The following is a 288,358-nucleotide window of genomic DNA, read 5'->3' on the forward strand; positions in this document are numbered from 1 at the left end:
ATACCTTCTTGTTGGTTGTAACCTTGAGCAACTAACCTTGCTTTGTTTCTGACAACCTTACCATTTTCATCAAGCTTGTTTCTGAAAACCCATCTTGTTCCAATGATGGTTTTCTCTTGATTATTTGGAACCAGGTGTTTTGTCTTGGTTTTTCGGGTGTCAAACATTGATTACGTTTGAACCTTTTTAACCTTTGATATCTCATTTTTTCTTGGGAAGGGAAAAAATAAGCAAAACCCTTGAGAATCGAGGTCCGGGAGTTGTTTTCGCTACGGGAAGGTGTTAGGCACCCATAACGACTATAGTATCCTATAGGAACCATCTTTACTTTCTACGCGCGCGCTTTATTTTTAAATGCTATTTGAAAGTGATATTTACACCTAAGAGTTTACTAAGTGAAGAATTGGAGGGAGAAGAAAGCGTTTGAATTTTTATTTTATTTGAATTGAAGGAATTTTGATTCCTTGCCTACGTACCCTTTTAAGGGATCAAATCCACCGTAGTTCTCTTCCAAAAAATGTTTTTGTTTTTGTTGGTTGATTTTAAGTTTGTAAATTGGAATTTGAAGAATGAGAGAGAGAGGCCTCAAGGGCATAAGATTGTGAAATTGTGAGGTTGAATTAGTTATTTTGCAAAAGAAAGTCAAAGTATGATTAAAATTCATTAAGATTTTATTTAAGAAAAGAAAAGGAAAATCAATGGGAATTTGGATCCCAAGGTTTATTTAGAAAATCATTTGAGTGATGTTGTTTATATTTTTTGGAAAAGAGAATTTTTCTAAGTATCACGACTCCTAAGCATACATCTAAACATACATATCCTAAACATACATCTAAAATATCTATGTGATGTGTGTGCAGGTGTCGGTGCTTGTGTTGGTGTACATCATTAGAGTCCATTGCCCTTTACATCATTTGCCTAAGTACATGCTATGGTCTTGCAAGAAATTAAATTGCATAAAGTAAATTACAAGAATTCCTAGGTTTTACATTCTAACTTTTACATGAATTTTAAAGTGTAAGAAAATAAAGACCAAGAATATAAGATGGGGAATGAGATGCTTATGGAATGCATGAAACATGAAATGAAAGGGTTAGTAGCATAAGACATAGAGACTAGAAATTATAAGCACAAGAAACACTAAAAAAACTTGACAAAAAGTAATAAGACTCTTAATCTAAAAGTGGCAAAGTATACCCAAAATTTACCATAACATCAAGGCAAGTATATGGCTTATAATTCCCCCATATCATGACAATTTTCAAAGGTGTTATTTCAGCCATAACATAAGAATCACAAAGAAGTATCAAGCCAAGAGTTATGACATATTCATAGGCATATTTTCACACTTATTTCCACACTAGACTATTCACATAACTTGCAAAACAAGAAACTAACATTTAAACCCACAACACAATAGAAACAAGCACACATTCAGAGGCAAGAACATCAAGCAATCATATGTCAAGTATCCATGTCACATAGCAAAGTATCATGACCAAAATATAGCAAGATTTCTCCAAAGTTTTAGCAATAACAAGAAATATCACACATATATTTTTTCAGGTTTTAAAATGTAACAACATCACAAAAATATCAAGAAAAAAGGCAAGAACATATAGAAATATATTTTTAGAATTTTATTATGAATTTTGAATGTATCAGAGGTGTAATTAACAAGAAACGGTGTGGAAATAGTAAAAAAACACAAGAAACGAACACAACAAGGAAACTAGGCCCAAGTCCAAAGTTACAGATGGATCTTGGACTATCCAGATGCCTCAGAGGCATTGGATTGATCCGAGTTCATCAAAACCCTAGATCTAAGGGCTTAGAAAGCATGGCGCATGGTAACCAGGTTCAGGCACACCTAAACAAACAAACTCAAGCATACGTACCATCACAGGATCAATCTGACGGTGGAAAAGGGATAAGGAAAGGGTTTGGAGGTGAACCAGACTGGTTCAGGTGAACCGGTTCGGTTCACCCTCCTATAAAAGCATGGGGACCGGTCTAAAATTCATTTCCCTCACTCGTTTCTCTCTCTAGGGTTACCTTTAGAGAGAGAAGCTCTCCACTCTCCTTCCTTCTCCGTCGTCTTCTCCGGCGGGTTTCACCGCCGCCGGTGAAGATGTTGGCACTGGAATCCTCAAAACACTCCGATCTAAAGCTTATATCGCTCGTTTTTTAACCTTAAACACAAATTCACAAACAAAATCCACAAGAACCTTACAAAACGGCGTAGATCTAGCTTCGATCTTCTCAGTTTTCACTCTTTCAAAACTTTTTCGAACAAAACTTGAACTGAAACTTTCTAGACAGCCTGGATCTACGTCGGTTTGCAGAGACAAACGCACATGCAGAAAAAATTACGAAAAAGAGGAAGAGATTGAAGTATTACCTCTTCGTGAATTTGCAGATTTCGAACAGAGAAGCTTGGAATAGAGCTTCGTTCCTTGCTTCTGGTGAATTCGTAGCTTCAAAGACCGAAAATAAATCGATCTTTTCACTCTTCTTCTTCTTCGCGACTTTCGTGAAATTCTGTGAATTTGATGTTGTTTTCGTTGTCTTGCGATGAATTGAGATGGAGATAGTTGTGAATTGGTAGTTTTGGTGTTGAATTGGTGAAGATTCGATGTGAATTTGAGATTCTGAAACAGTTAGGGTTTGAAGGTTCTTCAAACCTTCATCATGTTCTTGGGATCTTTCTGGACTTTGGTTCTTTGATCTGGGAGAGAGAAATGTGAATGTGTTTATGAGTTGGCACTGCGTGATTGATGATTGTTGACACTTGTGCAGTGAATGCGCCTTTTATAGGCTGCCATGTGGCCTTTGACCCAATGAGATGCTGACATGTGGACTTGGCTGATGACTTGGACAAAAGGACTGAAACTGGACTTGGGGACTTCCCTGCAATTACCAAAAAATAATGGACTGGACCGTAAAATTAAAAAAAGGACTGAAACGTAATTTTAACAACTTGGGGGACTAAAATGAAAATACTAGAAAATAGGGACTTTAATGAAAATAAAAATAAAATTTTGACTAAAATTTGGTAATTTGGAATAAACGTAAAGTGAAACCAATAAAAAACACAAAACGGACTAAAATGTACCAACTACATAAATGAGGTACTTCAAAGTAACCTCTCTCTGCCAAAATTTTGTGTGAAATGACTAAGATGCCCCTAGGGACTAAAATGACTCAGAATGACTCAAATGCAATTTTAAAATGGTTTTTAACAGGGAATTAAAGCAAGAGTTTATACAAACTAAATGATAAGACTCAGAGACAAGTTTTAGGGACTTAAACAGAGTTTTAACACAGGAAATGAGTAAAATGCCCCTTGGGGCTAAACTGACTCAAAATGGCTCAGGTGTAATTTTTTGAAATGGATTTTATCTTGGTTTTCGGGGTGTCAAACATTGATTACGTTTGAACCTTTTTAACCTTTGATATCTCATTTTTTCTTGGGAAGGGAAAAATAAGCAAAACCCTTGAGAATCGAGGTCCGGGAGTTGTTTTCGCTACGGGAAGGTGTTAGGCACCCATAACGACTATAGTATCCTATAGGAACCGTCTTTACTTTCTACGCGCGCGCTTTATTTTTAAATGCTATTTGAAAAGTGATATTTACACCTAAGAGTTTGCTAAGTGAAGAATTGGAGGGAGAAGAAGATGCTTGAATTTTTATTTTATTTGAATTGAAGGAATATTGTTTCCTTGCCTACGTACCCTTTTAAGGGATCAAATCATGCGTAGTTCTCTTCCAAAAATGTTTTTGTTTTTGTTGGTTGATTTTAAGTTTGAAAATTGGAATTTTGAAGAATGGAGATTGAGAGGCCTTAAAGGCATGAAATTGTGAAATTGTGAGGTTGAATTAGTTATTTTGCAAAAGAACTCTAAGTATGATTAAAATTCATTGAGATTTTATTTAAGAAAAGAAAAGGAAAAATACAATGGGATTTTGATCCCAAGGTTTATTTGGAAAATGATTTAAGTGAGATTGTTCATATTTTTGGAAAAAAGATTTTCTAAGTTCAAAATTCCTAAACATACATCTAAGCATACATTCCCTAAACATACATCTAAGGCATGCATATCCTAAACATACATCTAAACTATCTATGTGATGTGTGTGCATGTGTCGGTGCTTGTGTCGGTGTACATCATTAGAGTCCATTGTCCTTTACATCATTGGCCTAGATACATGCTATGGTCTTGCAAGAAATTAAAAGCATAAGAAAAATATTACAAAATCCCTAAGTTTTACATTCTAACCTTTGCATGAATTTAAATGGCAAGAAATTAAAGTGCAAGAAATAAGAGACGAAAATATGATGTGAAATGCTATGGAAATGAGACATGAAACAAGAAAGGTTAGTAGCATGAGCGAAATAGAAACAACATACTAAAGGCATAGTAAGGTAAATGTGACTTGAAAGTGAAGTAACAAGCAAAATTAACCAAAAGTGATAAAAGAAACTTGACATTTAATGCGAAACTAAAACAAGATTAAAGCCTTGATTCTCATAATATTGGAGAAATTTGGAATGACTTGTTTTAAGACGAAAACCATGAGAATCAAAGAATTTAACCATGCCAAAATTTATAAGGTTTTCAAGTTCTTTATGCACTTTTATTTCTCAAGCATATTTCACATTATTCACAACATAAAGGATCCACAAAATTCACACAAACAAAACAACAAGTATACACCAAAAATAAAGGACAAAATCACTCCAAAAATTACATATTCAAGACCACATTTATGCATCAAAATTCAAGAATAAAATCACATCACAATTTTCACAAAAACATAATAAAAAGTGCACAAATTAACAAGACACAAACACATATATTTCTGAAGCACATTTTAATAGGTAATTACATTCCAAAAGCAAGTATCCAATGCCAAAAGCTGATCACAACAACTTCACAAAAAACCTTTTAGAAACTTTTATCAAGATTTGAATAGAAATTAACACATGGATTTAACAAAGAACCAAAATATTTTTCACACATTTTTCAGTACTTATCATGTAAGAATTATCAAGAAACAATCAAAAATTAACAAGAAAATCAATAGAAAATGGTTTCGAATTCTTTCCAAGAAGTTTAGCCATCACAGAGGTGTGAAAAGCACAAATAGAGTAGGAAATAGCAAGAAAAAACAAGTAAAAAGAAAAACTGCACAAACAGAGACCCAAGCCCAAGCCTGAGAGAAGAGCTGGGTTACTAGGAGGCACAGGGATCGTTAGATCGATCCAATTGGATCGGATCTGAGATCCAACGGTCAAGACACGTGAAGGCACACGGGACCAAGGTGAGGCTGCACGCACGGAATCAGAAAAGGGAAGAAGAGTCCTCTAATAACTCAGAACACGTAAAGAACACAGAAAACTCTTCTTCCTCCTCTCTCTCTCTAAGCTTCGCTCCCTCTCTCTCTACCAGTTCATGCTTTTCGATTCAAAAATCACAAAGAAGAAGACATATAATCTAGATCTACAAAAACTCCATCAACAAAACTCTTCACAAATATTCCTCTAACACTACCACAGAGATGAATACGCAATGGATCGGAAGCAAACGAAAGAATGAGCATGTTACCTATGATGAAATCGGAGGAAGTGATGATAAAGGAGATGGAGAATTTCGATGCTGCTGTTCTGGTGCGGATCTGCTACGTATCCGACTCCGATCTGGATCGACGTTTAGCTCGCGAGACGCATTCAGCCACTGGATTTGCAAGAACAATAGGTGTACTGGAACCTTCACCACCAGAATCTTGAGCACGATCAGCTTGTAATCGCATTTCCTACAACCGTTTCTTTCTTTGTTCTCAATCTTCCATGTGACCTGATTTCGGAGCCGAATTGAATGATGAAAATTGAAGAGGGAAAATTATGAGTTAGGATTTGACCCTTAGACGGTGGATATTGCGGCGGTGAAGGTGATGAATTTGGTATGAAAGAGCAAGTTGTTGTTGGTGCAATTGGTAGGAAATTATGATTTAAGAAGAACTAGTTTGGGCAATCGATGAAGGAGATTATGAAATTGAATGTTGCGGCGGTGGTTGAAGGAGGAGATCGTCGTTTTGTTAAGTTTTGATAGATGTGGTTGGCGATTGCGGTATTGAGATGGATTCAGACGAGTTTTTGGATTGGATTTGGTTAGGAATTGGAGGCTGTTATGGTGGTTGTGGAGGTTGAAGGTGGTGGTTATGGAGGTTTGTGGTGAGGTTGAAGATGAAGTTGTGGTGGTTGTTAGAGGTTGAGGGCGTTTGTTAGGGTGGTGGAAGTAGTTTGTTATGGTGGAGGATGTGGTGGAAAAAGTTTGTTATGGTGGAGGAAGTTAGTTAGAAGGGAGGGAAAATTGAGAGAAAATAATTATGGATTTTGTGATTTTTTGTGGAGTTTTTGTGAAAATGATGATTAGACTGTTGACCTTGACCCATGGGACCTATTTATAGATGATGTCTGAATTTTTGGACCAATAGGAGTAGGACATGTGGCGTAACTAACTTCTTGGACAAAAAATGAACTAAAATGCAATTTTAACAACTTGCGGACTAAAATGCAAAATTAACTAAAGTTGCATAAAAAAAGTAATTTGAAAATTAACGTAAAGTGAAACGATTAAAAATAATAAAACGGACTAAAATGAACCAATTACTGAAATGAAGTACTTCAAAGTAACCTTTCTCCGTCAAAATTTCGTGTGAAATGACCAAAATGCCCTTAGGGACTCAAAATGACTCAAATGCAATTTTTAAAACGGTTTTTTAACAAGAAAATAAAGCAAGAATTTATACAAGCAAATTAAAAGACTCAGAGACAATTAGGAATTAAAAAGAATTTTAACACAGGAAATGACTAAAATGCCCCTAGGGGCTAAACTGACTCAAAATGACTTCAAATGTGATTTTTGAAATGGATTTTAACATGGAATTAAACAAAAATTCATTCAAACCAATTGAAAGGACTCAGGGACAACTTTTCAAGGATTGAAAGAAATTTTAACATAGGAAATGACTAAAATGCCCCTAGGGGCTAAACTGACTCAAAATGACTTCAAATGTAATTTTTTGAAATGGATTTTAACATGAGAGTGAAACAAAGACTTATACAAATCAAATGAAAAGACACAAACAATTTTCAAGGACTAAAATGAATTTGAATGCAGGAAATGACTAAAATACCCTTTTTCATGAATTTTACAAATAATATTGAAATAAAATGCAGAGAAATATGCAATTGATCAGAGACAAATTCAAATGACTTGAAATGCAAGAAAAATGTTTTTGGATGACTTGAAATGAAAGACAACATAGTCAAATATACAGTTGGAAAGATTTTTAAAGCTAAATTGAGAAATAAAGCAGAGTAAAATGTTAGTGTAAACAATAGCAAATTGGCAATTCTTCAAGAATAACAGACATATATCAAAGACGAAAGAAAATTTTGAACAAGTATTTTTAGGTTCAAAATTTGGGTATAACATCATAGGTCTCCACACGCTTTTCCAAGAGATCTCATGTCATTTACTATTGTAGTAAATCTAGCATACATCTCATCAATGGTTTCATTTTCACTCATTTCAAAAACTTCAAACTTTCTGACACCAATGTCAATTCTAGTTTCTTTGACATGAGATGTACCTTCATGATGTATTCTCAAAGTATCACATACCTCTTTAGCATTCTTGCATTCATCAACTCTTTCACTTTCTTCCATGGTTAGTGCACATGATAGAAAGAGTCTAGCTTTAGAGTTTAACAATACCTGAGCTTTTCCATCTGTTGACCATGCACTCTTTTCCTTGACAGCTCCTTCTTTGGTTGTTGGAACAAAATCTCCATCTGTGATGACTGCCCACATATCATTGTCTTAAGACCTGAGAAAGAGCTCCATCTTGCCTTTCCAGAAGTAATAGTTTGAACCATCAAAGAGTGGTGGTCTGTTTGATGATCCTCCTTCAGCTATGTACTTGACTTTAGACATACTTCCTGAATCTTTTCTCTAACACTTGTTAAAGTGTTCAAACCCTTAGAACCGGGCTCTGATGCCAATTGAAGTAGATAAAATAGTCACAAGAAATGGGGGTTTGAATTGTGACTCTTTAAAAATTATCCTATAACTTAAAAATTGATTCTCAAGCTGTAACTTGGAATGGTTAAGTTAATGACAGACTTCAGAACGTTCTGATGTCTGAGTGCAGAAAGAGTTTATCAAGTTAAATGTGTATGTGTGTGTTTGTGTTTGCAGTAAATAAAGAGTATAGGGAAGAGAGAATAAACAGACAGAGATTTATAGTGGTTCCCCCAATGTGGGTTAGTCCACTCCTCACAATCTTGTGAGAGTTTCCACTATGATGCTTGAGATAACCTCTCAAATCCTGCACCTTACAATCTGTGTTCACCTGAACACTTACAATCATGTATTCTCTAAGCCTCAGCAGGCTTGCACCTTGTTGTTAAGTTAACCACTTAGACTTACAATCTTTGCTCAAACTAACACTTTAGTACCCCTAAAGATAGATGAGACTTTGTTACAATTTGAATGAAGGTTTGAATGTTTGTGAATCAAACAAACAAGAAGAGAGAGAAAGAGAAGTTATCTTAGAGATAACAAAGAGTATTGATGTGCACTAAGTAAATGAAAGCCTTAGAGATTGATCAATTTCAGATTGCAAGAGCTTCAAACAAAATCAAGTTGTTTTCTTGTATGCTTTGCAATGGTGCAAGTAATGCTTAGCCTTTGATCTCTATTTATAGAGTGTTATGCCACGTGTCCTGGGCCCCACAAGCTTTTACTTAAAAATCTGGGTGAACATTCTGACCATCATAATGTTGTTGCGTTCCCAGGATGAACATCAGAATGTTGTTGTGTTCTTCATCAGAATGTTGATATTCATGATGTTCTTCATCTGGGTTCATCAATGATGAATGTTTGATGAGTTTCTGGGCTTGTCCAGTACGTGACATGAGATTTGTTGGGCTTTATCCACCAAAAGGTAGCTTCTCCACCTGCTTCAAAAGTTGTTGGAAAAGGTGGGATAAAGTTGATTCAAATCTGTCTTGGACTTTGTGCAGGAGAGAAAGAGAGAGAGAGAGAGAGAGAGAGAGAGAGAGAGAGAGAGAGAGGATAGTGGGTCTGCAACTTCAGGCCCATGCTTCTAGGAAATCTGCTTGATTTATTTCAGAGGACATGTTATCTTTGATGCAAGATCTCCTTTTGCTTTGCTTGCTAACTAACTTTTCACCAACTACGCTGTTCATAGTTGAAGCATGCGCAGACATGAACATTCTGATCATCAGAATGTTCCATTTGTTCTTACTTTAGGATGATTTGTAAGACTAGCTTTTAATGTAATTAATCCTAATAGTAAAGACATAACTGAAGTGCAGTGAATGCAACATCTAGGATTAAATTCTCATTGGAATATTCCTACCTAGTACTTTAATTTTCATAGTCTTGGATGAACATTAAAGATCCTTTTGACATAAATCCTTGTTCATGCCTTTATTTGTTGATAGATCCATGCAGATGTACTTTTCTGGACCTTTTATTCATGTCAAGTGTACTTGCATGTTCTTCAAGTTCTTGATGAATCTGGGTTTGCTTATGAACACCCTTTTGAGCTTTCATCAGAACGTTCTGATCAACTGACTGATCAACATTCTGAACTAACTTTCTGAACTCAGAGTTAGTTCATGAATTCAAATGTCCTTTGATTTGGTATGATTTATACATGTTCCTGTCTTAGTAAAACACTCAAGAGCACAAGTTAAATACCAAGGAATTAATCAAAGTCCATTTAATCCTTTAATCATTAAAGTTTATTATCTTTAAAATTAATTAGGGATTTTTCCTCAACAATCTCCCCCTTTTCGAAGATGATAAACTTATGATTTAGGATTATGGATTTTGATTATATATGAAGAATTTCAGAGCTTTAAAAAATTTATTTTAATGTTCCCCCTCATTTTTATAATCCATTATGAGTTTTTAGAAGTTTTAAAAGCTCCCCCTCATTTTCATAATCCATAGCATAAATAAAAATATGCAAATTTGAACCAACATCAATTTTCATTCATTAATATCATTCATGAAGTACAATTGTATGATGAACATGGTTCAAAAACAAAAAAGAAATTCAAAGTACATATGATCATGCAAAAGATGAAGTTTTATAACTTCAATAACTATTGATCAGTAGCCTACTTAGGGCCTAATACTTAGAAAACTTCAGACATAAAATCCTAAAGCTTCTCTTCCTTTAGTCATCAGCAAAAAAGATAGGGAGTAGGACCAGAAATGATTCAGGGAGTTGAATCCCCAGAATCTGATGATGGTTCAGCATCAAAGATGGATTGATCAGCAAAGGTTGGTCCAGGAATGGCTAACCCAGGAGCATGAACTTTTACAGTCCAATCAGCCAGGGCACACACAATTTTCTGAGTTTTGGTAGAAACTCTGAGAGCCCTAGCAACCATTTTCTCAGCCTTTGATGGCTTAGCATGTGCAGTAGCATGAGAAGGTTCAGATTTCTCTCTGTTGGCTGTGACAAAAGTGTTCAAAGAGTCAAACAGGGCAGACATGTTTGGAAGCTTTTGAGTGGTTCTGGATTGAGGTGGTGGTGGTGTAGATGATGGAATGGTGCTTGGTGTTGGTAGAGAGGACACCAGATACTAGCTAAGTCCAACAGTAGACCCCATGGTTGATGTTGACAGATTGACAAACTGAGCATGTTCCATGTTCTGATCAGAGGGAACATTCTGATTAACCTGAACATTCTGACCAGGTTGAGCAAGAAGCTGAACTTCCATAGAAGGCAAAGATCCTGAATCCAATGGATTGGGATCTGCTGACAGCTGCTCAACAGGTGCAGAGGGAACATTCTGATCTCCTTTTTCTTGAACATTCTGATCAGTGTTGTTTTGAACATTCTGATCAGTTGGCTGAATGTTTTCTCCTTGAGCATCTTGAAAGATCTCATTGTAGAGATCATTTGTAGTGTCTTCAATGTTGAGGTCAAAGTCAGAATGACCTTCAACAATCTCTTGTTCCATCTGAACTTCTTCATCAATCTTCATTTGTTTACTTCCAAAAGAGTTAGATACTAGGATCTCAGCAACTTCCCTAGTATTTTCATCAACACTCTGAGCTTCAGGCTCAATATTTTCTTCAACTCTTAAATCTCCAGAAGGTACTTCAACTTTCTGCTGACCTTCAGCAGATTCTCCAACATTCTCAACAGCTTTCCTAGCAAGCATGGCTTCAAACTCTTGAGTGCTTGCTTGAACCAGCTCTCTTGCATGTTCAGCAATGTTGGCAAAGACTTCTTGAGCTGAAGTAGGTTTCCCTTTCTCATTTTTTGTGAGAACTTGATCCAATGTCCTTCTTGGCAGGCTTGTCAGACTTCTGTCTCTTCCTGACTTCCTGAACTTTCTGATCAGCAAGTCTCTTTACTGATCCAGTCTTTTGAGGAATGGGCATGTTGGAGGAAGTGAGACGTAGTTGGCTTATGGTTTTAGCTGTGAATTTCATGAAGGTATCCTGACCTTCTTCCCCATCTAGAGAAATACCAACAGATTTGAAAATGGGTGCCAGATGCATCCCATATGATCATTGGCAAATATGGAAAATTGAAAAGAAAAGAAAAAAATCTTTCTTCGTTATTAGCAAAAATAGATGAGAATAATTGCACTAAGCAAAATAATTGGATGAACATGTTCAAGATCTGATTAGAATTAGTTTCACTAGGATATGTTGAAATAACAATCTTTATAGCAATAATTGAGATTAAAATCACATAAATGAGTATTTCACTATTATGAAGGTTTATGGGTGATATTTATAATTTTTTCAATTTTCTGAAATTGAAGGTGTGGATTTTTATTTTAAGAATGGAAGGTGATTTAGAAAACATGACCTTCCCAATATTTGATAATATAATAAGTTTTGATTGATTTTTTATTTTAAATTGCAGCAGGTTATAGCTGCCAGCAGTAGGTAAAAGTTGGACTTTACTATGGTGGGAAAATCTTTCTCCTACCCACCTTAAATGCCACCCCTAAAATGTTAGTGTAAGACCACTTACAATGGGTTATTGAATCCCATATTCAATATGTTTAAACCATTGGAGTGCCCTTGTTGAATATCACTTGGAGGAAAGAGATGGTGAATTGATTCAATAAGTTGAATTGCTGTGCGGAAGGACACGTGGCGACGCGTGAATGGACCAAAATGGCGCGTGCATGTCACGCGCCGACAGGGGAGGTGAGCTGCAGGGAAAACGGTGGGAGAAAGAGAAAGTGATAAAAATAATGACACGTGGCTTGCTACGATTGGCTGCTTGGATTTTTATCTTCTTAATAATTTGGATTCAATTATTTCATTGCAAATAATTTTTTTTTTTAGCAAAATTCGTGATTTTTTTTCTCTCTATAAATAGAGACTTGGATCATTTCATTTGGACACAGAAAAAAAATCAAGTTTTTCACTCTCTTAATCTCATTATTAGTCTTTCTTTTAAAGTTTTAGTCTTTGATTAGTGAAATGGATCCCAATAACAATCAATTCAACACCCAAAATTCTTCTGATTACCCATTTAGCTACCAAAATCCCAACAATTATCAACACCCAAATCAATTTCTCAACCAACATCCTCAAAACCCAAATCAATTTCCCAACCAATATCCTCAAAACCCAAATCAATTTCTCAACCAAAATCCTCAAAACATGCCTAATTTTGGTTTTGCCTCAAATTTCAATCACTCATCCTCTGTTCCAAACAACTTTCATCCATATTCTAGATCTATGATGGGATATCCATCTCAAACACCCCCATTTAATGGTTATATGCCGATGATGAATGAAAATTTTAGGAGTCTTGGTGAATATCCTGAATTTTCATCACAAATAAATCGTGGTGGAATGACAAGAGACAATGAAGTCACTCCAGAGGATACAACTCCTAAGAGCAAGAAAAACCCCCAACCATCATGGAACACTGAACAAAATTTGGTGTTAATTAGTGGATGGATAAAATATGGAACATCCAGTGTTGTCGGGAGAAACCAGACAAGTGAAGCATATTGGGGTAAAATTACTGAGTATTGTAATGATCATTGCTCATTCAATTCTCCACGCGATGTCATTGCATGCCGAAACCGTTTTAATTATATGAGCAAATTAATAAATAAATGGGTTGGTGCTTATGATACCGCTAAGCGTCAGCAAGCAAGCAAGCGGTTGATCGGAAGATGATGTTTTGGCAAAAGCCCAGGAAATATATGCATGTGGGAAGAATGGTAAATTTACTTTAAAGGAAGAATGGTGCGCTCTCCGTGATCAACCACGTTATGGCAGTCAAGTAGGAGGCAGTCAAGTGGGAGGAAATGTTGGCTCAGGTAGTAGTGGATCTAAGAGATCTCACGAGGACTCTGTAGGATCTAGTGCTCGTCCAATGGGAAGGGAGGCAGCTAAAAAAAAAGGAAAAAAGAAAAGCAAGGACGCTGGCTTGGAGGAGGTGGAAAAGGAGTGGGTTCAATTCAAAGAAATGAAGGTGCAAGAGATGGAACACTTTAAAGAGTACACCGAAAAAATGGAAAAGTACACCGCAGTGCAACAAGAGAAAAACAGATTGAAGAAAATGGACATGTACATAAAGTTAAGTTCCCAAGAGCATCTCGATGACAGGAAAAAAGATATGTTGAAAAACTTGGAGCGTGAGCTGTTTGGAAATTAATTTCACTAATATTTGTTTGTATTCGGTCAAAATTGTCAGTGTTGTCTAGTCCCCAGTGTTTACTTTAATAATTGTCAGTGTTGTCTAGTCCCCAGTGTTTACTTTAATAATTGTCAGTGTTGTTTAGTCCCCGTGACTTATTTCACAAACTATTTGCTTTAATAATTATGCATACTATTTGCCCCGTGACTTATTTCAAAAACTTTAATTTCCACCACACACTATCTCCACATACTATTCTATACGTGACTTATTTCATAATTATGCATACTATTTTCACATACTATTCTATTTGTCAGTGTTGCTTTAAATAATTCACTCCAATATCACAAATCTCCCCGTGCTACTTTAATAATTCACTCCAATATCACAAATCTATTTGTCAGTGTTACATCCACTATTTGTCAGTGTTACATCCACATTTATAATTCACTCCCCGTGCTTTAACAAACACTTTAATAATTCACTCCCCGTGCTTTAACTATTTGCTTATATATAGGGACTTGAATAACATTCATATCTACTTCCAAATCTATTTGCCACTTGAATATTGTTTAAACTATTTCCTTTCTCAAATTGCATTCATATCCACTTCCAATATCTACTTCCAAACACTATCAATGGATCCTTTTGGTTTTGATATGGAAGCCTACTTCCAAAAACGTGATGCTGAAGACACTTATATGGTCAACCGATTTATTCAGCGTCGAAAAAAACTAGAGGAAGGTAGTGGATTAGGTAGTGGATCTGGTAGAAGAAAATATTTAAATAGAGATCATGCAGAAGCTAACCAAAGACTCATTGACGACTACTTTGCCAATGAGCCTACATATGACGATGCAATGTTTCGTCGTCGGTTTTGGATGCAAAAACATGTTTTCCTTCGAATCGTTGAAGACCTTTCAAGTAGTGATAACTACTTCACCCAGCGAGTTGATGCCACCAACAAAGAAGGTATATCACCCTTAGCAAAATGTACCACAGCAATGCGAATCTTAGCATATGGTGTGGCAGCAGATGCGGTCGATGAATACATCAAAATAGGAGGTACTACAACATTGGAGTGCTTACGTAGATTCTGTAAAGGAATCATATGATTGTATGAGCAAGTGTACTTGAGAGCACCAACCCAAGATGACCTTCAAAGAATACTCCATGTTAGTGAAATGCGGGGGTTCCCAGGGATGATCGGGAGTATTAACTGCATGCACTGGGAGTGGAAAAATTGTCCTAAAGCATGGGAAGGTCAATTTACTAGGGGGGTAAGGGAACACCACAGTTATTCTTGAAGCAGTTGCATCTCATGATCTATGGATCTGGCATGCCTTTTTTGGATGTCCAGGAACGTTGAACGATATCAACGTTCTAGACCGATCACCGGTGTTTGATGATGTGAAACAGGGAAAGACTCCAAGGGTGAATTTCTTTGTGAATCAACTTCCCTATAATATGGCATACTATCTAGCTGATGGTATCTACCCTTCTTATCCAACTTTCGTCAAATTAATTAGACTTCCTCAAAGTGAACCCGATAAGTTATTTGCAAAACAACAGGAGAGCTGTCGAAAGGACATCGAACGTGCTTTTGGAGTGCTTCAAGCTCGATTTAAAATCATCTGTGAACCAGCTCGCTTGTGGGACATAGCCGATTTGGGTATCATCATGAGGTCATGCATCATATTACATAATATGATTGTTGAAGATGAAAGAGATACATATGCTCAACGTTGGACCGATTTTGAGCAATCTGAGGGAAGTGGATCTAGTACACCGCAATCATACTCGACCGAGGTGTTACCCACCTTTGCAAATCATGTGCGTGCTAGATCCGAGTTGCGTGATCCAAATGTTCATCACGAATTGCAAGCAGATCTCGTGAAGCACATATGGACAAAGTTTGGAATGTTTCGTGATTGAAGATGATTTGTATCGGACTAAATAAATTAGTTGTGTTTTGTGTGCTTGTTTGTTGTCTTGCATTTTAAGCTATTTGTGTGTCGCGTGCTTAGTTTGTTGTATTGCATTTTAAGTTAAGAAAAAAAATTATTTAAGTAAATATTGTTTTTAAAAAAAATTAATTGTATTATTTTAATTTAATTTAAATCGATAATTATAATTTTATGTAATTATAAAAACAAAAATTAAATAAGAATAAGAAATAAAAAGTGGTGGGGTAGGGTGTTGAATGTTTACCATTGGAGTGGTAAAAATTGAATGGGTGTTGAATTAAGAGAGAGAAAATGATGTGGAGTGTTGGGAATTGAAAAAGTGGGTGTTGAAGGTTATTGAAATTTTTTTCCCATTGTGCATGGTCTAAGGGTTAATTTTCTTATCCAAATTGGTTCATACTCAAAGCACCATAAACAATGTCATAAAATAGATAATATTAAAACTTATCAATCAAAAAGAATTAAGAAAAATACATTCAAGTCATATGCTTCAAAGTAAGGTTCACACACATCTAATTCACAATAAAATAATTTTAAGTCAATCATCAACCACATGTATACAAAAGACTCAATGCAATTATGCGTAAGATGCATGCTCTTATAACTATATGATCCCGATATAACCCGCCACACAGACACCACACCGATGCATATGTTAATGCATGATCATGAAAATGAAGACTAAATCCCGCCACTTAGGCACAATAATGCAATATGATATTTACCCGCCACAAAGGCACCACACAGAATATTATTGTAACTCGCCGCTGAGGCAACCACACAGAAAGTAATTATCATGCACATGACAAAAGAGATCTTACATAAAAGTCTTATTTCTCTTCTTCTTATTCCAGTTCCATAACAGTCAAATTTTACGTGCAACATCCATAAACATATACCCACACATAAAAGAGAATCAAATTTCATATAACAAGTCATAGACACAGATCTCTTCATGAATAATAAGCAAGCACCATTTTTATAGTCCATCAATCTTAGTGACACACACATTCAAAATAGGAAAGTATAATATCATCAAATATAGTTATGTGATTATCTAACTGCCAAAATCCTACAAAAAACGGCTCCCGAAGTGAAAAATAATAAAGAGACTATAGTATCATTATGTTTGCTCTAAACTATAATTAGTCACCCATATACTACAAATTTAGACATCTATTAATTTATTCAAGAAGGATTTTGAGCATTGTATCATTATTTTGAAGATTTATATCTTTTTCAGATAACTCACATTTTCATATTTTTCATTTCTTTAGTTTATAAAAAAAATCTAACACTTCTCTCCCAATATCACAAAAAAAAATATAAACATAGCAAAATAAAATAAATGTCATTCTACATCATATAAAATATAATTAAAAGTAAATAACTTTTATAAAAGATTAAATTTTACCATATAAATTCATATTTTAACTGTTTTTCTTTTTAACAGACAAGAATCTCTACCTCTAATTCATAACATCATCCTAGTACTTAGTATGGACGCATGGGAAAAAACCCTTACCTTTATTAAAGGATAGACATTCATTATAATATTTTGGCATTTAAAGTATGATATCTCAGTCAACACCTATTCATCAGAATATGATTATATTCAATTAGTATGTATTACTGTCATTTACTAGGATATAATGTTAATTCATAGAATAGAGTCTCGGTCAACTATAGAAGTAATTATCTTTCCATTTACTGTAAGGTATTCTTATGTATATATGTAAGCTATTGTACATCAATGAAAAGCACTCAAAATCAAATACTCTCTTATCTTATATGGTATCATTCGCCTATAGCTTAACAACATAAGATCCTTGGCCGCTTTATTTTTTTCCACAACACCATGTCTTCCACAGCAACTTCTGCCAACAACAATGACAACACCTTTTTGGTAGGCACCAAAACAGTGATTGTCCTAAACACCCAACACTCCATCAAACTCAAAAGTAACAATTACCCTGCTTGGCATGTCCAAATGAATGTTCTTTTCATTGGATATGACCTTAGTGGATTCATTGATGGCACAACAAAATGTCCTGTTGAATCTGATCCAGATTTCAAATATTGGAAAAGGCAAGATCAACTAATCTTGCATGCTATTATCACTTCTGTTGATCATAGTATCATCACTGTCCTTGGCAATGTGAAAACTTCACAACAAGCTTGGGACACTCTAAAGAAAATGTTTGCTAGCAAGACCCGTGCTCGCGTCATGCATCTTAAGGAAAGACTCTCCAGATTCACCAAAGGAGACAGTCCTATTTCCGACTATCTTCATAGCATCAAGGCTGTTGCAGATGAGTTGGCTCTCATCAACTCACCATTGGATGACGTCGATCTCGTCATTCACACTCTCAATGGACTAGGATCCGAATATCGCGAGATCTCAACTGCTCTCCTCACCCGGGAAAATCCCATCAGCTTTGAAGAACTTCATGATCTTCTCTCTAATTTTGAGAACTATCTCAAAAGGGATGACAACATGAACAACAACTCTTCTCTGTCATCCATTGCCACAGCCAATGCAGCCTTCAAGGGCAAGCCTTACAATCCGAGACGAGGTACAACACAAGGTCCTTCAAACTCCAACTCCCTCCGATCTACATCACCCACTCAATCTAAGAAAGTTGTCTGTCAGTATTGTGACAAATCAGGGCACACTGCCAAGATTTGTTACAAGTTGCATGGTTATCCAAAACATCCAAATGGACCCACAGTGCATCATGCTCGCACTATGTCTCGTTCTGTTCCACAAGACTGGATCATGGACTCTGGTGCAACACACCACATCACCAATGCTTTGGATAACCTTCATCTCAGCACTCCATACCATGGCACAGATGAGTTACTAGTCGGAGATGGCTCTGGTCTGCCCATCCCTCATACTGGTAAAACTTTTCTTCAGACTCTCTCTCACCCTCTCAAATTACCACATATTTTACATGTTCCAAAAATCTCAAAAAATTTAGTTTCTGTCTCATCTCTTTGTCAAACTAACCCTATATCTGTGGAATTTTTTTCTGATCATTTTTTGGTAAAGGACCTGAAGACAAGGGCCCCTCTAATCAAAGGTCACCATAAGCACGGCCTCTACATTCTACCACAACCATCCACCACACCCGCAGCTTTTCTCACTACCTCCACAAATCCTCCATGGCATCACATCCTTGGTCACCCGTCAGATCGCATCTTGAAACAATTTCCCTTTATTCAGCAAATAAAACAGAAGGATCAACAACCATGTATCTCTTGTAACATAGTTAAGAGTCATAAGCTACCATTCTCTACATCGAGTCTCTCTAGCAAAAAACCTCTTGAACTATTGTACACAGATGTATGGGGACCTTCCCCAATTAAATCAATAGATGGTTATTCTTATTATTTGATTGTTGTTGATCACTTTACCAAATATATTTGGCTTTACCCCTTAAAAAATAAATCAGATGTCTCTGTAATTTTTCCCAAATTTAAAAACCTTGTAGAAAAGTTTTTTAATTTACCCATAGTTACCCTTTATTCTGATAATGGGGGAGAATTCATCAAATTAAAAAAAATTTCTTACCACTCATGGTATTTCTCACTATACAACCTCACCCCACACACCCGAACTAAATGCCACAGCTGAGAGACGTCATAGACACATAGTTGAAACTGGAAAAGCGTTACTTCATACATCAAACTTACCTGCACCTTTTTGGAGTTACTCATTTCGTACAACTGTATATCTTATAAATCGTCTCCCCACACCCGTACTTCAAATGAAATCTCCTTTTCAACTACTTCATCATATCGACCCAAATCCCCTACACCTTCACTCCTTTGGTTGCCTTTGTTTTCCATGGCTACGACCCTACACCTCAAACAAATTACAACCTCGATCCCATCCTTGCATATTTATTGGTTATGCTGACACTCAATATGCCTATCATTGCCTTGATCCTGTCACCCACAAAACATATACATCCAGACATGTGAAATTCTATGACCACATTTTCCCATACACCACACTTCACACCAGCCCTTCCCCAACACCTATTCCAATTGAAATCATTGACCAACCCATGCATACTATACTTAAGGTCCAATCACCAATACAACAACCAAACCTACCAAACCTTCCCAATAACCATCCGGTGACAGATCAAGAGGGTCCTGCAACTTCAGCACCTTCACCAGGTAATGCTCTAATTCTTCCACAACCTGCTCCAAACATTTCTATGGCAACTAACCCTATTGCAGCCACTGGAACATCCAATAAACCAATTACTCGATCTAAAAACAACATATTCAAGCCAAAGAAACTTTTTCAAGTTACCAAGTATCCATTAGCTGAGAATGTTGAGCCATCCAGTGTTAAAGAAGCCATGAAATATGAACATTGGAGAAAAGCCATAAATGAAGAATTTGACGCATTGTTAAAAAATGGCACTTGGTCACTTGTTCCTCCTCCCAAAAATATAAATATTGTGGGGTGCAAATGGTTATTTCGCATCAAAAGACAAGCTGATGGATCTATCTCTCGCTACAAAGCTCGACTTGTAGCAAAAGGTTTCACTCAATGTCATGGTGTTGACTTTCATGAAACATTTGCTCCTGTTGTTCGACCGCAAACAATCAAAGTTATCCTCACTCTTGCATTGGGGAAGAAATGGCAAATGCATCAATTGGATGTCAATAATGCGTTCCTTCAAGGAGACCTTCAGGAACAAGTTTACATGTCACAACCTCCAGGTCTCAAGGACCCGCAACATCCTCACTATGTATGTAAACTACATAAGGCTATCTATGGTCTTCGTCAAGCACCAAGAGCATGGCATGATGCGTTGAAAAACTTCACCTTGGCCTATGGTTTCCGCTGCAGCAAAAGTGACCCATCATTGTTCATTTATTTGGATGGAGGTATAATGGCTTACTTTCTTGTTTATGTTGATGATTTACTTCTCACTGGGAACAACAATAAGTTCTTACAGCAGTTCATATCCTCTCTCTCACAAAAATTTTCCTTAAAGAATATGGGAGCTCCGCATTATTTTTTGGGAATAGAACTCATTCCCACATCATCAGGTATTCTCTTATCTCAGCATAAACACATTCGTGATATCCTCCAACGCTTTGACATGGAGGGCGCAAAGCCATCACCCTCACCTCTCTCAGCAACTGCTGCTCTTCAACTCCATGATGGAACACCATCCACTGATGCTACTGAATATCGTAAGATAATTGGAGCTCTTCAATACCTAAATCTTACGAGACCAGATATCTCTTTCGCCATCAACAAGCTTGCTCAATTTATGCATAAACCCATAACGCAGCATCTTCAACATCTTAAAAGGATTCTTCGCTATCTCAAATCCACCATTAATCATGGTATCCTTCTGCAACCCTCATCCTTGTGCAACTTAGTAGCCTATTCTGATGCAGATTGGGGAGGAAATGTTGATGACCGCACCTCTACATCCGCATATATCATTTTTTTGGGTCTGAATCCAATCTCATGGCTGTCTAAGAAGCAACGAACGGTCGCAAGGTCGTCTACTGAAGCAGAATATAGAGCAGTTGCCACTGCTGCATCTGAAATCATGTGGCTTGTAAACCTACTTAGTGAGCTTAATGTTCCCATGACCACTACTCCAAGATTACTTTGTGACAATGTTGGAGCCACTTACCTTTGTGCCAATCCAGTTCTCCACTCTCGCATGAAACACATCTCAATGGACTACCACTTTGTAAGAGAGCAGGTACAAGCAAGCAAATTACAAGTCTCTCATGTCTCTACCAAAGATCAACTTGCAGACATACTCACCAAACCTCTCGCTGCAGGCAAGTTCAATGAAATCACATCCAAGATAAAAGTTACAAATGGTAACTTTATCTTGAGGGGGCATATTAAAGGATAGACATTCATTATAATATTTTGGCATTTAAAGTATGATATCTCAGTCAACACCTATTCATCAGAATATGATTATATTCAATTAGTATGTATTCCTGTCATTTACTAGGATATAATGTTAATTCATAGAATAGAGTCTCGGTCAACTATAGAAGTAATTATCTTTCCATTTACTGTAAGGTATTCTTATGTATATATGTAAGCTATTGTACATCAATGAAAAGCACTCAAAATCAAATACTCTCTTATCTTATAACCTTATGGTGTGCTTTTCCATTGCAAGACGTCCCTAGTTAGATTGATTCTGAACCAAACGCGCAAGCACGTATGATTGATTTTTGACCAAATGCACGAGCAAGTCTTTGAAGTGCTACGCGAATAAAGGAATACAATTGGAGAGGTTGATAATAGCATTTTCAGACAAGGCTAAATCTTCAAAGGAGAAAAGGACTTAATACTAGAATATGAACAAGAGAATGGAAAAGGGACAACACCATGACTTTACCTTAAGATTTTATGCACAGACAAAGTTGTTGAATGAACAAGAGTTAGGTTATGATGAGAAAGTGGTGTGGCGGTTTCTTATGTGAAGGATAGAAGATTATTGTCTCTTGGTCTTGCGTGAAAATGGCCTGAGCAGTAAGAAGGGTTATATTGCTCAAATGATTTCATCAAGAGATCACCAAACAGGGGAGTAGTAGATCACCGTGAAAGATAAAGGGATAGAATCATAGAGAGATCGTGCACTTGAATTGGGTCAAAGAAATAAAAAAAAAAAAAAAACGACTTTCCCACGTAGCCGAGTTATAAGAAAGGAGAGGAAAATCAATTAGGCATGTTTCTCTCAAAACCAATTGCACGTGGATCCTTATAGATAGGTATTAGTGGAATGAATCAAAGAAGCAACTAAGTGAAGGCCAAATAAAAACATAGCAATAAGAAAATTAATTGAGAAATAATAGGAACTAACTTTGATTTACATTGGATACTATTCAACGTAATCCATCTACTACTGAGGAAAATAAGGCTTAGTGGAATTGGATTAAGTAATGGCTCTACATTCCTAAACTTTAGCTCATTCTTTTTTTTTCCTTTCTCTGGTTTCATGCCGTCACCATATACATATATATACAAATTTTTATAATAACTAAAACTAAAAAAAGGGTAGCTCACGAGTTATCTCAGGGGTGGCAAAACGGGCCCGGCCCGTCGGACCAGTCCGTTTAACCCGTCATTTTAGGCGGGCTGGGGTGAGATTTTGAGCCCATCTCTCTAGTTGGCCCGCCCCTGTTCAGCCCGCTGAAAAAGCGGGTCATAGCGGGGTGGGGCGGACTGGCCCGCGGGCTTATTAACCTTTCTTTTTTTACTATTAGTGACCGAATTTTTAATTTACACACCCCATAAACAATTGGGCCAAATGATACCCAACCCAACCTCAATTTGTCCCACACTCTCTGATAAGTGATAACTGATTCACCACTAGTCCACTACCCCTAGAAAAAAACCGATTCACCAATGCATTATAAAACTTTCATCCCAGAATCAAACTTGTCCTCTCTCTCTTTCGCTCTCTACTCGTGGTCTGATTTACTCTGACTCACTTGGGATTAAGGTAAGCTTTGTTGCTCATTTATCTTAGTTGTTGTTTGTGTTAAGTGAACTTATGTTTGCGTTGATCTTTTAATTTCTTCCTTTCTTCTTTTCTGAAGCCATGCTGTGTTATATTACCTAAACGATGATTAACTTAGGGACATTGAACAAATGGTTGATTTTTTTAGACTTATTTCATGGTGTTGGATTTATTTTGTAATTTGTTTTATGTTGGATGTATCATGTATGGTGGATTTATTTAATGCTAGAGTCATTATATTGAATTTATTGCTTTTGTAACATCAATGTATTTGTTAATAAGAATCGACAAAAAAATATTTTAAAAAATAGACGGGCCAACCCGCCAGCCCGCTAGTCCGCCTTTAGGCGGGGCGGGGTGTGAGTTTGAGCCCACCCCCTCAAGTTGGCCCGCCCCGCCCCACCCCGTTTTTGGCGGGCTAATAGCGGGCTGGGCCTAAACGGGGCGGGCTGGCCCGTATTGCCATCCCTAGGCAGCTCTGTCTAATCCTAGCCCCCATATTATTGATGATGTACCTACATGTATTTGGCATATTTTAGCAAATGAAATGCAATGAATTTATTCCTTCAAAAAAAACTAAAAAAAAATTCTATTAGAATAAGTGCATTTATTAAATACATATATGGTACTAATCTACACTAGCATATTATATCTTTAAGTAAAATAAATAGACTCGTATATGAATCATACAAAATGACCTCTAAGACAAAGACATAGAATAAACAAGTAGGAGGTTATCCGATCATAGTCACACCAAATTGATAAATAAAATAACTAGACAAATAATAAAACTCAATATTCCAATTAATTAAATTCAAATAGAGAGGGTTACCATATATAATATATATAAAATATCGGGATGTTATAGACTTCAACCTGACCCAATGAGAACAAACAAAAGTGTAAAACCAATCCTTAAAGGGTAATCCAGTCAGTGACAAGCTACACTTTTAAGACCAACCCTAAAGGGTAATTAACATAAAAACAAACAAAGAACTGAAATATGAAGTGAACAAACTCAGCCACCATAGTACAATCCAGCGAACCCAACTCGCGGCGCGAAACCAAGTTGCAAAAGAAAGTGGTGTATGAGACTTCCTCTTCGTAAGAATGGAATGCGTGTTCCTCGTATCAAAAAATGATCGAACCTAGAACGAATTCAACGAACTCGAACTATTTGCTTCAGGTATTTCTCTGATTACCAATTAAGCAAACATGTTTCAATAATTCCATCTTTCTTTACAAATCTATAAAGTGCTTCAATCTGTTGTGAGAAACTATGAAAGACTTAGACAGACACATCACGCACAATGACACATCGGCATCGGTAATACTTTGAAAAGGTTGAATAATCGAATGTAACCACATGTCAAACACAGGACACACCTTCAATATAAAGTGTTGTTGATGCTGCATAGGTGGCAGAGGGATACTCAAACATTAAATTTTGCAGTATTGTGATACAAATGATATAAATGTGTTATACTAAAGTTGAAGAATACAAAATTAATAAGGTTAATAAGGCAAAAATGGATTAATTAAACCTTATAATATCTATGACAATAGATCCAAGCACTAGCATCTTCTATCTTCAAACTTAGAAGAGGTTTCCAACCAAGAGGCAACAACACATCTCCAAAATCAGGATGAGAGGGAAGAGAGAGTGAAAGGGAGTGAAGGAAGGTTTAAGTACATGAGAGTTGTTTGTTCTTCTTTTGGCCCACTCGTTAAAACTGTCTCTCAAGTGACATACTAAATGTCACGCATCGACCAAAATAACTGAAAAGTGAACTATAAATAAAAAACATGTGGGTTCATAAATTAATATTCAATTAATAATTATACGGAAAGATTGCGGTTGATTGGAAATATTAATATTAAATTAATATTTCCTTGCTTCTTAGCTTTCTTTCTTGCTTCTTAGCTTTCTTTCAATTTAACTACTAATTAAATTTTTTATTGCTTACCTTGTAAATAGATTAGTTTTTAGAGGATAAAAAAAAATCTCTTTTGGTTTACATTTGCTTTGCCTGGAATTTTTTTATTACTTATTGGTCGAATAACAATAGATAAATTAATAGATAATAAGGAAATACATTTATAATTTAACTACTAATTAAATTTTTTATTGCTTACCTTGTAAATAGATTAGTTTTTAGAGGATAAAAAATCTCTTTTGGTTTACATTTGCTTTGCCTGGAATTTTTTTATTACTTATTGGTCGAATAACAATAGATAAATTAATAGAGAATAAGGAAATACATTTATTTTATATAAAAAAGAATACATTTATAAAAAAACTATCCTCAATTTTCAATCCAACTGCTAATAAAAAAAAATCTCCTTTGATTTACATATGGATTATTTTTATTAATTATTGGTTTAAATAAATGTGTTTTATTATAAAAAAAAAAGTGGTATGATTGAATCCTTATAAAAATATAAAAAATATAACTTAGTCCTCATTAAAAAAATGACATGATTGAGTCCTTATAAAATAAATCCAAAATAATTTTATTATCTTTAAAATTTCAAATTTTTTAATAATTTTTTCACACATGTTTAAACATTATAAAAAAACTTGCGGAAAGACACGTACTCACGTGCCTGTCTTTCCGTTCTTTTTGTCCGCTAACACTTTTAATTATGAACAATTTTTTTTTTGAAATTTTGACTTTAATTAAAAAAATATAGAGATTTGATTGGTTGAGAATTTCAAAGTATAACAAATTCAATAAACTATGTTTATCTTTTTCAATGAGATCAACAATATAACAAATATAATATAAGTACTTATCTTTTTTAATGACACCAACAATATAATATTATTATATAAAAATGTGTTCAAGGGTATAATTGAAATAGTAAAAAAGCCAGCCCAAAATCTTATATTTTCTTTATACATAACTAGCAAAAAGACAAACACGCATGTGCCCGTCTTTCACGATAATATATACACTACTTAATATCCAAGTATGTAAGTACCATGTTGATTGAATAGAGATGTACATGTAACACATTTCCATTGATTTGTCAAGAACATATGCATTCCCAACACTGCCACATAATATTTATCCCAAAAACAAAAACACCCCCTTTGTGCATTCAAATTGGGGAAGAAAATTAACTCTTTTATACCATTTCAGTATAGCTCCATGAAAATACCCATATAGTATGCAGCAATTGTCAGAACTATGTATTGAAAGTAGCTTACATATGCTATCATTCTACCAATCACATCCATAAATGTTTTCACGATCGTACCTCGTACCAAAGGCAAGGCGAAGAGGATGACCGACTGTCTTATGCCCCAAAAATAAGACAAAAATTGGGTCTAAAAAAATTATGGGTCCATTAAGCAAAAATAATTAAAACAAGGATTAATAGGTCTTTACCCCCCTGTAATATAGGCCTTGAAAAAAAACCTATATTAAGGGGGTAAATCAAAACAAAAAAAAAATTACAGGGGGTGAATCAAAAAAAAAATTTATAAGGGAAAAACCGGTAATGACCTATATTACAGGGGGTAAAGACATATTAACCCTTAAAACAATACTACTTGAGATCAATGTCACAAAAAATATTAAATGGTCTAGCTATTTTATATATCGAGAAAGACATGATATAATTTATTGATGTAGAGATAATTATTAGTGACTTTACATCTAAAAATCTTCGTAAGAATTGCTTTGCATGAACATTTAGATATTAAATAAAAAAATTCAATGTTTTTTGGTTGAAGTTAATGTTTTTATTAGATTAGTTCTTAATATAATAAAAACCATCAATTTCAAGCGAATTATTTTCACACTTTACGAATTCAAATTTTTGTGTACTTATTAGTTAGAGTCCAAATTTTAGATTCGTCCAAGGCCACCAAAATTTTAGAAAAGGCCATGAATGTTTCCTTGTCTAATTCTTTTATAAGGTCATGGTATAAGTACAACCATAGTCAACACCCATGTGAAAGTTATGACCATCATGGACAAAACCATACGACACGATGCTTCTTATCCAAGATATAATTGTCAAAATCCAACCACCATCGTCTATATAGACACTCTTCCTGTGCTAAATGAGTTCCTGTTAGAACCATTGGAACAATTAGAATGCACGTTTGCAATGCTAAATAATGAACAAAACCTTGCATGAGACCTAATAGAACTATGGAGAGCACAAAAAAACTGAATTGTGTATGCTTTTCATTGATTCCTACTATGAGGTTCTTGACTTGTTTTTGGTTAAATTTATTGTTGGTTGGAAAGTTTAGTTTTGTTATTAAAAAAATGTTTAGTTTGGTTGTCATTGTTATTTCTTTCACTTTGTTGTTGAAACCCTCAACACGTACTATATCTTCATTCATACCACATAACTTTTCAACTAAATTTCTCCGTATAGCAGTTGTGCGTGGAAAATACCCTAGTTTACCATAGAATATGAAATTACATAGATTTCACATTAATTATATTGTTACACACGTTGGTGGATAATATAATCAACCAAGAAAAGTACAAACAAATATACAAATTAAATCAAACATATACTAAAAAATTAGACAGACATGCATCCAATTCCACGCCTTGAAGTCGGAAAAATAAGAAACAAACCGCTACAAACAATTCCAACCATCAATGGAAAACGCTCCATAACTTGATCCATTTCCCTTTCATGTCCAGGAAACAAACAATTACTCACCCTATAATCCGAAAAAGCGATCGCCACAAACACCATAACCGACATAACCGCATGAACAAAATCTTGAAACCCTACCTTATACTTGTCGTCGTTAGGAAGCAAAACAGATAGCCCTGGTTTAAAAACGGATAACCCTTTGGGGGTAACAAAACCGTAGTAAACGTTACCATCAGCGCCGTGAAAACTGTCTGTAAAGTGAAAGAAGAAACAAGAGAGTGCACATATAATTAAAAGGAAATGGATCATAATGGTTTGTACGTGAGTGCATTGGCCGTTCCTATAGATCGAAGGAAGGACCATTTCGAATGTGAGGAGTGTTCCCGATGGAAGGAAGTTACCGAGTAAGGAAGTTTTTGAAAGGGTTTTTTGAACCCCTTTTGCCATTATAGCACGACGCTTCTTGCCATGTTCCGGTGGATCAGAAGGCTGCTGCATTACCGGCCCCGTGGCTTCTTGTGGTGGTGGTGTTGCATTGTAGATTTTGATTCCGATTTCTTGTTGTGTTTGTTCCATATTTGGTTTGATTATTTATGAAGAATATGCAATTGATACAATAGTGTTGACTATGAATGAATGAAATAGTGAGTGAGATAGAGAGGGAATGATGAATTGGTTATCAAGGTTGGTTACATCTATTTATATATACAGAGCATTATATTTGGGCTTAAAAAAAATTGGCGATTTTTGTTTAATCAAAAAGTTTTCGACGGTTATGTACGGTTAATTTATGATTTTTTGCAACAAGAATTTTTATTGTTTTCATATTTGGGTGATACAATCACAAAGATGCGGTTATCTAACGTTAGAATAAGAAAAACATTAGGCAAATTCTATGGTACACCCAAAGATTTGAGTGTATTGGTACACCAAATCATTGAATTAATAATTAAATGTGTTAGTTTTTGAAGAGAAAAATTGTTTTCTATCACCTATAATTGTAATAATTAAATCTTATTTACCAAAAACGTCCACGAAATAAAATTTAATTTTTATGAATTTTTAGTATTCGTAATAGATAATTTTGATTATTTTTTACAATAAAATGTAAAAAAAAATTAGTATGATTTCTATAAACAATGAAATGATGTTTTTTCTTATGAAATGATATTTTCTAAAATATAAATATCAACACATAGCTCTTTATTTCATAAAAATGATAGTTAATTTATAAATTTTTGAAGTAAGAGTACCGGTACACCTTAATTTTGCTGGTGTACCGTAGAAGTTCCCAAAACATTATTGGAGGGTTTTCAAATCCGGTTAAGAATGGGTCAGAGAAGTTGTGGTCGCACTACAAAGAAATTTGAGATTAAGGTATTTGGTTTCTTCTATTTGTTTCTGCATTGTAACGTGCAACATGCTTTTATATTTTGATTGTCATCTACTAACTATATAACTAATGTTAAATGAACTTGGATTTCATCCTAAATGTTACCTCAAAGGATGAGGGTCCTCAAGCACATTTATATTATACACTCTACGATGTATAATAAGACTATGATATAATAGTAGTTGAGTTGTTTCATTCTAGGGACATTGTAGTTGATAGTTTGTTTGAATAATTTTGGTCAATGTCATGAAACGTCTTAAAAGACAACAACCATATTCGTGACTCAACCCTCAGACTTTGCAAATAGTGCACGACGAAATTGAAGATGCATCTTTGGGATCGAAAGGGACGACAAACAAGTTTGGCAGTTTGAGAGGCCAAAGCTTGTTGTTCGGTGCAGATAGAATATGTTGTTCATGTATTCCGACATAAAATCAAGAGGTGAAAGGCCATATGGAGGTAACACCGTATTCATATCCATAACATATCGGAACAAAAACAATATATGTCACGAGATCCTCTAATCTCTCGATTTCTAGGTTGCTTGAGAAAGCACAAATTCGGTTTCAAGATCCTTTGATTTCGTGTCTTCTTCCGGAGCGGCGAACACATTTTCTTGCTCAATGATGCTACAACAAGAATCAACGAGAAAATAGGTAACCTCCCCAATCTTGAGGGTGAATCCATCAATTAGCTTGATTTGAGTGATTGGAACCGAATTGATTGAGTTTCCAAAACAGCTTAAAACAATTTGATCATCAAATATTGTCTTTGCAATAGAAGTATACATAATTCCTAGTGCAGTAGCATTGAGAACATCATCCCTAGAACTGTTCAACATAGATTTGGTAAAGTTCGAATCGTTCAACAATATAATTTTCAGTATTTTAAGCTAGGGTTTGTGAAAAGTGATTGTTTAAAGTTCTCATTTTGCTTGCAAGAGTTGGCCTCAGTCTGGATGCTGGAGTTTTTCATGTAGGGGTGTTCAAATCTAAATCGATCCAAAATAAAATCGTAAACTGAACCAAAAAAACCGAAACCGCAAAAACCGAATATTTTTGGATGCATTTGGATGTTTTGTAAAAACCGCTAAGATCGGATCGGATTTCGAACCACTTTCTCAAAACCGAACCGAACTGTAAAAGTAAATATTAACACATATTTATTCTATTATTCGTATTATATATTGCATTATTATGTTGCTAGTTGGTTTTTAATCTTATATATTGCACTTTAATGTTATTTATTAATTTTTTTTGAACAGCTATGTTATATATTAGTATTATATATGTTTAAAAAATAATCAATAATTTTCATAATATAATTTTAATTTTGTACTATATTTTGCATCAAACCTAGTATTAATAAAAAAAATCATATTCTTAATAAAAGTAACTAAAAAAATATATAATTTGCATTTTGGATATCCAAAAACCCGATCCAAATTAAACCGCATATACTTGGATCAGATCGGTTCGGATTTTTTAGAATAATCATCCAAACCGAACCGAACCGCATGTGATTTTTATTTTGGATCAGATGCTATTTTACCTCAAAATCGATCCAAACCGCACCGCGAACACCCTTATTTTCATGTAGTACACAAAAAGATTATTGTATGTCATTTTGTGTAAAAAAACACCACATTTTATTGATGTTCGTGAAAAAGATATTTACAATAAGTTCTTTTATATTCACATAAACTATAAAGAGGATGTATGTAATATCCCGCCTGTCAGTATCGGTATATTACCCGTTGACCGTGTCAGATGAATTTAATTCATGAAAAGTAAGTTAATGGAAATATTTTATGAGATGTCAGCTTTTTACGGGAAAAGTATCAGAGTTGTTTTAAACACGCTTGAGGCAAGGGCAATTTGGTAATTTCACGAAAAAGGGATATTTAAGCAAGTTGGGGCCAAAATATCTCATTTTCCCTTTGTGTTTCTCTCTCTAGGTTTTGGCATAAGCTTTCTCTTCCTTCTCTCGTCTTCCATCGATTTCTTTTCTCTCTTCCCACCTCACAAATTTATCAAATCTTCTTCCCTCAAGGCAAGGCTTTGATCTATGTTTCTCCAAGATCATAGAGATGTATGCAAGCTAGAGTTTTGTTGGAATCTCTCCTTTCCTCTCATCCCTCACGCTACTCTCTCTTTCTCTCTTCACCAATCTTTCATGACACTCCATCCTCACATGGTAAGTTCCAAACTTGTTCCTTTATGGTCACTTAAGATTAAGGAAGTGTGTATTGTGTTTGATTCTCCTATTTTCTCCTCTTGAAGAAGTGATTGGAAAACTAGGGTTTGATGTATGGTGAAGATGGATTCTAAATTGGTACAAGGAATGGTCTCTACATGATCAAGGAGCATGGTTTGGAGCTTGATAAGGAGTCTTGGTTTGCAAGAATAGGATGACAAGTTTGAATGGTATGGGTTAAGAGTGCAAGAGAATCAAGTTAGGGTTTTGATGCTTGGAGCTTGTAAAATTAGCAAGATTATGTTAAGGTGAGTTCCATAGCTAGTTTTCCTACCTTTGGGATTATGATTATGCCATGTATGTTTAGTATGAATAACATGAAATTCTAGGGTTTATGTATTAGTCTAGTTGCCCCTTTTTATGTCATGCATGCTATACATGTTAATACTTGCCATATGCATGTTTTATAACTTTCCAATGATCAAATATGTACCAATATGCTTAGAGACACTTGGTTTGAGGTTTTTGGGTCAAAAATACCATTTTTAGGGGTTCTGGACTGTCACAACTCGCCACGGCGAGCTATTGCTCGCCACACCAAGCAGAAGCAGCAGAACACATGGTCTGCTCGCCTCCTACTCGCCATGGCGAGTAGGTACTCGCCTCCCCAGTAATGTTGCTCGCCATGGCGAGCAAGTGGTGCCTTCTGGTGCTGCTTGCTCGTTCTGGCAGATTCGGTGTTTTCCGTTCCGGATCTTTTGTGCAGTCTTTTTATAGAAGTAAACCCCTCAAACCAAGGTCCTAAATGATGATCATTGTAAGCAAGATTTCTATGATAAAGAAGCAAGTATTAAGCATGTTAGTAAGGCATGGAATATGAGAGAACAAGTCATGAATCGGGTAGTAAGTTATCCATAAGCAAGGGAAAACTAGAGCCTCGACATAGTCGTCGAGAACTAGCTAGTTAGCAAGAATCCCTAGATGATAAGACGTGAAACATGTTATCTTTGCACATGTTTAAGTATAAGTTTGCAAGTATGAACAAGTATAAGTTTACCGTTAATCGGATCAATTCAAGGGTCCGAGGTAATAAGCAAGCAAGTATGAATATGTTTAAATATACGTATACGACAAGACCATGACTAATAAGTAGGTGGCATGTCTCTTGCTATCCACATCAGGGGGATACAAGAGGTTCTCGATCTAAGGGGAACGATTCAAGCCGTAAGGGACCCACATGTCACTGAAATTAACAAGACGTAGGTGCTCGTGTCTCTTGTTATCCACGCCAGGGGGATACAGGAGGTTCTCGACCTAAGGGGAACGGTTCAAGCCGCAAGGGACCCGCACGACACCGAGGGAGTCTGATGTACGTACATCGGTCATGTATGGGATTGTACTCGGGGTTACTCCGCCCGGGACTTTCCGTAAAATGAATCAAGATAATAATTGTTTGTTCAACGCTAACCTAATGAATGAATTTAGATACGTTTATGTACGATATGAATATGATTATGTTTCTCATGATTATGATTATGATTATGATTATGATTATGATATGTTCACGATCAAGCAAGAATGAATCCATGCATGTTTATGTTTAAGAACAAGAGCATTAGATGCTATATGACAAGTATAAGGCATGGAATAGAGCAAGTAAAGAACATGATACTGACGACGATCTTAGGTTTCCCCTAATCGTTCGGTTTAGAGTCGTGTCATGATTATATTATGTTTACGCCTCGATACATAGAGTGTATTCTTGGCAACGCGGTTCTAGGTTCCCCTCAACGGCCATGACACGTATAGGAAGTGAAGCCTATAACAAGTTAAGACATGATTATGACGGCTCTAGTATGCACTACCGTCTAAGTATGCAAGTCCCCACACACGTATAATCAACCGTCAGGTTGTAATGTAGACACATGGTGACCGTAGGTTTCCCTTGAGGTTGCCTATAGCCTAGGATTTAGGGGAACTCACTGAGACATTATGTCTCATCCCAATCCTTATTTGTTTCAGATAAGCCGGATGAGTATGCATGTTCGTAGCTGGATGGATATTACTTCAAGGGTTCGTTCGTACCGCTGCAGGACATTAGGGATTTCAAGAATGTATTTTTATGTATGGATGAGTTTTATTGTATTATGATTTATACGAACGTAACTTGATGTAAATATTATTCATTCAGTAAAATTTTATGTTGTATATTTTTAATGTATCCAATATCAATTTAACGCACATGCTAGGCTTTCTAGATACGTCTAGTATGGGTGTTACAATTGGTATCAGAGCAGGTCGATTCAGACCGTGCCTTGGGTCATTAAATTACAACTAAGGTAGTGGGACCATTGGGTTCCGGGTAAATGTTCTATTAGTTGATGTTAGTTGAGCCTGATCAACTCAATTTAGCATTCAACAGTTAGAACGGATGCCTGAGAGCTGAATAGGACCCAGGAGGAACGAAGTATGTGATGAAGATGCACTGAAAAATGTAAACTCAGAAGTAAGAACTCGGAAATGAGTATAAGTAGGAAGTTTGATCGTGCCAAAAGGTGGCCGGTGAACTAATCAAGTGGAAGTGTGAATCCCCCGGGAATGTAAGGTATGTTAAGAAGGAACGTTCCAACAATGTTGGGTAAGATGATAGTGATATTCCATGTACCCGTAAGTGAAGAAGTTGGATATATGTATCTAACCATGACCGAAAGTTTCGGTAAGAGTTGTTGTTGGAACGGGTTTATGATATTCTGGAATGTCAGAACAAGGTTACAAGATAGTTAGAAGTCGACGTATGTTGACAGAGTCAGCGTGCTTTCAGAAATAACAATATTTGAATGAAGTTAAGGACAAGTATGTTCGGAAAGATGTGTAAGTGGCAATGTAATGAGGAAAGCTATTCATAGTGGAGGAAGTTAAGGATTCAAGAGAAAGTTTTATGTTATCAGGATTGAGACATTGATTTCCGACGTGCCAAGAATTGTATCGAAAAGGTTGATGTTGCCATGCATATGTTATAAAATATTTCACGACGATAGGAATGAATGATGTACATTGTATGCTTGAGAATAAGAATTTCATGTAATGAATGTTTTTGAAAAATAGAGTTGGAGAAGCTCACCAATAGCAAGCCTGGGACGAAATTTTCCGTTTTCTACCAATTCGTTCCAATGGTTTGCAACCATTATTGGGGAGATGTCTTCACAAAAATCTTTTATATGACAAAAATAATTTATGACATCAAGTAACGAATGCAAATCATATCCTAAGATTTTCAAGGAAAAGACATGGGCAACTATCAACGAAATCGGTACGGTTTAAGATAGCTTTGGAGGTTAATGTGTCAAGAGTCAAGAACAAGCCAAGACCAAGAGTATAGAAGTTCCGGCAATTAGAAGGAAAGTCACAGATGTTTATGCATGAGGTATGAAGTAAGAAGTTAAAGTGGTGCTAAGTTATGAAGGATCACAAAGTTCACCGATTATGTGAAATTATGACGTATCGCTCGAACCTATGTTTAGCTTAATTAACTTGCTAAGGCACGTTATGAAATTGAACTATAAGGTTTAAAGGATTTTAAAAAGGATTTACGCGTATGGGTGATTGAAGTTGTCATTTTAAAAATTCACAAGATTTTCTAGGAACCGGTTTGCTACGACACTCGTAGAGCGGGCTAGACTTATTCGAGTCTAGGTTTGATGGCACATATGTGTTATCAACTCGTTCTATGATTTTAGAGCAACGGCCGGGGCCTAAATTCAATTTATATAGTAGAAAAATTTTCAACGTCAATGACCCGTGCGTTAGTTAACGAAGTTTTCTTTAAAAGAAAAGAAAAATCAACGAGCAAGCATTGGTATGATTAAGCAAAATATAGTACGCGAGAATGCGAAGGTACAAGGTTAGATGTTCAAGAAAGTCATGTTCAAGTGCTAGATGGGTTTGTTAACGGATTTCGAGTTTACTCGGAAACAAGTTCAAATATGATATGTATGGTAAATGCAACCAGCAAGAACATAAGGTTTACCCCCAAGTCAAGTATTATAAGCATAAGATAAGTTATCACAAGTTTTGAATTTACAAGACAAGTGTAAGGTTGTGATGTTGGTTGCACCATGAAAGATTTTGAGGATAGTTCAAGAAGTAAGTATTCAAGTGATAAGCATGAATTGAAGTCTCAATTGCTCTAACGGGTTAGAGTACTAGTTTAAGCCAACCAGTGGGAATCAGAGTAGCGCCATGGAAGCTAATCGTAAAATCAAGAAACATGGGATTTTAGTATGTATGAAGCTTCGTGAAGAATTTTCGGTTGGTAATACAAGTTCAACAGGGATGCATCATAAGACATTCGAGGAGTTCTCGATGTGATAAGTAAATATGGATGTTTATATAGTCAGCATTGGCTAAGGTAAAAGTTTAAAGTATGTATCTCTACCTAGGTAAGATTAAAAAGACGAGTGTTGCCATATATGAATTGGCCAGGATGCGTAAATGATGATATGGGAAATAAGTAAGGTTCAGAAGGTACCTTTCGTGACTCAAGTAAAGAATCAAAGCACGTTATCAAGAAAGGAGATGCAACTCTTGAGCTTTATGCAATGAGCTTTATGCCTTTGTATGCAATACTTGTTGAATGAAACGATACTTGTTAAGACATGTCGAGTTATGATTTTATAACTTTTAAAAGTTAAGGTTGGTATTAAGGAACTTGGGAATGATGCTTATTTTAAACATGAAACTTTTCATTGTCAAAACTGAGGAGGTATGTCGCAAGCAAGTTTACATAGGACGAGCAGTAAAATCTTTTTCAAAATTCAAAGACTCGTCTTGTGGTTATGAAGTACCCTTACTGACTCAGTTTCGAAATGATAATTTTATTTAGCTAAGTGTTTATCCGTTCCAAGAACTCGTATACCAAAGTTTAAAAAAAAAAAATTCTTCAAGAAAGATTTTAAAAACACGTATCGTTATCATTTAACAAGAAGTGGCACTTGAAAGTATGCACATGTTATGGAAACAAGAATGTTCGTATGAAGCCCATATCCTACAGGATACACGGAAATGTGTTAAGAATGTTTGATGTATGTGCAACTAGATTGCTAGAAAGTTTTAAGAGCATGTGAACCACGATGTTGGTGATTAATTGTCAGATGAATGATATTGTTGATTTCACATCTTCATGTCAAGTTATATGAGTTACCCCATAGTTCGGGTGCAACAAGATGCAATTAGATTGCAATGAAATCGGAAGATTTCCTAAGGCATTGAAAAGAGATAATAGATTTATGGAATGATTTATATGAGTAATGCAAGTAAGAGGCGTGTGTCTCAAGACTCAGTGAGAAAACCGAGGTATGAATTATATGTTTACCCGATAAAATTATGTATGCATGAAAAGATGTTTTAAAGTTACAAATAAGCACTGCAGGGCAAACTTGGTTTCTGGTAGGACTCCAGTTAAAAGGCAAATCCTGAATGTTCATGTTTATGACAAGATATCTTTATGAATGGTTTATGTTAAGCGAGTAAGATATGAGTCCGAGACAATAAGTCTATGTGTAACAAGATAAGTTCCAAATCATGATATACTAAGGTAACTCTAAGTTTGAGTGATACTAAGGTCAAGAAGGTTATGTTCAGTTATGTGTGGGTTAAGAAACAAGATGAGGACATGATGCGACAAACCCTTTGAATATGAATGAATGGAAAATGTTTGGTTCAGATCATAGATGGTAAGTTTTTACCATGATGATTGGTAGTCGATCTCTAAATTTCGAGGACGGAATTTTTTTTAAGGGGGGTAGAATGTAATATCCCGCCTGTCAGTATCGGTATATTACCCGTTGACCGTGTCAGATGAATTTAATTCATGAAAAGTAAGTTAATGGAAATATTTTATGAGATGTCAGCTTTTTACGGGAAAAGTATCAGAGTTGTTTTAAACACGCTTGAGGCAAGGGCAATTTGGTAATTTCACGAAAAAGGGATATTTAAGCAAGTTGGGGCCAAAATATCTCATTTTCCCTTTGTGTTTCTCTCTCTAGGTTTTGGCATAAGCTTTCTCTTCCTTCTCTCTTCTTCCATCGATTTCTTTTCTCTCTTCCCACCTCACAAATTTATCAAATCTTCTTCCCTCAAGGCAAGGCTTTGATCTATGTTTCTCCAAGATCATAGAGATGTATGCAAGCTAGAGTTTTGTTGGAATCTCTCCTTTCCTCTCATCCCTCACGCTACTCTCTCTTTCTCTCTTCACCAATCTTTCATGACACTCCATCCTCACATGGTAAGTTCCAAACTTGTTCCTTTATGGTCACTTAAGATTAAGGAAGTGTGTATTGTGTTTGATTCTCCTATTTTCTCCTATTGAAGAAGTGATTGGAAAACTAGGGTTTGATGTATGGTGAAGATGGATTCTAAATTGGTACAAGGAATGGTCTCTACATGATCAAGGAGCATGGTTTGGAGTTTGATAAGGAGTCTTGGTTTGCAAGAATAGGATGACAAGTTTGAATGGTATGGGTTAAGAGTGCAAGAGAATCAAGTTAGGGTTTTGATGCTTGGAGCTTGTAAAATTAGCAAGATTATGTTAAGGTGAGTTCCATAGCTAGTTTTCCTACCCTTTGGGATTATGATTATGCCATGTATGTTTAGTATGCATAACATGAAATTCTAGGGTTTATGTATTAGTCTAGTTGCCCCTTTTTATGTCATGAATGCTATACATGTTAATACTTGCCATATGCATGTTTTATAAGTTTCCAATGATCAAATATGTACCAATATGCTTAGAGACACTTGGTTTGAGGTTTTGGGTCAAAAATACCATTTTTAGGGGTTCTGGACTGTCACAACTCGCCACAGCAAGCTATTGCTCGCCACAGCAAGCAGAAGCAGCAGAACACATGGTCTGCTCGCCTCCTACTCGCCATGGCGAGTAGGTACTCGCCTCCCCAGTAATGTTTCTCGCCATGGCGAGCAAGTGGTGCCTTCTGGTGCTGCTTGCTCGTTCTGGCAGATTCGGTGTTTTCCGTTCCGGATCTTTTGTGCAGTCTTTTTATAGAAGTAAACCCCTCAAACCAAGGTCCTAAATGATGATCATTGTAAGCAAAATTTCTATGATAAAGAGGCAAGTATTAAGCATGTTAGTAAGGAATGGCATATGAGAGAACAAGTCATGAATCGGGTAGCAAGTTATCCATAAGCAAGGGAAAACTAGAGCCTCAACATAGTCGTCGAGAACTAGGTAGTTAGCAAGAATCCCTAGATGATAAGACGCGAAGCATGTTATCTTCGCACATGATTAAGTATAAGTTTGCAAGTATGAACAAGTATAAGTTTACCGTTAATCGAATCGATTCAAGGGTCCGAGGTAATAAGCAAGCAAGTATGAATATGTTTAAATATACGTATACGACAAGACCATGACTAATAAGTAGGTGGCATGTCTCTTGCTATCCAAATCAGGGGGATACAAGAGGTTCTCGATCTAAGGGGAACGATTCAAGCCGTAAGGGACCCGCATGTCACTGAAATTAACAAGACGTAGGTGCTCGTGTCTCTTGTTATCCACGCCAGGGGGATACGGGAGGTTCTCGACCTAAGGGGAACGGTTCAAGCCGCAAGGGACCCGCACGACACCGAGGGAGTCTGATGTACGTACATCGGTCATGTATGGGATTGTACTCGGGGTTACTCCACCTGGGACTTTCCGTAAAATGAATCAAGATAATAATTGTTTGTTCAACGCTATCCTAATGAATGAACTTAGATACGTTTATGTACGATATGAATATGATTATGTTTCTCATGATTATGATTATGATTATGATATGTTCACGATCAAACAAGAATGAATCCATGCATGTTTATGTTCAAGACAAGAGCATTAGATTCTATATGACAAGTATAAGGCATGGAATAGAGCAAGTAAAGAACATGATACCGACGACGATCTTAGGTTTCCCCTAATCGTCCGATTTAGAGTCGTGTCATGATTATGTTATGTTTAGGCCTCGATACATAGAGTGTATTCTTGGAAACGCGGTTCTAGGTTCCCCTCAACGGCCATGACACGTATAGGAAGTGAAGCCTATAACAAGTTAAGACATGATTATAACGGCTCTAGTATGCACTACCGTCTAAGTATGCAAGTCCCCACACACGTATAATCAACCGTCAGGTTGTAATGTAGACACATGGTGACCGTAGGTTTCCCTTGAGGTTGCCTATAGCCTAGGATTTAGGGGAACTCACTGAGACATTATGTCTCATCCCAATCCTTTTTTCTTTCAGATAAGCCGGATGAGTATGCATGTTCGTAGCTGGATGGATATTACTTCAAGGGTTCGTTCGTACCGCTGCAGGACATTATGGATTTCAAGAATGTATTTTTATGTATGGATGAGTTTTATTGTATTATGATTTATACGAACGTAACTTGATGTAAATATTATTCATTCAGTAAAATTTTATGTTGTATATTTTTAATGTATCCAGTATCAATTTAACGCACATGCTAGGCTTTCTAGATACGTCTAGTATGGGTGTTACAATTGGTATCAGAGCAGGTCGATTCAGACCGTGCCTTGGGTCATTAAATTACAACTAAGGTAGTGGGACCATTGGGTTCCGGGTAAATGTTCTATTAGTTGATGTTAGTTGAGCCTGATCAACTCAATTTAGCATTCAACAGTTAGAACGGATGCCTGAGAGCTGAATAGGACCCAGGAGGAACGAAGTATGTGATGAAGATGCACTGGAAAATGTAAACTCAGAAGTAAGAACTCGGAAATGAGTATAAGTAGGAAGTTTGATCGTGCCAAAAGGTGGCCGGTGAACTAATCAAGTGGAAGTGTGAATCCCCCGGGAATGTAAGGTATGTTAAGAAGGAACGTTCCAACAATGTTGGGTAAGATGATAGTGATATTCCATGTACCCGTAAGTGAAGAAGTTGGATATATGTATCTAACCATGACCGAAAGTTTCGGTAAGAGTTGTTGTTGGAACGGGTTTATGATATTCTGGAATGTCAGAACAAGGTTACAAGATAGTTAGAAGTCGACGTATGTTGACAGAGTCAGCGTGCTTTCAAAAATAACAATATGTGAATGAAGTTAAGGACAAGTATGTTCGGAAAGATGTGTAAGTGGCAATGTAATGAGGAAAGCTATTCATAGTGGAGGAAGTTAAGGATTCAAGAGAAAGTTTTATGTTATCAGGATTGAGACATTGATTTCCGACGTGCCAAGAATTGTATCGAAAAGGTTGATGTTGCCATGCATATGTTATAAAATATTTCACGACGATAGGAATGAATGATGTGCATTGTATGCTTGAGAATAAGAATTTCATGTAAGAATGTTTTTGAAAAATAGAGTTGGAGAAGCTCACCAATAGCAAGCCTGGGACGAAATTTTCCGTTTTCTACCAATTCGTTCCAATGGTTTGCAACCATTATTGGGGAGATGTCTTCACAAAAATCTTTTATATGACAAAAATAATTTATGACATCAAGTAACGAATGCAAATCATATCCTAAGATTTTCAAGGAAAAGACATGGGCAACTATCAACGAAATCGGTACGGTTTAAGATAGCTTTGGAGGTTAATGTGTCAAGAGTCAAGAACAAGCCAAGACCAAGAGTATAGAAATTCCGGCAATTAGAAGGAAAGTCACAGATGTTTATGCATGAGGTATGAAGTAAGAAGTTAAAGTGGTGCTAAGTTATGAAGGATCACAAAGTTCACCGATTATGTGAAATTATGACGTATCGCTCGAACCTATGTTTTGCTTAATTAACTTGCTAAGGCACGTTATGAAATTGAACTATAAGGTTTAAAGGATTTTAAAAAGGATTTACGCGTATGGGTGGTTGAAGTTGTCATTTTAAAAATTCACAAGATTTTCTAGGAACCGGTTTGCTACGACACTCGTAGAGCGGGCTAGACTTATTCGAGTCTAGGTTTGATGGCACATATGTGTTATCAACTCGTTCTATGATTTTAGAGCAACGGCCGGGGCCTAAATTCAATTTATATAGTAGAAAAATTTTCAACGTCAATGACCTGTGCGTTAGTTTACGAAGTTTTCCTTAAAAGAAAAGAAAAATCAACGAGCAAGCATTGGTATGATTAAGCAAAATATAGTACGCGAGAATGCGAAGGTACAAGGTTAGATGTTCAAGAAAGTCATGTTCAAGTGCTAGATGGGTTTGTTAACGGATTTCGAGTTTACTCGGAAACAAGTTCAAATATGATATGTATGGTAAATGCAACCAGCAAGAACATAAGGTTTACCCCCAAGTCAAGTATTATAAGCATAAGATAAGTTATCACAAGTTTTGAATTTACAAGACAAGTGTAAGGTTGTGATGTTGGTTGCACCATGAAAGATTTTGAGGATAGTTCAAGAAGTAAGTATTCAAGTGATAAGCATGAATTGAAGTCTCAATTGCTCTAACGGGTTAGAGTACTAGTTTAAGCCAACCAGTGGGAATCAGAGTAGCGCCATGGAAGCTAATCGTAAAATCAAGAAACATGGGATTTTAGTATGTATGAAGCTTCGTGAAGAATTTTCGGTTGGTAATACAAGTTCAACAGGGATGCATCATAAGACATTCGAGGAGTTCTCGATGTGATAAGTAAATATGGATGTTTATATAGTCAGCATTGGCTAAGGTAAAAGTTTAAAGTATGTATCTCTACCTAGGTAAGATTAAAAAGACGAGTGTTGCCATATATGAATTGGCCAGGATGCGTAAATGATGATATGGGAAATAAGTAAGGTTCAGAAGGTACCTTTCGTGACTCAAGTAAAGAATCAAAGCACGTTATCAAGAAAGGAGATGCAACTCTTGAGCTTTATGCAATGAGCTTTATGCCTTTGTATGCAATACTTGTTGAATGAAACGATACTTGTTAAGACATGTCGAGTTATGATTTTATAACTTTTAAAAGTTAAGGTTGGTATTAAGGAACTTGGGAATGATGCTTATTTTAAACATGAAACTTTTCATTGTCAAAACTGAGGAGGTATGTCGCAAGCAAGTTTACATAGGACGAGCAGTAAAATCTTTTTCAAAATTCAAAGACTCGTCTTGTGGTTATGAAGTACCCTTACTGACTCAGTTTCGAAATGATAATTTTATTTAGCTAAGTGTTTATCCGTTCCAAGAACTCGTATACCAAAGTTTAAAAAAAAAAATTCTTCAAGAAAGATTTTAAAAACACGTATCGTTATCATTTAACAAGAAGTGGCACTTGAAAGTATGCACATGTTATGGAAACAAGAATGTTCGTATGAAGCCCATATCCTACAGGATACACGGAAATGTGTTAAGAATGTTTGATGTATGTGCAACTAGATTGCTAGAAAGTTTTAAGAGCATGTGAACCACGATGTTGGTGATTAATTGTCAGATGAATGATATTGTTGATTTCACATCTTCATGTCAAGTTATATGAGTTACCCCATAGTTCGGGTGCAACAAGATGCAATTAGATTGCAATGAAATCGGAAGATTTCCTAAGGCATTGAAAAGAGATAATAGATTTATGGAATGATTTATATGAGTAATGCAAGTAAGAGGCGTGTGTCTCAAGACTCAGTGAGAAAACCGAGGTATGAATTATATGTTTACCCGATAAAATTATGTATGCATGAAAAGATGTTTTAAAGTTACAAATAAGCACTGCAGGGCAAACTTGGTTTCTGGTAGGACTCCAGTTAAAAGGCAAATCCTGAATGTTCATGTTTATGACAAGATATCTTTATGAATGGTTTATGTTAAGCGAGTAAGATATGAGTCCGAGACAATAAGTCTATGTGTAACAAGATAAGTTCCAAATCATGATATACTAAGGTAACTCTAAGTTTGAGTGATACTAAGGTCAAGAAGGTTATGTTCAGTTACGTGTGGGTTAAGAAACAAGATGAGGACATGATGCGACAAACCCTTTGAATATGAATGAATGGAAAATGTTTGGTTCAGATCATAGATGGTAAGTTTTTACCATGATGATTGGTAGTCGATCTCTAAATTTCGAGGACGAAATTTTTTTTAAGGGGGGTAGAATGTAATATCCCGCCTGTCAGTATCGGTATATTACCCGTTGACCGTGTCAGATGAATTTAATTCATGAAAAGTAAGTTAATGGAAATATTTTATGAGATGTCAGCTTTTTACGGGAAAAGTATCAGAGTTGTTTTAAACACGCTTGAGGCAAGGGCAATTTGGTAATTTCACGAAAAAGGGATATTTAAGCAAGTTGGGGCCAAAATATCTCATTTTCCCTTTGTGTTTCTCTCTCTAGGTTTTGGCATAAGCTTTCTCTTCCTTCTCTCTTCTTCCATCGATTTCTTTTCTCTCTTCCCACCTCACAAATTTATCAAATCTTCTTCCCTCAAGGCAAGGCTTTGATCTATGTTTCTCCAAGATCATAGAGATGTATGCAAGCTAGAGTTTTGTTGGAATCTCTCCTTTCCTCTCATCCCTCACGCTACTCTCTCTTTCTCTCTTCACCAATCTTTCATGACACTCCATCCTCACATGGTAAGTTCCAAACTTGTTCCTTTATGGTCACTTAAGATTAAGGAAGTGTGTATTGTGTTTGATTCTCCTATTTTCTCCTCTTGAAGAAGTGATTGGAAAACTAGGGTTTGATGTATGGTGAAGATGGATTCTAAATTGGTACAAGGAATAGTCTCTACATGATCAAGGAGCATGGTTTGGAGCTTGATAAGGAGTCTTGGTTTGCAAGAATAGGATGACAAGTTTGAATGGTATGGGTTAAGAGTGCAAGAGAATCAAGTTAGGGTTTTGATGCTTGGAGCTTGCAAAATTAGCAAGATTATGTTAAGGTGAGTTCCATAACTAGTTTTCCTACCCTTTGGGATTATGATTATGCCATGTATGTTTAGTATGAATAACATGAAATTCTAGGGTTTATGTATTAGTCTAGTTGCCCCTTTTTATGTCATGAATGCTATACATGTTAATACTTGCCATATGCATGTTTTATAAGTTTCCAATGATCAAATATGTAACAATATGCTTAGAGACACTTGGTTTGAGGTTTTGGGTCAAAAATACCATTTTTAGGGGTTCTGGACTGTCACAACTCGCCACAGCGAGCTATTGCTCGCCACAGCAAGCAGAAGCAGCAGAACACATGGTCTGCTCGCCTCCTACTCGCCATGGCGAGTAGGTACTCGCCTCCCCAGTAATGTTGCTCGCCATGGCGAGCAAGTGGTGCCTTCTGGTGCTGCTTGCTCGTTCTGGCAGATTCGGTGTTTTCCGTTCCGGATCTTTTGTGCAGTCTTTTTATAGAAGTAAACCCCTCAAACCAAGGTCCTAAATGATGATCATTGTAAGCAAGATTTCTATGATAAAGAAGCAAGTATTAAGCATGTTAGTAAGGCATGGCATATGAGAGAACAAGTCATGAATCGGGTAGCAAGTTATCCATAAGCAAGGGAAAACTAGAGCCTCGACATAGTCGTCGAGAACTAGCTAGTTAGCAAGAATCCCTAGATGATAAGACGCGAAGCATGTTATCTTCGCACATGATTAAGTATAAGTTTGCAAGTATGAACAAGTATAAGTTTACCGTTAATCGGATCGATTCAAGGGTCCGAGGTAATAAGCAAGCAAGTATGAATATGTTTAAATATACGTATACGACAAGACTATGACTAATAAGTAGGTGGCATGTCTCTTGCTATCCACATCAGGAGGATACAAGAGGTTCTCGGTCTAAGGGGAACGATTCAAGCCGTAAGGGACCCGCATGTCACTGAAATTAACAAGACGTAGGTGCTCGTGTCTCTTGTTATCCACGCCAGGGGGATACGGGAGGTTCTCGACCTAAGGGGAACGGTTCAAGCCGCAAGGGACCCGCACGACACCGAGGGAGTCCGATGTACGTACATCGGTCATGTATGGGATTGTACTCGGGGTTACTCCACCCGGGACTTTCCGTAAAATGAATGAAGATAATAATTGTTTGTTCAACGTTAACCTAATGAATGAACTTAGATACGTTTATGTACGATATGAATATGATTATGTTTCTCATGATTATGATTATGATATGTTCACGATCAAGCAAGAATGAATCCATGCACGTTTATGTTTAAGAACAAGAGCATTAGATGCTATATGACAAGTATAAGGCATGGAATAGAGCAAGTAAAGAACATGATACCGACGACGATCTTAGGTTTCCCCTAATCGTCCGGTTTAGAGTCGTGTCATGATTATGTTATGTTTAGGCCTCGATACATAGAGTGTATTCTTGGCAACACGGTTCTAGGTTCCCCTCAACGGCCATGACACGTATAGGAAGTGAAGCCTATAACAAGTTAAGACATGATTATGACGGCTCTAGTATGCACTACCGTCTAAGTATGCAAGTCCCCACACACGTATAATCAACCGTCAGGTTGTAATGTAGACACATGGTGACCGTAGGTTTCCCTTGAGGTTGCCTATAGCCTAGGATTTAGGGGAACTCACTGAGACATTATGTCTCATCCCAATCCTTATTTGTTTCAGATAAGCTGGATGAGTATGCATGTTCGTAGCTGGATGGATATTACTTCAAGGGTTCGTTCGTACCGCTGCAGGACATTATGGATTTCATGAATGTATTTTTATGTATGGATGAGTTGTATTGTATTATGATTTATATGAACGTAACTTGATGTAAATATTATTCATTCAGTAAAATTTTATGTTGTATATTTTTAATGTATCCAGTATCAATTTAACGCACATGCTAGGTTTTCTAGATACGTCTAGTATGGGTGTTACAATGTAGCTATAGTAGCGTTCAAATTTGCCTATGTTCCATGTCTTTGAAACCATTTTTCCTCTGAGAATTTCAAGTGTGTATGCTCATCTACCCGTACTCATCATTACTCTATACGAGGGAAACAATGAGGGCAACAAAACTTCTTTCTTTGCCCAGGAAGTCAAGTTCATAAGTGGCTTGCAAGTTCTCTAAGTCGTGCAGGGAATGCGAGGTCCTCCAACTGAGTTCTCCAACTCTTGAAGGAAATTACCATCTCATAACTGTATGTGAGTCTGAAGGTTGACTCCCTCATGATCGAATGAGGAGTTGATCTGCACACCTAGAGGACGTGTTGGTGTTCTTCGGCCCAATTAAATTTTGAGTCCTCCAACCTTCTCTTTAGTCCTTTGAGGAAGACTCTATTAGATGAATCCACCTATCTAACAGTTTAAGGGTGTTCCATGGAGGTGAAGTGTTGCTTTATTACGTAGTCTTCCAAGAGCTTCAAGAGCTTCCTTGCTTTTTGTCAGTGAATTGGGCACCGTTGTCTATTATCACAAATTGGGGAATTTTGTATCTTGCCAATATATTCCTTCCAAAGAACTTGATGATGTTGCTTATTGTAATCTTTGCTAGGGCTTCTACCTCAATCCATTTTCACAACAACCAAAAGGAATTTCACCTAGCATGGGGCTTGGGAAAGCATTCTAGCATACCTATACCCCATTTTTAGAAGAGCCGCAGGGACATTAAGGTGTCGATATGGGAAGGTGGAGCTATGTGGCTGTCCCTGTGGCGTTGTCATTTTTTTAAAAGGGAACCATTTTTTTCCTTCTAACTTAAGAAATACAAAAAAAAAATGCTATTTCTCATTTAGTTATAGTTAATAATATGTTCATATGAATTATGAGTTTAGGTGTTTGATCTTGGCCGATTAAGATGATTAATGTAGGCCTTACAAGATCAAACAATCAATCTTTTTCAAATGAATTGAATAATTATAATATAAATCATCGTAGCAACATTCACGTTTGAGATTGGAAATTTCAATCTGATGATGGAAACCCGCAATCCTAAGGCATCTCTATGTTATTGTTAAAGTCTTGTTATTTAATGTATGTGTGGGATTGACATTTTTATTGCGATTATAAAACCATATGCATTTGTGGGCTTTCCAATTGACCTTCTATTTGGATCTACTATGAGCACCTCTATGATATTTCTCTTCGTTGTTCCCTTTGGAGATGCCTAGAAGGAGAAATCCTTCTGCAACGGATTTCAACGGTAGATGCCCCGCTTCTGACTGCTAGTTATCGCTGAGTTGATCACATTGCAGAGGAAGAACGATGATGGTTACTTCAGAAATTAAAGAAGAGACGACGATGATTTATTTAGAAGCCAGAGGAATGACATCAACAATTTCTTCAGAAATCGGATAAACAAGAGTGGTGTTCGTGTCATCTTTAAATGCATAAGTTATAACATGGTTGTTACGATCTTGCATGATCTGTGTTTCGGAACGGTGTCTCGCGGTGGCATTCTCCCAAGAATGAGTTTTTGTCATCGAAAAATCAATAAAAAGCGGTTAAGGTGGTGAATATGGGAAAATTTAAAGGAATCGATGAAGAGATTTCCCTTCTTCTAGCACCATGGATTTGGGGTAGACTAGAGAGATGACTGACTGTGAAAGTGCTCATATGAGGTGATCTACAATGCGGTGGAAGTAGTTCTCAGATGCGGTAGAAGTAGTTCTTCCATACGGTGGATGAGAGTTTCTGGTGAGGGAAAATGAATTTTCAAAACTCGTTAGCACTCCGAGACTTAAGTTTGTAACAGAAATGAGGAAAGGAAAGTGTGCGAAACGTGGTTAAAATATGATTGTACCTTGTGTTGCATGGAGCTACACTTATGCAATGGAGCATTGATATAACTAACTCTGTGAAACCCGACAGGATATTTGGGGAGGTCGTTAGAGATTATATGAATCGTTCAAATTGGATGAGGTTCGCTTGTGAAGCGCACAAGAAATCCCTAGTCTTGAACGGCGAGGATAATGGATTAATGGATTGTCATGCATTGAATTGATGATGTGAGTTGAGGCTCAATCTGACGCGCGTATTGTGCATCCTTCTTGATGGCATTCAAAGTATTTAGATTAGGCATAAAGAAGTATTTTATGGTCCGTTTGGTTCAACAGAGGAGAGGGGAGGGGAGGGGAGGGAATGTAATGGAGGGAAGGAGGGGGAGGGGAGATATTTTAAATAAACATATGTTTGGTTCAAAAGAAGGGATGGGATGGAAAGAATATTAATTAAAATGTGTTTGATTCACAACGGGAAAGGAGAGATTTTAAAATTAATTAATTTACTTTTTTACCCTTAAACTTAATTAAATATACGAAAATGTTTGTTTTTACAATTTCATAGACCGGCGAAAAGTTGTTACAAGGATAATATAACCTTATTTAAAAAAAAAGATAATATATCCTAATAATAATAAAAGTTGTTACAAGGATAATATATCATAATAATAATAATAATAATAATAATAATAATAATAATAATAATAATAATAATAATAATAATAATAATAATAATAATAATAATAATAATAATAATAATAATAATAATAATAATAAAAGTTGTTACAAACATAATATTGAGATTTTAAATTAATCTAAGGATAATTTTGGCAATGCAATAAAATTTTAAAAAGCTTATCTCCCCTCCTCTCTGAAAAATTTCAATTTGAGGGAAGCAAAAAGTGGTTCTGGAACGGATTTTGCTCTACTCCTCTCCCCCTGCTCCCCTTCTAAAAATTGAATTGTCAAATTAAAAATATTCCCTCTCGTTCCATCCCCTCTAAAACTCTCTAAAGACGGTTACAAAGATAGAGTTATATTGTCTAAATATAATATTATATTTCTTTTAAATTAAATAAAGTAAAAGTTTTGTACCAAAAAAAAATAAAGTAAAAGTTAGATTATAACGAAAACACGCGCGAGAAGAGGCATTTAAAAAACCGTTATCAAATTTTGTAACAAAACACAAAAGATTAAATAAAAAAAAACAACCAAGTGAGAAAATATAGGATTAAAAACAAAAAACAAAACAAAAAAAATATTGTCGCATGTAGTTTGTTACGTGCTGTTATCGATAACTATTAATAACATAACACGAGAATACACACACAACTAGAGAAAAGAAAGAAAGACAGACAAGAGTGAGAAGAGCACACTGAATGATTGAAGGAAGAAGAAGAAGAGCTATCCTACGACGATGATGAATTTGATAAACGTGTTGGCGTTGAGTCGGATATTGACTCGCGACTCCTCGGTTCTTGCCAACGAAAGCATACTTTTTGGGTCGCCAACATGGATTGCTTACGCTGTCTTATGCTGTTTTCTTGTTCTATTTTCCGGACTCATGTCCGGTCTCACCATTGGTTTCATGTCTCAAAAAATCATCAACTTAGAAATTCTCAAACTAAGTGGCTCTTCTTCTGAAAAAAAACAAGCTGGTAATTGTTCCTTTAACACATAGTTTAAGTAATAATGTTTGTTATTGTTATGATTAAAAACCTAATTCACCTTATTATGCATGCAGCAATCATAATTCCTTTGGTTGAAAAATCACACCAGCTTCTTGTTACGCTGCTTCTCTTTAATGCTCTTACCATGGAGGTAATTCAATATCAATCATAATAATATCTATGCTTGTTTAGTTTGATTTATTTGAGTTTATCTATTGGCATACGCACTTCTTAGTGAGAAAGTTTATGTTCATATGCTTTTTTAGAATAGCTTATAATGAAAACAAATTCCGCCTATGTTTAGGTTTGTTTTCCATTGTCGGTCCCAAACTAGGGTAAAAGGAGACAGTTGTGTTAAGCTTAGGCAGCAAATGTAAAACTTTGTACAAACTCTATGACATGAATAGAGTACGCAATAGTGTGAAGATTAGGTCGTTTCTTGGACGGCACTCATTGTATAGCTCAAGCAGTTTTTGATAGAACACTATGGCGTCGTTTGATTTATGTAGTCGACCTCACTTAGTGGGATAAGGCTTAGTTGTTGTTGTTGCTATAATGAAAACAACATATAGATTATGAAATAACTAATTATACCTAAGTGCTTTTAGGATAAGCATTTATGCTACGAGTGTTTAATTAAGTTGTTTAATAAAAGAGAGTTTTATTTTGTTTCATACTTATTTTGTTTGCACATTATACCGATTCTTAAACCAAAAAAACTTCCAATCTGCAGGCTCTTCCTATATACCTATATAAAATCACCAATCCATTTATTGCCATCATTGTCTCTGTTACTTGCGTTCTACTCATTGGTGAGGTATGTGATTTTTTTCTTCTTTTAGCTCACTGGTATACTCTCAACATTTTTATCTCAATAAACTTTATGACTTTTTTAAATAATAATGATAACAATTTGTGTTTTTGATTTCAGATTATTCCTCAAGCAATTTGTAGTAGAAATGGTCTTGCTGCTTATTTTGCATGGCTTGTGCGGATTTTAATGATTATATGTTATCCGATTTCTTGTCCGGCTGGAAAGGTATATTCCACTATACTATTGAATTTGTTGCATGGCATTCATTTGGTAAACAATATAATGTAAATGACAAGAGAACAGATAAATGAAAATTAGCAGCATATCATGATCTCTGATGTATTATGATATGATGATGCTTATACATATTAAGGCCTTTTAAAAGTTGTTTTGTGCAGTAGAAAATTATAAATATTATTGGCTTGCATTACAAGCTAAAACCATGTTCAGTCTATAGAATACGTATCTTTTTAAAGTCGTGATGCTTCGAAGTATTTATTTTCCTAATGAATATTTTTTCTAGGCTCTGGATTACCTATTAGGGCATGATAAAGCTTTATTTGGGCGTGCTCAGATAAAAACTTTTGTTTCCATTCATGGCAAGGAGGTATAAATCAGAACAAGTCTTTTAATTTCAAATTTGGTGAAACTACTCAACTATTTCTTTTTTTCGGTGTTTGAATCATAAGCGTTGAACTTGCTTGATTTTTAGGCTGGGATAGGGGGCGAGCTTACACTTGATGAGACGACAATTATCAACGGAGCACTTGACTTGACCCAAAAGGTAAGTTCTGCAATTCACCTTCCACATTCAATGTCAACTTATTTGTTAGTCTTGCATTTCATGTCCATAAAACACTATTTTTCAACGTATAATATTCAGCACCGCATAATATGAAGTTTCTTACCTATGTTGAGTTTTGATATACATTGGTGATGGAGGAAATGTAATAGTAATAGGGTTTACTAAAATATTTGTCAATTAGCCACGCCACGATATTCAAAACCTCACCGTTCACTTCAAGTGATCTTGTGTTCCATAGCATACATTCTCATGTTGTCAGCTCTTGGCTTCTATAAGAGCATATTTAATGCTTTATTTTTCCATCTTGTTATTAAAATTTCCTATGACTTATGCTTATTAATTTGTGTTTTTGAACAGACTGTCGAGAAGGCTATGACACCTATTGAATCAACATTTTCATTAGATGTAAATTCAAAATTGGACTGGTATTCCTTGTTAGTATCTTTGTCATTATTTTCAGTAGATTTGGTTTGCAAAGATTTCACAAAGATTTCATCCTATTTCCTCTTTATTACTAATTATTGTTGATGAAGATTTCTTTTCAACTATATCAATTACTGGAGCATGTGAAAAATCATTTATTGTTGTTTCCCACAAACTAGTGTAGGATCCATCTTTGCTTGTAAGATATATGCAAAGCATATGCATAGAGTAAACTCATGATTTTTCTCAACTATTTTATTTTGCATAAAACTTATTTTATTCTGCCGATCTCAAACAGGGAGGCAATGGGACAAATTATTGATCGAGGGCACAGCCGAATTCCTGTCTATGATGAAAATCCCAAAAACCTTATAGGGCTTCTACTTGTGTGTATTTTTCCATATTTTCACTTTATTTAAATTATCTCATTTCTTTTTGGTTCTTACATTCTCACATGTTTGTTTTATCTTTTTATAACTAGGTCAAAAACCTTCTAAGGGTACGATCTGAAACGGAGACCCCTGTCAGTGATGTATGTTCCCCGAGCATTCCACGGTGTGTTTCAATAAATTTATTCTCTTGTTACAGTCTTTCGAACAAACTGAGAGATAGCCCTAATTTTTGTAATGGAATATATTTACAGGGTTCCATCCGATATGCCACTCTACGATATACTGAATCAGTTTCAAAAGGGAAGTAGTCATATGGCTGCTGTTATCAAGACAAAGGGAAAAGGCAAAGAAACTCTAGAAATAATTGATGAAGAGAAATTTGATGTAAAGAAAAGTGTTGGTGGAGATTCACAGTTAACTACTCCATTGCTAGAAAAGATGTATGCAAAATCAAAAAATGTTGTTATTGACATTGACAAGCCTTCAAATCTTGCTAGCATCGATGAGCAAACTGGTTCGCAGTTAAACGCTCCTTCTTCCAAAAACGTTGAAGATGGTGAAGTGATTGGTATTATCACTTTGGAAGATGTATTGGAAGAACTTCTACAAGTAAATTTCTGTCTTCTTAAATATGTGCATCCCTCAATTGTTTAATATTATTTTCACGTATAAAACTGAATGTAATTGCTTCTTCGATGCAGGAAGAAATTGTGGACGAGACAGACAAATTTGTTGACGTTCATAAGAGGTAATGGAGAATATCAGAGTACAAAATTTTAAAAAATACAGTTTTGATATGGATGAAACTTCTGCAAATCTGAATTTTGATGTTGTATAAATTTTATTCTGCAGAATACCTGTTACAGATGCTTCCCCAATGGCACGAGCTCGATCAATCCGAAGGTTGAATGGCCAAAAGAGAGAAGTGAGTGGTTTATCGTTGCACATCTTTTATGATTTAATATTTGTTTCTCTGCTATAGTTTCTAAGTGAAATCGATCGTTTTTTTTTCCATCAAGTCTTTCTACATTATGTCCATTTGCACTTATAACAATTTTATAAACAATTCCGCAACGAGTCATTCAATATAATTTCTTTTATGATAGTAGGAAAGAGTATGCCGACACAAAAACTGAACTAATGTTTAGATAAATTTGATTCCTCTAAAGTGAGTGAAGTGTAAAGCAAGAAATCAAGATTGTTAATATTTCAATAATGATATGTTATACATGTACATATACAATCTACCATTAATTTTTCTATTAATATTACTCACTTACACTCTAATTAAAGTGGTTTGTTCGTTTTAGAGGAGTCGGATCCTATTTAAACCTTTGGATGGCTAGAACAGCTAATCAATTTCACAGTTCTGAGATCTGATGGCTCTTCTAGAGGGTATGTGCATCCTATTTTGTATCACTTGTGACAATGATTAGCATTTAGTTGCAGATTCCACCTCTGAAACCCTTTGTAATAATTTAGTAATTTAAAGTTAGTTTCTCTATATCTCAACTGAAACAATGATTAGCATTTAGTTGCAGATTCCACCTCTGAAACCCTTTGTAATAATTTAGTAATTTAAAGTTAGTTTCTCTATATCTCAACTGAAGTTTCTAAATTTCTAAGTCCATAAATTTTCTTGGCTTAGATAAAAATTAAAAAAATTTCGCCAAAGTTAACCAAGGCAAACTCTGAAGTTATCCGAGGCAAACTTCGAGGAAAATGGATTGAATTCTACAAGATAACAATGAAGTTTGTGCTAAATGCCTATAATATATAAAGGCTGCTTTAGGTATCAGCTATCTCATGCTTAAAAGAAGGCATGGAGTGTAAATTTAAGCCATTTGATCTTGTGTACATATTAATACTTTCCTTTTTGGAAGTGCTTAAATTCATTTTTTTTTCTATTGTATAGTAAGTAGAATATTTTTTAACAAATGCTGCTTCCTGCTGTAATATTTTTAATTTTTAGTTAGAGTTTGTTAGTGTTAGGTAGTCAATTAAGAATTAGTTAGGAGTTAATTACTCAATTAGTTAGAGTAATTGAGTTCTATAAATAGGAACCATTGTGTACATAATTTTCAATCTTTTCTTAGTCAATATGCTTCCTAATGAGTTTTTACATCATGAATATAGTTGTTCTCTCTACCTCTCTAAATTTAAGTTGAACAAAATACTTCATAAATTTCCATCATTTTGAAAATTCTTCAAATTATTATCCAAACAATGGATTTCACCTCAAAGTATTTGAATTCCCTCAAAACATTACATTACCTCAAAACATTCTTCCATCCAAACACACTCTAAGGACACATATTAAGGATTTTAAAATAGAAACTTTACATTGAAAATGACAATTTTTGTATTTTTAAAAACTTAAATAGAATATTTGTGATATAAAAATAATAAAATTACTATTTGTAGTTCTTCAACATGTAGCCTTAAGATACATGCTAACATTTTTCATTAAATAAAACATGTTTTGAATGGTTCACTATTAGTTTAGTTGACAAGGAGAATGTTCATATCTACGTTTGTGATTTCAAATCCCGTTGAATGATTTTTAAGCATTGTAAACATTTGCTGAGCTTTGAGACCTGTCGTGACTCTAGTGAGCTCTGGAACTCAAGTCACCTAAACTTTTTTTCATCAAAAACAAAATTAACATTAAAAATTGAATACATGTTTTATTTAATGAAGAAACATTGTATACAATCGTGCGTGAATGAAGAAACACTATAACCATCATGAAGATTTGGTGCTTAATTGAATACATGGGCTAATGAAAATACAAGAGTTGTGGTGATACAGTTACGTTACACTCTCGTGAACTGCTCGTGGGATTCATTTTTGGGAGAATTAACATTTCCATAATAATGATCACAAAAGAAAAGATTCAATCAATTTCTCTATAGCATTCATATTTATTTTCAAAAAAGAAAAAGAAATTTAGTAAGAAACAAAGAACAAGTTTGCACAATAGGTTCATCTAAAGAAAAATTAGTTGAGTATTATTCATATACGCTGATAAGTGAAGAATCGGTACGATTCATAGGTAATCTTGTAATCTAAACTGTGGTATTTGAATTTAACAACAGCTTTGAATCATGTAACTATAAGCATTTTCACAATGAACCTGATTTCCATTTTCTTAGTATGATTCTAATTGCCTTTTTTTTCCCTTAAAATTAGAAGAACATTGACACACTTTCCTTGCAGGGTAGGGAGCAAGTTGATGATTTTTTCTATAGGGTAGGGACCAACTCTGCAATGACTTATGAGACAGTTCCTTTGTACATCTAGGTTGTGGACTTGAGAGATACTGTGCAGCCATTTGATGAATCAGGTCTTGGATGGACTTTTGATAGTGCAGATTCTTGTAAGTTAAAGCATGCATTAGAGAATAGCTTATTTACCTATAAGGAGGAGTATAAGAAGAACTGAGGGTTTCAACGGAGAAGGGTGACTCGAGATCATAGTTTCGACAATGCTCCTCAACAATATGAGTAGGTGCTTCTTGCTTCCAAATACCAATGGCAAATCGTGGAACTTGCTCCATTGGCTATAGCATCGATATTTCATATTGAAGGCGTGTTCTATCCGACACATATCATCAGAAATGGATGTGAAGGCCAAACTTTCGTGCTGCAAAGATTATGTGACATAATACAGTTGGACCTTTTGCCATGTTTAAGGATCAGACCAAGTGTTCAGCAACTTAATTGTGACTGTAATTTTCAAAATATACACAAACTAAACTTCAAATTACTACTACATACGAAATGAAATAAATAGTCAACTACCATAAATAATGAGAAGTGCAATTACATAATTATTTCTTATACAACATAAAATACACCAGCTAGCAAAAGCAATTTGTATATACTCTAATTACATAAGAAAAAAATTAAGTAAATAGTCAACTACCATAGAAATAATGAAAAAGTGCAGTTGCATAGTTATTGCTCATATAAAATAAAAATGCATTCGACTAGCAAAAGGAATTTGTATATACTTAAACTATAAAAGGTGCTTCATCTAAATGAAGCCTCTCCTCTCTCTACCAAACCGTACATAGGAACTAGTTGAGAGTAGTCCTGCAAATCCCTTTGATAAAGAACCTTCAACTGAACATTGGGACTTGGATGAACACATAGGGCTATTATGTCTACTAGTTTCCATACATTCCTCTGCTGCATTCCCTTGTGGATTGTCCTCACAATCTACTAAACCATAAGCTCTACTTTTTTTACAGTTTGAGGAATTCATCTCTTCAGATGAATAAGAGTACTCCATATCGTCTTTTCTTGCTTCCTCAGCTAACTTCCTCTTTAGACCAGCAAAACTTTTCAGTCCTGTATGAAAACCAAAATCAGCTACGCATTTAAGCTCAGTTGGGATTAACAGCTTAATTAAACATTTATCATATAAATACTTATGTGTAAGCTATTATTTTTATAACAAAAGATAAAATAAAGTCAAACTGTTTTCATATAAGTTATTTGGAGAACTTGTGAAAATAAGTTAAAAGCGGTTTATGGAAATGTCATAAACTGTTTCTATAAACTTTCCCAAAAAATCATACAAGTGTTTATGCTAGTAGACAGGTTCAAACAAGCCAATCCAAATGGATTCTAATATATCAGAAAGAATCTGTTTCCTTATATCAGTGAGTGGTTGCAAGTAGAACTTCGATCAACTGACCAGGAATTGACAGAGATTCGGAATCACCACAGTTACAGTGGATGTTGGAATTTTCATAGTACGATCCTGGTAGCCTGCAGGACAATAAACTAATCAAAGGTCAGGAGGTATGCTGATATAATAAAATCCAGTGAGTTCAACATTTATCAAATAACGAGTGCCTAAAATTGGGTTGCGAAACTTTAAAACTCGCAAGACCCCAGCTGGAATGGAAGCCACATACAAATTCAACAGAGAACAAGTGCCTACACTCATAGTTATCTTACATCACTAGCATGTCCCTTCAGTCATGAGTGAAAATTTCACGAATCAGCTCATTATGCCGAAATTCAACTTAAAAAATTATTAAAAGATAGGAGTGGCAAGGAAGGATTGAACACCAAAAAACTAGTTAAAAGATGTTCTAACATCATATTGAAGACCAACTCTCCTAAATGCTTGTTCAATTCGGTGAAGTTTATCATTGGTTTTATATCTCCAAGTATCGAACATCTCCAAATTATAAGTCACTTATCTTCTTCATGAGCAAGGCTCTCATCACTAACCTATGTGAGTGATATGGGAGCTCCTTGTTCTTTCTGTCTGAATTGAAACAATTTCTATAATTCTTATTTCATCTAGGAAATCTAAAATTCACATGATCGACGGAATTCAGGAAGGAAACTTAGCACAAAGTGTAGTGACCAGTTGAATGAAAGGCAAAGCCAACTAATTGCAAAATTTTGTCATCAGAATCAATTTAGAAATTTAATGTCAATATTGTTGTACCACTCCTCAACCATGCAATCAAACAACCATAACATAACTCACTCTATTTTAATGAACACTCTAAAGCTAAATCTCAAGTCATCAACATCTGGAACTGAGACATGCCTAAATCTGTAGCAATTATAGATTTCAGGATCTGGAATTCATTAACAAGTCCACTAGCATGCAAAATTCAAGATATCTTTCAAACAAATCTTCAACCCATCTAGAAGTTCCAAAAAGTCAAACAACTACAGGCCACCATTACACTGACAGACCTATTTATTAATCTTATGGGACAACATTTTCTGCATGACCTTGTCCAAAATATGATGAAATACATTCTACAGAACCCCCTTGAAATTTGCATACTTGTCCATGAAATGGTAACAACAATCCTAAATCATACTTATCAACATCGAAAAACAATCTTAACGTGTAAAGACAACATATGAGAACTGGTTTACACTTTTTTCATGAAATTAATTAAATGAATATTATACTCTACCTACGTAGTAAACATGCATCAACCAAAACCAACAAAATATTAATTAATCCACCATTTAGCATCTTAGAGGACTATATGTATCAATCAATGCCATCAGGCTCTATCAAAAACTAAGTTTTGAGCAAATCCAACAATAATAATTTTATCATCAAAATTCAAAATCACTATAAGAACTCAAGATGCCTTGTTTGGCCATAAAGAAACCTAACCTGTACATATGCTCGACAAAATCATCAATTAAAACAGGCCAAGCACCTACAAGCACAAAAAAAAAAAAAAAAATCATTGCATCAATTAGTAAAAGCATCAAGACTGCCCCGGTGTTGCTTCCAATGCAGACTCCTCAAGTAATCATATTCAAGAAATTTCTAATCCAAACAGACATGCAGATGCAGGGTGAGGAGCAGAAATGACAAGAAGAGAGGTACTTAAGTACAAATTTCTGCATCTATGTAGCTAATTGTAAAAATTAAATGATGAGAACAATACCTTCAGGATCATAGGCATCTAGACTATCACGAGTACATATGCTGAAAGATAGAACCTGTTGCCACGTATCCTCAGATATGTTGTATCTTTGATTTTTCTAAACAAAAAGTAATCGATTAGTTCCCAATAGAAACTAAATGAAAATAACAAGACCCTACTAGGTTGTATAGATGGATTGGCCCACGGGTTATATAAAATGGGACTTCTAGACAGATTTGAATTAGCTGAGACTTGAGAAAATGAGTAACAGTAACCCTATATCAGGGTTAAAAAAAATCGCACACGAGCTCAGGTCTTTTTAACACACATTGAAGTGTGCACAGTATCATTTGAAATTTATCACAGATCTTTTATAACATTCTGGTAATAGCACCACCTTTGACTCATGAGATTTAAGTACTTCGAATTCAACAAGGACGACGAGTTGTATTATTGCAAGCATTATTGTACCTCAACAAAGTCACACCATGGCTGAAGCAGTGGAAACCGCCCATTAAGAACTAATTTCCAAGCAGTTAGTGCCTTGCTTACAGCTGTAAATTATCGAATTTCGAAAAACAAAGGATAATCAGTGGTTATACATTCCACTTCACCATTAAAAGGATTGAATAGAACGCTGTACATAAATAATTTATCTGAGATACTTACTGATGTTCTTTTGACCATTTTCACGACACATGAAGAAAACAAATTCATAAAACCGAGAGAACTCTGAAAAGGTTGCCTAGGAAAGAGAAACACAGGAAGTACATAAGTGAGAGGAAATAAAAAAATGAATGCAATAATTCTTTATATCATGTTAGATATTTTTTTCGTCTCTCTCCTCAAAATATAGAGAATGCACAACCTCTCGAAATTTCACTTTTGGAGACTCACTTCTGTGTATCAAACTACTGCAAATGATAGCAAATAAAAAATTTCTTTTTTGTTTGGGAAAAGAACAGGCTTAAACCTGCTTGTGTGCTTGTAGACAGAAAATGTTATGTTGGATAAACATATGCAATGCATGACTGAATGTGGTAAAAAAAAACGGAAACTGACCATCAAACCCAGCCGTGACATGAGCATTGACAGTTCATCAAAAATTGTTGCCCTGAAAATTTGACACGTGAAATTTTAAGTGAGAGAAGAAAGATGTCCACTTAATACAATCATGCGATTTTATGAACATTTAAACTTCATAAATCTATACATGATACAAAAATAACATTGAGATATACATGACAACAATAAGGTGGAAGTAGGAAAACAAATGTGTTTCTTTAGAAGCATAACTTTAACACAGATAGAAAATGTACAGCACAAAAGATCCAACCATGATTACGAAAAAAGCTGCCAGGATTCAGCTCAAGCATGCCTTCATTTTTCCGATATACCGAAACCTCAAATTGTAAAAAATCCCACAGAAATAGTAACAAACACAGTTGATCATCATCTCATAAGGGAAAACGCATTGCGTGAAATTAAAGTTTGAAATCATAGTTGTCAATGCGGAAACGCGGCGCGGCCACCCCAAAAATTGACGCGGCGCGGTAAGTGGGCGCGACGCGGGCGCTATTACATGACACGGACACTAAAACTAAATATTATATTATTAATTAAGGACTAAAAAAGTATGAAAAAAATATATTTAGTATTAATATAGATGAGAAAATTTTATTTTGCATTCACATTTAGACTTCATCTTGATCATATTAATTCCTAGATCTCTAATCAATCTTTCACTTCTTCCCTTTCTTCTTCATTTTGACTGTAAAAAAAAGGATGATTAACAGAGAACAGAGATGAGATTTTGTGGTTTCTGATGAGATTTTTTTGTTGACCCGCTTTTTGCCCGCGTTGAACCGCTTTTTGCCCGCGTTGACCCGCTTTTTGCCCGCGTTGACCCGCTATTGTTCCGCATTTGCCTATCGCGCGACTCGGTCGCGTTCTGACGCGCTAGGCTGTTTTCAGCCGCTCCGCGCCGCGATCGCGCCGCGTTAGACCGCTATTGACAACAGAGTTTGAAATTATTAAAGAAACTACAAATCTGATACAAGAAGACTGTTAGATAAACTTGGAACTGGACCCATATCAGGTCCAGTCATGCATTTGGATTTTTTCTGCCACTAAACCGGTCATGACAGGTTGAATCAGTCAAAACCAGCTAATTTTGATTCAAATAAAAAAAAGGTACTCTCGCCTTTCAATATCTGATACAAGTACTGGTGATTCAAGGCGAGGCTTTTCAATGATATTGGTAATCAATTAACTTCTATTGTTGACAGATAGTAATTGGAATTCAATGCGCTACTTTACCGATTTTTCAGCAAGTGACATTGGTGAAGCCCACTTGTACACTGCAACAATTTTGTGGTAATTAATCTAGAAAAAAACTGATATAATTTGCTAAAAAATTAAAACTTATGCTGGTGGGATTCAACCCCACATCCGAAGCCTCGTTTAAAAGCACTTTTTTTTTTTGGTCAAGTAGCCTAGTGGCTAGAGCTCACACATTTTAAATGTGGAGAAGTGGAATGTCCGGGGTTCGAACCCCGTCCCCTGCATATAATATGCAATATCCCTACCAACTGAGCTAAGCTCATGGGGATAAAAGCACTTTATTACTTGCTGAAAAATTAAATGCTTGAGCACGGATTAAAAGCATATGATGGTAGCACCAAAGATATATGACAATGTATCTTTTAGCTTCTGGAATATACAATGTACAAAGAATGCAGCATAGTACACAACAATAGACAATTAAAGCAGCACCTAGCAGCATAGTATAGTACTCATAATTCATAAAACTCACTAACAGAAAACAATATATTAGTATCAAAACCTTAAATCAATAACCTTCCTAGATTATCAAAGAAACACAAACAGCAAAATAAATCATATTTATGGGAACTGGGGGCTTTAAATAAAAGGTCCAAAACCGTGATCTAGAACGCAACATAAGGTTTACGTTATTTCCGAAACAACGAGACTGTGACTCACAAGACGACAACAACCGTTAACGCAACACAAGGTTTACGTTGTTTCCGAAACATAACGCTTTTTGTCGTTTCTAAAACCACAGCGAGATCGCAATTGTGTTGTATCAGCCGCATTTTACAGCGAATCTTGGCAATATCAATGGTCATAAGACGGCAGCGACCATTACTATGCCCGCTATTAAAAACCCCAAGTTGAACAACTACTCGGCTTCAAAACTATCCAAATAACATCTCAAAGAGAGAAAAATACCCTGTACAAACTCTGGACTCCACCAATTTCGACAATTGTGTCAGTGCCTCCCTTGAAACCTTCGCCTTCTGAAAATCACTGTCTTGTCTATACCCTTCTTCACCAACAACAAATGCATGTCCTGATTTTATATCTGCACAAACAAACTCAAAATAAAAACAATAAATACATTCATATTAGGGTTAAATATAATTTTAATCAAATAAAATTTAAAAAAAAATCTATGTCGTATCCAGATTTTAATTTCTGTGTTAACCCTCCACGTTCCAGGGGAAAGGAACCCTGATAACCTAAAGTTCGATCGGGAGAATTGAACTCGTGTTCTCCCGAACAATGGTTTCTTACGAAAGAGACCCTGATAATCCAAAGTTCGGTCGGGAGATAAGTTAAGTCTGAACAAGAATTGTTCCAACCAGGAATCGAGCTCATTAACACCACGGAGCCCAATCACTTAGTTTCCTGTATCCAGGTTTCAATCACTGAATTCTATAAACTACATGCATTAAGTTGAACATAATTAATCCTAAATAACAACACAAATAACAAAATAATTTATAAACATTACTAAAAAAAAAAACTAAAAAAACAAAAATTATTGGTTCAGCCTTCAAGTTAAACAAATTAATCATATTCATAATACCATGATATTAAAATTAAACAATACAATCATAAAACTAAGAAAAAACAAAGTTGAATTAAACGATCCAAAAGAAAGAAAAACAAGAATTGGTGCATGATAAATTAAAGAATTGAAAGAGAGAAAGATTGTTACCACAAAATCTTCGGTAAATGTTGAAGATATCGAAGAGAGAAGCATCCATGGGAGAAGCTTGCCCTCAAAGTTGTTGGAGCAAGCAGAGAGAGGAGGATGCAGATGATGATGAGATTGAAAAGAAACGCAAAATGTAACAAAATGGATTTGTTTTTAATTTCAAATTTTACATTTATAATTCGGTGCCATAAGTAGAGTTTTTAATTAATCAAATCAATTATTATGTCACTTTTATAGTTAGTTGGTTGTTCAGGTATCTCTCAAATCAATAAATAAATATTTATATTTATATGTAGTTTAATCAACAAATATGCTGAAATTATTAAGTGGAACATTATGATATGGTTCGGATTCATACTCCTTCAATTGTTTGTGTGAATTTTAATGGTTATTTGTTGTTTCGTCTATCCTAAAAATAAATATTTATTTGGCGTGATTTGATTGATGATATATTAAAAAAAATTACATTATTGGTATAAAAAAATTAAATCATAAATATAGACAACTTTGGCAAATTATTATGAAAAAAAAAAGTGTTTTAATTGATATCTAATACTAGTTGTGTATTCCGACAAATCATCATACTACAATCCACTTTAATGGTATGACATGGAGAAGTCGTTGATTTTGATTGGATATCATTATAAAATTAATTCATGTGACATAGCATATCTGTTAAACTCAAAAATATATCATTGAAAAAAAAAGTTTTGGCAAAATCCATAATGTACATGTTGTACTTGAATTTAGTTTGTGTAAACCTACTTAACTAGGTTTGTGTAAGCGTACTTGAATTTAGTTTATGTTCTGTACTTATTTGAACTAAATTTTGAGTAAGATCTAAAAACTCATAATATACAAATTGTACTTGAACTAAGTTTGTGTGTAAACATACTTAAAATGAGTTTGTATAAGCGTACTTGAACTAATATGTTATACTTGGGTAATGTACTTGAACAATTATACTTGAGTAAGAAATGTACTTGTACTTGAACTAAGATTGTGTAAACACATTTGAACTAAGTTTGTGTGAATCTTTGAGTAAGAAATGTACTTGTACTTGAGCTATTATACTTGAGTTAGATCGAGATACCTATAATGCACATGTTGTACTTGAACTAAGATTGTGTAAACACACTTGAACTAAGTTTGTGTGAATCTGAGTTTGCGTGAGATCTACATACATGAATACTTGAACCGAGTTTAAATAAACGAACTTGAGTTGAGTTTGCGTAAATGTATTTGAATTAAATTTTTGTAAACATACTTGAGTTGAGTTATATGGACTCAATTTAAAAAAAAACACAAAATTTGCATAAAACATAATGAGAACACAAAGAGAACACAAAATCAACATGATCACGCATAATCGATAAAATGGCGTATAAAATTGCATAAATGGAACTTAAAATCACAAGGGGAAAAAACGCATGAATGAAAAAGAGGGTTTATGGATGTTTTTACTTTTGAAATGGGGTGGAATGATTGCAAAAATGAAGTGAAATAGCTGGAAAATATTGATAAAAGAAGGAAGTGCAATAGAAGAGTAGAGAAAGAGTTTGGGAGAAAACATAATGAGAAGATGAAGGTAATGGCAATTAAAATTTAATTTTAATTTTAACGGTATTTTAGTTAGTTTAAGATGAAACCAAATTTAAAGGGTGTTACTAAAAAATAAGAATTGGTGTCCTGTGAGCTTAGCTCAGTTGACAACGTCTGAGGTTCAAACCTCGGACACCACAAAAAAGAAAAATAAAAATTGGTTTAATGTCGAGGGCCTATTTTAAAATATAATTTCCTCCTATTAATAAGTCCCTTTTATAGGTAACTTCTTTTTAGTCATTTAATTTCCTCCGGTTGCAAAATCACAAGTTTTAGTACTATGTTTTTTAGGTAAAAAAGAGTAGTGTTCATCTCATCTTTGAATTATTTTTATTAGACGTTACTTACCTCCGGAATTTCAAAATTACTGGACTATTCTTCCTCTAGAAATACAAAGGTTAAAAAAAAACAATCTTTAACTTCCTTCAAAAAAAAACAATCTTTAATTCTAAATTAGAATTTGTGTTTAACTACTAATGTAGCCATAACGTGACCATGTAAGGAACCATTGTTTGGCCATGTAATCACTTTCTAAAGACTCTTGCCGTGTATATATGTAGATATTTAGTTGAAGGATTAACTATAGATTAACTATACTTGATAATATAGATTTATTTTTTTTGACAAAAACTTGATAATTTAGATGATAATACCAAAGAATCAATGTTCTTGTTTAATAAAAGAGATTTATATGAGTAAAGAAAATGATTGCTCAAACATTGAATATCATACTATAAATGGCAAATAAAGATGCTTGTGGATAAATACGGGACTAGTATTGGAAATTTATTGGACCAGGGTAGTGTGGAGTGGTCGTGGTATGCTTCTGAATGGTGGAAAGATATAGCATCTTTAGAAGACTCAAAGTGTATAAATTGGTTCAATTTGGAAGTTGAGAGGAAAGTGGGTAATGGAGGTAATGCTAGCTTTTTGAATGATATTTGGAGAGGTGAGTTGTCCCTTCATGCATAAATTTCCAAGATTAGTTTAAATATCCAATCAACAACAAGCCTCAGTGAGAGACATGATGATGATATGAACGATGGTTTTTTGGGAATTGGAACTCACTTGGTGTTGAAGATTGTTTATTTGGGAGGAGAGCTCCTTTCAAATTTGTCTCAATTGTTGGAGGGTCTTACGAGAATGGTGGAGGATGATTGTTGGGTTTGGAGGAGGGATGAAGACGGGGTGTTTTAGGTTAAATCTACTTATAAGTTGCTTGAGAGAGTTTTGATTTTGGAGGAAATATGGAGAGATATAGAGAGAAAAATCGGTAACTTGTGAAAAAGTCCAACTTCGTCGAAGATTCTAGCCTTTTCTTGAAAGTTAACTTTTGATAGGATTCCAACAAAGGTTAATCTTTTGATGCGTAATATTTTACCATCGGATGATGCATCGGTCGTGTGTGCTTTGTGTAATGGTGGTAATGAAACATCAAATCATCTTTTTCTACATTGTGAGATGGCGGGTGCAATCTAGGGCAAGTTGTTGACGTGGTTGGAATTTAGCTTCATCACACCTCCTAATTTATTTGTTCATTGGGAAAGCTGGTGTACGATGATGCGGAATAAGCATTTACTAAAAGGTCTCTAAGATGACATGTGAAATTTAGGTCTCTTAATGACTTATTTGGTAGTAATTAATTCTTGTACAATTTTAATTGCATACGAGTTTGTCGCTAAGATGACTAAATTCCATATGCACGTTAGTTTTAGTTGATGTGTATTGGAAAAAAAATCTGAAGTCCCACATCGAATAAATATGACTCTTGATAAGAGTTTATAAGAAGGAGACACTTCTCACTTAAAAACTAATTTTATAAGGATGAGGTAGACCTAAATTTCCACGATGTTGTATCAATATATGGTAGACCTAAATTTCCACGATGTTGTATCAATATATAATGTTGCATGTTCGCGTAATCATGTTAACTTAACGTTGCATGTTCGCGTAATCATGTTAACTTAACGGAAGGACTATTTTATTTTGTAACTCCAAGAATCTAAGTCAATTTGCAAAAGTCAAAGAGCTATTTTAGGCCAATTTTTATAACTTTGACAACCAAATTGTCTTCACTCCATAATAAATTGGTACCCTTCTACTACATACATAAACTCATCGGTTACAAGTCAAAACCGTCTAATCCACCCACAAAGAATTCATTCATACACGTAGCATTTGAAAAGCAAGGGATATTGGAAAAACCAATAACCTGTGTTTAAGGTCAAACATAACATTTGTTTAGCAGTTACCTTGTGTATACTTCAAATAAATTTACCATCAAATTTGTGGAAATATTAGAAGCCAGATCAATTCAAGCAAGTATAGCAATAACTTTGAAATCAATGGGCGCCTACTTTAATTGACTTATTTGAGCTTGTTATATACTGACGTAAGAGTTGTGAAACTTCTTTAAAGAGTTTATGAAAACAGCTTATGACGTGTTTAGAAACAGCTTCTTATCTGCATAGTCTCTCCATGATAATTTATGAAAACACTTCATAGTTTATATGAGAACAATTTGGTTTTTTACATTCATTTACAAGAATAACTAATACATAAACACTTATACGAAAACCGCTTAGTTAAGTGTATAAATAAGCATATTTCAGATGAAAGGAGGGTAAAGGATACGAGACAAGTTGTATAATAAGAAGTTAAACTCATGACAACAGATGCAGCAGGATACATAAAAGTTCAGTCCTTTCAAAAAAAAAAAAAAACATAAAAGTTCAGTAAACATGGACAAATATCAGATCCAACCAATCACAACAAAATGAGACATGGACAAGAAAATAAGCTTCAAGTTACTACTTTAAATTATTTACTTCATACATAAATTTGAAGAAAAAATTGCACTAGGAATCATTTATCTTAATTTTTTGTATCAATACAATCTTTAATCTTTTTTTTCATATCAAGTTAGTAACGTGTTCAATAATGTCAATGATGTTGGACTGAACCTCGTTTTTCATCCAGATATGTTACCAAAAATCTTACAAGACCATTTTGTAAACTGTATCCTCAATTCATCAAGATAACAGTTACAACCTTCATCCATCAAAATTAACATGGTTTTTTTCATACTTTACCTAAAATTGTGGTCTCTTTGTTGTCAACTCGAGTCGAGACTAATAGTGAAGTTGAGTGGTGAAACAATTTTTGTAGCAAACCATCTATTGGTCACATACACAAATCTATAACAAAAGTGGATGACGAATGAAGGTCTGTCCAATGGTGTAAATGTTTTTAAACATAAATGACTAACTTGACACCAGAAAAAAGATAAAGACTATTGATACAACAAGTTATAAAAAGGACCCTGGATCAATTTTGCCTAAATTCAATTTTCGGAAAAGTTAATTCAAATGAAAAATCTGAGTTCACAAATACCTGTAGAAAATATGTCTTGCACACTTGAGTAGTGTACTCCGTGGTTCAAATCATACTAGGCAACCTCTCTTAGAAGAGTAAGCCTACAATGGCAAACAATGTGATAAAACAATTTACATCGTCCATGGAGAAAATGCATATTACTGTCTAACATAAGTTGAAGAATCAAGTACGACAGAAAAATAACAAAATCCAGCAAACCAGTTTCACTTTTAAACAACATTTCTAAGATCAAAACATAATAAGGTTCGGCTGTATGTTCATAAAACCATAACAACAACTTACTCCATTTGTAACCCTGCACTGCACCCTACAAAATGATCGACAATTTCAATCCTGGATACTCATCACAAAAACTGAAATTACTTTGAATATGTAACCTATGAAGCACTGACACATACACGAACAAGGCATTGATGTAGACACAAACACCAATAATAATTTAAGAAAATAAAAGTAATTGAATGTAACCAACCACATATATCAGTGTCGTGTCAATGTTGGATAGTGACACAAGCCAAACATTGAACACGCCATCAATCTGAAGTGGCAATGCTAGATATTCTATGACTATGAGAAATAATGGAAAATCAGAAACATCAAATTCAAAGGAACAATGACAAAATTGCAAATTAGTAAAGTAAATAAGATTAAAGTATTCTGATATTCCAAGGTATAAATAACCAAACTGTGTATGATCCAAAGTTCCTTACAACTTATTGCCAAGACAGGCTTATTTAAAGACAACCTAAATCTGACCATCTAAGAGCAATGACACAAACATGAACATTGAACACAACCACATGTACCGGTGTCGTGTTCGTGTCGGTGCTACATAGATGAACATGACCATATAAACTATAAACTATATCCAACTCCTCTTCCCACAATATTCAATTGTTATTCTCTCATTCCTATGAGTTTAGAGTTTATATTTCTGTATCCTATTTCTTGATCTTTCTATTCTTCTTTGGACCCGGAACTTCTAACCTACCAACAGAACAACCACACTTTCCTCTAAGAACTAGAACAGCTCTTCCATTAACAGGAGCCATCTTCTTAAGCTCGGCTTCGAGTTCGCGATGATGATCACAAGGAATCTTAAAAAGACCCTTTTTAATTCCACCACCATCTTTACCCAACGACGGCGAATTCTTTACACAATCTTCGGTCTCTAACTGAATATCAAACTCAGCAGCATTCTTCAATCCCTTACAATTAGGGTTCCCACATTTCCTTGATGTATAAGCTATAAAAAACCATGTAGCAACAACAGCACAAGAAACACTAACTCCAAGAGATACATAAATCACAGGAGCAACAGCAACTTCTTCTTTCACCAAATCCATAAACAACCCACAAAGTTTGAAACTTTCACTCATCACAAATTGAATATATGGAAAAACCAAGAACCCTAGAGCAATAACAACAGCTATAAATATAACCACATCAACAACCGCGGATCGAGATCGCTCGCACTGCGGAATCTGAAGAGAATTGAGTGTCTTACGGTTCCTCGATTTAGCTAAATCGAGGGAATTCGCCATGGATGATGATGATTGGTCAACGGATGAGATCAAACTATGGAAATTTACCATTTCAATCACAGAAACCCTAAAATTGGATCAAAACAATCGAATTGGATTGACCCAGTTCGATTAAACCTGAAAAGATTGAAAATTTGAAGTGATCAATAAGATTCAATTGAGGAATTGTTGTGGGGTGTTCTTAATCAATCATCAATCACAGAAACCCTAAAATTGGATCAAAACACGGAAACCCTATAATTGAATTGACCCAGTTCGATTAAAGCTGAGAAAATTGAAAATTTTGAGTGATCAATGAAATTGGATTGAAGAATTCTTCAAAACCAAAATCAATGGATCAAAATTAAAAGGGGTGGATTTTTTAGGGATTTTGGATTGAAATTGAGAGAGAATTGAAGAAAAAAAGAGTGAAATTGGAAGTGGGTTTAGGTTAGGACACAAGCAGACGAAGAAGAAGCATCACTGCTTCATTGTTTTGCTATCATCGCATCTTCATCTTATAAATAATATATTATTATTACAGAAATTCATTTACAACATTAACTTTTAAGTTACACTTTTTTTCACTATTGTAAAAAAAAAAAATTACACTTTAATTTTTTAATAAAATATAGGAGTACTTAATTTTAATAAGATTCTTTAAAAACAACTAGACTTTTGACCCGTGCGTCGCACGAGTTTTCTTGACTATAATAGAGACCAATAAATAATCTTTAACCCGTAAGACCATTGATATAATAGAAAATATTTTCTTCGAAAAAAAAAAAGCAAGCGGATAGGAATGAAATTGATATGCAATACATTTTTTTAGATGGAATTTGTTAGGTTAAATAATTGCAAACCTAATAAAGCAAATGAGCGGGAAAAAATTAGGTTAAGTTGCTGCAGACATAACAAAATTAATAAATAAGGATGTAAAAAAAAAAGGCATGAAATTAAAAAAAAAAACCAAAAAAAAAAGTGTAAAATTCTTGACAAAAAAAAAAGTATAAAATAGAAGGATCATATGTGATCATTGATATGGTAGAAAATATTTTCTTCAAAAAAAAAGGCAAGCGGATAGGAATGAAATTGGTGTGCAATGCATTTTTTTAGATGAAATTTGTTAGGTTAAATAATTGCAAACCTAATAAATCAAATGAGCGGGAAAAAATTAGGTTAAATTGCTGCAGACGTAACAAAATTAATAAATAAGGATAAGTGGAAATTACACTTTAATTTTTTAATAAAATATAGGAGTACTTAATTTTAATAAGATTCTTTAAAAACAATAAGTGGTCAAAAGTGGTCAAACAATAAATATAAAGCAATAAAATAAATTTTGATATATTACCAAAAAAATATTGATAAAATATTTTTAGAGCTTCCTTAAAAAAATTTAGAGCTTATATTTAATTTTAAAATTTATAAAATTAACAAAAAGTGGTCAAAATTTGTTATAAAATATTGAGACTTTATATGTTCAAACCGGGTGTGGTTATGGTGCATAAGGAATCCTTATGCACCGTGCATAATTGCTTTCTACACCCAACATAATTGCTTTCTACACCCCAAGTAAGCCCACTATAAAATCTATTTATTTGTGGGCCTAATGAAGCCCCATATTATAATTTTTTTCTTAACAATTTATTTATGCAAAATAGCTTATTCGAAATAGTTTATTTATGCAAAACAACTTATTCCGATCTCATTTTAAAAAACAACTTATTCAAAATAGCTTATTTATGCAAAACAACTTATTCGAAACAACTTATTAGGATCACTTTTTTTAAAACCGCTTATTCAAAACAGCTTATTTATGCAAAACAGCTTATTTGTGCAAAACAACTTATTCAAAACAGCTTATTTATACAAAACAGCTTATTCCGATTTCATTTTAAAAAACAACTTATTCAAAACAACTTATTTATGCAAAACAACATATTTATGCAAAACAACTTATTCAAAACAGCTTATTTATGCAAAACAGCTTATTCGAAACAACTTATTTATACAAAACAGCTTATTTGTGCAAAATAGCTTATTCAAAACAGCTTATTTATGCAAAACAACTTATTTTGATTTCATTTTAAAAAACAACTTATTTATGCAAAACAACTTATTCAAAACAGCTTATTTATGCAAAACAGCTTATTCGAAACAACTTATTTATACAAAATAGCTTATTTGGGCAAAACAACTTATTCAAAACAACTTATTTATACAAAACAGCTTATTTGTGCAAAATAGCTTATTCCGATTTAATTTTAAAAAACAACTTATTCAAAACAACTTATTTATGCAAAACAACATATTTATGCAAAACAACTTATTCAAAATAGCTTATTTATGCAAAACAGCCTATTCGAAACAACTTATTTATACAAAATAGCTTATTTGTGCAAAACAGCTTACTCAAAACAGCTTATTTATACAAAATAGCTTATTCCGATTTCATTTTAAAAAACAACTTATTCAAAACAACTTATTTATGCAAAACAGCTTATTCGAAACAACTTATTTATACAAAATAGCTTATTTGTGCAAAACAGCTTATTCAAAACAGCTTATTTATACAAAACAACTTATTTGTGCAAAACAACTTATTTATACAAAACAACTTATCCCGATTTAATTTTAAAAAACAACTTATTCAAAACAACTTATTTATGCAAAACAACATATTTATGCAAAACAACTTATTCAAAACAGTTTATTTATGCAAAATAGCTTATTCGAAACAACTTATTTATACAAAATAGCTTATTTGTGCAAAACAGCTTATTCAAAACAACATATTTATACAAAACAGCTTATTCAAAACAGCTTATTTATACAAAACAGCTTATTCGAAACAACTTATTTATACAAAATAGCTTATTTGTGCAAAACAGCTTATTCAAAACAACTTATTGATGCAAAACAACTTATTTGTGCAAAACAACTATTTTGCACAAAATAAGCTGTTTTGAATAAGTTTTTTATGATTTAGAGAGAGAAATGAGTATGGATTATGAGTTTCTTTACTGGAACGTTGTTTAACATGTTATACACTGAAATTATTACTGAAACCATAATTATGGTTTAATGGTTTTGATAATCATGTATGTGAAACCAAAATAATTGTGTAATGGTTTTTAATGAAATTATCATTGTTAGATGGTTTTGAATAATGATTAAGATGTTATATACTGAAATTATTAGTGAAACCATAATTATGGTTTAATGGTTTTGATAGTCTTCTATGAGAAACCAAAATAATTGTCTAATGGTTTTTCTATGGCTATGGTTTCTGTGAGTTGGTTTCAAAACCATTTTGCAGTGGAAATGGTTTCTATGAGTTGTATTCCAAAACCATTTTGCAGTGAAAATGGTTTCCGTGAGTAATGCTAACACCAGATCTGAACCGGATTGATCATAAACAACACAATTCACTGCAAAATGGTTTTGAATAATGATTAAGATGTTATACACTGAAATTATTAGTGAAACCATAATTATGGTTTAATGGTTTTGATAGTCTTCTATGAGAAACCAAAATAATTATCTAATGGCTTTGCTATGGCTATGGTTTCTGTGAGTTGGTTTCAAAACCATTTTGCAGTGGAAATGGTTTCTATGAGTTGTACTCCAAAACCATTTTGCAGTGAAAATGGTTTCCGTGAGTTAGACTCCAAAACCATTTGCAGTGAAAATGGTTTCCGTGAGTAATGCTAACACCAGATCCGAACCGGATTGATCATAAACAACACAATTCATCACAATATTCTCAATAATTCATCAAATCTGAATTCCAGCTTATACCAACAGATTTCACATCGAAGCATTTCGTACTTCGCAAATAACCGACTGAACAGCTTTGTGAATGTTAATTAAATATAAAATACTCAAGCACAATTAAATTAACAATAAAAAATTACATTATCATGATCCATGTGACAGAGAAGTTTAATTAAATTAACAATGTAAAATAATCCTAGAACATCATATGGGCTGTTGATCTCAACTTCCATTATCCTGGTGACATACATGAACAGGTGATTACTAATACTTCCACATTCAATTACAAAATAAATATCAACAATTTAATTCAGTAATGAATCAACAGGAACAAATAAACTGAGAATCAACAAGCTTCCCCCTGACTAATACACCCGAAAATCACATACCAAAGTTTCAAGCCTCAACCTTCTAACGCAGAAGAAAACACTTCTTCTCCTCTCCTCACTCCTTTCTCTCTTTCTTTCTAGAATCTTCGAATATTCTTTTTAATTTTCAATACAACTCACTGAGTCACAACAACGAGTCATGGAATCTAAACCCTCAAACACTATTAAGATCCTCTATAGCTACGGTGGCAAGATCTGCCTTCGCTCCACCGACGGTGAACTCCGTTACGTCGGCGGTCACACCAGAGTCCTCGCCGTCGATCGTTTCATTTCATTCTCAGGTTCGCATCGTCGAATATTATCATCTCTCTCTTACAAATTGCTCTATTCGTTCATTATACTCATCGATTTTGTTGATATTTTACAGAATTGATGGTGAAGCTTGAAGAATTGTGTGGTTCATCTGTGACTTTCCGGTGTCAATTAGCTAACAGAGATTTAGAAACGTTGATTTCCATCACCAACGATGAAGATTTAGCCAACATAATCGACGAATACGAACATGCCTCGTTGAAACTAACTCATCCGTTGAAGATCAAAGCAATTCTTTCGCAGCCGAAATCGAGTTTGAAAGTTTCACCTGATCTATCATCTTCGTCATCAAATGCCAGTTTTTCTGCGGCGGTCCTTTTCACGGCGATGACGTCGGCGGCGGGAAGAGTGGTCGGAGTCAGAATCGGAGTCAGTGTAGGGAGAGGATGAAGAAGGGGAGGTTGAATCGCGTGACCCATTTTGGGATGCGGAAGCAGAGAAGAGGAGTTTCGTGAATCAATCAAAGCAGTGTTTGTATGTATCTGGATCATTACACCTGTCCTTGATCTAATGGTTCTGATTTGCTTATGTATCATGCATAAGGAAATCCTTATGCATAATAACTTTTGCCGTTCAAACCCTCATTAAATAGTGTACATAAAAAGAGATTATAAAATAATCGTTAAAGATGTTTGTCATTATTAAAATATTTGTGTTGACTACGTGAGCGTGAGAATATTTTTGGTTGATGACCTATAAGTACATCTATCAACCTTGGTTGAGTGTATTCTAACTCAGGTTAGCCTAATAATACAACTCACCAAACATTTTTTTTTTTACAAAAGCAAATTTAACTATTATCATTAATCAACCAATGTTCAATACAAGAAGGATAAGAATCAAAAATACTAGAAACAATAGCATAGAATTCTGAATCACTATAGCCCGGAGACGATAGAGTTTGCACTAAAGTAGATGAGTCGGACTCGAAGATTTTTCTTATTAAAGAAATATCTAAAAGATTTTTGAACATTGAAAGAATATTGTTTATATTTTGGGACAACTTTCTTTCCAAATTTTGCTTATAATTTGTGAAGAAAGGGGTTTTATTTTTTCTTCCTAGTTATAATTAGTATTATGTGCATCACTCTTAAGTTAATATGTTATAGTTTTTTTTGTCTATATTATGTCAATTTTAAGTAATTTAATTTCTTTATATCAATTTTATAATATTTATATCATATAAACTTATCTAAATTTTGGTTTAGATATTCGTTTTTTATGTTTTCAGCTCAAATTTGAATTTAGAAAATATTTGCTTAGAAAAAACTTGACTCAAAATGTAGTTGGTTTTTTTCGTTCCTTAAATTATTGTGTAGATTTAAATTTAAAAAATTATAGTGTTGTTTAGGGTAAATTTATCAAAAAAGGTCCGGCCAATGTAAATCATTAATTGTAGTTAACATTAGATTTATCGTATATAATGGTTTTAATAACCTACAAAATATTGGTTCTGAGATGTTGAGTGATTGTATGACCTATAACATCTAATCAGTGACTATTTAGTAGTTCTTGCTATGGTTAGTTTTCTGGACAAGTGGAATGTTTGGTGTGGTGATGCGAGATATATCGTTGAGAAGGATGTTGACGATGTAGGAAGATGCAACGCTAGGAAGGAGTCTGTAACACCCACGGCTGACGAGAGCAGGGGAGTGGTCGTCGGTGCACAAGGCACGACAATGAGCAGCTCCCGACAGTTTCAAGAGGAACCGAATCACATCGGAATGAGAGGGATCTTGAAGTCGTGTAGGTATGGGACTACATGGTGAAGGAAGGCTTATAAGAATTGTTTGGTACTACCTATATCAACAAGATGCATCTTCTTTTCGGTAGCTCATTCCATAAGAACTTCATAGTTAAGCGTGCATGACTTGGAGAAATTTTGGGATGGGTGACCTACCGGGAAGTTTCCTGGTAAGCGTGCGAGTGAGGACAAAACACGCTGAAAAGACTCGTGTTGGTTTGTAGAGTCAGTCGGCAATCCTGAAAGCAGTCTGGGATGTTACAAAGTCTAGAGTTGTTATGTTATAGGCGTTGTACGAACTCTTGGGTCCCTTGACTATCGTTGCTTGGGGGAGGAAGTTCGATGAGTTGTCTCACTATCGTTGCTTGGGGGAGAAAGTTCGATGAGTTGTCTCTGATGATTGTTGTAGTATGAGAAATAAAAGAATATGTTGAGTCTCAATAGAATAAGACAATGATGTATGATTGGAAAAAAGAAATACTAAATGACACAACTTGTAATGGTTGGACTTGTACTATAAAAGGATAACCACATGTTGATGCCAAGGGTCCAATATTTGTTAGTTTGAAATGAGCAGCCAAGGTTCAGCTATGGTTAGCAGCCACTAGAGTTATCACTTTATCTCATTTCTGCCATAAATGAGCAGAAGTGCTAGTTCTTAATGAGTTAGAGTTAAAATTACTTAGGTGATGCAAAGAGCTCACCTTTTTCCATTACGGGTTGTATTCTCTTGCTAACTCTATATTTCTCTATTAATATAGCTATTATGTTTTACTTTGTTTTTGTGGTTAAGCTCATTGTGAGCAAAACCCCTTTAGTGGTTTAGACATGATGACGTTATGATTATATTTGCATAAGATTAGAGAGCTACAACTTCAAGCTTCTTTTAAACAAACTATTTTCATGCTAGTCTTTAAAAAACTTGATCATTTTTTTGCCAAATTACGTGAGATTGGAAGGAGATATGAATGGAACTGCTTCTTTAATACGAGTTACATCCATGAGACTAGAATGAGATGGGAAATTTAAAGTCTGCTTGATATGATCATAGATTTTGAAACATAGAAGTTTCAAAATCTATCTTGATTTCTTGTCATAGACAAAAGGCTCGACCTTTCCATGAGAAGAGCTACTGAGACCTAACCCAGTAATGTTGCTTGTTAAATTTTGTGAGTGAATGCCGGAAAGTGTGTTGTCTCGTGTTTAATAAGATGGTTGAGTGGGAAAACCCCATAAAGCCACCAGGTCACCAAAGAGTTGTATACCGTTATATCTCACTATATTGTTGCAAAACCATGTCATAACTGATTCTTGTCTTAAACCACACTTCTATTCTTGAGATCTTCTAAGGTTTGTTAGTTGTTTCCCTAAAATGTCATTGCTCTTAAACTTATTTGTATTGTTGTGACACAAATAATTTATTTTATTTTTATGCAAAGAAATTTATCACTAAAAAGCTACATCAAGCTATAGCGTCTCAGTCCCGGTTGGTTTGATCTTTTTATAGTGTTAGTTAAGACAATGTATATACTTGCATTAAGAAAGATTCCTGCAAACACAAAGTGTTTTGAGAGCATGCCATGTTTAGATAATGAATAAATTCATAATTGATAGAGTAAATTTGATATTTTTGTTATTTTTATTTCATATAATTTTTATTCAAATATGTGTGAATTACGCACACATGACAATTCTAGAAGCGAGGAAGGTGCAAAACCAAAAAATCTTCAAATCACAAGGATGAAATTCAAAAAAAATATTTTGCAGGGGAAAAACCGAAAATGACATATATTACAGGGGTAAAGCACTATTAATCCTAACTTATTCATGGTCTACAAGTCCTAGTTCAATTGACAAAATATCAAAATTACGAGGCCTCGGACGGATGCTATAATCAGAGTTTACAAAACAACTTCAGTCTTTGTGCTGATATAATTTGAATTATATATTCCGAACCTATTTTCTGCTGAATTCTTGACACAAAAGGAGATATAAGGGCAGTTCGGATTTTATAATATTAAAAAAAAAAAAAAAAAACAAAGATTGCACCATACTATTTGAGGTGTTTGGATTATAAACTCTGGACTATCTATTTATTTGGATTTTATTTTCCGAATGGATGGAAAAAGTAAAAGCATACTCAGAGTTTGTTATAGCAGATTTGGAATGGACATGTATAATTACGTGTGGTTTGTGGCACATTTCTTTGGTCTTGACTAACTAATTCCCTCTATGGCAAACAAGCCAATTAAGCCAGAATGCATGTTCTTTGTTTGCGATCCTTTCTTCTCTTTCTTTTGTCAAGTGTTTGTGATCCTTTCTAATATGTCCTTTTTATGAAATCAAAATGCTCATATGATAATTATGTAAAATATGATTGGAGAGGGAGTTTAATTTTATAGAGAAATTAATAGAAGAATACATGTTCAACCAAATTTTGAATTCAGTTGTGGTCAAGTAATATAATAGCAGAAAACTTTGAATGAAATTAAATTATAAAAATGTTCATCCAAATAACATTATAATCTTTTAAGGAAGCAAATTAAGGGTGTGTTTGACATTCAAGAATAAGATTGAGATGATGGTATGTGATAAGAAGTTGAGTTATAACAGTTTTTTATGTTGTTTGGTAGTTGGTGCGCACACAAACACGTTTCTATTGCATTTTGTTTGTTATGCTTTTGAACAATAAAATAAGAAAATGGCTCTTCTCCAATCACGATTTGCTCGCTCCCAACTGAACTTCTAAAAATACCCCGCGTAATTTAAATCACGTAGATGTTAAATGTTGCGTGACTTAACCTACGTTGCGTGAGTTAAGTCACGCTGAATCACGTTTTGAACACCAACATAAGTTAACTCACGCTGGTTTTGTTCTCACATATAATTGACAAATTGCAGGTAGAAGTGATCAATCTATCACACCCCAATCACTACATTCCATATGACTAACACACATGCCTCACTAATGGTATAAGACTTTCCATTGCCACTAATCCACACCATGGAAAAACACGTGTGAAAGGTTTTGGAATAAACAAATAAAAACCAAAGAATATAATCTGTCATATATATTATTGAAAGAAGGCTTAAATATGGTATTGGTCCCTGCAAAATAGGCCAGTTTTGGTTTTAGTCCCTGCAATTTTTTTTTATAGTTTTTGGTCCCTGCAAAAATAGGTCAGTTTTGGTTTTATTTCCTGCAATTTTTTTTTTATAGTTTTTGGTCCCTGCAAAAAATTTTATTTTTGGAAATAGTCCATGACCCCATTTAAGTGATGATTTGTCACTTTTATAAATTAAAAAATAATTATTATTATATAAATTATAAAAAATAATATTCTTTTTATTAAGTAAGCACATATGCCACATATGCACAAAAGTGACAAATCATCACATAATTGGGGTCAGGGACTATTTTCAAAAACAAAAATTTTTGCAGGGACCAAACACTATAAAAAAAATTTGCTGGGACTAAAACCAAAACTGACCTATTTTTGCAGGGACCAAAAACAATAAAAAAAATTTGCAGGGACTAAAACCAAAACTGGCCTATTTTTGCAGGGACCAAAAACCATAAAAAAAATTTGCAGGGACTAAAACCAAAACTGGCCTATCTTGCAGGGACCAATACCATATTTTAGCCTTGAAAGAATTTGTGAGGAAGGTTGATAAGGTCAACATAACATCACTAGGGTCCATTATGCCGTAGATGCATATATAAAGCCATCCGTTATGCTGTTCTTCTCTATAAGTTCAAAACAAGAATGATGAACAAAGGTAACATGCATGAGTTAACTCACGCGGGGTTCGACATGAGTTAAGTCATGCAGCGTTTAACACCTGTCTGATTTAAGTTAAGTGGGGGTATTTTCAAAAGTTCAGTTGAAAATGAGCAAAACGTAATGGAAGAAGAGCAATTTTCATAAAACAATGTACAATTTTTTATAATAGTGAAATGTTTGGTTTGGAAAAAAGACACAGAATAATGTTTTTTTTTTATATCAATCAATATGTTTTTTTTTTTGGAATCAATCAATATGTTATATACTACTACCTCCGTCCCAATTTAATTGACACAATTTTGTTTTTCACACATATTAAGAAAAATGTATAAATAAAGGGGAAAGTGGAATATATTGTATTGGGAATGATAAAAGTAGTATTATTTAGTGTTATATTGTATTGGGAATGATGAAAGTTGTATTGAAAATTGAAATGGGTCAGTTATTTTGGGACACTATTTTTTAGAAAATGGGTCAGTTATTCCGGGACGGAGGGAGTATTATTTATAGGGTTAACAACTCTTTACCCCCTGTAATATAAGTCATTTCCGGTTTTCCCCTGTAAAATATTTTTTTTTTGAATTTCATCCTTGAAATTTGAAGATTTTTTGGTTTTGGATCTTCATGGAAAATTTCACCCCCTGTAATTTAAGCAAATTTAGGTTTCCCCTTGTAATTTGAAAAAAATTCAGTTTACCCCCTGTAAATTTGAGCAAATTTCGGTTTACCCCCTGCCATATCTTCGATTTTGTACTGTCAAAATTCATGAAGGTCCAAAACCAAAAATCTTTAAATTACACGGATGAAATCCAAAAAAAAATATTTTACAGGGGGTAAAACCGGAAATGACCTATATTGCAGGGGGTAAAACATTATTAACCCTTATTTATATAATTTTCCTTCAAAAATTATTTATATAATTTGTTAATAAGGTTGAAACGTGTATGTATATATTATAAATAAAATTTAATTATCTTAACTATGAATGATTTTTTTTATCAAAGAACTATGAATTATATTTTATTAAGAGACCATGAATTTAAAATTGAACTTTTTATTTAAAATTTCCCTCAAAAACTTTTTATTTAAAATTTATATGCTTTTTATGTCTGGCTCTTCGTTTTCAAGGAAGTGGGGGTTAGTAGTTTGGGCTTTGATCACGAGATGAGTAAAATCCAATTAAATAATGTTTTGGTCAGGATTTAAACTTAAATTTTCTGAAAGGATTCGACATTAATTATTTTCTATCTATATTGAATTTTAGTTAGTTATTTAATATTCTCTTTGTTCCTTTTAGTCGTCCTTATATGATTATTTACACATACAAAGAACAAAGAAAGCTACTACTCCTTCCGTCATTATATATAAACACTCTTTTGATAAAACAATATCCCTAAATATAAATTTATTATTTTCAAATTTGTCCCCGTCCTTATCACTAAATCGAACTTTTAGATTATGTTTGGATTGATGGAGAGTGATAGAATGAAATGAAGCAGGATAGAACCATGTTCCATTGTTTGGTTTTACAAAAAAATGAATGGAATGGAATGAAATGAAGTGTGATGGAACCCATTCCATCAAATACCACTCATTAGGCCAAATTTTCATTCACCCCAATTTGGGGTGTATCCAATGAAATGAAATACATTAATAATACTATGACAACTTTGCCCTATTTTTTCTATGAGTAGTGATATTTGAACAATCATTTGAGACAACTTCTTTTTTTTTCTTTTTTATTGATCAAAAACAATGGAGAGATAAAAATGTAGAGAGAGAATAAGAGCATAATGTGAGCAGTGGCAGAGCCACTCATGGGCCAAGGTGGACCGTTGCCCACCCCAACCCTAAATATTTTTTTTTATAGGTATATATTCATATATTAAAATATTAGGTTATATTATATATAATATGTTGCGCTATAATTCACAATTGTATAGCGTGCTCCAGCGGTTAGGCATAGGTCCATTAAGCCATCATGTTTCAAGTTTGACATCGTCTACCACTTGGACCTTTTGTAATTTCTTATGCGTTTTTTTTTTAATTTATCAAAAAACAAAACCCTCATCAATCAGGGTTCGAACCGGCGCACTCATCAATCAGGGTTCGAACCGGCGCATGCTGTTAGACATAAAGATTTCCTTGCCACCATGGTAACAATCTTCTATCTATAAGAATTGCTTTAAAGTGTTATATACTTTAAAAGAATAGACCCACCCATAGTATCATTTCTAGCTACGCCATTGAATGTGAGTATTATAGAAAAAGTTGTTAAAAAATTGTACAAATATCATTTCTCTTTTTCTATTTCATCAACCACTGCTCCTCCTTCCTTCATTTTTTCTTCTGTTCACGGTGTCTTCTTTTTTCTTGCTTTTCCCATCTTCTACTACTCTTTCCTGTCTCGTTTCTATTGTTACTTCTTTTAATTAATATCCATTTAATCACAAATCTCTTACATCTTGTTTCCAACATGTTTTTTAGCTTTTCAATAATTTTTCTAATTTTACTAGAATTAAGCCTATGAAGTTTAAGCTACCAAATGAAAATACAACTATTGTATATTATGCCGGAACTATAATTATGCACTGCACAATATCTTCAATTCTAGCTAATCAGAACTATATATTTTTTGATGTATATGGTATGAACAGGTATTTGAGTTTGAGGACTCTTGAATGAAGCTGCTCGTTAAAAAAAAAATTCGAAAAATATATCAATGCCAAAATAACTATATATTAATTGAATTGAATTGACAATTCAACAAATTGATAGTTTAAATTAAAGGGTAAAAATGGAATAAAAATGTTATAAAACATCTCGTTCCATCCACTTTTTAAACAATGGAGTACAAAATTAGTTTCATTCCGTCATTAAATATTCAAACAATAAAATGAAATTTTTATTCCATTCCATTTCATTCCGCTACATTCTGTTTCGTTAGTTCCAACTTATCCAAATAGCGCCTTACAATTATTTTTGAGAGAACTTTTAGAGTTCATATTTATAATCATTTATTACAAGGCACTCTTCAAACTTTCACATTTATCATAGACCAATTTATAAAGTTACATCTACTAAATATACTCCCGTCGGTCCAATATATAAAAAAAATTCAAAAAAACTTTTGGTCCTATTTATAAGAAAATATCACAACTTTTAAGGTGTAGTTACTGCTTAAAAGACTTTTCTATCCCTCATTTAATGTTTGTCTTTTTAATATTAGTGGGGTGTATTTAATGCTTCACAATTTTTTATGAGTGTATATTTGTAAAAATATTCAAAAAGATACACTATTTAATAAGTGTATTGGTTTTGATGTTTTTTGATTTTTCTTCTTATAATAAAAACTGGAGGGAGTATTATTTAAAAATGCCAAGTCGTTCATCTATCTTATTATATCATTAAATAATCCTCTTATTATATAATTAAATGTAACCATATACTCCCTCCGGTCACTATTATAAGCAAAAGTTAACATTTTAGGTTCATTCAATAAATGATGTATGTAGTCTATATAATAAACCATATACATCATTTATTGAATGAACCTAAAAAATGAATTTTTGTTTATAATAGTGACCAGAGGGAGTACTTATATAAATGTAACCCACAAGTAAGACAATTGTTTGTGTACACCTTAAGGGTCTATTAACCTAAAAAAAAATATGTGATATACTCCCTCCGTCCTAAATTATAAGAAAAAACTCATTTTCTTTGTCCAAATTATAAACAAAAATAAATAAATTTTATTATATTTATTATGTTATTTCAAAAAACCATATTTTTCAAAGAGAAATTAAATGCAAACTGTAGTTAATTTGCTCTCTCTTTCATTTTATCAATAACCAATTAAAATTGTTTTTACATCTTCCTATAAAACTTATTTTAAGAATAACAGAGGAAAACTATGTTACAAACAACTATGTTTTAGTTTTCTTAATAAATATAAAATTATTATTATTTTGCTTATAATTTGGGACATATAAAATATGTGATAATTGGATCATGTGATAAAAGGAGAGAGATAAAGATAAAATAAAATGTTGTATATATATAACAAAATAAACCATTTCTATTAGGAAAATGCTAACAAGTATCCTAAGGGCATTGTTTAAGCATCTAAAAGTAGCAATTTTTGCATTGAAAATTGTACGGTTATGACTTTAAAAAGTATTTGATTTGTATTTTCAAGACATAATTTCTTTTTTTAGATTCCTTAAATAATGTCTTTAGGACACTTGTTAGCAAGACCCTTTCTATTAAGGTTGGAACCCAACCACATCACATGCCTATTCATCACCTAACAGCAATATGATTAGAGAATAAAGATGAAGAAAGTCTTTTTAATCTAAAGTGCTACTAATAATTAAGTCTTTTAATCTAAAGTGCTAAATACTCCCTCCGTTCCTTTTTAAGTGTCACTTTTGGAGAAATTTTTTGTTCCTATTTAACTGTCACTTTCAAAGTCCAATGCAACAATAAATGTTGTTTTACCAACATTACCCTTAGTTATTTATTGTGGAGAGAGAAATATATGAAATAAGATATTAAATGACTAAGGCTATTATAGTAAAAGTGTAGATTATTGTATAAGAAAAAGTAACATTTATTGAGTGTCTTGGTTTGTGTAAAATGTTAAAAAGTGACACTTAAAAAGGAACGGAGGTAGTAATTTATTAGAGAGAAAACGTTGTTGATTAGAGAGTTTTTTAAGGAAGAAGATAGTATGAAAATGTGTGCGAGACAACAAACCGCAGCAAGGACAGGTGGATAGAAAAAGTAACCTGAAAAAGGAAGAAAGAGAAAGATCTTTTAAAGGCCACAAAATGTTTATGTGGCTCAAATTCATCTTAACTTCTGATGTGGCACTTCAAACCTTTCTCAACGGATCAACACTCTCTCACTCTTTCACAACGTGTCACTTTTTTCTCTTTCTACAACAACCTTTTTACAACATCATTCTTTTTTTCTCTTTCTACACAACAACAGAAAAAGTTTTCATCTGTTTTTAGCAACAAAAATGTTGGAGACAAAAGACTCTGCGATCAAACTGTTTGGAAAAACAATTCCTATTTCAGAAATTCATGTTGGAAAAACAATTTCAGAGAGTATTGATGATCATCATCATCATTTTTCTACAAACTCTTCAAATGAGTCTCATAATAATAAAGATGATTCACAAGAACATGAGATTGAGAAGGTATGTATATATGAGAATTTTGATTTTTTTTTTTGGTTCATAAATTTTTAATTTTGATTATGACCCTTTATTTGAAATGGAAGAATATTTAATGGGTTGTTGTTAGTTTTGCTTAATTATGAAAATTCATTTGACTTGCTTTGGTTGCATGAATTATTATTATTATTATTATTATTATTATTGTATTGAGATTTATTGTGTTTTTTGTAATAATTTTTTCACTTTTCAAGGAGTTTCAATGTTTGATTTTGGATTGTTTTCAATCTGGGAGAGTTAATTGATGATTCTAATGCAAGTTTCCAAATTATACTATGTAGTTTAAGTTTTTGAAGTTATATTTGGCTTTGGTGAAGTTTTATTTTTTCATGGATTGAAAGAATTACCTTATTTGGTATATGAAATAAATTGATTATAATCAAAAGTTTTTTTTTTTTTTTGAAGAAATTATAATCAAAAGTTTTGTAAGTGAAGTTTTTGAGAAAATTGCTTAGTTTTCCAACTCTTGTAACTCTCAGTTCAGGTTTCAAAACCTTGTTGATGCTAGAATTAGGAAGCTATTGAAAGTGATTTTGGTAAGTCGCGTCTCGCTGTAATTTTAGTAAAAGCCACACTTTCGAGCTTCAACAAATAAAATTACATGTCCAATCCAATAGCAGATTCCTGCATCATATGCTCTGTTCTTTACAAGTTTCCACTTTGACGAATTTCAGTTTTACTCAATTCCCTTGGTTTAATGTCTGGTGTTTGTGTCGGTGCTTCATAGGGGATTAACTCATCCAAATTGGATCCTATCATTCAATGTTTCTACACAAACTGATACAAAAACAAGGATTATGTTATATGCAACCATATTGAGTCTACTGCTAATGCTCTCATGGTGTATTCTTTCAAGTATTTTTCTCTTCTAATGAAGTAGTCTTGTGTGATAATAATTTTCCAAATGTTTTTTTCGCAATAAAAAGTATCAATGAAATCAATGTTTTTAATGTTTATTTTGTTTCACTTAGTAATGTATCTATACATGCAGAAAACACAAATGTCAAATGTTCAATTCAATTGATAATTATGATATTCTTTTTATGATATTAATGTGGTGCTTATACTAAAAATTTAGTGCATGAATAAATACTAATCTTTGGTTTTCATGAATCCAGAACACAACGGGAGAAAAACTGTCGAATAAAAAGAACGAAGATGGATTCCTTGCACAATCAACAGAAGAATTCACTAATCCAGATGCAACTTCTAGAACTGATGAAGAATCTGTTACAGTATCCACCGAAAGGGAGGTTGCTACATTGAAAACTTCAAAGACCGAAGAAGAACAGGACGAGACAAGTAACACACAGGATAAGCACCTCAAAAAACCGGACAAAATAGTTCCTTGTCCTCGTTGTAGTAGCATGGACACGAAGTTCTGCTACTATAATAATTACAATGTCAACCAACCCCGTCATTTCTGCAAGAACTGCCAGAGATATTGGACTGCCGGTGGAACCATGAGAAACGTACCAGTAGGTGCCGGTCGCAGAAAAAACAAGAGCTCTTCAGAAGCGACACTTCAGAATTCTCGGATACACCCTTCCTTGAAATGCAATGGTACAATCCTTACATTTGGATCCAACTCACCTTTATGTGATTCAGTGGCATCTGTTTTGAAACTTGCTGATAAAACAGTGCAAAATTACACAAGAAATGGATATCATAAACATGAAGAACTAAGAATTTGTGTTCCTCATACCAGTGAAGAAAAAGGGGAGGATCAATCAAATAAATCGTCAGTTACCTCCACAAAGTCGACGGAAGGTGCAACCACCAATGTATCTCAAGAACAAGCTATGTGGAATGGCCATAGCTTCCCACCACAAGGTGGCTACTTTCCTCATGGAACTCCTTGGCATTTACCATGGAATCCGATGCAAACGAGCTCACTGATTCCACCACCGGCCTTTTGTCCATCAGGATTTTCCATGCCATTCTATCCTGCAACTTATTGGGGTTGTACTATGCCAAGTGCATGGAACATGCCACGGCAAGCACAACCATCATCACCGAATGGTGCAAACCATAACTCTACTACAAACTCTCCAACCTTAGGTAAACATTCAAGGGAGGAAAACATGCTAAAATCAAGCGAAGGAGATGGTAAGAAAGAAATTAGCGAAGAAAAGAGTTTGTGGTTTCCTAAAACTTTGAGGATTGATGACTCTGAGGAAGCAGAAAAAAGCTCTTTCTGGACAACACTTGGGATTAAAAACAACAACGCCGACTCAGTTCCTCCGAGAAGACTCTTTCAGGCATTCCCTTCAAAGTGTGACGAGAAAAATCACTCGGTACAATTGTCTTCAGTCTTGCAAGCCAATCCGGCGGCATTGTCTAGGTCGCTTCACTTTCATGAGACTTCGTAACCACTTATATATTTTGGTAATTGTGTTTTTGGTTGTGTCAAACTGATTTGGCCGTGTTCAACCTTTTCACAAGAAAATCACAAACTATAAAGTAAGTTTTGTTCCGCAGTCTTGTTAATTTGTAGTAGTTCTTGTTGAATGCCAACCGAACAGAAGAAAAAGGTTGGTTCTTGCTGCATTTTTCTTCCAACTGAACAAGAACCACATTAATGGAGCATTCTTGTGCCTGTTAGTTCATGTATATATAAGTTTATATGACATTGTGAGACATAGTGAGTTTGTTTTCCAAGACCTCTTAGATGTATATAAATAAGGATAAGAATAAGAATGAGGGGTTCAATTTGTACTTTCCTGGCTTCTTTCTTTCATAATGCAACTTATGTTTTTCATTGACTCTAATCTGGCATGGTTTATTAGGTAATCATTATTTAGTTGAAACTTTATGGCTGGTTGTAGCATCAGTGTTTAATTTCTTAATCTTAAATATGTACATAGATGAAAATGTAAATACATAGTTTTCTCTATGGAATTTCTTTGCTGCTTTTTCGTCTTTAAATTATTTTGATTGATTTATTTGAGCTTATCTACTTATATAAACACTTGTGAGACTCTTTGGAAGAACTTATGAAACCATCTTATGATATGTCCATAAGTTATATAATAAATGCCAAAATAAATTGTTTATCCAAACATAGCCTAAAAGTATACTCCTCTTTTTTCCTTCTGATATAAGAACATGAAAGAAAATCTGATTAAAGAGATAAGGATTACGTACCATGCTGATTATTTTTTTTTGTTCCCTTTTATACTCCAATGAACCACATATTAAACTATAGTAACAAGTTGCTAAAAAAAAAAAAAAAACTAGAGTAAACAAGTTCCAATTGAAATAAGAATTAGTGTCTAATTCTATCCAGTATTATCCTTGTTGAAAATGGGACTTTTAATGTAAAATGGACCTGTATTCCATTTTATTGTTTCTCAATGGTTTCTAATGTGATTTTAATTAAGAAAATTATTGGGAATTCATGTTAATGATAAATCATATACATATAATTTAGCATCTAACTGAGTCAATGATGAGCAAGACTTATGTGGTCACAACCACAAATAAAACTATTTAGCCACACACATATAAATGGAAAAAGGTAGAATAAGAAAAGATAAATTTTATTATTATTAATTGAAATGACTAAATAATGTGCATTTTTTTTTTTGTGATTAAATAATGTGACTATAGAAGAATTACTCGCAAATAATTTATAGTGTGTTTGGATAAGCCTTTACATGATTGGACTCACATTTTACGAAATTATGTAAGGACAAAACTTAGGTGCATTTTCTTTAATGTTTTTCGTATGATTCTTAACTAATATATATATATATATATATATATATATATATATATATATAATAACAAACTTTTAAAAAATCGTGAATTCAAAAAAATCATGGATAGTTTGATTAAGAATCATACAAAAAGTACCTACGAAAATGCAACTAATCTTTTTTCCTTATGAGAAGCATGAATTTACTTTTCAAACGTGGAAAAACTAGTAGTATTATTTTTCATGTTTCCAATTCTTTCAAATACACTAGCTACAAGTATCCAAATATGATAGAGTCCAACATGCCTTTAAAATAACTTTACTTACTACATAAAACTATACAAGTTCTTTAAAATGATATATTTATCCCGTGAGTATAACTCAGTTGATAGAAATAATGCATTGTTATATATAGGGGTCGGTGTTCGAACCCCGAACATTCCACTTATTCACCTTATATAAGGTGAATTCTAGCCATTAGGCTATTTGACAAAAAAAAATGATATGCCTAAGTATCCAAATATGATAGAGTCCAACATGCCTTTAAAATAACTTTACTTACTACATAAAACTATACAAGTTCTTTAAAATGATATATTTATCCCGTGAGTATAACTCAGTTGATAGAAATAATGCATTGTTATATATAAGGGTCGGTGTTCGAACCCCGAACATCCCACTTATTCACCTTATATAAGGTGAATTCTAGCCATTAGGCTATTTGACAAAAAAAAATGATATGCCTAACTTATGCAGATTCATTTGCATACAAGCATATACCCCCTCCATCCAAAAATATAAGTCACTTTAGCACATGACACACAAATTAAGCAATATAGTTAATTTTGTAAAGTAAAGAGAAGTTATGCACTACTTTATAAATCAATTTTAGCACATGACACACATTCGCTGTTTTATAGCTAACGATTTGTCTAGACACACATAATACAACTTATTTAATTCTAGGAACTATTTTAAAATCAAATATTGAGGACACAAGTTCAATCTTTCACCAAGGAAGATAGAACAAGTGCACAAGCAACCTTAGGCACTTAGTTATGCTTTCCAGTCTCCTTTTGGACACAACATGGTGTGTATCTTCAAAGTAATGATTGACAAACTATACAAGAGTCATTAATAGGAATATAATCACAACTTTGAGACAAAATGAAAAATCCTTACTTAGGTCAAGCACACAAATGATGGAATGTAGACATGGTGAGTCGGTAGAGCTCACCAAGCTTGCTTCTAATATCAAGGATGAAGAACCCTTCACATTAAAGACATGGTTTCCGATCATAAGCAACATTAATCATAAGAAAATTGCTCTTCTCATAAACAAATATGCTCATTCTCATACAAACTGACCAAAATAACTCCACATGACTTAAGTCACGTTCACCTATATCAACGTGAGTTAAGTCACATTGCGATGCAATACTGTTTTGGAACAATGTCAGGAAACAAGTTTCTACGCTCATCAAACGTCAAAAATCAGGTAATGTATTATCTAACCTCTTTTTATTTTGCTGATTTTTTAGCTTAGTTCATCAGTTTGGGAAGCATGTATGGTCGTGAGTTAAGTCACGTTGGAGCTCAACGTGAGTTAACTCATGTAGGTGTAAGGGCAACGTGACTTAAGCCACGTAGGTGCCCAGGATTTGAATTTTTCCACCATTTTTTTCTTTCTTAGCTTGTTGCACAAGTTATTTATATTTTTTCCTTGTTATTTTTTTTATTCAATAGACATAGTGATGGTTGAAAATGTGGTCGATGATGGCGTTGAGCTTAAACCAGCCATAATTGAAGTTGAAGCTTCCGTTGATGTCAAATCTACCGTTGAAGTGAAGGTTAATGTAAAAATTCTCTTTCAATCTCACATTGAAGAAAAACCTAAACTTACTAGTGTTTCCAAGCTTCACGATTATGAAGTAAACACTGCCTCATTTTTTTTTGAACAAATGATAGATGGCGAGAGCGAGATGATTTGCTTGGTTGTGTTCGTCGACAAGCGGCAAGGGCGGGATTTACTATATCTATAGTTAAATCTAGTATAAAAAAATCCAATGGTGACGTCGCAATGTGAAAGAAGTGGTGTATACAAACCACCGAAGAGGAGGGAGAAATTGAATCTTGAAGGCACGGGCTCAAGGAAATGTGATTGTCCGTTTAGGTTGCGTGGTTACTTTGAGAATAATACAAATTTTTTGTGGTTGGCCATGCTTAGTGGAATTCACAACCATGAGTTGGAGCCAAAGTTAGGCGGTCACCTTCTTGCGGGTAGAATAAAAGAGGAGCAGAAGAAAAGAGTTGTCGACATGACAAAGAGCTTGAATTTTCCAAGGAATATTCTCACAGATTTGAAGGAAAAAAGCAAAGAAAGTATGACGAATATAAAACAAGTGTACAATGCACAAACCAGATGGCGAAAGTCTATAAGAGATGACGAGATGGAGATGCTGAAGGTGAGAAAAACACAAGAAGGGGGGTTGAATTGTGTTAGACGTTTCTTCATTTTCTCTAAAACTCAGAACACTTAAGTTCAGAAGCTAGAAGAACTGCTTCTGAAGGGAGTGGTCAGGAGCGTATGCAGCGGAATAAAACAGAGAAAGGAAAGAAGAAAGACACAAAGCAATTATACTGGTTCCTTCCACAATCCGGAAGTAGTCCAGTCCCCCTTGCACTTCCAAGGAGATTTCACTAGAATGTAATATCTGATTACAATTGCTCAAGCACACAGCAAGAGACTTCCTTTGCTCAAGCACACTTCGCAAGAGTCTTCCTATGCTCAAGAACACAATCAAGAGACTTCTATGCTCAAGCACAACTGCAAGAGACTTCTAAACAAACAAGATTACAAAGAATAATGTTTGAGGTTGAACACTTGATATACAATCAGAGGTGCTCACAATACAAATCAGATACAGACTCTAAGACTTAAGAATTTCTAAGATGAGACTTTGAGAAACAGAAATTCTAAGTGAATGCAGAACAATTTCAGCAGAGGTTTGGCACTTGTAAAAATGTTGAGAGTCTTTCGTTCAGAATTAGAGTCCTCAATCTCTAAGTCTTCACTCCTTTATATAGAGTTGTGAAAGAGACGTTGTGAAATTGCCAGCATATCAAAAGAGTCGTTGTTGAAGCTTGATCTTTCACCAATGATCTTTTGCCTGATTTGGTTACTGTCCTATGAAGAACCAATTTGAAATCCATTCCCATTGTGAAGGAACATCTTTGCAGGCGTAGCCGTATTCTGGAGCTGTTTTCTTGTCTTGTAGCGTGGACAACTGCAGAGTAGTGGAGAAGGTGGTTGTACAGTTCGTACAAAGTACAATGTCAACGCTTTCGTTTCTTTTGCAAGCAAATGCCTTCAAACACCTTTGAAATGACCGTTGCAACGTTCCACTAGTCTTCTGCTGTCTTTAGATGAATTTCGATCCATGAAACAACTCTTAAATCCTTGAATTTCGCAAATCCAATTGATCTTCAGCTTCTGGTGAAATAGCTTCTGATGAGGCAGCTTTTGATGATGTAGCTTCTGATGACGTGATGCTTCAGAACCTCTAGTCTTCAGGAGCACTTTGACTTCAGGAGCGCTTTAGTCTTCAGGAGCACTTGGACTTCAGGAGCGCTTTAGTCTTCAGGAGCACTTTACTTTCAGGAGCATCTAAGCTTCAATTTCGTTGATTTCTTTTGCTCTTTATTTGCTCATTCAGAACCTTTGTATGATATAAATTTTTAACTATGGTCCTGTACACTTGAACAAATATTAGCAAGTCCAATTTACAATTTTTAATACCTTGTTATCATCAAAACTCTTTAAGGTTCATTGTTAAACACATTTTGTTCCAACAGATGCAATACTTGATTGAGAAGTTGGAAGAGCATAAATACGTCCATTTCACAAGAACAAATGATGAGGAAACCATTCTTGAAGACATATTTTTTGCTCATACGAAGTCAATTAATATGCTTAACACTTTTCTGACCGTTTTTGTCATGGACTCCACTTACAAAATGAATTTGTACTGAATGCCATTATTTGATATTGTTGGTGTCACCTCTACCAACATGACATATTCTGTTGGTTTTGTCTTTCTTGCCTCTGAAAAAGAGGATAACTTTACTTGGGTACTTGAGATGTTGGTTGGTCTTTTGTCCTCAAAACTCAACATGCCTAAGATGGTAGTCATTGAAAGGGACAATGCTCTGATGAATGTCGCTGCCAAAGTTCTCCCTGATTCTTCGGCTTTACTTTATTATTTTCATATTGTGAAGAATGTAAGAGCTAAGTGCATCACCGATTGCAAAGTCAAAGCGGAGCCGAAGGATATAAAAGTTGATGGGAAAGAAGTGAAGGAAGTGAAGGAGGAGAAGGCAAGTGATGTTGTTGACAAAATCATGAGTGCTCAGAAAGATTTGGTTGACTCTCTTACATATGATTCATATGCAAGTGCGGTAAAGTGATTCAAAGATGTATGCAAAACATTTCCAAAGTTCCTTGAATATGTTGAAACCACAATATTGAACACCCTTAAGGAAAAATTTGTGAAGGCATGGACATATAAAGTCTTGCATCTAGGGTGCAGAGCCACCAACATTGTTGAATCAGCTCATGGAAAGTTGAAAAAATATTTGAGGAGTAGTGTGGGAGATTTGACATCATGTTGGGATGAAATAGACAAAATGTTGGCTATCCAGCTTGGTGAGATACAAGCAAGTTTGGGAGGAGCCGTACTATCTTAGAACACATACGAATGCAACTTTTTGTACACTGAGTTGGAGGGTTGTGTATCTAGAACCACATTGTGTTTTATCTTTGAGGAAGCAAAGAGCTCCAAGACATTCGGCTTTGCTAATCCAGATTGTGGTTGTGTGCATAAGACATCGTATGGGTTGCCTTGTGCATGTATTCTTGCCATGAAAATCAAACGAAAATTGCCTATTCGATTGGATGACATATATCCTCATTGGCAAAGGTTACGTGTATTTGGAGAAGAGGTTGATGATGATTTTTCTGTGTTGGAGGAGTGGAATGACATTCAAGAACATCTCAAAAGAGTCCCTTACAAAATGAAACTTCACATCAAAGAAGTGATGTGTAGTTTCCATAAGATACAATGTTGTCTCCACCTTCATGATAACTTGGATTGTTTCTTTCCCATGATTTTTACCACGAAATGACTCTTTCTTACTGATGACTATTTGAATATTTGTGTACCTTCTTCCCTGAATTATAAATATGAAAATGCTACAATATTTATCAAGCTTAAAATTGCAAAGATAGAAGTGACAGGTGGGGTGTTCTCCGTTTTTCAACCTCCATGGTCAATAAAGACAAAACCAGGCATTAATATGCTAAAGTGCTACTATTATCGTAAGAATACAAAATGTAAAATATAAAGATAACATAAAAGCAAAAGCAAAATCATGATTAATAAAAACGAACTTTCTTGCACTCAAAAAAAAAAAAAAAAAGGAACTTTCTTTTTAATCTTTTTGTCTCCCCCCTCATTCTTACCACCATCATCCACTTAATTTTTTTTTAAGGAAAATGTAATATTGATGATCCTAGACCTTTGGAAAGCCCCTTAAGCTCACAAGAAAGAGTTAACAAGTATTGTTTTTCACTTAAACTCTATTGACAATTTGACACTATTATGTTTTTTGTTCATGACAAATAAATGGATGATGAGCAGAAGGAGAGGGGAATGCAAAAAAGATTACGAAGAAAGTTCATAATAAAAATAAAAATAATAATAATAATTCTTGTAATATAATCTAATTTAATTTTTTAGAACCTCCTCCAATCATTCAAACTACCACTCGTGGAACCTTTGTGTCTTCTCCTTTGCAACACAATTTCAAATGACTTTTAGTACTTACAACTTGCTTTCAAATCCATATTTATTTCCTTCATATTTATCTTATTTCTTCTTTTTACTATCATCAAATAGTCATATTGGTTTCTTAGGATTAGACTCATATTTCAAAGGTATGCTTTTCTTGAGCTTAAAATTCAATAGTTTTTATACCACAATCACACAATCATATTTATGGTTTGTCTCTAATATATAGTTTTATGAATATGTAATGTAAGTTATGTAACTCTAAATTTAGGTCTCAAAATATGATGGTTGGTTATAAATTAAATGATCCATGTATATAAAAAGATAAAAGATGAAGGGGTGACATTGAGTTGAAACCACTAGAACTAACTAACAAAATCTAAGATAAAATATACTCTATTTATTCATGTTAAAATCATCATACAAGAAAGTTGAGATATCATCAAAGTGCCTATTTGGTTTAGCTTGTTCCACGACCAAATCTATGTCTTCCCTCCTTCAATTTGGCTTCCTCACTTTGTTTGCATATCTTTTCAAAAATCAATTCAACCTTCAAAAATCAACTATACAATAAGCTAGAAAAACCTGGCTTCTGCGATAAGGCTCAAATCAATTTTGTTTTGTTGACTCATTTTATTTCGTGTTTGCCCTCATTTCCATCTTTATCTTTTCCTCAATTTTGGATCGTTCCTAACTTTTCTTCCTCTCGCACAACTCATTTCAATCTCTCTTCTCTTAGTGCATTTTCTCTTATTTTCACCGTTTACTTTTAACTCGTAAGTTGTTTTCAGAAATTTTATTTTTTGGCATCAAGCTTGCAACAAGTTTCCTTTTGTGTTACAAAAACAGGGCCGGCCCATAGCCTGTCGAGGCTGGGCTATGACACCGGGCCCTGATTATTTTGGGGCCCAATTTTTTTTTTTTAAAATACAAGTCCATAAAAAATGACTTATATATGTTGAATGTCGGGTATATGACAGAAAAAGTGCCATGGTCTAGTGGCTTCCTCCTTGTTTTTTGGCTTCCCTGACCTGGGTTCAAGGCCCAGCAGGCTCCTTTTTATTAAATTTAGTCTTTTTTTCTTGTTTTGTATATATATTTTCCTATATAGCCGAATCCAAACCCTTTGTTTTTTGTACCCAATTTTTTTTTTAAACCATCAATCTTTTATGTGCTTCCTTTTGGGGCCAATATTTTAAATTATAACGGGGTCTCTAAATTGTTTAAGACGGCCCTGTACAAAAATGAAAATAAAATCACACATATTAAAACCATTTTGGTAATTATACATTCAAAAATAATTTTGACTGAAAGTATCCAAACAATTTAAATTAACAAGAATCACTTTTGACTTAATGTATCCAAACATAAATCAATTTAGTTCAACTCACTTTTCATAAAAATCTATTCTATCAAAATGAATTCAATCATAATCAATTCTCGTCACCGCATAACCAAACACATATTCAAACAAAAACAAATTACGACCGAAGTAGAGAGGACAACTTAGAAAATGTGTAATGAGGACAATTGACTCGAATGGTTTCTGATTTTTCAAATAACGCTAATTATCGATAAATTTGTTACTACGATCAATTTAATTTTTATATTTTAGTTAGTGAGACTATAGGTTGAGACTTAAGCCACATTATCTTTTTTTTTTTTGACTTTATAGTTTTTCTTTTTAACAAAATTACGACTATATAGATAGTTGTCTAGTAGATTTTAAATATAAACAATTTTGTCTTTTTTTTTTTTTTGCATTGGAGATCAATTATGTCGCTTATGATTACTTAGAATTAATCGACGCACCTTATTTAACAACAAAAATAAAAGTTTCTTTCTTTTTTTTTTTTTTGGTCAGGTAACCTAGTGACTAGAATTCACCTTTTTTTTTGTCAGGTAGCCTAGTGGTTAGAATTCACCTTATAAGTTTTTGTCAGGTAGCCTAGTTCTTTTTTTTTTTTTGGTCAGGTAACCTAGTGACTAGAATTCACCTTTTTTTTTGTCAGGTAGCCTAGTGGTTAGAATTCACCTTATAAGTTTTTGTCAGGTAGCCTAGTGGTTAGAATTCACCTTATAAGATGAGTCAGGTAGCCTAGTGGTTAGAATTCACCTTATAAGATGAATAAGTGGGGTGTCCGGGGTTCGAACCCCGGCCCCTGCATATCATATTGCATTGTCCAACCAATTGAGCTAAGCTTAATAACGGTCATTTGTTTTCTTTTTTTTTCTTATTATATTAACAAAGAAAAAATTAATCTCATCTAAAATGAACAAAAAAGTGAATAAATGTAAGTTGCTTAATAACGGTCATTTGTTTTTCATTATTGAAGAAAAACGTTGATGAATTGTTTAAGGGATGTTAATCAGTGATGTGATATTATGAGGCCATTTTGAAGTGGTTATGCAATTCAAATTGAGTTATTATTATTATTATTATTATTATTATTATTATTATTATTATTATTATTTGTTTTCTTTTTTTTTCTTATTATATTAACAAAGAAAAAATTAATCTCATCTAAAATGAACAAAAAAGTGAATAAATGTAAGTTGCTTAATAACGGTCATTTGTTTTTCATTATTGAAGAAAAACGTTGATGAATTGTTTAAGGGATGTTAATCAATGATGTGATATTATGAGGCCATTTTGAAGTGGTTATGCAATTCAAATTGAGTTATTATTATTATTATTATTATTATTATTATTATTATTATTATTATTATTATTATTATTATTATTATTATTATTATTATTATTATTATCTCATTGAAAATACCTCTCACTAATAATTTTGTAAGATAAATTAAAAGTAAGACATTTTTTTAATAGTGTAGGTAAATAATTAGATATATACTGATTTTTATTTTTGTTCTATCAAGATACTTGTGAATTTGCCCAAGTATCTTTTATTTTTATGCATTTGTGCAAAAGATGAAAGAACGGAAAAGAGAAAAATCCAAAGGAATATATTAAGAGAAATAAGAGATGAAAGACATTAGTGATGTTTACGATGTTTCTTATATAAGTTTAAAGTATGTTGGAATTTCTAATTTCTTCAAAAAATAATTGAAGGTTACAAAATTTATTTGATTATTAAAACAAAAAGTTATTTAATAAATAATAGATACATAATAAATAAATGTAATAGAGGTTCAACTCTACAATTATTTTCTCTGTGTAGCATATATAATATCTATTATCAAATAGATTGCATGACTCCAAGAGTTATTTATTACAAGAAGAATTAGAGACAGTTGATTCTTTTAAAAATATATTGGTGGTGTTATGAATTTAGTTGGTTGGTGGTGTTCGTGTGATTGATAAGCATGACTTCAAGATTCATACTTAATAAATGAGAATGATGGAAAAAAAAAACAAATTTGAATGATTCATTAATATTAAAAAAAAATTAAAATTCACAATGTATTGGCAGTGTCATGTCATACATATAGTTGGTTTTTGATTATTGATATGTATGACTCCAAGAGACGTATTTAATACATGAAAATGAGAAAAAACAATTGCGATTATTACAAAATATTCAAAAATTAATTTAGAAAAGATTATCACATGCTGCATAAATTTAGGGCTTAATTGCACTTTTGACCCCCTATCTTTCTAAAAGTTGCGATTTTGGCCCCCTAACTAATTTAAATACAAAACAACCCCCTAAGTATTGAATCTTTGGCAGTTTTGGCCCCCAAGACCGATTTTGACTCGGTCAACGCTGACGTGGCACCCTAAGTGAGGTGCCACGTGTCATTTTTTTAATTTTTTTTGACCTTAGGGGGCCAAAACTGCTACAGTTGTAAAACTTAGGGGGCTGTTTTGTATCTAAATTAGTTAGGGGGTCAAAATCGCAACTTTTAGAAAGATAAAGGGTCAAAAGTGCAATTAAGCCTAAATTTAGAACTCCATGCTAATTTAGAATTTTTTTTGCATTGGTTAAGCATGCTACCCAACTCGTTGCCGACAATAGTTTGCAGTTAATACTACTAAGAAACAAATAAAATTGCTTGCGTGAAGATGATGCAATTGTGTTTGGTCTAGTTGGTTGTGACTGTGTGATATACAGTCAAGAGTCAAATGATTTCTGTTCATGTTGAAATTGTTGTATATTGATGTCGGCAACAATTAATGGAGCTACGAACAGTCACTACAGAGTGTATACCTGCAATTCAGAAAACTGTTGCATATGGCGATTGAGCTAGGCTATTGTGTTGTAGTTATCTGATGTAGTGCATGTATGACATATTACGGTGGTTTGATAAAATCACAAATTTCAACAAAATGCAGAAGCCGTTGACTCTTTACGTTGAGTTTAAAGTGTCATGCACAACAATGTCATGTCTCATAGGTTTATAATTGTTGTGTTTATGAGTTTGGTTTTGCCATTCAGAAAAACCTGACATGCAGTGTTGTCCGCTTATCTTCTTTTCATATATAATTGCAAATCATTATCCCATATGTTATTTTCAATCTGTCTCTAATTTGGTATGATATCAAGTGATATGATATCAAACATGCATATAGCTTTGGTTCCAACTTTGAAGGAGAGAAAATTAATTTTTAGAATGTAATTTTTTTGACATATTTGAATGTTTTTAAGTGAGGCTAGTTATATGACTTTAGAGTTGATTTAGAAAAGAATTTAAAGTCTTTGTCTATAAAAATGATTTTTAGTTTAATTATCATTCTTTGTTACATACATGCAGGATTGGGTGTGGTTGTGCATATTAATTGTAGAACTGATGTCACAGTATTATTGGCATTTTCAAAGTACAACTTTTTTTTTTTTTTTAAGATTCAAAGTACAACCTGTGCTTTGGAGTTTTCCGTATATATTAATATAAACTTGCTTCTTAAAATTGTAGTCAACAAAAACAATCAAAAACATTGTCCAAATCAAAAGAAACATACGTTAGGGATCAACAATTTTTCTGCGTATAAAGAAAAGGGACCAACAATATATATATATATATCAGGTAGTTTAACAGTTAAAAATTCATTCTTGAATAAGTGTGGTGTCTAAGTCGAACTCCAATCCTTACATATATTATATTATGTTTCTAATTTAAGTTCAAGGAACAGATAACAACTTTTTGTATGATTTGAAATGGAAAATCAATTATATCATCGGAGTCAAATACATTTTTTTTAAAGTTAAATAAGTGTTTGGTCTTATAAATATAGTGAATTTTATTTTTTGTCCTTATAAAAATATATAGTGCACATTTGTGTCATAATAAAAAATTTGCAGTGTAATTTCAGACTTGCTAAATTCAAATTTGTTAGTTATCTTTAAACTTTTAAAGTTTTGAATGATCTGTTGCTAACATGTATTTTTTTTTTTATCAATCAGGCATATACTGTTTGAAACATTATAAAAAGTTTCTCTGTAAAAAACAATATTAAAAATTGATGTATATATACAAATTTTCATTGATTTTATCTTGAATTTTTTGCCTTTAAACAAAAAACCATATATGATTCATTCCATTAAAAAACTTTAATTTCTCTTGTAAATAAACTTTTTATAATGTTCGAAAATGCATGCAAAATGTCATTTAAAAATTTAAGGATAATTAAAAAAATGTAGCTGATAATAAATTTGGTTGCTAGGAAATTTTATAGGGACACAACCATGCCCTTTTTTTACGACAAAAATAAAAAAATATATATTTATAGGAACAAACAACTTATATAACCCTATTTTTTTATTGTGTAAGGTATGCTTGCATAGGCTAATTGTGTGGGCCGTGTTGGCCTCAATGAGTGGACAAGTATATTCTTAATGCTGAATTTGAATTCATGATCTCTGATTAAATTGGAAATGTAAAATACATGTTTTTACATAGATTTTATCCTCTAGGCATAATCATATTCAAGACATTGTAACTTACAAATAAAATTGAGACACTAAAAGAACGCTTCTCTCAATTAAAATTTGAATTAATGAAAGACCAGTCTCTTGCTCTATACTTGACCTTGGTTGTGTGTGAGATCCATATAAGTCTGATAAATTTTAAACATAATTTAATGATTTTTTTTTGGTACAAAATACATTTTATTAATCCTTAAATATATTTAACGTTACCAATAATGAATTGGACTAAGTAATAAGTAAGATGAAGTTTTTAAGTAAGTAGTTAGGGATTCAATTTCTCGTTCATACGTATGGACAAAAATCGATTGAAAGAAAAGAACCCAAATTCGTATCAATGTCATGTAACTCAAAAAAAAAAATGCATACAATAGAATTGACTTTAATTATTTTAAATATTAAAAAATCTTAAATAATTGGAAGGAGTAACCTAGTTATAGAAAAGAAAACGTGGGTAAAGCATATGATGCCAACAAAAGTATATGAGTTTGCCAGTTTCCTATGTTTGGCTGGATCTTAGCAGAAGCCAAAGTCGGTTTCCTAAAATTAAGGTTTGTTTCAGAATCTCAAGCTGACACACTTCACTCTATCATTCTCACACATATATACCACCCATCTTTTCACTCTTTCTTCATATCCATCAAAGTCTCTTCTTTTTTTGTTTGTTTTGTTCTTTCAATAGATCAACAATTTCTCTCTTCTCAATAATGGGCCACTCACGTTTTTTGGTGCTTCTTCTTGTTTCATCCATCCTTTTTCTCTCCTTTGGTTATGGTAAGTATAATGTCTTTCATGATTTTAATTTGCAATTGTGTGTGCAGTTATAATTACGCTGCGAACTTTTATATTACGCTGCGAACCTTTATATTGTGAAAAAATGTGATTGATACAATTAAAATTGCGGTTGAACCGCTGTTATAGAAATAAATTCCAAAATCCTTTATATTGTTGTCATGATTGTGATTGCGGACCGCAATTTAAAACCATGAGTCAGCACACTCTATATCTTTATATCAATCCTATTTGTTGTTTATGATCTATTTAAGATGAATTTTTCCTAGATCCATTTGAGTACATTTTGTAATCTTATTAATAAAATATTTTGTTTAACAAAAAAAATTTGGTTTGATGTTTGATTGTGTTCCTTAATTTTAAGGATTTGGGAGAGTGGCAATGATGGAGACAATTAAAGATGGAGATGATTCTATTAAAGGACTCATGGTAAGTTAATTAGTTATTTAACTTTTCACCCAATTCCTAGTTTTTTTCTTTTTTTTCTTTTTTTGTAGACTTTCATTTCCTAGTTGTTCGAATATTTGCGCCCGAAAACTTTCCTTGCATCCCGACCGAATTTCAAATTATCATATTTTTTTCCTTTGCTTATAATCTGATGGGTAGATTTTTTTTTCCTAGTTTAGTTTGTTTTGAATTTTATGTTGAAAATTAACAAAACATTTCTGTTTTTTTTTTCTTTAGGAGCATGATAGGAAAATGAGGGAAGTGTATGAAATTATGGATTATTCACTGCCAGAGCCAAATACCAATCCAAAGAGTGGCTATACTTTATCCCCTCCTACAGCAACTGTAACTTCTCCACCACCAAGGGCTTAAATTAATGTAACAATAAAATAAATTTAGAATTCAAAATAAGTGTGGTACTTATTAGGAAGTCTAGTGAGTAACAACAAATTAATGATCATATTTCTATGATACTTTGACAACATGTCTTAGCCTAAAGTTTTAAGATTTTAGGTGTTTGGGATATTGGATAAGTTGGGTGCCTAGTCACATTCAGGTTGACTCAAGATCCATAGAATTAGGATCATATTAATTTATTGCTGCTAGTTTATTTATTTCAGTTTGTCTTATGCTTTCAAAAATGTAATGATAAATCAATAACAATAAATGTTTTGTTTGTTCTTTTTGCACATCCAATACTTTACATCACCGGCGTATGCATAGACACGGATATCAGATACGAAATAATGTAATTACTACACATAATTCAAATATGATTACACATGAAAGTGATCGGACGTAATCACAAGTTGTTTGTGTTAGTGTTCGATACGTGCCAAATACCAAACATGTCTTTATTTGAAGTATTGATGTGACATAAATTTGTGGCTTCAATTCACAAAATTAAATTTTAATTTTTGTATATTTAGATGCATTGTTTGTAGTACATCCAAACACAGCCCTGTTTTCAGTACAGGATTACTATTATACTTTTTTTTTGAAGGAAGGGTTACTATTATACTAAAGGCAACACAAAATATTTGAGGGTTCAATTAAGTTAAAATTGAGTTGGAAGTAATTAAATTGATCTATAACTAGGTCAACTGATTTATAGCAGTGTACACAACTTAATTTATTCTAATCGAAGAATTTTTTTCACATTTATTTGAATTGATGTTTGAAGGAAAAATTAAATTTGAATTAAAATGATCATCAATCAAATATATCTGGATTTTATTAAAATCGACCATGTATAGTCGTGTCTAACCAGGAAGGTTCTGAATGCAGCTTCCTTAATCCTTAATGTGCATATACAATATTAACTATTAGAGTAATGATATTTTGACATCCATTTGATGACAACTTTGTTGACAACCTTGTTTTTCTCACTTCTTATTGGTCAAAAACAATGGAGAGAGAAAAAGGAAGAGAGAGGATAACAACATCATGTGAGTATGAGAGAGAAAGTTGTCTAAAAGTTGTCAAAAAGTGGTTGTCAAAATATCATTTCTCTAACTATTAAGGGCACATGCATGCATCTCTTTCTTCAACGAATTATCTGAATACTACTATAAATTTACATAAATTAATAGTTGACTTGCAAGATAGATTGCCTCTATCTATGCATGATTTGCCAAATTTTAAGTCTACAAAAGTGTTGACAAGATTGTCTCACGTGCAATATGGGGTATGGGATTTTGTGATGTGACATATAATTTGTAAGTGTTTGTGGTTAGCTTTGGGTTGACTTTAACTTAAAAAATTGTTTTATCTGTATGGTACAACGTCTACGAAACAGAGTTAGATAGAAATCACGATAAAAAACCATATTAACAAAGAAACTAATATTCAGAGCTTTTAAAAATCACAGCAAAAATGCATCGAGAAGTGTGCAAACACGTTTTTGTGTGTTGTAAATGGGAAACCAAATACATTCGTAGTATATGGGAAAAAATTTCAATAGATGGTCATCTCATATGATTTTGAATGGAAAATTTCTTCGATAATTTGAGCATGGTTGATTACCGAACTATTAGATGTATGCAAGATTGGGCCAAAAGCTAGGCAAAGGCTACGGTGGGAGACCTTGATAGGTCTCCTACTGGTGAGAGACCTCCTTTTTTTTTTCCTTGCAAAAAATGAAAAAAATGAAAAAAATGGAAAATTATATAATTTTTTGAAAAATGAAAAAAAATGGAATATATAATTTTGAAAATCATTAAAAAATCTGATTTTTTTTGAAAATATATTATTTCATTTTTTTCGAAAAATCTGGATATATTATTTCATTTTTTAACGAAAATTTCAATTTTAAAAAATTATTTCATTTTTTTTCGAAAAATCTGGATATATTATTTCATTTTTTTACGAAAATTTCAATTTTAAAAAATTATTTCATTTTTTTCGAAAAATCTGGATATATTATTTCATTTTTTTTCGAAAAATCTGGATATGTTATTTCATTTTTTTACGAAAATTTCAATTTTAAAAAATTATTTCATTTTTTTCGAAAAATCTGGATATATTATTTCATTTTTTTTACGAAAATTTCAATTTTAAAAAATTATTTCATTTTTTTTCGAAAAATTCCGGTAAATTATTTTAATATTTTAAATTTATTATCGCTTTTACCAAAATACCCCTAATTTAAGAATGAAATAACAAAAACATCATTTTTGTCCTTTTTTACTCAACCATTGGATTTAATCCAATGGCTCCATTCATTTTGCAAAAAAAAAAAACAAAAAAAATGAGGTCTCTCACCGGTAGGAGACCTATCAAGGTCTCCCACCGTAGACGGCGCCCAAAAGCTATATGGGACCAACAATTGAACTTGATCTTAAATTGATTTAAGAATTAGAAGAGTTTCTTTTTGAGTTTTATTTTTCGAGTATATTTTTCTTCACCCTCCCGTTTGGATTCTAGCTTTGACATATTTGGTTTATTGAATCTGAAATCATTTAGAAATAAATGGAAATAAATCATAATTTACTTTAACAACATAATACAACAATAATAATTGCAACATCATAATTAAACACAAACAAGATCATGGATGAACCAAACTAATTTCTTCACGAGATTCATCCAGTCACGCTCTGGTTTCTTAGCATGTCTTGGGTCAAATCAAAATTTACAGAATAACACTAAAATATCTCACAAAGGTTGTGGTCTACCTTGAGGGGTCCATTCGAAATATACCACCCAAATACAAAGAACATGATTCTCGTTGTCGTCATTCAAAAGTTTCATTTGGATGAACCGAACGCTTCAATCTTAGTCGATCCATGAACGACGGTCCATAAATCGAATGCTTCATCTGGGAGTATATATATTAAGGCACAAGTTCAAATCACAATGTCACTTCTCTATAATTAATGTGTGTGGTGTATGTTTTACCACTAAACTCGTTAATAAAAACTACATATAAATATATATTTTTTTTGTAAAAAAAAAATTGCAGAACACGAAATTATTATTAATAACATTAACACTATGATCATTTTATAATAGTCTCTGAGTATTTAAATCTTTCAAGTTATAAAGTCAAGTTTTTGCCGTTAGGCTGACTTCTGATAAATAAATTATATATGTGAAAATACCAAAAAAATATTAAATTATACGGTAACACCCATACCAGACGTATCTAGAAAGTCTAGCGCGTGCGTTAATATTAGTACTGGATACATTAAAATATACAACAATTAAAACTTCGAATGAATAATAATTACATCAAGTTACGTTCGTATAAATAATAATACAACACAACTCATCCATACATAAAAATACATCCTTGATGTCCATAACGCCCTACAGCTTTACGAACGAACCCTTGAAGTAATATCCATCCGGCTCCGAACATGCATAAACATCCTGCTTATCTGAAACAAATAAGGATTGGGATGAGACATAATGTCTCAGTGAGTTCCCCTAAATCCTAGGCTATAGGCAACATCAAGGGGAAACCTACGGTCACCACGTGTCTACATTACAACCTGACGGTTGATTATACGTGTGTGGGGACATGCATGCTTAGACGGTAGTGCATACTAGAGCCGTCATAATCATATCTTAACTTGTTATAGGTTTCTCATCTACACATGTCATGGCGGTTGAGGGAACCTAAACCGCATTGCCAAGCATACGCTTTACGTAACATGGCCTAAACATAAATAACATAGCATATTCATGACATGATTCTAAACCGGACGATTAGGGAAACCTAAGGTCGTCACGGCATATCTTTCTTTACTTGTCCTATACATATCTAGCTCGCGTATAATAGCATATCATGCTCTTGTTCTTGTTCTTAAACATAATCATACATGGGCTCGATCATGAGCATAAACATAACATAATCATAATAAACATAATCGTGTCTAAGTTCATTAATTGGTTAGCATTGAACAAACAGTTATTATCTTGATTCATTTTTACAGATAGTCCCGGGTGGAGTAACCCCGAGATCAATCCCATACATGACCGATGTACGTACATCGGACTCCCTCGGTGTCGTGCGGGTCCCTTGCGGCTTAAACCATTCCCCTTATGTCGAGAACCTCCCGTATCCCACTGGCGTGGATAACAAGAGACACGAGCACCTATGTCTTGTTACTCAGTGACATGCGGGTCCCTTGCGGCTTAAATCGTTCTCATTACGAGAACCCCTTGTATCCCCCTGATGTGGATATCAAGAGACATGTCACCTACACATATTAAATCATGGTCTTGTCGTGCATATAAGTTAAACATATACATATTCGCCTATTTACCTCGGAACCTTAATCGATCCGATTGGCGGTAACTTATACTTATTCATACTTAACATAGTGGAGGGGTCTAACCTATCAATCCACAACTTACATATTTGCTAAGCCATTCTAACTCATGTGCGAAGAGATTACACTTCGCGTCTTATCATTCTAGGGATTCTTGCTATTTCTAGTTCTCGACTAGCTAAGCCGAGGCTCTACATACATTCCCTTTCTTAGTTCATTGCTACCCCATCATGCTTAAACTCTCTTGAGCTATCCTTGTGATACATGCTAAGATTGCCACGATTAATGATGCAAGGATCAATTGACGATGTGTGCAAATTTTCATTAATTTCTAAGGACCGAAAATGCCATAAACCCAAGTTTCAAGCCGTTTATAAATTCTATGATTTGATAAAGCCAAACTTGTTCCAGTGGAAAGATGAGTGAAAACAGTGAAAGAACACTTCGAAACGATCGCTACGGACCCCCACACGACTGCCCCCAAGCACCCGAACGCAGAACAACGCGGAGGTTGTCCTGTCTGGGGCGCCTGGCGCCAGGAGTGGGGCGCCTGGCGCTGGCTCCCTGTGTGTGGGCGCCTAGCGCCCTTGTACAGGCGCAGCGCTGCGAACTTTTGCGTTTTCGGTGTTTTCGGTTACGGGTTTTCGCCATTTTCGACCCAAAACTCGTCCAATTTGACCCTGTAATGCACCAAACACATCCAACAACTTGTATAGACTTATTTAAACATATATCATGGCAATTTTAACATATATCTAACAAGAATTACTTTGGGGTTACTTAAGTTTCATAAAAACAAAACTAACTTAAAACATGATTTTCTTCACAAGATTATCAAACCCAAAGGTAGGTAATCTATCTATGGAACTCACCTAGCTTGTTTCTTGTGTTTGCTTCAAGCTTCAAGCTTCTCAAGGTTCAAACCCTAACTTTGATTCCAAACTTCTACTCATTCCCTTTGTTGTTTCTTGCTCTAGAAGTTGCCATGACCCTTGCTTGATCTCCAATTCCATGAAATTGGAAGCTTTGATGGTAGAAGATTGAGGGAAAGGGCCGATCCAAAGAGGGGGGGAAAGGATAGAACTCTTTCTCTCAACCCTAGAGAGAGAAAGATTATGTGAAATGAGATATTTTTGGGCCAATCCCACTTAAATATCTCTTTCGCGTGAAATTACCAACATGCCCTTGACTTAAGCGTGTTAAATCCAGCACTGATACTTAACTCGTAATAGGCTGATATTACATAATAAATATTTTCCATACTTACTTTCCTTGAATTTAATCCTCTGCTACATTTGTCTAATAAAATTTTCCTTTAGCTGATGAGCGGGATGTTACATTCTACCCCCCCTAAAAAAAATTTCGTCCTCGAAATTTAGAGATCGACTACCATTCATCACGACAAAATCTTACCATCTATGGTCTGAGCCAAACATTTTCCATTCATACATATCCAAAAGTTTCGTCGTATCATGTCCTCATCTTGTTTCTTAATCCACATGTTACTGAACTTAGCCTTCTTGGTCTTAATATCACTCAAACTTAGAGTTTTCTTAGCATATTATGATTCAGCACTTACCTTGCTACACATAAACTTATTGTCTCAAACTCGGATCTTACCCGCTTAACATAACCATTCCTAATGGTATCTTGTCATAAACATGAACACTCAGGATTTGCGTTTTAACTGGAATCCTACCAGAAACCAGGTTTGCCCTGCAGTGCTTACTTGTAACTTTAAAACATCTTTTCATGCATCAGTTTACTTATTGTACCTTGAGACATTTGCCTCACTCCGACATTACTTATCTTGATGATTCTACGAATCTCTTGTCTCTTTTCAGAGTCTTAAGAAATCTTTCGCTCCCATTACCATTCTTATTGCACCCAAATTCATGGATGACTCATATAACTTGTCGTAGAGTGGTGAAATTAGTTACGCCTATACATATAACATTCATCAACCCATCTTGTAAATTACATGCTCTGAAAACTTCCGACTTAAACCTCTTGCATTTGGAGTACTCTTAACATATACTTATGCATCTCATAAGACTTTTCGAAAAACTGTTGTTTACTTCATCAAATCCTACCTTACATGGTGTCCTACATACTCTCAAGTGTCGCATCTTGTTAGATAATAACGATACTTGTTATTACATCTTGATTAAGAAAATTTTCTAAACTTTGGTATTTGGGTCCTTAGAACGAATAATTGTATAACTTAAAAGAAAACATTATGAAACCATGTTTTTAAAATAATCATCGTTCCCAAGTCCCTTACTACCCGTTTTAACTTTAAAAGTTATAAATCATAGTTCAGAATCTTCTTAGCAAGTATCGTGATCATTTAACAAGTTTGACATAAGAGAGTATGCACTTAATCGTGCATAACTCATGATTTATATCTCCATCCAGAATGAAACTCTTGAACTTTAAAGTAACTTCTTTCTTATTCTTTCTTGACTTACATACATATCTGGGAGTCCCGCATAATTGCATAACATAATTCATATAGGATCCTTGACCCTCGTAACATTATCCCATTTCCTCGTTCTAAGAACAATAAACTTGAATCTTCAAAACATCATATCCGGTTCCACACTTACTAATTCAATCATTACTCTGAGTCACAAAAGGAACCTTTCAACTCTTACATACATCTTCCTTATCATAGTACATATTCTTCATTCGTTGCATCTCTAGCCTTTTCTATCTTACTTAGATGGAGACATATCCACATACCTCTACCCTTTCCATGACTGATTATATAATTCTCCTTTCTACTTACATTTCGAGAACTTCTCGCTTATCCCATACTGCTTCTAACGAAGACTCTTACTATCTCATTCCATGTTCCATGATTACTGTTAACAACTAAGCCAATTAACTTTCATTGCGCCACTCTGATTCCCACCAGTTGGCCTTAACCAATACTATAATCCATTAAGATGACTGAAACTTCACATTCTTTTTCCCATATGAGCATCATCTTCTTGAACTCTTATCAAGACCTATCATGTGGCAACCAATGCCAAAATCTTACACCTTTCATTACCTTATAAGGTCGAATCTCACGGTAGACTTGTCACATTACCATAATACTTTACTTGAGGATAGACCTTACTTTCTCACTAGTTGAGTTTACCTTATGACATATACTTATCGTACTTTAAACTTGTCTCCGAGCAATCTCGAATTTCCCATAGGAGACTCATCATAAATTCATACATAAACTTTTCTTGATTATACTTCATTGTATTCTCACGTACTATGTTTTGCGTAATCAAACGAATGCTTGCTCGTTAAATCCTTTCTTTAAGAAAACATTATAATTTAACATACGGGTCATTGGCGTTGACGATTTCTCTTTAAAAAAAAAACATAATAAGTTTGGCCTCAGTCGTTGCTCTAAAATCACGGAATAAGTTGACAACACAATTGCGTCATCCAACTTTACTTCCGGTAAGTTTAGCCCACTCTACGTGAGTAATAACAACCGGTACCAACAAAATTCCATTTTTAAAATTTATAAACATCATCTCCAATCACCCATATGCGTCTACCTTTCTAAAATCTTGTAAACTTTTGAATTCAACATCTTAACGGGCTTTAGCAATTCAATTAAGCAAAACATAGATCCGGGGGTACTCATAACTTTATAAAACCTGAAAATCTTGTGACTTCGCATAACTCTCTACCACTTTACTTTCCATCTCATGCCTTTGCATCCACTTAATCCGTTCCATAAGTCAAACCTTAAAACTCTTGACCCAAGTTCTTCGCCAGCTCTTGCCACGTTAACTTCTAATGTTACCTTGAACCGGATTGATTCCGTTAATAGTTGTCCATGCATTTTCTTCCTTAGAAATCATAGGATGTGATGTGCATTCGATACTTGATGTTATAGAGAGTGTTGGTTACCTAAAAGATTGAAAAAAAACAACCCCCAATAGCTACTAAGGCCCTAGAGACGAAATGACAGTTTTTGGAAAAACTAAAAAAAAATTTCGCCCCAGTTTCGCTATTAGCGAAATCCTCTGGAGTAATTTCGCTATTAGCGAAATTTTCGCTATTGGCGTATTTTCTAAAAATTAGTTTTCAAGAAAACATACTTCACATAAAAATCTCATTTTCTCAAGTAATCTGATGCACATCATTCATTCTGGTCATCATAAAAAAAATAATTTCATAACTGTTGCACGACAAGCATTAACACCAATCAATTCAATTCACGGCACATTAGAAACCATTGTCTTGTTCATCATATCACTTGACATAAAAATTCCACATAAGACTTCAACTTCATCCAACATACATGTGCTCAACTTCATTCACTATTAGAACCTTATTCTCGCTGAACATATAAATCTTGATCTTCCGTTCTCATATCTCAATTCCTGAGAGCTTACTAAATCCATCAATATGTGTCGACTTCTCCTTAACTTTTAATCTTGTACTTACATTCCAGAATATATTTCCTTTGCATGCAATAATTCCGTTCCAACAACAACTCTTACCGCATCTTCATACCATACTTATATATTCCAAATTCTTCACCTACGGGTAGACGAATTATCATTAACATCTTACCCAACGCTGTTGGAACATTCCTTCTTAACATACCTTACATTCCTGGAGGATTCACACTTCTACTTGATTAGTTCAGCGGCCACCTTTTGGCACGATCAAGCTACTTCATCACATACTTCGTTCCTCCTGGGTCCTATTCAGCTCTCAGGCATCCGTTCTAATCGTCGAATGTTAAATTGAGTTGATCAGGCTCAACTAACAACAACAATTAGAACTTTTACCCGAAACCCAATGGTCCCACTACCTTAGTTGTAATTTAATGACCCAAGGCACGGTCTGAATCGACCTGCTCTGATACCAATTGTAACACCCATACCAGACGTATCTAGAAAGTCTAGCACGTGCGTTAATATTAGTACTGGATACATTAAAATACACAACAATTAAAACTTAGAATGAATAATAATTACATCAAGTTACGTTCGTATAAATAATAATACAACACAACTCATCCATACATAAAAATACATCCTTGATGTCCATAACGCCCTGCAGCTTTACGAACGAACCCTTGAAGTAATATCCATCCGGCTCTGAACATGCATAAACATCCTGCTTATCTGAAACAAATAAGGATTGGGATGAGACATAATGTCTCAGTGAGTTCCCCTAAATCCTAGGCTATAGGCAACCTCAAGGGGAAACCTACGGTCACCACGTGTCTACATTACAACCTGACGGTTGATTATACGTGTGTGGGGATATGCATGCTTAGACGGTAGTGCATACTAGAGCCGTCATAATCATATCTTAACTTGTTATAGGTTTCTCATCTACACATGTCATGGCGGTTGAGGGAACCTAAACCGCATTGCCAAGCATACGCTTTACGTAACATGGCCTAAACATAAATAACATAGCATATTCATGACATGATTCTAAACCGGACGATTAGGGAAACCTAAGGTCGTCACGGCATATCTTTCTTTACTTGTCCTATACATATCTAGCTCGCGTATAATAGCATATCATGCTCTTGTTCTTGTTCTTAAACATAATCATACATGGGCTCGATCATGAGCATAAACATAACATAATCATAATCATAATAAACATAATCGTGTCTAAGTTCATTAATTGGTTAGCGTTGAACAAACAGTTATTATCTTGATTCATTTTTACAGATAGTCCCGGGTGGAGTAACCCCGAGATCAATCCCATACATGACCGATGTACGTACATCGGACTCCCTCGGTGTCGTGCGGGTCCCTTGCGGCTTAAACCGTTCCCCTTAGGTCGAGAACCTCCCGTATCCCACTGGCGTGGATAACAAGAGACACGAGCACCTACGTCTTGTTACTCAGTGACATGCGGGTCCCTTGCGGCTTAAATCGTTCTCATTACGAGAACCCCTTGTATCCCCCTGATGTGGATATCAAGAGACATGTCACCTACACATATTAAATCATGGTCTTGTCGTGCATATAAGTTAAACATATACATATTCGCCTATTTACCTCGGAACCTTAATCGATCCGATTGGCGGTAACTTATACTTATTCATACTTAACATAGTGGAGGGGTCTAACCTATCAATCCACAACTTACATATTTGCTAAGCCATTCTAACTCATGTGCGAAGAGATTACACTTCGCGTCTTATCATTCTAGGGATTCTTGCTATTTCTAGTTCTCGACTAGCTAAGCCGAGGCTCTACATACATTCCCTTTCTTAGTTCATTGCTACCCCATCATGCTTAGACTATTGAAAAATTATATTATAGTTGTAAGTGGAAATATGACTTAGACTTAATTGTAGGCACAACTTCTAGGAAACTATTGAAAAATTCGTCTGACCATTAATTTTCATAGGAAAAAGCCTTGACATATAAAAAATATGTTTAAGACAAAATCAAAGCAGAAACAGACAAGAATAAAGCAGGCCAACATGACCTTGACCATAGCACAACTAAACAGACACTCCATATATGTTGGGAGGTTAGAAAACAAGAAAAAAAAATTAACCATGGTACTTTTAATATAATGTGCCACCTTTTTCTTGACAATTCACAAATAAAAAAATTTCTATCTTCATACACTAAAATAACATCCTAACAAAATTTGAACCTTTGCACAAGGGTGATAGAATTCTACATATTCATCTATTTTTTTAATTTTTGAGTATACTTGCAAACATTGTTTTTCGCCAACTTGTTTATCTTATTGCAGAAGAGAAAACATATCACAGTATCATGATAACAACTCATATTCAAGTTCAACTTTGTTTGGTTTAATATATAGACTTAATTTTTCATATATTCTACATTATTCATTAGAATACATAAGTTGTTCTCCAGTTTTCAGTTTTTCCTTCTTTGCTATCTTCGTTTTGGTGCCTTGGACGTAATGGGAGAGGTGCAAATATCAGAAACCGACTCAAATAGATATTAAGAGGGATGAAGTATAAACTGTAATGGTGAAAATGGGAATTTTTTGTAGCTCAGAAAGTGATGAACTTGAAGAAAAATATGGTTCAAAGGAGCTTCCTGAATAGTTTGATGAGAACAAAGATGGTTTTATTGATGCAATGGAGTTGCAACGAGTTATGTTTATTTTGGGATTGAAGGAAAGTTTAGAAGTTGAAAATTATCAAGAATTTTGATGAAAAACAAGATGGAAGAATTGACTTCATCGAATTTGTAAAGATTATGGAAAACATATTGTGCTGATATTTTAGGAAAAGGTTCCTTGAAAAGGAAACAAGGTTTTTTTTTTATGAATGAGTTAAAACGTTACTGATGATCATTTTACAACTGTTTTAGGAGAATTTAATATATGTACCGTGATTAGAAACTGCACTCTTACCACCGAGGTAGCATTTCAAGTGTGTTGCCCTCAAGACCGTGAGTGGAGGATAAAATGTTGTCACCTCGCCATCGTGAACTTCCACAGGGAAGAAGAAATGCAAAAATAAATGAAAGAAAGAACTTGGTTACATTATCACTATTACATAATAAGGAAGAAGAAGATAACTTGCGCAGCAAGTTACCTAGTTAGCTTAGGGTTTAGCTTCAATACTCTACAGCATGTATAGCTTTCTTATTGTATGCTCTCGTATACACATAAATAAGTGTGTAACCAACTATTATGATCAATGAAAATCACTTTATTCATTCAATAGTTTTAGTTTCATGATATGGTATCAGTTTCTCTCTCCTTAGAGAGTTTGTTACGATCCATTTTCTGATTCCTAACCGTTTCCGCCATTGAAACTTGAAGCTCAAGCTTTCTCTTTTCTTCTTTTCTTCTCTATTTTCACTCTGATTCGTCTCTGTTTTGCACGAATCTTCTTGTTCTTGTTCTCAATTTCTTCATTGAGATTTCTTTCTTTTCTTTCTGTGCGTGATTCGTTGCAATTTTTCTCCATTTCATTTCTGGTTTTTGCATTGATTCGCCATGGTTCGCAATCAACAAGCTAGTCAAGATACTGAATCTCCCTATTACGTTCATCCGAGTGAAGGACCTCACTCTGTGTTGATTTCTCCTAAATTTGACGGTTCCAATTATCTTGCATGGAGCCGGTCAATTCAACGTGCTCTTGGTGCTAAGAACAAACTTGCATTCATCAATGGAACTCTTCCTGTTCCTGATGATGATGATCTCAACAAAAACGCATGGGAACGTTGTAATCATCTCGTTCAGTCATGGCTTATAGCCTCTGTTTCTGATTCCATTGCTCAAACGGTTGTTTTCCATGACACTGCTTTTGAAGTTTGGCAAGATCTCAAGGAACGTTTTTCCAAAGTTGATCGTATTCCAATTGCCAATCTTCGTTCCTCCATTAACAACCTTAGACAAGGATCAAAGTCTGTTTTGGAATACTTCACTGAATTGAAAGCTTTATGGGAAGAGTTGCATTCTCATCGTCCTTTTCTCAGTTGCACTTGCCCTGTTCAATGTAGTTGTGCTGCAATGCGTGCTAACAAGAATTACAGAGTGGAGGATCAGATCATTCAGTTCCACACTGGACTCAATGATCAGTTTTCAGTTGTGAAAACTCAAGTTCTTTTACTTGATCCTTTACCATCTTTGAACAAGGTTTTCTCTTTAGTTGTTCAAGAAGAGAGTAACAATGTGTTGATTCCTTCTCTTCCTTCTATTGAAGATGGTTCTGCTTTGGTTAATGCATCAGATGCGAGAAGACCTCAAGGTCGTGGTAGAGGCTCTTTCAATAAGCCTTCTTTCAGATATTGCACTTTCTGCAATAGATACAATCACACAATTGAGTTTTGTTACCAAAAACATGGTTTCCCTAACAAAAATCAAGCTCCTGCTCAATCTCAGGCAAATGTTGCTTCAGCAGAGACTTCTGATGCTAGTAATGCTTCTGGTGGTACTGGTTTGGCTCAGGATAAGATTGATCAACTTGTGTTATTGCTTCAACAAGCAAATTTGTTTGCCTCAGCTCCCAATCCTTCTCCTGGCCCTACCACCAATCATATAAGTGCCTCTCCTCAAATTCATTCCAGTCACATTGCTTCCACTTCTTCTGCAGGTATATTCAATGTCAATTCCTACTCTTTACCTAATACTTCACTTTGGTTACTTGATTCAGGTGCTAATGAACACATTTGCACCACATTGTCTCTTTTTGACTCAATTTACACCATTAAACCTGTTTATGTCACTTTACCTAATGGTTCCAATGTTACTCTTACTCAAGCTGACACTATTATTTTCAGTCCTCAGTTTTATCTCACAAATGTCTTATATTCTCCCACTTTTACTTTAAATCTTATCTCTGTAGCTAAAGTGTGTCATGCTTTATCTTGTGTGTTTCATTTCTCTGCTAATCAATGCATTATACAGGACAAGAAATCCCTGAAGATGATTGGTTTGGCTAGTCAACATGATGGCCTCTACAAATTTCACAGTTCCAGTTTATCTTCTGTTTCCTCTATTTCTAGTACAATAAATGCACCTAGTGCATCTGTTTCTTCAATTTCTTGTAATTCAAGTCATTGTATTCCTGTTAAAGCCCTTTGGCATTTTAGATTGGGACATTTATCTCATCAAAGAATGGATAAAATGTCATCTTTGTATCCCTCTATTACTAATGATAATAAAGCAACATGTGATATTTGTCACTTTGCAAAACAAAAGCACATTCCATTACTCCTAGTATGTCTCATGCTTCTTGCAATTTTGAACTATTACATCTTGATATATGGGGTCCTCTATCAGTTTCTTCCATACATGGTCATAAATATTTTTTAACTATTGTTGATGATCATAGCAGGTTTTTGTGGATCATTTTACTGAAATCCAAATCAGAAGTTTCTCATCATGTCAAGTCTTTTATAACCATGATCCAAAACCAATTTCATGTTACCCCTAAATTTGTGAGAACTGATAATGGTCCTGAATTCATGATTAATGATTTCTATGCTTCTCATGGCATCTTACACCAAAAGTCTTGTGTTGAAACTCCTCAGCAAAATGCTAGAGTTGAGAGAAAACATCAACATATTCTTAATGTTGGGAGGGCACTCCTTTTTCAATCCAAATTACCATCTTCATACTGGTCTTATGTTGTTCTTTATGCTGTTTTCCTCATTAATAGAATCACTATTCCTGTTCTTCAGCATAAATCTCCTTTTCAAGTTTTATACAATCAATTACCTGATATTTCATCTTTCAAAGTGTTTGGTTGTTTATGTTTTGCTTCATCTCTACATGCACATAGAACTAAGCTTCAGTCTAGAGCCAGAAAATCCATCTTTCTAGGCTACACATCAGGTTATAAAGGTTTTACTTTGTTAGACATACACTCTAGGGAAGTGTTTGTGTCAAGACATGTCATTTTCCATGAACACATCCTTCCCTACTGATGACATTCTGTCATTACGTAATATTAGGGACTTATTGTGACATTTTGATAGAGTTCTCATGCAATTTATACTGTTCTGGAGTGCAAAAAAACTTAAATATTGAAGTCTGTTCGAAGGAAATCGCGCCACGCCAATTTCAAGCCGTGCTGCGATTTTTGAAGCAAAATTACATCCTCCCTGTTTGAGGGAAATCGCGGCACGCCTATATACATGGCGCGGCGCGATTTTGACGGGTCAGGCCCATGACTTCTATAAATACTGCACTCAATCTGAAGAACAAGGGTTACGATTTTGGAGAGCAAAGTGCGATTTTGAGACATCAGAGACGGCTAGAAGGGCGATTTCTTCATCCTTTTACCAATTCATGTATGTTTTAATTATTTCATTGATTATGCTATTTGTAAACTCGATTATGAGTAGCTAAATCTCTCAGAGATTAGGTCAGAGATGAATCTATGTAACCCTAATTGATACATGTTGCTGTGAAACTCTATTACTTATTAATGATATTCTAGTTTTCATTCAATTCAATTGTTCTTAATGCTTTTTATATCCTGATCAAATATAAACATGATTTTGTGAGAACGAATGACTACTGACCATAGCTTTCGACTTAGACCTAATTGAATTGTTCTAATAAACATGGTTAGTCTAGGAATGGATAATCGTTTGTTAGTGATATTAGGTTAACGTGCTTAAACCTTTGATGATTATTAGACCACCTAAGGAATTAGGGGTTGTAGTTTAAAAAGAGGGTCCTAACTCAAGGGATTGATTAGGGCTAATTTGTTAACTATCGTGAAACTAGAGAATCATTAGTAATAATAGGTGCAGTAACCAATTAGGGGAAACATAGAGGATTCGACAGACCTGATCTCATCTCTCTCTCCATATTTTCTTAATCAACTTATTTCTGTTTCTTGATTTAATTAAAATCAAACCAAATCTACTGCCTAGTGGCAAAACAAAATAAATTTTATACATCCTAATTATATAACAAAATTGAATTGTTGAAGTTAAAAACAGTCCTCGTGGGATCGATATTTTTACTACTTCGATAGTATTTGGTGCACTTGCCAGGATTCTATCAAGTTTTTGGCGCCGTTGCCGGGGACTGTTGAATTATTTCAACAAGGCAATTATGTTATAATTTAGGGTTTTTGCAATTTACTTTTCTGTTTTTAATTTTTATTTTTCTGTTTTCATATTCACTTGATTACTTTGCGTTGTGCAGTGCTACTAAGGTATTTTGCTGTTTATGCGAGGTAAACAGAGCTCAGACGACCTAGAATACGATCCGGAAATTGAAAGGACTGCTAGAGCACTTCGGAAAGCTGTCCGATCGCAAAGGTTAGCTCAGTCCGTTCCACCGGGTGTTCGAGAACAAATACCGGAGCCACTCTCAACTGAATCTGAAACAATCTCTTCTCCTAAATCTGCAACTATGGAAGGAGAAGGAGTTGTACCACCGAGACCTAAGCTAGGAGACTACGGGTTAGCCACTCATCGCGGTCAACTGACCCACACTTTTCAACCAGCTAACCCTGTAGCTTTCGACATCAAGACAACTGTCCTCAACGGTTTGAGGGACAAGCAATTCGATGGGACTGAAGCTATGAGTCCTCATGAACACTTGAGCCGCTTTGCTGAAACCTGCGAGTTTTGTGTGCAACCAGCCTCCGTGACTGAAGCACAAAAGAAGCTAAGGCTGTTTCCTTTCACCTTGACGGGAAGAGCAAAAGATTGGTTGCTGACAATACCAAACGGGACTGTCCAAACATGGGAAGAGTTAGAGCTGAAGTTCTTGGAGAAATATTTCCCTATGTCTAAATATTGGGAAAAGAAGATGGAGATCTCTAACTTCAAGCAAGGAGAAGGTGAATCATTATATGATGCTTGGGAGCGATTTAACTTACTTCTTAAGAGATGCCCAAATCATGAGTTCACCGAGAAACAATACCTCCAAATCTTCACTGAGGGGGTGACTCCAAACACTAGAATGTTCTTAGATGCTTCCGCGGGAGGTAGTCTCAAAAGCAAAACTGATCATGAAGTACAAGCTCTAATTGAAAACATGGCTGGCAATGAGTATCGTGATCAAGCTAAAAAGAAAGAAAGAGGAGTGTTTGGGGTGAGTGAACAAACTGCTATCCTTGCGAACCAAGCAGCTATGAACAAACAAATCGAAGCTCTAACTAAGGAGTTTCAAGGCTTCACTTTGGCTCATAAGCAACAACAAGTAGCTGCAATCAAATGTGACTTATGTGGTGAAGAACATCCCAACGGTGAGTGTGTTCCAGAAGGATCAAGTGAAGAAGCTAACTTCATGGGAGGTTATCAAAGGCAGAATCAATACTACAATTCAGGCATCAATAAGCATCCAAATCTAAGCTACTCAAATAACAATGCTTTGAACTCTCAGATGCTCACTCCTCCTCAACAACAACAAAGGAAGCCATCAGCTCTTGAGGAAACTATGATGAACTTCATGAAGATGACTCAAGGCAACTTTGAAGAGATGAAGAAGAGTCAAGAAGCTGAAAGAAAGAACAATGAAGCTTCTAGGAAGATGCTTGAAACTCAACTGGGGCAATTGGCTAAGCAGTTGGCTGAACAAAACAAAGGCGGATTCTCAGGTAACACTAAAGATAACCCTAAGAATGAGTCTTGTAATGCTATTGAATTGAGGAGCAAAAAGGTTTTGACACCTTTAGTTCCAAGAGCTCAAAAGAAGGTTGATGAAGTAGTTGAGATGGAGGAGAACGGTGTAGTTGAAAAAAATGATGAGGGTGTAGTTGAAAAAGAAAATGATAATGGAGTAGTTGAAAATGAAAGGAAGAAAAAAATAGAGGGAGAAAAAAGTGAGAAGTTAATTGATGAAGATTCAATCTTGAGGAAGTCGAAGAGTCAAATTTTGAAAGATGGAGACAAACCACAGGTTATTCCATCATATGTGAAGCTTCCATACCCTCACCTTTCAAAGAAGAAAGAAAAGGATGAAGGTCAATTCAAGAAGTTCATGCAACTTTTCTCACAACTTCAGGTGAACATTCCTTTCGGCGAAGCTCTTGATCAAATGCCGTTGTATGCTAAGTTCATGAAAGACTTGTTGACTAAACGAAGGAAGCCTAAGGATGATGAGAACATTGCACTTTCTGAAAACTGTAGTGCTATTCTTCAAAAGAAGCTGCCACCTAAGCTGAAGGATCCTGGTGCTTTTACTATCCCTTGTTCAATTGGACCGGTAGACATTGGAAGAGCTTTATGTGACTTGGGAGCAAGTATAAATCTGATGCCTCTTTCAATGATGAAGAAGCTTAAGTGTGGGGAACCAAAACCAACAAGAATGACCATTACTTTAGTTGATCGGTCAATCTCTTATCCTTTCGGTGTGCTTGAAGATGTGCTAGTCAAGGTTAATGACTTGGTGTTCCCGGCAGATTTTGTGATCTTAGATATGGCTGAAGATGAGGATATGCCACTCATTCTAGGAAGACCTTTCCTTGCAACTGGCCGTGCTTTGATTGACATTGAGAAAGGAGAGCTAATGTTGAGATTCCATAAGGAGCAAGTAGTGTTTAATATATTTGAGGCCATGAAGCACAAAGATGAAAATCCCAAGTGTTACCGGATTGACATTGTTGAAGAAATAGTTAAAGATGACTCTTGTGAACATCAACCAACACACTCTCTTGAACGTGCAATTGTGAATTCTATAGAAAAAGGTGAAGATGATGAAGATCTTGAAGTAAGTGATTGTGTGAAGCAACTAGCAGCAAGCAAGCAAGAGTTGGGTCCGGTAAAAACAGAAGAATTAATGGGTAAGCACTCTATAGATGCTCCTATTTTAAGTGGAGAAGGAGAGAAAAATCCAGAATTAAAAGAACTCCCTTCTCACTTGAAATATGTTTTTCTCACTAAGGATGCCTCTAAACCAGTAATCATCAGCAATACCTTGACACCTTTGGAAGAAGAAAAATTGATGAGGGTGTTAAGAGACAATCAAGGAGCTTTGAGGTGGAACATTTCTGATTTAAAGGGTATTAGTCCAGCTTATTGCATGCATAAAATACACATGGAGGCTGAATACAAACCGGTGGTTCAACCTCAAAGGAGACTTAACCCAACAATGAAGGAAGTGGTAAAGAAAGAGGTGCTGAAGTTACTAGATGCAGGTATGATCTACCCTATCTCAGATAGCTCATGGGTAAGTCCAGTTCATGTGGTACCCAAGAAAGGAGGAATGACGGTGGTAGCAAATGAAAAAAATGAATTGATACCTACCCGCACCGTCACTGGTTGGAGAATGTGTATAGACTACCGGAGGTTGAATACCGCAACAAGAAAGGACCACTTTCCATTACCATTCATGGATCAAATGATTGAGAGACTGGCTGGCCAAGCCTTTTATTGCTTCTTGGATGGGTATTCAGGGTATAATCAAATTGCAGTGGCTCCGGAAGATCAAGAAAAGACTGCCTTCACTTGTCCATTCGGTGTGTTTGCTTATCGAAGGATGCCCTTTGGGCTGTGTAATGCGCCGGCAACCTTTCAAAGGTGCATGCTTTCCATCTTCTCTGATATGATAGAGAAGAACATTGAGGTATTTATGGACGACTTTTCTGTTTTTGGTAAGTCTTTTGATCAATGCTTGTTCCATTTAAATGTTGTACTTAAAAGATGCACCGAAACTAACCTTGTTTTGAATTGGGAAAAATGTCATTTTATGGTAACCGAAGGTATAGTTTTGGGGCATAAGATAAGTGCTAAAGGCATTGAAGTGGACCAAGCTAAGATAGAGGTTATAGAGAAACTTCCTCCACCAATCAATGTTAAAGGAGTGAGGAGTTTCTTGGGGCATGCCGGTTTCTATCGGCGGTTCATAAAAGACTTTTCTAAAATTTCCAAACCCCTCTGTAACCTCTTGGTCAAAGAAAACGAGTTTAATTTTGATTCTGAATGTCTAAATGCTTTTTCTTTGATTAAAAACAAGTTGGTAACTGCACCAATAATCATTGCACCCGATTGGGATTTACCTTTTGAACTTATGTGTGATGCAAGTGATTATGCTGTTGGTGCAGTCCTAGGCCAACGCAAGAACAAATTTTTTCATGCAATTTACTATGCAAGCAAGGTTTTAAATGAAAATCAAGTTAACTATTCCACAACTGAAAAGGAATTGCTTGCGGTAATCTTTGCATTGGAAAATTTCGTTCTTATCTAATAGGCTCCAAAGTCATTGTTTTTACAGATCATGCAGCTCTCAAATATCTCTTAACAAAAGGGGATTCAAAGCCTCGACTGTTGAGGTGGATCCTATTATTGCAAGAATTTGATCTTGAAATTCGTGACAAGAAGGGAGTCGAGAACGTGGTAGCTGACCACCTCTCAAGGCTGGAGAATGACGAGGTAACAAAGAAGGAGAAGGCCATCAAGGCCGAGTTCCCCGATGAACAGCTGTTTGCTATTGGAGAAAGACCTTGGTTTGCTGACATGGCAAACTTTAAGGCCGGCAACATAGTTCCTGATGATCTGACCTACCCTCAGAGGAAAAAGTTCTTCAAAGATGCAAACCACTACTTGTGGGATGACCCGTATCTGTTTAAGGTAGGTACTGACGGTTTGATTAGACGTTGTGTTGTAGGTGAGGAAGCCCATAGTATCATGTGGCACTGCCATAGCTCAGCTTATGGAGGCCACCACAGTGGAGAAAGAACAGCTGCAAAAATTTTGCAAAGTGGATTCTGGTGGCCCACCCTTTTCAAAGATTGCCACGACTTCGTCACAAGATGTGAAAAATGCCAAAGGACAGGTAACATATCAAAGAGGAATGAAATGCCCCTAAAAGGAATCATTGAAGTTGAACCATTTGATTGTTGGGGTATTGATTTTATGGGACCATTCCCTTCCTCTTACTCTTATCTCCATATTCTAGTCTGTGTTGATTATGTCACAAAGTGGGTTGAAGCGATACCATGTGTTGCTAATGATGCCAAAACGGTTGTCAACTTCCTTCAAAAGAATATTTTCACTAGGTTTGGAACCCCTAGAGTATTGATCAGTGATGGGGGGAAGCATTTTTGCAATAATTTTCTTGAAAATGTGCTCAAAAAGTATAACATTAAGCACAAAGTTGCAACTCCCTATCACCCACAAACTAGTGGTCAAGCAGAGGTTTCAAACCGACAGCTGAAACAGATTCTGGAGAAGACAGTTGCGTCAAATAGGAAAGATTGGTCTAGGAAATTAGATGACGCACTGTGGGCATATAGGACAGCCTTTAAGACCCATCTTTGGTTCTCACCCTATCAGTTAGTATATGGGAAGGCATGTCATCTTCCAGTCGAGCTGGAACATAAAGCTTATTGGGCCATTAAGGCCTTGAATTTTGATCAAGTAGCCGCTGGTAAGAAAATAATTTTGAAACTTAATGAACTTGAGGAGATGAGGCTTAGAGCGTATGAAAATGCACTCATCTATAAAGCCAGGACAAAAAGGTATCATGACAAAAACTTAGTGCCTAGGGATATTAACTGTGGACAACTAGTTTTGTTGTATAATTCCAGGTTGAAGCTGTTTCCTGGGAAGCTCAAGTCAAAATGGTCTGGACCATTCTTGGTCAAAAGTGTGTCACCATATGGAGCTGTTGAACTAGTGACACCTGAAGGAGATCGAAGTTTCAAAGTTAATGGACAAAGAGTTAAACCATACCTAGGTGGCGACCTACCTAAAGGAAGGGTGGCACTCATTCTGAAGGACCTCTGAGGATCCTTAGCAGTCAAGCTAGTGACGATAAAGAAGCGCTGGGTGGGAGGCAACCCACTAGATTTACTTTGTTTTTCAATACATTCAGTTTTTATTTTCTTTTTAATGTCGAAGTCCATTGAACTATTTCCCTATTGTAATTGCTCCTGCACTTGTTTATTATTAATGAATTTATTTTGTTTCATGTGACCTATTCCAGTTTAGTAACAGTTGTTTGATGAAACGGTATTCCAAAAGTTCTAAAGGAGGGGTGACTTGATTCAAAGGCGAAGTGTACGGCGTTGCTAGGTAGTCACATACTCCCAGAAATCTCAGCCATAAGGTTCATTGCCAAATTTATTTTTCAATTTACTTATATTTAGATTAGTTTTCCATGCAACTACATTTCTAGAACTTGCATTGTTTCTCTATTATTGATTGGTCTTTGTCAATTACACACTGAGGCAAAAGTGCTTGGTCCTGTGAGCCTTTTTGAAGCCTACCCTGTTTTAATTTGTTGAATTTATCCTTTCTTAACCAATTGTGAGCCGGTAGGATTAGAACTTTTTGTTCGGTGACAAACTACATTACAAGCCTAGAGACTTTTAGGACTTGTCCCTTAATGAATTTCTGAGTTAAGGCATTGTAGAATGTTGCTAAAGATTAAGTTTGGGGTTGCTATTGGAATTTGCAACCAACTAAGTTTGGGGTGGGGGTACTAGAGAATTAGAGAACAAAAATGAAAGAATTATGAAATTGTCATGCAAAATATACACATAAAAATGGTGTATCAAAAAAAAAAAGAAAGAAATTGAATGATGAAAAAGGGACAAAACATTGAAAATCCGAGTAACTTCAAACTCGAGTGTCCCTAAATGTTAAAAATATTCTCTAGTACCTTTGCATTGATTGTTATTCCACAAGGTGAATGATTGAAGGATTGAATTTTGTGCTTCAATTTCCGTAGGAATGCCTAACTCAAATTTTGTGTAGCCTACTTATCCAAATATATCCCACCTTTCACCTAAGCCCCGTTATAACCCTAAAGACCTCAAAAGTGTGTAATGATATTGACTTTGATTGATGTTTAGAAACTTTTCAAGCGTATGGTAATATGTAGACCTGCATGTCGACTGGTAGAACCCTGTTTCAATTTGATGCGAGGAGTTGTGAATTGGTGGATGCGAACAAGTCAACTAGCTCATCTTTAGCTAGAAGGAGAATGAACTTTTGGGTACTATCGTTTTGTCAGGTAACTGTTATTTTACTGTCATTTGTCACTGTTGCAAGCAAATTCCTTGAGGACAAGGAATGGTTTGAGTTTGGGGTTGTGATGACATTCTGTCATTACGTAATATTAGGGACTTATTGTGACATTTTGATAGAGTTCTCATGCAATTTATACTGTTCTGGAGTGCAAAAAAACTTAAATATTGAAGTCTGTTCGAAGGAAATCGCGCCACGCCAATTTCAAGCCGTGCTGCGATTTTTGAAGCAAAATTACATCCTCCCTGTTTGAGGGAAATCGCGGCACGCCTATATACATGGCGCGGCGCGATTTTGACGGGTCAGGCCCATGACTTCTATAAATACTGCACTCAATCTGAAGAACAAAGGTTACGATTTTGGAGAGCAAAGTGCGATTTTGAGACATCAGAGACGGCTAGAAGGGCGATTTCTTCATCCTTTTACCAATTCATGTATGTTTTAATTATTTCATTGATTATGCTATTTGTAAACTCGATTATGAGTAGCTAAATCTCTCAGAGATTAGGTCAGAGATGAATCTATGTAACCCTAATTGATACATGTTGTTGTGAAACTCTATTACTTATTAATGATATTCTAGTTTTCATTCAATTCAATTGTTCTTAATGCTTTTTATATCCTGATCAAATATAAACATGATTTTGTGAGAACGAATGACTACTGACCATAGCTTTCGACTTAGACCTAATTGAATTGTTCTAATAAACATGGTTAGTCTAGGAATGGATAATCGTTTGTTAGTGATATTAGGTTAACGTGCTTAAACCTTTGATGATTATTAGACCATCTAAGGAATTAGGGGCTGTAGTTTAAAAAGAGGGTCCTAACTCAAGGGATTGATTAGGGCTAATTTGTTAACTATCGTGAAACTAGAGAATCATTAGTAATAATAGGTGCAGTAACCAATTAGGGGAAACATAGAGGATTCGACAGACCTGATCTCATCTCTCTCTCCATATTTTCTTAATCAACTTATTTCTGTTTCTTGATTTAATTAAAATCAAACCAAATCTACTGCCTAGTGGCAAAACAAAATAAATTTTATACATCCTAATTATATAACAAAATTGAATTGTTGAAGTTAAAAACAGTCCTCGTGGGATCGATATTTTTACTACTTCGATAGTATTTGGTGCACTTGCCAGGATTCTATCACCTACCTTACCAATCCAGACTCTATTACTTCCCAATGGGAATATTTTTCTTCTACTCCTAGTAAACCTATTTCCACATTACCAGATGTTGTTCCCATCCCTCCTCCCATTATTGATGACCCTCCTCTTTCTTTTCATGACACTTCTGATATTCCTTCACCTACCCCATCTGAGTCTGTTCCACTTAGAAAATCAACCAGAAATTTAACCACTCCCTCTTATCTTCAAGATTATGTGTGTAATAATATTCATGCATCTTCTTATCATATTTCTAACTATGTTTCTCATCATAATTTGTCTGACCAACACTCTTCTTTCATTTTTTCCATACATTCAAATCCTGAACCTACATCTTTTACTGAGGCAAACAAATTTGAGTGTTGGAGACAAGCTATGCAAGTTGAGCTTTCAGCCCTTGAGTCAACTGGTACTTGGAAGTTGGTTGATTTACCAGAGCATGTGAAACCTATTGGTTGCAGATGGATATATAGGGTTAAATATCATGCAGATGGGTCCATTGAAAGATATAAGGCAAGATTGGTAGCTAAGGGATATAACCAGATTGAAGGGCTTGACTTCTTTGATACATACTCACCAGTGGCTAAAATGACAACAGTTAGATTGGTTCTTGCTCTTGCCTCTCTTCATTCTTGGCATTTGCATCAACTTGATGTCAACAATGCCTTTCTTCATGGTGAATTGCAAGAGGATGTTTACATGACATTACCTCCTGGTGTTTCATCCTCTAAACCAAATCAAGTATGCAAGCTACTTAAATCCCTTTATGGCCTCAAATAGGCAAGCAGAAAATGGTATGAGAAGTTGACTTCTGTCTTGCTTCAAGAACATTATATTCAGGCCACATCTGACCATTCTTTATTCATTAAGCAAACTGCATCATCTTTTACTGTGTTGCTAGTATATGTTGATGATATCATACTAGCTGGAGACACTTTATCAGAATTTGATCATATCAAATCCATACTGCATGCTTCATTCAAAATCAAGGATTTAGGTCAACTTAAATATTTTCTTGGCCTTGAAGTTGCTCACTCTAAGCTTGGTATTTCATTGTGTCAAAGAAAATACTGCTTAGACCTTTTATCTGATTCAGGCTCCATTGGTTCCAAACCTGTTTCCACTCCATCAGATCCCTCCATCAAACTTCACAATGATGCTTCCCCTCCTTATGAAGATATTTCTTCCTACAGAAGATTGGTGGGCAGGCTTTTGTATCTCACTACTACAAGACCTGATATCACTTTTGTTACACAGCAACTGAGCCAATTTCTTTCTAAACCTACTCAGACTCATCATCAAGCTGCTCTCAGAGTTCTCAAGTATCTTAAGGGTTGTCCTGGCAAGGGTCTTCATTTTCCCAGAAGTTCTTCTTTATATTTGCAAGGCTTCTCTGATGCTGACTGGGCAGGCTGTATTGACTCCAGAAGATCCATTAGTGGACAATGCTTCTTCCTTGGCAATTCATTGATTTCCTGGAGAACAAAGAAGCAATTGACTGTATCTAGATCTTCTTCTGAGGCTGAGTATAGGGCATTGGCTTCAGCCACTTGTGAACTTCAGTGGCTCCTCTATTTGCTCAGAGATTTACATGTTCAATGTACCAAGCTTCCTGTGTTGTTTTGTGACAACCAAAGTGCTTTACACATAGCAGCCAATCCAGTTTTCCATGAGAGAACTAAACATTTGGACATTGATTGCCACATAGTCAGGGAAAAACTTCATGCAGGAATTCTGAAGCTTCTTCCTGTCTCTTCCCAAGATCAGTTGGCTGATTTCTTTACTAAACCTCTCCTTCCTCAACCTTTTGCTACATTATTATCCAAGCTGGGTTTGATTGACATTTATCAACCTCCAGCTTGTGGGGGGCTATTACATAATAAGGAAGAAGAAGATAACTTGCGCAGCAAGTTACCTAGTTAGCTTAGGGTTTAGCTTCAATACTCTACAACATGTATAGCTTTCTTATTGTATGCTCTCGTATACATATAAATAAGTGTGTAACCAACTATTATGATCAATGAAAATCACTTTATTCATTCAATAGTTTTAGTTTCATGATAATCACCATGATTCTTCTCTTTCCATATGCTTCAATGAAAAAAAATATACTCGACCCGCTTAGAAGAGTTGCAGATAGGAGACATGTTCTTGAGTAGAGTCAAATGACAGAAGGATGGAAGCAAAAGAAAGGTGCTACAAAGTAGTTATGGAGAAAATAAAAATAAAGAATTTCGGAAACAATGCATAACCAATGCACTCAATAATCTGTAAAATAAATAAAAAATGCATGATATAAATCCGTAAGTGTACAGTTCTATCGAGTAGTAAAAATATCGATTCACAGGGAGTTGAAGTAATTACCAATCTATTTCTTAGTTTTGATTAGCTAAAAACGATTAAGTTGTTTGAGTTTATGAATTGCTTGGTTTTAAGATTCAGGTTAAAAAGCATCATGAGATTAGATTGTTGTTTGATCATAATGTCAAATTCTAAACATTTCCTATCTATTTCTCAATTTTATGTAAATTCAATTCTAAGAACAATGTGTTCTTTGGTATTTTATGTTTCCTTTCAAAATACATAAATGTATCTCAATAATAATCAAGACCCTTGAAGTGTAGTCTTATTATCCCAAGACTCTCAAAACTATTTTCATGTTTTGTTTATCTTGTCTAATCTCATTTGATCTAATATCAAACTTCACCTTTCGGTTCTTCATTTGATATTTAAGATGATGAAATAACAATATTAAACTTCACTTTTCGGTCCTTCGTTTGATATTAGTTATTAGATTAAACAACGATGAGATTAGATTTTTTTTTTTGAATCAGCAAAATTTTATTAAAAACCAGGTCTCTGCACAAGATGAACAGAGAACGATGTTACAGAAAGTACAAACTAAGGCGCCGTATATAGGCGGAACACCCGAAAACAAACACCAACAACCATGCGATCAACACCCATAAGGACAACACCCCCCCAAAATAAACATCCCCCTAAAACTGACTCCTATACTAACCAACCACTGAAAAACGACATCCATAACGATGAGATTAGATTAGAAAATGAATTTTAATAAAATAGAGTCTAAAGTTGGGTTGAATAAATTTAATCATTAGATTCGTCCAACAATCTCAAGACTAGAAGAGTCTACTCACTCATGACCATAGTAGACAAGGGATTAAAATATAAAGACATGGAATTTAAAGGCATGAAAATAAACAACTAGAAATATAAAGTGTTGGAAAATAAAGTGCAGAAAAGTAAAGAACAAAAATGCAAAGAGCAAGAAATCTAAAGTGCAGAAAAAATAAGAATAAGTTTAGAACAATGTAAAACTTTGATTTCAACTTAGAGTAAGTTCACAAACATTCTAAGATGTGTTACAAGTCTTATAAGGGATCTATTTATAGCATAGAGCCGCAGACAGATCATTAAACTCAGATTGCAAGGCATAGTGAGCAAATTCCAAGAATTTGTAACCTCTTTTTCTAACTGCATAACGTGCACAGTCGTGCTTCTGAGGCGCAAAACCGTGCTCCCTTTAAAAACCTGCTCATATATTGTTGGCTGGAGGGGCGCACGTCTGTGCCTGTTGTTGCGACACTGATCCACACGACCACAACTTAAAGGAGCACACCATTAAAAAAAACTTGGGTTAATTATGTTTTTGGTCCCTACAAAATTGCGATCTTGTAAGTTTAGTCCTTACTTAATTTTAATAGCATTTTTAATCCCTACAAAAAATTTCTGCACTCAATATTAGTCCTTACTCAATCCAAATTTGTTTAATTTATGCTTAAACTCTTAAGTTTTTCAACAATTTTTTACAGGCGTGTTAAGAACGTTATTAAAAGGTCCTCCGAAAAAAATATCGCAAAAATTTGATTTCTACGTCCATATTTTTGTTACTTATATCTTAAACTTTTGTCGTTTTAAAAAATTCATATTTAATTTATTTCATGTTAAAAAATTATAAATTTTAGTAAATGAACCTTTCATAGTGTTCTAAACTTGTATAAAAAGAATCGTTAAAAAATTTAAGAGTTTAAGGATAATTAAACAAAATTTATTTTAGCAGGGACTAAAATTATAAGTAAATTTTTTTTTGTAGGGATTAAAAATGCTATTAAAATTAAGTAAGGACTAAACTTACAAGGTCGCAATTTTGTAGGGACCAAAAACATAATTAACCCAAAAAACTTTTAGATTATGTTTGGATGGAGATATTTTTTAGGTAATGTAATATTTTGTGGGAATTTAAATTAATTTCATTGTTTGGATGAGTAATTTGGAGAATTTTTAAAATGATGGAGATTTGTGAAGTATTTTTATCCAAGTTAAATTTAGAGAATTTCAAATGTAACATAAAACCTAGAAATTTAACATTTATTCGTTCTAATAAATTTTTCAAATTTGCAAGTTGGTCCCCATATTTTTCAAAATTCCAAATTTGCCACCCTAAAGACACCTCGCGCAACAGAAACAAAGACTACTACATTCAAGCATTTGTTGAAAGAGGTTAAATTTAATATTAACAAATCATAAACTTAAACTTCTTATTTAAAATTTGTTGAAAGATGCAAAGGGTGAGACTTGACATGCAAGAAGACAAAACCGTTCACATGCATGGACTTGTAAAACGGTGACACACGCTATTCAAGTCTTCACAAATTATTTCTTACCTTTTCAAATAAGTAAACTCACCAGCATGGGAAATTCCATATGAAAACTCGTAGTTATGTGCATTACTGGATGTATGGTTTCACGTTTAGAACGGTCATAATTGATTTTAAAGGTGTCAAATTGATTTTGTCATGTTTGGTTTCTCTCGAGTTTGATTTTGTCTCTAGAATTGATTTTATCTGAAGTTGGGATTTGTAGTTTTTTTTCGTCTAAACATGATTTTTACACTTTATATTATTGCTCAACTCACTTTTACGTAAATGTATCTAAATGTAAACCATTTAACATTCAACTTACTTTTAAGTAGAATCGACTTTACAAAATCAATCTATTAAAAATCAATTTTTGTCACCGTAAAACCAAACATACACTTAGTTTTAGATGGTGGCTGTCAATTCGTCTATAAAAATTAAATAAACACGCCAACTTCATATAAAATGTGAATAGATTCTTTTTCGAAGGATAAAATGTGAATATATGTTAATCAATAGTTAATAATTTTGGAGATATCTTTATAATTGTATATAATAATATTTTCTCTGGTCTTAAATATAAGAAAAAAAATCAAATACAATTGATATATTTGATTAAAAATTTGAATCAAATTCATCAACTTTATTTGAATTTTTTTTTTTAATAATTGAGACCTAAGTGGTATAAAGAGGTAGTAGAGTAAGTGGAAATATGACATTGACCAAAAATTTCAGACACAACTTCTAGGAAACCACTGAAAAATATCTGTCCAATTTTCAAATACCACAAATCCTACCCAAAATATCACAAATATAATAATATATTGAAGACAGAATCAAAGCATAAACAGACAAGAAAAAAGCAGGCCAACTTGACCATGACCATAGAACAACTAAATAGACACTCCATTTATGTTGGAATAACAAGAAATTTCCTTTGATGTTGTCAAGAAATAACCTACCATGCCTTTATTATTATAACCATCATTTTCTTTGCACCGTCTCTAAAAAAATGAACTTGTCATGCACCTTCCTACACAATTCAAAATTGTCCTATTTTTTCAATTATATAACAAGCCCTACATAGTTCATTCATCCACACTTTCAAATCACAATAACATATTCTCCATCTTCTTAGACTAAAATAAAAACTTAACAAAATTTGAACCTTGCACAAAGGGTCATAGAATTCTACATATTCAACTATTTTTTTTGAGTTTTTAGTATATTTGCAAACATGGTTTTTCGCCAACTTGTTTATCTTATTGCAGAGGAGAACACATTACAGAATGATGAAAGCAACTCAACTTTGTTTGGTTTGATAGATTTTTTCATGTATTCAACATTATTCATTAGAATATATAAGTTCTTCTCGAGTTTTTGGTTTTTCCTTCTCTGCCAACTTCGTTCCGGTGACTTAGAAGTAAAGGGAGAGAAGCAGTTATCAGAAACTGAATCGAACGTTAGCAGAGACTCGAATGTAAGCCGAGAAAGTGGAGAGATTAAGAGGGATGAAGTTGAAGCGGTGATGGCGAAAATGGGAATTTTTTGCAGCTCAGAAAGTGATGAACTTGAAGAAAAATATGGTTCAAAGGAACTTTCTGAATTGTTTGATGAGAATGAGCCAAGTTTGGAGGAAGTGAAGATGGCTTTCGATGTTTTTGATGAGAATAAAGATGGATTTATTGATGCAATGGAGTTGCGAAGAGTTATGTGTATTTTGGGATTTAAGGAAGGTTCAGAAGTTAAGAGTTGTCACAAGATGATCAAGAATTTTGATGGAAATCAAGATGGAAGAATTGATTTCATTGAATTTGTAAAAATTATGGAAAACAGATTGTGTTGATTAGTTTTTTTTCCTTTGTTTAAAGGATTTATATATTATGAGTTATTTTGACATTTTCTTTTATTTCTTTCATATCTTTTCTTCTGCATAATGTTAGGATTAATACTATAATCAAACAACAAAAATATTGAAAAATATGAATATTGGGTAGTTTATTTCTGGATTAAAAGCTATGTAAGCTGGAAATTAATAACATAAGTAATTCTCATTTTAATAGCATATAAATATTAATCATATAGAAACAAGAACCACATGCCAAAACAAAAGAGCAGAAAGTGAGAGATACATGAATGTTTGGATTCATGGTGAGTTTGACAGAATTACGGCGTGAAATCGCGATTTTGACAAGAGTTATACTTTTGAACTTCAACAAAATCATGGTACACCGTAATTTCGTCAAACTCGTTCCGTTATAAGGCTGTACAAGTCACACAACAAACAAAAGAGAATAAAAGATTATAAGGGACCAACATGGACAATAATGTGGTCACTTGTGCTGTCATAGTCAAATCATTAAAAACAACATACAAAAAACATTTGTATGCCATGTGCCTTGTTTAAAACTACATGGAAGTTAAAACTATAAGAATCAACTCAAAAACAGGTTCTGCTATGTGTCTTGTTAAAAATATTAGAACTGAAAATATGTTTATTATATCATATTATGTGGTGAGAATGTACATATATATAGGTAGGAGTCTCCTAGTTAACCCCTAATTAATAAGGAAGATTAATCAATACAATCAATACAATGACTAGTGGAGTTAAAACTAAATAGTCACAACTTTCCAATATCTCCACTAAGTACTTGATTAATTATTCTAACAGTTCCCCTTCAAACCGAGGGTGTCACAAACCCTCAGTTTGTCTCTAAGATAAAGGAATCTGGCAGTGGACAGAGGCTTAGTCAAGACATCTGCCCACTGGTCTTGAGCAGGCACATGTGAGACATTCAGTTCCTTCCCTATAACCTTTTCTCTCACAAAGAAAATATCCAATTCCATGTGCTTGGTTCTTGAGTGCAGGACTGGGTTGTGAGCAAGTGAAACTGCACTGAGATTATCACAATAGACATGAGGAATTTTACTCTTAATTTGCAATTCATTGAGAAGAGACTGGATCCAAATAATCTCAGCAGAAGCTTGTGCAAGGCTTCTATATTCAGCCTCTGCACTAGATCTAGCTACAAGGGTCTGTTTCCTTGCCCACCAGGAAACTAGATTGGGACCCAGAAATATGCAGGCTCCCGATGTGCTTCTTCTGTCATCAGGATCTGAAGCCCAGTCAGCATCACAAAAGCCAGTGATTGCAATAGGTTCAGTGGAGCTGGCAGGTGTAAGCATTAACCCATGGTGTAAAGTACCCTGCAGATATCTAAGTATCCTCTTGACTGCCTTCCAGTGATCTTCAAGGGGATTTGATAAGAACTGGCAAACTTTGTTCACAGAGTAGGATATTTCAGGTCTTGTTATGGTTGCATACTGCAATGCACCAACAATTGACCTGAAAAATGTAGGATTTGAGACCGTACTTGAACCAAATTTAGACAATTTTGTACTAGATGCCATTGGTGAGGGCATGCTATTAGCATTAATCATGTTAGCTTTCTGAAGAAGGTCCTTGATATATTTGGTTTGAGAGAGAAGTAAAGAGCCAGATGGTGAGTGATGCACCTCTATGCCAAGAAAATAATCTAGTATACCCAAATCTTTAAGGGAGAACTCAGAATTGAGCTGATGAACTAGATTCTGAATAGCCAGTTTTGAGTTTCCAGTGATGATAATATCATCAACATAAACCAATATAAAAATGCAGTGAGCTTGAGTGTGCAAAGTAAACAAAGAAGGATCACATCTGCTTGACTTGAAACCAAAGCTAAGTAAAGATGATTTCAATCTCTCAAACCATGCTCTGGGAGCCTGTTTTAACCCATAGAGAGCCTTGTGTAGTTTGCATACAAGGCTCTTGTCAGAAGATTCAAAGCCAGGAGGCTGCACCATGTAGACTTCTTCAGTTAGCACTCCATTTAGGAAGGCATTGTTCACATCCAACTGCTGAAGAGTCCAATTATAAGTAACTGCAACTGTCGGAACTGTCCTCACTGTAACGGGTTTGACTACAGGGGAAAAAGTCTCATTGTAGTCAAAACCTACTTGTTGATGAAAACCCTTAGCCACTAAACGTGCCTTGTACTTGTTTACAGTGCCATCTGGATTTTCTTTTACCCTGAATACCCATTTACATCCAATGGCATGTCTGTTTGCAGGAAGAGGTACTAAAAACCATGTCTGATTATGAAGCAAAGCATTATATTCTTCTTGCATTGCTAAATGCCACTTAGGATCCTGAAGAGCTGTTTTGTAAGTAGTGGGCTCAACATGAGTCAAAAGGAGTGTAGGATTAATTCTAGGCTGCACAATTCCATGTTTACCTCTCGTTCTCATTGAGTGACGGTTTTGAGGATAATTCTGTGAGGAACAGGAGGAGACTCAGAATTTGTAGACTGAGAGCTAGTAACACTAGCAGATGACTCAGGTGAGGAATTTTGAGATGGAGAGGGAGATAGAATGGTGATGGGTGTGAGATTTAGGACAACATTATTTCTGTGTGAGGACTCAGAGTGATGAGAACTAATAGATGGAGTCTGAGGGGTGTTTGATATGGGAGTAGTAGGAACAGACTCAAAATGAGAATTTTGGGGAGTAGGTGAGTTTACAGTAAAGGTTGTTGAGACAGGAGTGGGAAGAAAAGTGGATAAAGTGGGACCATCTGGTAAAACAGAACACACTTTCTGAGATTTAAACAAGTCAAGATAAGGGAATTTTACCTCATTAAACACAACATCTTTGGATATAAAAATTCTACCTGAAGCATCTAAACATTTATATCCTTTGTGATTGTTGGAATATCCCAAGAAAACACACTCCTTTGAATGAAAATCAAACTTATGAGAGTTATAGGGTCTCAAAAAGGGAAAACATGCACAACCAAAGCTTTTAAGGAATTTATAGTCTGGAAATTGAAGGTTAAGTAAGAAAAAGGGTGATTTATTTGCTAAAACGGGTGTAGGTAACCTGTTGATAAGGTAAGTTGCAGTTAAAAAGGCATGGTCCCAAAACTTTAATGGCATTTGTGCATGAGATAAAAGAGTGAGACCAGTTTCAACAATATGTCTATGTTTCCTTTCAACTGAGCCATTTTGATGGTGAGTGTGTGGACAAGTGAATCTGTGAGTGATGCCAAGGCTATTGAGATATTTTGTGAAAGGTAAAAACTCACCACCTCCATCAGTTTGGACAGAAATAATTTTGTGATTTAACTGCAATTCAATCATGGTTTTAAAATTCTGAAATGTAGAAAGTGTGTGAGATTTGAGTTTCAGAGGATATATCCATGTGTATCTAGAATAAGCATCCACACAAGTAAGGAAATAGGTATATCCACAGGAGGATTCAACTGGTGCAGGTCCCCAAAGATCACAGAAAATTAGTTCAAGAGGTTTAGTATATGTCATTTGAGATGCAAAAGATGGCAGTCTATGAACCTTACCAAGACAACAAGCAGTACAAAAATCTGACAAGCTTTTATTTGGTAATTGTATATTACAAAGTTTGATAATACTTTGGAGCACCTCATGATGAGGATGTCCAAGTCTGCTATGCCAGATACCATACATGGAAGGAATGTAGACATGGCTCTGGATCAAGAAGCTTTGATACCATATTAGAACTGAAAATATGTTTATTATATCATATTATGTGGTGAGAATGTACATATATATAGGTAGGAGTCTCCTAGTTAACCCCTAATTAATAAGGAAGATTAATCAATACAATCAATACAATGACTAGTGGAGTTAAAACTAAATAGTCACAACTTTCCAATATCTCCACTAAGTACTTGATTAATTATTCTAACAAAAAATACTTGTACAAGTTGTTCATAATCAAATTGAAGGCCATATAAAATTCAAGGGCATGTGATTTTTGCTATATGGGGCTAGTGCATCCAGCTGCTGGTGCTACTGTATGAAATGGGAGGTTTTCTTACAACTATTTCAAGGACTTCATCATAATGAAGCTTGGAAAATATTCTGGCAAGAATCTTGAATTCCGGCATCAAAACCTTCTTGTTCTTGCCAAAGAGCATGATAGCTGAATCTTTTACAGACAAAGAACATAGGACATGCAGTATCAAAGAAATTCTGAAACTAGATTTTAATAATAACATATCCATAAAACTAGCATATCTTGAAGAGCTAAGTTTTAAAATCATAACAAGGAAGAAATGGATAATAAACTTGATAGCACATGACCCTAATAAACTTGATAATTGATACAAGGACGATCTAAGCTAATTTTTCACGAGTTGCCCTCGACATGCCTCTTGATCAAATATAGAATAGCTCGACGAAGAGCCTACTTGTCATTCACTAATGGTTCTTAGCCTTTTGTTTGTTTCTTTGTTACTATTTTTTGCGTGTGTGCCTAGATAAGTCCTTGTCGCACTTGCGTCATCGTTATACTTAACGAAGGAGCCACAATAATTGCATTTACCCTTTTTCTCAAACAAGAGACAAAATTTAGAATATGCCAAAGTTATGCTTCCTAAGAGTTACATTATTATAAATTAAGCAATGAAAAATCAGTAGATTTTGTAGAAAGGAAGAACTGTGAGACATTCATGTATGATACCAATTGATTGTATCAAACAATATTTTATCAAACACTCGTCAGGTTCAAATCAAACATGCTATAACAGGTTCAGATCACAAATCAACACAACAGTTGCCAATTGATTGTAGCACCGACATCACAAATTCATATCGATTAATCAACACAGCAGTTCCCAGTTGAAACGATAAACTCAGGATAAATGTGTTACATTATGAAACAAATCATTAAATGGGAGATTGAAACAAATCCACAACAACAAAAAGAGACAGAATGAACAATAAAAACAAATCCAATGCAAATAAGACATAAAACAGAAACAGTTTAAATAACAAGTTCAATGCAAACTTCATCATAAACTTCAATACTGTTAAATAATGACATCTTGATAATGAGGTCACTTGAAATGTAATCTTAATAAAGCAAAACAAAACTCGCACGTCTAGCCTATAAGGTTTTCCAACATGCTCTCCAGCTCCTTCAGATGATCCGCAAGAATATCTATTTCATTCTGTTTGTTATTCTTATCAAGCAAGTGTGTGGCCACAGTAATTGCATTGTTGATCTTCTCACTTTCTTGAGGGGATAGCTTTAAATTAAGATCCTTTTTTAAAAGCATTCTTTATATTGTAAACACAATTATCCAGTGCACTCATTACCTCGGCGTTCCTTAAAAAATTCCATATCTTCGATGTGAAATTGCTCAGCTTCTTCAATCATTTTTTTAATTTGGAATGTTGACAACCTTTTTTTTCATTGGTTATTGTTACCTCGGCCATTTTGTTTGTAGATTTTTTTCTTAGCAGAAACAGTGAGGATGCCATTTTCATCAATAGTAAAACAAACCTCCAATGGATGACCACTAGGAGCACCTGGACGGCACGAAAGGCTGAACGAACCAAGCAGATTGTTGTCCGCTGCTCATGCTCTCTCACCCTCGTAAACCTCAATCAAGACACATGAATCATCTATACGGGTAAAATATCTTTTTGTCTTCTTGATAGGCACAGAAGTGTTTCTGGGAATCACCACACTCATGATATCTTCAACCTCTGCTGAGATACCAAGTGACAATGGGGTAACATCTCGCAGCACCAAGTTTGGGACATTCTTAAATCCTTTACTCAAAATAGCAGCCTGAACAGCTGCACCGTAAGCAACAGCCTCGTCTGGGTTGATACTCTTGCACAAATCTTTACCCGTGAAAAAGTCTCGCAATAGATCCTGTACTTTGGGAATTCTAGACGAGCCACCCACAAGAACAACATCATCAATATCACTCTTGTATATATTTGAATCCTGGAGACAACTCTCAACTGTCATCATGCACTCATTAAACAGGTCCATATTAATTTCCTCAAACTTGGCACGAGTGATTGATGAAGAAAAGTCAATTCCCATAAATAAGAATTCTAACTCAACAGTTGTAATAAAAGCAAAAGAGAGTATCCTTTTGGCCCTCTTACACGCAGTTTTCAACCTCCTCAAGGCCTTTGGGTTCCTACTAATATCCACTTTGTTCTTCTTCTTGAACTCTTCTACAAAGTAGTTCACCACTCTATTATCAAAATCCTCTCCTCCAAGGTGAGTGTTTCCAGCCGTGGCTTTTACTTCAAAAACATCACCTTTAATTGTAAGGAGAGACGCATCAAAAGTCCCACCACCAAGGTCAAAGACAAAAATATTTCGTCTACCATCACTTCTCTTGTCAAGACCATATGCAATAGAAGCAGCAGTAGGTTCATTGATTATTTGGATGACATTAAGTCCAGCAATGGCGCCAGCATCTATGGTGGCTTTTCGTTGAGAATCATTGAAATAAGCCGGCACAGTAACAACTGCATTCTTAACAGGCGATTCCAAATATGCCTCCTCAACTTCTCGCATCTTAGTAAGAATCATAGAGGATATTTCCTCAGCACAAAATTTCTTTTCTTGACCCTTGTACTTGAGGGAAATCATGTGTTTGTCATTCATACCTGCAACCACCTTGAATGGCCACAACAGTACATCTTTTTGAACAACTGGATCACTAAATTTCCTACCAGTTAATCTCTTAGCATCTAAAAACAAAAAGATTTTAAATACTGATCATTCATTTGTCTAACTAACATATAGAAATGCATTGCAATAATAAAAATATTTAGAGTAGAGAATGGAAATTACCAAAGACAGTATTTTCGCAACCTAATTTTTAGCAGCATCACCAATCAACCTTTGATCATCATTGAAACTAACAAAAGAAGGTGCAGTTCTGTTTCCTTGATCTATGTGAATAATTTCAACTCTACTGTGTTGCTCCTGCCACACTGCAACACAAGAGTATGTGGTTCCAAGGTTTATTCCTACTGCACGACCTTTGTATTTTGTCGCCATGATCTTTCAAGTAAATGAAAGAAGATTAAATGAAGAAGAAATTAAAAAAAAAACTCATGTAAGATTAAGAAGAAGCAAGCGTTGCATAACCTTTATTTCTGGATTAAAAGCCATGTAAGCCGGAAATTAATAACAAAGCTAAGTGTCATTTTAATAGAATATAAGCATCAATCATAACCACGTGTCAAAACAAAGGAGCAGAAAGTGAGAGATATGCATGTTTGGATTTATGGTGAGTTTACCAGAATTACACAGTTTTGACTAGAGCTATACTTTTGAACTTCAGCAAAATCACGGTACACCGTGGTTTCGTCAAAGTCATCGCGATTCTAAACATCCCCTTAAAAGGCTGCAGAAGCCACACAACAAACAGAGGAGAATAAAAGATTATAAAGGACCAACATGGACAATAATGTGGTCACTTCACTTGTGCTGTCATAGTCAAATCATTAAAAACAACATACAATAAAACATTTTATGCCAACTACTTAAAACTAGAAAAATCAACTCAAAAATATGTTCCGTTATTTTCCTTGTTGAAGACAGTATAAAATTGAGGGCCTGTAACGTTTGACATATAAGGCTAATGCTTCCTGCTGCTGCTGCTATTTCAAGGTCCGTGATCCTAAACCATTTCGTGGTCCTAAACCATTTCAAGGTCTTAATCATCAAGGTTGACACATTATTGAGATACTTATTCTGACAAAGGTGTAGAAATTATTGATCATCAAGGCTCTGATACCATATTACAGTTCTTGATAGAATTCATAAATGAGAGAAAGGTGTAGAAAACTAAAGAACAATAATATTGATGATTGGACTAATTGAATTACAATGAACCCTATTTATACATATAAGTCCATATGAAAAGGAGGGATTAGTTGATGATTGGATTAATTGAGTCGCTACTCTTTTTTTAGTTACACAGAGTCGCTACTCTATTCACAAAAAATTTCAATCCTCAATAATAATCTCTATCCTTGCATTCTCCTATATATACCAATATTCTTCCAACTAACTAATTGTGTCAAAAATATAAACTTTAATTCCCCTTTATTCTATATCCTAACATATTCTATATGTAATTTAGTTGTAGTCAAATGAAAGTGGAATTGATTTCAATAATCTCAAACCACAGCAAGACCCTTAAAATTTAAACTGGTGTAATCCATGCTCAATTTACATTCTCAGACTATGCTTGATATTCTTAAGCTGCAGTTCATGCTAATAGGGGTAGAACCTATGATATTCACTTCAAACAATCATGATCGTATTAAACTTGTGAAAATGCTACCAGTGGTCGGTACAAGTACAGGTCCCATCACGAAAATGATGGAATCGACTAGCATCTCTAACAATTATCAACCTGTTTGTGACCTTTGATATTAGTTTTACAGCAGTATGACAATCTTCACATATCCGAAGGTTTTTAATTACGCGGATGGGTGCCGGAGAAGGTATTTTCATGAGGCCATATGCTATGGCCAGCTTCTCACTGTGGTAATTAAGATAGCTTTCCTTCTGTTCATCTTCCACATCATGCAGCACGGCCTCAATATTCGGCACATATCCCAGTTGCTTAATCATTTCCAGCAATAGCTGAACCTTGTTGTAAATTTCAATACACTCTGGATGATTGCTTCCATCTGAAGAAAAGACGTGGACGGCATTTCTTATCTCAATCCAACTCACTCCAGGTTCCTTCTTAACGTTTCTTTCCCTCATCATTTTCCTAATCATTGTAACACTGTCCCAGCTACGTGCCTTTGCATACATGTTTGATAGCAATGTATATGTCCCCATGTCACGAGGGTCCGTCTGTAAAATAGTTTCTGCAATTTTTGTCCCCAAGTTATAATTTCGATGAATATTGCAGGCGTTAAGCAATACTCGCCACGCAACAACATCCCATTTCACTTGTGTTGTCCTCATGAAGTTCTCGGCCTCTTCAAGCATACCAGCTCTGCAAAAAACCGCAACCACGCAGGTGTAGTGCTCCAATCCCGGCTCAACTTTAAAATGCTTCATTAGCTGATTCAAATAGTAAAACCCTTCGCTTACAAGAGCCAGATGAGCGCAAGCAGATAGAACGCCGACAAAGGTTACATGGTTTGGACATTCTCCAGCAGACAGCATGTCTTGAAAGAGTAGTAAAGCTTGTTTACCAAGTCCATGTTGGGAATACCCACATATCATAGCATTCCAAGTGATAATATCCCGATTTGTCATATCAAAGAACACATCATATGAAGAATCAATGCTGCCACTCTTGGAATACATATTTATCAAAGCATTCCTGACAATAACACGATTCCTAATACCTAACTTCTCAACCCGAGCATGCAATAGATCGCCATGTCTGAGTGCCGCCATACCTGCACAAGCATTAAGTAAAACAGCAAACGTGAACTCGTTGGCCATAGTACCTTCTCGATCCATACACGAAAGCAGATTCCAAGTCTCCTCAAATTCTCCATTCTGCAAGTAAGCAGTCATGAGCGATGTCCATACCACCACATTCCGATTTTGCAAACCGTCAAAAACTTTCCTCGCACTCAAAACATCGCCACATTTCCCAAACATATCTACCAACATGCTACCAACAAATACATCAAACATTAAACCTCTTTTCAACAACTGCGCATGAATTTGCAAACCCAATCCCAAATCTCTAATCTGACCACAAAGCCCCATGACACCAACATACGTAATGCTATCCCAAACCACTCGTTCGTCCACCATCCTCCCCAAGACTTCCACTGCTTCTCTCAAACGCCTAGATTCCACAAGCGCATTCAACACAGAGTTGTAACAAAAAGCATCATTATCATTATCACTACTACCATACTCACTTTCCAAAACCTTCAACGCTAAATCAACATGAAAACACTTGGAATACATATGAACAAGAGCACTTTTCACAAAATGATGAAAAACCAAACCAAATTTAAACAGAAACCCATGACACTGCATTCCTTGAAAAACTCTCCCACTATGAGCACAAGCAGAGAGAACAGTAGTAAACACATACTCATTCGGTTGATACAACGACGAAACCATATTCTTAAACAATTTAACAACTTCCAAATGTTCACCACTATGTAAATAACCACCCATTAAAACATTATAAGAAACAACATTTCTAAGAGACATTTCATCGAACAGGTAGCGTGCGAGACGTAGTTTTGAACATTTGACATAGAGATTGATGAGGGAGTTAAGTTGAATAATGTTGAATTCACTGTATGAATGGTGGGTTGAAGATTGGTTGCGAATGAGTAACTGGGTATGTATGGATTTGCCAAAGTTTAGATTTTTAGTATTGGCAGAGAATTTTAAGAGGTGTAAAAGCTCTTCAAGTGATGGGAGATACCTTGAATAGAAAGCTACCATAGTGTTAGTATTTGTTAAAGGTTGCATAGGACTTCTGGTGAAAACAATTGCAGTTTTCTCTGTTGTGGGTTATATTTGAATGTTTGGATAAGAAGGAGGGAAGGTAACTTTGAGGGAGGTGTAGAAAGCAAATTACATAAAAATCTTACTTTTTATTCCTCTTTTTTTCTTTCAGAATTTTCCATCGCCATTTACTTTTATTAACGATTTTTGTTGAATTTGAAGAAGAAAAGAGGCACTGTCTGTATAATAATGAGTGTGTTAGGGAAAGCAAGAGAAGTAGGAATTATTCCATTGATGAAAGTTGTTAGGGTAAAAGGGATGTCTATTTTGGATCAATTGCATTTAGAAGAACGATTGCTTCGAACAAGTTCTGATAATTGGTGTCTTATTAATGATGGTACCACTTCTCCTGCTATTGTTATGGGTTTGTCTGGGTCAGTCCTACTTCTTCTTAATCTTTTGTAATCTTGTTGTTGTTATTTTTTTGAATTCCATATATGATATAATGTTATGATGCCGTTTCATCGGTGTAGCAGACCACATTTAGGATAGCTTATGAGAACAACTTATAGCTTATGATCAGTCTTTATGCTTTGGGTTTACACACTTGTAAGACTGTTTCTGTTTGGGAGAGCTTATTGAAATGTCTTATGATATGTTTATAAGTTGTTTTCAGCTTATTTTTATTAGCTCTTCATCATAAGCACTTATACGATAACTATGTATGTTATAAGGGCTTAATTAACTTATTTATCCATTCAAGGTCTATGTATAAGCTATTTCTATAATAAAAGAAAATAAATTCAAGTTGTTTTCATAAGCTATCCTAGAGAGCTTATGGAAACATGCTGCTGGAAACAGTTTACGGATATGTCATAAATTGCTTTCATAAACTCTCTAAGATATCATGGAAAGATAATGGAAATAAGCTGTTGAAAATGGCTTATGGGCATGTCATAAGCTCTCTCGAATAGTCTTATAAGTGATTATGCTAGTGGAACCTGTTTAGTGAGATAAGAGTTGGTTATTGTTTTTATTGTTCTGCTTGAGAATCACAGTCCAGTTTTGTTTCTAGGCTCTGTTTGGATAGACAACTAAATTAATTAAGCACTTATAAAAATATAAACAATTATTATGTAAGTGCGTATAAGCCTTTTTGGATTACTTTGTTTGAGTTTTTCTACAAACATAAACACTCTTTGAGACTGTTAGGAGAGCTTATGGAAACAAATTGACATGTCCATAAACTGTTTCCAGTTTATTTCTTTAAGCTCTTTAGGATTACTTATGAAGTTATCAGAACAGGTTATAGCTTATATGAGAATAGTTTGGATTTACTTTACTTTTTGTAATTGAAATAGCTTATAGATAACCACTTATATGATACTACCTTATGCTATAGATGCTTAACTTACTTGTAGGACTCTTTTGATTAGCTTATTTTAGTTTATCTACTGATATACGCACTTGTAAGATTGTTTCTGTTTGGGAGAGATTATGGAAATATCTTATGACATGTTTATAAGTTTTTCAGCTTATTTATTTTAGCTCTTCATGATAGCTTATGAGAATAGCGTATAGCTTACAGATAAGCACTTATATGATGGGTACGTATGTTAAAAGTGCTTAATTAACTTATTTATCCATTCATGGTCTATGTATAAGCTATTCTATAGCAAAAGATAAAATAAAGTCAAGTTATTTTCATAAGCTATCCTAGAAAGCTTATGGAAACATGCTGCTGATAACAGTTTATGGATATGTCATAAGTTACTTTCATAAACTCTCTTAAACAGTCTCACAAATGTTTATAGCGCTGAATAAGCTCAATCGAAACCCCTATGTTTTTATATCTTTGGAATGCTGTTCTGTTTTAGAATCATAGTTTAGTTTTGTTTTACTAATATTCCCTTATCACTTGTTTTTCATTCAATTCATTTTGTATGACTCCATGCAATAGTCCTCTTATTTATAGCTTGGAAACAAGTCATACATGGAGTCTAAGAATCTGGTGTGCCGCATGTTTTTCTTCCAATTTATTCGACACGATTCCATGGAATAGTCCTCTTATTTATACTTTGGAACAGTGTTATTGATGGCGGAAAGCCAAAAATCCGCCATAAAACGCCATAGTGCCTCCATCCATCACAGTTTGGCCATGGTGGTTGTCAAAAATCCACCACCGTAATCTGCCATGGCCGATATTTGACAATCCTGCTATGGAAACAAGTCTTAAATGGAGGTTAAGAATCTGGTGCACATGTGAAAACCAAAAAGAATGAAGTGCTTTTTTTGATAGGTAGAGATGTTGGTGATATTTTATATCTTTACTAGTGTTTGATATGCTTAGAACACATATTTGAGAGTGTTTTTGAAATTCTTTATGAAATTTTTTATTTCTTTTAATTGATACGTTTGTTTCTTCAAACTTAAAGTTTCAATTATCCTGGCCATTTTCCCTTAATCACTTTTAGCTGAAAGGTAAGTCCCTGTAGTGGGTGATGTCATGTTTTTTATTTGCAAAAAACAATTTCAACATTAAGGAAACATAGTATTCTCACCTCTTCCCTGGGAATGGTCTTTGAAAATATTCTGGGAATGCTGCATAATGCATTCCCAGGTATGAAACATAATAAATGCATCTACCAAATGAATGTTACATTCTAGAAGGAACTTGTTGATTTTCTTTCTTTATGTGATGCCTCCTTCATTCTCTCTCTTTGAACATGGGAAGTAGGAATTAATGTCAATGTGGAATATTTTGCATAGGAAACTTTCGGAACTTGTTGAAACAAAGTTTGTGTTGCGAGATTGTATACCTGTCATCAGAAGGTTTACTGGGGGAGGAACTGTTATTGTTGACAATGGCACTATATTTGTTACACTGATATGCAATAAAGATGCTGTTCCAAATGTTCAACCCTTTCCCCGTCCCATTATGTCGTGGAGTGGTCAATTGTATGGTAGAGTTTTTGAAGGGCTTGCCGATTTCCATCTCCGTGAAAATGGTATATATTGATTGAGTCTCGTATCAAGATCTTTTTTACTATGTTTCTAGGACCATTCATTTTTTGTGTGTTAAATGAACACAATTTGTAGTGCATAGCTGTGTTTAATTCAATGGTTCATTTAAAGTCTGTGTTTTAAAAATTCAATCTGCTTCATGAATTTTATAATGAATTTCTGATCCAATTCTTCGTCTTTTTTTTTTTGTGTTCTAAGATTATGCATTTGGTGATCGAAAGTTTGGTGGAAACGCTCAATCTATAACCAAGAACCGGTGGGTACACCACACGTCTTTTCTATGGGATTATGAAACCAAGAACATGTCTTATCTCAAATTACCTGCAAAGGCTCCCAAGTATCGATTAGTAAGTTTATATTTTGATATTTCTTTTCTCTACATAGGAGTTATCAATTCGTTAATATACTTTATACAATTTTGAAGTGGGTTATTATCTCCATATATCAGACTCAAATAATGTTAAGATAACTTGTTTCATTTGCTTATCGATCAATGCTTACATTTGATTGCTATGGTGCAGACAAGAGATCACATGGATTTTATATGTCGAATGAAGGAGTATATGCCAAGATCAGAATTTATAGAGAGAACTATAAAGGCGGTCGGAGATGAGTTTTCTATGAGTCCCGTTAGCTTGGAGTCCTTAAACAGTGATTCTGTTTCTGAATATGTTCATACTACAAAGCTACTAACAGAGCAGGAAATTCGGGAAGCTTCTATTGTTCAAACTTGAAAATATAGTTACAAAAGGACTGACAATAATTTATGATTAGAATACGAGATAAAATTCATCGATGGGGGAAGGATGCTGCTGCTGAGGAACTTGCTTTCCCATTTTGAGTGCTGATGAAATTTTAACGCTATGTATTGAAATTGTTGTCTAATCAATTTTTTCTGACCAAATTTTGTTGCTTTTTAATTTTGATAGAATATATCAAATGTGTTTGGCAATAGATATTGTCTATATTTCATTCTGATTTTTCAACTATGATCTTATTCTTATTTAGATAACAGTTTTTCTGTATAATTTATTTGGTTTAATATCATTATATTTATTTTGCAGATCATTTGTTGTATTTTTTTTTTCAATAAATAGATATTGCATTAATAACATCTAGCTTAGCATCATTAGTACACACTCTCTCCACCTTCTATGAAGAGTTTGAGAGGGTATCAAATCATGAGCTAAAACTAAATGGAAAAAAAAATATACAATAGAGCTCTACTTTGAAGTTATAGATCATCACACCAAGAAAAACACCCATGAATCCATGATAATGCATCATAACAGCAGACTAGAGAGATAGAGCTTCAAGAAATAGTGAATGGTCTTATCAATACACAAGGTATAACTCCTCTGGAATTTCAATTGCGCTTATATTCATCATTGTCATTCAATCAGTTTGCATCGCATAATGTATAGCCATGAATTGATCTCCAAGCTTAGGTTGCGGCTCAATCAGTTTGCGTCATATAATGTATAGCCATGAATCCTCCCTCCCACCCGAATCTATGTTCCAGTAGGTTTTTTTTCCTTCCTAGTAGCTACCGGAATCCCTCTTCCAGTAGGGTTATTGAACCCTCCAGCATCTAGATCTTAAGCGAGATCTAGATGCGAGGGTGCATTCAGAATTTCCCCCAAGCTTCATCCACACACACACCATGTCATATGACATTCCATATATCAATCTCATTAGACCGAAACCATTCCAATACCAGTAACTACTATTTGTAGCTTGAAACCTCCAGCAACTAAAAAGAATGCTCCAGCAGCTTGAAACTTCCAGCAACTAAAAAGAAACCTCCAGCATCTAGATCTTAAGCATCCTTAAGATCTATTGTTATCTGTCATCTCCTTTTATTGTACAACTTTATATTTGGCAGTGTTGTTTAAATGCATATATCTGTTTTAGTGTTGAATCATTTCGTGGTCTAGTTCGAGTTTAATATAAATTTTTCATCATTCATGAGATTCAAGAAGGTACTTTTAATGCTGATTTTAAACTCATTATTTGTGTAGAGAACAGGGTTGTTGTAATATTGTATTCACGAATACGGTAGAATAATGGATCATCATCAAAAGTAGAAGTGAACTTTCACATTGCATGAAAAAAATAATTTTCACTATATAATAAAAGGCTTAATTGCAGTTTTGGCCCCCTAACTTTCACGAAGTTGCGATTTTGGCCCCCTAAGAAAAAAAACTACAAAACCACCCCCTAAGTTTTGCAACTATAGCAGTTTTGGCCCCCCAAGGCCCAAAAAAAATTAAAAAAAATAACACGTGGCACCTCACTTAGGGTGCCACGTCAGCGTAGACCAAGTCAAAATTGGCCTTGGGGGCCAAAACTGCCACAGGTGCAAAACTTAGGGGGCGGTTTTGTAGTTTTTTTTCTTAGGGGGCCAAAATCGCAACTTTGGGAAAGTTAGGGGGCTAAAACTACAATTAAGCCATAATAAAAATAACTTTCACTGTGTAATTGCCTCATATGTCTTCCAAAACCTTGAACATATATCATGTTTAACAGCAAATAATTCTAAATTTGATCAAACACTAATAAAAATTGCTGTAAAATGAGTTCAAACAAGCCAAGTAAACACAATTAACATGGGAAAAACTCTAATAAAACTAATGATTTACTATAGTCATCCAAAACTAAGAGTCCTTCAAAAAGATTTTTATCTCATTTTGTGTTCTAAAATCATGCCTTTATGGCTAGCTTTTCCTTTGCCTTCTGAATTTTGAGGACTTTTTTCACAATCTTATGTTCTTCAACAAAGAAAGCCCTAATGATCCTTTCCCTAACAGCACCTCCAAACAAAACTCCACCATACGCACGATTCACAGTCCTACGGTTTCTAGGCAACCTTGATCTCTTGTACTTTGTGCGCCTCGAGTATGGAATTCCTTGAAGTCGCTTGCCAGGGCACTTAGGTCCACTAGCTCTCTTCTTAGAAGTATGATAAACAAGCTTACAACTAGGGCTTTTGACGAATGACGACCCTGTGTTGGTTGGATTTGGTTGCGTAGCAGTGACGCCTGTGATAGGTGTGAGACGATGCACCATATTTCAATCAAGCTTTTGTTGCCTCTGCCTCACCACTTAACTTGCTAAGGTTTTCAAGACCTTAACTATTTGGTTTAGGATTCAATCCCTAAATAATACGTATCAAAATTATTTATCGAGGAATGTCAACTTCTTAAATGAATTTCAACTATCTCAGACGGATTAGCCTACACAGTTGAGCTCAAAAATATTTTGGTTTACCAAAAAAATATTGGACCCTATATTAAGCTCTAGTCAATTGAGCCACTGAAGTTCAATCATTACTGTTTTTTCTTTGTGAAAACATTTTAGCAACACACTTTTTCAAAGCATTTCTATTAGAGAAAAGATGCATTGAAAATATATAATCTCATTTTTTACTTGGTTAATTAAAAGAAATCAGTTGAGTGGAAGTAACTTGTATTATAAGGAAAAGAATTTAGAGAACAAGAGGTACAATTAGACATAGGTATAAGGATACCCTAATAGATCCACTAAGATGTAAAATGTCTTAATCACAATAATTCCAAATAAAAATGAATAATGTTAGGTTCAAGAGAGAACAAACAAGCCAAATGAATCACTATTAGTGTCCCCTACACTTTTAGGTTTGCAAGTTGAAGTTAGGCACCTCTTTTTTATCACACAATTAAAGCATGACCTTTTACATTCATTAACCAATAATTAAAGTACAAGGTTACATTCAACAATCTCTTTAACATTAATCTTTCTCAACATGGCAAGTTTCTCATTTGCTGAGGCATAGCATAAATAAAGCCAGCACATCATCTACAAATGCTTGCCATATAATAAAATCAAAATCAAAATATATATAATAAAAAAGGGCTAAACCATTTGCCTCAAAAAAAAAAAGGGCTAAACCATCTTCTAAGTAGCCCAACACTAATAAATCCCATTTACACTACTCAACTTAAATGAAAACTTGTGAATTAAGATACTATTATTACTAAACATTGTTGAAAAATATTTAATTAAAAGCAACATTTTAAAAACCGAATCAGAAACAAACCAGCGAAACTTCCAAGTCGTGGTTTAACAACTTTAAACCGTTCGAACCGGGTCAAAACCACAGTTGAACGGTTAAAATAATCAAATCTTCGACATTGTTAGTTCGCAGTTCAATTGGTTAAACCGTTCGATTCGGTTTTAAAAACATTGATCAAAATGTTGCTTAATAGTTGAACTGCCTTCCAGTGTAGGTCTGACCAAAAGACCATCCAGCAGGAGCAGCATTGAATGAAACCACACTGTGACCATTACTTGTGGTGACAACAAAGGAAAGACTTTGTCCATTAAGGTAAGAGTTACTTTGCCAATTTTGCCCCCAATTCCTTGACATGGCTTGCCATCTAGATCTTGAACCTTTGATGGCCACAGAATGTACATCACCAGCACCTCCAACATTTGTGACAAGTACTAAATTGAAGTAAGAATGTCCATTGATGGTGAATCTAATTCCACCTCTTCTCTTGCATCTCACCCTTCAAAATCCAAGAACAAAAAAAAATTATCAATTTCAAGACTATAGTGTGTGCTTAGGGTAAAAAATATTAGAATTTATTTTCTGTATGTCGGTCAAAATTGATTTTGCCTTCAAACTTCGTTTTTACTAAAAGTGCTATATAGTAACTTTTACGTTAGGTTGAAAAATTTATAAGAAACTGATTTCTGAACAAAAGACGTCCAAACATCAATCATTTCAAGTCAAACTAAATTTTAATTGAATGAAGTTTTCATAATTTGGTGACTGCATGCCATAATCGACTTTATCTTCAAATCTCATGAAAAGTAACTTTTTAGCTATCTAGGTTAAAAATTTACACTAAATTTTACAATAAACTTGTTTTCAGATAAAAGATATTCAAACATCAATCACTTTACGAAAACTAAAGTTTAACCGATTTTATTTTACAAAAACAAAATTTAACAAAATCTTGTTTTCCAAATACACAATGCACACTAAAATAATAGAGCATAGAAAAAAAAATGAAAATGTGAAGTTACCTTCTGTAAGCTACAGGTACAATCCCTGCTCTATATTGAGCAATGTGTTGAAAAATAGGTTGAGAAAGATCAAAATGGTGATTGGGAGGGTCACACCAACCACCAGGTGGACAGAAATTGGTGGCAGTAACTATAATAGATCCAGGATTACACCATTGTGGATCATTCACACATTTAATTTCATAACATGCACCACAACTCAATCCATTGTTGAATAGTGCAGTGCTCAATGCTGCTGTATTTGTTCCATAACCTTGGCTATAAAGGTTTCCATATCCACAAGCCCCACCTATAAAAGAAAAATGTTATTAAGCATGTGAAAAAACTTAGAACAAAATTATGACTAACATAAAGTTTAGTTACATTTATGCAAGCATTTCAACGATTTTTTTACGGTTGAAGATTTCTACGGTCATAAATTTCATGAAGTCACACGGTCACCACATCAGTAGTCGTTGGATCGAGATAAGACAGTGAAGATTTCAAACTTGGTATTTTAGAATTTTAAATTAAACCAAAATTTGTTTGCTTTCTGAACAGTCTGATCTCGATCCAACGATGACCAATGTGTTGTCTGCATGAACTTGTGACTCCGGTTACTCCAAGTTCGTTAAGATGTTTGTTGACATAGTTGAGATGTCAGTTACATTCATGTAAGTATGCATACCCATTGTCCCAGAAGCATCACTTCCACCATAGAAAGTAGCATGAGCATTAATCCAGCTAGCATGACCACCACGGCCATTTACATGAGAAACCATGTAGAAAATAGCAAGAAGAAGAGCAAGAAGAGACATTTTTCCTACATAAATGAAGCATAGAGAAGTTAATACAAGTGAAAGAAAAAAGAAAGGAAAGAGTAAAAGAGAAGAAAGTTAGTTAGAAGAAGATGAACCTTGAAAGGAGTTGTTTGTGGAAATGGAAAGGGAATTGGAAAGGAATAAATAGAGGTCAGTTATGATCTAGTCTGACAGACAAACTGACACACTTGAGCTGTTGGGACCATTCCAATGCTGAAAACTGTTTGGACTCTTGGAGTAAGTTTTGTTAAAAGATCCTTTCAAGGGAAAAGTTTTTACCGTGAAATCTCAACCATTCATTACTTTCTACAGCATTCATCAAAGTCGTTATGAGAAAATTAAAATGTGTGAATTTTCACTAGACATCCTTCGGTAGAAATCACAACGAAGATGATTTGTTTTTTGAATCTTTTGACCTAGATTACTTACAGCTGGGTGAAAATAATATTTACACGTCATGCAACATGGGTCATCTAATATTAATTAGACAATTTAAAATTTAGCAAAATAGTCCAAAACACACAATTACAATGTAGGTCATGTGGACATCTTAGCGTGTGTTTGGAAATGTGTTTGGAAGCTGGAAATCGCGTCCCAATCCACTATTCACGCTTTCCAATGCTTAAAAAACGTGAAAAAAGTAGAAGCTCCAATTTGGAGCATTAGCCAAAACAGCAATGGGTGTGGTTTTCACCGTGATTCCAAAAGGATACTTAGTCGTCCAATCTTAACCAAACGATTCTTACACGACTGCACTCAATCGTTAGCCTAATGTTTTTTAAAAGAATTGAAATCATTATGATACAATTCAAGGACAACACAAAGACAAAAAGTAGTATGGTAGAAACAAATGAATATATTACTGAGATTGCATAAGAAAATCATCTCAAATTTAATATTCTCTTGGATTAAAATATGTACTAAAGTAAATGCATGGTAGAATATTGTTGATAAAAAATGTCAACCTCATGGTATTGATTTAAATACAACTGTTTATTGAATAACAACAAAGGTAACGTTCTTGTGAGTGGCATTTACACATTGGATGCTATAAAAGCCATTTGTCAACTATATATAAATTGCAACGTGACAGAGTCACTTTGTTTAACCTACTATCCTTAGTGTACCTATCCTTATTCTGAAATATATATCTATCCTTCAATTTCAACATTTTCCTTATTTATATTCAATAAAAAAATTTATGAGATTCAATAATTTCATAACTTCAGGACTAGTTGTATGTAGGGCCATATTCCTCCGTACTAGTACTGTTTGTATCTATTTCTGGATCACTTCATAGAGAGCAAGTGCCAAGTTGGTTATTGATGGTTCATATCACATGGTACAATCAATTTCATAACAGATAAACATTTTATTCTAATAAATCATCCATGGATAATGGATGTAATTAGATGGTTGTATTCAAATAGTTAATAAACTTTAGTCAAGGACAAATTGTTTGAGAGAAATAAGGTTCGAATCATAACTGAAACAATCTTTAATCAAATGTTACTTACTTATGACTGAGTACCAAATTATCAAGACTTATTCTCTCAAAAGTCAATGTTGAAACTATGACTTTCTACGATTTAACATCATGTAGCCGATAGCAACACAATAAACTATTGTCGTCGTTGATAAAAAGTTATCCACTAGGCTTTTTCCCACCACCTCGTGGATAATCTATCACTAATTCAGTTTACCCACGACATGTATTATTTACAAACGGTTTTTGTCATGGATAAGGACAAAATTTCTTGTAGTAGCACTCAAAGATTGAATCAGTTTATTTTTAATCTTGTCGTATATATATGTGTGCGCGCTTGCGCACGCGTATCTTGAATTCGGCCGGCCAGAAAACTAAAGTACTCATTGTTTTAGGTTCACCGACGACGAAAATCTTATTTGCTATTAGCATTTGTAAAACTTTTATATTAATAGAACATTAACAATGTGTTTTTTTTTCGATAGTAAGATCTTGTTTGCAAAAATTTAATAAATGATTTACATCACAAAAAGTTTATAGATAAACTTCAAATAAAAATGTCTAATAAAACAAATGTTATTTTCTTTAGAAAAAGTTCACCTCTATTTTTGTTTAGGCTTAAAATTTGTTGGATATTTGCATTCATAATCTATTAAAGTATATGCTTCTTTCAAAAAAAAATCTATTAAAGTATATATGCTTAATTTTTTTTTTAAAAGATAAAGTATATGCTTAAATATAACAGACCTCTCTAGCCTTTAATGGAAGTGCGCACATATTACCTCATTCATGTAATCACAGGAGGTGTGGCATTTAAACTAACTTTCTATATGGGTTCAGTGGACCACCTTATAATCAATAGTTAGACAGTTAATAATTTCAAAAGCCACTCAAATTTGTAACAATTGTCGACGACGATCTTCAAAAGTAGAATGTGCTCTTTAACCTTAGTTCAATGCAATTTTAGTGGCAATTAATGGTTAAAAATTGAAAGGCGAGTGTGTCTGTTACTCAAGATAGACTATCCTAATCCCCACTCCCGTACAAACTGACCAGAATATCCTCTCTCGTACAAACTGACCAGAATATCCTCCACGTGAGTTAATTCATGTAGGTGTTAAACCCAACGTGACTTAAGTCATGTTCGTTGTATTGGTACGTCACACATGAGTTAACTCACATAGGTTATAACTCAGAGTGAGTTAACTCATATAGGTTATACTTCAGCTTACCGAACGTGAGTAAACTCACGTGGGATATTTTGGTCAGTTTGTATGGAAATGAGTGTTTTTTATTGGGAGAAGAGCAATTTTCTTTTTTGTTTGAAGCTAAGAAGCTAATCGCATACTCCTAGACATGCACGCTCCAGAAATATCATCACACATAAGGCTTTGAAGCTCATTAGGAGGAGACTCCAAAACTACTAGATTCCAAGAATTCAAAGATAAGCTAAAATTTGCTAGCCAAGCAACACATATGTTGTCTTCGCACCAAGTGTGAATAACTTGAGTATGCCAATCTCATCGAAGGATCTCTTTAATATGTTGAACCAAAGAAGGAATGGTCTCATTGATCTTACAATTGTTAGTAGCCATATCAATAAGCACCTTTGAGTCACTCTCAACAATCAAGTGAGATAAACCCTCTCTCAAGCCATATCCATCCCTAGATAAAGACCTTACATCTCAGCATGCAGAGCATCACAAGCTCCAATTTTGCGGCTAAAACCCTTGATCCACATGCCATCAGATTGTCGAAGGGGCCTACCACAACCTGCAAGCTCACTATTACCTCTGCATGCTCCATCACAGTTAAGTTTCGCCCAACCATCCAACCGTCTTTTCCAACCAATATACACAATTTCCTTATGATAAGGATTTTTATGCAAATGATCTAGAGAAACTTCTTCAACGGCCCTAATGAAATTTTGGATGACATAAATTGGATTATCTGGTCTTTGAAATCCTTTTTCAAAAATAGCTTTGTTTCTCCAAGTCCATAGATGTCAGCATGTTGTCATGAAAGTTGTCTGCCAACTAAACTCGGAAAATTTAATCGATCTTTTACTAAGGTTTTTGAAAACCCAGTCCCTACAATCAACAAAGGAAAAGAAATTAGTTATCCAATTAGAAGGCACGAGAGGGATTCTATAATACCATAAACATGATTGCACAAAAATATTCAAAATTTTGAATGATACACATAAGTTGACTCAAAAATAAGGATCAAAAGTTATAGAAAACTTTTGAATGACTGAAGTCAAAGGAAATTTTAAGGGGACTAAAATGAAACGTTTGAATATTTATAGGAAAAATACATATTTAACGCTTATATATATTGAATGAGTTTAATTTTCATGCGGTGTTTATGTAAAAAGTTTTACTACAACAAATCACAACCAAAGATATTTATAGGAAAAAATACATATTTAACCTTTAAATATATGGAATGAGTTTAATTTTCATGCGGTGTTAGTGTACAAATTTTACTACAGCACATCACAGCCAAAGATATATATGCAACTTTAGAAGTGATTATGATAAGAATTTAATTAGTATACATTATCGGTGTATAGTTTTTTTACACATATATTTAATGATTTGTTGTCATGTCAATTAATGAATATAAAAATACATGAGTTGTTATATTTATTAATTGATATGTCAACACATCATTGAACACTCTTTCAAAAAAAAAAAAAACACATCACTGAATATATGTGTAAAATAATTCTACATTACATTATATACTAATTAAACTCTAAGGGTCTGTTTGGTAAGCCATATAAATGAGCTTCTAGCTTCTAGCTTTTAGCTTATAAGCTCGTTTGACAAAAGTAGCTCTGTTTGGTAACACTTTTTCATCATGAGCTTATAGCTTATTTCACGAGCTTATAAGCTATTTTTCAGAAACTATTCCAAGTAGCGTTTGAGCTTATAGCTTTTAGCTTATCATGTTTTATTCCATTTATACCCTTACCACTTTAACTAAAACCCATGTTTACCCTTAATAATTAATTTATTATAATTTAAAACAAAACAAAACAAACCCAGCTGCGTATGTATGTATGTATACGTATTTTTTTTTTTATCCTTCGTTCCTTTTAACAATTTTTTTTAATCTTATGAATTGATTATTTTTTATTTTATTCTTAAAATAAATTTGTAAACTTTAGTTTTTTTATTAATGTATAATAACTGGAAACTTAATCGAAATAAATTTATAGCTTCTCATTTTTTGTCTCATTTTTACCCTTATCAATTAACAAAATCCATATTTACCCTTTGTAATAAATAACTACGTTGAAGAAACTTCTTCAAAAAGAAAACTACGTTGAAGAAAAACATGACACTTTTAATCTCAGATTTCACTTTAACTAAATAGATATGCTCACGCTTTTATTTTTTTTACAAAATATATGAAATTTTAAATGTTTTAAATATCAATTGATACAAATTTTATAATGCATTAAAAATATCCTTTTATGTCATTTTACGTTTATAAGCTAGTTGAACCGCTAATTTTACCAAACACTTCAACTAGCTTATCAGCTAAAAGCTATCAGCTAGCTTATCAGCTAAAAGCTATTTTTACCAAACAGAGCCTAAATTAAATCTGTCCTCGTGAGCTTAGCTCGGTTGGTAGGGACAATGCATAAAATATGCAAGGTCCGGGATTCAAACTCCGGCCACAAAAAAACTCTAAATTAAATCTCTATTGAATTTCATCAAGTACAAAAATGATATTCTGCAAAGACATAGTATATGTTTGGCTGGCATGCATGCAAGGGTACTTAACCATTAAATACAAACATGTGAAACTTATTCATATCTGCAGACACAAGTACCTACTTTTAATTTAAGCTCACAACACATCACAGAAAAACTAAGCCAACAAACAAATAAAAGGTGTTGTATCTATAGGGAACTAAGTCATGCTCATGTCATGTATAGGAAATATCCTAGAAGTTTCAAATTGGAAAATAGATTTGATGTTGTAACTATGTGACACTCTCAATCTCAAATTAATGGTTGATATTGTTTATAACAATTTTATCGAATGTGTAATCGAAACTGTCAAATTTTAAACCAACGGTCGAAATTAATTATATCTTTTAACTACATGATACTTGTACTGCAAGCAAATCAGATTCTCAAAAAAGAAATGATATTTTGACAACCACTTTTTGACAACTTTTGGACAATTTTCTCTCTCATACTCACATGATGTTGTTATCCTTTCTCTTCCTTTTTCTCTCTCTCCATTGTTTTTGACCAATAAGAAGTTAAAAAAACAAAATTGTCAACAAAGTTGTCATCAAATGGATGTCAAAATATCATTACTCTTCTCAAAATGTATGATTAGGTAATATTATGAGTTCGACTTTGTTCCATTTAATTTACTTCATTTATTATTCATTTATGATAGACATAAACACAAAAAATAGATTGAATATTTAGTGGATCCAGTTAAACTATCACATATATTTATATGTCTCATAAATGTACAATAAATAAAACAATGTTTAACTCATTGCAATGGTTAACTAACTTCAACCTAGTTTGTATGTACGTATAGGATGCTAAACAAACTAAGCAAAGTTTGAACTTGACCATTTAGATTTGTTGATTTCGTCGGCAGAGTTTTCACAGATCTCTCAAATTTGAAGTGGGGTCTAGCTCATACACAATCTAGCTACTTTAATTTTTCACATGGGTAGACAAGACACAATCACTATATAGGACCTTTTGGCTTTTATACTTTAGTAGTTTATTTATAATTTAGTACTAAAAGCTAGTCAAAATATTAATAAGCATATTAAGAAAGTTACCATATAAAATAAAAATTGTAGTTATAGTAGGCCTAGCTATTACATTAGAATTCGAATTAGCATTATATACATTACATATTCAAAGTAGTTTTTGGTTGATCACCTCATTATTTTGTGAATCAAGTCAAGGCCGATAATTAAGGAGTTAGAATAAGTATGACAATTTCATAATTGTGTTTAAAGAAGACAGTTTCTTAGCACTACATGTCATTGAAATTTAGAACTCTGTCCAAGATATTTAGACCTTGAAGTTGACCTTAGTGACGGTGAGAGTACATATAAGTATTTCAATGTTCAAGTCAGTAGGTGAATGAGAAAAGTGAAAGGTAGATGAATAAAGCGTACATTTATTAGAAACGTATATCTCTATATAATATAAAGGTACGACGGACCAATGAATCAGACCTCTGTCCAAGATATTTAAGTTTTAGACTTGGCTCAATTCAGAACAATAACGATCTTTTTATGAAAATGCGAGAGAAACTTTAAAATTAGGCTTCATTTAAGATAGTTCAATTTGGGACTTGTTTCGATTCGAACGATGACTATCCAATAAATCCCCTTGAGTGCACTATTGTGTCAAATATGCTATGGTCATATCTGTAAAAGCGTCAAATTGACTATTAGTTTAGTTAAATGTTCTTTGAATTAGCGATGAATTTGACAAAATTATAATAATACCGTAATTTAAAGTTCTAAATCGTTAGAATCACGGTGATACACCATAACAGTGTCAATCCACGCCAATCTAAACATGATGCAATTGCAAAGTGCTAACAATTATCAGGAATTCAATGAAAATCAAGTATATATCCAATAGAGAAACAACATATTGCATGCCAGAGAGTGATAAAGAAAAGCACAGCATTGAAGTTGGGTGGGGGCTCAGTGTCAATTTATATCTCTTTAAGGTGACAGGTTGTATATATGAAGATTTCTTTGTATGTGTGAAAAGACATATGGTAATGATGTGGAATTTTGAAAAATCTGTATTTTATAACTTATAGTAAAATTTAAAATGCAAATAGTAATTTATATCCTTGACATGAGCTATATAAAAACTTATTTATTTACGTAAGCTATATAAATTTTCACTCTTGTAATTGTTACATATGTGGTCCCAGAAATAGAAAGATTCAGCTACAGCAAAAGTATCCAATAGTTGAATCTTGAAAAGTTCAGTTTGTCTTTCATTGTTATCATGGCTTCATCACTTTTGGGTAAGTAATAGTTCACATTTCTTAGGAAACCAACAATTGAGCTCCTCCCATTTACATGCTTAAATGAGTTCAAGAATGCTGTAATTTCACATTACTTATAAAAATTGTGATGACATTATTTATAAAAAAATTTAATATTAGTATTTAGAAGAACTCAATTTTTTTCAAGCCAATTACCTTCAAAAAAATTACTAGATAAGTCCTATCAATAATTGGGTACCATTACATTTAAATAACACTCATTTATTTTGATATAGTTTATTTAGTGGGACATGTGAAAAACGAAAAAAAGATATCCTTACACTTATGAGATTTAGGATTACATACGGTAACTACTTGGTATAGTTATAGATTTAAGTCATTTGATCGTAAATCAATGGTCGAGATTATTTGATGTTAATTTAATCTATAATATAAACCGATTGATCTAAAATTAATGTTTGAGGTCTCAGGAGGTGGCTTTTAACGTTTTAGATTTGATTCTCTGGTGTCAATTTTGGTAGGCTACTTTAACTTCTTAAAAAAATTAACGTTTCAGATCGTCTACAATGTGTAAATGTGTAAACTTCTTGTAAATGCTATCCGAACCGACTCCTTAATTAACATTCAAATATTTTATACCACAATGCCAAATAGGGAAACACTACACTATCGTTGCTCTTAAAGCATGTACATTGAAAGTAAATAGACAACTACTAATGGATCAAAACACATAACATGTTAATTTACGTCACCTAAAAGGCTGAATCTTCTCTCTCAATTTTTTTTTTCTTTTCTTATTCTGCTTTTTGGTCCATAATGTTCCAATTTAACAAGGTGGACACTAATATTGGGGATTTCCTGTTTAGGTCACCTAAGGTTATTCTTTATCACATGCATGAAATATTCTATGATGATGTGAGCAATTCTAGTTGAGTATTGGACATTAGATAAATACGTTGATATGTGTAACTGAATCTGTCGGCTAGTTTAGTTTAGCTTCTTTCTAAGAAAAACAAAAAAATAAGAAAACTAAATCTATTAGAGTACAAAAATATTCAAACTCATTTGCAAAATATTAAAGTGTGTTTAAGACTAAAAGAATTAAGCAACTTTTATGAAATTCAAACTTTTAATGATTTTTTTATTTGTCCTTCATATAAAACTTATATATCAAACCATTATTTACCACAAAAAACTTATATACAAAACCATTACTTACCACATGAATCTAGTGCAAGTAGTTTGTGCACAATATGTGTGAAAGATTTTTTTTTTTTTTTGACAAAATGTGTGAAAGATGTAAACTTTGAGATAATGATCTTGATTTTCTAATCAAAAATAAAATAAAAAAATTTGACTCCAAAGTTAACGTGGATAGGAAAGAATTAAGAATTAAACAACTAATCCATTTACACAGACATTTTTGGCCAATTCACATTTGCTTGTTCATAACATATTTGGCAAAGTGAACGTGATTGGGTTATGGTAAAGTTAAGATGAAATGATTATTATATGAATTGATCTCACTAATTTATAACATTTGTTTTCAAACATGATTTTTGAGCTTACAATCTATTATTAATTTTTATATTATTTTTACCCTGACTATTTAAATTAAATTCCTCTTTCATCCCTCCCTAAATAAAACAAAAGAAACATAATATCTAGAGAATAATTATTTGTTGAAAAAAAAAAATTGGTTACATGAGATAAAGAAAGAAAAAAAGTCCTAATAAAGAAGACGCCAATGAGAGGAGATAAGTTTGAGGAAAGACATGGAGGTGGCTCATGAACCATAATCAAGGTATCCATACAATTAGCTTCAAATTTTGCAAGGATACAAGTATTACCCACCCAAATAGCGTGGTTGAGGATAAAATTCCAATCCTTCTTTATGAAATATCTAATAATCTCCAACATATTAGCTTAATGATGAAATCGATGTACGTCTATAGTTGCTAATTGCACCACGTAAAGTGAATCAAAATAGTAGACGACATTCCGAAAGCCAACTTGCCAACACAACCATTAATTTAATGTTATTTCATATTTATTTGATGTTATTTTCAAACATTAATTTTACCAAACATTTTATAAGCTCATTTTTGTCAAATGAAACCTTAATCTCAAGGCACAGTTCAAGTTATTTGACAAACTTGACCTATTTTTTTTCTCACTACAAATATGTTTTATTTAGACTGAACTACAAATATGTTGATATTATGCTAGTGTTACATTTTTGGATCTAACATAATAACATATTGTTACCATTGCTGTATTTTTCAGCGGTGTCAACGCTTAAGACTACAAAGTACACATACCTATGTGAAAAGAACGTGAGGAAACAGCAAAAGTAATTAAGTGTTTTGCTTTGTTGCTTGCACTTAGGATTAGCCCTAAACCACTGTTTAAAGACAATGACAGTACATCATCATCATAATTGAATATGTGACCCATAAAAAAGAACATGGGTTTGTGTTTGTGGATAACAACCTAACATATAGTTTCTTCAATATAAGTGCGCACATGCATTTGTGTTTGAGTGTGGCAAAGTCAAAAAGGTTGTATAATATAAAGTTAAATTCTTTACTTGCAACTTTCACTTCCACGTCTTGTTTCGTATGCTAAAAGTGTTCCATTTCTTGAAAATTAAGGACTAAAATCAGTGTTTTATTTCTTGAAATTGCAAAGATTGGTTAATTTAGTCCCTCAAATTTGTAAAATAGCAGCATAATCACTTAACTTGACCAATATCAATCAATTTAGTCACTTAACTTGACCAATATCAATCAATTTAGCAATATGTAGGTCTTTTCTTGATTTTGATGTATGTTTATAAAATAATTATTTTGGTAGAATGACTAAATTGATTGACTTTCTTTACTTTGAATGACTAATTTGTTATCGTGTATTTAAGAGATTAAATTGCTTGACCTTGTAATTTTGAGGATAAAAATGCTTATTTACTCAATTACTAAGGACTAAGGGTATGTTCCTAACAAATGTTGAATCTAGTGGAAGGGGATGAGTCTAATGGAAGGAGCTAGACTCCAATATTATGAATTAAAGTTTGAATCTCGGTCAAGAGAGACGTCGACGCTAACACTTAGCATCGACACACCTCAAATAGAATTACTTACTTCCAATGAAGGAAGCCTGTAAGAACTTTAAAAAAAAAAAAAAAAAACTAAGGGGTATATTATATTCAACCACATTCATTCATTATTCTACAAGCAAATATACACATGTATATGTCATAGTAATAATACTTACTTAAGACTTCAAAATATCAATGAATGCAGCTTGAAATATGCATCTACGGAAGAGCTTAAAGGGGTTCTATTATTGTTGTTGATATTCTAAGGTATTAAAAAGATGATCATGTTTACTCACCCAAAAAAAAACATAATAATAGCATGTGTTAATTGCGTATTAATGCATGTTCAGTTTCAGCCAACTTTAGGTTATCTTTCACATCATTACCTTCATTAGCATATCATAACATGTCTAGAATAAAGCAAAGGTAAGTGCTAATAAACAGTACTAAAACTATGTCTTTCAATTGTATCCACAAATAAGGCTCTCTTTTGATTTTATTTTTTACTTTTCCAGAAAATAAGTTTCTAGGTTTAGTCCTTCATCAAATTTAATCAATGTGACCCTCTAAATATCATCTCTCTCTCTTTCATGTGTCCCCGAGTGAAGGGACATGCATATGCACATGCACTGTAGTTGCTAGAATTCCTTTCTTTCTTCCTAAAAAGTGATTAAAATCATGAATTTCAACATAATTTCTCAAATTTTATTGCCCAACCACACCGGCTTTGCAATTAGTCTAAGTAGTTGGCTGGAGATCAAGCGAAACGGTTCACATCGTGACTTTTAACAAATCAGATAGTCAAATTCTTAGTTGTTCAATCTTGAACAATTGAGATCATTTTCAAACTGTGACTTTAACAAATCAGAAAGTCAAAATCTTGGTTGTTCAATCATAATCAACAATAAAGATCATTGGCTGTCTTAACTACCAGAAATCCGTTCATACAATACAAGTTATAACCTATGATCTGATGACAGCATAAACTTGAAAGAGTATTGTCCAAAATTTCATATGATAACCATGTAGCTGCTGTGATATTTGATTCTTTAATTTTGGAAGATTTGGATTAACAAATAACCTCGAGAAAAAATGTCAAACATCATTAAAATGCACCATTTTCAAAAATGAAAAAAGAAATAGTAAAGGAACATAATGAAGAAGAGAGAAAGAGATTATAGTTTATGCAATTCCAAAGCTTGCAAATTAAATTTCATTATTAAAAATTACTAATAAATATTGATGATGTCTTTCCAACTGAACAACAACTTAGTCATATTATCACTCTTCCATCATTAAAGCCGGTCTCCTTTGACACTTAAAAGTAAAACTACAAGTTCCTAACCATAATAATGCTGGCCTGAAGGTGAAGCACCACCAGGTCTCACATTTGGCTGCACCCCAGGCCGAACCATTCCTTGAGCACCAAGGCTTTGTTGCAAGTGTGGCGAGGAACCAGGACCGGAAGTTGAACCACCGCTAGGCTGTAAGTTTACATTGTGAGGTGCCCCAGGATGGCTGCTTTGAGCAAGAGGTGAAGAAGCGGTAGGCATAGCTGCAGACCCATAGGAGGGCATTGTAGGAAACGCACCAGTTTGAACAGGATAAGCACCAGGAACAGATACATAGCCCGGTCTAACTGCATGCTGAGTTAGATCCCATGTTGGCGCTTGTCCTCCAGGAACTTGAGTCTGATAAGCAGGGGAACCTCCAGGAACTTGAGTCTGATAGGCAGGGGAATTAGTCGGGTACATGGGTGCAGCCTGAGGATTTTGCCAAACCGGTGCAGGAACTAGTGGTACTGTATAGTCTCTACTTTTGTCACTGAAAGCCTGAAACCGAACCATTACACTCAAATTAGACTCAGATTCATTTGATTGTCAAAAACAAATTACCATAAAAGGTAAATCAAGTGTCAAGAAGCATACATTTAAGTATCATATCTGTTTCCGATCAAGAAAGTGTCCACATTGCTTCTAAGGATATCTCTTAATTTTTTTTATGTTAACTCGAAAACACATTTTTATACCTTTACATTGAGATCAGTATGACGAGAGTATGATAGATGAAGCTTACAATAGCCACCATCATATATGCAATGCCCCTCTAAAGCTTCTCTAGCAGCTGCTGCCGTTGTAACATCTGCAAAACAACAAACACCAATTGATCTCAAAATCAGAGGTGCAATAATTACTTCTATCCATTAGACAAAACAATGCACATTCTAACATGAAGCGGAAGGAAAGCATTTGGTCAATGAAATAATAAACAAAAGCAAGAACGAAATATGGAAAAGAACTGATATGATACGGTCAAAACAACTGAAACAGCTCATGGTTTATCAATCATTAAATCCGAACACTGGTGCACAAACACTATAATCCTCAGCATTAAGTACACAAGGAACCACCAAATCGAAAGACAAGAAAACTAAGGAAAGAGAGTAGCCATATTACATTAGAAATCGTATATAAAACTGGAATACAGTTCACAAGCTCAAGAAGCAACAGACGAATAGGATTGATACCTGGGTACTGAATTAGTGCCTGAGTTTGACCGTTCTTTTCAAACATGGCAATTTTCTGGACAGTACCAAATGCAGAGAACACCTGTAAAGATAGACCATCATTGTAGAGTATAATTGACACATAGGTTCAGAAGTTTTACGGAAATATATAAATTCTTACTGTATTGATGACGTCAACAGTAACAGCATATTGCATATTCTCAATGGAAGCCAAAAGTACATTGCTCTCCGTTTCTATCCTCTTCCCATCAGGACCTATAGCAGGCTGAAGATTACATATTGTTAGCACATAGTAACATACTAAAATAGAAAATGCTAAAAGTTATTGAAGAATAAAACAATAGAACACCTGTGCTGCCCCTTCAATAGCACTATGATTGACAGGAAGCATAGGATTTGTATAGTCCCTGAAAAGTCATGGAAAAAAAAATAAAAAATTTGAGCATAGAAAAAATTATTATTATTAACAGTTGACACACTAACATCCAAACGAGAAAAATAGAAATATAGGCATGCACGTTCAAACAAAAAAAAAACGTAATCCCTGAGGCAAAGCTTCAGAATAAATTGATTACATTAAACATATTTAGCAAAGGGGACTGTTGGCCGTTTGGCACACCAATTAAAGTTATCATGTGACTACGAAGATGAGGATTCAAGTTATGGAATAAGACTCTTGCAAATGCAAGATAAGACTGTCTATAATAGACCCAAAATGGGTCCGACCCTTCCCCTGTACTCTACCATGGTGAGAACTATAGCACTACATTCCTCTTGCCCATTAAACAGATATGAAGATCTTGCTAGAGGATAAAGTCATTGAACCAAAATGGTTGACAAGTAATATAAACGATAAATCAGACAGAGTGAATAGACAACTCCGTTAACTTTATGTAATTTTAAAAATATAATGATAGAAAAGATGCTAGTTCACAATACAAGCTTATTAATACAATTTATGGTTCACAGACAAATTCTGAGTTCACCACAACTACATCAAATTTTTGTAACACAATGTTATCCAAGAAGCAAGTAAAATAAAGAAAGTTCTACAATGACATTCTAGAAAACAAGTCTTCAAGGGTAGAAGCTCCATACAAAAGAAAGAAAAACCATATCAGATAAGATATTTTTCATATAAAAACAATGTACATATTCTAGGTCACAAGACTTCAAGTTGCAAACCTCCATATAAAAGAAGAAAAAAATCAAATTAAGATGCCTTTCATATAAAAGATTGTTTAAAAAAGTAATACCTGATCATCTCCAGGTCAGATGGAAAGACCATTTTTTCAACACAAAAACTGAACCAAAAAACTATAACTCTTTCTACAACAATGATTTGGTTTATAGCAAGACCGATATAGGTAGTTGTGCAATGCCAATATCAGAGTTGCTTCCAAAGACAGATGGAAGCCATATTACATCGATAACAACTACAGATAATTAGAATTGAATCTCAATATAATTTTTTTTTTTTTTAAATAACATTAAAATGTTTAAAGCTAATTCAATGCATGTCAACAACATATGAAAAGTGACAAAGTATATTGAAAACGCGTCAAGGAATTTACCAAACTTCAGTAACCCCTAGATGATAAAAGCACATATATCAATTAGCGGAGAAAAGAACCCCAAGAAAAATTACATACAAAAGCTTTCGCAATTTTCTTAAGTTTCTGAGAAAATAAACCATCAATTCAAGAAGCATAATTAAAGAATAATCAATGATAGTTGTCTTGCCTGCTTCCACCATTACCTGCTGCGATTTGATTGAAATTTGATATTCAGATCTCTATGTGCCGAGTATGAAATACGCAAGTTGCAAGAACCAACATGCTCTGGAAGCAGGTATCTGGATGCAAAAGTACAAGTTAATCAGCAAAAATTATGACTATCAAGCTATGAAAAGAATAAAAGACAGGGTAAGAGAAGTAAGCGGGAAATACAAAAATAATTTTGCCTTGGTATGCTTCTTCCATCCAGTGCATCCCTAGCTGAAGCAGCAGTCTCCGCATCAGTGAACTGAATCAGAGCCTGACATGGCATAAAACATAGGTAACTAATATACACAGTGAGTAAGGGACATTGAAGGAAGTGCAACTGACAACAATTCACTAACCTGGAAACCTGCGGTCTTTTCGAATGTAGCAATTTTGTGAACAAAGCCAAAAGCAGAAAACACCTGAACAGAAAATTAAAAGACTAATTCATAAATCGCATTGCTTCTCCCTAAATAAAAGATCAGAAGATAATAGGCCGGCACATGATCGGGAACCATCATAAGTGTAAAGTTCATAAGGTAATGTCAAGAACGAAAAGGAAGTTCCAAACAGATGAGATTTAAGTGCAGAATGACACCTGTAGTCATATGTGTGACCTTAGAAAGGAGTATGACGCACATGATAATAATTCCAAACTGTCTCCAACAAAAGTATCTAAATATGAGAGAACACCATCTGTGATTCAATGGATTTCAGTAAAAAGTTCCACATGGTTTAATCAGGTTTCTCTCTAAATTTAAATAGAAGGGTAAAAAACAAAAGTTCACATGATTAAATGAAAATAAATTAGCATTCATATGAAGAAAGAGTATTAAAAGGAATGTTCCTAGCCAGTCACTCCAGAGAAAAAGATGTAACATGAATGAAAGATCTTTGCATGAGACTTCAAGCTTCCCAGGAAAACATCAACAACAACAACCAAGCCATTTCCCACTAAGTGCGGTCAGCTACATGGATCAAATTATGCCATAATGTTCTCTCACAAACCATGTTTCTATCCAACTCATTAATTTCCAAATTTTTCCTAATAGTTTCTCTTAATATTAAGCAGGATGATAGAAACGATACTGCACAACTTCACGGGTTTGCAAACCTCCGCAAACCCAAAGGCCCCAGCCCCCAGGTCTCTGTAAATGGCATGATAACTTCCCTCTACTGCCTTCTTCTTATATACAAGACAGTCTAACTCAGTCTAATTATTTCCAACTAAGTAACCATTGATTGGGTGGGATTTGGGACCGACCAATACTCCCCACACAAAGGTAACCAGATTTCATAACCATCGATGTCCCAACCCAACTCTCACGTTTAACACACTTGAGTCTAGATGTCCTGTGGGGAATAGTGGGTTCACCAGCTTGCACGAAACCCATCCCTCCACAACTGTTGCTGGAAGTTTTGTACCGTTTTTGCATCCTTGTTTAACAAATATAGTGAATTATTTTCTTTGCTCCTAAATGTAAAAAATTTCTAGTTCATTTCCTTCAAACACTATGGCTTCTTCAATATTGTTATATGATTTCATGGGGTTTTGTAGAAAGCATGGAGTTAGAACATTATAAAAAATGTATTTTCCATTACAATATATTTCTAATGATATGCCACTCTGTCACGTGTCTTAATTTTTACAAATTGTTGTACTCCATCCCAGTACTCATACCCCTATCCTTGCAACCTAATACAAAGTTTAAAAAGTTTAATTTGTTATTTTGGCCTCACTCCAATGGAACGTGCTATTAACAAAAAAATAGTTTGAAACAGCAATTAATTTTGTGAGTATGTTGCTTCCTGGTGATTTTTTTTTTTTTTAACGACAAATCATAGTTTTATTAAAATGTCTACACTCCGAACACAAGACGAGACTGAAATAAACCTCAAAGAAATAAAAGGTGGACAGAGCCAAGTAGCACACTCCAACTCAGATCCCACATAAACAACTCCAGGCAAACCAAAATCAAAGAGAAAAAATCCAACCTAAGAAACCTCCCTGTAACTAAAAAGCCTGCCATCACAGTAGAAAGGCTACACCAGAAAAAGCTTGCCAAAGCTAACAACACAAGCTAAGGCAAGAAACCAAGAAACAAGGAAAACAAATGATACAAGAGACCAAAGTTACCTCTCCAAGGGTCACGAATTCACAAGAGAAAAACATAATAGCACCCAAACCAATCCTATTTGAACAAAGAGCCCCAAACATTTTAAAGCGCACTTTGAAACAAACTGTGCTTTTAATTATCTATCTCAGTCCACAATACCAATACGTTCAAAACTTTCACAACTAAAAAAAAAAAAAATGCTTAGATAATCCAAAAGAAGAGATATTTCTAGGAGCCACTTATGTGTATAATCATACCCTAATTTCACTGTCAAAATCTTAGACTAGGAGCTTTCATTACATTCCCTTTAAGATCTACCTCTGTATTACTGGGATCATGAGATTTTTCTGGCATGTTTTTAAATATTCACTTCGCATATAAGTCCTAATGGTTCAAACATGTAGATCTTCAAAATAAGCATATCAAAAACATTAAAGCAGTACAAAGTGTTTCTACCTAAACAAGCCCCGGGAGCTTAAAAAATCACAAAACAAGAAAACCAAATCAACTATGTGGCACTTACCAAGTGGATAACATCAATGCTCACATCCCCAGCTTCAACACCTTCAATAGTTACCAGCAAGACATTTCCAGGAATATCTCCAGGGCTTTTGTTGTTGACAATTTCGTGTCTATTGGAATACTGTATGTAAACAGTTTTACCACGAACCTGAGCAGGCTCTGAAGATGAAGCGTAATATGAAACCATTGAAATTGCTTGATTTTGATCCACCTGTTAAAGCATGTATACTTGAGAGTTCAGATGTCTGACTTGGAAAATCAGTAAAAACAAGGTCTCGTATCATTAAATATATATAAGAAAAATACATTCTTAGACATTTGGCAGTTTTTAACTTATACTACTAAACAAGGGAAATAAGCTAAACTTGCAAACAGCAGCAGAGACAAATGTTTATGATTTAAACATTTTACATTATATGGAGGGTTCAATATTCCTAGCATATAAAATCGTCAATCTAAACATAGGTAGGCTCCTTCACAAAGCTGTCAACAAGATGAACATACAGAGTAGAACATGAAGTAAACTCTAGCAAGTGTCAAATAGGACTTAGGGTTTCGGGCTGGCTGGACGTGCTATGGGTTCTAAGATTTAGAGGCTAAAAAGTCAAAATTTAGTGCACTACCTAACCAAGTCTAAACCTGAAACCCTAATAGCAGTATTAAGGCCGCCACTGATGACATGAAAGGCTGCAACATCTATGCTAAAACTATGTGATGAGAATGGGAGAGTGCAAAAACAGAATTCAACTTATATAGGTTCCTGTAATTAAGAAGATTCATATTCATCACTGAATCATGGTGACTTGAGGGTTCCCTCACCTCCCTCCAAAATTATGTTTTGATGTTCATTATATACATTACATGTCATGTATCTCATTGTTAAGTGACACATTCAATAAGATTACAAGCCTTCTTTTCTTAAGACCAAAACTAGTAAATAGGAGAAAATTGATATGAAAACAAATTCAATATCCATGGAAGCCCTAATTTAGAAGCTCTAAGTCAAAGATTAGAACCAAATCATATTAATAACAACCAACATTCCAATAGCTGAAAGGAGAGTGACGCAAACCATATCACACCGACAATTCATATTGAAGGCGTGTCAGGTATCAATTTTAGCCAAAGTTTTATCATGACAAAGATGAAACTAGGAGCTGGATATAGTATTACAAAAGCACAAATATAATATAAACCAAAGCTTCTTTTCTTAAGAGAAAAACCAGTGAATATGAGAATACAACAACAACAACAACCAAGCCTTATCCCACTAAGTGGGGTCAGCTACATGGGTCAAATTACGCCATAGTGTTCTATCATAAACCATATTTGGATCCAAGTCATTGACCTCTAAATCCTTTCTAATGGTTTCTCTTATAGTTTTCCTAGGTCTTCCTCTACCTCTTTTGACCTGACTCTCCTCCATCTGATCTACTCTTCTTACGACGGCATCTACGGGTCTTCTCTCTACATGCCCAAACCATCTAAGCCTATTTTCTACCAACTTTTCTACTATAGGTGCTACCCCCACTCTCTCCCTAATGCTGCCAAAACCAGTGAGTATGAGAATATTGATATAAAATCAAATTCAATATCTCATGAAAGATGAAATCCCTAATTCAAAGAGTAGAACCCAGTAACAAACAACATTCCAATACACTTCAGATTGAAGGCATGTCCCATGCCTGAGACATGTGCCGCTGTCAGACATGATACAACACCTACACATTCGATGACTTCCACTTTATCAAATTATTGAATAAACCATCAATATAGTCCCTAAACTATATGAATTCCATCAATTTAATCCCTAGAGTATAAGAAAATCCATCAATTTAATCTCTTACATCTTAAAAGCAGAGACTACATATTATATTTACATAATTTAGGTACTAAATTGTTGACAAAATAATAATTTAAAGATTAAATGGACGATTTATTCTCAAATTATTATTGGTGTCGACGTGTCAGAGTGTCGTGTGTGTACTTGGTTTCATATGAAATGCAAATTATACATACAGACACCGTTAAATTGAGCTCAAGTTTTTCTCTAATTTAGAATCAGATCAAAAAATAAATGACTAAGAAACCCTAATAATATATACATAAGCGCGCTTGTGCTATAAGTTGCAAATAAGCTGATTATCCAAACAGGCCTACTAATTAATAATTAAAAAACCCTAATAAATCTCAAACCAAAAAGTGAAAGGATAAGGAGATGAATTACGAATTCAACGAAGGCTTGATTGCGATTAGCGCCAACATTGCATTTGGTATTAACGATTCTACCAAAAGGACTACAAAGCTCAACGAGTTCCTCTTCAGAACATTCCCATGGAAGATTGCGAAGGTGAAGAACTTTGGATGGAGTTTGTGTGTATCGGAATTGATGATTGTTGCTTGATGATGTTGACATCTCTCTCTCTCTCTCTCAGATCTTCTTCTTTGATAGCAGATTTTGATGAAATCTCGTGATATCAGCGAAAGGAAAGGGTAGAGTTGAGATTGTTCAAGATTGTAAAGGGTCGGGTTCGAACATCTGCCCCCTGTATAGATTATACAACGTTCCTACCAACTGAGCTAAACTGTCGGGGACTCTTCGTATCCATATTTTATTATAAAATAAAAACATTAAAACAAATTCAACGATTAACCAAACAAATCAAAACAAAATTAATTGTTCTAACTTATAAAATAAAAAAGTAATTGTTCTTTTTTTTAATGAAAACAGTAATTGTTCTAACTTCAAAATTTGGTTGTCGGTCTATGTTCTCATCTACTACCTTCGTCCATTATTATAGGACCCTTTTAGAAAAAAAAAGGAAATTAAGAAAATTGATAATGATAATAAATTTATTTATAATTACTATTGTTTTTATAATTTTACCCTTTAAGAGATAGATATTTAATGTTGATTGAAGAAAAAGATATAAAATAAATAGAGGTCATTGGTAAAAAAATTAATGGTCTTGTTAACAAGTGTCCTTGGGGCACTCTTTAAGCAATCCAAAATACTTCCTTCGGTCCTATTTATAAGAAACATTTGACTTTTTTGATTCATTGCATAAATAATGTATTTGGTTTATATTCTAGACAAGATACATTAATTACACAATGAATCTAAAAAGTCAACTTTTTCTTATAAATAGGACCGGATGGAGTAATAAATTATTCCTTAAGAAAGTCAAATATTTCAATTTCCAATGTATAGATTACACAAATTTTCATAATTGATGCCCTTAAAGATTGCTCGGGGGCACTCGTTAACATTTCCCAAAATATAATGTACTTGAAAATACCAAAGGGGTCTTATAAAATGGGACAAAAAAAAATCTCAAAAGGGTCTTATATTATGGGACGGATGTAGTAATTCTGTAAATTTTAGGGTGAAGTTTTATCTGTAGACCATATCTAATGGGTCTCAAAATTTAAATAAATTTTAGGGTGAAGTTTTATTTGTAGACCATATCTAATGGGGTCTCAAAATTTAAAGACTTGGTACTTTTAGTATCCCGGTTGGAAGAGAAAAAATTTCGGGGTCATCTAAGGTCTCAAATAAACAATTCAATTTTAAGTGGGACTCACGCATTTTTAATATTAAAAAATTAAAATATAATGATATAAAATTATTAAGAGGAGAGAAAATGGGTACAGATTAGTTAACAAACAACTATATAAAAACTCTCTCTCACTAACTAACGAGTCTCACGATCAAAAGAAGTAATAAAGTACTCCCTCCGTTGTCAATTACTCCCTCTGTCCCAAATTATAAGCAAAAAAACAAAAATCACACTTATTAAGAAAACTAAAACATAATAATTTGGAGTATAGTTTTTTGTGTTTTCTTTGAAAAAAGTTTTATAGGAAGATGTAAAAACAATTTTCATTGGTTATGGAAAAAATGAAAGAGAGAGAAAATTGAATGTAATTTGCATTTAATTTTATGAGAATAAACAAAAGTTTTTCTTGGAAAAGAGATTTTTTCTAAAAACAAGATTAAATAGGATAAAAGTTTATCTTTTTTGTTTATATTTTGGGACAAAGAAAATGAGTTTTTTTGCATATATTATGGAACAGAGGGAGTATAAGCAAATTTTGACTTTTTATGTTCATTCAATTAATGATGTATGTGGTCCATAATACCGATCACATACAACATTAATTGAATGAAACTAAAAAATCAAAATTTGCTTATAATTGATAACAGATGGAGTATGTATTAGTTGGTGCCACTTTTCAAAAGAGGTAATATTGCTATTAACACTACCTTTTGTATAATGATGTAAAGTTAATATGACATATTTAAGTATTTTTTATTGAAGTCACTACTATTGTATTACCATTAGAGTCATTGGATCCTCAATACATATTTTTATTTTAAAAAAATTATTAATAAATGATGTATACATGTATGGTGTAATAACCTGATTTTTAATATTATTGATATTGGTTTATTAGATAGTATTAATTTAATTGTTCATATTTATTAGGAGGATAGGTATGAGGAAGTGGATGGGCTGATTAGTCGGTTAAAGAATGAGAGAAAAATAGTGTTTAGGAAGAAAATAACGTTTTAGCAAGAATAAAAAAGTAGAGTGCAAACAGAGATGTAGTTAATAAACTGAGTAGTGTTTCAATGATCTAAGTTGAGTGGTTACAAAAGAAAAGTAATCAAATGAGAGGTGCAGATAGTAATCTTGTTAAAAATATTCAGTGAGAAACAAACCCGATTGATAATTATAAATAGAGGAGAGCATTATAGAATTAGGGTTACGGAGAAAGAACATAAGTCAGTGAGTTAAAGGAGAAAACTAAGGGTAAGAGGAAAGGAAGCAAAGGAAGCAAGGAGACAAGAGCTTAGGGAGAGATTTAATTGTATGAATTCATCAATTTGGCAAACTAGAGGTAAGGAGGGAGTTGTATTCATAATAAGGGTTGTATATTCATGCGGGTAGTAAGGAGTTAATATCTTCGATGTTTTATTTATTCATGTAATGAATTTTTTGTTATATTTTATCTTTTTTATGTTGTTATAATTGTGAATTTGATTGTAGTTATGATTTTGTGAATTCGGTGTTGTTATTATGGCTATTTCTTTGCGTTGTTGTAATTGTGAGTATGATTGTAATTATGAATTTATGAGTTGATTATATTTCTATGAACTTTTGTGATGTGATGATGGTGAATGGTGGTGATGAACTAATTCTTGTAAGAAGTGTTGATGTGATTGGGGTTGTGAATGGAAAATTAGGGTTGTGAGACCATTTGATTAGAGAATTAAACATGGGAGGAGATGTTGTGATTAAGTATAAATAAATGAGAATTGATGTGTATTGTAATCATACAAGATCAGTAGGAAGAATTTGTAAAGTTTCAAGTCGAGGTGTGGGGATGGATAAGATTAGAGATACTAATAGTGGTGAGTTAAGATAAAAATCAATTAGAGGAGAGTAAGACGAATGAAAATGGAGATATGGGATAATGGTATATAATGATTGACAATAATAATAATGACGGTAATGAGCGAATAAAACCCTAAAATGAAATGAAGTTTTAGTGGGAAAAGTTGCTGATGTAAAAAATAATGATAAGGCGAGATAAAAAATTTAAATTAAAATGAAGTTAAGATTTATGGGATGGTTGATGTTATAAGCGATGATAAATGTGAGATGAAGTGTTGGTTTTTATTAAGATTATGATTGAGAGTAAAACATTGTTAGTGGCGAGACGGTTTAATGTATTATAAAATTACATTTGACGAGATGAAATAAGGTGTTTAAATGTTGAGTTTAAGGAGATGAATAAAAAGTGATAACGAATAGTTAAATGATGAGTTGGATGTTATGATGATGTTGTGATGAGTTAAACCTTGTTTATTTATGACAATGTTTTGATGAGTTAAACCTTGTTCGTTTATGATGATGTTTTCATGAGTTATACCTTGTTTATAATGTTGAATAATGATGCTATGATATATATATATATATATATATATATATATATATATATATATATATATATATATTTGCATGATGTGTTAATATGTAGTATTTAGTGAGTCATCTCTCATGCATCATATTATATTTAGGATCATGACGAATTACGTATACATGTTCAGTAAAACAACTCTTACATACAAATGACGATTAGAAACCGGTACTGGCATGCATATTTGTCGTAGGAATGAATTGCATCTTCTCATATACATGTTGACATGTTGAACTTGATGTTGTTGTGAATGATATATGTTTTATTGATGTATATGAAACTAATGATGTTGTGATTGATGTAAAACGAATTTGTCATACCCCAAATTTTGACCGGTTAAAACCTTTTACTCATATTTTAAAAGTTGAGTAGTTTCATCGTCTCAGACGAAATTTCGGCAGAGAGGTATTTTAAAATACCTCATTTTAGTTCTGAAGCGACAATTTTAAGTTTTTTATTTTTTTTAAGTGTTTCACTTTATTTATTTTAATTAAATTCAAAATTTTTCTTTATTATTATTATTATTATTATTTAATTTAGATTTCTTTTTTTATTTATTTAATCTTCTTTTATTATTTTGTTTTATTCATCATTCAGTCTTTTTATCATTGGGTCCATTCCATGTATTTTGAATGTGTACCGCGCAGTTAGGAAAGATCGAAGGGAGAGTATTAGAGATTGGTTTAACTAAGACCACCTTATTGAATACTCTAAGCATTCTTGTGATTATACCAAATTCTCATTTCAATGGAAAGGTATTGCTTTCCCCTATATTTTAAGCTATGGAATTAAGTCACAATAATCTAAGTCAATATATTCATGTTTACCTACTTTTCAGGCAGTTCAAAACATGTCCAGAGTCAAATGCCATGTTGTTGTTGAGAAAATAGCTGTTAAGATCCATGATATTAACAAGATTGAAGACATAACTGCTGATGTTCAGAGAATGTTGTGTTTAGATGAAAAAATTCTTATCAACAAAGGGTTACCTTGGTGCTGTTTGTCAGCTGTGTTTAGTGATTATGTTCAACTGACTATTGGTTATAAAATACCAAACATGGTAAGCCCAGACCGCCCAGTTATATTCTCTAATTAAATTTTATATTAATGTGCTATTTCCTCACATTATTATTTCTATGATTTTGTCAGGAAAAAGATGAGTTGATCTAAACAAAGGGGAAAATCCTTACCCATGTGTCAGGAGATTATTTGTCCTTTTCTTTAGATCCAATCTGTCCAATCACAAGGAGCCACATATTTTTACCAACCCTAGTTTTGACAGTCTATAAATAAACTATCATTAAGGAATTTTGGATTTATGTGATTTGAGAGAGATTTTGGATTTTAGTTGGGAAATGAGAAAATGAGATTTTGTCTGCCTTTAAAACAACACGCAACACGAGTTAACTCATGCTATTTGGGGAATTTTGGAATTTCAATTAGGAATGAGCAAAACGTGTTAGGATTATGTTGTGATGAGTTAAACCTTGTTTATTTAAGACAATGTTTTGATGAGTTAAACTTTGTTCGCTTATGATGATGTTTTCATGAGTTATGCCTTGTTTATAATGTTGAACAATGATGAGATGATATATATATATATATATATATATATATATATATATATATATATATATATATATATACACATGATGCCTTAATATGTAGTATTTAATGAGTCATCTCTCATGCATCATATTATATTTAGGACCGTGACGAATTACGTATGCATGTTCTATAAAACAAACATCCAAATAACGATTAGAAACCAGTGGTGGCATGCATATAGGTTGTAGGAATGAATTGCATCTCTCATATACATGTTGACGTGTTGAACTTGATGTTGTTGTGAATGATATGTGTTTTATTGATGTATTTGAAATTAATGATGTTGTGAATGATATAAAACGAATTAATCGTTGTGTATTGATATTTTATTTGATGTCATGTATTTGATTACTCAGCTAATGATGTGCTTTGATGTGATAATGACGTAATGTATTGGAGTAATTATTGAATGATGATAATGTATATGATTGTCTATGTTTTATATATGCTATTGAATGATGTTAATTTCTAAATAGATAATTGATGTAGGTTAAAACGATAAATGTTATTTTGTTATTATTAAATGATATATTTGGTGTTTAATCTTTGAATATATTCATTATGTTTATGCAATCTTCAATTTTGGATATATATTCACCCTCTAGTTGTTTTAAATCATATAAAGTAACTAAATAATTTAAAATTATACAAATAAACACAATAAAATGAATACATATGATAACATGATAACAAAATATAAAAGAGCCGACAAATATACACGAGAGCATATTATACGTATATACACATTTAGTATATCATAAGATTATAACACATGTTAGCATATAAGTTAACATTATTATAAGTTTATACATATATACAAGTGTATTATCTCAAAATCTTTATTTATCGGGTTTTAGTTTTTTATGTCATAAACTTTACTTATTATTCTTCTACATGGCCTTAACTAAAATATATTTGTGTATGACATATTACACGTTAGCATATAAGCTAACATTATTATAAGCTTATAATATTTTTTTTGACAATATAAGCTTATAATATATACAAGTGTATTATCTCAAAATCTTTATTTATCGGGTTTTATCTTTTATGTCATAAACTTTATATACTATTCTTCTACATTAACTAAATTATATTTGTGTATGACATACTGCACATTAGCATACAAGATAACATTATTGTAAGCTTATGCATACATACACGTATATTATATCACGTAATTACTGATATCTCTATTCATCGGGTTTTCGTTTCTTATGTCATATAAGTTTTATATACCACTCTTCTGGTGACGTTTAAGGTACACAAATCATTGTTTTTGTGTATCATACACAAGTTGTCTTATGACCTATAATAACAGATGAACTACTTTATTTAATATTTAGATATTTACCCATTAAGGTATGTAATCAACTACAACCCCAAATGTAGTATTAAATATAAAAAGGATTTAAGACCCATCTTCATTCTTCTTATTACGTTATTTTTCCCTCAAAGTACCAGGAGCAATCTTCATCTCATTACTCCTCCAGCCCAAATTTCTTAATTTGAAGAACAAACTCATCTTCTTAAAAACCAGATCTTAATTTGAAAGTGAAATTTAGTGAAATCAGAAAAATGATCCTTCCTCCCATGCTCCCCAATTTATTTAAGTACAAAAATCTATAATTTGTTTTAGGAAGAACCAGATCTGGGTTTAGTGTTTACAAAATAAACCAGATCTTATTCTTGTTTTTCCCAATTTTTTACTTCAAGAAATAATGCTCAGATCAGTGTGATACTTCTAGATCTGAGTTGGTGGTAATAGAAAAACCAGGAAAACAAATCATGTCTTCCCCAAGTTTGAAATATGAAGTTTCCTAGCCCCTCCACTACAAAGAAAAATGGTTCTAAGATAAAGCTAGTTTGAAATAGAGGTTCACACTACACTTACCCAATCTTTAGTATGAAAGAGTGGACATTCATTTCAATCATTTTGGTCAAATTGACCCTGTAAATAGGGATAATCTTTCACATAAGATGGAGGAAAAAAATATAAAAATTCGGCATTTAAACAGAAAAAATAGAGTTTAAAATTACAAAAGAGTGAGTGATAATCAAAGGAAAGAAAAAAAAAATTTCATACCTTTCTCTCTGCTCTTCAAGAGGTAAATCTTCCCTCTTGTAATTGTTATTTTTGTGATAATTGTTTTCTTGTGCTAATATTTCTTTGCCCTTTTGAATATCATGTTCTAAAAATTAGGTCACGGAACCTTAATTAATAATCATTAGAAAAAGACTCGTGCTTTTGCACGGGTCACGTAACATTGTGATATCTATATAAAAAAAATTTGATTGTTAATATTATCGAATGTTTAAAAATATTAAATAGAAATTATTAGTATTAATATAAAGTTTCTGTTAAATATTTTTCTTTCGTATATACAAAAATTTGTTAAATAGTTGAATCATGCCATTTGTGGATTTAATTTGCATAAATGAGAAAGTCGATATGATAAAATTTGGAAAACACATGACTATTTTCATAATATCAAAATTAATGCAGTGTTTCTATTCAATAAATTTTTATTTTATATGAAAATTCATGACTATTTTCAAAATATAAACATTAATGTTATGTTTCTATTAAATAACATTTTATTTTATATTATTAAAAAAAACATTTTATTTTATATATAAAACAATGTTCAATATTTGCTTTGCACCCGTTGCAGATTTTATGTGTTTATATATGCATAAACAAATTTTTATATACATATATGAGAAAGTGGAGTGATAAAAAAATTGAAAACTTGTGACTATTTTCAAAATATCAACACCAATGTAGTGTTTCTATAAATAAATTTTTATTTTATTTTAAAAATATTGTTAAATATTTGCACTGCACTCGTTGAAGATTTTATTTGTTTAGATCTAAAAAAAAAAAAAACTTTTATACACCACTATGTAATAGTTGATATGATAAACATTGACAATCACTTATAACTTGATTATTTTTGCATACTAACAACTTATGGATGAGTCAAATTTTTTGAGATTTCTCCATCCCTTGTATGCTTGTGGGATTTCTTCATTAGATCATCCTTTTTTTGCCTATTAAAAATTAAAATCATTGTTTATTTTTATTTGTTTTATTTGTTTTTTTTTTGCAGGCCACATTGACTAAAATATTACTTGGACATTGAATGTTTCTTATATATTTATTATGTTACCCACCGTAAGCCTCATTTAGAAGAATTTTCACATTTTGATTGTAAAGATTGAGATCGACATTAATTATGTTATATGATCTGCTAATGTAAACAAAATATATATGTAATGTTGGCTTTCCTGAGTTCATTTCATTAATATTTTTGCTACTATCAAAATTATGGATCATGGAATAATTGTTAATTTATAATTACCAAAAGATCCATTTAAATCAGTAAAGAGCGGTTCATGGTTTAAAAAAAATAACAATATATACTTAACATGGAAAAGTACCACATAGCTATACCTTTGTAGCTTGGCATTGGTGAACTTCAGAGTCAATAAGAAGACACAAACTTGTCTCAGAAAAAATTTCTGTTGCACACTTTTAATTTCTCATATATACTACTATATATTGGTTGCGGTTACAATATTCTACAATTAAAGTTACATCCTTAATTTCCAGCAGTAGCAAGGTAGTCTCGACAGAAAAGAAATTAAAAGATGACACACTATGAAAAGATACAAAAAATGAGAAGAAAGCTAAGGCTTCTCGATTGATTCCCTCTTTAATTTGTAAACTGCTTGGTTGTGCAGCCATTGATGCAAGCAACATTCTTTCCCGACCCTATTCTTTTATTTTCTCTTCTGCGTTGCTTTCTTCCATCCCCCTTATGAATTAAATTGTTTTTCTCATCACAATCAACATAGCAGAAAAGAAAAGAGAAAAGAAAAAACAAATTTAAATTACCTTCAATGAAATTGATAATTATTTGATTGTTTTTTTCTTTATAAGGAACACCAGCTGAAAAAGAAGAAAAAATAAACTGATCCAAGTTTGCTTCAGGGACATAGAGAACTGAATTAACTCCAACATGTAATCACATACTCTGTGTTATTTATAGATGAGAAACCCAACTTAAAAGATGGGTAGGTAAAATTTTGGGGCCCTATGTATGCTTGATAATGTGAATCGGTGCATTGAAAAATATAGTTAATGGAATAGAAGTGGATGGGTAATTGTGTTTGCTTTGTCAAAGAATTAAATTGAAGTGGCTCTGATTCCCATGTGTGCAACCTTAAACTGACTAAAATTCAAATTGGATATTAAATGCAGGGGATAATTCGATGTGGGTGGGTTTTAACAACCAGCAAGAGAAATTTGAATTTCAAATTGCACATGCTATGGGAGGGGAAAATTAGGGTATTAGGGATTATCATTAATTGCATAGAATTAGAGGGAAAAAATTAGGGTTAGTGATTAGCAAGACCTAATAAGCTTTAAGAGTAAGTGATGATACATTAGCAGCTTTATACATATATTGACATTAGCAACCTTTTATGAAATAAACAAGGATACTTTCCCAAAATTTTAAGTAAATAAGCAAACATGATACTCCATCCGTTTCAAAATGAGTGTCGCTTTAGCCAAAAAAATTTGTTTCAAAATGAATGTCGCTTTCAGTTTCCAATGCAATAATAACTTTTTCTTTTCAATTGTACCCTCCAATTAATACTCTGCACACTACTTCCAAAGTATTACTTTTAAAACTAACAAATAATTAATAAGGATAATTAGGTAAAATAACCATTCTCTTTCTCTTAATCATTGCATTTCTTAATATGTGTGTAAACATCTAAAACGACACTCATTTTGAAACGGAGGGAGTAATAAATGATAATAATATTAATAATAAAAAACGTATAAGTAAAAGAAAGAAAATTCAATTTATCTTTAAATAGTATTTCTCGCATCTCATGATTACGATTATGATTTCCTGTCAATTCCTATTGTAATCGACATTTCAACGATTAGTTTCTTTCTGGTTAACCAATGTTTTTTTTTCTTCCATTCGTGTCTCCTCTGTTTAAGACTACTTTACATCCAAACAAGATTCACTGCATCTAATCTTAGTCTCATATGCACAGTGAGACTAATCAAATTGTCGATAGCTTGATAAAATTTAATATATCTTTAAATAACATTTCCAGTATTTCGGTTATTATGTTTCTGATTTCCTATCGAATCTTATTGTAACCAACATTTCAACGATTATTTTTCCTCATGAATTCTAAATTCTAGCTTCTTTTGTAGCAGACATTTCAACGATTAGTTTCTTTCGTCATTACATCTTTGATTTCATGTCGAATCCTATTGTAGCCGACATTTCAACGATTAGTTTTCTCCATGAACTCTAGTTTTTTTGGGCTTTATAGCCCAACAAACAAGACAGTTGACTTGGACAAGAACAAGAAAGCAAAAACTAAGTCGGCAAAGTGTATGTTAGATAGACAAAACCCTAAACTCACAATTCACAAACACAATTCTCACAATTCACAATGGCTGGTCAAAGAACATCATACGGCAACAAACGTTCACACTCACACAACAGCGTTGATGACAACAGAACCAATAACAAACGCCGTAACCCTAACACCGACGAAACTACTCCAAGAGACACATTTCACATAACCCAAGACGACACCGTTTACCGTTACCTTTGCCCTGTGCGCAAAATCGGAAGCATCATTGGCCGCGGCGGCGAGATCGTGAAACAACTCCGTCTTGATACGAAGGCGAAGATCCGAATCGGTGAAACTGTTCCTGGTTGTGATGAGCGTGTTGTTACGGTTTATAGTGTTTCTGATGAATCGAATGATTTTGAAGATTCTGGTGAGTTTATGTGTCCTGCTATGGATGCACTTGTGAGGATTCATCAGAAGGTGATTGCTGAGGATTTGCGTGGTGGGGAAGATGAAGATGTTGATATGGAGAAGGTAGTGTTAGAATATTAAAAAAAATTTAATTTTTGGTATTGTATTAGAGTTTCTCAGTGTATGGGTTGTGTTTGGTGTCCGTGTTTGTGTCTGGGTCGTGCTCGGTGTTCGTGCTTGATATGATATTTGTTTTTTATTTTTTATTTTATGAGTTATGCTATTGGGATTATTCAGTGTCATATCTGGTTTCTGCGTAATTCTTTAAGCTATTTGGATTATTGTCTGTGTGATGAGGATGATGTGTGATGAGGATGATGATGTTGACATGTCGAAGGTGGTGTTAAAGAATATGATATAATATTTGGTATTATTGAGTCGGGTGTCAATAAGTTATCTTATTGATATTATTGAATCAGTGCTGACGTGCTCAGTGCTCGTGTTTGTGAATCATAAGTAGTAATTTTAGTTTTTCTATAACTTATGCTATTGAGATCGTTGAATAAGTGTTTGTGTCATGTTTGGTGTCCGCGTCTGTGAGTGAATTATAAGAAGTAATATTAGTTTTTCTTTAAGTTATGCTATTGAGATTGTTGAATCTGGTGTCGGTGTTTGTGACGGTGAGTCGTACACCCTATGGCCACTATTATAAGCAAAAAAAAAACCATCTTTGCTTACAATAGTGATTGTAGGGTGTATGAATCATGTAGTAATTTTAATTTTTTTCTAAGTTATGCTATTGAGATTATTGAATCAGATTTTATGCCGTGTTTGGTGTTCATGTCTGTGAATCACAAGTAATAATATTAGTTTTTCTTCATGTTATGCTAAGATTGTTGAATCTGCTGTCTGTGTCTGTAACGGTGGTTCATACATCCTACGGCCACTATTATAAGCAAAAAACCATTTTTAGAGTCATTGAATAACTGATGAATCTGTCCTATAATATACTTTAGATACATCAGTTGTGCAATGAACCTAACAAGTGATTTTTTTTATTATAATAGTGACCAGAGGGTGTAACTAGTAATTTAGATTTTTCTTGAAGTTATGCTATTGAGAATATTGAAACCCTAATCTCTTTCTGATATTTTGTGATCTCTAATGTTATCAGGTGGATGGAGGGGATTTGGTTACGGCGAAATTGCTTGTGGCGTCTGATCAGATTGGGTGTGTGATTGGGAAAGGTGGGCAGATTGTTCAGAATATAAGGAGTGAGACTGGTGCGCAGATTAGGATTCTTAAGGATGACCGGCTGCCGCTTTGCGCTTTGAACTCTGACGAGCTTGTTCAGGTTAATTTTAATTTGTGATGAACCTTTTTAATTGGGCTGTAGATTTTTTTGATGCATATGTGTATAGAAGTTGTAATTTTGTTTTTTTTACAAATTCAAAGTAAATTGATTCTTGTGAAAGCATATTGATCATGATCCACTTTGGATAAACAACTTAATTACGAGTATAGATGCTTATAAATTATTGTTTATGTATCAGCCATTTCTATACGAAATATAAATTAAAGTCTAACTGTTTTCAAGCAAGTTATAAGCTATTTTTCATGTAAGCTATAAGTTATTTTCATCAGCTATCCTGAATCAATGTTGTCAAATGGCGGCTATTGCGGCGTTTAATCTAATATTTTCAAATAACGGTTGAAAAAACTGCCATTTTCCGTGATCTGGATTGACAACATTTTCCTGGAGAGTTTATGGAAGTAAGTTGAAAACAGTTTATTGTCATAAGTTGTTTTCATAAGTTGTCCTGGAGCTTAGTGTTGTCAAGCTGCGCTATAGCAAAGTAGAATTTGAACGGATTGTCCCATGTGGATGCTATTTAATACGAAGTGTTGTCAAACAGTGGTTGAACAAACCACCATTTTACATGAGTGGTTGAACAAACCGCCATTTTGGGTGAGATTGACAACATTTTTTCCTGGAGAGTTATGGAAGTAAGTTGAAAACAGTTAATTGTTTAAGTCGTTTTGATAAGTTTTCCCGAACAGTAAGTTGTTTTCGTAAGTTTTCCTGAACAGTTTCACAAATGAAGTGTTTATGCTAGTAGATAATCTCAAATGAGCCGATTCAAATAGAGGCTCTATAGTCACAATTAATGAAAAACTCAATATTTAAATAATAATACTGTATTTAATGAAATTAATTTTTGTAGTGATTTTTTATATATTTATTGTGTTTTTGTTCTGTATGCACAAGAATTACTTGTAAATTCATCTGTTATTGTTGCATCCGAATGAGAAATTGTTGTATGTCTTTGTTGACATCGCTGAATCTGCAGATCTCTGGTGAGATTGCTGTTGTGAAAAAGGCTCTGATTCAGGTTGCGGCACGGCTTCATGACAACCCTTCACGTACTCAACATTTGCTTACTTCTGCAGTTCCTGGGGTGTATGCGGCCGGTGGTTCAATGGTGGGTTCTCATGGTGGGGCTCCAATTATGGGAATGGCTCCGATTGGTGGTGGTTATGGGGGGTATAAAGGTGATGTTGGAGACTATCCACGGTCCATGTATCCAGGCTCAAGGGATGAAGGTTCTCCGATGGAGTTTTCAGTCCGATTTGTTTGTCCAACTGCTAACATTGGAGGTGTTATAGGTAAGGGCGGTGGTATAATAAATCAAATTAGGCAGGTTTCTGGGGCAAATATCAAGGTTGATAGTTCGGCAACTGAAGGAGATGACTGCTTAATAGCCATTTCGGCGAGAGAGGTAGAATTATGATTATTAATCGACTCTCTTATTTAATCAATTTGTTTTGTCATATGGGCATAAGAAATGATTGAATGGCTTTTTTGCTGTCATGATGATTTTTGATTGTGTTTATGCAGTTCTTTGAGGATTCATTCTCCGCAACAATTGAAGCAGCTGTGCTTTTGCAACCCCGGTGCAGTGAGAAAGTTGAAAGAGATTCTGGTATTCTCTCTTTCACTAGCCGGTTACTGGTGTCAAGCTCTCGAATTGGTTGCCTTATTGGTAAAGGAGGATCAATCATTACTGAGATGAGAAGGCTTACAAAAGCTAACATCCGCATCCTATCCAAGGAGGATCTCCCTAAAATTGCAACTGAAGATGATGAAATGGTGCAGGTGAGGTTATTCTCATAGATTGCTTGAGTGATGTCTTTTTTGGGAAATCGGAAGTTGCAATGCTTGATTCTGAACTACTATTTTTTCTCTTTCTCAATGCTTTTAGATTTCGGGGGAACTAGATATTGCCAAGGACGCTCTTGTGCAAGTACTTACCCGGCTGAGAGCAAATCTTTTTGATAAGGAGCGTTCTGTCTCATCATTGCTTCCACCAGTACTTGCATATCTTCCTGCTTCGCCAGAAGGACCAGATGGTTTCAACTATGAAGGTAGAGATGGAAGACGGCATGGACGTGGTGGCTATTCTTATTCTGATGGCTATGGAGGCTCAAGTGATTTTGCATCTGGCGACGGTTATGGAAACTATGGAAGTTCACAGGTTCTTCTTTACAACCATTAATTTTTCCAGGATTTTAAGTGCGGATGAGTTCTGCTAGCTAAATTATTATTTCTCAATTCATTGTTTTAATTATTGTTTCATATGCGGCAGCTTGGTCGAGGTGGTCCTTATGGAGCTTATGGAAGTTATGCTACGGAACGGACTAGTACTTCTGGGTAACCAAACCATTTATTTTACGTTCTAACGTATCATTATTATTTTATTTTTAAGTTCCCATATTCTTCTCTATACATGTTGCGAAGTCGCAGATTTCACTGATATTTTATTTCAAGTGTTAGAAAACTAGCCAATACTGACTTTTGTTATCTATTGCCAGATTGTCTGATAGATTGTCCGACAGATTGTCTGGTGGTGTATCTCGGAGGAGAAACCATGGTTACTAAAACCTTGGTGGGTCCCTGCAGGTAGATTTTAGCTTCCTCGATTTATTTTGTAGTTTATCTGTTACCTTCCTATGTTACTTAAAACCATTCACATTAGCATTAACAGATTGATATCTTAACCTGACCAGTGTACCATGTAGAATTTTGATGCTCATATTTTCCCTTTGTTGCCTTTCCCTTCCCCATCCAAACAGCTGAGTTATGTGAAGCCCTGAAGCCTACTGCCTAAACTGGAAGACGAGATGAACCATGGTTTGACAAACTCACTGCCCACCTTGACGCCTCTACCCAGTGACTGACAAATTCATGGCCAACCTTGATGCCTCTATCTAGGGGACCAAACATGTGGAGACTATTGAATTTTACCATGTCCATTTTACCTTACTTCCTAAGCTTGCGAACATGTGCTCCCAAGAACCTATAAAAATAGCTTTCCTTAATGACTGCTTTTTTTATTCCGGTTGTCTTTAGATCTAAAACACCATGTGGATATGTTCCTTTGCCAGTTGTATACCTGTACTATCTTTGTTTTGTCGTGTTTTCCTGGTAGTTCATAGTTACTTGCAGTTTGAAGTTTATTTCTTTGAATAATATAATGATATTGGTATCTAATAATTTGACCTTACAGTCTTGTGCGTTAAATTTGAAAGACCTTGTGTGGTCTGTATTGCAGTTGTGAAATCACTTCATATATCTTAAGCTAGTAATTGCTGCATCTGACCACTATCTTATATTGGTTTTGCTTGTTTCATTCTAGTTTAGTTGAACTTTTTCCAGTTCGGCTCCTCTGGTTATATGAGCTGAATGGACTGAATACAAGATTGGTTCGTTGGTGTTTAGTTTGAATGGGCTAGTCTGGTTTTTTTTTGAGTGAAGGTTAAAACGACAATTAATTATGAGTTTTTTACTTTTAATAAACCCGCACAGTTTTGAAAACAATTCAATAGTTCAATTGCCAAACAACCCAAACAATTTCTGTTAGAATCTATGGATAATGGGAACTCAAACAATTTCCGTTAGAATCTTATGGATAATGGGATTGTGCTTGATTTATATAAATTGTGAAGGAGTTGTCTTTTAATCTCATTCTTTCATAGAGTCAAATCCAGAGCAGTTGTTTTAAATAGCAGCAATATCGGTGCAATAGCGCTATTGCCTAGCGGACAAATCGCTCTTGTTCCGCGATACAAATCTCATTCTTTAATAGGAGTCAAATCCAGAGCAGTTGCTTTATATAGCAGCGATATCGGTGCTATAGCGCTATTGCCTAGCGGACAAATCACTCTTGTTCTGCGATACACTATTTAGTTCAAAATATTGTGAAATAATGGCTATAGCGACCTTACAGCATTGTTGTGTAGAGGAATTTGAACAAACCGCTATTTCCGCTATCCGCAATTGACAACACTGATCCAGAGCTAAGGCTGTACAGCCATCCTGGACGGCTATGATGTTAGGAATGAAACTAAACACCGAACTGGTGTGGTGTATAGTTTTCTAGTACATTTCTAATGGGTTATCCAACTTCCAATCCATGCTTGTTTGTTTTTGAGTTCTACCTTTGAGGTCTAGCACGGCTTAGCCACATCTAGTTAAGGGTTGCATCTGTCGTCGATCTACTGTAGGCAGTCATACCTTGTATATGTAAGAGATTGAGGGCCTGTTTGGATTAAGCTTGTTTTGAGCTTATGAAAAAGAGCTTATACAAATAAATAAGTTTTTATGCTAATTCATAAGATCTTGCTAACAAAAATTGTATATTCATAAGTTGGTTTTTCATAAACTACCTTAACAAATTTATAAATAATACATTAATGCTTCTTTATTTGCATAAGCTGCTTTTCATAAGCTCTAAAAATAAGCTAATCCAAACGGACCCTGTGTTTATGATGTGACATGTCACACAACATCAACTCAAACCATTTAGCTAGCGTTGCCATTTTACTTCCCATATAAAATGTGTGCATATTGGATTGTCCTCTAGGGCTAGTTCATTTAATTTAATTTTTCGCGTACCATTTTAACACTCACTATTTTGTAACTTGAGATTTCTTATTACTTGATATTTCATCATTCGATCACTGGGAAAGGCTAGGTTATTTATCATTGATCAATAGGAAAGGCTAGGTTATAGTTATGAACTTACTTCTACTTTGTTTTTACTTGTATTGTATGTTTTTAGGCACTAAACAGCACCATTTTGTGATTAATTGATTATTTCCTTATCTGTCTTCTGAACACATTAGTCGTATAAGTACAAGAGGTTATGAGGACCCAACTGTTGGATATTAGTCTTGCTCTATGTTTAGGTTGTTGGATACTCTTGAATCAAATGTTAACATGCCACTTTGAGATTCCTTGGATTATGGAACTTGTTCAAGTATTTGGAGATATGGTAAATAGTTGAGATTCGGATGTTAGTCATCTGTTTTTGTCCTCTCCCCTGGTCTGCAATGTTCATTGAATGCAGTTGGATTTCTTCAGAATGAGACAGGTAATCTATTGGAATAGGCCTTTTAAGATTACAAAAGGTCATTTGGTGTTTCAATTGTAACAGCTAATATACTTTGTATATGACTGGTGACATTTTGTATGTATGAGTGTATAGTAAAAAATTTCAAAATTTAATGAAGGTTGACAATTATATTCTCTTGTTTAAAGCATGGGTTCTTGTGATTTTTAAAAAAGAAGTTTGGAGTGTATTTGATGTTTGCAATAGTGCCAACCTGCCAAGAATATTACAAAGGTGGGTTACAATTTGCAGTCTTGGCCAATTTTGGCAAACGGTTTAGCAAAGGACAAATTTAGGTGCAGGTTGTAGGGACATTTTTTGATATTCTTCTTAAAAAATAAATATAACATTCCAGGAACCACAAAACGAGAACTGGAATCAATTCTTATGTAATCAGAATTTTTTTTATTCAAATAAATAAAAATCCACTTGAAGGAGGAGGAGGAGGAAGAAATGAAGCTCAAAACAGTGTCATTTTGGTTTTTATTTTAAATTTAAAAAAGCACGAAAAACTGTCGAGTTTTACATATTTTTAATAAATTCCAATCAAACTGCGAGCTTCCAACTATAGCCCGGTCACTTTAGCATTTTAACTATCTAAAACATTATTTCGACTAAAACGTGATAAATTTGTTTCGATAAAAGCACATCAGAATTATATTCTTTTTGTGCTTTCAGATATCCTTGACCGAACATGTTAAACACCTATTCCACTTTAAAGGAAGGCAATAGTGATCCCTATTGTGTGTCTTACATAATATGAGTTTATATGGCATTAAGGTGTACACACACACACGCACACTCCCACATTGACAATAGTATGATTACATTAGAGTTCGAACCATCCAAAACGTTAGTTATCAGTTTTGTTTTTAGATATCGCTGACCAAACATGTTGAACGCCTCTTCTGTCTTCAAGGTAGACAATCGTGATCTCTAGTTTTCTAGTACATTCCTATTGGGTTATCTACCTTCCAATCCTTGCTTGTTTGTTGTTTTTCTGTTCTACCACTTTCAGGTTGAGCACGACTTAGGCACTTGGTCCACATAAATGCCATGTAGACTAGCTCCAATTCTTACATTGCATTAAACACATACACCATTTTGTGATCAATTGATTATTTCCTATAGGTACGTGTCTGGAAATTAATATTCAAATATGGCACTGAGAAAATAGTGTGCGCAGTTACCTTGTACTGGAATGGAATCAATTCTATTCTAATATATATATATATATATATATATATATATATATATATATATATATATATATATATATATATCTTAATTGAATACACCCTCTATTTCAAAGAAAAAGAAATACAAATGGTATATTTACAAAATATCAAACTCTATATATGTAATAAAAAAATAATCAAACTCTGTATCTGTAATGAAGGCTAATGGGACCAAAATATCGAATAAATAGCTTCCAAATTAGTATTCGAGAAAAAAATAATCAAGAACTAATGAGAACAAATAGGAAAAATGTGATCACAATGAAGGCAATGATATTTGAACCAGAAGAGTTTAAGTTTGACTGACGCCAAAGCGACGTCTTTTTTATCTCTATTTTTAATTAAAACATTGAAGTACATTTGTGTGTCTTGAGGAAATATGTTTTCAGTCTTTTCCTCCTCCTTACCATCGATCTTGACCATTGATAATGTGGAGATCAATGGTCAAGATCTCCACATCATTTCCTCAAGTTTTTTTTCTTCTTTCCAATGGATAGAAGCCAGGATCCTTTGCTAGTTGCATAACTGCACTATTACTGTTTTGTTTTGTTTTCCTGATAGTTCATAGTTACTTGCAGTTTGAACTTTATTTCTTTGAAATTAATTTGATAATGTTGGTTCCTAATAAGTTAACCTTAAGGTCTTTATACATTAAATTTGGAAGACCTTGTGTGATCTGTATTGCAGGTGTTAAATCACTTCATATCTCTTTAGTTGGTAAGAGTATATGGAATTGTGCTTGATATATCAATTGTGAAGAAGTTGAGTTCAAATCACATTCTTCCATTGGAGCCAAAACCATAGCTAAGGCCATACTGGATGGTTACATGATGAAACTAATCATCAAACTGATTTGGAGTATAGTTTTCTAGTATATTCCTAATGGGTCGAGCACGTCGTAGAAAGGGCAACCACATCTAGTTAAGGGTTGCATTTGCTGTCGATCTATTGTAGGCAGTCATATACCTTGCATATTACCCATATGTAAAATGTATTGCAAAGGGGAAGAAGTAACAAGAAGGGTTTAAGTTTGACTGAAGTTAAAACTAGTCGTTTTGGTGCCTTTTTAAAAAATGAAACAATTTGAAGCTCAAAATGATCTAATTTTGGTCTTTATTTTTAATTAAAACAAATATGGTCAAACAAGGGAAACCCGATGAATATCCGATTTTCGCTAATTTTGAGTAAATTTCAATCAAACTGTGGGTTTCCAATTAATTAACAATAGTCTGGTTACTTTAGAGTTTCAACCATTCAAAATGTAGGTTTGAGTGAAACATAACAAATCTTGTTACAATAAAAGTGCATAGAATTAGATTTTTTTTTGACAAAAGTGCATAGAATTAGATGTTTATTCGTAAAGATTAAATAAAATAATAGTGTTTATTTTTCAATATGGTTGTTGTCGTCAGAATTGTAGAAAGACACATTAAAAATGGAGGAATCTCACTTTTGAAATGTAGAAATTTGTGATTCTAAGTTTAGGTAATGAAAGAAGGCACTGAAAGGAGCCCAAATTTGGTCTCATTTTTCACAATATGTGTATGGGGTAATGTGACTTTTTTTATTGAGAGAAGCATGACTTTCAAATTTTGATTCAGATAAAAAGTGAAAGAGGAGGAGGACACAAGGAACACAAATATGGTGGTGGTATCGTGAGATATGATTGTGGTATTAAAAAATGTTTCCATGGTAGCAATGGAGGTTTTTGAAAATTCTGATAGGACTGACTGATTCAAGGGGTCTAATTCCATTGTCCACGTGTGGGGGCCTCATTTAAAGTAAAAATGAAACTTTATACAGGGTTAACTTAGTGTGTGTTTGGTTCAGCTTTGAATATAATTGATTCTGACAGAATTGATTCTGATAGAATTGATTCTGAGAGAATTGATTCTGAGAGAATTGATTTATGTTTGGATACAATTATGTAGAATTGATTAAACAGACTGATTTATGTTTGGATACAATTATGTAGAATTGCTTTTGAATGTATAATTACTAAAATAGACATAGCTAAAGGAGAATTGATAAAGAAGGAGAATTGATAAAGGGCAATAAAGGAAAATAATAGGTTGTAATAATAAAATATAATATTTACTGTTTATAATTGATTCTAGGAAAGCTAGAAGCTAGGATTTGTAGCTTCATGGAGAATTGCTTTTGGAGGATAAAAGCAATTCTGAAAAGCCAAACCAAACACGTTGTTTTTGGCTAGAATTGCTTTTGGCACTGTAGAGAATTGCTTTTGGCTGGGCAGAAGCTGAACCAAACAGCTAAAATTGACATCAGGGGGAATCGAACCCGAGACTTTAAGAGGAACACACTCTTTAAGAGTTCGAGTTTGACTAAAGCTAAAATTACGTCGTTTTGGATCATTTTAAAAAATACAAAAAAATACGAGGCTCAAAACAACGGCACTTTGATCTTTATTTTAATTTAAAAAGCACAGGAGAACAAGGAAAACCGGATAAACCATCATTTTTTTCGACATTTAATAATTTCAATCAAACTGTAGGCACCCAATTTAAGGGCACTCAATTAACATTCTCGTCACTTTATAGTTCAAACCGTCTAAAAAACGTCATCTCAAACTGAAGCATGATAAATCAAGTTTCAATAAAAATGCATCAGAACTAGATATTTAATCGTTTGTGCTTTCATGTATTCAGAATTGAACATGCTAAACGCCATTTCCGCCTTATAGGCATGTAATCTTGATCCTTATTGTATCTTTTTGAAAGAATGAAGTACACTTAATGTTTGTTTAACATCATATAAGAGGTTTTATATTATAAGAGTTTCGGAAGAAACCGGTAGCAAGTCAAATATTAGGAAAAAAAAAGGATGATGTGGCTTAATATCATTGGAGTGTGACTCTAATATTTACCTTACGGTTAAATATATTTTAATACACTGTTTTATGACATGAACATGTGACTTGTTACAAATCATTAACTCGAACCATTTAGCCAATGTTGCCATGTTCATTACCTATATTCAATGTGTGCATTTTGTATTGCCTTCTTATAGGAAAACGTTAGAACAAATCGAGAAAAACGTGATTACAATGAAAGCAAAAGAAGGCAACAAATACAAATGGGAAAACAAGATAAACACAAAAAGTATACAAAAAGAAAAACCGAAAAGAAAAGAAGGAAAAGAAGGGGAAAAGGAACAAGAATAATTTAAATTTGATTGAAGATTGAATCCAAAATGACTTATTTTGGCTTATTTTTTTAAATATTTTTTTAAGAAAGAGAGAGAAAATCGAGATTCAAAATGACATCATGTTGGTCTTCATTTTTAAATACTCCATCCGTCCCATAATAACTGAGCCATTTGCAAAAAAAAGTGTCCCAAAATAACTGAGCCATTTCACTTTTCAATACAATATTAATTACTTTTTTCCCTTTATAACTCGAATTAATACTACTTTCATCATTCCCAATTTAATATATTCCGCTTTACATTTATGATAATGGAGAATGCACCAATACTTAACAAGTGCACTTAAAACTATTTTTCTCTCTCCTTCATTTATACATTTTTCTTAATACGTGTGAAATGAGCTTTTGGCTCAGTTAATCCAGGACGGAGGAGTAAAAAAACACGATGAACAAGGAAAATCGGTTGAACATTCGATATTTTTGAGTTTTTTGATAAATTTCAATCAAAATAAATTAGGGTTAAATATGTTTTTAGTCTCTACAAAATTACAAGCTTTCAAGTTTAGGTCCTTACCGTCAAAAAAAAAAAAAGTTTAGGTCCTAATTTTTTTATTTACTTTTATTCCTTATTTACATTTTATAGGGACTATTTTGGACAGGGGCGTATCCCTTCATTAGTGTGAGGTAGCCAAGGCTACCCCAAAAAATATATTATGTTTGAATGAGTTGGTATGTTTTTATATTTAGCTACCCCAAATAAAAAATATTTAGCTACCCCAAACAAATTTATTTGTTAAAAATTAGTATAAATAAGAAAGTTAAGAAATTACTACAAGATTGATAAATTTATTTGTATTAATTTAACACTTTCAGTCTCAATAACAAATATGGAGAAACTTTTGTAAGAATAAAAATTGTTAAAACAACATTAAAAAACGGATTAAATATACAATGAGTTTCTTGCAAATAACTTATTTGTTTACATTAAAAAAGACATTATTAGTCTATCTAGTACGTAATCAATTATGAATAAAATTAAATTTTTAAAACGCATTGTGCCCAACTTTTTTGAATAGTTATTGTCAATTTTTATTTTCTTTGTTATTGCTTTAATTTAATTTCATGTAAGTAAAAATTATTGTGTTTTTTTTTTTAACATATTGGTTAAGTTTATAGGATTAATTTTGGTTTAAGTCTCTAACACTCTCGATTTTTAAGTTTAGTTCCTAATATTTTATTTAATTTTTTCCTAAAAAAAATATTTTATTTAATTTTAGTCTTTAATTTTTTGTTATCGAGATTAAATGACCAAAAACGCTCATTTTTTAGAGAAAAATTGAATAATTTTTTCGTATTGACTAAACCTAACAAGGTATAATTTATAGGACTAAAATCAAATTTTTTTTCTTTAAATTTGGCCCCTGCGTGAAATTTCTGCTAGCTTTGCCGCTGATTTTGGAGGACTAAAAATATCCATTAAAATTTTGCAGGACTAAAATTACCATTAAAATTTTATAGGGACTAAACTTAAAAACTAATGATTTTGTAGGGATTAAGAATATATTTAACACAATAAACTATAATCTGATTACTTTAGAGTTCCAACAATCCAAAACGTTAGTTCGGTTGAGTCATTATTATTTGTTATTTTTGGTAGTGGCCGAGGTTTGATCAACTCCGACCTTGCATATATTATTATTCTTGTTTAATAAAAGTATCTAAACTAGATATTGATATTTAACTGTTTGTGCTTTAAAGTATCCTTGATTGAACATGGTAGAAGCATTTTCCGCCTTAAAGATAGACTCAACCGAACTATTACATCTTCATGAAAATTTAAAGTACACTTAGATGTTTAACTTACATCATATAAGAGTTTTTGATAGATTTTAATCAAACCGCGGACTCTCAATTAATAAACAATAGTTTAGCTACTTTAAAGTTTCAACCATATATACAAATCGTTAGTTCGATTGATACATGATAAATCTTGTTTCAATGAAAGTGCATCAGGAATATATATTTAACATTTTGTGCTTTCATCTATCCTTGATCAAACATACTAAAAGTCTTTTCTGCTTTAAAGACAGACATTTAGGATCCCTATTTGTATCTTTAGGAAAGTTTAAAGTCAGTTAAATGTTTGTCTTACATCATATAGTTAAGGGTTGTATCAATTAGGATCCCTATTCATAACATATTTTTAAAGTATTTCAGTTTATGATACATTTGAGATATGGAATAATTTTAGAAGGTTTATTTTGCACTAACTTTAGAATTTAGAAATTTCGTTAAACTTTTGAATAAATATATAGGATTTTGCATGATGTGAGCTAAGTTTGAAGAATGGGTACTAGGGTTCTTTAATTTGAACTGAAATTGAGTACTTCGATTGGTGAATTTTGAGTAGTATAAATTAAGTTTAGAATAATTCATTGAAGGATAAAATTTAGGTTCATTTTTCCATATAATTTGTGTTATGCTTCACTTTTCTTTAAGGTATAATATACTTTTAGTTATTTATGCATTTGAGTAAAATAAGGATACTTATGCGCATAAATATGCATTTCAATACCAATAACTAATACATAAATGCATTTTTGACCTGTGAATAATTTAATTTGTAATGATTTTGGATAAAATAAGATAATTTGAGACTTTAAAAAAATTGAAAGTGGGTTGCATAGATCAGAGTTTGAACCCAGAACACCCCACTTCTCCACGTTTAAAATGTGTGAGCTTCAATCATTAGACTACTTGACAACAAAAAATTGAAAGTGGTAGTCAAATTTATGTAAAAAGACCTTATAGACTAACAAGAAAAGATACAATTGGCCATTTTATTACTACCTCCGTCTCTAATTATAAGACCCTTTTGAGAATTTTTTTGTCCCTTTTTATAAGACCCCTTTGCTATTTCCAACTGCATTAATTATTTCTTTAGATACATGCCCCTATAGGGATGGCAATACGGGCCAGCCCGCCCCGTTTAGGCCCAACCCGCTATTAGCCCGCAAAAAACGGGTTGGGACGGGGCGGGCCAACTTGAGGGGGTGGGCTCAAACTTATACCCCGCCCCGCCTAAAGGCGGACTAGCGGGTTGGCGGGCTGACCCGTCTTATTTTTTAAATATTTTTTGTCGATTGTTATTAACAAATACGCTGCTATTATAAAGACAATAAATTCAATATAAAGACTCTAACATTAAACAAATCTCAAAATAAATCCATCATACATCCAACATAAAACAAATTACAAAATAAATCCAACAACATGAAATAAGTCTCAATATAATGCAGTGGTGAATCAGTTTTTTTCTAGAGGTATTGGACTAGTGGTGAATCAGTATCACTTATCACTATCAGAAAGAGTGGGACAATTTAAGGTTGGGTTGGTATCATTTGTCCCAATTGTTTATGGGATGTGTAAATTAAAAATTCGGTCACTAATAGTAAAAAAGAAATTTTAATAAGCCCGCGGGCCAGCCCGCCCCACCCCGCTATGACCCGCTTTTTCAGCGGGCTTAACAGGGGCGGGCCAACTAGAGAGATGGGCTCAAAATCTCACCCCAGCCCGCCTAAAATGGCAGGTTAAACGGGCTGGTCCGACGGGCCGAGCCCGTTTTGCCACGCCTATGCCCCTATTTATTATACATCTTTTTCTTCAATCATCAATAAATAACATGTTGAAAACATAAACCAACCCGCTCTCTTAAAGGATAAAATTGTAAAAACAATAGTAATTAAAAACATATTTAATACAAATATCCACTATCTTAATTCCCGTTATTTTTTCAAAAGGGTCCTATAATTAGGGATGTAGTAATATTTTTTACAATCACAAATGTTGGTAAATGTTAATGTTTTTTTTTTTTTTGAGGGGGTTAGTAAATGTTAATGTTATGTTGCGGGTAATAACAAATCTTTAACCTCCTTATTATATGACTCCTTAAATCTTCTTAATAACTTTACTCCCTTAATTTGTCAAAAAAAAAAAAAAATTTACTCCCTTAATCATCAAACCAACTTTTGTATGTCCCTTAATTCCATTTAATTATAATGATGTGGTTGTATATTGAAACAAATAATAAATCAATATTTGTTTTGACCTGTCACCCTCACATGTGAATGAAGTCCAATTCTGTCCTATGACCCTTTTAGGAAAGAAAGAATATTTCTGATTATGGAAATCTTAGTGGAGTTGGATGAACACCATTAAAATATTAATATTAGAACATAGAGCTAGTAAAGCAGGTGTAATCTCTTAACAAAAGATAATATATATTAATAAAGCTTTTCATAATGAAAGAACAATATTTGTTGTGTTTTCAAGGAAAGGTAAATTATTTCACACAAATGGATTTGTTTGTTTTGATTAGGTATAATTTATAGTTTATGGATGTGGTTCTTTTAATTAATTTATGCACCACACTATATGTAGCATGAATCATAAGAGAATGGCTATAAATAGCTATTATTCTTCCATTCAAAGTACACCATCAAATTCTATTCTATCCCTTTAAACTCTTTTCAAGTATTAAGGTTCAAACTAATATTTTCTCTCACTTAGGAAAAATGACAAAGTCAACTTATGTTGAACTTGGTGAGCAAAAGACATCCAACCAAATGGGAAACATGAAGAGAGGAGTGTCTGTACTTGATTTTATTCTGAGGTTGATTGCAATTGTAGCTACCTTAGCAAGTGCAATTGCAATGGGAACTACAGATGAGTCACTTCCATTCTTTACTCAGTTTGTTAGGTTCAGGGCCAACTATGATGATCTTCCAACATTGAGGTATACATGTATTTGATTAATTTGTTGAATTTATTATTCATTTTGTACTTCAATGTGAGTTACCACCTTAACCTTGTTTTTTTTTTTTTGACAATAGAGACAATGAAGTTTAAACCTTGGACCTCATGCATATTAATCTTTTTTTACTAAACCAATCTTAGTGGCTTTTAACCTTGATTTCTTATAATAAGGCTATCTCATTTATATTAGTTGTCAAGATTGGTTGTCTAAATATATCCTTTTTTGCAAATTATTTATGTTTTTTTTTTAAAAAAAAACTTCATCATAAAATTTATCTTAAAATTCAATATGTACGTGTTGGGCTAGAACCAAATATAGAGAGATACCTAGGTGTTACATATTCATAGATATATATGTAGAAAAATAATGAATTTGACTCCTAAAAGAAAGTCAAGTAGAACAATAAAAAAGAGTAAAGTATAAAATGAAAAAAAAATTAAGAGTTGTTGTTTTAACACATTTTATGATTTATCATGATTTACTTCTAACATTTTATGATTTATTTTTAATGATAAATGTTAGTAATATAATTCTTTTAATCCCTTAACTCAACCAAGTAAGTTACACATTAATGCTTAAAGTAGAGGAGTAATGATACAAATCAATATGCTAAACTAATCTCTATTTCTTGGTCTTTGTAATTAAATACAGGTTTTTTGTAGTTGCTAGTGCTATTGTGAGTGGCTACCTGATTCTTTCTCTGCCTCTATCCATCTTGCATATCATAAGGAGCAGTGCTGGAATGACTAGGGTTATCTTGATAATCTTGGACACGGTATTAATCTGTTAATGACAATATAATTTTGGATTAATGTGTGAATAAAAAATCATAGTTAATTAACTCGATACATTTTTTACGAGTAAAATCGTCTTAATATTCGATTTTTACAACACTTATTCACATTGCGCACCAACCACTTGCACTGGACCCGTGATTAATTAACTTTATACCATATATGCATGCAGGTAATATTAGGTTTATTGACAGCTGGTTCTTCAGCTGCAGCTTCTATTGTTTATTTGGCACACAAAGGGAATAGGAAAGCAAATTGGTTTGCTTTTTGTCAGCAATATAACTCTTTCTGTGAGAGAATTTCTGGTTCATTGATTGGATCCTTCATTGCAATTCCTCTCTTCATAATGCTAATCCTTTTGTCTGCTCTTGTTCTATCAAGACGTTAAACAATTCTAAACTCTTTGTACCATCAATGTAGCTTCCTTTTAATTTGTACTCATTGAAGAAAAATGTGTGAGTGTGAGTGTGTTGTGTTTATGTTTATCTCTCTGTTTGATATTCAATGTTTGTATCATTGTATTGGCTTTTATTCACAAGCTCCTTATATTAATTTTCCATGCTAGTTTTTATACAATTAATTATATTTCATTGAATTGGAAAAAACAAGTGAACAATATTTGTGGCATTGTTATTATAGAATTAAACATTTTTCTTTAATTGGGAAGGTTCTAAGGTAGATCATCTTGATAGCTGGTCCACAATAGACTAACACTTAAAAATCACCTGAAATTCTAACGATGGTTGATGATACTTCTAAGAGATACAAGTTCACGATCTTTCTCATCCTTATTGGTCGTGCCAGCAAAAGTCGAGCCAACACGCACGACCGTGTGCCCCACAGACACGGTCGTGCGCCCCCTTCAGCAGCAGAATAGGAAAGGTTTTGAAAGTGAGCACACGACCGTGCGTGCGCGTTATGCAGTCAAGTAAAAGATGTTACAAACTCTTGGAATTTTCCCATTATTGCCTTGTAATCCGAGTTTAATGTCTTGTCTAAGGTTCTAGGCTATAAATAGGTCTCTTATCACGCATCTTGGAATACCTGTGAACTTAATCTATATTGAAATCAAGTTTTACATTGTTCTAAGCTTATTATTCTTATTTTTCTGCACTTTACTTTTCTTGTCATTTACAATTTCTGCACTTTATAATTCAAGTCAATTACTTTTATTCGTTTTATTTTAATCCCTTGTCTACAATGATCATGAGTGAGTAGACCTTTATAGTATTGGGATTGTTGGACTTTTCTAATGATTGAATCCTATTCAACCAAATTCTAGTTTTTTTTTCTTTTTTTTATTTTAAATTCTTTTTCTAATCTAATCTCATCATTTTTAAACTCAATAACAAATATCAAACAAAGGACCGTAAGATGAAGTCTTATATTGTTATTTTATCATCTCAAATATCAAATGAAGGACCGAAAAGTGAAGTTTGATATTTGAATAAATGAGATTAGACAAGATAAACAAAACATGAGAATAGTTTTGTGAATTTTGAGACAATAAGATTTGCACTTAAAGGTTCTCAATAATAATCAATCATGAGAATAGACTTGATTGTTATTGAGATACATTCATTCATGTATTCTGAAAGGAAACATGAAATACCAAAGAGAATCTTGTCTTTAGAAACAAATTTAACATAAAGAAATAGATAGGGAATGTTTATGAGTTGGCATTATGATGAAAACAACAATCCCATGACGCTTTTTAATCTAAATTTTAAACCAAGCAATTATAAAATCAAACAACTTATTTCTTTTCAGCTAATCAAAATTAAAAACTAGATTGGTACTCACAGAAACTCCTTGTGAATCGACATTCTTTTTACTACTCGATAGAACCGTACACTTGCGGATTCGTATCATTTTCAACTTTATTTCTCTTGTAATTAATTTCAAGCCAAGGGTTATAACACATTTAGCGTGAGAGAAATTTCCAAAACATAAATATGAAAAGTTGCAAGGGTTAAATAGATACATTTCAACGAAAGGTGTATTGCTTGACTATTGAAGCAATGTAACGATTGTGTCAATTCATGAAGAAACTCTTCCAAAGAGTTGTTTCTCTTCACTAAAATGACATAAGTTTCTCTAAATAGAGACACTTTAGAGGCAGGAGGCAGAAATAGTGACAGAAAAAATCACATTCTTGTGAGTCCAAATTCTGTCGAACATAATATTAAATCATTCTTTCTTTTCTCTAGTATACGAGGGAAATTAACATAACTTTAGTCACTAAACTAGCATCGATCGACACGTTTGTGTGAATGTGCAAGTCCCTTAAAGAATTCCAAAGTAAAAGTTTAGTGTTCTCACGAATCAAAGCTAAAATTTAGTGTTCTCACGAACTTTAGAATTTATATACACTCTTTCTTATGTTTGTATTCGTGTTCTTCTTCTTGTTCAAGTTCTATATAGTGCCTCAATAAAAATTCTAACATTTAGTAGGTTTAAAATGGTGGCAGCCAATAAAAGAGAGTAAAAGAAACCATTTTTTTAAAAGTCGAATCCAAATCAAATTACATAAAGATTAAGTTCAATTAATATAAAATTCATTAAGAACACTGAAATTAAATATCGTCATAGGTTTTTTTAGGGAAAATATCATCATAGTCATTTTGGTCTATTTCTCCATGATCAAATACGACGCTAAAAAAAGTGGTGTGTGGTCAATTAGTGATGGATCAAATTCTTTTGAGTCTAAAGTCTTAACTGAGTACACCCCCATAGTATAGGTAAAAATAAATACAAAATGGTATCTACAAAATATATCATACTCTATATCCGTCGTTAAGGTTAGTGAGAACAAAATAATTAGAAAAATAATAATAAAAAAAGCATAAATATGTAAAAAAATACCAAGACTTCTACACTGATATTTGAAAAAAAAATCAAGAACCACTGAGAAACAAAATAGAAAACAAAAACAGAAACAAATCATAAAAATATAATTAGAAAGAAATAAAAACTCAATTAAGGAATCAAGGGACTAGTAGACATCCTTGAAGAAGAAGGAGAAAAAGAAATGTGAAGTGTGATAGAGGAGTGGCGTAATGAAGGTATTTTTATTTTATTTTTACCGTAATGAAAAGAAGGAAGCAAGAAAGGTTGTATCACAAAGGGGAAGAAGTAAAAATAAGGATGATTGAAGCCAAAACTATGTCGTTATGGATCAATTTAAAAAAAGGAAATAAAATATGAGGCTCAAAACAACGCCGTTTTGATCTTTATTTTTAATTAAAAAAACATAGGAGAAAAAAGGAAACCAGATAAACCGTCACTTTTTCTGGATTTTAATAATTTCAATAAAAATTTGGGCTTCTAATTTAACAAACTGGTAACTTTACAGTTCCAACAATTCAAAACGGCAGTTCAAACTGAAACATGATAAATCTTGTTTCAATATCAGTGCATCGAAATTAGATATCTTATTATTTGTGCTTTCAGGTATCCATGACCGAAAATTTTAATAGTGTTTTCCGCCTTAAAGGCAGACAATCAAGATCCATACTGTATCTTTAGGAAAGTTTAAAGCACACTTAAATGTTTATCTTATATCATATATGAATGAGTTAAATCCTAAAAAAACCTCTGTAATTTGGGTGAGGTGTGAAAATAGGCTCTGTAAAAGAAAAAACACAGATTCCACCCATACAGCCTATGTGAATAGTTTTAGTCCTTCTGACGTTAACATATATGTTTAAATGATTTTCGGCAAACATGTTTAGACCATTATAAAACGTTTCTCTCCATACAATTTAGAACTTTTTAATCTATTTTATTACCATTAAGTTTTTTTTTCATCATCGTCACAATTTTCATCTTTCAACTTTTGACATACTAAACCATGCACTTACAACATAATACACACTTCTAAAAGCATAAAATGTTAAACCCTCCCTAAATTTCATTACAACCACATTTTGCATACCCAAAAGTTCACTATTTAAGGAGTTTTGTATTCTTACAACTCAACATCTTTATCAATTTCATCAAAACAAACAAACTGTTTCTCACATCATTCACTCTCTTCTTTTTAAGCTTTTTCATTACATCATTCAACAAAAGTTTTTTTTCCTCATCAAACCTCCCTTCATTTTCAAACTTTAATAGGTTGGTATTAGTCATTCATTTTATCAAGACTTGCAGAATTAAATTTTTTATGCTTGTTTTTATTCTACATAGTTGTTAACTTGCTTCTTTGATGAAACAGAGGATTTTAGTGCAAGATGGGATCAAATGAGAATGTTTCCAATCAAAAAATGAAAAATGAAAAGGTCAAATTTCCTGTTGGTTGGGGATTCTTTCCAACCGATGAAGAGCTTATAAATCAATACCTTGTTAAGAAGGTTGATGACAATAGCTTCTGTGCTATAGCTATTGCTGAAGTTGATATGAATAAGTGTGAACCATGGGATTTGCCAGGTGAATTTAATGTTTTTTATAGGCAAATATTAGTTGTTATTATATGATATTATATTAGTAGTCTGGATTTGAAAAACTACGCCTTGGACTTTTTTTTGACAAATAAACGATGTTGATAGAGTACATTGATACAACATACATTTACAGTTGCAAAAAAGAAAGGATGAATTTACAAAAATAAAAGCAAAATACACAAGTCTACAAATATGACTTTATTCAAGTGTAAAAAATACCGACGCCTGCAGATCTATAAAATTGATGGCGCCAAAGTCATTGATTAGATCTGGACTGGATCAAAGCCAATCTTTCAACCTGAATCAAATATACACCGCATTAAGATGAAATATCAAGAAAACACTATACAACGAAGAGAAATGATAACAAACAACGTCGTACTTTGATGGCGAATTCATACAAACATACCAAAGAACACTAAAATTATGTGGAAATCACTTATTTAACTGAAAAAAGAAAGAAAAACAATTTGGAGAGGTGATTTTGGGAAAAAATTAAACCTAAACCACCCTTCATTGGTAGATCTAGGAAAAAAGAAAAGAAAAGTTGTGACGACTGGGGTTTGGCAAGGAGAAAGCGAGTGGTTTAATTACTCCTTAGATATATTGTCGGTATCTTACTTTGGTGGCTATATATTTTCTCTTAATTACTATGTGCCACTGACACATCATAATGTGTCAGGTATCTGCACCAACATGACACTAATAGGCGGGGTTAAATTTAGTTATTTTATTTTTTAAAGTGATTATGAGTGTCGATTTGTCAGTCTTATGTCTAATGTATGTATGTCTTTCAGTGTTCCATAACTTAATTATGCTTTCTTATTTTTTTCTTTATTTAGAGATGGCTAAAATGGGAGAAACAGAATGGTATTTTTTCTGTGTGAGGGACAGAAAATACCCAACTGGTCAAAGGACCAATAGAGCTACTAATGCTGGCTATTGGAAAGCAACGGGGAAAGACAAAGAGATTTACAAGGGAAATTCATTAATTGGGATGAAAAAAACACTGGTTTTCTACATAGGAAGAGCTCCGAGCGGTGAAAAAACCAACTGGGTCATGCATGAATACCGATTGGAGGGAAACTCACTCTCTGAGTACAACCTTTTTCCTGAGCACAACCTATCCACGCATGGAATGGTAATATTGCTTAATTTTTTATTGCTTTGTTTTTTTCAATGATTTCTACTCTGACTACATGTGAAAATTTGTTAGTGTATGTTCACATCGACCATGTGTTTGATAGAATTACGTTATGTTACCGTGCTTTTGAAAAGAAAATACTTTAAAATTTTAACAAAGTAACCATTTTATCATCGTCAAACTTATCGCTGATCCAAACATTTACTAAGATATGTTTGTAACAAATTATAAAAATAATGATTTTGATATATATAATTAAGAGATTAATTTCCTTTTTCTAAATAAAGTAAACTATTTTATGTTTGATCACCATAATAAAAGTAACTTTTATAAAAAAATCAATTATAAAATATAAATTTTAGAGAAACTACTCGAAACAACTTTTTGTTTGAAACATATATAATATTCTTTCATATAGTATTTTATTTAAAAAAACTTTAATAAATGAATAAAAATTAAATAATGATAGTTTTTTTTAAATGTTTTTTTCATTTAATATTAATTTGTTAACCTTTTTTGTAGAGTGAATGGGTTCTCACTAGAGTCTTTGAGAAGCGTAATTCTGGAAAGAAAATGGATGGTTCAAAACTTGGAAGGTCTAACTCCTCTAGAGATGGACCTTCAAATACTAATGCATCTCTATTGCCTCCGTTGTTGGATTCTTCTCCATACAATGGTGAAGACCAAAACACTATTTCTGATTTCTCAAATGTGTTCAATTCATTCTCCAATCCAAATCAAACAGAGAAACAAAAAACACAAGATGACAACATTGTTGGTAACAATGAAACTAGTATCTTGAACATTTCTTCCTCTTCAAAACAAATGGATGTTTACCCTTTAGCTGAAGCAACAATTGCTGATTCCAACCAAACCTCAGTGGTCGGGAATTCATCAAACTTTTTCTTCTCCCAAGAGTTTTCTTTTGGGAGAGACTTTGATGCTGATGCTGATATCTCATCTGTGGTATATGGAAATGACATGTTTCAAAGGTGGTCTGGGAATCAAGGTTTTTCACCAGCTTCTACTGGACTTGCGGCCAATGATAGCTTTTGGAATTTTTAATTACAAACAAAATTTCATGTTGGTAGTGTGTCTGCATGTCAATTTATCTATTTCGTTTTGTGGTATACATATTTTATCAGGTGTATTGTATAATATCTGTTTTATCATGTGTATTATATCTATTTTATCTGAACTTATCTAAATTTCAGTTGTAATATATATATATATATATTCATGTTGTATGTTTTCAAATTAAAATTTAAAAAGTTTGTGTTGTTATAGATAAATTTATAAAGAAAAGTATCCGACAAAGATTGATAGTTACTTTAAATTTTTTCGAAGAAAAGTATCTGCAAAGATTGATAGTTACTTTAAAAGTTTTCTAAAGGACTAGATAAATTGATCAACGATGAGTGTGTTTGATTCGCAAAATCAAAATAAGAGACCAGATAATACAAATATGTTCACGAAAAAAAAAAGTATAGTACAACTCTTATTGTACCTTGTATAATTTATAAACTTATCATGAGATTGAACAAAACAAGGTGTATGGAACTTCACAAAAACATTAATTCTTATCTCATTAAACCATGAGACAACTTTTTTTCAAAATACAAACTCTCAATAATATAGGGAAATGTTAACCAGTGCTCCGGGGCACTAGTTAAGGAATTATAAAAAGAAATGTTTTCTTGAAAATTGTGTATTTTACATTTTAAAACTTGAAAAAATATTGCTTTTAATGTTGACTTTATTTTTTCTTTCCATTTTTAGCTGCTTAACTAGTGCCCTGGAGGCACTGGTTAACATGACCCATATCTAAATACCATTTTTAATACACACACATATATTATTTATCTTTTCTTTTATTTATTAATAATTTATTAATATTTACATTGGTTAATATTAATATAAATTATTTTCATTTATACTATCCATTGTTGGTGTGATTTTGTTTTTGCAGAAAATCTGATTTCTGTTAAATTATTAGGCAAATTTTCATGTCACTAAGTGATCTAACGAAAAATACCAAAAGAAGCTCAATATTTTGTAAGAAATCAAGCTTACTTTCATGATACAAAGCTAATTTGTTTAAATAATTCTATTGAGGTTAAATTTTGTGTCTGTCCTTAACTGATGCCATGAATATAAACCAAATTTCCTTATCAAAGCGAGGTTTCATTATATTTCACGAAAAAATTGATTATTAGTAAACATCCTTGAAGAAGAAGAAATGTACATGATTAATGAAGAACAATAGAAACCGGATTACAATCATTTTTTCCGGCTTTTAATAACTTCAATCGAATTATGGGCTTTTAATAAATTATCAGGTGTATTGTATGATGTCCGTTTTATCAGGCGTATTGTGTCTATTTTATATGTAATATATATAATCATGTTGCATGTTTTCAAATTCAAATTAAAAAAGTTTGTGTTTTTAAAGATAAATTTAAAGAGAAAAGTATCCGACTAAGATTGATAGTTATTTTAAAAGTTGCTTTTAAAAATATTTCTTTTATATTAAAGGAAATGATAAACTGATTAATGATGAGTGTGTTTGATTTGCAAAATAAAAATAAGAGACCGGACAAAACAAATTTGAGTTAGGCATCTACACACTAGTTTTGGCTACTGTTTTAAATTACAATTCAAAAAATCACCATTGAAACTACAGTACAATATCAAGATTACAGAGATATCTGCTGTTACAATGTGGCTGCAATTACATCAGAATTAACTGTGTAATTATTTGCAATGTTTGTGATTTTTCTGCAACTTCAAAATTGTGACATTGTAATTGCCAGTACAACCACAATTAAAAAACATGGTTTCAATCCTAAAGCAACTAATATTCATCCTCAGTTACATGCTTCAACAAAGCTAGAGCCACGGATTTTCGTTACACCGCTATCAACCATTAACTTCCTTACCTTCTCAGCCCCATCCCACTCACCTCGCGAAGCATATAAGTTTGACATTAGAACATAGTCACCACTGTGGTCTTTTCTCATACTAAGCAGCTTCTCATTAGCCACTTTTGCCAACTCCACATCTCCATGAACCTTACAAGCTGCAAGCAGAGTCCTCCAAATAATTGCATTAGGTTCTATTTTCATAGAATCAATGAATTTAACCGCTTCCTTTAAAAGTCCAGCGCGTCCTAGCATGTCTACCATACACCCACAATGCCTAATGGTTGGCTCAATCTTATACTCACTACTCATAAGATCAAAATATTTATAACCCTCATCAATTTTCCCAGCATGACTACAAGCTACCAAAACACCAACAAATGTAATTTCATTTGGACAAATCTTAGTCCTCTGCATCATCTTAAAAAGACTAAGCGATTCCTTACCATGTCCATGTAATGCCATCCCAACAATGATCGAGTTCCACGAAATCACATCTTTATCTACTATCGACCAAAACACATCAAGTGATTCTTTAATGTTTCCGCATTTGGCATACATATCAATAAGAGCATTCCCTAACAATGTACTCAACTTTCCCATACTAATCTCCATGACCTTGGCATGTACTTTTTTCCCGTTTTCTAAATCCCCTAAATCAGCACAAGCAGACAATAAACTCAACAACGTCACCTCATCCGGGAAAATCCCGGCTCTACACATCTCGTTAAACAACTCCAACGCCTGTTTGCTCAATCCACAAACAACATAACCCGCAATCAACGCGTTCCAACTAACAACATCCTTAACCGGAGCCTCGTCAAAAAGTATCCTCGCGCTCTCCATCTCTCCTTGCTTAACATACCCAGTAATCATCACATTCCACGAAACCAAATCTCTCTCAGGCATTTCATCAAACAATTTCCTCGCAACTTTCACATCCCCACGTTTCGCGTACCCAGCAATGAGTGAAGACCAAGCAACCACATCCCCCTTACAAGAATCATCAAAAAGTGAAGTTGCAACATTCAAGTCACCACATTTAGCATGAAAAACCAAAAGGGTATTCCTCACAACCACATTTGAACCAAACCCAAGTCTCAAAACCATTCCATGAACCGCCGAACCAGTATTAACCAATACGAGCCTAGTACACGCCTTAAGAACAAACGGAAAAGTGTAGCTATCACCCTTAACAGAACGTCGATGCATTTCCGCATACAACGAGATAGCTCGTAAAGGATTAGGGCTCTGAGATGAACCTCGAATCATGACATTATACATAAATGTGTCTGGTTGGGGAATTTGAGCAAACAGTTGGTGTGCATAGTTTGTGACAGTTGGAGTTGCGTTGGGACCCACAAGTGAGGTTGAGATTGTTAAGACAAGATTTCCGAGGAAGTTAACGTTGTTGTTGAAACCGTTGATGATCATCAAAGCATGGATTTGTTTGAGGGTTTTAAGGTTGGGAAGTGTGGGTTTGAAGCCTATTCTTTTTCTGATCATGTTGCTGCCAAACTTTGTTTCACATTAGTGTTATTTAAATGTAGTATTCTACACTTTTTAAGAATGGTATAATTGAAAATTATATGTTTTTTTCTCATAAAAAATAGAATTAAATCAAACTTCAAATAAATTCTACAATATAAAACACATTTTTAATTAACACAAAAATAAATTCTACAATATAAAACACATTTTTAATTAACACAAATTCTTCATTCTTAATTAACACAAAAATAAATTCTACAATATAAAACACATTTTTAATTAACACAAATGGATTTGAAAATATGATCTGGAGTTTGGCTATTTGATAAAATGTGTTTATAATATTCTTGTTAAATAAGTTTAAATCTCATCCCAAAAGTTAACTTAAATAATGAGGGTACTCAAACATATTTATACACTAACCTGTCTGGAACCTGGGTAATGTGGGACAAATAACAAACTACAGACAACTTCAAAACCAACTTCAATAATTCTACCTCAAAGTGTCCAACATGATTGTTATCTATTCTATTTCATACTTCATTTGAAACAAAGTCGTGTCTCTCAAAATTTCGTTATTATTTGAAGAACTCTTAATAAGAGGATTCCAACAAAAAAACTTGGCACGTCGTTCCTTTTTGTTCTTTGTTGTGCTTAGGTGGATGCAGAAAAGAGGAAACCGTTAATTATCTTTTTATGGAATACTTTTTCTTTGGTAGCATTTAGTCCTATGTTATGCATTGGTTGGGATTTCGTGTATTCAACCGTCAGATGTTCGCATGCATGCATTGTAATTTGGTGGTTCACATTTGTTTCAGAAGAATATTCGGCTTTGCTTTCACGTGATTTGGTCGGCTTATTTATGGATCATTGGGAAGGAGTATAACTCATAGATTTGTCGTAACGAGGAGCAGAATCTTGATCAATTACCAGATCACATTAAACTTTTCTCGTGGTGGTGGATGAAAGATAAAAAACCACATTATCCCAAACTTTCATGATGTTGTCAACCGACTCAATGGACTTCACATCTTTGATTTCTTTATCTTTCCGATCCACTTTGACATCATTAGATTTGGTTCTACAGTCTCTAATGCATTTAGCTCTAACAATGGCAACAACATTCATAAGTGTGGTATCTCTGTCAGTCACAATAAGATTAGTTTGATTAAATTGGATTTCTCTATAATAAAAGTAAATCACACCTTTGTTTCCTATCAACGAACTCAATTAATCATATCATCTCAAACTTTCCATGTATCTTCGATAATAAATTAAGGCACAATGTCTACTTCATTATCGCAAAGTTTAGAAACACCGAAACCAACAAGAGAATGTTTCACATCAACAGAACCAACAAGAGAAGGTTTCAGATTAACGAAAGCTTCAACATCATTTGGTTTTACATCAATGAAAGCTTTAACCATATAGGATTTTAATTCGACGAAAGACTCGACATCACTTGATTTTGACTCAACATAATTGTTAACCACATTTTCAACCATAACTATCAATAAACAACAAAACATTGCAAAAAAAAAAGAATTAATAACTAATTCAATCATTACATGCCACAAATACTAGGATGCTACGACACTTAAACACCCTTGGTCACATTGGCAGTCAGGGCCGTTCCTGACAGTTTAGAGACTCAGTTGTAATCTTGACAATTTTCGTTAAAAACATTATTAAAAAAATCCAACACCACAAAATCCAACACCACTTATAGCTAGTGATAAATAATTAAATTGTAGTTAAATATGTGAGCATTGATTCAAACATGACTTTTATCTACAGACAAATAGACATTTACCTACCAAAAAATAACATTAGTGACAGATTTTGTCATAAGTAAAAGTGATATTTTTTTTATCCTACACCCCAACAATTATACCCTTATCCCTACAAATATTTGAGGCCCCAAAAATTGGAGGCCTAGCTCCAAAGAGTTCATTGCTCTTGCCAAGGAACGGGCCTATTGGCAGTTAACTGTCGTTGGCAGCTACAATAGTGAATTCTGCTCTTTACCCAAATGATTTTGCTCATGCCCAAAGTAAAAGACCTTATTGCCCCAACGCATGTTAAGTCACTCTAGTGCAAATGTTAACGTATGTTAACTCACGTTACGTAGGTTAACATGCGTTAGTGTTATTTGTAGAAAAACTTTGCGCATGTTAACATGCGTTAGTGTAATGCAGTGCGTGAGTTAACTCACGTTTCCATTTGCACTAGCGTGAGTTAACTCACGTTCATAGTAGAAACAGAAACTGCATTAAATGCATGCAGTAACAGAACAGACTTTTGAAAAGTCTAGAAAGACCGTAATCACGCCACATTCATAACTTAACCAAATTACGTCAGTTTAAGAAGTTTATCGGGTAATACGGCATAATCGATCAAAATTACTTAAAAACATCGTTTTTCTCACAATCACGTAATCACATATAAACGATCCAAACGGTCCAAATTTCATAAACTCGCCGGTAATGACCCGTAATAATTTAAACACACTTAATGACACGTAAACGATACAAAATAATTCTTTTCATATATTTATATAATATTAGTTACATATTGACCATAAATATCAAAATTACACAATAGGCCACCAAAAAATATGTCGGGGTGTAATACCACCAAAAAATAGGACGAACACCCACTGACCCAAAAGTGTCATAACCTATCTAACTAGACTAGTGATAGTGCATAATCTTCATCTTCATCCATGACATCGTTCTCTTGCTTTGACTTTTCTAGAGTGTCCAAAGTAATAGGATTGTGCTCATTTGTTGGTTTCTTTGGCGGCTTCGGCTCCTTTGACATGAGCTCATCCAAGGCGGCGTTTCTATCCAAAAACTCAAAAAGCCATTGCTCCGCGTCACCAATCTTGTGAGTCATCCACTCCTTAGGAGGAGGTGGTAGAGGACAATTTTCTTTCAACTTCACATGAAGAAAGTGGTCCGGAATCAAGCAAAGACACATTATGTTGGAATGTGGCTTAAGTGGTGGAGCACTCCGGATTGGAAAATATGTCTCACATGAACCACCCAATTCGGGCAAAGTCAATAGAACAACCGCTCTATTGTAGCAACTAGCAATAATGTGACCCATATCCGGAGTGGTCAACCACTTCTCTGGAGGTGCAATACCACTTTTACTTGTTGGAGGGTGTAAACCATCCAAGATAAGTTTGTAACGGCTCTCGGTAGCATATATTGGCAAGTAGTCACTCTTGTGAGTTTTCAACTCATTAATAAGTGCATGACGAACCAAAACATGATCTTCCTCATTAAATCCCATGTGCCTAGCTACGACTCGGAAACCACAATTACCATCCCCTCTAACATTCACAATGTCTTCAACGTAAGGTCTCATGAGATTTTGAATTCGTGACATGTATGGTATTTGCAAATAAGGTTGTTTTTTTGAAGTAGGAGTTGAAGTTTGTGAGCGGGAGCAAGTGCCAAGACGTGAACCTTTAGTCTTTTGAGACTTACTCTTGTCAAGTGAGCATCAACTATCGGGATTTTGAGGATCAATAGTCTCCCACCTAGAGGGGATTCGACCGGTGGACCTCGTTTTTGGTGTAGACATCACCCTTTTAGGTGCCCCCTTGGTGGCCACTTGTCTCGGAGGTGGCTTCAACATTGTTTCCTCCGGAAATCCTAGTTCACGCAATTTGTATTTGATGAAAAGTTTCATCTTGTAAGTGGCCCTCTTGATATGTTCTTGAACGGCGTCCCATTCCTCCGTAACGGAAAAATTGGCATCAACCTCTTCTCCAATTACACTCAACCTTCGCCAATGAGGGTGTATTTCATCCAAAAGAATAGGCAATTTTTTCTTTCTCTTCTCGGCAAGAATACAAGCACAAGGCAACCCGGACGTTGCCATTTGCTCACAACCACAATCTTCTTTAGCAAAGCCAAATCTCCTAGACCTTTCAAATTTTTCATCGATGAAACCCAAAGCGGCCTTAGAGACATAACCCTCCAACTCGGAGAATAACTTGTTTTTTTTTTGTATTTGTGCACCATGACAGTTTTGCTCCTACCAAAACTCCCATGTATCTCACCGAATTGGTTTTTCAACATTTTGTCAATTTCATCCCAACATGATGCCAAATCTCCCACACTACTCCTCAAGTATCTTTTCAATTGTGCATGAGCCGATTCAACAATGTTGGTGGTCCTACACCCTAGATGCAAGTATGTATTCGTCCATGCCCTCACAAAATGCTTCTTAAGGGGCAATATGGTTTCCTCAACATATTTAACAAACAATGGAAACAGTCCGCATACCTCATCTTTGAATGTCAACCATGCAATTGCAAATGAATCCTCCGTAGGAGAGTTAACCACATCTCTCCAAACACTAACTATTTTCTTAACAAGCTCACATTGCTTGTCATCATCCGCTTCCTTTGCTTCTTTGGCAACAACTTTTCCTTTTCCTTTCGAAAGAAGCATTGCAAGTCATGGTTGTGAACTCCAAAATGCATTGTAATCCACCATTCTTGTGTTTTTTTTTCAAAGAAGCATTTCAACCTAAACAGACAATTGCACTTCCTTGATCCCGTGCCTTCAAGCTTCGGTTTCTTCCTTGTCTTAGGTGGCTTGTATTCACCACTCCTCTCACATTGCATCGTCATGTATGTCGCTATTGTACTAGATTTATCTATAGAAATAGTAAATCCAGCCCTAGCCGCTTGTCGACGAACCCAACCAAGCAATTCTTCTCGATCTTTCCATCTCTCGTTTGTTGTAAAAAATTAACCGGTGTTTACTTGAATAACACGAATACCGGTAGGTACCGGTTTAGGCTTCTCTTCAAAGTTACCGGTAGGTACCGATTTTGCTTGATTGTGAAGTATGTGAGCTTCAACTTGAAAATAAATTTTCACTTTAAACTTCACATCATTGGTTGGTTTGCCTACACCGGAAGCTTTGTTTTTGCCCGGTTTGGGCTCAACGCCATCCTCCGCCACATTTTCAACCATGCCACTCAATGTCTACTCAATAAAAAAAAACAAACAAAAAATAAATAAATGACTTGTGCGGCAAGCAAAGCAAGTAAAATAAGAGGCGCAAAATTTCAAAATCTGGGCAACACACTAGCGTGAGTTAACTCACGCTAGTGTTATCTTCTTGTGTAAGTTAACTCACGCAGCACTTACAACTAGCGTGAGTTAACTCACGCTCAGCCCTAGCACCTACTGAACATAATGACGTGACATGCAAAAAAACCAGGAAAATAGGAAGAGTTTTGGGGATACATTACCTGTTCTTTGATGCTTGATGAGCGTAGAAACTTGCTTCCTGACGATTTGCAATGAAGATTTTGACCCAAAAATTCGTACTTTTTGGGTTTTTGGAGGTGGAGGGAAAGAAAAAATGGTGCTTTGTGCTTGTCTGCTGGGTTTTGAACGGAAAATGATACTTAACGTGACTTAACTCACGCTGCGTGACTTAAGCCACGCAGCGCATGTTAACTCACGTGGCGCATGTTAACATGCGTAGGGGTATATATGTATTTTACTTTAGAACTGAGCAAAAATGTTTGGGTAAAGAGCAGAATTCTACAATAGTTAACTATCGTTACAAGTTCATGTCAGAACCAACGAAAATATGGCAGAGAAATGCAATAATGTAAACGGGTAAAAAGATGCAATACATGTTTCTTGACGTCAAATGAATATAGAAACTTTCTAGCAATCCTTCTTCAATGATTTGAGACAGATTTTGCAAAAAAAATTGAACTTTAGGCTTTTGGATGGAAGAGAAAAGAAAATTGGTGAATGGATAATGCATTGAAGAAAGCTGTCCGATATATAAAAGTTGATAGGAATGACAGTTAATTGTCGTTGCCGTACAACGAACGACAGTTAACTATCGTAGGAAGCGAACGATAGTTGATTGTCATTGGGAGTAAATGTTTAATTTTGTAGGTGTCTGAGAGCAATCCATGCTGTCTAATGAGCAATTTTTATTGTTGGGGTCATTACGGGTCCCAACATGCCCGATGCTTAAGTATTATCTTACACATATGCATTGTCAAATAAATACACATTTACACGTTAACTTTAGCCATAACATAAGAAGAAGAATAATCCTCTACAAAAGAAAGAAGAAGAAGAAGAAGAAGAAGAATGTCATAAGAGTTTGCGTATATTGTAGTCAAGTCAAAATTCATCAACACATCACTTATGCAGTATGAAATTCAATGTCATGCTCACTTGTTTTTATCACTTCTCATAACATATTTTACCAAACTAACACTAAATTACTAGGTGGGAGAGATGTATTATATCACCATTTCGGGATGGATGGACAACACACATATATATATTTGACCAAGTCCTCAGAGCTACACGACTCATTATGAGCCTCATGTAAGTAACTAATTACGACAAATATAGGGTTGCACAATATATCGTGGAAATGGAGGGCTACCCCAATCTACATAGAAATTTCTCTCTTGAAATTCTTCTGAATAATTCGTCATTAGTGGATTTTATTAACCACTTGATTTCAATTGTTTGGTTAATTTTTTTTTCTTGTAATTAATTTATAGCCAAGGGTTATAACACATTTAGTGTGAGAGAAATTTCCAAAACATAACTATGAAAAGTTGCAATGGTTAAATAGACACCTTTCAACGAAATGTGTATTTCTTGACTATTTGAAGCAATGTAACCATTGTGTCAATTCATGAAGAAACTATTCTAGAGTTGTATATCTTCACCAAAATGACATAAGTTTCTCTAAATAGATACACTTTAGTGGCAGGAATAGAGACACTTTAAAGGCCAGAATAGAGACACAAAAAATCATATTATTAAGAGTCCAAATTCTGTCGAAAATAATATTAAATCATTATTACTTTTCTTTAGTGTACGAGGAAAATTAACATAACTTTATCCACTAAACTATCATCGATCGATACGTTTGGTGTGAATGTACAAGTCCCGTCAAGGATTCCAAAGTATCCTGAAGGGGATTCTTCACTAGACCCTTTTGCATCTAGTTGGTATAAACTAGTGGGGACAAATCAAACCTAAAACTTAACGTGTTCTCACACGCTTTGAAATTTATATACACTCTTTCTTATGTTTGTTTTCATCATCTTCCTGTTCAAGTTTTGCATAGTGCCTCAACACAAATTCTAACATTTAGTAGGTTTAAAATGGTGGTAACCAATAAAAAAATTGAGTAAAAGAATCCATTTTTTTTAAAAGTTGTATAGTGTACCCTCTTGATTTGGCGACGAGCAAAATTTGTTGAGTGGGGTGGGAGTCCTTTTTTTTACACCTAAGGCAAACTTCAATTCACCAAACCAAAGGTGCTTTTTTCTGCGCATATTCCCAGGTTAGGAGGATATGCATATAAAATAAATAATCTTCAAACATCATAACATTATACATTAAAGTTGAATCCAAATCAAATTACATAAAAATTAAGTTCAATTAATATAACATTTATCAAGAACATTGAAATTAAATATCGTCATGTAGTCTTTTTTTAGGGGAAATATCATCACAGTCATTTAGGTCTATTTCTCCACAATCAAATATGACACTGAAAAAATAGTGGTGTGCGGTCAATTTGTGCTGGATCGAATTCTTATGAGTCTTAACAAAGTACATCCCCATAGTATAGGTAAAAATTAATACAAAACGGTATCTGCAAAATATCATACTCTATATCCGCAATTAAGGTTAGTGAGAACAAAATATCAAGGAAAAAAAATCAAAAAAAGTATAAATATGTAAAAAACAATCACGACTTCCACATTGATATTTGAAAAAAAAATCAAGAACTACTGACAACAAACACAAAATAGAAAACAAAAACAGAAACAAATCATAAAAATATAAATAGAAAGAAATAAAAACTCAATTAAGGAATCAAGGGACTAGTATACATCCTTGAAGAAGAAGAATAAGAAACGTGAAGGGTGATGGAGGAGTGGCGTATGGAAGGAGGAACAAAGGGTTTTGGTGGCATATGTGAAGATATTTTTATTTTATTTTTACCGCAAAGAAAAGAAGGAAGGAAGAAGGGTTGCATCATGAAGGGAAAAAAGTAAACATAGGGATATGAGTTTGACTGAAGTCAAAATTATGTCGTTTTGGATCATTTAAAAAAATGGAAAAAAATATGAGTCTCAAAACAACACTATCTTGATCTTTATTTGTAACTAAAAAAGCATAGGAGAACAAAGGAAACCGGATAAACCGTCACTTTTTCCATCTTTTAAATTTGAATAAAAATAATTTGGGCTCTCAATTTAACAAATTGGTAACTTTACAGTTCCAACAATTCAAAACGACAGTTCAAACTGAAACATGATAAATCTTGTTTCAACAAAAGTGCATAGGAATTAGATATTTTATTATTTGTGCTTTCAAGTATCCTTGACCGAAAATTTTAATAGTGTTTTCCGCCTTAAAGGGTCAGGATCCATACTGCATCTTTAGGAAAGTTTAAAGCACACTTAAATGTTTATCTTATATCATATATGAATGGTTTAATTCATAAAAAAAAAACCTATGTAATCTGGGTGGGGTATGAAAATAGGCTCTATAAAAGAAAAAACACAAATTCCACCCATATAGCCTATATGTGAACAGTTTTGGTCCTTCTGAAGTTAACATAAATTTTTAAATGATTTTTGGCAACATTTGTAGACCATTATAAAACGTTTCTCCCCATACAATTTAGAACTTTTTAACATATTTTTATTACTATTAAGTTTTTCTTTTCATCATCATCATTTCGCAATTTTCATCTTTCAACTTTTAACATACTAAACCACGCACTTACAACATAATACACACTTCTAAAAGCATAAAATGTTAAACCCTCCCTAAATTTCATTATGAGCCACATTTTGCATGCCTAAAAGTTCACTATTTAAGGAGTTTTGTATTCTTACAACTCACCATCCTTATCAATTTTATCAAAACAAACTGTCTCTCACATCATTCACTCTCTTCTTTTTCAACTTTTTCTTTACATCATTCAACCGAAGTTTTTTTTTTATCATCACTCCTCCCTTCATTTTCAAACTTTAATAGGTTGATATCAGTCATTCATGTTATTAAGATTTGCAGAATTAAATTTTTTATGCTTGTTTTTATTCTACTTAGTTTTTAACTTGCTTCTTTGATGAAACAGAGGACTTTAGTGCAGGATGGGATCAAATGAGTATGTTTCCAATCAAAAAATGGAAAATGAAAAGGTCAAATTTGATGCTGGTTTTCGATTCTTTCCGACCGATGAAGAGCTTATAAATCAATACCTTGTCAAGAAGGTTGATGACAATAGCTTCTGTGCTATAGCTATTGCTGAAGTTGATATGAATAAGTTTGAACCATGGGATTTACCAGGTGAATTTAATGTTTTTTATAGGCAAATATTAGTTGTTTTTATATAATATTATAGGATTAATAGTGTTTTTACCCCCTATAATATAGACCATTTCCGGGTTTCAAAATACCCCCCTAGGTCATCTGACTATACAAAATCAATGATATGGCAGGGGGTAAACCGAAATTTGCTCAAAGTACCAGGGGGTAAACCAAAATTTGCTCAAATTACAAGGGGGTAAACTGAACCAAAGAGGACGACGAACAACGTCGTACTAAGACGACGAAATCATAAAAACATACCAAAGAAGGCTTAAATTATGTGAAGTCACTTATTTATCTAAAAAAAGAAAGAAAAACAATTTGGAGTGGTGATTCCGGGACAAAATTAAACCTAAACCACCCTTCATTTGTAAGGAGAAAAGAGAGTGGTTTAATTACACCTTAGATATATTCTCGTTTCTTACTTTGATGGTTATATGTTTTCTCTTAATTACTATGTACCACTGACACATCATAATGTGTTAGGTATATGCACCAACATGACACTAATAGACGTGGTTAAATTTAATTATTTTATTTTTTAAAGTGATTATGAGTGTCAATTTTGTCAGTGTCATGTCCAATGTATGTATGTCTTTCAACGTTTCATAACTTAATTATGCTTTCTTATTTTTTGGTTTATTCAGTGATGGCTAAAATGGGAGAAACGGAATGGTATTTTTTCTGTGTGAGGGACAGAAAATACCCAACTGGTCAAAGGACCAATAGAGCTACTAATGCTGGCTATTGGAAAGCAACAGGCAAAGACAAAGAGATTTACAAGGGAAATTCATTAATCGGGATGAAAAAAACACTGGTTTTCTACATAGGAAGAGCTCCAAGAGGTGAAAAATCCAACTGGGTCATGCATGAATACCGATTGGAGGGTAACTCACTCTCTAAGCACAACCTTTTTCCTGAGCACAACCGATCCACACATGGAATGGTAATATTGCTATATTTTTTATTACTTTGTTTTTGTCAATGATTTCTACTTTGACTATAGGTGAAAATTTATTAGTGTATGTTCACATCGACCATGTGTTTGACATAATTACGTTATATTACCGTGATTTTGAAAAGAATTATTTTTTTTAAATTTTAACAAAGTTAGCATTTTATCATTGTCAAACTTATCGTCGATCCAAACAATTACTAAGATCTGTTTGTAACAAATTATAAAAATTTAATTTCCTTTTTCTAAATAAAGTAAACTATTTTATGTTTGATCACCATGATAAATGTAACCTTTATCAAAAAATCAATTATAAAATATAAATTTTAGAGAAACTACTGGAAACAACTTTTTGTTTGAAACATATATAATATTCTTTCAAATAGTATTTTATTTAAAAACACTTTAATAAATGAATGAATACTAAATAATGATAGTGTTTTTTAAATAATGTCTTTTTCCCATTTAATATTAATGTGTAACCTTTTTTGTAGAGTGAATGGGTTGTCACTAGAGTCTTTGAGAAGCGTAATTGTGGAAAGAAAATGGATGGTTCAAAACTTGGAAGGTCTAACTCCTCTAGAGAAGGACCATCAAATACTATTGCATCTCTATTGTCTCCATTGCTGGATTATTCTCCATACAATAGTGAAAATCAAACCACTATTTCTGATTTCTCTAATGTGTTGAATTCATTCACCAATCCAAATCAAACAGAGAAACCAAAAACACAAGAAGACAACATTGTTCATAACAATGAAACTAGTATCATGAACATTTCATCCTCTTCAAAACAAATGGATGTTTACCCTTTAACTGAAGCAACAATTGCTGATTCCAACCAAACCTCAATGGTCGGGAATTCATCAAACTTTTTCTTCTCCCAAGAGTTTTCTTTTGGGAGAGACTTTGATGCTGATGCTGATATCTCATCTGTGGTATATGGAAATGACATGCTTCAAAGGTGGTCGGGGAATCAAGATTTGTCACCAGCTTCTACTCGACTTGCAGCCAATGATAGCTTCGGAGATTTCTGATTACAAACAAAATTTCATGTTGGTAGTGTGTCTGCATGTCTTTTTATCTATTTGGTAGTCTCAACGGTCAAATTATCTCTTGTATAATATCCGTTTTATCATGTGTGTTGTATCTATTTTATCTGAACGTGTCTAAATTTCAGTTGTAATAGATATATTCATGTTGTATGTTTTCAAATTAAAATTTAAAAAGTGTGTTGTTAAAGATAAAATTATAAAGAAAAGTATCCGACAAGATTGATAGTTACTTTAAAAGTTTTCTAAAACAATTAATTTTATGCTAAATGAATAGATAAATTGATCAACAATGAGTGTGTTTGATTTGCAAAATATTGTTGGTGTGATTTTGTTTTTGCAGAAAATCTGATTTCTCTTAGATTTGTTTAGGCAAATTTTCATGTCTTTAACTTATGCCAAGATTGTAAACCAAATTTCTTTAGCAAAGTGAGGTTTCATCATATTTCATGAAAAAGTTGATTATTTCAAGAATAACTTTATCCTAGTACACATCCTTGAAAAAGAAGTATAATGTACTTGATTAATGAATAACAAAGGACACCGGATATAGCGTCCTTTTTCAAGCTTGTAATAACTTCAATCAAACTGTGGGATTTTAATAAATTATCAGGTGTATTGTATGATGTCCCTTTTATCAGGTTTAGAGGCGGTGGTTCGAGAACGATCACGTGCGCGTGAAAGGGGCGTGTAACAGAATCAGTGAAGTTGCTTTTAAAAATATTTCTTTTATATTAAAGGAAATGATAAATTGATTAATGATGAGTGTGTTTGATTTGCAAAATAAAAATAAGAGACCGGACAAAACAACTTTGTGGTTGTCCTTAAATGATACCATAAATATAAACCAATATTCTTTACCAAAGTGAGATTTCATAACATTTCATGAAAAAGTTGAGTATTACAAAAATCACTTTGGATTATTAGACAACCTTGAAGAAGTAGAATTGTGAATGATGAATGGAGTAGAGGCGTATGGAAGGAGGTACTGGGGGCTTTGGTAGCATCTACAAAGAGCGGAAAAATGGGCGTGAGTGTCCGTCTTTTCGGCTAATAATATATAAAATTCAAACATTAGAACATTATACGTAAAAGTTGAATCCAAATCAAATTACAGAAATATTAAGTTCAATTAACATAACATTCATTAACGACACTAAAATTAAATATCATCATAGTTTTTGTTTTTTTTTTTGTTTTTTGGGTTAATTAAGTTTTTAGTCCCTGTAAATATTCATAGTTTTGTTTTTAGTCCCTACAAAATGAAATCGCACTTTTTAGTCCCAGTGACATTTTCCTTAAGCATTTTAGGGACCAAAATGTTGATGGAAATTTTTGACAGGGACTAAAAATGTTGATGGAAAAATTTATAGGGACTAAAAATGCTGATGGAAATTTTATAGGGACTAAAAAATGTGATTTTATTTTATAGGAACTAAAAACAAAATTCTGAATATTTACAAGGATCATTTACTTAATTAACCCTATTATTTTTTAAGGAAAAATATCATCATAGCCATTGAGGTTTATTTCTCCATAATCATATATGGAAAATTGTTTTTTTTGACAACCAAAACTTCCTAAAAACATATGGAAAATACTTAAATGCCCTCAGCGGTAGTTAACTACAGCTAAGCAACCGACAACAGTTAACTATTGTTGAGCCCCGGCCGTAGTTAACTACCGTCGCGATTTCATGATATTTTCATGATACTTAAATCAAGCTCACTTTCATGATACAACGCTAAGCTCAATATTTTTAAGAAATCAAGCTCACTTTCATGATACAACGCTAATATGTTAAAATACTTCTATTGTGTTAAATTTATTGCTGTCCGTAACTAATGCCATGATTATAAACCAAATTTCTTTGTCCTCGTGAGCTTAGCTCAGATGGTATGGACAATGCATAAAATATGCAAGGTCAGGGGTTTCAGGGGTTCGAATCCCGGCCACCACAAAAAAAAAAAAATTAAATTTCTTTAGCACGGCCACCACAAAAAAAAAATCAAATTTCTTTAGCAAAGTGAGGTTTCATTATATTTCATGAAAAAGTCGATTATTTCAAGAATAACTTTAGCCTAGTAGACATCCTTGCAGAAGAAGAAGTAATGTACATGATTAATGAATAACAACGGAAACCGGATTTAGGGTCCTTTATCCTTCTTTTAATAACTTCAATCAAACTGTGGGCTTTTAATAAATTATCAGGTGTATTGTATGGCGTCCTTTTTCCGGCTTTTAATAACTTCAATCAAACCGGATATAGCGTCCCTTTTCCGGCTTTGCCCGTTTTATCAAGTGTATTGTGTCTATTTTATATGTACTTATCTAAATTTCAGTTGTGATATATATATATATATATATATATATATATATATATATATATATATATAATCATTTTGCATTTTTCAAATTCAAATTTAAACAATTTGCGTTTTTGAAGATAAACTTGTGAAGAAAAGTAGCTGACTAATTAAGATTGATAGTTATTTTCAAAGTTGCTTTTAATAATATTTCTTTTATGTTAAAGGAAATGATAAATTGATTAATGATGAGTGTGTTTGATTTTCAAAATAAAAATAAGAGACCGGACAAAACATCTTTGCGGTTGTCCTTAAATGATACCATGAATATAAACCAAAATTCTTTACCAAAGTGAGATTTCGTTACATTTCATGAAAAAGTTGATTATTACAAGAATCACTTTAGATTAGTAAACAACCTTGAAGAAGTAGAATTGTGAAGGATGAATGGAATAGAGGCGTATGGAAGGAGGTACTGGGGATTTTGGTAGCATCTACAAAGAGCGGAAAAACGGGCATGTAAGTGTCTGTCTTCTCGCTAGTAATATATAAAATTCTAACATTAGAATATTATACATAAAAGTTAAATCCAAATCAAATTACATAAAAATTAAGTTCAATTAACATAACATTCATTAACGACACTAAAATTAAATATCATCATAGTATTTTTATTTTTTTTTAAGGAAAATATCATCATAGCCATTGAGGTTTATTTCTCCATAATCAAATATGACATTGAAAAAATAGTTTTTTTTTTTAGGTCACATTGAAAAAATAGTTGTGTGTAGTCAATTTGTACTGGATCCATTTCTTACGAGTCCTAACTGAGTATATCCCCATATTGTTGGCTAAAATAAATACAACATGGTATCTACAAAATGGCATACTCTTTTTTTTTTGGGCAGGGGTTCGAACCCCAGACCTTTGCATATATTATGCATTGTCCTTACCAACTAAGTTAAGCTCACGAGGACTAAAATGGCATACTCTATATACGCAGTTAAGGTTACCGATAACAAAATATCAATAAAAAAAATTCAAAAAAGTAAATATGTAAAAAAAAAAAAATCATGACTTCTACATTGATATTTGGAAGAAAAAAAAAATCAAGAACTACTCAGAACAAACATTGAATGAAAAATGAGAAATACAGAAACAAATTATAAAAACATAAAGTGCGCGTGAAAGGGGCGTGGAACAGAATCAGTGAAGTTGCTTTTAAAAATATTGCTTTTATATTAAAGGAAATGATAAATTGATTAATGATGAGTGTGTTTGATTTGCAAAATAAAAATAAGAGACCAGACAAAACAACTTCGTGGTTGTCCTTAAATGATACCATAAATATAAACCAATATTCTTTACCAAAGTGAGATTTCATTACATTTCATGAAAAAGTTGAGTATTACAAAAATCACTTTGGATTATTAGACAACCTTGAAGAAGTAGAATTGTGAAGGATGAATGGAGTAGAGGCGTATGGAAGGAGGTACTGGGGGCTTTGGTAGCATCTACAAAGAGCGGAAAAATGGGCGTGAGTGTCCGTCTTTTCGGCTAATAATATATAAAATTCAAACATTAGAACATTATACATAAAAGTTAAATCCAAATCAAATTACAGAAATATTAAGTTCAATTAACATAACATTCATTAACGACACTAATTTTTTTTTTGAACAAATCAAAATGATATATTAATGCTCAAAAGTGTTTCCAATCGCACAAGATGTGCAAAAAAGAAACACAACCAAAGTTACAAAGTTACAGTGTCAGATTACCCTTTGAAGGGCCATCAAAGAAACAAATTACAATAACACACCCATACATGAAAGTGGATGTTTCCACCAGTCATAATAAGAATAAGGTAATGGTGCCTGTTTGGATTTCAACCATAAAAATGAATGCTTCTTAACTTTCTCTAGGAGGGTGGATGATGTTGTTGTCGTATTTTGAAACACACGATTATTCCGCTCCTTCCAAGTGACCCAAATAGTAGCAAACCAAATAACTGTTAAGAAAAGATGAGTGGTTCTAGGCAAACCTGACATCCTGGTAAACTGAATGAAGTGGTGTCGAAGCTCACCAAGAGAAACCGAATAAATACCCAACCAAGTCTACACATTAGACCACAAGACACCAAAAATATTACAATGCAAAAAAAGATGTGAAGCCGATTCTGAGACATTACAACCCGCCACACACATGCCATCTGTTGGGATAAGGATACCCCGGTGAACCAGATTATCTTTTGTAGGAAGCCGATTGCGAAGGAGCCGCTGATGAGTCATAATTTAGTATGTTTTAATGCATTATTTAGTACCGTTTTATTTAGATTTAGCTTTATTTTATTTTAGTTTTATTTCCTTTTTTGAATATTTTACTTCAAATTGCATTTTATTTTATTTTAGGAATGAATATATGGTGGAAGGTGTCTTGGAGCAAAAGAAAGAGGACTGGAGCTGATTTGGAGCAAAAATACGAAAGATTCAGAGACAAAAATACTCTCCCCCAAAGTCAGAAGCTTGGCACGGCCTGTGCCAATGTTGGCACGGCCGTGCCACCTCCCAGGACTGCTTTTGCTTGAAGGCCAAGTTACCCTATTTTAGTTTTACCGGAATGCCCTTATAGTTGCTTAGATTTTAAGTCAATTGTAAAGCTATAAATAGAGTAGCTCTCCATCACAAATATTCATTTTTTGTTCTTGGAATAAAAGTTCACGTTATTTTATTTACTTTTATATTCTTCTTCTCGTTCTTCTCTATGTCTACAATGAACGTTAGTGAGTAGACTCTTCTTGTCTTGGGATTGTTGGATAAGTCTAATGACGTAATCCTAATCGAACCAAGCTTTAACCCTAATTTCATGTAACCGTAATTTCTAATTTAGATTCACCTTTTTAACATGAATTAACCATTATCAAACTGTAGAAGCGAAAGTGGAAGGTTTGATAATTGTTAATCCATCATCCCAAATATCAATTCATAAAGCGAAAGCGGAGCTTTGATATTGGAACAAGTGAATCTAGACAATAATTGCAAAGGCAACGAAATAGTCTTTGCAATTATTAAGACATGTGTAGTTTCAATCCTTATAAGCTTCTTCTAGTAATCAAGTCAGCAAAATAGGCTTGGTTACTAGGGGTAAACTCACACCGGACTTTTATCGGAAAGGTGAGGGGCTAAAGGGAAACCGGTCTTTAGAAATTAGGTGTAAAACATGAAATTAGAAGTTAAAGTCTTGGCTAGTGAAGGACTTGTCATTAGGATGAACCAATAATTCCAAGACTCTTTTATTTTATTATTGTTATTTCTTTTAATTAAAAATCCAAACTTTTTAACCTTTGAAACCTTCATCTAATCATTATTAAAAGTTAATTAAATTCATAACTCCCTAGCGGAACGATACTCTCTCTTACTACTATTACTTCGATAGACCGTGCACTTGCGGTTTGGCCTATCAAGTTTTTGGCACCGTTGTCGGGGAGTTATTGCAAGTTGATTATTTTTTTTTAAGGATTAGACTAAAAAGAAAAAAAAATCTTTTCCTTTATTTTATTTTATTTTATTTTATTTTCTCTTTCTTTATTTCTTTCCTTTTCTATTTCTTCTTTTATGTTTGACTTCTTGGGAAGATAATAACAATATGGCTAAAGAACGCTATCTCAAAGAGTTTGCAATCCCATCTTCAAATGAGTCATACGATGCTATTGTGTACCCAATGGTTGAGGACAATTTTGAAATAGAACCTGCACTTGTTCACTTAGTGGAACAAAATCAATTTTTTGGATCACCCACTGAGGATCCGAATTTTCATATTTCAACCTTTTTAAGACTCAGTGGAACCGTGAATGCAAACCAAGAGGTCGTAAGGCTGCACTACTTTCCTTTTTCCTTAGGGGGTAGAGATAGTTCTTGGTTTCATTCATTGGAATTTGGTTCTATCACTTCATGGCATCAAATGAAGCAAGTTTTTCTTGCCCGATTCTTTCCTCATTCTAAAACTGTTCACTTAAGGAAACAAATCATACAATTCACTCAAAAAGATGGAGAATCTCTTTACAATGCGTGGGAGCGTTTCAAAGAAATGCTTAGACTTTGTCCCCATCATGGTTTAGAGAATTGGCTTACTATTCAAATTTTTTATAATGGCCTTTTATGTACCACAAAAATTTATGTTGATGCAGCTGCAGGTGGAGCTCTAATGAATAAGAACTATACGGAGGCATACGCCTTTATTGAAGACATGGCTCAAAATCATTACAAGTGGACCGACGAGAGAGCCATCACTAGTTATTCATGCTCCAAAATGGAGGCAGGTATGTACGAAGTCTCTAGCTATGATCACCTTATTGCTAAGCTTGATGCACTAACCCAAAAATTTGAAAAACTAAATGTTAGTGCCATCAATTCTACTTCTGCATCTCCTTCTTGTGAAACCTGTGGTATATCTGGTCATGTTGGTGTTGATTGCCAACTAGGTAGTGCTATTAATGGTGTTGAGCAAATGAACTATGCTCAATACAACCAAGGGATGAGGCAAAACCAAAACTTTTACAAAAATTAAAATCCCTATGGACAAGTAGCACCACCTGGCTATGCAATCAACCAGAGAGTCGCTCAGAAATCTAATTTGAAAATTTTGTTGGAAAATTCTATTGCCAACCAAAATAAACAACTTCAAGAACTTAAAAATCAAATTGGATTTTTGAACGACTCTGTTGTCAAGCTTACATCTAAAGTGGACTCCATTTCTACTCACCAAAATTTTCTAGAGGACTCAAATCTCTCAAGTAGCCCAACAAGCGGCTACTTCATCTCAATCCTCCGAAGTCCTCCTAGACCAAACCAAAACCAACCCCAAAATCCATATAAGTGTTATTACCCTTAGGGATGGTAAACAATTAGAGGACCCCATTGTGAAAGTTAAGAACAATGAAGGATAGATAGGGAGTGATGAGCCTCAAGGTGAGAAAGCCATAGGAGAGAATGATAAGTCATTTGTTTCACCATCTCATGAGCCTAAAATTCCTTTAACACAAGAGTTGTCTAAATCCAAGTTAGATGAGCAGTTTAGAAATTTTATTGAAATACTTCCAAACAAATTGCCACCTAAACTTAAGGATACAAAGAGCTTTTCCATACCTTGTGTCATAGGATCTGAAACCATAGCAAAAGCCATGTGTGATTTTGGAGAGAATGGCAGTTTGATGTCGTTGTCCCTTTCTGAAAGATTGGGTATAGGATAGTTAAACCACTTTCTAACCGTCAACCTAATGACTCTAAACAAGCGCTTCGTGGGAGGAAACCCATGACTTTTATTGCTTTTATTTTTGTTTGTTTGTGTTATTTTAATTTATTTTGTAGGTATTTGTCCAAATATGATGCAAAAAAGTGAAAGAAATTTGAAGCCATTGACCAGAAACCAAACCCAAAAAAAAAAAATCTCACTTTTTTCCAGAAGCTTGGCACGGCTGTGCCATCCTTTTAGCAAAAAAAAAAAAAAATTGATTTTTTTTTTTCCTTATTCAAAATACCCTCTTTCATCCTTTCTCCATAACTCTCTAAACCTCACTTAAACCCAAACACCATCACTAAACCAAACATTCACCCAAAATAACCAAACATCAAAACTAAGGTCAATGGCATCCAAGAGGAAAGGTAAGGAGATTGAAGACTCCAGAAGTGGTGCAAGAAGCAATCAACAACCCGCAATCATAGGATCACATTCAAGGATCCCGAGCAAAGGAATAGGTATAAATCTCTAATCTCTAGAACTATCTCTACTTGCAGGTACCCTGATGTTAATGTTATGGATAGACTAGGAATAGAGGATAATATGATTAGACTGTTGAATAACACAACCCTGTACTTAAGTACCTTCAAAGGGTTATATAGAGTAGGAAAGATGTAGGGAATGATGAGGACTGTTGAGCTATTTATATTGAGGGCTATGCTTTATAACCATCATATTAACATTTGCTATTATTTGCTTGATTATCTTGTTTCAATTGTTAAAAAGAAACCGGATGATAAGGGTGATATAATGGTAGGTGGAATCATCACTTTTCTTGCTAGGAAGTTTGGGGTGAGTGTGAATCAAGGAATCAAGAGGATATAGGGAAACTTTTGTCTAGACTTATATACTATCACTACTTTGTCCTTAGAACCCATGAACCTACTCACAATTACCAATATGAATGGAGAATTATTAGAGCTTATTGTTTGATTATTCTACCTAATCCGGACATAACTAATCCGGAGGTGGTGGAAAATTTGTTTTATGTTGGTACTAACCCACAGGTACATAATGATGGTGATGATGATGGTAATGAAGAAGGAGGTAGGTGCAAACTTGCACGATGAGCAAGAAGCCGGTGGAAGCTATAATGATGAACGGTGGGCATGGATGCGAATCGAGGTTGAGAGAATAAGCACCGAGCAACAAAGGCAAGGTGTAGAACTTTTGGGGCTAAGAAATGATGTCCAAAGAGGCAACCGCTTGTCGGAAGAAAACAATGAGATGCTCCGAAGGATGATGCACCACTTTCATCTCCAAGGTCCTCCCTATGGACCTCAATGAGAAAATTTGAGATTTCCTCTTCCTCTCTTCCCTTCTCTCTTCTCTCCCTATCTCTCACAGGACAATGCTTCCCCTAAGTGAGTGTGTGTGTGTGTGTGTGTGTGTGGGGGGGGGGGGGGGGGGGGGGGGGGGCTAATAAAGTGTCTAGAGTCTTAGTGTTCCGAACTCCCTTCAACTTTATTCTTTTGTATTGTTTTTATAGCGAAAGGCATGATTAAGTAGCTTGTTTTTAATGTAAATCATGGCATAATTTTTTTTGTTTTGTCTCTTCTTTAAAGGTTGTTTCTTGTACATGAAAGTGGTTTCTTGTGTTTTTTGTGTTCTTGCTATACCCACATCTTGTTTTATTGTGAAAGATCTCCAATGAGAAAAGCACCCAGTTGCAATCTTTGAGCAAGTGTATGAGTAGGTATTTTAAGGAGCACGTTCTATCTTTAGTGTTAACTTAGACCCTTAAAAGTCTTTAGAGTAAAAGTAGTATAAGTTTGTGTGGGAAAATAATCAATTGTGCTTTGTTGTTATATTCTCTTAATTGTTAAAGTTAAATGGGGCGGGAGAATGGCACCAACATGTGGGGGAAAGGACAATCCCTAACTTCCTAATTGTGGTGGTGACTCCCTAATTTGAACTTAAGTTCCAAATCCCTCAAATGAGGAAAATAAATTCATCAATGCTAGGGGGAAAGGACAATTACATCCAAAAAGACTTCCTACGCGGAGATGAAATAAAAATTTTACAACACTGCTTAGGGTGATTTTGAATCTAGGGGGAAAGGACAATTACATCCAAAAAGACTTCCTATGAGGATAGATAGCCCCTAAGCACCTGCAGCCCCTTTGTGCTTAAATTGTTAATTTAATTTAATTTTAACTAAATTCCCATCACTCTTATATGAAATGAAGAAAGGACTTTTCTCGGTTACATTAGCATTAAGGATAGAACCTGTTCCTCATAAAATCTGTCTTATACAGGAGCAAGAAAAAGGTTGGATTGCACACACACACTCACTTAAGACTTGATGTTGGGTTGAATAGGTTCACGAGGAATGTTTGAAATTGTGATTAGTGTACTTGAAACAAAACCTTCAAAGAGACATGTTGTTTTCAATTGCATTGCCATAATTAATCTTTTTGTTGCTGCTCTGTCCATTGGCTTTTGCTTGAGGACAAGCAAAGATTCAAGTGTGGGGGAGTTTGATGAGTCATAATTTAGTCTGTTTTAATGCATTATTTAGTACCGTTTTATTTAGATTTAGTTTTATTTTATTTTAGTTTTATTTCCTTTTTTGAATATTTTACTTCAAATTGCATTTTATTTTATTTTAGGAACGAATATATGGTGGAAGGTGTCTTGGAGCAAAAGAAAGAGGACTGGAGCTGATTTGGAGCAAAAATACGAAAGATTCGGAGACAAAAATACTCTCCCCCAAAGTCAGAAGCTTGGCACGGCCGTGCCACCTCCCAGGACTGCTTTTGCTGCTTTTGCTTGAAGGCCAAGTTACCCTGTTTTTGTTTTACCGGAATGCCCTTATAGTTGCTTAGATTTTAAGTCAATTGTAAAGCTATAAATAGAGTAGCTCTCCATCACAAATATTCATCTTTTGTTCTTGGAATAAAAGTTCACTTTATTTTATTTACTTTTATATTCTTCTTCTTCTTCTCCTTCTTCTCTATGTCTACAATGATCGTTAGTGAGTAGACTCTTCTTGTCTTGGGATTGTTGGATAAGTCTAATGACGTAATCCTAATCGAACCAAGCTTTAACCCTAATTTCATGTAACCGTAATTTCTAATTTAGATTCACCGTTTTAACATGAATTAACCATTATCAAACTGTAGAAGCGAAAGTGGAGGGTTTGATAATTGTTAATCCATCATCCCAAATATCAATTCATAAAGCAAAAGCGGAGCTTTGATATTGGAACAAGTGAATCTAGACAATAATTGCAAAGGCAGCGAAATAGTCTTTGCAATTATTGAGACATGTGTAGTTTCAATCCTTATAAGCTTCTTCTAGTAATCAAGTCAGCGAAATAGGCTTGGTTACTAGGGGTAAACTCACACCGGACTTTTATCGGAAAGGTGAGGGGCTAAAGGGAAACCGGTCTTTAGAAATTAGGTGTAAAACATGAAATTAGAAGTTAAAGTCTTGGCTAGTGAAGGACTTGTCATTAGGATGAACCAATAATTCCAAGACTCTTTTATTTTATTATTGTTATTTCTTTTAATTAAAAATCCAAACTTTTTAACCTTTGAAACCTTCATCTAATCATTATTAAAAGTTAATTAAATTCATAACTCCCTAGCAGAACGATACTCTCTCTTACTACTATTACTTCGATAGACCGTGCACTTGCGGTTTGGCCTATCAGCCGCCATCTCAACAAAGACACCTTTGACAGAATATACTTGGACCAAACGTCATCAACCTGAGACCTATCAACCATGGCGTCTGAATCAGTGATAAAGCGGTAAGCTGCTTTCACCGAGTACCCTTGAACCGGATCTAGCATCCATCTCCAAGAATCCTGAACAGAGTCCTGCAAAATAATGTTACATAAAAGAGCTTCACACTCCCTCACACTCTCCTCCTCCCAAGCATACAAACGACGTCTCCAAACCCATGCCCAACCATTACCGTCCCACCCTAACCGCCAACGACACTAAAATTAAATATCATCATAGTTTTTTTTTTTGGGTTAATTAAGTTTTTAGTCCCTGTAAATATTCACAATTTTGTTTTTAGTCCCTACAAAATAAAATCGCACTTTTTAGTCCCTGTGACATTTTCCGTATGCATTTTAGGGACCAAAATGTTGATGGAAATTTTTGACAGGGACTAAAAATGTTGATGGAAAAATTTATAGGGACTAACAATGCTGATGGAAAATTTCATAGGGACTAAAAGGTGTGATTTTATTTTATAGGGACTAAAAACAAAATTCTGAATATTTACAAGGATCATTCACTTAATTAACCCTATTATTTTTTTAAGGAAAAATATCATCATAGCCATTGAGGTTTATTTCTCCATAATCATATATGGAAAATTGTTTTTTTTTTTTTACAACCAAAACTTCCTAAAAACACATGGAAAATACTTAAATGCCCTTAGCGGTAGTTAACTATAGATGAGCAACCGACAACAGTTAACTACTGTTGAGCCCCGGCCGTAGTTAACTACCGTCGCGATTTTCCCCAAAACCAGTAAAGCCCTACCTCCTATTCATTCATCACCTTACATCGCCTATACCATGCCTCCAAAAAAATCCCCAATTTCAATTTTTTTTCCTTCCAAATCTTGGTTCCAAATCATTGTAGAAGGATTTCTAGAATGTTTCTACACACATTTGACGACTAGAAATAGGTATTGCATCTTTAAACTCGTTTCCATTGAGTTATTTATCTGCAAAAAAATTTCTACTGATATGCAGCTTAGCGGTAGTTAACTACCGCTGCGGATGATGATCCAGCTGCAGTTAACCACCGATGGGGACTTAGAATTTTTTCAATTTTTTAAGGCATAATGCTTATTGCCTAATTCTTAAGTAATAGTGTCTGAACTGTTTTATATTGTGAACACCATTGAATGTATATCAAGTGTTCAACCAAACAATTATTTCTTTGTAATTTTTGTTTGTTAGAAGTTTATTGCTTGTGTGCTTGAGCATAAGAAGTCTCTTGCTTGTGTGCTTGAGCAATTGTAATCTTGTGTGATTATAGTGAAAAATCTCTCGTAAGTGACATGGGGACTGAACTACTTCCGGATTGTGGAAGGAACCAAGATAATTGCTTGTGTCTTCTTCTCTCTCTCTCTCTCTCTCTCTCTCTCTCTCTCTCAATATCTTTATTATCCGCTGCACTTAAATCTGAACTCCGCTTCAGACTCTGAACTCTATCAGACTCTGAACTCTAGATTTAGTTAAAAAGAAGAAAAATCTAACACAATTCAACTTCCTTCTTGTATTTTTCTCACCTTCATAATATATGTTTTTGCTTATAATAGTGATCAGAGAGTATAATCTTTTCAGGGGAAATATCATCATAGTCATTTAGGTCTGTTTCTCCATAATGAAACATGACACTGAAAAAAATAATGGTTTGTGGAAAATTTGTGCTGGATCGAATTCTTATGAGTACACCCCCATAGTATAGACAAATATCATACTTATATCTAATCTTTGTTAACATTGTTAATGACTTTGCAAACCCTAACCCTAAAGTTTTTGGCTCCAATTCATTCTGGCCATTGGGTGGATCTTTAACCTTGAGATACACTTCCAATGCAGAAAGTCACGCCTCATTATTGCTAGCATTTTCCAAAGCTTTATTTTCTTTGTTGGCTTCTTTGAAACTCATTATCCTCCAATTCCTAGATTGACTCCACACTTATCGATGCCCACCTCTTTCTCCTTCATTTTTAACGTTCTCTTCTCTCCCATTATTCCTTCTTTACGTTTTGGAATTCAGATTGCTTTTACTCAAAAAAACCTCTTCCCCCTTTGAGTTGTTCATCTTCCACCTTACTCTCGACATTCAAACAAGAATTCCCTCCAGTCGCCGCAGCTTTCTCCTGTCGCCGCTCTCTCTCTCTCTCTCTCTCTCTCTCTCTCTCTCTCTCTCTCCGTCTCGAACATCAATTCTTTTTTATTCCTTCGTTTTTCAAGTTTGTGGATATTGCAAAGTTTCTTTCAAGGAAACTAATTTACCCAATTATGCTCTCGTTACTCTTCACCTTCAATTTCCTTCTTCAACTCCAAACTTTGTTTTCTAGGGCATGGTTGTTCTCCCAAGCATGTTTGCACATGATTTTGGGGACCAAATTGAATGCTACACAAGGCTGGTGGAGTCATACGTGTTGCAGGGTGTTGTCGCCGTAGTTTTGAACTGTTTTAAATCTTGGATGTGTAACCTTGATCTGTCAAGCCTATCGCCGTAGTTTTGAACTTTTTTTCCTTTTTTTTTTGCGATCTGTTATGTACTATGGATTGATATTTATTTTTGCTCTTTTGTTGCTGTCATGTTTAATGGTTTTGGAATTTTCTGTCATCTATTTTTATTCTGTTTTTGTTACAGTTATATTGCACTGCTTCTATATCTTTTATTCTTCTATAATTATGTGTTCTTTGATTGGAGAATTAATAATATTACCATAACAAGTGGTATGAAAATGATTTACGGTATCAGAGTTGAAATCTGATAAATTACAGGGAAAAATTATGAAATGCAGTAATGTTTAAAATAGCGTTTTGGTGTAAGACACTAATTATATGTTTTAAATTGCGGCGTTTACCTCCATGACTATATTGATAAGTTGTACTTACGTAATTGGAGTAAGCATAAATATTCATTATTGAACATTATTGAATTCTGCAACTGATATAGAAACAATATATAATTAGCGCCACTTCAAAAAATTGTTATTATTTTGAATGACTAACTGAATAGTATAATATTTTTGACGGAGTACGTATATAATTATGAATGTCCCAATTTTTTTTGTTTCTATATATGCCTTCATTGTTTATTATTTTTGGCTTAGTGAAGTGCATTTTCATTCTAATTGTTGTTACTATTTCAGGTAAAAATTTTATTTGGAGAGCCATGTCGTTTGCTTTGCGCTCAAGAAACTTTTATATGTTGAATTGTTTTATTTTCTATGTAACGGATCATACCGTAATATATTAGCTTCTCCGGTGTTTATGACCCAGGCGGTAGCACTGTAACATCCCAGACTGCTTTTAGGATTGCCGACTAACCCCACAAACCAACACGAGTCTTTTCAGCGTGTTTTGTCCTCACTCGCACGCTTACCGGGAAACTTCCCGGTAGGTCACCCATCCCAAAATTGCTCCAAGTCAAGTACGCTTAACTGTGAAGTTCTTATGGAATGAGCTACCGAAAAGAAGATGCATCTTGTTGATATGGGTAGTACCTAACAATTCTTATAAGCCTTCCTTCTACCATGTAGTCCCATACCTACACAGTCTCCGGATCCCTCTCATTCCGATGTGATTCGGTTCCTCTTATTAACGTGGGGTCATCCTTACGGATAGTGCCCGTTCCAACTGGCGGGAACCTTTCGTATCCAACTGGCGGGATATTGAAAGCCACGTCGTGGGTGTTACATGCCCACCAGCTTCCGCCTGGTTCGTCCCCGAACCTACCGTACTGGGAGAGGTCTGCTCTGATACCATTTTGTAACATCCCAGACTGCTTTTAGGATTGCCGACTAACCCCACAAACCAACACGAGTCTTTTCAGCGTGTTTTGTCCTCACTCGCACGCTTACCGGGAAACTTCCCGGTAGGTCACCCATCCCAAAATTGCTCCAAGTCAAGCACGCTTAACTGTGGAGTTCTTATGGAATGAGCTACCGAAAAGAAGATGCATCTTGTTGATATGAGTAGTACCTAACAATTCTTATAAGCCTTCCTTCAACCATGTAGTCCCATACCTACACGGCCTCCGGATCCCTCTCATTCCGAAGTGATTCGGTTCCTCTTATTAACGTGGGGCCATCCTTACGGATAGTGCCTGTTCCAACTGGCGGGAACCTTTTGTATCCAACTGGCGGGATATCGAAAGCCACGTCGTGGGTGTTACAAGCACGGGTAAAAGTTCTAGTTAATACAAAATGGTATATACAAAATATCATACTTACATCCACAATTAAGGTTAGTGAGAACAAAATATCAAGAATAAAACTAAAAAAAGTATAAATATGTAAAAAAAAAACCATGACTTCCTTATTGATATTTGAAAGAAAAAAAATCAACAACTACTGAGAACAAACATGAAAAAAGAATATGAGAAAACAATAAACACAGAATAGAAAACCAAAGGAGAAACAAATCATAAAAATATAAATAGAAAGAATAAAAACTCAATTAAGGAATCAAGGGACTAGTAGACATCCATGAAGAAGAAGAAGAAGAAACGTGAAGGGTGATGGAAGAGTGGCGTATGGAAGGAGGAACAAAGGGTTTTGGTGGCATATGTGAAGGTATTTTTATTTTAACTTTACTGCAAAGAAAAGAAGGGAGGAGGAAGGGTTATATCATAAAGGGAAAGAAGTAAAAATAGGGAATTGAGTTTGACTGAAGTCAAAACTATGTCGTTTTGGATCATATAAAAAATGGAAGAAGAAAAAAATATGAGACTGAAAACAACACTGTCTTGATCTTTATTTTTAATTAAAACATCATAGGAGAACAAAGGAAATTGGACAAACCACCACTTTTTTTGGCTTTTAATAATTTGAATAAAAATAATTTGGGCTCTGGATTTAACAAATTGGTAACTTTACAGCTCAAACTGAAACATGATAAATCTTGTTTTAATAAAAGTGCATCGGAATTAGATATTTTATTATTTGTGCTTTCAAGTATCCATGACCGAAAATTTTAATAGTATTTTCCGCCTTAAAGGCATACAATCAGGATCCACACTTCATCTTTAGGAAAGTTTAATGCACAATTATATGTTTATCTTATATCATATATTAATGGGTTAATTCCTAAAAAAGACCTCTGTAATTTGGGTGAGGTATGAAAACAGGCTCTGTAAAAGAAAAAACATAAATTCCACTCCTATAGCCTATGTGAACAATTTTAGTCCTTCTGAAGTTTATATATATTTTTAAATGATTTTTGGCAAACATGTTTAGACCTTTATAAAATGTTTCTCCCCATACAATTTAGAACTTTTTAACCTATTTTATTACTATTAAGTTTTTTTCATCATCATCATTTCACAATTTTAATCTTTCAACTTTTGAAATTTTAAACCATATGCACTTATAACATAATACACGCTTCTAAAAGCATAAAATGTTAAACCCTCCTAAATTTCATTATGATCCACACTTTGCATACCTAAAAGTTCACTATTTAAGGAGTTTTCTATTCTTACAACTCAACATCTTTATCAATTTCATCAAAACAAATTGTCTCATATCATTCACTCTCCTGTTTTTCAGCTTTTTCATTACATCATTCAACCAAAATTTTTTTTTTCTCATCACTTCTCCCTTCATTTTCAAACTTTAATAGGTTGGTATCGGTCATTCATTTTATCAAGACTTGCAGAAATAAATATTTTATACTTGTTTTTATTCTACTTAGTTTTAACTTGATTCTTTGATGAAACATAGGATTTTAGTGCAGGATGGGATCAAATGAGAATGTTTCCAGTCAAAAAATGGAAATTGAAAAGGTCAAATTTCCCGCTGGTTATCGATTCTTTCCAACTGATGAAGAGCTTATAAATCAATACCTTGTCAAGAAGGTTGATGACAATAGCTTCTGTGCTATAGCTATTGCGGAAGCTGATATGAATAAGTGTGAACCATGGGATTTGCCAGGTGAATTTAATGTTTTTTATAGGCAAATGTTAGTTGTTATTATAAATATTATATTAGTAGTCTGGATTTGAAAAACTACGTGTTGGATTTTTTTTGACAAATGAACGATGTTGATAGAGTACATTGATACAACATGCATTTAAAGTTGCTAAAAAAAGAGGATGAATTTACGAAAAAAATAGCAAAATACACAAGTCTACAAATATGACTATTCAAGTGTCAAAAATGACGCTTGCAGATCTATATCATTGATGACGCCAAAGTCATTGATTAGATCTGGACAAGATCAACGCTAATCTTTCAACCTGAATCAAATATACACCACATTAAGATGAAAAATGAAGAAAACACTATACAATGACATTAGGACGACATAATGATAAAAACATACAAAAGAAGACTTAAATTATGTGGAAATCACTTATTTCACTAAAAATGAAAGAAAAACACCCTTCATTGGTAGATCTAGAAGAAAAAGAAGAAGAAAAGTGGTGACGAGTAGGGTTTGGCGAGGAGAAAAGTGAGTGGCTTAATTACGCCTTAGATATATTGTCGTTATCTTTGATGGTTATATATTATCTCTTAATTACTATGTACCACTGACACATCATAATGTGTTAGGTATCTGCACCAACATGACACCACTAGACGTGGTTAAATTTACTTATGTTATTTTTTAAAGTGGTTATGAGTGTCGATTTGTCAGTGTCATGTCTAATGTATGTTTGTCTTTCAGCGTTTCATAACTTAATTATGCTTTCTTATTTTTTTTGGTTTATTCAGAGATGGCTAAAATGGAAGAAACAGAATGGTACTTTTTTTGTGTGAGGGACAAAAAATACCCAACTGGTCAAAGGACCAACAGAGCTACTAATGCTGGCTATTGGAAAGCAACAAGCAAAGACAAAGAGATTTACAAGGGAAATTCATTAACTGGGATGAAAAAAACACTGGTTTTCTACATAGGAAGAGCTCCGAGCGATGAACAATCCAACTGGGTCATGCATGAATACCGATTGGAGGGTAACTCACTCTCTAAGCACAACCTTTTTCCTTAGCACAACCTATCCACACATGGAATGATAATATTGCTATATTTTTTATTAATTTGTTTTTGTCAATGATTTATACTCTGTCTACTGGTGAAAATTTGTTAGTGTATGTTCACATCGACCATGTGTTTGATAGAATTACGTTTTGTTATCATGATTTTGAAGAAAAAAAATTACTTTTAAATTTTAACAAAGTTACATTTTATCATTGTCAAACTTATCGTCGATCCAAACATTTACTAAAGACCTGTTAGTAACAAATTATAAAAATAATGATTTTGATATATATATATATATATAATTACGAGATTAATTTCCTTTTTCTAAATAAAGTAAACTATTTTATGTTCGATCACCATAATAAAAGTAACTTTTTAAAAAAAATCAATTATAAAATATAAATTTTAGGGAAACTACTGGAAACAACTTTTATGTGTTTGATAGAATTACGTTTTGTTATCATGATTTTGAAGAAAAAAAATTACTTTTAAATTTTAACAAAGTTACATTTTATCATTGTCAAACTTATCGTCGATCCAAACATTTACTAAAGACCTGTTAGTAACAAATTATAAAAATAATGATTTTGATATATATATATATATATATATATAAATATATATATATATATATATATATATATATATATATAATTACGAGATTAATTTCCTTTTTCTAAATAAAGTAAACTATTTTATGTTCGATCACCATAATAAAAGTAACTTTTTAAAAAAAATCAATTATAAAATATAAATTTTAGGGAAACTACTGGAAACAACTTTTTGTTTGAAACATATATAATATTCTTTCAAATAGTATTTTATTTTAAAAATACTTTAATAAATGAATAAAAACTAAATAATGATAGTTTTTTTTTATTTAATGTTGATGAGTTAACCTTTTTTGTAGAGTGAATGGGTTGTCACTAGAGTCTTTGAGAAGCGTAATCATGGAAAGAAAATGAATGGTTCAAAACTTGGAAGGTCTAACTCCTCTAGAGATGGACGTTCAATTACTAATGCATCTCTATTGACTTCATACAATAGTGAAAATCAAATCACTAATTCTGATTTCTCTCATGTGTTGAATTCATTCACCAATCCAAATCAAACAGAGAAACCAAAAACACAAGAAGACAACATTGTTCATAACAATGAAACTAGTATCATGAACATTTCATCCTCTTCAAAACAAATGGATGTTTACCCTTTAACTGAAGCAACAATTGCTGATTCCAACCAAACCTCAATGGTCGGGAATTCATCAAACTTTTTCTTCTCCCAAGAGTTTTCTTTTGGGAGAGACTTTGATGCTGATGCTGATATCTCATCTGTGGTATATGGAAATGACATGCTTCAAAGGTGGTCGGGGAATCAAGATTTGTCACCAGCTTCTACTCGACTTGCAGCCAATGATAGCTTCTGAGATTTCTGATTACAAACAAAATTTCATGTTGGTAGTGTGTCTGCATGTCTTTTTATCTATTTGGTAGTCTCAACGGTCAAATTATCTCTTGTATAATATCCGTTTTATCATGTGTGTTGTATCTATTTTATCTGAACGTGTCTAAATTTCAGTTGTAATAGATATATTCATGTTGTATGTTTTCAAATTAAAATTTAAAAAGTGTGTTGTTAAAGATAAAATTATAAAGAAAAGTATCCGACAAGATTGATAGTTACTTTAAAAGTTTTCTAAAACAATTAATTTTATGCTAAATGAATAGATAAATTGATCAACAATGAGTGTGTTTGATTTGCAAAATATTGTTGGTGTGATTTTGTTTTTGCAGAAAATCTGATTTCTGTTAGATTTGTTTAGGCAAATTTTCATGTCCTTAACTTATGCCAAGATTGTAAACCAAATTTCTTTAGCAAAGTGAGGTTTCATCATATTTCATGAAAAAGTTGATTATTTCAAGAATAACTTTATCCTAGTACACATCCTTGAAAAAGAAGTATAATGTACTTGATTAATGAATAACAAAGGACACCGGATATAGCGTCCTTTTTCAAGCTTGTAATAACTTCAATCAAACTGTGGGATTTTAATAAATTATCAGGTGTATTGTATGATGTCCCTTTTATCAGGTTTAGAGGCGGTGGTTCGAGAACGATCACGTGCGCGTGAAAGGGGCGTGGAACAGAATCAGTGAAGTTGCTTTTAAAAATATTTCTTTTATATTAAAGGAAATGATAAATTGATTAATGATGAGTGTGTTTGATTTGCAAAATAAAAATAAGAGACCGGACAAAACAACTTTGTGGTTGTCCTTAAATGATACCATAAATATAAACCAATATTATTTACCAAAGTGAGATTTCATAACATTTCATGAAAAAGTTGAGTATTACAAAAATCACTTTGGATTATTAGACAACCTTGAAGAAGTAGAATTGTGAAGGATGAATGGAGTAGAGGCATATGGAAGGAGGTACTGGGGGCTTTGGTAGCATCTACAAAGAGCGGAAAAATGGGCGTGAGTGTCCGTCTTTTCGGCTAATAATATATAAAATTCAAACATTAGAACATTATACATAAAAGTTGAATCCAAATCAAATTACAGAAATATTAAGTTCAATTAACATAACATTCATTAACGACACTAAAATTAAATATCATTGTAGTTTTTTTTTTTTTTTGGGTTAATTAAGTTTTTAGTCCCTGTAAATTTTCACAGTTTTGTTTTTAATCCCTACAAAATAAAATCGCACTTTTTAGTCCCTGTGACATTTTCCTTAAGCATTTTAGGGACCAAAATGTTGATGGAAAAATTTTTAGGGACTAAAAATGCTGATGGAAAATTTTATAGGGACTAAAAAATGTGATTTTATTTTATAGGGACTAAAAACAAAATTTTGAATATTTACAAGGATCATTTACTTAATTAATCCTATTATTTTTTTAAGGAAAAATATCATCATAGCCATTGAGGTTTATTTCTCCATAATCATATATGGAAAATTGTTTTTTTTACAACCAAAACTTCCTAAAAACACATGGAAAATACTTAAATGCCCTCAGCGGTAGTTAACTACAGATGAGCAACCGACAACAGTTAACTACTGTTGAGCCCTGGCCGTAGTTAACTACCGTCGCGATTTCATGATACTTTCATGATATTTTCATGATACTTAAATCAAGCTCACTTTCATGATACAACGCTAAGCTCAATATTTTTAAGAAATCAAGCTCACTTTCATGACACAACGCTAATATGTTATGTACTTGCAGAAAAGTACGGTAAGGAATACTAGGATTCTAGGGTTTAGACTGATGATTAGATGCCTTGAGAATGCTCTCAAGAGTAGTATTTATAGCCTGTCATGGGCTTGGGTTTCGGTTGCTTGGTTCCCAAGCAACAGGGGTATTTATGTATTTTAGGCGGTTTCTAGAGGTTTCTAGAAGCCTAGAAGGGCGGTGCCTCAAGGCGAGCGCGCCAGAGTCTCAGGAGCCCTTCTGGAGGGCGCCTGAGCCATTCTGGAGGTCTTAGAGCCTTTCTGGAGGGCTTCTAAGCCTTTAGGAATATTATGACGGTTCACAGCCCCCCAAGCACGAGTCTTGGGACAAGGCGAAGTGATGATAACATGGGACTGGACCTTCTAGAGGTCATTTAAGTCTTTAGGAAGGTTTTGGTGGTTCACAGCCCCCCAAGCACGAGTCTTGGGACAAGACGAAGTGTTTGAATTTGCTTAATGTTTTGTATGTGCCTATGGGCGTCGTTTGTCCGAACTTGGAGAGTCCCCCTAGGGTGTTTTTACGTTTTCTTCGAAGACCCCCAAGGAGTATATATTCGAATTGTTTTATAGGTCGACCTCTCACAGCCCCCCAAGCACGAGTCTTGGCACAAGGCGAAGTGGTTTGTACGTCGTGACGAGTTGACTTCTTTATGGCGATTCCTCATTAAATTTGCATCGATTTTGTTTGCCGAATTCGTTTTGGAGATTTACATAAACAATTTTATTACTTTTGATGCTTCGGGGATTTTCAACGATTTTGAATTGTCGTGCTTATTTTCTTATATGCTCCGGTGACTGTGTCACCTCAGATTCTCAACATTTGGCGTTGATGTTCCGGCGACTTTTGTCGGCTCGGTTGACCTTCATTTGTTTGGCGATTTGGAGACTTTATTTTTCCACTCTCTTGTTTTTCTAATGGAGTCGATTTGCCGATTTTTCACCCCGCCAGAGCCTTTGACGTTTGGGGTGCTTGTCGATTTTGTAGATTTCGTTGATGTCGTAGTAGTAGCGCTTTTTTAATCGCACTTCCCACTCTGAGGGAAGGCGTGCTTCCCACTCTGAGGGAAGACCTTTTATTTTACACTTCCAACTCTGATGGAAGGCGCCTCCCACTCTGAGGGAAGACTTTTGCTTCCCGCTCTGGGGGAAGACTTTTCACTTCCAACTCTGATGGAAGGCGCCTCCTACTCTGAAGGAGGACTTTTGGCTTCCGCTCTGGGGGAAGACTTTTCACTTCCAACTCTGATGGAAGGCGCCTCCTACTCTGAAGGAGGACTTTTGCTTCCCGCTCTGGGGGAAGACTTTTCACTTCCAACTCTGATGGAAGGCGCCTCCTACTCTGAAGGAGGACTTTTGGCTTCCCGCTCTGGGGGAAGACTTTTCACTTCCAACTCTGATGGAAGGCGCCTCCTACTCTGAAGGAGGACTTTTAGCTTCCCGCTCTGGGGGAAGACTTTTCACTTCCAACTCTGATGGAAGGCGCCTCCTACTCTGAAGGAGGACTTTTGGCTTCCAGCTCTGGGGGAAGACTTTTCACTTCCAACTCTGATGGAAGGCGCCTCCTACTCTGAAGGAGGACTTTTGGCTTCCCGCTCTGGGGGAAGACTTTTCACTTCCAACTCTGATGGAAGTCGCCTCCTACTCTGAAGGAGGACTTTTGGCTTCCCGCTCTGGGGGAAGACTTTTCACTTCCAACTCTGATGGAAGGCGCCTCCTACTCTGAAGGAGGACTTTTGGCTTCCCGCTCTGGGGGAAGACTTTTCACTTCCAACTCTGATGGAAGGCGCCTCCTACTCTGAAGGAGGACTTTTGGCTTCCCGCTCTGGGGGAAGACTTTTCACTTCCAACTCTGATGGAAGGCGCCTCCTACTCTGAAGGAGGACTTTTGGCTTCCCGCTCTGGGGGAAGACTTTTCACTTCCAACTCTGATGGAAGGCGCCTCCTACTCTGAAGGAGGACTTTTGCTTCCCGCTCTGGGGGAAGACTTTTCTCTGAGAAGGCTTTAATCATGCTTCCCACTCTTAGGGAAGGCTTCACTCTGAGAAGGCTTTTATCTTTGTTAAAAACCTGCAAAACAAATCTCAAAGTTTGATAAAGGTTAGGATAACTTAGAGTTTCATATTCCTGTTCTTAATGGCGGGACAATAGCTTCCATATGCATTATGGCGTGTTGTTTGGCGAGTACTCTCCTTTCGTTAATCTTGCCTTTGGCGGGCTTGTTTTGCCTCCCAAGCCTTATTTATCTGAAATATAACAATTCTTCCATACTTTCAAGAAATCAATATCATAAATAAAGGGGCCTTTAATCATATGCAATCATTCTTAATGAGAACTAACTATTCTTCTCTTATTAACTCGCCCACATTTCTTACTCCTCTTCCTATTCTTTTTCGCCTTTCTCACTCCACAACTTTCTTAATTATCTTGTGATATTTTTCTTTCTTCTTATTAGATTGGATTTAATTCTTCCTACTACTTTTCCTAAATCGAAATTCGCTATTTCCTTATTAGATTCATACTAACTTGCCCACTTCGTTCTATTTATTTTATACTCCCTCTATTTTCCCTACTAACTTGAATTTTAACTTGCTTGGTACTTTATTTTCTATGTCTCTACCCCCTCCTATGAAGTTAGAACTAAGTCTTCTGCTTCATTTTATTCTTCTATTTGGGTCCATTTTGTCTTCATCCTAACATGTGGCTATTAGTCTAATACTTATGTTTTACTAAGCATTAGTTTAGTTTGCAAAGTAAATGGTGCATAAAAGGGGTTCCCAGGAAAGAGAGGTGGGTCACCTGGACCACTTAAATACCAAGGCTTTCCTTGACAGAATCCCTTTTATGTGACCTTTTAACAATACTACACTTCACTTGTGCCATTGGGTACCTAGGATAGTTAAAGGGTGTTGTAATAATTCTGCTAGTGACAAAGGAATACTTATAGCTATTTTACTCTTGTTATTCTACTGCTAAATGAATTACGTCTTTTACTTAAGTATACTATTCTATTTTTTCTCGCGTTAAAGGGAACTATTTCTTCTACCTATATTTCTTATTCTCTTCTTTCTCATATTAAGTTGTGGCTTAACTCATCTAGTTGAATTGGAACTAACTCGCCCATTATCTTACTTCTTACTCCTCTTACACTCACTCGTCCATCAGAATAGATATGAAATATTGTTGCTGAAATAATAGATTAGCAAAGAATAATAATCAGGCAGTTGGTCGTCCATGTATATGTACCAAAAATAATCTCCAAAGCAAATGAGGATGTCGATTCATACAACTAATATTTTTTCAAAGACATAAGGCACCAATTTGATTGGATAAATGAGTACTTTTGGATTACCTTAGTCATACAGTTTGTTCTACACTTAATGATCGGGAAGATGAAACCTGATTGTTAATTTCGCTCTTGAGTCTCGAGTGATGTTGCTACGGTTGCACAGTGTTCCCTTGGAGTGTTCATCTGAGTACAAATTAGGTGACTTGAAGCTGACACTTCAGACTTAAAACAGTAGCTTCCAGGTGGTAAAGTCCATTGTTCAGCATTCCTAAACCAATCATCATCGAATCCACAATCTAATTCAAACATTCGTTATGAAAATAAATTGATATTAAAGAAGGGCAAATATAGAACATCATTTAATATATTTGAACTAGTTGCCATGAATGGCACTAGTAATCTCAGCCAACATTGATTTCCGTTCAGCAATTTAACTTGAATTCCATCCACTTTCCTATAGGAATAAAACATATCTAACTTGTAACATACACGGCCAGCTGCTCTACTATCAAGTACACAATCAATTGGTTTACTACAGGTAGAAAAGCATAAATCAGCAATTAATGTCCCAGTAATTTTTCCAGCTTCATATTCCAACGAAAGGAGTGGAATTGCTCATAATAAGTAACAACAATGGATAATATTAACTATACTGGGTATGTACTTCACCAAATATAGAACGTCATAAGAGATTGAAATTTAAGCCTTCAATCTAAAGCTACTTCAAAAAACTCATAACTAACAAAAAAAGATAGGTATATAGGTGATAATTTAAACTAGTGTTTCAATCTGTTAATTGATTTCAAATCAGAGACAGTTCAATAAGAAAGAGAAAAAGAGCGATAATCCAATTACCAACACAGTTGGTACGTAACTTACGAAACTTGTTTTATGCTTCGATTCTATTCCATGGGAGATACATGTGCGTGTTTAAATAATAAAGGAATGCAAAACCTGATCGAAAAATTCATTCGGATGTAATTGGATTCATACGCAGGACGAGCAGCGTCGGCGGCTTCGACCAAATTCTTCCCGGCGAGATGAAAACTGAGGTTCGGGAATCGTTTTATGGGCCATCGTTTGGAGACAGCTGGAGGGGTACCTGAAAACATTACAATCGCGACCTCTCTCGCCCCTGGTGGACGAAATGAGAAAACAACTGCCGTAGTGGGTAGCGATAGTTACTTTGCCATGTATAACTTTGGAGGTGGTTACTCTGTGTGAGAACGAGATGAGGTGTTGACATGCGGCGACGAAGCAACTTCTTATCGCGGCGAGGTTGCTGCCATGCTTTCAAACTGATTTTCATCGAACGACATCGTGACCGGAGGATTGGGTCATCGTGGATATGGCCTGAGAGATTGAGAAAAGGTTTCTCCATCTCAGTGAGGAATGCGATATAGAGTTTATCGTTTGTGTTTTTAAATAGCGATTAGAATAAGGGTGTGGGCTAGGTTAGTTTTACCGAGGTCCCCACAGACGGCGCCAACTGTACTTGCAGAAAAGTACGGTAAGGAATACTAGGATTCTAGGGTTTAGACTGATGATTAGATGCCTTGAGAATGCTCTCAAGAGTAGTATTTATAGCCTGTCATGGGCTTGGGTTTCGGTTGCTTGGTTCCCAAGCAACAGGGGTATTTATGTATTTTAGGCGGTTTCTAGAGGTTTCTAGAAGCCTAGAAGGGCGGTGCCTCAAGGCGAGCGCGCCAGAGTCTCAGGAGCCCTTCTGGAGGGCGCCTGAGCCATTCTGGAGGTCTTAGAGCCTTTCTGGAGGGCTTCTAAGCCTTTAGGAATATTATGACGGTTCACAGCCCCCCAAGCACGAGTCTTGGGACAAGGCGAAGTGATGATAACATGGGACTGGACCTTCTAGAGGTCATTTAAGTCTTTAGGAAGGTTTTGGTGGTTCATGTTAAAATACTTCTATTGTGTTAAATTTATGGCTGTCCGTAACTAATGCCATGATTATAAACCAAATTTCTTTGTCCTCGTGAGCTTAGCTCAGATGGTATGGACAATGCATATAATATGCAAGGTCCGGGGTTCGAATCCCGGCCACCACAAAAAAAAATCAAATTTCTTTAGCAAAGTGAGGTTTCATTATATTTCACAAAAAAGTCGATCAAATTTCTTTAGCAAAGTGAGGTTTCATTATATTTCACGAAAAAGTCGATTATTTCAAGAATTATTGTTTTTGGTGTTAACTGTCCGATTCTCAACGGAGAGAGGTTCTAGTAATCCAGAGTTCGACCAAGAGGTAAGTAAACTTCAAGGATGTCTACTAGGCTAAATGACGAAAAAGTCGATTATTTCAAGAATAACTTTAGCCTAGTAGACATCCTTGAAGTTTACTTACCTCTTGGTCGAACTCTGGATTACTAGAACCTCTCTCCGTTGAGAATCGGACAGTTAACACCAAAAACAATAAATAAATAAACAAACAAACAACAATAAATAAATAAACAAACAAACAAATAAATAAAGTTGCATAATTTTCAATAACTACTATAGAAAATAAACAATTGAATCTCCAACAAAATTAAAAAGGATTCAAGTGTGAGGTTTCATTATATTTCACGAAAAAGTCGATTATTTCAAGAATAACTTTAGCCTAGTAGACATCCTTGAAGAAGAAGAAGTAATGTACATGATTAATGAATAACAACGGAAACCGGATTTAGGGTCCTTTATCCCTCTTTTAATAACTTCAATCAAACTGTGGGCTTTTAATAAATTATCAGGTGTATTGTATGGCGTCCTTTTTCCGGCTTTTAATAACTTCAATCAAACTGGATATAGCGTCCCTTTTCCGGCTTTGCCCGTTTTATCAGGTGTATTGTGTCTATTTTATATGTACTTATCTAAATTTCAGTTGTGATATATATATATATATATATATATATATATATATATATATATATATATATATATATATATATAATCATGTTGCATTTTTCAAATTCAAATTTAAACAATTTGTGTTTTTGAAGATAAACTTGTGAAGAAAAGTAGCTGACTAAGATTGATAGTTATTTTCAAAGTTGCTTTTAATAATATTTCTTTTATATTAAAGGAAATGATAAATTGATTAATGATGAGTGTGTTTGATTTTCAAAATAAAAATAAGAGACCGGACAAAACAACTTTGCGGTTGTCCTTAAATGATACCATGAATATAAACCAAAATTCTTTACCAAAGTGAGATTTCGTTTTATTTCATGAAAAAGTTGATTATTACAAGAATCACTTTAGATTAGTAAACAACCTTGAAGAAGTAGAATTGTGAAGGATGAATGGAATAGAGGCGTATGGAAGGAGGTACTGGGGATTTTGGTAGCATCTACAAAGAGGTGAAAAACGGGCACGTAAGTGTCCGTCTTCTCGCTAGTAATATATAAAATTCAAACATTAGAATATTATACATAAAAGTTAAATCCAAATCAAATTACATAAAAATTAAGTTCAATTAACATAACATTCATTAACGACACTAAAATTAAATATCATCATAGTATTTTTATTTTTTGGGTTAATTATGTTTCTAGTCCCTATAAAATAGCGACCTTGTAAGTTTAGTCCTTACTTATAATTTTTAGTCCCTGCTAAAACAAAGTTTGATTAATTATCCTTAAACTCTTAAATTTTTGAACGATTTTTTTGAGACAAGATTAGAACACTATGAAAGGTTCGTTTACTAAAATTTAGAATTTTCAGACATGAAATGAATTAAATATGAATTTTTTAAAACGACAAAAGTTAAAGATAAAAAGTAATAAATCTGGATGTAGAAATCAAATTTTGCGATAATTTTTTGCGGAGGAACTTTTAGTAATGTTCTAAACATGTCTGCAAAAAATTGTTCAAAAATTTAAGAGTTTAAGCATAAATTAAACAAATTTGAATTGAGTAGGGACTAATACTCAGGGCAAAAAAACAAAATTAAGGACTAAAAATGCTATTAAAATTAAGTAAGGACTAAACTTACAAGGTCGCTATTTTATAGGGACTAGAAACATAATTAACCCTTATTTTTTTAAGGAAAATATCATCATAGCCATTGAGGTTTATTTCTCCATAATCAAATATGACATTGAAAAAATAGTTTTTCTTTTTTTGAGGTGACATTGAAAAAATAGTTGTGTAGTCAATTTGTACTGGATCCATTTCTTACGAGTCCTAACTGAGTATATACCCATATTGTTGGCAAAAATAAATACAGCATGGTATCTACAAAATGGCATACTCTATTTTTTGTTGGGACCGGGGTTCGAACCCCTGACCTTTGCATATTGAGGTGACATTGAAAAAATAGTTGTGTGCAGTCAATTTGTATTGGATCCATTTCTTACGAGTCCTAACTGAGTATATACCCATATTGTTGGCAAAAATAAATACAACATGGTATCTACAAAATGGCATACTCTTTTTTTTGTTGGGGCCGGGGTTCGAACCCCTGACCTTTGCATATATTATGTATTGTCCTTACCAACTGAGTTATGCTCACGATGACCAAAATGGCATACTCTATATACGCAGTTAAGGTTACCGGGAACAAAATATCAATAAAAAAAATTCAAAAAAGTAAATATGTAAAAAAAAAATCATGACTTCTACATTGATATTTGGAAGAAAAAAAATCAAGAACTACTCAGAACAAACATTGAATGAAAAATGAGAAAAACAGAAACAAATCATAAAAACATAAAGTGAAAGAAACAAAAAAAATCAATTAAGGAATCAAGGACTAGACATCCTTGAAGAAGAAGAAATGTGAAGTAGGGGTGTGAAAAAAATGTGATTAACTGAATTGTATCCATAAACTAAACCAAAATGAACCACAAAAAAACTGAACCATATTAAATGGATTATGAACTGAACCACAAATTTAAACCAATTCAGTTAACCAAACTTAATTTAAAAACCGGTTTTAACTTGTTTTGAACTCTTTAATATTTTCTTTTACATATTTCTAATCAATAATTTTTTTAAAAAATTATACAAAGTTATAAGCAGAAGAGATTTTTTTTTTTGAAGGAAAGCAGAAGAGATTTATATATATAAAAAATAAATATTTGTCTCATAAATCATATTGGTGTAGTGGTTTGTGATGTTGCTATAAGCAGAAGAGATTTATATATATAAAAAATAAATATTTGTCTCATAAATCATATTGGTGTAGTGATTTGTGATGTTGCATTTGAGACAAGGTCTTAGAGGTTCAACTCCCATGTTGGATAAAATTAATTGTTAAATTAAAATAAGTATAAGTGTCAGCCACCACTCATCCTGCTGGCGTCACCACCGACCTCGCCGGAGCGCCGCCATCAGTTTGCCGAAGCTCCGCCGTGAACCTGACATCGTGTTTTGGGAGACACCAAGGTGCCTGAGAGAAATCCAAGCTGTCTAAAGACTAATTTTTTGATATCAGGTGCTCAATATTTATTGTTGGGGTAATTCTGGACTCGAACATGCTCGATGCTTAAGTATAAGAATAATCCTCTGTCATAAGAGATTGCATATATTATAGTCCAGTCAAAATTCATCAACACATCACTTATGCAGTTGTAAAATCAATGTCATGCTCACTTGTTTTTATCACTTCTCATAACATATTTTACGACAAATAAGGGTTGCCCAATAGCTCGAGGAAATAGAGGGCTACCCTAATCCACTATGGAATTTCCCCCTTGAAGTTACCCAAGGTTCTAACATATTGCTTGAAAAATCTCAATTTTAATAACCTCTACTATCAAACTCTTAAAATAGTACTTACCTAACATTGAGTTATCGAACCATGCCTGCTATAATAATATCTACAAAAATCGTAGACCCTCACATGAACACTAGTTAATAAAATCGTTTAAGACATAAGTAGGTTATTTCACAATTCACATTTCAACAAAATCACACAATCCAATAATAAAACATAAAAAAAAAAATAAAGGAAAATGATAAAAGGCACGACAAAATTTTCGTTGAAATTGCACGAACTATTCCTCTCAATAATTATCTTGTTAAACAGCAATGCTTTGGCATTTGGCACTTGATCTTATGATGATTTATGCTTAACTCTGCTGATTCCTCTCACTAAAACATGAATTTGGAGCATCTTAGGGGTTGTGATGCTTTTATCGGTGCAACATTGACATGGTGCTACCACCGACAACAACAATTTTAGACTATGAGTAATTTATAATTTTATTATATTATATTTATATATCTTAGTTTATACTCACGTTCACAATTATACAAATTCATACTTACACAAGTTTACAATTACACAAGTTCATAATTACACTAATAATTCAAACTTACATAACAAGTAATCATGGTAGTTCTTTTTATCTCTCTTTTTTTATAGATTGAATTTTTAAATTTTTTTATAGTAGCTCTTTTTTATTCACACTTGAATCCTTTTTAATTTTGTTGGAGATTCAATTGTTTATTTTCTATAGTAGTTATTGAAAATTATGCAACTTTATTTATTTGTTTGTTTATTTATTTATTTATTTATTGTTTTTGGTGTTAACTGTCCGATTCTCAACGGAGAGAGGTTCTAGTAATCCAGAGTTCGACCAAGAGGTAAGTAAAGTCTGATCAGAATTATTCCATCCAAGAATAGAACTCAGATCCTCCTGAATAATTCGTCTTTGGTTGAGCTTATTAAACACCAAATTGCTTTGTTTCAACTTTATTTTTCTTGTAATTAATTTTAAGCAAGGGTGGTAACACATTAAGTTGGTTTGAAATGGTTGTAGCCAATAAAAAAATTGAGTAAAAGAAACCAACAACTTTTTTTTTTTTAACAAATTGTATGATAAATAAACTTCAAACATTATAATAAAGGAAATCGGATTAACCGTCATTTTTACCGGCATTAATAATTTCAATACAAATGTGGACTCCCAAGTTAACAAATTAGTTACTTTACTGTTCCAATAATTCAAACTGAAGCATGATGAATCTTGTTTCAATAAAAGTGCATCGGAATTATATATTTAATTATTTGAGCTTCCAGTATACCTGACCAAACATTTTAATAGTCTTTCCCACCTTAAAGGAAGACAATCAGGATCCCTTGTATATTTAGGAAAGTTTAAAACACAAATGTTATCTTACATCATATATGAATGGGTTAATACCTAAAAATAGCCTTTGTAAAAGAAAAAGCATAAGTTCCACCCCGATATTTTTGGATTTGTCATATTTTAATCCTTTGCAGACGCTATTTTCATACATTTTTACCTTTTACATACACATTATCAACCTTCACCCAAAGATTTTTTAACGGTGCGAGCGTAAAATACGGAGAATCTAAAATTTCAGGGGTTGAATCTGTGTTTTTCCTTCTATAGGGTCTATTTTCAAACCTCGCCTATATTACATGAATTATTTGGGGTATTAACCACATACTTAAGCTTGTGGTAAATGTGTAATTTGAGGTGCCTAAGAGCATTTCAAGCCGTCTAAAGAGTAATGTTGGGGTCATTCTTGGCCCGAACAAATTTTAATAAACTTTACAATGAGACTCTTAAAATAGAACTTACCTAACCGTAGTATCCCAAATCTAATGTAATTAATACAAAGAGCAATATTAATTAGAATTCTCAGTTATATATTAAACATAAGAGTTAATAAATAATTGAGTATTTTATTTAAAAGGAGGGCAATCTATTGAGCAAGTGCCAAATAAGAGAAGGACAAGTTAGGAAATTCTTGAGCTAAGGACAGATTGGATATTTTTCATTGGAGTGTAAAATGTCTAGATTAGTACCCATATCAAGATGGATTAAAAAGAAAGAGGAAATATCACAATTTCCCCTCTCCTTCTCTCTCACTCTCTCGTGGTACTTCCTCTCTCACTCTCGAATGAAATTTCTGTTGTAAACTAATATATCTGATATTTATGTTTAACATTCGTCTAAATATTCTAGACAAATTTAATATAAGTGTTACAATCATTTTGTTCTTTATTTTTAATTGAATAGGCTGAGAGGAGAACAACGGAAATCGGATAAACCGTCATTTTTCTGACTTTTAATAATTTCAATCAAATTGAGGGATCCCATTTAATATACTAATTACTTTAGAGTTCCCACCATCCAAAACGCAAGTTCAAACTTATACATGATAAGTCTTATTTAAATAAAAGTGAATCAGAAATAAATATTTATACATTTGTGCTTTAAGGTATCCCTGACCGATCATGTTAATAGTGTATCGTAAGGAAAGTTTGAAGCACATTTAAATGTTTATCTTACATCATATATGAATTTATATATTTATTTTTTGGAAATTCGTTATCCGCCTTAAGAACCGACTAAATTGAGGGACCAATATCATCGTCCACTAGTAGTGAGTCCATGCAATGCCCATAATAAATGTGTCTAAAATATTTATACGGGTGTTAAACTTAGTACTGGATAAATTAAAATTCCAACATGAAATTCGTCTGAATGAAAATCCAACAAAACAAGTCTCATACATCTGATAAAGTACTAGCTGATAAGTACAAAGTACGTAATACTATCTGAAATAAACATCCACTGACTAATGAGTACACGATATAAACTATGTCTGAGTACATAATATACGACACTAGCAACATAATGTTGGAATATTTTATTATTTAATAATATTCCAATATCATTATGTGGGCAAATATCGTAATAATAATTATATTAGCTATTTATCAATTGTGAGCCTTAATTGATTAGTGATCAAATTAAGTAATAAGGCTATTAGATTTATAATTGAGTAATTAATTAAATGTTTAATTAGTTGATATGGACTCAATGAGTGGATGTTCGGATGACCCATTAACGGAATAATGGGAAACCCTAATGGCCATCCAATATAAAAGAGGCTATGGTCCCCAATATACCGGACACGGCAAACTCTCTCTTCTCCCCATCTGAAGAGAACTTGAGGCATAAAGGTACTGGTTGAGGAAGAACCAAGTCAGCCGCCGCTAACCCTATTTTGTGTGTTTTAGATCATCACCTCTTCTCTCGTTGATCGTCGTAGTTGTTGTTGTTGAAAGATGGTTGCTATGAAAGCTTTATCCAGGTATTCCTAATACCCTAGTTCTTAATATCTTGATAAATCAAATATGTCGTAGATCCAATCATAATCATGTGTTTTATTTGATTCCGCTATTGATTCATAATTGTTGAACATGAATTATGAAGACCTAAATTTCCTACAAGTGGTATCAGAGCAGGTCATCATGTTTGATTTATTAAGATTTGTTGTTTATTGTATTGATTCATCCATGACTTGAATTAAAATTTGCGATGATTGTTCGTCGATGGCTTTGAGTTTATTCATCGATGGTTTTAACTTATGCCATGACCTTACTTTCTTGTCCTTTGGTATTGTTCAGTTCTATATTATATAATTTTTTATTTACTTAAAATTTATCCAACCGAACATGTTTAGTTGAATCATGGATGCAGGTTTTATTTTGTGGCTGATATTTATGTGGTTGCTTTATCCCTCGATAAGTTGATGGGTTTAAAATCGTATGACTTCGAAACGTTTTATGATAATTTTTGATTGGATAATTGTTTTGCCTGGTTGCTAGCTATAAGCCTATGGAACAACTAGAATTTGTTCATTTTTTTATAAAGAATCGATTACAAGCATGCTTGAATTCATTTTCTGTGTTTTACTTTCCACCCTGAATTCAACTTGAGCTAAGATTATTAGTTCTGGGCAATTTTTGTTTCTGAAATTGATTGATTTTATTTGACCAAAAAAAAAAAAAAGATGGCCAGGATATTATATGTATTTGGGACTCATGCATTACTAATTGATTTCTTATGTGAATGAGAATTATTAAACTACTGTAGCTGAATTAATTTTGGTCATGATTGTCTATAAAGCAACAATCTTTAATTTTGGATGGAGTGCTGTGTTTGGCGACAATGAATTTAGGCAAGTCTTGAGATTTATTTTCCAAATATTTTGAAAATATTGTTTTTTATTTGTTTGAAAAGCAATAATTTTGGTTAGCTAAATACATTTGGATTCGATAAAGATTTGAATTTTATTTTGATTTTGGTGATTTGATTTTATATTAAATCTTTTGGCAAAAATATTTTTTCAAATATTATTATCATATTTTTAGCTAAATTTCTATTTGAAATTAGTTTTGATTCACAAAGATTTTGTACATAAAGTTTATTTTGAAAAGTAGGCACATAAAAATTAAAATATATTTATGATATATTTGCTGCCTTTTAATAATGAATCTCAAAATATTATGAACATTTTTTTTTTGTACATAAGGTAAGAATTTGGTTCTTTAAAGTTTGAGAAATAATAATTCTAGTTTTGTTTGTTTATTTATAAACATAAAGTATATTTCCTTATTTAGGAATTAATTGAGTCTAGAGTTATTCATTATTTTATTTAAAGAATCAATTGGCATATGTGAATCAATTGTGGCATGAATATTTTGGTGTATATAAGATTCAATTTTCTTTTAGTTTGAAATTGAATATTTTTCTTATAGCATGATTACCATATTTGAGTTTATTGTTATTAAGTTTTCTACAATAATATTTTTGATCATGCAAAGTTTCGATTTTTATTTGGCTTGAAATTGGATATTTGGTTATAGCATGATTATCATATTTGAGTTTATTGTTATCAAGTTTTCTACAATAATATTTTTTTTTATCATGCATTTTGGATATATTTCATGCTATGGTTCTTGTTGTTGCTTTTATGCAATATCTGTAAATGTATTGTCATACACACATTGATGTGGTTTTTGACTTGCATCTTCTTTAGAATTCTTGTGAATTTGTCTTCACACTTAAGGGTTGTTGAGTTGCCTAATAGTTACACAACAACATAAAAAAAACTATTTCGGCCTACATTATGTCAGTAGTGCCTTGTAAATTTAAGACCATTCCCATTTAATTTACTGCGAAATGTCTAGTAATTGCGGTTGTTTTGGTTGAAACAACATGTTGCCAAAGTAACCTCTGTTGCGTAGATTTGATTCAACTGAACTTACAAAAGGCGTAGTATGAAATTATCCATGTGAGTTGTCGTCGGCCCCAAGGAAGGCACAACTTGACCGGACAGTTACATACATATGATAGTAAATGTGTGGTGATTATAAAGTAATTTTTCATGTGAATAATAGGATACCCGAAGGTGACTATTATTTGACAGGATTAATCACCCCGTTTAATATATATTAAAATTGTCTAGTAAAATTAGTTGAGTCAGTTGAAACAATAATGTTGCCCAAGTAACCTCTGTTGTGTAAATTGATTTCAATTAAGTTTACAAAAGATGTAGTGTAAAATTATTCATGCGAGTTGTTGTTCGGCCCCAAGGAAGGCGCAACTTGGCCGGATAATTGTGCACTTGCGAGGGTAAATATGTGTCGATTATAAAGTTATATCCATGTGAATAACGGGATGCCCAAAGGTGACCATTATTTGACCGGACTTATCGGCAATATTTGATCATTGCATTAAGAGTACCGCTTGCAATTAATTCTTAGCAATCCAAAGATTGTGTTTTAATGATGTGTTTGGTATCTTGTTAAGGTCTTTTATTTACAAATAAAGATGCACATTTCTATAATATTTTACTGACATGTGTGATAATGTTGTGCGAGTGTAAACTTATTTATATATTTAAGAGTTTACAATCACATATATTATGATAAACATATGACAATTATAAGAATTTATTCTTTGTCTAAGTAAATTGTCATTGTTTGATCATTGTTGTAAAATACCACTAGCAATTGATATTATTGTTTAAAGACTTAATATTGATGGTGCACTAGGTATTTTGGTGAGTACTTTTGCTACCCTTGTTCTCTTTAAGCTAATACAGTTTTATGTAACTGTTAATTTGAGTTAAATATTTTTAACTCTTAAAGCTTTAACTTTTAGGAATTAAAGAATAATATTAATATTGTTCTTGGATCTAGACCTTAGATAAGGGTGATGAAACTCACATTCTCTCACAAATTCAGCATCTAATGTGAGAATCAAGTTTGATAAGTGAGTATACACTAAATCTCATAGGTCTTGTGTGATCATAAAGATAGAATATCATATGTATTAGAGGTATTATTTAAGATGACAAAATTTTTGTCATATTTTCTTTGCTTAAACTAAGGTGTTTTTAAAGCAATATAGAGAAAGTCAAGCTCTCATTGGAGAGTGGGTATTTCATTAAGGTTATTAGGCAAAGAAAATGTTAGGAGCACATTATGTAAATATTTAATCTTGCTGAGAAACTATAATTTCGACTATCATATGACTTGTTCGAAAATTCAGTAATTTCGACCATCATATGACTTGTTCGAAAAATCCAGCATTTAGTACTCTCTTTGCACAGTTAAGTTTATAACTGTTAAAGTTAGAAATGATCCTTTGAAAGATCAATTGATAAAGTGGGCAAATAAAGAAAAGTTGAAGGAAGAGAAGATAAAATAGTCTTCATTCAGAAAATACATCAAAAGATAAGGGCAAATGAAGAATGGTAATCTTGACTGACTTATGTCAAATGATGTTGAAAGATATGTCAATTAAGAATGGACAAAGTCGATAAAGATTGCTTTATTCATTTTTTGAACCAATTTTAGATTGTCGTTACTAGCTTTTTTGTATTTAAAAGACAATTTGGTGAATCATCGTTTGAATTTTTTTTCTCTTTGAATAAGTCAAGATATTTTGAGTTCTTTTTTCAAATGATGATTCAATGTGTCTTTTAAGTTCAATTATTAGAGTCAATTCAGTTATGACTTGTGACATTCTATATTGTTTAAGGTTTTGAATACTATAAGTTTTTCGTCCCACAAATTAGGAAATTTTTTGAGACATAAATTGTTAAGCTTTCTTGAGGATATTGAGTTTGGGGGAGAGATATGGTTTTAGAACAAAAAATTGAATGAGGAAGAATTAGTTCTAAACTAATTCTTATAGTTACTATTATTATAGTATATTTGGATCCTCATAAGGACATTATTGTGCTTCCTCTCAATCAAGTTAAGAAATTATTTCATATAGATCAAACTCAACACCCTCAAGAACTAGGAATTCTAGTGTCATTAAGAATTGACTGAAAAGAGAAATTTTATTTAGTTTAATTGAAAGACTCTATTAGGACAGTCATGATACTAGTTTGCTTATTATAATTTTGGAGCTGCATAAGATGGATTTCAATATAATGTTTCTTAATGGTGACATTAATAATACAATATGGTGCAGCTGAATAAAACTTTTGTGTCAATTGATACAAAGTAAATGGTTTGCAAAGTCATGAAATCCACTTATAAGTTAAGAAATTTGTCTCTTTAGTGTTACCACAAATTCTCATAAAGTAATTGTCTCATTTAGTTTTGAGATAATATTATGGAGAATTGTGGATTTAGTAAGCTCAGTGGGAGTAAGATTATATTTTGAGTTTAATATGTCAATTTTATTTTATTTAGTCAACAAAGATATATATTTAGTCAATTTTATTTTATTTATGTGAAACCAAGAAAATCTCTAACGAAAGTTTAGCGATGAAAGATCTTGGGGACACTTCTTTTGTATCAAGTTTTAGATACTTAGAGATTACTCTCAAGGTATCCTTCTGATGTCACAAAAGATTTATATCAATAAGTTGGAAATAAATTGACATATAAGTTATGAGTGACCTTAATCACCGAGAAAGATTTTTCAGTCACAAATATTGCCCATTAGGAAGTTTATGAATTCAAAAATTTAAGTATTTTCCTAAGCTTTGCCTATAAAATATTTTTTATGTATGATCTTATTTATATGCATTTGGAAATAGCATATATAATAACCTATAAAATATTTTTTTATGTATGATCTTATTTATATGCATTTGAAAATAGCATATATAATAAGATTGTTTGACAGATACTTGAGCAATTCAAAGTTTGAATTGTTGAAAAGGCAATCATATGGACTATTTAAAGAGAACAAGAGAGCTTATGCTCACATAAGAGATCTGACAATTGAGATCATTTGTGTGTCAGACTTTGGCTTTTGGATGTAAGTAAATAATACACATCCTAACTCAGGGAATGACTGTAAGCATTTATGTCATTTGGTTGCATATTGTTAAAGGTATTGAAAGAACACTCAAGTTATATAGTGAATAATTCAGTCGTATAGTTGTTTAACAGCAAATTTCTAAAAATTCATTACCTTATAGATTATTGTTGTTAAATGATAGAACATGTAGAGAGACATATTTTATGCTAGCTGATCCACTAATCTAAGACTTGACACATAAGGTCTTTCATATGGTTGTTATCATTAAGGATGTCTTGGATTAGTGGGAGTCTCTTTTATTTTATGATCTCACTAAAGTTTTCGGTTGGATCAGTTGGAAATAGGCATGATTTAGAGATCACATTACATGAAATTTCCATGCCACTCATCCATATCGATCTATGTCATCAAGTGCATTGATATGGTGGTCGTCGGGGTTCCGTCACGTTATACGTCAGTGACGACAGCCGCGGTGGTCCCATTATTGATGTATGAGGTGGACCAGATTGTAAAGTTGAAATCTAAAGATAAATAGCATTCAGTTGCGCGCCTAAAGATTTCTGATATAATTATTAAGATATGTAGCCCAAGTGGGAGATTGTTGGAATATTTTATTATTTAATAATATTCCAATATCATTATATGGGCAAATATCGTAATAATAATTATATTAGCTATTTATCAATTGTGAGCCTTAATTGATTAGTGATCAAATTAAGTAATAAGGCTATTAGATTTATAATTGAGTAATTAATTAAATGTTTAATTAGTTGATATGGACTCAATGAGTGGATGTCCGGATGGCCCATTAACGGAATAATGGGAAACCCTAATGGCCATCCAATATAAAAGAGGCTATGGTCCCCAATATACCGGACACGGCAAACTCTCTCTTCTCCCCATCTGAAGAGAACTTGAGGCATAAAGGTACTGGTTGAGGAAGAACCAAGTCAGCCGCCGCTAACCCTATTTTGTGTGTTTTAGATCATCACCTCTTCTCTCGTTGATCGTCGTAGTTGTTGTTGTTGAAAGAGGGTTGCTATGAAAGCTTTATCCAGGTATTCCTAATACCCTAGTTCTTAATATCTTGATAAATCAAATATGTCGTAGATCCAATCATAATCATGTGTTTTATTTGATTCCGCTATTGATTCATAATTGTTGAACATGAATTATGAAGACCTAAATTTCCTACACATAATACTAATATGAGACAGTGCAACACAAATAATTCAGCTTCCTTATACTTACCTTTCTCGCGAGCAACATGCGTATCTGAAAAGAAAGAAAAGGATTGGGACGAGACATAAGGTCTCTGTGAGTTCCACCTATCCTAAGGTGATAGTGATCTGGGGAGATCTAAGATAACTAATTGTTTGTATTCTGTCTATGTTATCTCTTTTGTCATTTTACCATATTCAATTGTTTATAAAGTTAGCATGTAATAAACAATTAATTGAGTTGATTTAAGAGAATGGCCGAGTGGAGTAGTCCTAAAACATCCCTCTAGCTATCTGGCTAAACTCCTATCATGTTAGGCTAGAGTCGGACTCCTCTTGTCGTCCTGAAGGTTTTCCTTTTGGAAAGTTCCTATCTGGAATAATCTGGAGCCTTCTGAACCATGACTTATCGGATAATATTTTATGAATAAAATTATGTCTGATCATATTTTATGTAAACATGTTAAACTTATCTAGTTATATCCCATTATATGCAAGTTAGCAATATTTCCATACTTAAATATCTTATCAAACTCATATGTTATTCTCTCGTTAATGCTATGATTAATAAGTTCATATTTATTCTTAATCCACATTTGAAAAAGGTTTTTTCTAGAACTATAAAATAGGCCCTCTTCTTGCTAAAAGTAATTAATGAATTTTTAAAATAAAAAAAAACAACAACTAGTGAGTCAACTTCAACAATAAGAAAAGGAAGTGTCATGCTTCGAGCGAAACGAAGGTCATGAAAGAGCCCCATATATACAGACACACAATTGAAGTCAACCCGGGGCTCATTTTGTTCGTGATTTTACGGTAAACAGTTTAATAGATAATAATTCCAAAAGTTGGAATGGTGACCTAGTGAAACAAGTGTTTAGTGAGGATATATCTATGTTATTACTAAACACACCTCTTTTTAATAAGATTCCTAATGACAGGTTGATTTGGAAGCGGAGAAAAATGGCTTGTATTCTGTTCATAGTGTGTACAGGTTATGTGTAGAGGAACTGGTTGATACAGCACATTTGTGGCGTCCGGGGTTCTAGTCTGGTATCTGGCATATAAAAGTTCCTCCCAAGGTGAAGAATCTTTTTTAACGCATGTGTAGGGGTTGTTTGCCAATGCGTGTTCGACTCCAAGATAAAGAGTCCAGTGCCCTACAAGTTGTGTTAGTTGTAACTCCGACCATGACGACCTTGCCCACATTATTTTTTAGTGTCCTTTTGTGATGCAAGTGTGGAAAATGGCTGGTATTTTGAGTGAGGTAAATCATGCTTTTCTTGTAACTAACTCGTCCATATATGTTATTTTTTCGTTGTTACAAAATTTATCCCATGATCATGTTCAGCGCTTCGCATCAATTTGTTGGAGTTTATGGATGCACAGTAACCTTAAACTTTGGAAGAACGAGAATGAGATGTGTGCCAATGTTGTTGACAGAGCGCGTCTCCTTATCAAAGTTTGGAAGGATGCTAATATAATTCATACTTAAAGTGGCCATCAACAATCCATTCCAACTGCGCACTCGAGTCTATCCATGCCATCAAGCTCTTCGTCAAATGCAGGCAACGATGTGCATCGGCAAAGGTCGACCCCTAATCGTCTCAAGTGTAATATAGATGCTTCCTTTTCAGAGGCTTTGAATTGTATGGGCATTGGAAATTGTGTGCACGACAATGATGAAGCTTTTGTTCTAGCAAAAACCATGAGTTTATGTCCTTTATGCTCTGTTCTTATGTGTGAGGCTTTAGGTTTGTATCACGCTATAGACTGGCTAAGCGACATGCAGATGGAAAATGTTGACTTTGTGATTGATTCTAAAACAACAGTGACACTTTTCACTCCAACAAACTTGATGTCTCAGATTTTGGTCATATCATATCCGGATGTCGGAGAATCTTTCATTCACATTTCACAACTTTCTGGTGGAGTTCAACAGTCGACAAGCAAATGTTGTGGCTCATGCTTTAGCGGAAGAAGTCGTGTTATCAGTTATTCCCATCATTTATTTTGATATCCCTAGTTATATTAATGATATTATTATTAATGAAATGTTATAAGCACTTCTTTTGACAGGAATATATACAAAAGATATTTAAAATTATCATATCTACATTAAAACTGAGGGCCCGTTTGTTACGGATTAAAATAAAAATGATTTTGCCATAAAATAATTTAGAGATTATTTTATAGAGATTTTATTAAAAATCAGAATTTATTTTGCGTTTGTTTACCCTAATAAAAATCATTTTAAAAAAAAATAGTTTACTTTGTTTGGATACAGCTGTATAAAATCGATTTTTTGTTACAAAATTAGTTCAATCTTTTAATCCATATTCTCTCTCCTCTAAAAAAAACTATTTTTTGAAAGCTACTCTTAAGAGCTTCTCATTTAAAGCTGTTTTTTTTATTTATTTTTAGATTCTGATTTTTTTTTTTAAATGTAACAAACGGATCCAATAGTACCCTTAAAAGTGATTATTATTATTTTTTTTTAAAACTATAATGAACGGGCTCTGAATCAAACAATATATCAACTTATTTTTCTAAAGGCGAAATTTTATATCTCTTTGTGTATGGGGTGTGTGGGTATATGACAATTATATATGTAAGAAATTAAATATGCAGGTTAAATTTGGATTAGATAAAATCTATTTTAAAAATTTAATTTAAAAATCCATTTAAACTTTCTATTTTACATTTTTATCACATAGAATAAACTTGTATAGACTCCTAATGTTGGATTTTAGGTATGAGTGATTAAGTTTCTTATCGACTAATTGAGGAAACATTGAATATATAAGAGATGAGACTCGTATACTTAATGTCTTAAGGTTTTAGATAGAGATGTAATGTTTTTTTTTTTTTTGGTCAAGCAGAGATGTAATGTTTAATTAGTCTTTTAATGGTCTTAGACGTTTAACCAATTGCCACTTTCAACGCTCCATGAACTCTCGAACACCTAATATGTAATATGAACCAAACTAATATATATAATAGAAAATGAACCACCATGTTAATAGTTTTTCTTTATATATATACATATATACATGTAAATGAGTTTTTCATTGACATTTCTGTCTGTCTTATATATTGACCACGTTGGACTTGTATACTTTTGCCAAGTGTCATAGAGAACTCATTTAATAGGGTAATTAAGACTACACTGGACCATCTTTCAAGGTAGTGTCCCCACTGTCCTTTATTTAGCCAATACAAGTATTTAGATCCACAAAATCTTTCACTCACACACACCACAAACCAACATTTATGTTTCTATTTCAGTCCCCCTTTTTTCATCATGGGACCCTTCTTTTGTCTTTTCATATACCAACTCATTCAAGGTACCCTACCCAAATACTATTGCCCCACTATAAATAAATTGCTCATGTACCTTCCAAATTACCAAAGTGTCTTCCACCGTTCTATAGTTAACTAGGATAGTTCTTCACTTCAATGGACCTCACTATTACCACTATGAAAGTTTCAACTTTTGAGTTGATGTATGTAACTATGTATGTGGTGGTTCAAATCTAACTCTAAATAGATTAGTGTTGGTTCCTCTCTAAGTATAACATATTAACACCGAGATTTAAAGTTATAATCATTATTTCATTTTTATTTCGAGTGTAGTTTCTTAGTTATGGACCCCTCTATGGGTGGTGTTTAAAGAAATTATTTCAGTACTCTCAAAAAATATTTTAAAATTAAATTGAACATTGAATCGATAAGACATTTTGGGGACATGTGATTTAACCACTTCAAATGTTATTATACATTAGAATTAAAATATGATCTCATATAAATTAATATTCTCTAAATTAAAATGTCATGTTGTATGTTAATTTAACTTCATTGATCTATTATCTAGTTTATTTAAAAATATGTTAGATTACATATTTAAACATGTTAATATGAAATAGATTTTGTACCAAAAAAAAAACATGAAATAGATTTTTGAGTAGACTAATAGACTATACCAGACTTTCAAAAAGATCAGACTTAAAACTAAAAATAAGATTATAATTGACCACAAATTAGACCTACGCATTTTTACTAGATGTTAAAGAGTTTCACATTGGACAAAATATGACTTGAACATGTGTTTATATGTGAAGGCAATCATCACTTCACAAGCCGATTTTGTGGGATTGTGTTAGACCTGACTACGATTTCTAAGATGGTATCAGAGTCTCCTCCAAAAATCTGTTGGACCACCTGCTATCCGGTTTTCGTTATCAGGTCACCAACCTTTTATGTCTGCGTGCCAAGCCCAATTGTATTGGTCGTGAGAGGTGTGTTAAATAGTCTCACATCAAACAAAATATGACATGAACATGTGTCTATAAGTGGGAACAAAATATGACATGAACAAAATAGTCTCATGTGTTTGGTGAGTTTGGTTTCCAGATCGATTTTGTTTTGGGGTTCGTCTCTCTCTGTCGTTTTGTTATCTGTGGGTCCGATTGCTGCATCCCCTTTTTCGACGGTTGCCGCTGCTTTGCCACGGTTGAGGGAGGTACAATGGTCTCTTTTTTTTGGTTTGTTTGCTCGGTGGCCGGTTGATGTTATGTCTGTTGGATTCACCGCCGCTGACGTATTGTTCGTTATTGTGGGTTGTTGGCTTTTGGTTTGGCTTTTTTTGTTATCGTGTTTGTGTTTGTGTTGTTTTCGTTCAGATCAGAGATTGGTGGGGTTTCAGATTATTGGCCTGTTTTTTGTTGTTGATGGTTTCATATACCCGTAATGGGTTGTTGGTTTGATTAACCCGAAAGGGTCTGGTTACTAACGTATTGGACACATCCCTCGATCTGAGTTCTTACGCGTCTCTTGGAAACCGTTGTGTTTGGTGGTCTGTTTGTCCTTCGATTCTCTGATGTTTTCAGATCTATTGAGTTCTGCAAGTTTCAAGGAGTCAAGGCTACCTATACTTTGGTACTTCACGCTCGAAAGAGCTTTATGCTTGCTGCTTGTTCAGGGAGCTGTTGGCACTTGGATTTTGATACCGTGTTGGCGGTCGATCCATTCGCCATTTTTTAATCCTAACTGTTTGTGGCAGAAGTTCACTCGTCATATTTTTTGTAGCTTGGTTTCGTGCCCGTACGCGAGTTCGCTGGGTTGCGCCCGTGACTGGTGAATTTTTTGTTAGAATAGATTAGGACTGGTCCACTCGGTACGGTTTTTCGCGATGTATTTCCATATAGATTGTACCTGGGTCAGGTTTGATGCCCCCCAGTCTTTGTATCTTTCTTTTTATTTTAATATTATTTTCATTTTTCATAAAAAAAATTAAAAAAAATAAAAATAAGTGGGAATAATCTTCACCTTACAAACCGATTTTATGGAGTTGTGTTAGACTCAACCACGATTTCTATGATTATACTATGTTTGAAACTTCCAAAGTCTAATTCGGCACAATATATCACCACCCCTATTTCTAGTGGATTCCAACTTGGTTTAGCTAGCTCATGTGATTTTTTCTTGGTAATAATATGTCAATCAATAATCTGTATGTATTTCAAGGAAGATGGACTCTAGATGAGGTCGGACTATATCAGTCTAAATTATTTCTTTCAACAGTGTCATTTGTAGCTCCATTATTGGCAATAAGACTTTTCATACTGCTATAACTATATATAAGCTTGTACCACATCTAATTCTAGTGTTATTGTCACATGTTGCTCATTTAATTAAGATACTTTTCGATTGGGACCGTTTGTAAATTTGCCATTGGACAAATGACGTAAATTAATGCAACAATAAAAGAGATTATGACAAGGTGTATGCCTCCACTTTATAGCAACATGAGGCCTTTAGTTGACAACTAGGGCATAAAAGTAATAACAAACCATGCCTTTCTACGATACGAGTAGGCATAAAATGAGTTGGATCCGTCGGGTTGATCCGTTTAACTCTCTTTTTTTAGTGGGATGGGTTGAGATTTTGAACCTGCCACTAGTAGGGTGCCCGCTCCGCCTTACCCACAAAAAAGCGTGGCAGTGACGGAGTGTGGCGGGTTGACCTGTTGGGTTGATATGTGAAAGAGAAACTCTCTTTTTACTTCTTTTTATTTATAAATCACAATCGATTTTTCAATATTCTTCTTCGTTTATTGGGGGGAAGATTCAATTAATTTTATCACTTTTGTTTCATAATTTTAGCCTCATATTTTTAACAGTTAGTCAATTGATAACTCATGTAGTTTTTTATTTTGAATCACTTATTGATTCGTTATTGATTTTTAGATGATGTAATTTATATGTTTGAATGATTATTTTCATATTTTTAGTGGAGTCATTAGATATGTATTTAGATTTTCTTATATTGACTTTAAATTTCTATATTTTTTACATTGTTTATGTGAAGTTTTTAATGAATCTTTTAATAAAAAAAAAACATTGACAGTCAACCCATCGATCCGCAATAAAACGGAACGTTGTGAATTCTCAACCCTACATCTCTAGTTGACTCGCCTTGTTCCGCCCCTTTTTAAACGGGTCAGGGAGGGTTGGCCCTTTTGCCATCCCTACCTAAGAGAAGTTAATATATAAATTACAACATGTGGGCCAATAGATCCAACTTGATTCGGGTAAGTTTTTTGTTTTTGTTTTTCTTAAATTTGTTCAACTTTAGGTGATTTTTTTTACTTAGAGGAACTTCATGTGATCTTGAATAAGAGACAATATTAAATACAACATCTCCGGTCTTAAATATAAGAGAAGAATTTTGTTTTTCGTTCATTGAATTATTAATGTATCTAAAAGAAAAGAACAATAATTTATCTGAACTATAATGTAAAGTAAATACATCATTTATTTAATAAATCTAAAAAAATGAATATTCTCTTATATTTAAAATCGGAGAGTATTAAATATCAATACTTCTTTCTTTTAAAAAAAAAACACTTCTATCAATTAAAATTTGAACAATGATTAGCTATATTGTGAAAGACTTAGATAGTTCTTTCCCCTTAATATGAGAGTATATAAGAGAACTTTGGTATTTTGACTCCTTGTCAATCTGAATCTTTTCAGAAGATAAAATAAATTATGTTTACTATTATCTTTTTCATTTTTTTTATTTAAGTGGACAAACCCATGTCTTTTACCAACCCATGAAATTTAGATTTTTCCTGACCTCTTTTCAAACAAAAAAATATAAATCTATTCTGCATGAAGAAAAAAAATCAAAGCTGCTTTACTTTTGGCCAATTCAACTACACCCAGCAACCCACACTTATGGGGTAAGGCACCACACAACTCCCAGTCGAATGCACTTTCTCGATTTTTTTTTTTTTATGGGGGTCATAACATCCAGTTGCACCCCCCATAAAAAACTAATAAAGTGCACCCCGCAACTAATGGTTGCTGGATGCAATTGAATTGGTCAAAAGTAGGGCGGTTTTGGATTTTTTTCTTCATGTAGCGTAGATTTGTATTTTTTTTAATTAGGTACAGGTCAGAAAAAAGGTTTGAAATTTATGTCTCTCATAACCTCTGTCTACTTCTCTTTATCTTCTTCATTATTCATCTCCGTCTACTCTATTTTTTATTCATCATTCTTGAAGATGGGTGACTTTAGACCATTGTTTTGGTTTAGAATCACCCATCTACATCGAATGTATCTCCTTTTTTTAAAATCGTTCTCACATAGACCTGGTGTTTCTTTCTTATTTTTCCTATGAATTTTTTCATCATTTGAGTACGACATTGTTTTATTCTTCGCTATAGTGTCGCATTGTTCGATTTTCCATCTTGATATTGAAACTTGACGTATAAATAAGACATGTTTTAATGTAAAATGACTTGTATTGCAAGACGATGGAGTATCAATTTTTGACATAAGCAAGATGGTTTCTCTCTCATCTAGAGAGAACCCTAATGAATCATAAGGCATATCAGAGTCAGTTCAAAGCAAGTACAACCAGCTCATGGCATAGGACCTCAAAATTTTGAGGGCTTTACTCTTCTTTCTTTTTTTTTTAAATAATATGAGGCTATATATATATATATATATATATATATATATATATATATATATATATATTAATCGTTCAAAAAGTATTGCGTTTGTTACCTTGATACAGTGGTAGAATGTGATGGTTTGTATGTGTAAGGCCGTGTGTTCAATTACTAACAGTTTTGTGTTATCAGGCCTTGTTATAGTGTGCTAGTTACCGGCCACATGTCCATTTTGTTAAGAGTAAATTACTCTTCCCTCCCTTTAAAGATAATGATATTACAACTCCCTCCCCTCATGTTTCAAAACATACACAACTCTCCCTTCAAAGATATTTTGATCCAAATTTTTATTATTTCGTTAACTTTCTTTCAACTATGTGTTCAAAAAATTTGTTATTTTACCAAAATGATCTTTTTTTTGTCCAATTCATCTATCATTTTTTTTGGCCAACAAAGGACTTTGTATCCCTTGCTCCTTTTTTCAAAGCTTCAAAGTAGGTCTCCGTATAATCAAGCCATCATTTTGAAGGTCCAACAACAACAACAAAGTGTACTATCTTTTCAACGCAACTTGTTAAAAGTTAAGAGAATATATTAACTTCAAGCGTGACAATGGCTGACAGGATGAGCTATCGACAATGACAAGAGGAAGGCGGAAGATATGACACTAAAAAAATGGACAAAAAGGTCATTTTGGTTAAATAACTTTTTTTAAACACGGTCAAATGAAAGTTAACGGAAAAATATAAATTTGGATAAAAATATAATATTCAGTATCTTTTTTTTTTTTGACAAACTATTATTCAGTATCTTTGAAAGGAGAGTTATGTATGGTTTAAAACATAAGGGAAGGAGATTGTAATATCATCTCCTTTAATATAAGAAAAAAACATGTTGTGGAAAACCCACTTATGCCCTAATCTCTTTTTAATGCAATCATCTCAAATTTTGGGGTAAAACTGATATTTTCTTCTTAAATATGTGAAATTTCCCATTATGTCCTATGCTTATGAACTACCACGTACAGGAATAAAGGGCAAATGAAGTCTTAATATGTTTTTAAAGTTACTTTGTTGAATATAATATGTTTTTAAACTTGCTTGCACATGCTGAACAATAAAAAAATCATCATGCCCATACCAATGTGAAACAATAATTACAAATATAGTGATTGTGAAGCACCAACCGCATTACATGGGAGAGCTTCTCAGCTGTCTTTTCTCCCAATAAAAAAATCACATATCATGCCCATACCAATGAGATAAGTTGTATAACTAATAAACTAATATGCCTATATCAAATTATTTTGGCTCTCAAATATCAATTTCAAATTTCAAATTCTCATACATAAGTTTTCAACATCTTTCATTCTTTCCTCAAACAATACCTCTTTCGCAATTTATTTCTCTCTCTCTACTAACCTTTCATTTCAAATTTCATTTACTTCCTCATGTATCTTCTTCTATCATTTTGTTCTTCATTTTCATCATGTCTTTGTAATCTTAAACTCCAATCTGTTTTTGCAGAAAAGTTGAAAAAAACATTCTTCTCTGCACAAACAAAAAAAACACCGGTAAGTACAATAACACCAATTTTGTATCTATACATATTCATTCTTTTTTTATTCTATTCATATCATCTTTAACAAACAATCATGTTTGTTCTTCCTTAGGTTCATAACCACACAAATTCTACAAATAGGTAAATAAGTTTCTATTTTTCTTCAACTTCTTCCTTTTCAATATTGATGCAACACAAAATTCTAATAACTGAACATTAATTAAAATACACGTCACACTTTCTTCTTTCTTCTGTAAATATAAAACAAAAGATGACAAATTATTGTTACAATACCTTTTTACGAATCAAATGAAGTTTTTATCTCTCCAACAAATGTTCTTTTTGCAGGTAACTCAATTGATGTTGTTGTTGTCCATCCAGGTAACTCATTGTGATATTTTTTTTGAACAAGAAACATGTCCATTAAGAAATCCGGAAATAGGAAAAAAGATAAGCACCAAATTTAAGTCCATTTAAGTTTAATTAATGAGTATTTTGTTCCAGTAGCAGGCTAACAGCAACACCATTTTTTCTCTACCAAATTATGTCTTTTTGTTAACAAATCATAACTATTAACAAAGAAAGTAGAGAAAAATAACGAGATAACAACATAAATCTAGATGTTTATTGTTTTTTACAGAACTCTAAAATTATTTACTGTGAGGGAAAATTCATAACATGTTATTACTTATTACTATATGATGAAGAAACATAGATCCAAAAAAAATTTCAAGAATAAAATCTTACACTTCTCTCATTAAGAGCTTTTGTTCACTTTATCCTCTTATACATTTTACTAAACTTCATATTCTGTTCTTCCACTTAATGTTGCAGGAGATGTACAAGTTGCTCATTCTCCAGTCAACAGTAGAGCCCGATGTTCTGTAAAATAAGCCGATGTTAATTTAATTGATTTAATCATAGATCTGAATTTAAACAAAAAAATACATATAGAACAGTTGAAAACAACAAATTTATTTAAACATGAGATCATTTAAACATAAAATCCAAAAAGAAATTATTTATTTCTGTTTTTAGTGTAGATGTAAATATTTTATTTTTATTGATTTAATCATAGATCTGATTTTAAACAAAAAAATATATATAAAACAGTTGAAAACAACAAATTTTTTTAAACATGAGATCATTTATACATATGAATATGAAAGCTGACCTTAAGGGCATATCAGCGGCGAACACGGTTTTTGCCATGGCGGTTTCTGGTACGGTGGTTGCCGGCGTACTTGCTTTGTTTAAAAAAAATTCTTCATGGGTTTTGTAGAGGAAATATAATAGAGTATTTCTATGGTGAAAGTTTTGTGAAAAAAGATTTGTGTTGTTCAAGATCTGCGTTAGAAGTTGGTGATTGAAAAATTAGAAATATCTCAGATATGAAAATAAATTTGATAGATAGATAGAGGATGGAGATATGATACAGATGACGCTGTTATGGTAGCCATCGGTGACCGGAATATGGTGGAGAACGTCCAATTTTCACATGGTGGCTGATGGTGGTGGCTGTTATCACTAAAGAGAAAGGAGAAAAAGTATCTAATATGAGAGATATATAAACTAAAATGTCACTGACTAAATTAATACTAATACACGAGACATGTTATCGTTGATACATAGTTTATAATAATTATAATGCACGGCCATGTGTAAAACTTGAAGACTATTACATTACAACACGTGCCATGTGGTTATTAATATAAATTTTTGAATAATTTAAGAGTAAAATCAATTGTAGAAAACAAAAACTATAAATTGTAGCTTCAAGTTGAATAATTTGTACAATCAAAATCAATTATACTTTAAATCATCCCAACATCATAAAATCAATTATACAACATGTGATAAGTTGTCTCTAATATAAATTTTCAAATAACTATTATACATGAGAAGAGTTGTCGTTAATAAATATCCATCAATAATTATGTTACACGGATAAATTATCGATAATAAAAATTAGAAACAAATATTATACACGGGATAAGTTGTTCATAATAAAAATATAACAACTTCTTACTCTTTCATAATGGGAGAAGTTGTTCAAAATAAATATTATACACGGGAGAAGTTTCCTCTGATATGCCTTTTGTACATGCTATTAATGCATTATTATCTAAATTTTCCATGAAATAATTTAAATATTAAACTCTTACTGAACCCGTGCGTTAGTAAATACAATACAATACAATATTTATATACAAATATCATATATTTTAGATAAGGACATAATTGTAATTGTATTGTATAGACGGGACAAATTGTCGTTAGTAAATACAATACAATACAATATTTATATACAAATATCATATATTTTAGTTTTAAGTGTATAAACAATCAATATCTAAACTATCATTATAAAATAAATTATAAATAAATACCATACATTCAAGTTTTTAAACAATCAATATTTTTATAAATAAATACCATATATATATGTTACATATATCAAACAAATTTTTATAAACTATCAATATCTAAACTATCATTATCCAAAAAAATTATAAAAAATAACATATATTCAAGTTTTTAATGTAAAAATCGTCCACCCCGACAGGTACCCGTGCGTCAGCACGGGTATTCTTACTAGTTATCTTTAAAAGGACGGGGAGTAATTTACTCCTTTGCTAACTAAATGGCGTTAATATATTTGTATAATAAACATGTTATATTATATGCCAAATATCACATTTGGTCCTTTTAGTTTGACATAATTATCAAGTTAGACTTTAAATTTCAAAAGTTTTAAATAGATCATTTTAGTTTGACAGAATTCCGAAGGTAATCCTTTAAGTTTCAAAAATTTCAAATATGTCATTTTAGTTGATAAATTATTTCACCGTTACCCATGCTATCAATTAATAATTAATTGATGTTGATGTATCCGTTAAGTTGTTGAATGTTGTCTTTTAAAAGTTCTAGGGTGTCAAAACATTACGTTTAATTGTCACAAATATCATTTTAGCATCATAAATGTCATTTAATAGTGCTAAAAAGACATTTGTTGAAGTAAATAGCTGTCTTTCTAGCACTAGAAATGATCATTTATGATTGTGACCATTAAACGTAACGTTTTCACACCCCTGGAGCTTTTAAAAGACAGCGTTTCGATCCAAGTCAACAACTTAACGGATACATCAACATCAATTAATTACTAACTGACAGCATGGGTAACGGTGAAATAGTTTATCAACTAAAATGACCTATTTGAAACTTAAAGGACTAACTTGGAAATTCTGCCAAACTAAAAATACCTAATTGAAACTTTCGAAACTTAAAGGACTAACTTGAGAATTATGTCAAACGAAAATGACCAAAAATGGTATTTGACCTATATTATATCTTCAAGTATTTGATACACCTTTTATAAAATTAAAAATAATAGTATTTGATACACCTTTTTTCTACAAGATATACACCGCTTATTTATATACTAATATTTATCTTTAGTTTAGAATAAGAAAAATATGTTAACAAAAATGTTTTATACAAGGCTTTTTTTGTTTTTTTATCTTTGATAAGTGTTTGTTTTTCAAATTTTATAGACGAAATCATCAAATTCAATCTGGTTTAATATATATGAATTATTTATAATGACCGAATTATATGATCGAGTTATACAAAATATTTCTTACAGAGCTAGTAATCTCACTTTTTTTTTTATGGTTTTACATTGTAACAAGCAAAAAAGAAAAGGGAAAAAAAACTAACTAGCTAGATTGTCTCTTACAACGAGAGACTCCTCTGAGCCAGCTCGAGGATGAGACCAGTGAGCTGAGCAGGCGGGATAGCAAGCCTCCTTAGCCATAAAGTCATCATAAATGTTCTGCTCCTACAAAATATGAACTAAATTTACAGTCCCATGATGTAAGGCATCCGATATTTCTAGTAACACAAATGCATACACATGCAAACTTGCATTTTCCAAGTTGTGAATAAGATTCACCACTTCTAAGCAACCACTCTCACAAATGATGCTTGTATATCCAAGATCATAACAAGTAACAACCCAAGTTGAATAGCACGAAGTTCCGCCATGAGTGCATCACCGCCATTTTCAAAGTGAGTGAACCCTAGTACCCAACCACCATCATGGCCACGAATAACTCCACCAGCTCCTAGACGGGAGTTGTCTTCAAGAATGCTGCCATCCACATTAATTTTGATGAGACCCTCAAGAGATGGTTTCCAACGCGCCAAAATTCGATCTATAGATGTATTAGAGCCTGAAGGTTGGCAAAAAGTGATGAGTTTGTCATGCAACACCCGAGTCTTTCTCACCACTTTTGAATCTACCACGAATGTTCTTCAAAGATACTATTATTTCTCCAACACCGGGCCTGCCATAAACCCGCGAGAAATAAGAGCGACCTAGTACCACAAGCCATTTGTTTGACCCAACCTGTGGAATTTGTTAGGGAGAAGAAATTCATGTGTCCGCCCATTCCTAAGCGAAGCCAAAGTTCCTTGGAATGAGGGAAATCATGTAAGCAATGTAAAATATCTTCCATAAGGGATGAGCAACGGGTGCAGCCTAATGTAGCTGTCATGTTGCAGTAGTGTCGACGAGCATTTATTGGAAAAGCGTTGTGTGAACAAAGCCAAATAAAATGTTGTATCTTTGCAGAAACTTTGAGCCGCCAAATCCATCTCATATCAGAGTTAGGATCCCAACCTCTTTGCCCTTGGAGAAGCCAAAAGTATCCATTTGAACAAGTATAAGTCCCATGTTATAACTAAATTTCAATCAAATTGCTTTAACGAAATATTTCTTACAAAGCTAGTACTCTCACATCTTATATAACTAAATTTTTATGTTATTTACAATTTAAATATATATCGGCTCTTTGTGATCTTTTTATGATTCTTTTTATCAGGAGCTTTTTAAAGATTAGAACATAGCCCCCCAAATCACTTAAGACAGTCCTAAAGGATATTCACATTTATGCATTCAAACTCATGAAAACATGATTTCTCACACAATTCTAATTAACTTTTGAGGAGGGTATATGGTTTAAGTTACAACATACACCCTCCGGTCACTAATATAAGCAAAAATCCAATTTCTAGGTTCATTTAATTAATGATGTATGTAGTCTTTATTATAGGCTACATACATCATTTATTGAATGAACCTAGAAAGTGGATTTTTGCTTATATTAGTGACTGGAGGGTGTATTTATTTGGTTGAGGAGTGATATGTAAATCCATGCGGATTTACATGAATTTCACCCAACAGGACATGGAAAAACCAATTCAGTTATGTATTGATTGGTGCAATAATATTTATTCGGTTTTGTTTTGAAAGTTTTGGTTTGGTCCCCTTTTTTGTACGGTTTCTCCCTTTTTTATTTATACTAGACTCTAACATGTGCGATGCACGGATTTTTATAGAGTTTCATATATAAGTATCATTCAGCTGAAGTAATCAAAGGTGAATATCAACACAATTAAAATGATAATTCGTAGTGAACATTGTAATCAAGAGAAAATAATAGACAAAAGTTTGCACCAAGAAAATAATATATGAAACTGATATGTGGTTACAGAAAGAAAAAAAAAGAATAATGAAAAGAAGTTGTTATAAGAAAGGAAAAAAATAAGAAAAGGAACTGCTATGTAGTAATTGGGAAAAATATAAAAGGAACCGCCAATAATAAAAAAGTCACTGCTATTGGAAAAGGAACCGCCAAGGTGTTAGTGGCTTAAAAAAAGGCCTTACATATCTATTTTAGAAGCAACAATATTTCAAAAAAATGGTTGTGGCCTAGTGGTAAAAGTTACGAAGTGGTGGCATATGGTACCTTCCTTGCAAACCCTTTTTTTCATAAAAATTCCCAAAAAAAGGGCGGGATTAGGGTTAATCAGGGTTGATTGGAGACTGTATAACATTTATATTAAGATTAAGATTAAGATTAAGAACAGTGTTGAGATTTCTCAAACTCTCTTTGTTGTTTTAATTCACTTTGTTTTATTGAAAGGAAAAAAAAAAACTTTTTTTTTTAAGAAATTAGTGCAATGTAACATGGCGCCTTTTCAAATTAGCTTTAAATAACACATAGGAAATTATTACAATTATAATCGATTAAATTAAAAAATTATTTTTGCTTCATAATGTACCTTCTAGCCTATGTAATTCTAGAGATTAATTTCATAGAGTCATGCATGTTATCTTCTCTTCCTTAAAAGAAACAGCTATTTTCCCAAGTAGTGAACTTTCCAATTAGTAAGAGATTCAACTCCTAACACATATCTAAAGGAGGGACCTAGAGTCCTAGAGCTCCTTTTTAATTTATAAAGGAAAGTTTATCAAGAGGTTCATCACATTTACGGAAAGTATAAAGGCTCAACCAGCGCCAAAATTGGAGCTCCTTTGATTTAAATACTTTATTTTTCATACATAACATGAGAAAAGGTTATGCGTTATGTGTTATGATTTCATCATTAGAATTCATTACTCACACTTTTAACATTTTACATTCATTCAGTAAATGATACATGTGATCTATAATAAAGATTATTTACATCATTAATTTAATGAATTTAAAATATACATTTTTGTTTATAATAGTGACCGAAAGATGTATATCATAGAATTTATCCAAAAACAACTAAGAATGAATTTATTTATATATACAGTAACAAGGACCACAACAAAGTCACCAAAATGAATTATTTCTAAAAAAAAAAAATATTAATTAAAATCGGCCTTAGCAACGTCATGAATGCTTAGTGACGTGTCACTTGAATTAATGCTCTTTATAGGTTTAAAATGATCCCCGGGTAACATGTAAAAGACCGAAGCCAGAGTATTTTTTTTTTTTCTTATCTCTATACGAGTGATAAGCACCATTAAAACTCAAAAACAATTGCAAGATTATAGTTTCAAACTCGGTTGAATGTGTCAAACGTAGCAATTTTGATATTGTCAGTTGAACTAAATTTTATGGACCGTGTTTTCATTTTTGTTTACAGTTAAAGTGTCTCACATCAATAGCGATGATTTGAATAAGTGTTTATAAGTGTGGACAATCATCATCTTATAAACCGATTTTGTGAGGTATTGTTAGGCTCAACCACAATTTCTTATGACATCAGAGTTTGGTTTAAGATTCATTGGATCACCTACTATCAAGTTTTCGCTATCGAGCGATCCACAAATTATATCCTCACATCAAGCCTAATTGTGCTAGGTGTGAGTGGGTGTGTTAAAAATTTCACATATTTTGAAAATGACCCGAACAAGTGTTTATAACTAGTGTCAATCCCTCATAAGCCAGTTTTGTAGGGTATTGTTAGGCACAACCACAATTTCTAATATTTACTCGTTGTTAGGCACAATTTCTAATAACTAGTGGCAATCCCTCATCGGTTTGCTTATTCTACAGGAGATTCAAAACGGCGGCGATCATTTTTGCAGCTAATATGGCTTTGTTGTGTTTCAATGTTGTGGACAGAAAGGAATAACAGACTCTTTTAACAATAAAGCTAAATCTATTCCGAAGCTGATGGATAAAGTGAAAGTTTCTACCTATTGGTGGCTGAAAGCTCAAAATGTTAATTTTTCTTTTGGTCATTTTATGTGATTGAAACAACCCTTAGCTTGTTTGGATCTTGACCGAATTGTTCTGTTTTTTCCTTTCGGTTCCGTGATGTAAAACTATTTTCCTCCTCCTTGCACACCTTGTGCTAGAGAGCATACCGTTTTTTGTGGTAATATATATCATTTTGCCTCGTTAAAAAAAATATTTACTCGCCGTCAAGTAGATATCTTTGAAAAAAAATGTTTATGTAAGTTTGTCTATCATAAAAATCACCCAATTTATATGCATATAAATGTACAATGTCCTGCAAATAAATAATGCAGCACACAATGCGCTAACTGTAGTGAATGTGCTGTACTATACTGCAGTTAAATTAAAGTTTTACTATTCTCCTCGTATAATGATTTATATTGATGAGTATCAATTTAATTTCTTATCCCTTTTATGCCGCTGACAAATTCTTCTCTGCCCATCTCATTAAATTCTTGTACATAGCTACTTGATCAACTTATATATTCTCCTTTCTTTCTCTTTCTCTTCCAAGTTTCTCCTCCAACTTCTCCACCATATAAAGATTAGAGTATACAAAATTCACTATATAGTTTTTTATTAGAACATTTCCAATGGGGAGATCACCATGTTGTGAAAAGGTTGGTTTAAAGAAAGGGCCATGGACACCTGAGGAAGATCAAAAGCTCTTATCTTACATTGAAGAACATGGTCATGGAAGCTGGCGTTCTTTGCCTACAAAAGCTGGTAATTTAACTCAATTATGTTGATAATATATATAAGTAACATTGTTGAAAATGTTTATAGTTCTTCCCTCCAAAATGGATGGGATACACCCTATGAAGCACAAATGCAGACACGAATACCGAACATGACACGGACACTGACACGCCACGACACGGTTACGAATCTCAGAAAATCACATAATTTAGTGTAATCATATGTGTCGGTGTCGTGTTGGTCTCGGACTCTGATGCGTGTCCGACACTGGGAAACGCCTAATCAAAAGAGTGTATGTGCTTCATACACCATAAAGTCGACTGTAGAGGATCCTAGTCCGTTAAAGATCGTAAGAAATTGGTTTTTTTTTTGCAGGACTTGAGAGGTGTGGCAAGAGCTGCAGACTAAGATGGACTAATTATCTAAGGCCTGATATTAAGAGGGGAAAGTTTAGTGTGCAAGAAGAACAAACCATTATTCAACTTCATGCATTTTTAGGCAACAGGTTTGGCATATACATCTATATAAAACTTTATCTATCTACCATATTTCTAAATAAAGTATTTTGATTTTAAATTGCAATCTGCAACTACAATATAAAGTATTTTGATGTCTCCTCAATGCTATCACAACCGCAGTTTTGGCCGCATTTTTCCATGTTTTTCATAAACATAAAAGTTCGCAACATGAACGCGATCTAGTGACTCCATGAGCCATGTATACACTCTTTAGATATCTCCATTTGATATTTTTTTTTCATCGTTCTTCCTATCATTCTATTATTGGAAAAAGTACTCTAGTCCATAGTTTTAACTTGCGGTCCGCTATCACAATTACAACAACAATTTTGGCAGTGTAATCGCAACCGCAATTTAAAATCATGCTCTAGATTGAGATTCAACCAAACTCCATCAAGATCTTTGCTACTTTTTTAAACCTTGATATTTTATTAGTACTAGTTTTCATACTTAAAAACTTGGAGGAATTTTTCAATTGAGAGCCATAATTTATTTGCTTTTGACAACTCTTTGTTTTTTCAGAATCTCTTAAATGCCATGGCATCTCAATTTCCTTGAACAGAAAATTCTAATCCACATTTCCAACAGATTCTTTATTGTACCCACAGCCATGTTCAAAATTTACTCTCTGACACCCAATTTAATTAAGGTGGTCCTTAAATGCAAAAGGATAGAATAATTTTCCATTCTTTCTCACCAAGCCAAATAATCATTGGTTCATGAAATATGATTTCCTTTTTGGTGGTTAATAAATTTACGTTAAAATAAAGTTGCAATTCATATACGACTATTATAAAAACCAAATTGAACCGTTAAACCGAACCAAAAAGAACTGAAATAAAGTTGCAATTCATATACGACTATTATAAAAACCAAATTGAACCGTTAAACCGAATAAAAAAGAACCGAATTGTGATAGACAATTCATGAACTGAGTTGAACTAATTCAATTCAGTTTATATTCTTTCGGTAGGGTTTTTGATTTTTTTTAACGGTCCAAATATTCGATTCGGATAATTTTTTGGGATTTTTAAACAATTCTAACAGTTTAGTTCAATTTGATTTTTCTTCCCACGAATAGTCCTGATTTCATATTAAGATCAATTATACATAAAAAGAAGTTCATAAAAAACAAAAGCATAAAATTTAGAAGTGAAATTATACAAACATATATAACGAAATGACTATATAGTATTTTAATTTATGAATGGATGTTAAGGTCATCTCTAGCACAAACTCGGACACCATCCCCTCACCCTAAATTCTTATTAGCAAAAAAAAAAAAAAATCATGCATGTGTGTAATGTATGTACGTTATTGTAACATTTTTTTTGTCCTATACTTTAGGTGGTCATCAATAGCCACTCGTTTGCCTAAGAGAACAGACAATGAAATCAAGAACTATTGGAACACACATCTTAAAAAAAGATTAACCAAAATGGGAATTGATCCTGTTACACACAAGCCAAAAAATGAAACCCTTTTTCCTGAAAACCATTCCAAGAATGCTGCAAATCTTAGCCACAAGGCTCAATGGGAAAGTGCAAGACTTGAAGCTGAAGCAAGATTGGTTAGAGAATCAAAGTTACGTTCACAATTGCAACAGCATCAACTTGGAAGTAATATTTCTCTTTTTCCATCACAACCTTCATCATCTACATCATCATCTTCAAATCAAGTACTTGGTATTAAAGAAGAAGGTGAGAAAGAGTGGAAAGGTTATGAAGATTCAACACATTTGTTAGAATTCAAAGATTTGATGGAGAATTCATCAATGGCTTTTAGTTCTACATTGCAACATGATATGACAATGATCAGTGCTGCTGAGGAGGGTTTCACTAATCTCTTGCTTGATAATTCTAACTCCGGTGACCTGAGTTTGTCACCGGAAAGCGGTGGAGAGTGTAATACTTGTGATGGAAGTGGTAGCGGCGGTGGAAGTGATTTCAATGAAGATAACAAGAACTACTGGAACAACATTCTCAATTTAGTTAATTCTTCGCCTTCTGATTCGCCAATGTTCTAATAATTAGAAAAAGTTTAATTATCGATAGAAATTAGTGATGGAAAACATAAAGTTTGTCTCTAATTTTTGTGTCGTTCTAAACAGTGACAATATTAGAGTCTACAATATTTTTTCCGTCTCTAATTTTCGTTGATAATTCAACTTTTTAGTGTTGGTTAGTTGATCAAATTAAGTTTGTTTATGAAATGTGAATTTTAGAATATTTCTCAAACCAATCAAAAGCTATTGGTTTTCTTTCACAAAACATGCAAAGAAGAAAATAAATAAAATGGTTGTGAAATTAAGTTATGGAGAGTGTAAGAAAGCAATTCAATCATGGATTTCTGTTAAAAAATAGGTCATTGTCGGTTGAGTGCTTGGTCAAATGTTGATATGAAATTGTTTTAAATTTGACATGTTTCTGTAGACAAGTTGATGGCAAGACTCAAGTGTGTGACTTTTTACTTGTTGGTAAATTTCCTATGTTCAAGCTCTAATAATAGAAACATTTAGTATGGACTTTTATTGGGGTTGGTTTCATGTCACATTCATGTTGCTATTCAATGTTTTTACTCATTCATTAATTGCATGTGTTTGTATTTTGCTTCTCTTTCTTCTCCATTGGTCATTTATGGTACCTCATTAATTTTACTCCATGGATCCCACGATAACCATCGCACTTGTTTGTACAAGTTATGAATAGTGATTTTTTTTCTTCAAGTAATGGCTAGAGTGTACATGGTTCGAACCTCAATCTATGTATATACACCCTCCGGTCACTATTATAAGCAAAATTTCACTTTGTAGGTTCATTCAATAAATGATGTATGTGGTCTATTTAATGGACCACATACATCATTTATTGAACGAACCTAAAAAATAGATTTTTGATTATAATAGTGACCGGAGGGTGTACAATGTAATGTCTTCATTGATTAAAATAAGTTCATTAAGACTGATAAAGTAACTCTTACTAAGTTATCAAAAAATGCAAAGCGAAATGTAACTCTCACTCTGTTCCTTTTAATAAAATTATTAGATACTTGTACTCCTAAGTATAAGTCTCTTGTTAAATCATTAGATAGTTTTATTCCTCTAAAAAAAATTAGATACTTTTATTCTTTTTTCCAAATAAATTAGTAATCAATACCATTAAATATCTTTTTTTTTACACTATTCCTCCTATTCTAGGAAAATGAAAACTACTATTCTAGAGTGCAGTTTAGAAGAAAAAAAAAATAAGTTTGATAAAAAATATCTACACCCAAAAATCGGATTCAATACAACACCATATATAAATAGACACTTATCCCCTAAAAAATAGATATTGTGTGTGTGTCTATATATATATATATATATATATATATATATATATATATATATATATATATATATTTTTTTTTTAACCGAAACAAAATTAACTATTATCATTAATCAACCAATGTTCAATACAAGAAGGATAAGAATCAAAAATATTGTGACTAGCCCAAGAACAGGCCGCCCTAGCTAAAGTATGAGCAACCATGTTCGCTTGTCTCCTAATAAACTTCACCTCGAAGTTGGAATGTAAAGCTAACTGATAAATAATACTAGAAACAATAGCACAAAATTCTGAATCACCATGACCCTGAGACGATAAAGCATGCACTAGAGTAGATGAGTCGGACTCGAAGACAACCCGGTCCCATCTGTTTGCATCAGCAAAGTGAAGGGCCTCGAGTAAGGCTATTGCCTCCCCCTCCAAAACTGTCATATTTGCCCGCTGCCATTTCGTTTGAGCCCGAATAAATTGCCCGCGAGAGTCTCTAACACAACATGCAAAAGTTGTAATATGGTTACGGTCATGGAACGCGGCATCCACATTGCACTTCAACCACGTCTCTCTCGGTTTCTCCCAAACTGAGTTGTTGCCTTGCACTCTGTTATGCCCGTGTTGTACAACCGGTAGTGAGGGCTGTTTATGAACCTCTTGCCATTGCTGCCATGCATCTAGTGCCATCCTCCCAATGCTCGTTGATGTCTGATGAGCGTCATTTCAAATGACATCATTACGTGCAGCCCAAATTTGCCAAAGAAGTAAAGCCACCCGACCAGCAATGTCTCGGCTTTCTGAGCGACATATATCAAAAACAAAATCTGCCAAACTGCTTATAGTGCTAACTCGCAATTGCCACACAGTCGAAAGTCCTGCCCAATACCAACTCTCACGTGCCACCGTACAACCCACAAAAGCATGCCAATCATCCTCAACAACCGTATCACACCAGGGACAGATCACCTCACATTGTACATGTCGTGATTGTAATCGAAGACGCGTCGGAACACATCCCCTGCAAATCCTCCATAACAAATTACGAGCTTTATGAGGGGAATTCACCTTCCAAATTCTTTGCCACTCTCCTTCAACATGGAATCGATCAGTAGGTAGCAACTCCATCATAGCTAGTTTATAACCAGTCTTGACAGTATACCTCCCGTTACGTTCCATCATCCACGATATTCTATCATTCTGAACTTTCGTAAACAGTGGTGTATCGAGAATAGCTTCCACCATATCATCTGGGAATAAAGATTCAATCTTATTGACATCCCAAACTCGATCCTCGTTAGCTATCAAATCAGACACACTCAAGCTATGCACACCTTGGCTTTGTGGGGATTGAATCCAGCTACCTTGAACACCTCGAATCCATGGATCATTCATCACGCTGACCTGCTGCCCATTTCCAACTGTCCACCTACATCCATGTAAAAGTATCTGACGTGAATTCCAAATACTCCGCCAAGCAAAGCTCGACTTATTACCGAGTTTAGCACCCCAAAATGAAGAACGCGGAAAATACCGCGATTTAAAAACTCTAGCAACCAGAGATTCAGGTTTAGACAGAAAGCTCTATCCTTGCTTAGCTACCATAGTGATATTAAAAGCTTTGAAATTCCTAAACCCCATTCCACCAAACTCTTTGGGGCATGCCAAACGTTCCCATGCCATCCATTTAATCCCTTGGTTGTTACTCCTTCCTCCCCACCAAAACGCATTGATCATCTTCTCAATATCATCTATAACTGAACTCGACAGAAGATAAATACTCATTATGTATGAAGGAATAGATTGTAACACAGACTTGATCATAACCTCCTTACCCGCCTTTGATAATGCTCGTCCCCTCCACACATTTATTCGTTTCCAGATACGATCCTTGATAAAAGAAAAAACGGACCGCTTATCTCTACCAATCATCGAAGGTAATCCCAAATACTTTCCAGTACCCATCACATGCCGGACACCAATAATGCGTGACAAATCCTCTTGTGCCGCCCCACTCATATTATGACTGAAGAACACCTCAGATTTTGATAAGTTAATTTCTTGTCCAGATGCTGCCTCATAAGTTTTAAGAATAGTGAGTAAATGTTGTGCTTCCACCACATTGGCCCTGCAAAACAAGAAACAATCATCTGCAAACAACAGATGGGACACCACTGGTGCACCGCGACATACTTGTACCCCATGAATATCACCTCTATTAACTGCCTTATGTATTAGAGTTGAGAGGCCCTCGGCCACCAATATGAATAAATATGGTGATAATGGGTCACCCTGGCGCAACCCTCAGCCGGGTACAATAGGCCCCACCCTGTCAAAGTTCATAAGCATCGAATACGTAACAGAACTAACACACATCATCATCCACTGGATCCATTTCTCACCGAACCTCATTCGCATAAGCACGCCACAAAGAAACCCCCAATCCACTCTATCTTAAGCCTTTCTAATATCAATCTTGAGAGCCAATTCCCCCCGCCATCCTTTCGTCTTCCTCTTCATTGAGTGGATTATCTCGGTAGCTATTAATGCGGTATCCAGTATGGAACGACCCTCGACAAATGCTGACTGCTCCTCTGACACACATTTATCTAAACAACGTTTCAGTCGATTAGCGAGCAACTTCAACACCATCTTATACAAAACATTACAAAGAGATATAGGCCTAAGATCCTTCATATTATCCGGGTCTTCGCACTTCGGGATCAAACAAATATTTGTTTCTGTAAGGTTTGTAGGAAAGTAACCCCGATCCAACCAAGAAACCACTGCCTGAAAAATATCATCACCACACACATGCCAAAATCTCTGATAAAATGCCGGGTTAAAACCATCTAGACCTGGGGACTTGTCTTGTTGCATCTGAAAAAGGGCTTGACGCAATTCTTCCTTTGTAATAGGTGTTGTAAGCATTGCATTATCATCCATCGAAACACACTGACTCATCAAATCTAGCACCGGTTCGTGGACTCCCGCATTCGCAGAAAATAATTGCTCAAAATAACTTTGTGCCACATTACACATATCCTCTTGCTACGTAGCCGTCCTCCCATCATCCGTGCGAAGCTTACTAACCTTCTTCACTTTGCCACGAGCTATCGCTGATGTATGAAAGAACTTAGTATTCATGTCCCCTTCCTTCAACCAGTGCATTTTCGCTCTTTGCTTCCAAAATGCCTCCTCCTGTACAAGTAGTCGAGCATGCTTCTCACGGGTTGCGACATATTGTGTACGCATCATACCATTCGGCTGGGCACGGAGATCCTCTAAAATACGAACACATTGGTCAATTTCTTCCTTAAACTGAACTCTCTTCCTCCTACCCCAACTTTGCAACTTCGTAGAACAATTCACAACTCTATCACCGAGCTCCAACCCCCTAGTACAACCCCATCCATCCACCACCACCTCCTCAATATCGTCCTCTAAGAGACAACAATTTTCAAATTTAAAAGAATAATTATACCTCTGACGAACCGAAGGGATAGTATCAAGCAGTATTGGAGTGTGATCTGAGTGAGAAGTAAGCAAGTTTGTAAGTTTGACTTCTGGAAAACGTTGCAACCATTCAGAGTTTCCCATAGCCATATCTAATCGTTCTTCCAGCACTCGATTGGTACCCGGACTTTTGATCCATGTAAATGGGTGACCATGCAATTTAATAGCGGATAAGGCACAATCATCAACCGCTTCACGAAAACCCATACACAACCAATTAGGATGAGGATGAATACCAGCTTTGTCTTGTTGAGACAACAAGTCATTAAAGTCCCCAATGATACACCACGGAAGAGATGACATATCCCGCAGCTCCCGAAGAAAATCCCAAGCATCACGACGACGAGCACGTTCAGGAAAGCCATAATAACAAGTTAATCTCCAATCACCAGCTTCTCTATCCTCCACAGTCAAATTAATGAAATTTCGAGAGTAATTTAACACACGACAATTAGTACCATTTTTCCAAAACACTGCCAGCCCACCGCTCCTTCCTTCCACATCAACTGCTAAGCATAAATCATATCCCAACATGACCCGAATATTTTCCATGCTTCGAGTATTAGCCAATGTTTCAGATAAGAAAAGAATGTCTGGTTTATGTCCCCGTGCCAGGTTTTGAAGATTTGGAACTGCACTCGGGCTGCCTAATCCCCGGCAGTTCCAACTCAAAATAATCATTGGTCCCGACAGTCCTGGCTGCCAGGACGTGCCGATAAAAAATGCTGGTTTGCCTGATTTGTGGAATCCTCAACATGTTGTTTGTCCTCTCGCATACGCTTTCTCTGAAACTGATACTCCATATCTACATTATTTTCCTTCTCACTAGTACATGTATTGTACACTTGGTTTTGGTTATCAATATCCGAGGAACTAGCTAAACATGATGTATCCGACCTTATATCTTTAGTAAAAGTCAGTAAAGGAGCATTTGCATGCCTTAACTCATTCACACCATTACCGGCCCCACCTGAGACAAGCGTGGAACCAGTCTGCTTTCCCACCAGTACCTGGCACGTGGGCACCCTTATTTTAATAACACTGATACATAAAACTATATTTTTCAAAGTATATATATGTTTATTTTTTTTGAGGAACAAAGTATATATATGTTAAAATTACATTTATTCAAAAAAAAAATGTTAAAATTACATAGTTTTTTTTTTTTTTTTTATAAAATGAGACCGGGAAAGTGATGTGAGAGCGAAGCACATGATTTTGATTAGAGTACATGATTGGAAAATAAATAATTAGTATATTATATTAAAAATTTAACAATAATAAGACAAATTGTGTCAAACACAAATTTATTTTTGCAAAACGGATAACTACTATAGATAGACAGACGGCGTATTTGATTTTAAATTTGGATTTGGCTAGTTCATGTGGAATTGTATGAGAAATTAAATGTAAATGTCCAAATCAAAAACATCTATGTCACTCAATAATTAAGTGGATTAGACTCGTTGGTGGAACAAAATTTAGCTTTTTTTTGTCAAATAGTCTAGTTGTGAGGGCTGACACATTTTAAGCTAGAGATGTAAAGAGTTCAGGGTTCGAACATCGCCCCTCCATAATACCAATTGAGTTGTGGTTACATGACAAGCTACTTTCTACATTATTGGTTAACATTTTTGAAGAAATTCCTTGCCTAATAAAAAACATTTTTAGAGTAATTGTGGGACTTCTATTTGTCGGAACATTTCATTGTTTTGTACCAAAAAGAAAAAAAAAAAAAAAAAAACGGAACGTTGCTTTGTGTTTAAGATTGTAGGACTTAGTGGAATTAAGTCAGAATTTATCAAAATTCATTAGCATGGTCAAAAATAGTTAAAATCAGCAATTGATAAATAAATAAATAGTTGATATTTTTTTTTTAAGAAGCTAAATTAGTCCACCCAAATTGGTACCAGAGAGAATCGAATTTACACTCCCAAACCTCAAGCCAATACCACTAGGTCAATCCAAGTGGGTTAATAGTTGATATTTTCTGATAACAAATCATGTTCAAATGTCAAATATTGATCAGAGAGGACCCAAGTTTATTTCACAATTTTAATATTTAACTCTACATCTTAAAAAGTAGAAAGAAGATATTCATAATTTAATCAATGGAAGCTTCTCATGTTATGGACTGACCTTGGAATGCGCCAACCATTGATATATTCGACTTTTTCTAGGTCAACTTGTATGTCGTTTATTAAACATAGAGGAAAATGAACAAAAGAAAGTAGATAGCTTGCAGCCCAAGTAATTGTTAGAGGGCAGTTTAGTCTTTGTACTTTGTTCTTCTTTTGTTAGTTGAAGTTAGTTACAAAGCTCTCACAAGAACTTGTATAAATAGCAGTGTAACACTTCAATAATCAATGAGAATTTCCCTTCATTTTGTTCATTTTGTTCCTTTGATAATATGGTATCAGATTTACTCTCTCTCTTCTTGAGAGGAGTTTGTTAAGATTCAGTTACAAGCTTCCGCCATTGATGCTCAAGCTCAAGCTTTTTCATCTTCTTCGTTTTCGTTGATTCTTTTGCAGAATCTTCTTGATTCTTCTTCGTTTCTTCTCGTTTTCGCCTCAATTTCACTTTGAGATTCTTCATTCTTCGTCTTTCTCTTTGATCATTCTTCTTCGTTCTTTTGCGATCGTACTCTGTTTTCACAGATTTCACATTTCTTGCTTCATCTTCACTATGCCTCCTCATCAAGCACCAGTTGCTCCTCAACCAGACACGAATTCTCCATACTATGTGCATCCTAGTGAAAGTCCAAGCTCTGTGTTAGTTACGCCTCTTCTTGATGGTTCTAACTACCTCTCTTGGCATCGTTCTATGAAGCGTGCTTTAGGCGCGAAGAACAAGCTTTCCTTCATTGATGGATCTATTCCAATTCCTCCTACTGATGATTTGAACACCA

General features: G+C 33.8%; 21 protein-coding genes, 3 long non-coding RNA genes, 1 other non-coding gene and 7 pseudogenes across 29 annotated transcripts; 16 read left to right on the plus strand and 16 right to left on the minus strand.

Moving 5' to 3' along the window:
* Positions 1 to 7,502: 7,502 nt before the first annotated feature.
* LOC146904125 (uncharacterized) lies at positions 7,503 to 7,880 on the minus strand. The gene has a single exon (XM_085728234.1). The coding sequence runs from the start codon at positions 7,878 to 7,880 to the stop codon at positions 7,503 to 7,505; it is 378 nt and encodes a 125-aa protein (XP_085584360.1).
* A 4,588-nt stretch (positions 7,881 to 12,468) lies between these two features.
* Positions 12,469 to 13,839, plus strand: LOC146904126 (glutathione S-transferase T2-like). The gene is given in 2 exon segments (XM_085726372.1): positions 12,469 to 13,244; positions 13,246 to 13,839. Coding segments are annotated over 2 exon segments (1,191 nt in total). The 5' UTR covers positions 12,469 to 12,563; the 3' UTR covers positions 13,756 to 13,839.
* Positions 13,840 to 14,375: 536 nt separating this feature from the next.
* LOC146904127 (uncharacterized) lies at positions 14,376 to 15,874 on the plus strand (annotated as a pseudogene).
* An 11,805-nt stretch (positions 15,875 to 27,679) lies between these two features.
* On the minus strand, positions 27,680 to 28,518 carry LOC146904128 (protein DMP9-like). The gene has a single exon (XM_085725297.1). The coding sequence runs from the start codon at positions 28,448 to 28,450 to the stop codon at positions 27,794 to 27,796; it is 657 nt and encodes a 218-aa protein (XP_085581423.1). The 5' UTR covers positions 28,451 to 28,518; the 3' UTR covers positions 27,680 to 27,793.
* Positions 28,519 to 49,534: 21,016 nt separating this feature from the next.
* Positions 49,535 to 55,665, plus strand: LOC146904129 (DUF21 domain-containing protein At4g14240-like). Its single transcript, XM_085728235.1, has 13 exons — positions 49,535 to 49,775; positions 49,862 to 49,938; positions 50,521 to 50,604; positions 50,719 to 50,826; positions 51,125 to 51,208; positions 51,314 to 51,385; positions 51,764 to 51,831; positions 52,128 to 52,215; positions 52,311 to 52,384; positions 52,473 to 52,830; positions 52,923 to 52,969; positions 53,074 to 53,146; positions 55,525 to 55,665. The coding sequence occupies exons 1-13, from the start codon at positions 49,535 to 49,537 to the stop codon at positions 55,663 to 55,665; spliced, it is 1,515 nt and encodes a 504-aa protein (XP_085584361.1).
* Positions 55,666 to 56,004: 339 nt separating this feature from the next.
* Positions 56,005 to 62,833, minus strand: AAR3 (defective in cullin neddylation protein (DUF298)). Its single transcript, XM_085727619.1, has 9 exons — positions 62,673 to 62,833; positions 61,901 to 62,033; positions 59,711 to 59,762; positions 59,318 to 59,393; positions 59,120 to 59,202; positions 58,670 to 58,766; positions 58,390 to 58,435; positions 56,926 to 56,999; positions 56,005 to 56,576 (listed from the first exon to the last, which is right to left on the minus strand). The coding sequence occupies exons 1-9, from the start codon at positions 62,719 to 62,721 to the stop codon at positions 56,260 to 56,262; spliced, it is 927 nt and encodes a 308-aa protein (XP_085583745.1). The 5' UTR covers positions 62,722 to 62,833; the 3' UTR covers positions 56,005 to 56,259.
* A 5,466-nt stretch (positions 62,834 to 68,299) lies between these two features.
* LOC146904131 (uncharacterized) lies at positions 68,300 to 69,730 on the minus strand. Its single transcript, XM_085724287.1, has one exon. The coding sequence runs from the start codon at positions 69,263 to 69,265 to the stop codon at positions 68,612 to 68,614; it is 654 nt and encodes a 217-aa protein (XP_085580413.1). The 5' UTR covers positions 69,266 to 69,730; the 3' UTR covers positions 68,300 to 68,611.
* Positions 69,731 to 73,354: 3,624 nt separating this feature from the next.
* On the plus strand, positions 73,355 to 74,130 carry LOC146904132 (RAF-like serine/threonine-protein kinase PRAF). Its single transcript, XM_085725842.1, has 2 exons — positions 73,355 to 73,643; positions 73,730 to 74,130. The coding sequence occupies exons 1-2, from the start codon at positions 73,502 to 73,504 to the stop codon at positions 74,062 to 74,064; spliced, it is 477 nt and encodes a 158-aa protein (XP_085581968.1). The 5' UTR covers positions 73,355 to 73,501; the 3' UTR covers positions 74,065 to 74,130.
* Positions 74,131 to 84,111: 9,981 nt separating this feature from the next.
* LOC146904133 (cyclic dof factor 1-like) lies at positions 84,112 to 87,216 on the plus strand. The gene is made up of 2 exons (XM_085724906.1): positions 84,112 to 84,409; positions 85,564 to 87,216. Exons 1-2 carry the CDS (start codon positions 84,230 to 84,232, stop codon positions 86,815 to 86,817), a joined length of 1,434 nt encoding a protein of 477 aa, XP_085581032.1. The 5' UTR covers positions 84,112 to 84,229; the 3' UTR covers positions 86,818 to 87,216.
* A 13,132-nt stretch (positions 87,217 to 100,348) lies between these two features.
* Positions 100,349 to 101,813, plus strand: LOC146904134 (uncharacterized). The gene is made up of 3 exons (XM_085727628.1): positions 100,349 to 100,659; positions 101,042 to 101,106; positions 101,362 to 101,813. Exons 1-3 carry the CDS (start codon positions 100,593 to 100,595, stop codon positions 101,494 to 101,496), a joined length of 267 nt encoding a protein of 88 aa, XP_085583754.1. The 5' UTR covers positions 100,349 to 100,592; the 3' UTR covers positions 101,497 to 101,813.
* A 2,956-nt stretch (positions 101,814 to 104,769) lies between these two features.
* Positions 104,770 to 109,487, minus strand: LOC146904135 (uncharacterized). Its single transcript, XR_015019445.1, has 2 exons — positions 106,775 to 109,487; positions 104,770 to 105,005 (listed from the first exon to the last, which is right to left on the minus strand). It is a non-coding gene; the product is annotated as an uncharacterized LOC146904135 (long non-coding RNA).
* A 2,896-nt stretch (positions 109,488 to 112,383) lies between these two features.
* Positions 112,384 to 113,164, plus strand: LOC146904136 (putative calcium-binding protein CML46; annotated as a pseudogene).
* A 727-nt stretch (positions 113,165 to 113,891) lies between these two features.
* Positions 113,892 to 127,958, plus strand: LOC146904137 (uncharacterized). Its single transcript, XM_085728237.1, has 4 exons — positions 113,892 to 115,616; positions 125,485 to 126,252; positions 126,352 to 127,342; positions 127,948 to 127,958. The coding sequence occupies exons 1-4, from the start codon at positions 113,892 to 113,894 to the stop codon at positions 127,956 to 127,958; spliced, it is 3,495 nt and encodes a 1,164-aa protein (XP_085584363.1).
* A 3,302-nt stretch (positions 127,959 to 131,260) lies between these two features.
* LOC146904138 (putative calcium-binding protein CML46 pseudogene) lies at positions 131,261 to 132,069 on the plus strand (annotated as a pseudogene).
* A 4,970-nt stretch (positions 132,070 to 137,039) lies between these two features.
* On the minus strand, positions 137,040 to 139,203 carry LOC146904139 (heat shock cognate 70 kDa protein-like; annotated as a pseudogene). The gene is made up of 2 exons (XR_015020039.1): positions 138,858 to 139,203; positions 137,040 to 138,754 (listed from the first exon to the last, which is right to left on the minus strand). The product of XR_015020039.1 is annotated as a heat shock cognate 70 kDa protein-like (transcript).
* Positions 139,204 to 139,852: 649 nt separating this feature from the next.
* On the minus strand, positions 139,853 to 142,487 carry EMB2744 (Pentatricopeptide repeat (PPR) superfamily protein). The gene has a single exon (XM_085728131.1). The coding sequence runs from the start codon at positions 142,485 to 142,487 to the stop codon at positions 140,358 to 140,360; it is 2,130 nt and encodes a 709-aa protein (XP_085584257.1). The 3' UTR covers positions 139,853 to 140,357.
* A 225-nt stretch (positions 142,488 to 142,712) lies between these two features.
* LOC146904141 (uncharacterized) lies at positions 142,713 to 146,564 on the plus strand. The gene is made up of 4 exons (XM_085728132.1): positions 142,713 to 142,897; positions 145,233 to 145,471; positions 145,686 to 145,834; positions 146,009 to 146,564. The coding sequence occupies exons 1-4, from the start codon at positions 142,713 to 142,715 to the stop codon at positions 146,219 to 146,221; spliced, it is 786 nt and encodes a 261-aa protein (XP_085584258.1). The 3' UTR covers positions 146,222 to 146,564.
* A 1,515-nt stretch (positions 146,565 to 148,079) lies between these two features.
* LOC146904142 (large ribosomal subunit protein eL34 pseudogene) lies at positions 148,080 to 148,557 on the minus strand (annotated as a pseudogene).
* A 785-nt stretch (positions 148,558 to 149,342) lies between these two features.
* On the minus strand, positions 149,343 to 151,599 carry LOC146904143 (expansin-A10-like). Its single transcript, XM_085729730.1, has 4 exons — positions 151,456 to 151,599; positions 151,228 to 151,362; positions 150,561 to 150,849; positions 149,343 to 150,037 (listed from the first exon to the last, which is right to left on the minus strand). The coding sequence occupies exons 2-4, from the start codon at positions 151,355 to 151,357 to the stop codon at positions 149,728 to 149,730; spliced, it is 729 nt and encodes a 242-aa protein (XP_085585856.1). The 5' UTR covers positions 151,358 to 151,362; positions 151,456 to 151,599; the 3' UTR covers positions 149,343 to 149,727.
* An 11,552-nt stretch (positions 151,600 to 163,151) lies between these two features.
* Positions 163,152 to 171,381, minus strand: LOC146904144 (polypyrimidine tract-binding protein homolog 1-like). Of its 3 annotated transcripts, none has more exons than XM_085729732.1 (10): positions 171,133 to 171,381; positions 168,907 to 169,116; positions 166,626 to 166,688; positions 166,467 to 166,540; positions 166,263 to 166,358; positions 164,853 to 164,910; positions 164,664 to 164,768; positions 164,504 to 164,585; positions 164,006 to 164,118; positions 163,152 to 163,808 (listed from the first exon to the last, which is right to left on the minus strand). In XM_085729732.1, the coding sequence occupies exons 1-10, from the start codon at positions 171,319 to 171,321 to the stop codon at positions 163,317 to 163,319; spliced, it is 1,482 nt and encodes a 493-aa protein (XP_085585858.1). In that variant the 5' UTR covers positions 171,322 to 171,381; the 3' UTR covers positions 163,152 to 163,316. The 3 variants fall into 3 exon arrangements, with proteins under 3 accessions (XP_085585858.1, XP_085585857.1, XP_085585859.1); XM_085729731.1 differs by having other exon boundaries at positions 166,247 to 166,358; positions 166,453 to 166,540; XM_085729733.1 differs by lacking the exons at positions 168,907 to 169,116; positions 171,133 to 171,381 and adding an exon at positions 166,865 to 166,950.
* Positions 171,382 to 181,966: 10,585 nt separating this feature from the next.
* Positions 181,967 to 188,906, plus strand: LOC146904145 (KH domain-containing protein At4g18375-like). 2 transcript variants are annotated; one of them, XM_085728134.1, is made up of 8 exons: positions 181,967 to 182,429; positions 183,481 to 183,660; positions 184,658 to 185,086; positions 185,206 to 185,463; positions 185,570 to 185,842; positions 185,954 to 186,018; positions 186,180 to 186,267; positions 188,556 to 188,906. In XM_085728134.1, the coding sequence occupies exons 1-7, from the start codon at positions 181,992 to 181,994 to the stop codon at positions 186,244 to 186,246; spliced, it is 1,710 nt and encodes a 569-aa protein (XP_085584260.1). In that variant the 5' UTR covers positions 181,967 to 181,991; the 3' UTR covers positions 186,247 to 186,267; positions 188,556 to 188,906. The 2 variants fall into 2 exon arrangements, with proteins under 2 accessions (XP_085584260.1, XP_085584259.1); XM_085728133.1 differs by lacking the exon at positions 188,556 to 188,906 and adding an exon at positions 186,441 to 186,873.
* An 8,755-nt stretch (positions 188,907 to 197,661) lies between these two features.
* Positions 197,662 to 199,335, plus strand: CASP5 (casparian strip membrane protein 3). Its single transcript, XM_085728135.1, has 3 exons — positions 197,662 to 197,958; positions 198,631 to 198,754; positions 198,946 to 199,335. Exons 1-3 carry the CDS (start codon positions 197,738 to 197,740, stop codon positions 199,159 to 199,161), a joined length of 561 nt encoding a protein of 186 aa, XP_085584261.1. The 5' UTR covers positions 197,662 to 197,737; the 3' UTR covers positions 199,162 to 199,335.
* Positions 199,336 to 203,002: 3,667 nt separating this feature from the next.
* On the plus strand, positions 203,003 to 205,654 carry LOC146904147 (NAC domain-containing protein 100-like). The gene is made up of 3 exons (XM_085728137.1): positions 203,003 to 203,204; positions 204,061 to 204,359; positions 204,885 to 205,654. Exons 1-3 carry the CDS (start codon positions 203,009 to 203,011, stop codon positions 205,425 to 205,427), a joined length of 1,038 nt encoding a protein of 345 aa, XP_085584263.1. The 5' UTR covers positions 203,003 to 203,008; the 3' UTR covers positions 205,428 to 205,654.
* Positions 205,655 to 206,968: 1,314 nt separating this feature from the next.
* On the minus strand, positions 206,969 to 208,819 carry LOC146904148 (Pentatricopeptide repeat (PPR) superfamily protein). Its single transcript, XM_085728136.1, has one exon. The coding sequence runs from the start codon at positions 208,787 to 208,789 to the stop codon at positions 207,230 to 207,232; it is 1,560 nt and encodes a 519-aa protein (XP_085584262.1). The 5' UTR covers positions 208,790 to 208,819; the 3' UTR covers positions 206,969 to 207,229.
* A 2,573-nt stretch (positions 208,820 to 211,392) lies between these two features.
* Positions 211,393 to 213,773, minus strand: LOC146904149 (uncharacterized; annotated as a pseudogene).
* A 4,158-nt stretch (positions 213,774 to 217,931) lies between these two features.
* LOC146904150 (NAC domain-containing protein 59-like) lies at positions 217,932 to 220,279 on the plus strand. Its single transcript, XM_085724432.1, has 3 exons — positions 217,932 to 218,165; positions 218,834 to 219,132; positions 219,636 to 220,279. Exons 1-3 carry the CDS (start codon positions 217,970 to 217,972, stop codon positions 220,176 to 220,178), a joined length of 1,038 nt encoding a protein of 345 aa, XP_085580558.1. The 5' UTR covers positions 217,932 to 217,969; the 3' UTR covers positions 220,179 to 220,279.
* A 6,227-nt stretch (positions 220,280 to 226,506) lies between these two features.
* Positions 226,507 to 226,614, minus strand: LOC146904151 (small nucleolar RNA R71). Its single transcript, XR_015020897.1, has one exon. It is a non-coding gene; the product is annotated as a small nucleolar RNA R71 (small nucleolar RNA).
* Positions 226,615 to 237,249: 10,635 nt separating this feature from the next.
* LOC146904152 (NAC domain-containing protein 59-like) lies at positions 237,250 to 240,032 on the plus strand (annotated as a pseudogene).
* Positions 240,033 to 269,551: 29,519 nt separating this feature from the next.
* On the minus strand, positions 269,552 to 270,246 carry LOC146904153 (uncharacterized). The gene is made up of 2 exons (XR_015019105.1): positions 270,112 to 270,246; positions 269,552 to 269,807 (listed from the first exon to the last, which is right to left on the minus strand). It is a non-coding gene; the product is annotated as an uncharacterized LOC146904153 (long non-coding RNA).
* A 315-nt stretch (positions 270,247 to 270,561) lies between these two features.
* LOC146904154 (uncharacterized) lies at positions 270,562 to 271,180 on the minus strand. The gene is made up of 2 exons (XR_015019104.1): positions 270,992 to 271,180; positions 270,562 to 270,699 (listed from the first exon to the last, which is right to left on the minus strand). It is a non-coding gene; the product is annotated as an uncharacterized LOC146904154 (long non-coding RNA).
* Positions 271,181 to 277,805: 6,625 nt separating this feature from the next.
* On the plus strand, positions 277,806 to 281,167 carry LOC146904155 (transcription factor MYB16-like). The gene is made up of 3 exons (XM_085731200.1): positions 277,806 to 278,126; positions 278,475 to 278,604; positions 279,965 to 281,167. The coding sequence occupies exons 1-3, from the start codon at positions 277,994 to 277,996 to the stop codon at positions 280,641 to 280,643; spliced, it is 942 nt and encodes a 313-aa protein (XP_085587326.1). The 5' UTR covers positions 277,806 to 277,993; the 3' UTR covers positions 280,644 to 281,167.
* A 3,815-nt stretch (positions 281,168 to 284,982) lies between these two features.
* LOC146904156 (uncharacterized) lies at positions 284,983 to 286,128 on the minus strand. Its single transcript, XM_085728238.1, has one exon. The coding sequence runs from the start codon at positions 286,126 to 286,128 to the stop codon at positions 284,983 to 284,985; it is 1,146 nt and encodes a 381-aa protein (XP_085584364.1).
* Between the last annotated feature and the right edge of the window lie 2,230 nt (positions 286,129 to 288,358).

Source organism: Medicago sativa, chromosome 7, assembly GCF_051527215.1.
Source record: "Medicago sativa cultivar Bolivia chromosome 7, Bolivia_mono, whole genome shotgun sequence".
NCBI classification, from domain to species: Eukaryota; Viridiplantae; Streptophyta; class Magnoliopsida; order Fabales; family Fabaceae; genus Medicago; species Medicago sativa.

Excerpts from the sequence above, each read along its gene's own strand:
- LOC146904125 (XM_085728234.1), bottom strand. The coding sequence starts at position 7,880 with ATGTGGGCAGTCATCACAGATGGAGATTTTGTTCCAACAACCAAAGAA.
- LOC146904128 (XM_085725297.1), bottom strand. The coding sequence starts at position 28,450 with ATGGAACAAACACAACAAGAAATCGGAATCAAAATCTACAATGCAACA.
- LOC146904129 (XM_085728235.1), top strand. The coding sequence starts at position 49,535 with ATGATGAATTTGATAAACGTGTTGGCGTTGAGTCGGATATTGACTCGC. Across the intron at positions 49,776-49,861 it reads TTCTGAAAAAAAACAAGCTG|CAATCATAATTCCTTTGGTT; the intron begins GTAATTGTTCCT and ends TTATGCATGCAG. Across the intron at positions 51,832-52,127 it reads GTAAATTCAAAATTGGACTG|GGAGGCAATGGGACAAATTA; the intron begins GTATTCCTTGTT and ends GATCTCAAACAG.
- AAR3 (XM_085727619.1), bottom strand. The coding sequence starts at position 62,721 with ATGGATGCTTCTCTCTTCGATATCTTCAACATTTACCGAAGATTTTGT. Across the intron at positions 59,394-59,710 it reads TGTCACGGCTGGGTTTGATG|GCAACCTTTTCAGAGTTCTC; the intron begins GTCAGTTTCCGT and ends TCTCTTTCCTAG. Across the intron at positions 58,767-59,119 it reads CATGGTGTGACTTTGTTGAG|AAAAATCAAAGATACAACAT; the intron begins GTACAATAATGC and ends CTTTTTGTTTAG.
- LOC146904131 (XM_085724287.1), bottom strand. The coding sequence starts at position 69,265 with ATGGTAAATTTCCATAGTTTGATCTCATCCGTTGACCAATCATCATCA.
- LOC146904132 (XM_085725842.1), top strand. The coding sequence starts at position 73,502 with ATGGAATCTAAACCCTCAAACACTATTAAGATCCTCTATAGCTACGGT. Across the intron at positions 73,644-73,729 it reads TCGTTTCATTTCATTCTCAG|AATTGATGGTGAAGCTTGAA; the intron begins GTTCGCATCGTC and ends GATATTTTACAG.
- LOC146904133 (XM_085724906.1), top strand. The coding sequence starts at position 84,230 with ATGTTGGAGACAAAAGACTCTGCGATCAAACTGTTTGGAAAAACAATT. Across the intron at positions 84,410-85,563 it reads AAGAACATGAGATTGAGAAG|AACACAACGGGAGAAAAACT; the intron begins GTATGTATATAT and ends TCATGAATCCAG.
- LOC146904134 (XM_085727628.1), top strand. The coding sequence starts at position 100,593 with ATGGGCCACTCACGTTTTTTGGTGCTTCTTCTTGTTTCATCCATCCTT. Across the intron at positions 100,660-101,041 it reads TTTTCTCTCCTTTGGTTATG|GATTTGGGAGAGTGGCAATG; the intron begins GTAAGTATAATG and ends CTTAATTTTAAG. Across the intron at positions 101,107-101,361 it reads ATTCTATTAAAGGACTCATG|GAGCATGATAGGAAAATGAG; the intron begins GTAAGTTAATTA and ends TTTTTTCTTTAG.
- LOC146904137 (XM_085728237.1), top strand. The coding sequence starts at position 113,892 with ATGGTTCGCAATCAACAAGCTAGTCAAGATACTGAATCTCCCTATTAC. Across the intron at positions 115,617-125,484 it reads AGCACATTCCATTACTCCTA|GATTCTATCACCTACCTTAC; the intron begins GTATGTCTCATG and ends TGCACTTGCCAG. Across the intron at positions 126,253-126,351 it reads CATCCTCTAAACCAAATCAA|GCCACATCTGACCATTCTTT; the intron begins GTATGCAAGCTA and ends CATTATATTCAG.
- EMB2744 (XM_085728131.1), bottom strand. The coding sequence starts at position 142,487 with ATGCAACCTTTAACAAATACTAACACTATGGTAGCTTTCTATTCAAGG.
- LOC146904141 (XM_085728132.1), top strand. The coding sequence starts at position 142,713 with ATGAGTGTGTTAGGGAAAGCAAGAGAAGTAGGAATTATTCCATTGATG. Across the intron at positions 145,472-145,685 it reads TTTCCATCTCCGTGAAAATG|ATTATGCATTTGGTGATCGA; the intron begins GTATATATTGAT and ends TTGTGTTCTAAG. Across the intron at positions 145,835-146,008 it reads AGGCTCCCAAGTATCGATTA|ACAAGAGATCACATGGATTT; the intron begins GTAAGTTTATAT and ends GCTATGGTGCAG.
- LOC146904143 (XM_085729730.1), bottom strand. The coding sequence starts at position 151,357 with ATGTCTCTTCTTGCTCTTCTTCTTGCTATTTTCTACATGGTTTCTCAT. Across the intron at positions 150,850-151,227 it reads TGATGCTTCTGGGACAATGG|GTGGGGCTTGTGGATATGGA; the intron begins GTATGCATACTT and ends TTTCTTTTATAG. Across the intron at positions 150,038-150,560 it reads GTACCTGTAGCTTACAGAAG|GGTGAGATGCAAGAGAAGAG; the intron begins GTAACTTCACAT and ends TGGATTTTGAAG.
- LOC146904144 (XM_085729732.1), bottom strand. The coding sequence starts at position 171,321 with ATGTCAACATCATCAAGCAACAATCATCAATTCCGATACACACAAACT. Across the intron at positions 166,541-166,625 it reads AAAAGACCGCAGGTTTCCAG|GCTCTGATTCAGTTCACTGA; the intron begins GTTAGTGAATTG and ends ATGCCATGTCAG. Across the intron at positions 164,586-164,663 it reads CTGTTGACGTCATCAATACA|GTGTTCTCTGCATTTGGTAC; the intron begins GTAAGAATTTAT and ends CTATCTTTACAG.
- LOC146904145 (XM_085728134.1), top strand. The coding sequence starts at position 181,992 with ATGGCTGGTCAAAGAACATCATACGGCAACAAACGTTCACACTCACAC. Across the intron at positions 185,087-185,205 it reads TAGCCATTTCGGCGAGAGAG|TTCTTTGAGGATTCATTCTC; the intron begins GTAGAATTATGA and ends GTGTTTATGCAG. Across the intron at positions 186,019-186,179 it reads GAACGGACTAGTACTTCTGG|ATTGTCTGATAGATTGTCCG; the intron begins GTAACCAAACCA and ends ATCTATTGCCAG.
- CASP5 (XM_085728135.1), top strand. The coding sequence starts at position 197,738 with ATGACAAAGTCAACTTATGTTGAACTTGGTGAGCAAAAGACATCCAAC. Across the intron at positions 197,959-198,630 it reads GATGATCTTCCAACATTGAG|GTTTTTTGTAGTTGCTAGTG; the intron begins GTATACATGTAT and ends AATTAAATACAG. Across the intron at positions 198,755-198,945 it reads TCTTGATAATCTTGGACACG|GTAATATTAGGTTTATTGAC; the intron begins GTATTAATCTGT and ends ATATGCATGCAG.
- LOC146904147 (XM_085728137.1), top strand. The coding sequence starts at position 203,009 with ATGGGATCAAATGAGAATGTTTCCAATCAAAAAATGAAAAATGAAAAG. Across the intron at positions 203,205-204,060 it reads TGAACCATGGGATTTGCCAG|AGATGGCTAAAATGGGAGAA; the intron begins GTGAATTTAATG and ends TTCTTTATTTAG. Across the intron at positions 204,360-204,884 it reads ACCTATCCACGCATGGAATG|AGTGAATGGGTTCTCACTAG; the intron begins GTAATATTGCTT and ends CCTTTTTTGTAG.
- LOC146904148 (XM_085728136.1), bottom strand. The coding sequence starts at position 208,789 with ATGATCAGAAAAAGAATAGGCTTCAAACCCACACTTCCCAACCTTAAA.
- LOC146904150 (XM_085724432.1), top strand. The coding sequence starts at position 217,970 with ATGGGATCAAATGAGTATGTTTCCAATCAAAAAATGGAAAATGAAAAG. Across the intron at positions 218,166-218,833 it reads TGAACCATGGGATTTACCAG|TGATGGCTAAAATGGGAGAA; the intron begins GTGAATTTAATG and ends TGGTTTATTCAG. Across the intron at positions 219,133-219,635 it reads ACCGATCCACACATGGAATG|AGTGAATGGGTTGTCACTAG; the intron begins GTAATATTGCTA and ends CCTTTTTTGTAG.
- LOC146904155 (XM_085731200.1), top strand. The coding sequence starts at position 277,994 with ATGGGGAGATCACCATGTTGTGAAAAGGTTGGTTTAAAGAAAGGGCCA. Across the intron at positions 278,127-278,474 it reads TTCTTTGCCTACAAAAGCTG|GACTTGAGAGGTGTGGCAAG; the intron begins GTAATTTAACTC and ends TTTTTTTTGCAG. Across the intron at positions 278,605-279,964 it reads CATGCATTTTTAGGCAACAG|GTGGTCATCAATAGCCACTC; the intron begins GTTTGGCATATA and ends CCTATACTTTAG.
- LOC146904156 (XM_085728238.1), bottom strand. The coding sequence starts at position 286,128 with ATGATTATTTTGAGTTGGAACTGCCGGGGATTAGGCAGCCCGAGTGCA.